The 288,358-nt window shown below is 42.1% G+C and overlaps 2 protein-coding genes across 7 annotated transcripts; both read right to left on the bottom strand.

The window, feature by feature from the left end:
* Positions 1 to 81,832: 81,832 nt before the first annotated feature.
* Positions 81,833 to 97,101, bottom strand: rsl24d1 (ribosomal L24 domain containing 1). The gene is made up of 6 exons (XM_043677509.2): positions 96,945 to 97,101; positions 88,292 to 88,405; positions 88,126 to 88,198; positions 85,690 to 85,753; positions 82,681 to 82,766; positions 81,833 to 82,511 (listed from the first exon to the last, which is right to left on the bottom strand). Exons 1-6 carry the CDS (start codon positions 97,023 to 97,025, stop codon positions 82,438 to 82,440), a joined length of 492 nt encoding a protein of 163 aa, XP_043533444.1. The 5' UTR covers positions 97,026 to 97,101; the 3' UTR covers positions 81,833 to 82,437.
* Positions 97,102 to 136,461: 39,360 nt separating this feature from the next.
* Positions 136,462 to 267,577, bottom strand: rab27a (RAB27A, member RAS oncogene family). Of its 6 annotated transcripts, XM_043677504.2 has the most exons (8): positions 267,427 to 267,569; positions 246,651 to 246,703; positions 209,948 to 210,145; positions 174,119 to 174,291; positions 153,435 to 153,520; positions 150,692 to 150,795; positions 148,074 to 148,197; positions 136,462 to 137,807 (listed from the first exon to the last, which is right to left on the bottom strand). In XM_043677504.2, exons 4-8 carry the CDS (start codon positions 174,269 to 174,271, stop codon positions 137,606 to 137,608), a joined length of 669 nt encoding a protein of 222 aa, XP_043533439.1. In that variant the 5' UTR covers positions 174,272 to 174,291; positions 209,948 to 210,145; positions 246,651 to 246,703; positions 267,427 to 267,569; the 3' UTR covers positions 136,462 to 137,605. The 6 variants fall into 6 exon arrangements, with proteins under 6 accessions (XP_043533439.1, XP_043533437.1, XP_043533438.1 ...); XM_043677502.2 differs by lacking the exon at positions 209,948 to 210,145; XM_043677503.2 differs by lacking the exon at positions 209,948 to 210,145 and having other exon boundaries at positions 267,424 to 267,526.
* Positions 267,578 to 288,358: the final 20,781 nt, after the last annotated feature.

Raw genomic sequence — 288,358 nt, 5'->3', positions numbered from 1 at the left:
GGCTGACAGAAATAAACAGGCCTGTCAGGGGTTCTACTCATTGTAGGAGCCGGCACTGAGCTAGCTGGGTCAATGTCATGTACCACACACATGTAAATGAAGGGTGACTTTGTGATGGGATACTGGCCCTTGGGGAATTATTTCAAAAGGTAGTTTGAAATTTGAGGAAGGAACAGTTGAACTGTAGCCTCAAACTTCTGGAATTGCACTAAACATGTTTAAAACTGCTGAAAAATAAGAAAAAAAATCCAATTTAAAATGGTGGAACAAACTGTTCGAAAGAGGATCTAAAACAATATTGGATATTATGAAGACAACTATTGTTTCAGACTAGGTTAGTTTAAATTCTCTGAGAACTCTAGCTATAGCCTTAATTAGATCAGCAGAGTTGTGACTAGATTTGCAAAGAGTTCTATTTACTTTAAAGGCTTCCTTTATTCATTGACTAGGTCGCGGTACTTGATAGAGCTATTAATTCAGCAAAACTCTGCCAGATGTTCAGTTCCACAAAATTTGCAGAGTTGATGATACAAGCAGGGACCTGAGCCACTCGGTGCTTGGTTAACACTAACTGCAAACTGGAGTCAGTAAGCTGTTTTAATTGCTAGGCTTGTCAGCCGCAGTAATTACTAACTATGGGCCCCACCATGCAGCATCCGTTGGTCTTCTTAGTCACTCTTTCAGTTGAAAGCTGCAGCAATATGCAGTTAATCAGGGGGAAGCCTCACCAGCCTCACTAGTGATTTCCTTCATGTAAAACTGTTCCATTCCTACATCTTCTATCCAATTTCAACAGAAGTAAATTTCAATGCCTTTCCTTTTGGGAAAAAAGTTTATTTCAAGCTCTTCAGGAGATGTCTTTTGTCAGGCGGTAAAACCTGAACAGGATTTGGATAGACATCTCCTCTGGGGCATAATGAGCTTGAACAGAAAAACAACATAAATAACCTGCACAATGGCTCTTTCACTATCCCAATGTTGTCTCATGAAGCTCAAGAGTGGTCCTGGCAAAGAGCAGATTTGCCTGCTTACATCCTATACTGCAGAAGTTATTCATTGAAACCGGAATCACTCACCTCCTGAATCCTCAAAGCCTGTTCACCATTGTGGGATATAGGTAAATTAATGTTATTTCTGCAATTATAATTTCTAATATGGAGTAAATGAACTCACATCAGTGTGTAATTGTTTCAGCCAAGAGCTGAGTCAACAAGAATGGAAACTATGTAGAGGAAATATATAATTGTTTTCGTATCAGTTAAAAATGGTATGTCAGCATGAAACGTGATTGCAAAACAATGGTAGATGTATGGGCAAATAGATAAGAAGTTGTAAGGGGATGACCTCGGCTTGTATAACAGTAGGTAAAAACATCTGTTTCCCACTTGTACGGAGACACAGGAACAAACCCTAATTAAAGAGGTCATAAGATCAGAGTGGCTTCGGGAGAGGCCCAGATGGAAAGAATAGATACTGATAAAGAAAGAATATGCCTAACGATGACCTGCAGTGGGATGACGTCAAACGACCTTATGAGGCCGGAGAAAAGCATTCTATCACGGACAAGACCGGATAAGCAGGAATGGTGGGATCAGTCTTAGGGAAGTGAATGATATAAGTGGGGGGGGGGGGGGGAAACAATGAAATAAGAAAAAATATGTAGGGACCCAAATTATATAAATTTCGAGAGTTTGTTGAATTTGGTGTGTATGTTCTCTGCCTTGCCCGGCACTAGACATTACACCCACTTGCAAGTGTAACAATAAAGGACACTACTGATTCAGATTTTTGTCTCGGACTTCAATTATTGAAGTGAGTGAGCTTTGTTTCTCACACCATCTACAAGACACAAGTCAGGACTATAATGCACTACTCCCCACTTGCCTGGATGGGTGCAGGTCAAACAACGCTCAAGATGTTTGACACCATCCAGAACAAAGCAACCCACTTGATTGGCAACACATCCACAAGCATCCATGACCTTCATCACTGGCGTAAGAGCAGTGTGGATTGTCTACAAGGTGCACTGCAGAAATTCACCAAAGATCCTCAGACAGCACATTCCAAACCCACATCTGGAAGGATAGGGGCAGCAGGTATATGGGAACACCACCACCACCTTCAAGTTCCCATCCAAGCCATTCACCAGCCTGACTTGGAAATATATCACCGTTCCTTCACTGCCACTGGGTCAAAATCCTGGAATTGTCTCCCAAAGGGTATTGTGGGTCCATCTACTGCACGTTGACTACAGCAGTTCAAGAAGGCAGTTCACCACCACGTTCTCAAGGGCACCTAGGGCTACGCAATATATTCTGGCTCAGCCAGCAATGCCCATGTCTCCACGAGTGAAGAAATAAATTATAGTGTCAATCAAGAGAGGGCCTGGCCTTTAGGGGACCCCAATCTCAGACAACATTGCTGCTATCTTTGACCAATCAGAGAAAGTACTCCTCCAATCCCAATCCACCTTTCTTGAGCTTACCCCATCACATGGCCAGTTCCTCACCTGCATTTGTTGCAAACAAGCTCACTAATGAACCTATCACCAGCAAACACAAAAGAGTACCTGTGATTGGAGGAGCATCGGGGAACACTAGTGGTTATGGGGAGTGAGTCACTGGGGTCACTGTTGACCACACCAAGGCCTCAGGAATTACCACTCAGAGCCAGGCCTGGGCCCTGGTAAATTCCACTGGGAGAGAGGTCTAGGCCTTGGGATATTCCACTGGGAGCCAGGACTAGGCCTTGGGAAATTCCACTGGGAGCCAGGCCTGGGCCCTGGGAAATTCCACTGGGAGACAGGCCTAGGCCTTGGGAAATTCCACTGGGAGAGAGGCATAGGCCTCAGGAAATTCTACTGGGAGCCAGGCGTAGGCCTGGGGAATTCCACTGGGAACCAGAACTAGTACTCGGGAAATTCCACTGGGAGTCATGGCTGGGCCCTGGGAACTTTCACTGGGAACCAGGCCTAGGCCTCAGGAACTTTGACTGGGAGCCAGGCCTAGGCCTCAGGAAATTCCACTGGGAGCCAGACCTGGGCCCTGGTAAATTCCACTGGGAGGCAGGTCTAGGACTCGGGAAATTCCACTGGGAGCCAGGCGTAGACCTCGGGAAATTCCACTGGGAGTTGGGTTTTGGAGTGTTGTAGGTTGGATCTGGGGGTAGGGGAGGGGGGAGATTGCTGGGCAGATCCTCGGGAGTTGCTAGATCTGGGCCTAATTAGCTGAACATATGTCAGAGAGTAGATTTTAGGTGCTATTATTAAAGATGCTCTCAGAAACGTTCAAGGTAATCAAACAGAATCCAAGTGGTTTTGGGAAAGAAAAATAATGTTGAAGCAATTTAATGGTATTCTTTGAGGAAGTAACATGTGCCGTGAATAACGGGAAAGTGGCTGATTAATTGTACTGAGATATCCAGAAGGCATTTGATAAGGTGACACATCAATGGTTATTGAAGAAAATAATAGCTCCAAGTGTGAACATATTCATGGATAGAAGATTGGCTCACTAACAGGAAACAGGCAGAAATGGTCACCATCAGGCTAATAAAATGTAATGAGTGGTGCACTACAGTAATCATTGCTGGGGTCTCGATGTTTTACAGTTTAAACAAAAAAATTGGATGATAGGTCTAAAGCAATGATTGTTACATTTGATAATAACGCAAAGAGGGATAGGAGGGTAAGTTTTGAAGAGGTTACACAGGTCTATGGATTGAATATGTGAAAGGTACAGTCGCAATAATCTGACCAGGCAATTCTTGTGCTCCTTCACCACAGAGAGATGAATGACGGTGGTTTAACCTAAGGGTCACTCAGGCAAATCTTCTATGGTAATCCTTCACCTACATATTCCTGGATTATTCCCATATTCTGGAATTGGAGCAATTGAAGCCATGTTGTTAGCATCACCCTGTATCACAAACCCGGCAGTCCAAAAAAAAGTCACCCATTTATGACAGAGTTAAGAATTTTTTTTTCTTCGTCTCACAGAGGATTGTGAGTGTTTGGAAGTCTCTTCCTCAAAAGGCATTGAAATCAGAGCTTTTGAATATTTTGAGGCAAAAGTGAACACATTCTTGATAAGGACGGGGCTCAAAGGCTATCAGGAGACAATGGCAATGAGGAATGATCAGAACAGCCATTAATTTATTGAATGGTGGAGGAGCTTCGAGGGACTGAGCGGCCTACCCGTTAATAATTCATGTATTTGTATGGGCTGGGAGCCACATCCAGGAGGTTGGGACTGGGAGGGTTAGCTGCGGTGGTGGAAGGAAGAAGGAGACTGCAAGGGTGAAACGTCAGGAGATGCTGGAAGGAAAAACGTTTACACAAAGTGTGGTTAGAATTTGGAATGCACTCCCCTCCTAATATTGTGATGGATACAGATTCAAATCAATTGTCGAAAGGAAATTGGATAGCAAAGGGTTGGTGGGAGTTGAGCCAGGACTGACTGGATTTATCTTCGAAAGAACTGGCACAGACTCAATTTGCTGAATGAACTGTGTCTGTGCTGCACTGATAGATGCAAAGATGTTTGACCAAAACTGTCAAGGGGTAAAAGGAGGAACACAATATGGACCATGAAACAAGGGAAGTACTAGGGACCACGATTTCTCTCCCTCATCTTGCGCTGTACGACTGTCTGTACTTCTCAAATATGTAAAAGAATCATGTTGAGAATGTGATTAATTATCTTAAATTGCTTGTTAGAGTAGCCATTAGCACACTCAGGCTTGTGCAGTAAGGGCTGCCTGAGTCACACAATTACTGCTAACGACAGACATTTTGTTTTGAATTTTCAAAGATTTGAGTGTGGTCTGTATTCTGATTATTACAATCGACCAAGGGAGCATGCTATTTCATTTGATCAGCCAATCGCTAGCACATAGAGCTACGTGCAACACAAAGCATGTCACCTTCTCCAGCAAGATTTAAGTTCTGCACCAGCGAGTGGCAGAATATGAGGATAATCCAGGAATATGTAGGTGGAAGATTAGCCACCTGAATGGTGAAGCAGGCTTGAAGGGCCAAATGGCCTATTCCTGCTCCTCATGCTCTTATATCTATCTAAATACACATGTAGAATGGAATTACACTGCTGTGATTAACCAGCTGAAACTTATGAAGCAGGCAGTGCCACAGACAGATAGATTGGAAAATCAAACTCTTTTGTCACTTGCATCTGTAAATCATAATCATCACAAGAAGTGTCAGGTAAAGTCATTTAAAAATCAGCTCAAGTGAGCTTACAAAGTACCCAACTATCATGCAAATACAAACTTGTCTGAGTGCACTTTGGAGCTCAGTCAGTCATCAGCTTCCAGTCCTGAGCCTACCGTGAAAGACTTTGCATCAAACCCTTCTCTAAAGGTCAACACGTAGCACTAACTGTTACATGGAGCTACTGAACAGTCTTAATATCAGAGTTAAGTCAGGGTGGACATTAATGAAGGGACACGGGCACTTCTCCCAAAAATTCAGAGTGAAGTGTATGCCCTTGGCATTGCCAGTCAGAGATTGCAATCACTCCCACGTGTGCTGGAGTAAATAATGAGCAAGAATCCAGCCACAGAAAGCAGAATGTGCAAATCATGCCAAAAACAGTATCCCAATCATTTAACTGTTTACTGTCATGCCCAGGGACTTGAACAGGGCTCCTAATATTATTTTTAATTAAATTCTCTCTTTGTCAAAACTGCCACTTGCAGGATTTAAGATTGCTGCTGCCAACAACAAGATACAGCTTCAGGATAGCGAGCTAATGGAAAGTCATACCTTTGCCTTGTGTCGACTGGCCTCAGATAAAAGAGACACAGGCAGTACATTTCCCCTATTGGATGGGCTTGGTTTGAAAGAAAATCATTGAAATGCATTATGCCTGAGATGGTGCTAACTATCCCCAGTTATCTCCTACAACACAGAATAGATGTTTGATGAGAGACATGGAAACCAGCTTGATAGCTGAGCTGAGTCAGACAGGAACCTTGGTCCCTGTGGCTGAAATGCCTGGTTTTTTTAGTAGAAGGCTCAGACATTTTTTTTAAGATTAGGTTACTTACAGTGTGGAAACAGGCCCTTCCGCCCAACAAGTCCACACCGATCCGCCGAAGCGCAACCCACCCATACCCCTTACCTAACTCTACAGGCAATTTAGCGTGGCCAATTCACCTGACCTGCACATCTTTGGACTGTGGGAGGAAACTGGAGCACCCAGAGGAAACCCACACAGACACGAGGAGAATGTGCAAACTCCACACAGTCAGTCGCCTGAGGCGGGAATTGAACCCGGGTCTCTGGTGCTGTGAGGCAGCAGTGCTAACCACTGTGCCACCGTGCCGCCCGCAATTTTATTTCAGCCTGCTTTTATCATCAAGACAGAAATGAATAAAGTGGCTCCGGGTTTAGCAGAAAGCCTGCATTAAGTCCTGACTTCTCTCAAAACCCGGTTTCCCGGGAAGAAAGATGTATATCACCTGAAAGCTGAACTAATTCCCCAGTCTACAAGAATTATACAGCTGCATTTTCAACTGTACCCACCTATATCTGAGCTCCTAAGGAAAGGAGGACTGCCAACAGCAAAATCTCACTAGACATTGACTTTCTGGATTCTAATTCATATGAATTCATATCAATATCTTTGATTTTTAAATAATTCATAATTGTAGCTCACTTCCTTGCCTTTATTATCTTTCTTCCTTTGTATGCTTGTGTGTGTATACGGGTCACAGTAACTATCCCCCAGTTTTGAATACATGAATAATCCCATCTTTGTTTTAAATCTAAAGAATTTTTAGTGGGTTGTTTGCATTTCATAAATAGGTAAAAGCATTGCCACCTATTTGAAAGATTGAAATAAAGGAAGAAATTAAAAACACTTCTGATCTGGATAGAAATGGGAAACTATAAAAATAATTCAATTCACCTCTCGTAGTCTGTGATACTAACAATGGTTATATTTATTGGTTAGAATGAAATTCATTCACACAATGAGGGTGTTGTTATCAGGGCCAGTACATACTGTCCATCCTCAACACACTTCAGCACTGGAACTACCTTCTTGAATACAATGGAGGGGGTCGTTTCAGACAGCAGTAAAGAGTCAGGCACATTTCTGTGGGTCTGGAGTCACATGTAGGCCAGACCACGTAAAGATGGGGAGATTTCCTTTCCTAAAGAGCATTAGTGAAGCACACCAACGTTTTCAACAATCTAGTCATTTCACAGCTGCTGTTCCTGGCATCATCTTTATTTTAGTTCCGGGTTTATTTAGATAAATGAGTTTAAGTTTCACAGATATCACAGCAGGAATTGAAATCATGTGCCCAAGTCATTAACCATCATAGAATCTCTCCAGTGTGGAAGCAGGCCATTCGGCCCATCAAGTCCATATCAACCCTCTGAAGAGCATCCCGTCCAGGCTCACATGCCCCCCACCCCCAACCCCCCTACACTATCCCGGTAACCCTGCATTTCCCATGGCTATTCCACTGAGCCTACACACCCCTGGACACTATGGGCAATTTAGCATGGTCAATTCACCTAACCTACACATCTTTGGACTGTGGGAGGAAACCCAGGCAGGCATGGGGAGAATGTGCAAACTCCGCACAGGCAGTCACCTGAGGAATCGTACTTGGTTTCCTGGTGCTGTAAGGCATCAGTGCTAACCACTGAGCCACTATGTCGCTCAAGGAGATTCAGTTCCAGTGCATTGATAATTCCATTGTGCTACCATACCGCACAAAGGGGCATTCCTGGGACAGATTAGTCACTAGTCCTATTTGCAGCGAGAATGGCAGCAATTCGGTGAATGGGATGTTGTGTGGCCCAGCAATGGCACTATACATTTGGCCCATCAGATCTATTCTATCACTCAGCTGATCTATAATTCAACTCCATTTACTGTCTTTGCTCCATAAATTACTTAGAAAAATCTATCAACTTTCGACATTTCAATAAACCCCCAACATCCACAGTGATTTGGTTAGACAGGGGCAAATGCAAAGGAAAGATTACAAAGTGGACTACAGCCAGTTGTAGAGTTCCCTGTTATAGTTGGTGAGCTGCTGCAGTGCACCTTGTGATGGTACACGCTGTAGTCAGTGTGCATCAGTGGTGAAGGGAGTCAATACTGAAGACAATGGGTGGGTGCAGGCTGCTTTATCCAGGATGCTGTTGACTTTCTTGAGAGGAGTTGGAGCTGAACTCATCCAGGCCAGTAGAGAGTATTAATCACACTCCTGACTTTCGAATAGGCTTTGTGGAACCCCAGGCCCTGGAGATTTGAGAGAAACACATCGCTTTGAAAGGTTCTCCTTCCAAACCTGCAAACTCCACTATTTAGAACAATCTGGGAGCAGATACAACGGAACACCACCACTGCCTCCCCTCCAAGCCACACACCATCCTGACTTCAGACTGTATCTGAAATGTTATGAAATGGTGGACTGAGAGTAGCATGGATCTTGCAGCTGTCTCTGAGGTTGTTTCTTCATAGTTTCGTAGTAATAGAACCAGGAGTCGGCCATTTGGCCTGTCAAGCCCACTCCACCATTCATTAAGATCGTGGCTGATCTATTCATCATCTCAGCTCCTCCTCCCTGCATTATCCCCATAACCCTTAATTCCCTGACCATGCAAAAACCTAAATTCACTTCTAGATTTCTGAAGAAATATTTGGAGGGATATGGGCCAAGCACTGGTAGGTGGGACTAGTTTAGTTTGGAATGATGGTCGGCATACACTGGTTGGACTGACAGGTCTGTTTCTGTGCTGTAGGACTCTCTATCACTACCCCTTCAATATCACTGGGGCAAAATTCTGGAACAGAACTGCTCTAACAGCACTTTAACTCTGGTTCTCTCTCCACAGCTGCTGCTAGACCTGCTGAGTTTCTCCAGTGTTTTCTGTTTGCAGGACTGTTTTTTTTTAACCCTCTGAATTGTGATTGTTCAAGTTGGACAAATATGATGTTACTGAGAAGCTGCTACATTCACTGGGTTGTTCCAGGTTCTGGCACCTAGGAGTGTTTATTCTAAGGATTTGACTTGGATCGTTTGTTGTTACATTAACCACCTTATTTAATTGGTAACTCCTAGCACAATCTAACCATGGGAAATGCCACTGACATCTTCACACACTGGTTGACATTGGTAAATGGCATTGTATGAGGAAGGAAGAGACAGAAACAGAGGGGTGTTGAACAAGTGACTTTATTTTTGCAGCCAAATTATACAGCTGATGTTGAATGCAAGGTGGAAATTTCAGAGGAAATGCAAATATCGTTGATTAAAGCTTTCTTTGTGCCTGGAGTTTATGGCCCCCTTGTGATGTTTGGCAAGGTTCATTGAACACTATCAGCCTTTCTTTTTAACTGTACTAAGTTTGGGGTCGGGGGGGGGGGGTGGGCGCGCGCAGGAGGTGGTTTGAGATATCAGTGTGAATAATTTATTAGAGTGAAACATTTGGTGCATGAGGTTTCTACATGAGGGGAATTTAATGTTGTGAAACCGCTATTTCATTTTAATCATCTCAGTCCCAGTCATATAGATTTTGCAAAATATATAAAGAATCCACCAAAATAAAACAAAATTACAAATAATGCTGATAACATTGTTGACAAAAAAAGTCCTCGCTTTTATTCCTGAATATATTCACCAGCACCGCACCCTTATTGTCTTAAATTACTTAAATGTCACCATCTTGTGGAAGATCTCAGTCATTACATCCATCTGCTTTCACTGGGGTGGAAGGTCTGAACTCGATGATGTCCAGCACACCGAAAGTTTGTGGCTTAATGATCACAGGGCCATAAATTTTACTTAAATAGGAGCCGCACCATTCCTCCTTTGCAAACATCCAGCATAGTGCGACAAAGATGCAGAAACTATGTTCCATTACTGAGAGAGATCTAAATGATTCATGGCACAGCAATGTGGTAAACACTACTTCCAGCTTTGACTGCACATAAAACAGCTGTAATGGCACACTTGAGCACTAACAGTGTTGGTCCCCATCTCTACTTTGCTAGTGAATTACAGCATCCCTCATACGTTCCCTATAACAATACATCCCACCCAACAGGAAAGCACATTTAGTCCCATGAGATTCCTCATTGTTGTACCAATACAACGGTGATAATAGCAGATGATAGCACAAAAATGCTACAACATCTTCTCAATGACTACAGGAGATCATGTTCATCCTGTAGTTGCAAAATGGATATAAAAATGAAACTCTTGTTTAATGCAAGATGTCGTACCTCGCTGCATCTTTCTCTTTTAACTTGTAGAACAGGGAGGAAGAAAAAGAATAATGTTTGTTTAGGAAACAGAGACTCAGTGGTACTAGCTCAGAAGTTGGCATTGGCTGTGATTGCTCCTATCGGACTTGGATTGTTAAGGAGCTTTAAGTATTTTCTCCCCACAAAGGCATAATCCATATTGTTCGGTTACATCGGAAAGAAATGTTAGAATACGCTTTAAAATTCTTAAGCAAAAAATAAAAAATGCACAACTTCTTCCAAGACATACAGCAAAAACAGCTTCTGAAAAGCTGGCAGATGATATCCTGCTGTGACAATATCCTGTGGAAAATCCATCCAATTCTTAGATTTGTTGAATACTGCACACAAGACAAATTCCCAGTCCTGGAAATTTGCAAAAACAAGTCCCACAATGAAAGGTGAGCAGTAATGAATTGTTTCCTTCAATCCTGCACTCTTATAAACTTGTCCTAGATTACACTATCTGAGCATCAAATTCAGAAATGCAGCCACGCACTGTTTAGAAAATTCACTTTCACAGTGGCAAATGCTTTGGCGAGAATCAAACTCTAATTCTGAGTGGAATCAGGTGAAGGTGAATGACACTTATTGATTGTGAATAGAGCAATTTGTGGCTCCTGCAGATTAAATCCTTTCAAACTTGGCATCAAAATGGAGTAGATAGCGACAAAGTCTGCTGCATAATAAAACATATTCATGAGCTCACTATTGTCTCGGCTTCCTATTTCTGTTACTTTACATTTTGTAGGCTAACTGTTAACTTGCCCTTGCAGAATTTATTGTTCAACATAAAATTAATCAGCTCCACTGCTTAAAGACATCATTGGCGGTTTGATACATTATTTATGCTGTTTGGACTTTAAAAAACTGGTCGCATTTGTATAAAGCTGATCGCATTTGTATAAAACTGGTCGCATTTGTATAAAACTGGTCGCATTTGTATAAAGCTACCGTTTGGACAGTGCATTTGGAATCCATCCTGCCATAAACATCAATAGTGTCTCATGAATATTAGCCGGTCTGGATCAGCTTGTGGTGTAATAACTTTTCCCATAACATTTAAATTCAGCACTTTAAGGGATAAAGCATAACTTTCCACTTTCCCAATAATTCCCACTTGACTCTATTTTGCTCTTATAACTGAGAATTCCTACAAAGACTAGACTAAATGTTTGGTCGGTGTCGCCCAATTAAACATGGCTGTGTGGTTATGGTCAGAGGAGTTTTGTTGCACTTTAGTGTCGCCTGGGTTAGTAAAGTTCCAGCACAGGCCAGTTTTTTTACAGAATGAGAATGAACCAGCCAAGTGGGCATGCTTAATCGGGTGGTCAGTTCACATTGTGCCAGGATACAAGCATGGCAGCACTGGTTTTAAATTCGAAAAGATCAAAACCACATTCCAACATTCTATTTTAATCTTTAGACAAGAGGTCACCAGGCTGATTTTATATCTTAGTTTGAAAGTTTGCCTCCAGGAGGAGATTTCCCATCTGAGACTTCAAGTCAAAAATTAACATTGATCCAGGCCTCAGTAGTTAATCTTCACAACAGGCACTTTGGAACAAGCCAAAATGAGCAACAGGACTGCACTCTCGGCAGCATCTGTGAGAAATAAAGAAATTCATGACCTGAGACCAGATCGTACAATTTAATCAGAGGGAGAGTTTTGCTCACCAACATTTTAATTTAATACTGCTCACATCTGAGTTGGAATCAATCCCAGAGCAAAGAGTTGAAAATCCCTTCTATCTCTCTGTCCCGCAATATTTCCTGTAAAGGAAATGTGAATGAAGATGAACAGCACTTACTGACTATGAACAGAGCATTCCCTGGCTCTTGTCATTTAAATTGCTTCAAACATTGAACAGGTTCAGCCCACTTACAGTTTGGCACCACCTGGCAGGGTGGGAATGTCAGTCTACAGATGATCAATCCAACACCTAGTGTGAAAGTAGACAGAAGAGGGTCGATATGGACTTGATAGGCCGAATTGTGTCCACTTTAGGAATTCTGTGTTCTTCTGTTAAAAGTTTTAGTTAACTTGAGGGAAGGGGATGACATGGTGGAGCTTTCAAAACAGGAACACTAAGAAAAGGAAACTCATTGCTGCAGAAAGTATTGGCTGGAATAACAGCAAGAATAAATGACTTTAGCTATCATAGAGGCATAGAGATATACAGCACAGAAACAAACCCTTCAGTCCAACTCGCTCATGTCGACCAGATATCGTATATAAATCTAGTCCCATTTGCCAGCACTTGGCCCACATACCCATCCAGATGCCTTTTAAATGCTGTAATTGTACCAGCCTCCACCACTTCCTCTGGCAGCTCTTTCCATACACGCACCACTCTCTGCATGAAAAGGTTACCCCTTAGGTCCCTTATAACTTTTTCTCCTCTCACCTTAAACCTATGCCCTCTAGTTTGGACTCTCCCATCCCAAGGAAAAGACCTTGGCTATTCACCATATCCATGCCCCTCATGATTTTATAAACCTCTATAAGGTCACCCCACAGCCTCTGATGTTCCAGGGAAAATAGCCCCAGCCTATTCAGCTTCTATCTATAGCCCAAACTCTCCAACCCTGACAACATCCTTGTAAGAATTTTCTGAACATTTTCAAGTTTCACAACATCCTTTCTATTGAAAGAGGGAGATCAGAATTGCACACAATATTCCAAAGGTGGCCTAATCAATGTCCTGTACGGTCATAACATGACCTCCCAACTCCCATACTCAATGCACTGACCAATAAAGGCAAACATATCAAACGCCTTCTTCACTATCCTATCCACCTGCAACTCCACTTTCAAGGAGCTATGAATCTGCACTCCATGGTCTCTTTGTTCAGCAACACTCCCCAGGACCTTACCATTAAGTGTGGAAGTCCTGCCCTGATTTGCCTTTCCAAAATGCTGCACCATACATTTATCTAAATTAAACTACATCTGCAATTGGCCCATCTGATCGAGATCCATATTGGAAATTAGAAAAAGTTGCTTTGTTCTCTCTCAACAGTCAAGATTAAGAGGAAATTTGATGTCGGTGTTCAAAACGATTTCAATGGAACACAAAAGAGATAGTGCCTCCAGGGTCAGTCATCAAAGGACTCAGTTTCAGGTGATGGGTAGAACCAGAGGCAACATGAGGAAGCAGTATCATGAGGGAATTGGAATGAACCAATCAAAAGGCCAGAAGAAACAGGAAGAAGTTGACATGGCTGTTGGGGCATTGATTAGATAGCTCGACCAAATTATTAGCACCAGTATGATGTAGAGAATGGTCTGCTTAATTCAGTGCTGCATCACTCATGATGCTGAAGTGCTCCATGACTCTTGGAATGAGGATACCAAAAGAGGGTCTCTGCTCTAAATAAAAGTCCGTTTGTTTATGTTTGGGGTTGAATGGACCACAAGACAAAAACCAAATGTTCAGTTCAGCACCAAACATATTTCAAGCCAATGTGTGGCTCATTCTGGATCTCACAAACCATGAAGCAGAAACTCAGCTCAGTGCCAACCCACCTTCCATACCCTGGCTTAGGTCAGTGCCAACCCACCTTCCATACCCTGGCTCAATCAGTGCCAATCCACCTTTCATATCCTGGCTCAGTCAATGCCAACTCACCTTCCCTATCCTGGCTCAGTCAGTGCCAACTCACCTTCCCTATCCTGGCTCAGTCAGTGCCAACTCACCTTCCCTATCTTGGCTCAGATCAGTGCCAACTCACCTTCCATACCTTGGCTCAGTCAGTGCCAACTCACCTTCCATACCTTGGCTCAGTCAGTGCCAACTCACCTTCCCTATTCTGGCTCAGTCAGTGCCAACTCACCTTCCATACCTTGGCTCAGTCAGTGCCAACTCACCTTCCATACCTTGGCTCAGTCAGTGCCAACTCACCTTCCATACCCTGGCTCAGTCAGTGCCAACTCACCTTCCATACCCTGGCTCAGTCAGTGCCAACTCACCTTCCATATCCTGGCTCAGTCCCAGCAGAAAGGAGCAATTCAGCCCAGCACTGACATTTCAAATATTTGCCCGCCAGACAACCTAAATCTCATATTTTGCCAATGCCAGCTGTCAGAATATCCACACAGGAATGGATGTGTTTCCAAGATAACAGAGCTGAGTGACTGAGCCATTGCAGCAGACCACAGGGAGAATGGAGATTATGGGGTATCCTGAACAGACTTAATGAGCTTTTCATGTTTCTTCCATCCTCCTCTTTTTATATTAGCCTGAATGAATGAAGAGGTAGCTTTATGTCTTACTTCCATCTGGACTGTGTGATGTCTATTTATATGTATTATTTCATTCTATCTGGATTACTTTTCAAACTTAAGTGTTTTATTCTTAAGCATCTATGCTAATGCACAAAATTGTCCCTCTATTATAAAGCTATGCATATTTTCCAGTTAAACAGAAAAAAAAGTTTCTTCTTTTAAAAGCAATTCGAGAACATTGGCAAAATAACTAGATGATAGATGCACATATCTCTGTCAGTGAGTGATGCCTGGTCTTCCTCAAGGTCCGAAATTCATGCTTCATCCTGAAAACTCTCCAGCATCATCATTCCCTGTTGCTTTCCATCCATAGGAGCAGGTAAGGGGAAGCAGGTCTATCTCAGATTAATTATACTTGTACTGCTGATGTTATTCAGAACCACCTCCATATCCGAAATATACTCAAATCTGCAACAAGTTATGAAAATAAGTTAAGTTATACAGACTCTGCAACAATCTAAGTAAAACTGCTTGAATATGAATTATACACTTATTGGCTTAACAATAGACAATAGGTGCAGGAGTAGGCCATTCTGCCCTTCGAGCCTGCACCACCATTCAATATGATCATGGCTGATCATCCTTAATCAGTATCCTGTTCCTGCTTTATTTCCATAACCCTTGATTCCACTATCCTTGAGAGCTCTATCCAACTCTTTCTTAAATGAATCCAGAGACTGGGCCTCCACTGCCCTCTGGGGCAGAGCATTCCACACAGACACCACTCTCTGGGTGAAGAAGTTTCTCCTCATCTCTGTCCTAAATGGTCTACCCCGTATTTTTAAGCTGTGTCCTCCCATCAGTGGAAACATGTTTCCTGCCTCCAGAGTGTCCAATCCTTTAATAATCTTATATGTCTCAATCATATCCCCTCTCAGTCTTCTAAACTCAAGGGTATACAAGCCCAGTCGCTCCAGTCTTTCAGTGTAAGGTAATCCCGCCATTCCAGGAATTGACCTCGTGAACCTACGCTGCACTCCCTCAATAGCCAGAATGTCTTTCCTCAAATTTGGAGACCAGAACTGCACACAGTACTCCAGGTGTGGTCTCACCAGGGCCCTGTACAGCTGCAGAAGAACCTCTTTGCTTCTATACTCAATCCCTCTTGTTACGAAGGCCAGCATGCTATTAGCCTTTTTCACTACCTGCTGTACCTGCATGCTTACCTTCATTGACTGGTGTACCAGAACACCCAGATCTCTCTGTACTGCCCCTTTACGTAAATTGATTCCATTTAGGTAGTAATCTGTCTTCCTGTTCTTGCCACCAAAGTGGATAACCATACATTTATCCACATTAAACTGCATCTGCCATGCATCTGACCACTCACCTAACTTGTCCAGGTCACCCTGTAATCTCCTAACATCCTCATCACATTTCACCCTGCTATCCAGCTTAGTATCATCAGCAAATTTGCTAATGTTATTACTAATACTATCTTCTATATCATTAACATATATTGTAAAAAGCTGCGGTCCCATCTTTCCACCACTGAGGTCAGACTAACTGGTCTATAATTTCCTGCTTTCTCTCTCCCACCTTTCTTAAAAAGTGGTATAACATTAGCCACCCTCCAATCTATCGAACTCTGGAAAATAATCACCAACGCATCCACGATTTCTCGAGCCACCTCTTTCAGTATCCTGGGATGTAGACCCTCAGGCCCCGGGGACTTATTAACCTTCAGACCTAACAGTCTCTCCAACACCAATTCTGGCAAATATAAATTCCCTTCAGTTCAGGTCCTTCAGCCACTGTTACCTCAGGGAGATTGCTTGTGTCTTCCCCAGTGAACACAGATCTGAAGTACCAATTCAATTCTTCTGCCATTTCTTTGTTCCCCGTAATATATTCCCCTGTTTCTGTCTTCAAGGGCCCAATTTTAGTCTTAACCATTTTTTTGCCTTTCACATACCTAAAAAAGCTTTTATTATCCTCCTTTATATTATTGGCCAGTTTACCTTCGTACCTCATTTTTCCTCTGTGTATTTCCTTCTTAGTAATCCTCTGTTGTTCTTTAAAAGCTTCCCAGCCCTCTGTTTTCCCATTTATCTTTGCTATGTTATACTTTTTCTCTTTTAACTTTATATGCTTCTTAACTTCCCTCGTCAGCCACGGCCATCCATGCCTCCTCCTAGGATCTTTCTTCCATTTAGGAATGAACTGATCCTGCAACTTCTGCATTATACACAGAAATATCCGCCATTGTTCCTCCACTGTCATCCTTGCTAAGGTATTGCACCATTGAACTTTGGCCAGCTCCTCCCTCATAGCTCCATAGTTCCCTTTATTCAACTGAAAAATTGTCACTTCCGATTGTACCCTCCCTCTCAAATTGCAGATTGAAGCTTATTGTATTATGTATTGTAACCTTCATTGGTAAGCTGTCTCAGTCTTCCCTTGTATTACAGGCTGTTACAAAACTCACAAAATTGTCAAATGTGTCTTCCAAGGCATGCCAATCTCTCTCCTTCCATCATCCAAGTTAACATTTCTGCTTTTTGGGTGTAATTGGAATTGAATGTGAATTGTCACTGATTTTCTTCTCTGTGTAATTAAAATCTTGGGCTAAATGTTGAGCTCCATGAAACTAGCTTTCCACATTCCACCTGCAATTGATCAGCACCATACACTGCTAACATCATCTGATTTTTCAAATCAGCTTAACTTTTGAATGTATTGCACTGGGCAAAAGCACTTTCCTAAATCAATAAGTAAAGGAGACACCCACTGTCTGATTCCGAGAGATGAGCAATGCAATCAATGATGCTCAGTCAAGAATATGATTTAGACTTTCTACATCTGATATGACTCTTCCTCACAGGAAGACCTAATGAATCTTTAGGTTAAATTTTACCAGAAATTGGCTGTGATGATAAAGGCAAGTTTGATAAAGGTTTCTCTCCAAACATCCCAGCAGAATTTCTAATGCTATCTTCACAAAGTCACCTCAGTTTTCATCCTGTGGTGCCCCCGCTTGTCATATTCTCCCACTGACCACAGATGAGGTGTGCCCACTGACAGGATCTGACAAGAGTTCCTGGCACCAGTGCCATCTTTAAAACTCAACCATGCACCCAGTCAATCACTGGCAGTCCATGGTAGCCCAGGATGGTTTCTGTCAATTGCACCAGACCTGGTGGGCAGAGGGAAATTGGCATCCCACTTTGCCAGTGGAGGTCCTGGTGGGCAGGCAGGTGGTGGGGGATGTATGCAGTCACTGCCCACAGAATGTACTTTGAGATTTCAGTGACTGTTGGGGGAGCCAGATGATCAAATGGTGAATTTCATGTCAGGAATTGTCACTGTCTAGTTTCCATCTAGCGAGTGGGGGGAATGGGAAACTGCGTATTAGTAAGGTGGGAATAGCATCATAATGAGTGTTAGTTTATGCTAATAAACACAACTAAATCTCGCTACTCCCTGGTGAGAATCTCATCTCACTTAGTTGGAAAATGGGATTTCTTGGTTTTGACATCAGGAAGCTCTTCAATGGTCACCTCTCACAATCCACCCTAACTGTCTCACGACAGACAACATCATTCAGGAGATGGGAGGCTTCCATCCCTAACTAAGGTTTCTGCCGATCGATATATTTCAAATCAGACTATGACAAAGCAGGACAATTAGCTCCACAACTGTTCCACATGAAATGAATTCTCTTATTAAAGAACAGCCTTGACACGAGTGCAACACTGTGCTACAAACTAATGAATCATAACATAATGTATGTGCATTTTTGAAATGGAAATCTGAACTTGTCGGAATTAGAGACCAAATTGTCTGTATAAAAAACAAATAAATCACATTTACAGTTAAGTCAAGCTGACAACGTGTAAACAGATAACCTCTGAGATATTAAACCAGTGGTTTTATCAATTGACCATATATAAAATATAGTAGGTAAAGAATATGGACTGAAGTGAGTCAAAGAGCCATAGAGTCATACAGCATAGAAACAGGCCCTTCAGACCACTATGTCTATACTGACCAACAAACACCAAACAACACTAATCCAATTTACCTGATCTTGGACCATAGTCCTCTATGCCCAAGAATTTTAAGGGCTCATCCAGATGCTTCTGAAGTGTTGTGAGAGTTGCTGCTTCCACCACCCTCTTGGGCAGCACCTTCCATATTTCTAACACTCTCTGGGTGAAAAAAAACTTTCCTCAGATCTCCTCTAAACCATTTATTCCACATCTCAAACTTACGTCCTCTGGTCTTAAACATGTCTGCCAAGGAGAAAAGATTCTCATGATCCACCCCATCCAGCCCTCTCATAATTCTATATACCTCAATCAGATCCCCTTCAGTTTCCCCTGCTCCAAGGAAAACAAACCCAGCTTACCCAGTCTCTCCTCATAACCAAGAATATCTTGGTGAATCTCTTCTTGCATCCTCTCTAGTGCAATCACACCCTTCCAATAATGTGGCGACCAGAACTGCACGCAGTATTCCAGTTGTGGCCTAACCAATGTTTTATAAAGTTGCAACAAATCTTCCTTGCTCCTGTATTCTATGACTCAGCTAATGACGACAAGTTTCCCAAATGCCTCCTTCATCACCCTATCTACCTGTGCTGCCACCTTCAGGGATCTGTGGGCTTGTACATCAAGGTCCCTTTGTTTCTCAGTATTCCCTAAGGGCCTATCATTCATTGTGTATATCATTCCCTTGTTAGACCTCTCTAAATCTTTCACTTACCAGGATTAAATTCTAACTGCATTGGTCTGTCCAATTTACCAGCTGATCAACATCAGATTGTCGCCTGAGACATCCTTCTCACTATCAACAACACGCCCAATGTTTGTATCATCTGCAGACTTACAAATTATACTTGCTACATTCACATCCAAGGTATTGATGTACATTACAAACAATTAGGTCCCAGCATCAATTCCTGTGGCACCTCACTAGTCACAGGCTTCCAATTACAACATCTCCCCACCATCATTCTTTTTCTCCTATTTGTAAGTCAAATTTGGATCTAGTTTACAAACTTGCCTTGGATCTCATTGGCTCTTACCTTTTGGACCAGCCTTCCACGTGAGGCCTTGTCAAAGGCCTTACTGAAGTCTATGTAAACCACAGCAACTGCTCACCATCATTAATATACTTCATCATTTTTTCAAAAAACAGAATTAAATGAGAAAATAACTGCCTTAAAACCCAAGATCACTGTAGTTCCAAAATCAAGTAAACCTAACACACATTGCAAGCATAGTTTATCCATCTGCATGCTCAAGCAATAATTCAAGCATCAATTGAAGATGGGCTCGAGTAGAGTGATTGTGTATAAGTAGAGCAGTAGCTGATTGGTCTATGGACTAGTAACCGGTTATTCATGGCAAATGCTCTTTGCCTAGAAACAAAATGTAATTGATCCACAGGTAGCTGAACAAGTACAGCAAAGCTTTCAGTTCTTCACTAGCTTAGGAAAGGCTCTCTATTCAGTGCAGTAAAGTTACTTTAAGTCTTTCCTTCAACAGTTGCTGTAAGCTGTGATTATTAAGTAATAGGTGAGGCCTTTTAAGTGTGTCTCTTGCAAACCAGTGAGAGTCTCCAGAGCAATAAGAAAGAGAAGCTATGTTCTTACTAGCACAAGAATCTTCACAGCAGGTTTTGTATACAGCTATCACTGAACTGCCTTCCCAGTCTTTCCTTCCATCTATAACGGCCATGGTTTTCTTTGGTCTGTGTCTATCTGTGTGTTTGTGTAGAAGGAGTGTTCATAAGCAGATTAGAGTTTTAATTTGTAGAGTATTATGCCAGTGTTCCATAATTGCTTACCTGCAGCTAGAATCTAATTACTTGTAATAAATATTTAGTTTTGTTAGGTGCAGCAACCTGGTCTATGCTTTCTGTCAACCTAAAAGACAGATAAATTGGGAAATTATGCATTTTTAAAAAATCATTAACTTTTGCAATGACTCCAGAACTAGTGGAGCTTAATTTCCATCACACGACTCAGTGAGGTGTAACAGACAAGAAAATTGCATGTCCAGATATTAAAATTGTACTTCCCTTTGTTAGAATTATAGGTATACACAGATGATTGTGCTCATCAAAAATTGATATGCCCTCTTAAGTATTTCTAAAACTCCTCTGGATTAAGTTTGAGAGGAGGTTCAAACTCAGAGCTCAGCTGCACCCTTTAATACAATAAAGTGGAATCTTAGTGAGCAGTGACCTCCCACTACCACAGCCTCACTTCCCCTTCCTCTTCGGACAATAAAGACTCGCAGAGTTCAGGTTGTGTGTTATTTGAAGACTGCAGCAATACATTATACAGTGTACTGGAGAACTAACCTGCACTACCCTCAGTGTGTTCAGATTATGGGGTTATCCTATCGTGCCAGTGCAGTCAAATAGTAAGCTGTGTCTGTGTCTCTGACATCCCTCGCTGAATTACGCGCTGCAGAGTACATTTGCCTGACTCAAAGTGCCAAGACTCATTTCAGTTGAAATCTCTGGTGTCAGAGATAACTTTCAATAACGAATCTGAGTGCTCGCTAAGCCAAGGTGCAGGGGAGACTATGTAAATTTGATGTTTGTATTCTGTGAGCTGCTCAGCACTATAGTAGTTTACTGAACATAAAGTGAAGTTAACTACTGTTCACTTTAAGTTCAAAGTGCACCTGGTTATATTGAGCAGGAATTACAGAACTGAATTTTCCATTATGGCCTACTATCTGAACAGAAGGAGGTTATTCACCCATTTCATCCTAGTCTGCCATTCAGCTGCATCATGGCTAATCTAGATTCAAATTTATTTCCCTGCTTTTGGCCCACATTCATTGTTGTCTTTCCCTATTTATTGACCTAAGCTGTGAAAGTAGGTGTTCCTCTTTCTTACTAAATAATGTCCTTTCCTCTAAGCCAGAAATCATAAGCTCAAGTCCCAAACCCAGAACTAATTGGCCACGGATGGAGTGTTCATGATCTGGATCAGCAGGCTTAAAATTAGCTTGTTAATCCTTCTAACTATAGCCCAAAGGGAGAAGTGTGTGAGAGTAGGAAACTAAACTCCTGATTTTTTTAGTCCTACAGCCTTTTGTGTTTTCCATGAGTGTTTCTGTAAGGAAGTGTTTTGTTTTTAGTTCACACTTGAATGGCCCTTTACTCCAGATTGGCACTGATCAAATGAAGCATTATGTCCTCCCTTTTTGCACTCCAGACTGTTGAAATAAACTCCTTAGACCTCGGCTGGACAATTGTGCATAGCAGTAGGTGTCACATAGAGTCATAGAAATGTACAGCACAGAAACAGACCCTTCAGTCCAACTCGTCCATGCCGACCAGATATCCCAACCCAATCTAGTTCCACCTGCCAGAACCCAGCCCATATCCCTCCAAACCCATCCTATTCATATACCCATCCAAATGCCTTTTAAATGTTGCAATTGTACCAGCCTCCTGGCAGTTTCTGGCAGCTCATTCCTTACACCTACCACCCTCTGTATGAAAATGTTGCCCCTTAGGTCTCTTTTATATCTTTCCCCTCTCACCCTAAACCTATGCCCTCTAGTTCTGGACTCCCCCACCCCAGGGAAAACATCTTGTCTATTTATCCTATCCATGCCCCTCATGGTTTTATAAACCTCTATAAGATCACCCCTCAGCCTCTGACGCTCCAGGGAAAAACAGCCCCAGCCTGTTCAGCCTCTCCCTATAGCTCAAATCCTCCAACCCTGGCAACATCCTTGCAAATCTTTTCTGAACCCTTTCAAGTTTCACAAAATCTTTCCGATAGGAAGGAGACCAGAATTGCATGCAATATTCCAACAGTGGCCTAATCAATATCCTGTACATGACCTCCCAACTCCTGTACTCAATAGAGAGAGGGCAGAAGCAACTTACTATAATGGTTCCAGCCATGAGGAACTTCAGTTATGATGATAGATTGAAGTGGTTGAGACTGTCTTTCACTTCAGGACCAGAGCTGAGCGGTAGTGAATGGACGGCAGCTTGGGAAGATAAGTGATTTTAAAACTTACCTCAAGGATTTGCGGCCTTCACTTCAGGACCAGAGCTGAGCGGTAGTGAATGGACGGCAGCTTGGGAAGATAAGTGATTTTAAAACTTACCTCAAGGATTTGCGGCCTTCACTTCAGGACCAGAGCTGAGCGGTAGTGAATGGACGGCAGCTTGGGAAGATAAGTGATTTTAAAACTTACCTCAAGGATTTGCGGCCTTCACTTCAGGACCAGAGCTGAGCGCCAGCAAGCGGAGAGCAGCTTGGGATGGTCAGAATTTGATTCTGAAAGGAAACCTGAAAAGTGATGTCACATCATTGCTGTGATTTGATTGGTTAATAAGAAATCTGCTAAATTTGAATCTGTATTAAATTGAATCTTATTAAACAATGGCTACAACTTGCATTCAGATTGAGAAAATACACAGAGACATAAAAACAGTTTAAAAATCTTTTAAAATTTCAAAACTAATTATATACAGTAAGGTGGAGGGTCAAGTGATGTGTTGTTTCTGTACGATGGTGGACCCCATTGTGGTCCCAGCAACCATGTCTATAATAAGTGTTGGTTGCTGGAAGAACTCCAGCTCAGATCCACCGACATCAAGCCGGTGTTCTTCTCTGACTACTGCCTCCTGCTGGCCGACTGTCACCTACAGGGGACAGGTAGAACCTCAGTACGTAGTGACACTTGGTGTTTGCGTACCGGGGATCCACGCACAGCTTGATGCAGCCACACACAAAGGTGGCCATCAGGATGAGGGTGGCATTGGGTGTATTTTTTCCCCCGTTGCCCAGATCTTTATACAGTGAGTCCCTTCGGACCCGGTCCATCTTTGACCTCCATATAAACTGGAAGATGGCCCGGGTGACTGCAGCGGCACAGGTTCTGGGAATAGGCCAGACCTGTGCCACATATAATAGCAATGACAGTGCCTCACACCTGATGACCAGGTTTTTTCCCGCGATGGAGAGCGACCGTAGCTTCCATCTGCCCAGTTTCTGCCTCACTTTGCTGATACGCTCCTCCCAAGACTTGGCGCACATCCCAGCCCCTCTGAACCAAATACCCAGCACCTTCAGGTGGTCGGTCCTGACGGTGAAGGGGATCGAGGATTGGTCGGTCCAGTTCCCGAAGAGCATGGCCTCGCTCTTGCCTCGGTTTACCTTGGCCCCCGAGAATTACTTAGACACTGTGACTCAGGAGATAGTCACAACCCTTAGACTAACTCACTCAAATTCAGCCTGTGGTCAGGGACAGGGGGTGTGGCTGTGAGTGAGACAGGTAGAGAGTTCCAGGAGGTAGAGATGCAGGAACCTCAGCCCTTATCCTTGTCCAATAGGTTCAAGAGTCTTGCTCCCTGTCTGGACTTGAATGGGGACTGCAGAGATGATGAGCTGAGTGACCACAGCACCATGATGCAGGGAGAGAAGAGAAATGTTGTAATTTGAGATAGCATAGTTAGGGGCATAGACTATTCTCTGTAACCAGGATCGAATGTCCTGAAGGTTGGGTTGCCTGCCTGGTGCTCGGGTTCGGAATATCTCATCTGGGGTTCAGAGGAACTTGGAGTGGGAGAGTAAATATCCGGTGGTCGTGGTCCACATCAGTATCAATGACATGATAAAACTAGGACAGATGTTCTGCTAAGAGAGTATGAACAGCTAGGAGCTAAATTAAAAAGTAGAACAAAAAAGGTAATAATCTCTGGATTACTGCCTGAGCCATGAGCTAATTGGCACAGGGTTAATAAGATTGAGCAGGTAAATGTGTGGCTGAAAGACTGGTATGGAAGAAATGGGCTTGAATTGGCACCAGTACTCGGGAAGAAGGGACCTGTTCTGATGAAACGGTCTACATCTGAACTATGCTGGGACCAGAGTCCTAGGGAATTGCATAACTAGGGCTGTAGACAGGGCTTTAAACTAAATTGGAGGGAGGTACAGTTCTGTTATAGGGGAAACCTAAATTAAAGGAGGAAAAAAGAGTGCAGATCTTGGGAGAGGTTATTAAAGTCTCCAGCGCAGACACAAATAGGACAAGTGTGTTTGGAGAGGGTTAGCAACCAAACTTCAAGCTCACTGGACAAACTAATGACAATGAGAAGAGGGACAGTTAATACAGGGCTGAAGGCACGCAGTATGAGGAATAAGGTAAATGAGCTTGTGGCACAGATTGAAATAGGCAGGTATGATGTGGTGGGCATCGCAGAGATGTGGCTGCAAGGGGATCAGGATTGGGAGCTGAATATTCAAGGATATACATTCTATTGAAAAGAAAGGCAGATGGGCAGTTGGTGTTGCCTTATTAGTAAGAAATGAAATTAAATCAATAGAAAGAAACAAAGTAGAGTCAGATGGTATAGAATCCATGTGGTTAGAATCGAGGAATCAAGACAGTTTTGGAGTTATGTATAGGCCTCCAAACAATAGTTTCGAGCTGGGGCGCAACACCAGGAGATAGAAAAGATGTGTAGGAAAGGCAAAGTTACGGAGTTCAATATGCCGGTGGACTGACAAAATCAGGTTGGTAGTGGTTCACAAGAAAAATAATTTGTGGAATGTCTACATGATGGCTTTTTGGAGCAGTTTGTGGTGGCATTAGGGAACAGGCAATATTGGATTTAGTGTTGTGCAATGAGGCAGATTTGATAAGGGAGCTAAAGGTGAAGGAATCCTTAGGAGGCAGTGACCATAATATGATTGAATTTACTCTGCACTTTGAGAGGGAGAAGATAGAATCAGAAGTAACAGTATTACAGCTGAATAAAGACAGCTACAGAGGCATGAGGGAGAAGCAGAGTAGAATTGACTGCGAGAGGAGCCTAGCAGGAAAGACAGTAGAACAGCAATGGCAGGAGTTTCTGAGAGTAATTCAGGAGACACAGGAGAAATTCATCCTGAGGAAAATGTAGCATGGTACAGGGAGGATGAGGCAACGATGGCTGACGAGGGAAGTCAGGGATACTATAAAAGCAAAAGAGAAAGCAAATAATGTGGTGAAGGACACTGGGAAACCAGAGGATTGGGAAGCTTACAAAGACCAACAGGGGGCAACAAAAAAAAAATAAGGAAGGAGAAGATTAAATATGAGGGCAAGCTAGCCAGTAATGTGAAGGAAGACTGCAAGAGTTTCTTTAGATATATAAAGGAAAAAAGAGAGGCAAAAGTGGACACTGAACCACTGGAAAATGACACTGGAAAGATAGAAGTGGGGAACAAGGAAAATGGCTGAGGAACTGAATAATTACTTTGCGTCAGTCTTCATGGTGGAAGACACGAGTAACGTCCCAAAAATTCAAAAGAGTGAGGGAGCAGAGTTGAGGAGAAGCTGCTAGAAAAACTGAATGGTGTGAAGGTGGATAAATTACCTGGACCAGATGGACAACACCCCAGAGTTCTAAAGGAATAGTTGAAGAGGTCATGGAGGCGTTAGTGCTGATCTTTCAGTAATCTCTAGAGTCAGGGAGGGTCCCAGAAGATAGGAAAATCGCTAACGTGACACCCTTGTTTTAAAAGGGAGCACAGCAAAGAAAGGAAAATTACAGACCGATTAGCCTAACCTTAGTCGTGGATAAGATTCTGGAATCCATTGTGAAAGATCAGATTTCTGAATAATTGCAAGTATATGGTAAAATAGGACAAAGTCGGCATGGTTTCATACCTGACAAATCTGTTAGAATTCTTTGAGGAACTAGCGAGCAGGTTAGATTAAGGAGAGCCAATGGACGTTACCTGCCTGGACTTCAAGAAGGCTTTTGACAAGGTATCACACAGGCGGCTACTAAGGAAGATAAGGGGCCATGTAGTCAGAGCAAGGTGCTAGCGTGAATAGAAGCCTGGCTGGCTGGCTGGCAGAAAGCAGAGAGTGGGGATAAAAAGGTCCTTCTCAGGATGGCAGCCAGTGACAAGTGGGGTTCTATAAGGTTCAGTATTGGGACCAGAACGTTTCAATTTATACATTAACAATCTAGATGAAGGAACTAGCTAGGTTTGCGCACAATGCAAATACAGGTAGAGGGACAGGTAGCATTGAGGAGGTGGGGAGGCTGCAGAAGGATTTGGACAAGTTAGGAGAGTGGGCAAAGAGGTGGCAGATGGAGTATAACGTGGGAAAGTGTGAGGTCATGCACTTTGGTAGGAAGAATAGAGGCATGGACTATTTTCTAAGTGGGGTGAAAATTCAAAAGTCTGAAGTGTAAAAAGAATTGGGAGTTCTAGTCCTGGATTCTCTCAAGGTAAACTCACAGGTTGAGTCAGTAGTTAGGAAGGCAAATGCAGTGATGGCATTTATTTTAAGAGGTCTTGAATATAAAAGTAGTGATGTACTTCTGAAGCTCTACCAGGTTCTGGTCAGACCACATTTGGAGTATTGTGCACAGTTTTGGGCCCCTTATCTCAGGAAGGATGTCCTGGTCCTGGAACATGTTCAGAGGAAGTTCACGAGAATGGTCCCAGGAAAGAAAATCTTAACATATGAGGAACGTTTGAGGACTCTGGATCTATACTTGATGGAGTTTAGAAGGATGAGGGGAAATCTAATTGAAACGTACAGAATACTGAATGGCCTGGACAGAGTGGATGTTCGGAAGATGTTTCCATTGTTCTAAGAGACTAGGACACGAGGGCACAGCCTTAGAGTAAAGGGAAGACCTTTTTAAAATGGAGATAAGGAGAGACTTCTTCAGCCAGAGAGTGGTGAATCTATGGAATTCATTGCCACAGAAGGCTGTGGAGGCCAGGTCATTGAGTATATTTAAAACTGAGTATCAAAGGGATCAAAGATTACAGGGAGAAAGCAGGAGAATGGGGTTAAGGAACGTATTAGCCATGATTGAATGGTAGAGCAGACTCAATGGGCTGAATGGCCTAATTTCTGCTCCTTTGTCTTAAGGTCTTATGGAGAGAAAAAAGCTAAGAGGAGATTGAGAGGGATTTACAAAATCCTGAGTGGGCTGGACAGAGTAGGTAGGAAGAGGCTTGTAAAAGAAAAAAGAATGTGAGGGCATAGATTTCAAGTGATGTGCAAGCAAAGCAAAGTGAAGAAGGTCCATAGAGGCCATTATCCTGTCACCAAGTCACCCTTTATTTACACATGGAGGGTCCTTGACACTGATCTAACTCCCTCAGAGCCAGCTTTCAGAGTGGACAGGATTCTGACCCTCCTGTTTATATCTGTCAGCCAGGGCTCCCTGATTGCACCAGATTAACAGCCCCAATCGGGGAACTCAGTGTCTTTGAGGTTACATTCACTACAATCCTCTCCCTCTGATTCCAAGGACATATGTTAGTTCCTTCTTTCTTTTCGCTCCTCTGGGTCATTGAAGCATTGGGTCAGGTTTTTCCAACCTTGCCTCTGATACGGGTGGCATGTAATGCACAGTAGCTCGCCTCTTGTGTTTGGACTGTATCGGAAGAAATTCATCCTCCTCTTCAGGCGGTTACATCCGCCATGTCCATCTCAGATTCCAATGTATCTTCAATGCTTGATGCAGAGGGAGAACTTCTCCAGGTTCCAGAACAGTCAGAAAGGTAGTCGAGGAGTTGGGCATGACTTGCTGTCGCACCGTTTGTGAGTTTGCAGCTTTCGGGGTCATGCTTGTTCAGGACCGTTACATCTACCCGAACTTCATACATCACTAAACCTGACCTTGTGTTGACCATGCCTCTTAGCCATGCAGGGCCATTCCCATGGTTCTCACTTTGTCCCCAGTAAACTGTCTGCCTCAGTTAGCAGAGGTTTGTGTCCAGCATTGGCATTCCTGATACCATTTCACACGCCACTCCCAGTTTCAGGAAGATCAGGTTTAACCTGGTGCGGAGTCTTCTTCCCATGAGCAACTCTGCTGGAGCTATCCTTGGAATTGCATGAGGGGTGGTCCTATAATCAAACAGGAACCGGGACAGTTTGGTATTGAATGAAGCTGTAGGCTGTTTCTTTAAGCCTGCCTTCAAAGTTTGGACTGCTCTTTCTGCCAGACCATTGGATGATGGATGATATGGAGCAGTCCTTATATGTCAAATACCATTTGACTTTAGGGAATACTCAAATTCCCTGCAGGTAAATGATAGTTCATATCTGTGACCAACACTTCTAAGAGCCTGTGTATTGTAAACGATGCGCGCAGTTTTTCTATCATTGTCCCCAAGTTTGACGAATGAACTCTATGCACATTCAGCCATCTGAGTGGGCATTCACAATGACTAATAACAGTGAGCCCATGAAAGGACCTGCATGGTTAACATGTAACCGAGTCCACGGTTTATCCGGCCATTCCCATGAATGGGGGGGGGGGGTGTTGCTGGCAGTAATGTTTATCCTTGTTGGCACTCTGGGCACTGCCCACCAACACAGCTACCTCTGCATCCAATCCTGGCCACCAGAGATAACGTCTTGCCAACGTCTTCATTTTGGAAACCCCTGGATGACTCTGATGGAGTTCAGCCACTATCTGGCGTTGACCTTTGCTCGGACAATCACTCTTGCTCCCTATACTGATATGCTGTGCTCCACTGGGGTCTGGTCTCTCTGGGTCCAAAAAAGTTTCAATTCTGGTTGATGATGGCCCTTTGCATTCCCCCATCATGACCAAATGTTTCAGCTTTGCAAGGACCACATATTTCTGATATTGTCAGTTGTGACTGGAAACATTTCTAGAAAACTTGAAGCCATTATGGATTCTTCCTGTGGCAGTACCACAAGTGGTGCATTGCCAATGGGAGATGGCCTAATACTTCTGCATTTGTTACTTGACCTCCTGGGCGGTGTACCAACTTGTAATTATACAGACTTAGTATTAGAGCCACCGCTGAATTTGGCCTGAAGCTATGAGCACCACTGCCTTGTCCTCTTCAAATAGATTTATCAGGGGTTTTGGGTCTGTTATTATTACAAACTTACATCTGTAAGGTATTGGTGGAACTTCCTGAGTCCAAATATGACATTCAGTCCTTCCTTCCCTGTCTGGGTGTATTTATGCTTTGCATTAGCCAAAGTCCTGGATACATACACTATTGGGTGTTCCTCTCCACTGGGCCACCAATGACCTAATACTACCCCGATGCCGTATGGGGAGGCATCACACGTCAATACCAGATCTCACCTGGAATCATAGTGTGCCAGCATCTTAGACAATCATAGCTGCTTCTTACCTACTCTGAAGGCTATATGGTTTGGCTAAACAACCATTTCCAAGGCTGACCCTTTTTTAAGAGTTGATGCAAAGGTGCCAGGATCGAGGTCACGGTATATATGAACTTTCCATATAGTTCACCAACCCAAGGAAAGACTTACACTCCGGTACTGATGTGGGAGCCAGGGCACCTTTCATTGCCCTCACTTTGGCTTTGCTTTGGGGTTTTCCTGCGGGCTTACCTAGAGTCTCTCTATTCAGGATATCCTTTCAGCTACTCCATAATTTTACTTTGTAACAGCCGTGGACAATGTTGGTGTTGTCAGAACCAGTGTTGGTCAAATTAGGATTTGTTTCCCACTTGGGATGAACCTACCTGCAATGATATCCTTGGAAATTGTTATGGAGTTTGCACAACCTAGCCCTGGGAAACCAAGGAAAGTCTTTTACAGATAGAAGTGACTGACTGAGGCTATGCTTTGGGGTTTTACTGTTGGCTGACTGAGAACCCCTCTATTCAGGACATATCCTGAGTCAGGCTATGCAATTGCCTTCCCTCAAGTAGGCTGGGGCTGTTTTCCCTGAAGCGTCAGAGGCTGAGGGGTGACCCTATAGAGGTTTATAAAACCATGAGGGGCATGGATAGGATAAATAGACAAGATGTTTTTCCTGGGGTGGGGGAGTCCCGAACTAGAGGGCTTAGGTTTAGGATGAGAGGGGATAGATATAAAAGAGACCTAAGGGGCAACATTTTCATACAGAGGGTGGTACATGCATGGAATGAGCTGCCAGAAGCTGCCAGGAGGCTGGTACAATTGCAACATTTAAAAGGCATTTGGATGGGTATATGAATAGGAAGGGTTTGGAGGGATATGGGCTGGGTGCTGGCAGGTGGAACTAGATTGGGTTGGGATATCTGGTCGGCATGGACAGGTTGGACCGAAGGGTCTGTTTCCATGCTGTACATCTCTATGACTCTATGATTCTAAGTAGTGTTCCCCAAGCTCAGTTGGACTGGCGAGGGTGTCCACTCCCATCAGAATACCCTGCATCTCATATGCTATACTGGCTGCATTTCCCAATGACAAAGCCAGTTGTAGTACCTGTTTGAAGTCCAGTTAGTCTTCAGCTTGTAGACTTTTGCATGGTTACCTCATTAATCCCACATACCAAACTGTCTCTCAGCAGCTCATTAAGGGTTAAACCAAAGTCACATGCCTTCTGCCAGTTGTCTTAACCCAGTCAAAAATCCTGATTCTTGAATTGCTGAGTAAAACCAGTAGTGTCTCAGAATGGAAAGAACTTGGGGTCATAATATTCCTTAATTAAATCTGTCAAGTCTTGAAAGGTTTGAGTATCTAGTGCCTCAGGGAAAGATAGGCTCCTAATAACCAAAAATCTACAAGTCCACAAGCTGTCAGGAGAATTACTCGTTGCTTTTCATCGATCCTAATGTCATTTGTCTGGGAAAAAATAACACGTTCTTTCCACATACAGGGCCCAGTCTTTGACAGTATAATCAAACAAGCCAAGCTTCCCAACTAACAGCATGATGCCAGAAATGATTAACCTAGCTCAGAGAGACTTGTGAGCAAATTTCTTCAGGAGCATTCTTTTCTCTCATTGCCATTGTGTAACTCCAGAGAATTTGGTATCCCATCACCAAATCACCCTTTATTCACACATGCACAGTACATCGCACTGGGCCGGCTCCCTCAACAGCCAGCTCTCAGAGTGAACAGAACCTCTGATACTCCACTTTATTTTTTTTCTCCTAGTTACATATTTTTTCTTTTTCTTTTTTTTTCCTTCTTTTTCTCCCTGACACTACCGCCTAACAGCAGTAGTGCTTATTTTTCCCTTGCACCCATGTCGTGCATGTTCAGGTGCAGGACACAGTGAAGAACAAGAGGTGTATAAATCTTTATTCATTTTCCACCACCAAGAAGAAAGAAAACACCCGAGTGGCCAGTGACAAGCAGTGCCCTGCTCATCAAAGGACAATGCTGCGTGATCAAAAAAAATGAAGGGGAGGGTAGAGATTAAATCAAAATAGAGTTGGAGGAGGAAATAATACACTCCACTCCCTGCGGTGCCCACCTCTCCCTGAACAACTCCAGGGTGTTGGTCGACACTGCGTGCTCCTTCTCCAGAGGCACCCGGGCTCTAATGTAACCGCGGAAGAGGGGCAGGCAGTCGGCCCTAATGACCCCCTCCACGGCCCACTGCCTGGAACTGTTTATGGCCAGTTTGGCCAGGCCCAGGAGCAGCCCCACGAGGAGGTCTTCAGACCTGCCCTCCCTCCTCCGTACCGGGTGCCCAAAGATCAAGAGCATGGGACTGAAGTGCAACCAGAAGCAGACGAGGAGGTTTTTCAGAAAATCAAAAAGGGAGTGTAAACGCCCACACCCAATATACACGTAGTCCACAGACTCCACAGCATCACAGAACAAGCAGTTGGGCTGGGAGTCCGTGAACCACCGCAATCTGCGGTTGCAGGGGACCGCTGCGTGCAGCACCCTCCACCCCAGATCCCCGAGAGAAAGGGGGAGGACTCCCGCGTAGAGAGCCCTCCACTGGGGATCCCCACCGCCCGGTGGCAAATGGGCACGCCAAGGCGTGTCCGGACGGTGGATGAGGGAGAAGAGGTGGATGGTGTACAGCAGCAGTCTATACAGGGCCCGCATTTTTACATCCTTAAAAAGGGACAAAATGAAAATTCCCAAGGCGGCTCAGGTTGTGGGGCACAGGCTCCTGCGGGAAGTACGGGACCTTGGGGCCAATGTGAAATTCCGTCCAGGCTGGGGTGAGTGCGGACGGGATCCCACCGCACACCTGAGCGTCCTCCAACTGGTGCACTACGTTGGGTCCGAGCACCGCCGTTTTAAGGCGGCGGATGGCGGTGACCACGTACCGGACGTCTACCGCTGCCCTGCTCGCTGTGTCCTGCGCAATTCGACCATGTTCCAGACAGTGATCAGGTCCTGGTAAAAGACAGGCAGCGTCTTGAGGGCGACCTCCAAACCGTCACGGTCGATGAACAGGAGCTGCGTGTCGTAGTTGAGGTTACGCACCTGGCAGGAAAAATACGTCGCCGGGGCGCACCACCTAGGAGGAGGCTCGATGTAAAGGTATTGCTGCAAGGACTGAAGGCGGAACGTCGCGACCTGGGTGCGGACGCACACCAGCGACTGACCGCCCTCCTCAATAGGGAGGCTCAGAACCTGCGCAGCGACTCAGTGCATCTTTTTGTCCCAGAAGAAGTCGACCAACGTTCTCTGGCTGTCAGCGACAAAGCCAGGAGGAGGGACCAAAGTGACCAGCCGGTACCACAGCATGGCGGCCACCAGCTGGTTTATGACCAGCACTCGACTCCTGTAAGATAGCACTCGGAGCAGTCCTGTCCAGCGGCCTAGGCGAGCCGAGACTTTGACCTCCAGCTCCTGCCAGTTGGCCGGCCAGGATTCCTCAGCCGGGCTGAGGTAGACCCCCAGGTAGAGGAGATGGGTGGTACTCCAGCTGAACCCCCGTAACTCCTCCGGCAGAGAGTCCACCCGCCACGGACCGACCAGTAGTCTGGAACATTTGGCCCAGTTGATCCTGGCGGAAGACGCTGCTGAGTATACGGCCTGGCACTCGCGCATCCTCCCCAGGTCAGCCGGGTCGGTGAAAGTGAGGAGCACGTCGTCGGCGTAGGCCGAGAGGACCACCCCCGTGCCCGCGCCGCAGAACAAGCAGTTGGGCTGGGAGTCCGTGAACCACCGCAATCTGCGGTTGCAGGGGACTGCTGCGTGCAGCACCCTCCACCCCAGATCCCCGAGAGAAAGGGGGAGGACTCCCGCGTAGAGAGACACTCTGTTTAAATCTGTCAGCCAGGGCTCCCTGATTGGACCAGCTTACCAGCCCCAGGCAATTCATATTCTATGAGGTTCACCTGTCTGACCTCATTACAATCACTAAACAAGGGTGATATGGGAAACAAAGTTTTCACCCCAGCAAGTAGATAGGGCATTTAAGGTTTTCGCAAAGATCTGTAGCTCGGGTTGTTAATGAGGTAGCTGGTTAGCTCACTGATCTGCTGTGTTATCATGCGAGAATGCTGGAAACAGGGTATGCAATGCATTGCCTGGAAATATTCAACTGAAACATTCAAGAGGACATTGAGTGATAATTTGGATCGGGGGAATGTGGGGTAAAGGCAGGAGATTGGCACTAATTATAGAATCAGTGTAGGCAAGATGGCTGAATGGCCCCCTTCTGTTCTGAAAGAATTCTGTGATTCTGTAAAATTGCGCCCAACTTTACATTTGCCTTATAGTGGGACAATAGGAGATGGTAATATTAGGTTATATGTAGTAATGAGAAGATATATGTAGTAATATTCAGTTAATATTAGATCAGTGGTGGTAACGTTAGATAAATCCATTTGCTGTGTGCAGAACCGAATGCTCTAGAACATGAGGTCAAACGGTCAATGAATCTTAAGATCGTGAAATGATGTTGCAGAGGAACAGTAACTTGGGTGCTATAAAAATGTGCTGCACACTTTGTATCATTGAATCATTCTCAGACTTGGGAGATTTGCCCCCTTGCAATATATGCTCAAATCTTTTCTTGTTTGAGTCCCACAGACAGAAGAGTGTTCTTTTTTCACAACAGCCTGCTTGCTTGCTAATGAAACAGAGACAGCAGCTAAAATACTAGCATCACAGAGAGAAATCCAAGCAACATAGGATTACTATGGGGACAGGATTCAGTGTAATTAGTGAACGTGCCCATTCCTGTACAATGGTAAGACCTAGATTTATTGATTTGACCTGTATACAAGAGGCAAATGCAGAACTGTTTTCTTGAGCATCTTCGTGTACACATGCTTAAAATATCATACTGACATATATCAAACACACTGCCTGAGATTCAAATGCATTGTCACTTCTAACTGTAACTTCCCTTGGTTTCCCAGGGCTACGTTGTGCAACTTGTATGACAATTTCCAAGGATATCACTGCAGTTAGGTGCACCCCAAGTGGGAAACGGGTCCTAATTTGACCAACATGGTTTCTGACAGCACCAACATTGTCCACTACTGTTAAAAAGTGAAGTTATAAAGTAACTGAAAGGATTCTGCAATCACATTGGTGAGCAAGAACCCTGGTTGTTATAAGTTATTAGATATTCCCCTAGCGAGTGGTTTGCTTCTGATAACCTCAGAGCAGCACAACACACAAACATAGTGCCCATCATTACACTGCCAGTTTCTTCAGTCTACAGATTATTGTCACACTGTTGGCATTAGAATTTTGGACACAGTGAATTTTTATTCCTAATCTGTTGCAAAGGTGAAATGGCTCTTTCACAAAATAATTCCTAGACACAGGTCACCAAGTGATTTCTGTTCTCAAAGTTATCCTCTGATAATGTGAGATGAAACTAAATTGGCGCTTTGAGTTTTAATTAGGAAAAGGGTCAGAACACTATATTGTACAATGTATTGGTTCACAGATAACGTCTAAATGTCATAAATCTGCACTATGTAAAACGTGCTGAATACAAATAGCTAAATTCAAAGGACAGACCTAGCTTGTGAAACTTGTGTTGTCAACAGAGAAGAAGTGTCAAGGACTGCTCAAAAATACCCATAATATAGTCATTAAAACAACGATAGATGAATTTCTGGAAATAATACTCGGTAGCCGTCTGTCTGGTGAGGATCAAACAGATTCCAAAAAGAATTCCTCTGAGGAAGGGTCACTCAACCTGAAACGTTAACTCTGATTTCTCTCCACAGATCCTGCCAGACCTGCTGAGCTCTTCCAGCAATTTCTGTCTTTGTTTTTGATTTACAGAATCTGCAGGGTTTTTTTTTAACTAAAAGAAAAGAACAGTAGAAAAGTTAGTTTGCAGATGCAGCAAGTAACCGGGAATGCAAATGGACGCTGTTATTTATTGCATAGGGAAGTAAACATCAAAGTTGGGAGGTTTAATCGTAACTACATGAGATCCATATCTTGTGTACTGTGTACAGTTTTGGCCTTCTCATTTCAAAATGGATATAAATGCAAGAGAAGCAATTTCAAGATGGTTCACTCAACTTATAATGAACCGGTTGAACTAAAACATTAAGTTTAGAAGAATGAGAAATGAACTCATTGAAATATTTAAGATCCTGAGAGACTTGACAGTATGGAAATCATGAAGAACTTTCCTTTTGCACAGAAGACTAGGGAACATGGTTTAAGAATAACAGGTTGCTGCATTAAGACAGAGATGAGGATACAGTTTTCTCAAAACATTGTTAATTATCTTCCCCAAATGCAACACAGCCTGAGTCAATTCAAGGCTGCATTTGATGGATTTTTGATAGAGTTCTGGGGTGCGGCCAGGAACGTGGAACAGACACCATCAGCAATGATCTGATTGAAAGGCAGAGCAGATTCGAATGGCTAAATGGCCTACTCCTGCTGATAAGTCTTATGTTGCTCTGTTATGTTTTAGTGGCCATTCAAAGGAGAGTCTGGTGCCTTTGCTTGTATTGCTTTCAATACTCTCCCTCCACTGATATGTTCCAAACTCTTTAGTGACTGGTTGAGTGGGAACCTCTGTGATGTTGTCAAGCGGCATTTGACAACGTTCCCCATGGGAGATTCCTGAGCAAGGTTAGATCCATGGAATACAGGGAGAACTCGCCATTTGAATACAGAACTGGCTCAAAGGTAGAAGACAGAAGTGGTGATGGACGGTTGTTTTTTAGACTGGAGGCCTGTGACCAGTGGGATTTTGATCACATGGGCCAATGGGCTGAGAAGTGGCAGATGGAGTTTAATCTAGATAAATGTGATGTGCTGCATTTGGGAAAGCAAATCTTAGTAGGACTTCTACACCTAATGGTAAGGTCCTAGGGAGTGTTGCTGAACAGAGACCTTGGAGTGCAAGTTCATAGCTCCTTGAAAGTGGAGTCGCAGGTAGATAGAATAGTGCAGAAGGCGTTTGGTATGCTTTCCTTTATTGGTCAGAGTATTGAGTACAGGGGTTGGGAGGTCATGTTGCAGTTGTCCAGTACATTGGCTAGGCCACTGTTGGAATATTGTGTGCAATTCTGGTCTCCTTCCTATTGGAAATTTGTTGTGAAATTTGAAAGGGTTCAGAAAAGATTTACAAGGATGTTGCCAGGGTTGGAGGATTTGAGCTAAAGGGAGAGGTTGAATAGATTGGGACTGTTTTCCCTGAAGTGTCGGAGGCTGAGGGGTGACCTTATAGAGGTTTATAAAATCATGAGGGGCATGGATAGGATAAATAGGCAAAATCTTTTCCCTGAGATCGGGGAGTCCAGAACTAGAGGGCATAGGTTTAGGATGAGAGGGGAAAGATATAAAGGAGACCTAAGAGGCAACTTTTTCACTCAGAGGGTGGTATGTATATGGAATGAGCTGCCAGAGGAAGTGGTGGAGGCTAGTTCAATTGCAACATTTAAAAGGCATTTGGATGGGTATATGAATAGGAAGGGTTTGGAGGGATATGGGCCGGGTGCTGGCAGGTGGGATTAGATTGGGTTGGGATATCTGGTCAGCATGGACGAGTTGGACCGAAGGGTCTGTTTCTGTGTTGAACATCTCTATGACTCTAAGATGCTCTTTCGTAGGCAGGCAGGAGCTCTAATCCCAGGACAGAGTCAATCACATTTCTGTCATAGTTCAACCAAAAGCCCTATGAAGATCTCAACAAACTGAAGCTGATGGAATCTAATGACAAACTATTCAGTGCTTTTATGTTTAATTTTTTAGCTGCAAGCCAAAATTAGGGGCTTCAAAACAACTATCTATGCCCTTGTGTGGAAAGAGGCCATTCAGCCTATTAAGTCTGTATCAACCCTCTGAAGAAGGTGTCAGATCCATGTCCCTACCCTACTTCTATAATTACCATAGCCAATCCATCTAATCTGCACACCTTTTGTGGGAGGAAACTGGAACACCCCAGTGGAAACCCACACAGATGCAGAGAAAACATGCAAACTCTACACAGAGCACCTCCCAAGGCTAGAATCAAACCCAGGTCCCTGCTGCTGTAAGGCATCAGCGCTAATCACTGAGCCACCATGCCACCCCAAGCCCTCTTGCTAATCTGGCTAATGAAGCTCCGGCAATTCAGTTCTACCTGGTTTTACTATTGTTTTACCCAGTTTGTTTACTGAAGGCTTGAATAGTATCTCCCCAGCTGAATAATCCAAACACAGAATCCCAAGCACATTGGCATTTACAACTTGAAATATTGGCAAATTAATGGTATGTTTATTTTATGCACTGCCTGAGGATCCATGACAGAATTCTAAGCAGCCATAATTATAAGAAAATATTTGTGTACAGTTAATATTCTTACACATAGGCATTTCCCCGTTGATATCTCATTGGTTCTTAGCATTTTTAATGATGCTGTATACAGTCAGTGGCTGCTTAAAATCATACTGATACATCCTGACAACATTGGGCTAGAGATCCTCAAAGTGCATGATCCTAACTCAACTATGAGTAACATGGCCTGATTTATCATATACACTATTCAAAATTCATTCATTTTAAAATATCTCCTGGGGGGGTTACACTTAAAGAGAGGAAACAGTAATCTCTGAAATAAACTGAGCCTTTTTTTGAGACTTGTAGATTACAAGAACATCTCAGAAAAGAGCTTGAGATACCTAGTTTACAGTAAAATAATGCGAGCTAATTATGATTTGTATGAAATATTATTTTATCATCTGTGAGACTAAATTCCACATATCATCATGTGCAATTTGGTAGCAAAAGCAATTTTTAAAAATGATATCAGCAGGTTTCCAAAATTGTTACCAACGCCAAATCAGATGGTAAAATATTAAAGTGACAGAAGAATTTACGCCCGTATTGGCTGCAATTATAAACTGCCCCTCAATCCCAACACAGGGGGCTGTTTGGCAGCAGGTAGGGGGATGCTGTGGAGCTAGTTTCAAATCAATGGTGTGGTGGCAGCCCAGTCTGGGGGTGGTATCGGGCAACCCATGAGCCCTCAGAGCTACTGTGTGCCAACAATTGGGATTTTACCAGCAACAGGAGGTGGCCAGGCCAAATGGCAAGAATGAAGAATTCTCACAAAGAAAAACAGAAATTGCTGCAAAAGCTCAGCATATCCAACAGAATCTGTAGAGAGAAATCAGAGTTAACATTTCAGGTCGAGTGACCCTTCCTCAGAACAGTCACTAAGCTCAAAATGTTAACTCTGCTTTCTGTCCACAGACGCTGCCAGACCTGTAGGGTTTCTCCAGCAATTCTGGGGTTTTTTTTTTGTTTCAGAGGGCAAAGCTGATATCATTCGATTTGCCCACGTCTTTCAGGGGTGGGACTTCCAAAGTCTCATCCTGAGCCAATTAGAGGGCCAACTGGTTTAAAATGGCTCTGGATGACCCAGTCAATTGGAGACAACTAACATTTCAGCCAAGGGAGTGAGGTGAGGTGAGGTGCGGTGAGGTGAATGAGGTGAGTGAGTTGAGGTGAGGTGAGTGAGGTGAATGAATTGAGGTGAGATGAGGTGAATGCAATGAGGTGAGTGAAGGGATGTGAGATGAGTGAGGTGAGGTGGAGTGAAGTGAATGAGGTGAGTTGAGGTGAGCGAAGTGAGGTGAGTGAAGTGAGTTGAGGTGAGGTGAGTGAGATGAGTGAAGTGTGTGAGGTGAGATGAGGTGAGTGAGGTTGAGTGAGGTGAGGTGAGATGAGGTGAGTGAAGGGACATGAGGTGAGTGAGGTGAGGTGAGATGAGGTGAATGAGGTGAGTGAGTTGAGGTGAGATGAGGTGAATGCAATGAGGTGAGTGAAGGGATGTGAGGTGAGTGAGGTGAGGTGGAGTGAAGTGAATAAGGTGAGTTGAGGTGAGCGAAGTGAGGTGAGTGAAGTGAGTTGAGGTGAGGTGAGTGAGATGAGTGAAGTGTGTGAGGTGAGATGAGGTGAGTGAGGTTGAGTGAGGTGAGGTGAGATGAGGTGAGTGAAGGGACATGAGGTGAGTGAGGTGAGGTGAGATGAGGTGAATGAGGTGAGGTGAGTTGAGGTGGGTGAGATGAGGTGAGTGAGGTGAGATGAGTGAGGTGAGGTGAGGTGAGATGAGGTGAGTGAAGGGACATGAGGTGAGTGAGGTGAGATGAGGTGAATGAGGTGAGGTGAGTTGAGGTGGGTGAGATGAGGTGAGTGAGGTGAGGTGAGTTGAGGTGAGATGAGCCTCCACATTAAATTCAGGTGAATATGCTACTATTCTGGTGGAACAATGTTTAAGACCCTGCCCTTCAGGAGCAATGAAGAGTAGCTGCTGTAAATCATCCACTCGAAGTTCATCACTGAAGAATGACCTCTTTGAGTGAAAGTTGTTCATATATGACCTGTTCAGGAGAAAGCAGTGGGAAATTATTGCCCAGGCTGTTCAGAAAGCATCTGTGGAGAGAGAAACTGAGTGACCAATACAGGTCAATGATCTTTCATCAGCAGTAATTAAACTCTGCTTCTCTCTCCACAGATGCTGCTTGAACTGCTGTGTATTTCCAGCAATTTAATTTTGACTTCCAATTTTCAGAATTTGTATTGTTTTGCTTTCATATTGAAATGATTGCCTTTATAATTTTTTTATGTTATTTCCAAAATATGACACTATATAGATTAGTTGCACTTTGCATTTTGGGAGAGAGATTTTACTGTTCCATGGGGTCTACTAAGATTTGCAAATCTTCTATATTTTCAGAGAAACCATTTAGAAGGATGTTTATAAGGTATCTCCCCAGAGATAGTGAATAGAGATTTCCTGAAAAATGCATTGTATTTTCTTTAGTCAGTGCAGATAGTTACACACTTTCTCCTTATGACAATTCATTAAATAAACAAGGCCAAAATATGAACTACCTTCAATGTTCATCTCCTTCGGTTATTGTGATAGTCTAAGAAATATAAATATTAAGAAAAGATAAGGGTAGTTTGCATCCTTTTCTTTTTAAGCACATTATTCTATTGCAGTAAATGTCGTCAAAAGTGATGATTAAATGATGCTTCACTTGTGTCATCTAAATCTAGACTGGCTCTCCAGTGAAGTATTGAGGGAATGCTGCACTGTCAGAGGTGTTGGTTTCTATATGAGTCATTAATTCTGGATCATGTCTGCTCTCTAAAATGAACATAAAGCGGAGAGGTAAGGAGCAGCACTCCCAAAATTCGAAATCATCCCACAACTGACCAGTCTGCTTATCATTCATACGGTGGATAGGGATTAAAGGCATAACAAACAATGACTGCTCCATTCAGCTGAGGATGAGGATGAGGCTTTCAAATCTCAAATGAGGGTCAGGCCTAGACTTCTGACAGATACAGGCCTCCAAATGACATTTTTGGAGTTATGTACAGAGAACATGGAGAGTTTACAGCTGCCTGGAAAAAGCCAGTGCTGTTTTCCTGAGCGATGAATCGTTGTATGGAGATTTGTTTGAAATGTTTAAAATCATAAAGGATCAAAGGCAGAGCAGATAGTTCCTATTGAGGGACGGATTGAAAACCAGGGAGATAAATCCATTGTGATTGCCAAAAGAACTGACTTGAAGGAAAACTTACCACCACAGCATCTGATTCAGATCTGGAGTGCACTGTCTGACAGGGTGGTGCAGGTAGATTGAACCATGACTTTCAAAGGAGAACTGGTTCAGACCATGGTGAGAAGTAAAATTGTACAGCTATAAGAAACGGGCAAAGGAGTGGCACAAGCAGAGTTGGTCCTGCAGAGAACTGGCATGGACATAATGACCTAATTGGACTCCATCTCTACTATAACAGTTTACGTTCTATGGTCCCCCAGGTACATTTTTTTTATTGTAATACAAATCCTGATCACTGTCATAAGTGCACAGTTTAATTGATGAACCAAAACTAGGATGAAAATACATTTTAATTTATTTTATGAATTGCCTTCTTTTTATTTGGTCACTTTTGCTCATCTTTAACCTTTACACCATTTCTTATGTTTCTGATTTTTGTTTGGAAGTTGATAAACCCACTTTTTCCACATTCAGTTGATACATTACCTATCCTATGGGATTGTCACTGTTCCCTAGTTGTTTCAATTTGTTCTTTTCAGCTTTAAGCTGATCAAGCAGCGTGATGTCATAGTGAGAAGCAAATATTGTGCCAGAAGAAATCAACAAATTGATTTTCAATGAAATAAATAATTAACACGAGGCATCATTATTGTTGCAATACTTCCAGAACTGATGTATGTTCCAATATTCAAGGAACCTATGTATGCGTTGCATACCACTCCAATACATTCCTTTCAAACTGTCCCAGAATCCTGTCGACACAGTGAATGTCAGGGATTGAAGGATTTGTGCAGTACCAAGTGAGGTCTATCAACAGGCAGACTGTTAGCCCTGAAAACAGGTGATCCCCAAGGTGTTTTATTTTAGCAAGAAATCAATGTTTTGCCAAACTCTTCAATTTAAAGTAATCTTGATGCTGAAATTCTTGTAGAGTAATGGCTGTGCATACAATGAGGGGATTCCAGGGGTTAAATCAGGAAGAGCGATGACCTTCACGAAGTTTTATCTCCTGGATTACAGGTGCATTGCGTCCAGGAGTTGGGAGGTCATGTTATGGCTGTACAGGACATTTGTTAGGCCACTTTTGGAATGTTGCATGCAATTCTGCTCTCCTTCCTATCAGAAGAATGTTGTGAAACTTGAAAGGGTTCAGAAAAATATTTACAAGGATGTTGCCAGGGTTGGAGGGTTTGAGCTATGGGGAGAGGCTGAATAAGCTGGGGTGTTTTCCCTGGAGTGTCGGAGGCTGAGGGATGACCTTATAGAGGTTATAAAATCATGAGGGGCAGGATATGACAAGGTCTTATCCCCGGGGTGAGGGAGTCCAAAACTAGAGGGCATAGGTTTAAGATGAGAGGGGAAAGATTTAAAAGGGGCCTAAGGGCTAGCGTTTTCACATAGAGAGTGGTCACATAGAGAGTGGAGTGTGTATAGAATGAGCTGCCAGAGGAAGTGGTGGAGACTGGTACAATTACAACATTTAAAAGGCATCTGGACGGGTAAATGATTAGGAAGGCTTTAAGGAATATGGGCCAAGTGCTGGCAAATGGGACTAGATTAGGTTAGGGTGTCTCATCAGCATGGACAAGTTGAACCAAAGGGTCTGATTCTGTGCTGTACGTCTTTATCATTGTATAACTCCATGATTCTCTGCATAGGGTGTGGAACACTGCACCAAAACAAAAGCAGCAGGCGCTGGCTCCATTCATAATGCTAAATCTGAGATCTATGCACTCTTGTTCAACAAAGATCTAAAAGATATAAGACCAAGACAGGAGGATGGAGCTGAAATGCAGAGCAGCCAACATCATCAACTGTCCCGAAATTCATGGATGATGTTGATACAGAGTCATGAGTTTCTGGCCTCGGTCTTCAAGTGACTGAACTGGCCAACTTTAAACCCACCAATGTTTGGCCACAAGGGGAAGGATATCCCACAAGGTCATGCAGAGCAATCAGGAGGATTTACTTCTTTTTCTTTCTCCATCTGCTGCCTTTCTGCCTCATTATTAAGGCATTTAAATTCAAAGCATGGTATCATTTGATGGACAAGTTGCCGCCATTTTGAACAATTGACAGCAAGCTCTTCCCAATCATTAATTGCTGCTCTGTTTCAAGGAAAGCTTCAGAATCTCTCAATGCATTTTCTTTGTCCACTCCAGGAATCCTGACCATTCGAGAGTTGAGGAGAAAGTGAGGTCTGCAGATGCTGGAGATCAGAGCTGAAAATGTGTTGCTGGAAAAGCGCAGCAGGTCAGGCAGCAGCCAGGGAACAGGAGAATCGTCGTTTCGGGCATAATGATTCTTGAAGAAGGGCTTATGCCCGAAACATCGATCCTGACCATTCGAGAGTTGGAAAAACAGGACCTGACAGCGAAGACACTTGCAGCTATCCAGACCACAATGCGCAGTCAAAGAGGCACAGAGTTACACAGCACAGATATAGACCCTTCGGCCCAACACAAACTTCTACACCTAATGAAGGGACCTGGGGAGTATTGCCAAACAAAGAGATCTAGGGGTGAGGTGTTTAGTTCCTTGAAAGTGGAGTCACAGATAGACAGGGTAGTGAAGAAGGCATTTGGTCAGTGGATTGGGTATCCAAGTTTGGAGATCATGTTGCAGCTGGACAGGACATTGGTCGGGCCACTTTTAGAATACTGCATTCATTCTGATCTCCCTGCTGTAGAAAAAATGCTGTTAAACTTGAAAAGGTTCAGAAAGATTTACAAGAATGGTGCCAGGGTTGGAGGACTTGAGCTACAGAGAGACGCTGAATAGGCTGGGGCAATTTTCCCTGGAGCATCGGAGGCTGAGGGATGATCTTATAGAGGTTTATAAAATCATGAAGGGTATGGATAGGATGAATAGCCAAGGTCTGCCTTGGGTAGAGGAGTCCAAAACTAAGGGGAGAGGGGAAAGATTAAAAGGGGCTGAAGGAGCAACCTTCTGATGCAGAGGGTAGTGTGTCTATGGAACAAGTTGCCAGAGGAAGTGGTGGAGGCTGGTACAATAACAGCATTTAAAAAGTATCTGGATGGGTCCATTAATAGGAAGGGTTTAGAGGGATAGGGACCAAATGCTGGCAAATGGAACTAGGTCAGTTTAGGATATCGAGTCGGCCTAATCAAACATTCAACCATGCTCAACAGGCCTCCTTGGTTTCCTCTACAGAATAAATCACATGAATGCAGCTCAGTATATTGTCAATATCACCAGAGATTTCAATACAGCAGAGGAGCCTCTCATGTGTACCTTGTCAATAGTTTGTTGGAAATTTAAGTAGGTAGTGACTTCAGGGCTTCCCTCATTCACCAACTTTGCAACTTTTTCACAAATTACAATTAAACCACAGTTTAATTGGGTAACTATAGCGCCTATAGTTACCCAGGACCATCTTGTCACCTTTTTAAAAGATGGAAATAATATTTGCTTCCTCTCAGCTGGTGAGAACTATCCCCAAGTACAGTGAGTTATTAAAAATATAAAGCTAGGAGTTCATGCAGTGTCCCATCTCCTGAGAACCTTTAAGTGTTTATCATCCAGCCCCAGCTGCACTATGTTGAAGTTCATAACTCTTTCTGAAACAATATTCTGATCCAATTCAGTAATAGTACTCGTTTTATTATGATGTAAGTTTAATAGTCAAGCATCATCTTCAAGATTGAAGACCAATGCAAAATTCTCAAATATTTCTGCAAGAACAAATGAGGCCATTGTAATTTGCCCTTGAATATCCTTTGATGGTCCAAATCAGTGTTTGATAGGTCTATACTTTATCTGACAGTTCTGTGTGAAACACTTTCGTGTGATTGAAATCCCTACTTCTTTATGATGCACTTGTCATTAGTACATGTTCTCACCATAGGTCAAGTCTTTTCATTCCACACAGAACATTAAAATGTAACGGGGTACCATTTAAAGAAGGTGTCGCTTGAAAAATTGGTCAACTTTCCACTGACACTTATAAGAAAAACATAAAGCGTTATCATTGTGTCACATTTACATTCTGAACCAGCAGAAATTGAAGTATTTTTTTAATTCCATTAGAGCATTTCAGAATTATTTAGCATGTAGTTTAAAAGCAAAGTGGCAAGCCATCCCAAAAATGTGGATCAGAGCCACAGAATCCCTACAGTGGGGAAGGAGACCATTCAGTCCCCACCAACCCTCGGAAGACTACCCCACCCTGACCCACCCTATCCCTGCATTTTCCATGGTTAATCCACCTAGCTTGCACATCTTGGACACTATGGACAATTTAGCATTGCCAATCCACCTGACCTGCACAACTTTGGACTGTGGGAAGGAAACCAGAGCACCCAGAGGAAACCCACGGAGACTTGGGAGAATGTGCAAACTCTGCACAGACAGTCGCCTGAGGGTGGAATTGAATCTGGGTCCCTGGTGCTATGAGGCAACAGTGCTAACCACTGAACCACCATGCTGCCAGAAACATGGCTAACTGATTTCATACACGTGCTGTTTCTTTTGTTTATTAACAATCAGACCATTAAATTGAATTTTCAATATTTGAAAATGTCATTAACCTTGTGCCAGAAAACACCACAAAACAACTCAAGTAACTGTAACTCAGTCATTCCAAGGTGTCTGCTCATGTTCAATGACCCAGTAACAAAGCTCCATAAGCTTTTATAGCTGAACCAATCTTGGTATGTTTCCAAAAATAGAAATGACAGCATCTGCACTGACCTTCTAGTGCAGTTTCATGTCTTGCACTTTGGACTTGCTTTTTATGCATTCTCTTGGGCCTACAGGAGACCAAATGCTGGCAAATGAGCAGGACCAACTATCTGTTATGGCAGGTTTGGCCTCTCTTGAACCATTGCAGTCCATGTGGAGAAGGGGAACCTCTGTTATTGTTAAGACAGGAGTTGTGGGAATTTAGCCCACAATAAAGGTCCAGTTCTGGGTATACCATGATTTGGTGAGCGATTGGACATGATGGCACTACCATGCACTTAGTTTGGATACACTATTGGAGAAACATTGGCATGTTACTGTCGTGCATCTATCTCACATTGCAGCCAATGATGGTGGATGCAGTCGGCATTTTAGCCAGAGAATGGATTGTTGTTTACAAAAGATGTAAACCAACATCCAAACATTTCAGCAATGCAACACCAACACCAATGCAACTTCTTGTTCTGCATACCTTATCTACTGGGAGAAAGTGAGGACTGCAGATGCTGGAGAGTCAGAATCAAAAAGTGTGGCACTGGAAAAGCACAGCAGGTCAGACAGCATCCATGGAACAGGAGGGCTTATGCCCAAAACATCGACTCTCCTGATCCTCGGATGCTGCCTGACTTGCTGTGCTTTTCCAGAGCCACATTTTTCGACTTTATGCCTTATCTATTACTGTAGCTTGATGACATCTTCAGTGAAACTGGTTATCAGTGCCTACAAATGACATTAAAGACAAATCCGGTCTTATTAGACAGCAACTCAGGTGGCCATGGGGCTACGATACTGTAGAGGTGGATTCTATATCGTAGACTTCACCCTGAGAGCCAAACCTTTACAAATTAGCCCCCAGTTCATTGGTAGCTTGGATACAGCAGAAAAAGAGAACTGTGAAAGATCAGACCACAAGAGACTACACTGCAAATCCCAGATGGCAAACACATAGTTGAACAAGAAAGCACTAAAATTATCAATATGCACATTAAGTGAAATACCACCAGGAACACAGTCAACAGGATGTCAAATCACTCCAAACCCAAGATCATCAAATAATAAATGTGAAGTTTCCATGTATCTAAGATTTCAGATATTGTTACCATAACTAGAGCCAAGATAAATAAAATATCTTGTGTCTTTTGGCTATTTTTTTCAAATTTCTTACCATATTCCTCTTAGCTTTAATTTTCTTCTGGGACGCTACATTACTTCATTTCATTTTGACACGAAAAGTCTATAAAACATAGGAGCAGTAGTGGGCCATTCAGCCCATCGGGTCTGCTCTGGCATTCAATGAGATCATGGCTGATTTGACAATACTCAACTACACCTTCCTGCCCCCCTGTCACTTCCCTTTACTCTGTTCTCCAGAAATATGTTTGCTCTGTGAAGTTTTATTTTAACTTCATTCACAGGATGGAGACAATGCTGGTTAGACCGGCATTTATATCCTGCCTCTAATGCCCTTGAGATAGTGGCGATCAGTTGCTTTCTTGAACTGCGACAGTCTGTGTAATGTAGGGATAGACTCGGTGCTGTTAGGGAGGGACTTCCAGGAATTTGACTCAACCACAGTGTCAGAACAAAACTATCTTTCCAAGTCAGGATGGTGTGATTTGGAGTGGAGTTTGTAGATGATGGTGTTCTTATGCATCTGCTGTCTCTGTCCTTCGAGTTGGTCATGTGTTTGGAAAGTGCTGTCTAAAGGAGACTTGATGAGTTGTTGCATTGCATCTTATAGATAGTACACACTGGTGCTCAGTGTTGGAGGAGTTAAACTTTGAAGGTCTTTCAAAGGCTGCTACCAAAGTCTTGAATGGTGTCAAGAGTCATTACTGTTGTTGGACCTATAATCATCCAGGGGAGTGGAGAGGATTCCATCACACTCTTAACCTGTACCTTATAGGTAGTGTCAAGTGTGTGGTGCTGGAAAAGCACAACAGGTCAGGCAGCAACCGAGGAGCAGGAGAGTCGATGTTTTGGACAAAAGCCATTCCTGATGAAGGGCTTTTGCCTGAAACTTCGAATCTCCTGCTCCTTGAATGCTGCCTGACCTGCTGTGCTTTTCCAGCACCACACTCTCTACTCTAATCTCCAGTATCTGCAGTGCTCACTTTCTCCTTTTAGATAGTGGACTGGTTTGGAGGAGTCAAGAGTGACTTACTCAATGTAGTATTCCTAGTCTCAGACCTGCTCCTGTAGCCACAACTTTCATATGGCTGAAATAGTTCAGTTTCTAATTAATGACAATCACAAGGATGTTGCAAGTGAGGGACTCAGCGATGATAATGCATTTGAATATCAAGGGAGATGGTTGGATCTCTCTCATTGGAGATGGTTGAAGTGAGATAATTAATTAAGATTGATATATAAATACATAGAATAGACAAATGAATATGAGCTATGAATATCTTTCCTAAGCTTGAAGAGAAACATAGCCAATACTGTATGCCTGATGAGCTATGTAGCAAATTTGAAGGGCTGAGAAGATAAGTTTGCAAAAGAAGGAAGCATATGTCAAGTATAGACATGATAGATTGAGTGACTCCTTAGAAGAGTATAAAGGCAGTAGGAATATGCTTAAGAATCAGGAGGGCAAAAAGGGGACATGAGATAGCTTTGGGAAATAGAATTAAGGAGAATCCAAAGGGTTTTTACAAATACATTAAGGACAAAAGGGTAACTAGGAAGAGAATAGGGCCCCTCAAAGATCAACTAGGAGAAAGTGAGGACTGCAGATGCTGGAGATCAGAGCTGAAAATGTGTTGCTGGAAAAGCGCAGCAGGTCAAGGAGCATCCTGCTCCTTGGATGCTGCCTGACCTGCTGTGCTTTTCCAGCAATACATTTTCACCCCTCAAAGATCAGCAAGGCAGCCTTTGTGTGGAGCTGCAGAAAATGGGGGAGATACTGGATGAGTATTTTGCAATAGTGTTTACTGTGGAAAAGGAAATGGAAGATATAGAATGTAGAGAAATAAATGGTGACATCTTGAAAAGTGTCCATATGACAGAGGAGGAAGAGCTGGATGTCTTGAAATGCATAAAAGTGGATAAATTCCCAGGACCTGATCAGGTGTACCCGAGAACTCTGTGGGAAGCGAGGGAAATGATTGCTAGGCCTCTTGCTGAGATATTTGTATCATCGATAGTTACAGGTGAGATGCCGGGAAGACTCGAGGTTGGCTAACGTGGTATCATTATTTAAGAAAGGTGGTAAGGACAAGCCAGGGAACTATAGACCAATGAGCCTGACGTCAGTGGTGGGCAAGTTGTTGGAGGGAATCCTGAGGGACAGGATGTACATGTATTTGGAAAGGCAAGGACTGATTAAGGATAGTCAACATGGCTTTGTTCATTGGAAATCATGTCTCACAAACTTGATTAAGTTTTTTGAAGAAGTAACAAAGAGGATTGATGAGGGCAGAGCAGTAGATGTGAACTGCATGGACTTCAGCAAGGCGTTCGACAAGGTTCCCCATGGGAAACTGGTGAGCAAGGTTACATCTCATGGAATACAGGGAGAACTAGCCATTTGGATACAGAACTGGCTCAAAGGTAGAAGATAGAGGATGGTGGTGGAGGGTTGTTTTACAGACTGGAGTCCCAGTGGGGTGCCACAAGGATCGGTGCTGGGTCCACTACTTTTTGTCATTTATATAAATGATTTAGATGTGAGTTTAATAGGTATAGTTAGTAAGTTTGCAGATGACACCAAAATTGGACATGTAGTGGACAGTGAAGAAGGTTATCCTAGGAACTTAATCAGATGGGCCAATGGGCTGAGAAGTAGCAGGTGTAGTTTAATTTAGATAAATGTGAGGTGCTGCATTTTGGGAAAGCAAATCTTAGCAGGACTTATACACTTAATGGTAAGGTCCTTGTGAGTGTTGCTGAACAAAGAGACCTGGAGTGCAGGTTCATAGCTAATTGAAAGTGGAGTCGCAGGTAGATAGGATAATGAAGAAGGCACTTGGTATGCTTTCCTTTATTGGTCAGAGTATCGAGTACAGGAGTTGGGAGATCATGTTGCGGCTATACAGGACATTTGTTAGGCCATCTTTGGAATTTTGCATGCAATTCTGATCTCCTTCCTATCAGAAGGATGTTGTGAAACTTGAAAGGGTTCAGAAAAGATTTACAAGGATGTTGCCAGCGTTAGAAGATTTGAGCTATAGGGAGAGGTTGAACAGGCTGGGGTTGTTTTCTCTGGAGCTTCAGAGGCTGAGTGGTGACCTTATAGAGGTTTACAAAGGTGGAGGACATCAGAACTAGAAGACATAGGTTTAGGGTGAGAGGGGTAAGATATAAAAGAGACCTAAGGTGCAATTCTTTCACGCAGAGGTTGGTACGTGTATGGAATGGGCTGTCAGAGGAAGTGCCGGAAGCTAGTACAATTGCAACATCTATAAAGGCACCTGGATGGGTATATGAATAGGAAGGGTTTGGAGGGATATAGGTCTGGTGCTGGCAGGTGGGACTAGATTGGGTTGGAATATCTGGTCAGCATGAACGAGTTGGACCGAAGGGTCTGTTTCTGTGCTGTATATCTCTGTGACTCTGTGACTATGACTTGAATCAACAGTGTTATGATAATAAGGAGATATATAGGAGACATTGTTAGGCTTGTTGTGATAATAAACATGCTAGAACTATTGAGAATATGAAAAAAGATACTCACTGAACATGAATAGTTTTGATGATCAATGGCGTTGTGATTTAAGTGCTAAGATACTGATTAGTGAACTGTAAAAACATTGCAGAGAGGTGTGAGAATTAAGACTATAAATTGGCATGTTGACTTTATATCTGGGAGATGCTATGATGGACTTCTAACAAGTACATCTCAAGCTTGTGACTGTGAAGTAATGTCTGTAAATTAGCTGGATCTAAGCCCTGAAGTGGCTGTTTTGAATGGTGCTCATTGCACAACATGGTCATTGTCTGGCACAGTTGTGGCACAAATGTTACTTGTCACTTATCAGTCCAAGTTTAAATGTTGCCCATGTGTTGCTTCATTTGGGCACAGACTGCTTCAGTATCAGAGGAGTCACAAATGTTACTGAACATTGTGTAAATCATCAGCAGACATTCTCACCTCTGACCTCAAAATGGCGTGAAGGTCATTGATGAAGCAACAAAAGATGATTGAGGCTAGGACACTCCCCTGATGAAGTCCTGCAGTGATTTCCTGTGGCTGACCTCAAACAACCACAACCAGAGGAGAGTTCCCCCTTAAACTCCCCCACCCCGACACCAACCACCTCCAATTCCCATTAGCTCAAGTTTTGCTAGGGTTCATTGATGCCACACACAACTAAATTCTGCCATGATGTCAAAGGCAGTCACTCTCACCTCACTTCTGGAAATCAGCTCTTCTGTGCATGTTTGGAGCAAGGCCTTAGTGAGGTCAGGAGCTGAGTGGCCTTGATGGAATTCAAATTAAACAACAGTGACCAGGGTTACTGTTGAGAATGTGCTGCTTGATAGCACTGTCGACAACTTCTTCTACTTCTTTGCTGATAAGTGTTGAGTGATAATTGATAGGATTGATAATTGATCAATGTAGATGGTAATTAATAGGATTGGATTTGTCCTGCTTTTTTGTGGACAGGCAGGTAGATGCTAATGTTACTGCTGGACTGAGACAACTTAGCAAGACATGCAGCATGTTCTAGAGCACAGTAGACCTTCAGTACTATTGCCAAGGATTCTTACTTTATTTTTATTTAACAATACTTTAAATGTTGCATTTGTACCAGCCTCCCCACTTCATCTGGCAGTCTATTCCATTCAAGCAGCATGTATGGAATGAGCTGCCAGAGCAGGTGGTGGAGGCTGGTACAACTACAACATTTAAAAGGCATCTGGATGGATATATGAATAGGAAAGGTTTAGAGGGATATTGGCCAAATTCTGGCAAACGGGACTAGATTAATGTAAAATATCTGGTTGGCACAGATGAGTTCGAACAAAGGGTTTGTTTCTGTGCTGTGCAACTCTAACACTCTTGGCTCGAATACTTTGTTTCCCAAAAAACACTTCCCATCTTTTATTTTAGTGTGTGCTATGTTACTATTGCAATGCTCAGTGTCTTCCACCATTTCTTGGTATCACATGAAGTGAATCAAATTGGCAGAATACTTTTATTTTGCCTTTGTCCAACGTAAATGATAAACTGTCATCACAAATCCAATTCTGGAATCCTGAATTCTTACACAACATTTAGACAAGCCTTGAAAGTATGAGCCATTGGCCACAGTTACACAAAATATAGCCTCGGGTTCATAACATTCAACAAACATTACTTAATTCATGTGGAACTGAATAAAGATTTTGCATCTATAACAACCCAGTCAAGGGACACTACATCAGGCTGTCTAATGGGAAAGAATTTCGCAATTCACATCTGCCATTAATATCAAAAGCATTTATACTCTACTGCATTCTGAAGGTCATGTATTTAAAAAGCAATGGACATTAACTCTACCCTGTCGCTTTAGGGTTTTTGCTGGTAAATTAATGGATCATTAGTCCCAACAATCCACTGCTTAATTCTAGTTAATAAACCCAGATGTTGCTATTCCTCAAACACAAGTAGAATGAAAGCAGTCATTCAAAGATATTTTATGGTCTTATCAATTTAGTTTTGTGTTTAGTGTTTTGTGACCTCGACACCCAAATTTCTCTGCTCTTCCACAACACCCACTTTTCTCTTGAAATATAGCTGGCTTTTTTTTTAAATCAATTCATACTTCCCTAAATTACTGACCTTGACTTCAATCAGCCAGATAGTTTTGCCATTCCATTCTATTCATCAACATCCCTTTTATGTCTCAGAGTGATCTGCGATGACTCCTATTTTAGTAACACCATCAAATGTGGATATCGCTCCCATGAGTCGTGTATTCAAATTGTTAGTGTATATAGCAGAAGTTGTCTAGAGCAATGCTCTGTGTGGCAATATTATCCTCTCCAATCACTCTGAGACTCTGCTCTTAACTCCTACTCTGCTCTCTTCCAATTAGCTTTTAATCCATTTACTAATCACTCTCCTTTTCCACATCATTACATCATCTTCAACACTCTCTCATATCACATTTTGTCAGAGGCTACCACAGCAGGTCAACTCACAGCAATTGAACTACAACAGGTCAAGAAGGTAGCTCACCACCACCTTCCCAAGAGCAACTACAGACAGGTAATAACTAGGCCAGCCAGCAACACCCACATCCCACAAATGAATATTTTTTTAAAAAAAATGTTTACCCCATATGTCTCAACACAATCAGATTTTTCCTTTTCACAATCTTTGCTGACTACAAATGGTTAATTACTTTCGTCGTGACTTCAATTCTTTTCTCCCAGTGCCGATATTAAATTACCCAGACTAGTTCAGTCGCCGTTTGTGAAAATGCACCTAATATTTGCCAGCTCTCTGGTACACAACTATCTTCAATATGGCACAAAAATATAATTTCTTGTATTTATTCTAACTGCAATTTCTCAGACTCCTTGGATATAGTGTTAATTGGAAACTTCATTAAGCAATAGAAAGACAAATATAACCTTTAACCCACAATATTTCACTTAACCCACAATGTTTCTAACCAGTTCTGGATTTTCCTCAAGCCCAATATCGCGATCTTTTGTAAAGATTTATTACATTTATTTAGTACCTTTGGTGTAATAAAACATACCTTGGCAAAAACAAAATCACACTGAAGCAAAATACTTGATAAGTATCCTTTTAAATTCCACATGTCATCGAACTCATTATACTTTCCTCTCAGGAGTTTCCTTTTATTGAACAATTTGCTTTCCGCTAACATATATAAAAAGAAGCTGTTCCTTCATTTTTAAAATTTTCTCTTCATACTCACTCCTTGGTTTCTTTACACTGCAGTATTCATTTACTGGACTCAAAATGTTAACTTTGTTTCTCTCTCCATAGATGCAGCCAGATTCACTTTTCTGTTTATTTACTCATAGGTCATGGGCATCACTGGCTGGGCCAGCATCTATTGTCTGTCACTTGTTGCCCTTGAGAAGGTAGTGATGAGTTGGCTTCTTGAGCTGCTGCAGTCCACAAAGCCCTGAGGGAGGGAATTCCAGGATTTTGACCCAGCAATACTGAGGGAAAGGAGATATATTTCCAAGTCAAGATGGTGAGTGGGGGGGATCCAAGATGGCGGCGACCCAGTAAGACTGAGTCTATAGTGCTCCTCCCAAGACTTGGGCACAGTGGGTCACCTACCCCCTACCAAGCTCACCAAATCATTTATAAATCATTTATAATAGTTTAGTAACTCAATTAGTTGTGTAATATTACATTTAAGCAACTTAATCCTAAGTTAAAATGACTAAAGGGAAGGGAGCCCGCAGCTCTCAGCAAGCAGGAACCCCTCCCCCACACTCTCCAGCTGCAGCAGAGGCGTCCACAGCCGCCCCGGGGGACTTACCTACAGTAGCAAGTCTTGCAGAAATGCTTTCCAAGCTTGACTCGAAGATCGATGCCTTTATCGTCGAATCCAGAAATCGTTGGGAGTCGCTCTCGGCCGCGCTGCAGAAGCACGACCGTGAGATTGAAGAAATTCAACGCCGAGTCGGAGGGGCGGAGCTAAAGGCCGCGACCTCGGAGACAACCGCTCAATCGGCCGTGGATCAGGTCCGGACTCTCGAGCAGCGAGTCCGGACCTTGGAAAATCATATTGACGACCTCGATAATCGAGGTCGTCGAAAAAATATTCGTTTGCTGGGCCTTCCCGAACAGGAAGAGGAAGGCCAGCTTACAGCATTCCTGGAGCAGTGGCTGCCACAACTTTTAAATCTGCAAGCTGGATCAGGCCAGGTAAGGGTGGAATGGGCCTACCGGGTAGCAATACGTGGGCCCGGCTCGAACCAGCACCCACGCCCGGTCCTGTTCCGGCTGCAGAGCTACAGGGAGAGGCAGATACTCCTAGAAGCCTCTAGAAATCTCGGAAAAGACCCCCAAGCTATGATCTACAAAGGATCCAAGATCATGCTATTTCAGGACTTTTCCCCGGCTCTGGTTCGAAAGAGGAAGGCATTCGACGAGGCGAAGAAGCGTTTATGGGACTTAAATGTTCAGTACTCCTTACGCTACCCAGCGATAGAACATAGAAGAACATAGAAGAATACAGCGCAGTACAGGCCCTTTGGCCCTCGATGTTGCGCCGATCCAAGCCCACCTAACCTATACTAACCCACTATCCTCCATATACCTATCCAATGCCCGCTTAAATGCCCATAAAGAGGGAGAGTCCACCACTGCTGCTGGCAGGGCATTCCATGAACTTACGACTCGCTGAGTGAAGAACCTACCCCTAACTTCAGTCCTATATCTACCCCCCCTTAATTTAAAGCTATGCCCCCTTGTAATACCCGACTCCATACGCGGGAAAAGGTTCACACTGTCAACCCTATCTAACCCCCTAATCATCTTGTACACCTCAATCAAGTCGCCCCTAAACCTTCTTTTCTCTAATGAAAACAGCCCCAAGTGTCTCAGTCTATCCTCATACGATCTTCCTTCCATACCAGGCAACATCCTGGTAAACCTCCTCTGCACCCGTTCCAGTGCCTCCACATCCTTCCTATAGTATGGCGACCAAAACTGCACACAATATTCCAGATGCGGCCGCACAAGAGTTTTATACAACTGCATCATGACCTCAGGACTCCGGAACTCAATTCCTCTACCAATAAAAGCCAGTACGCCATATGCCTTCCTCACCGCACTATTTACCTGGGTGGCAACTTTCAGAGATCTGTGTACATGGACACCAAGATCCCTCTGCTCATCCACACTACCAAGTATCCGACCATTAGCCCAGTACCCCATCTTTTTGTTATTCTTCCCAAAGTGAATCACCTCACATTTAGCTACGTTGAATTCCATTTGCCACCTTTCTGCCCAGCTCTGCAGCTTCTCTATATCCTGCTGTAACCTGCCACATCCTTCCTCACTGTCAACAACTCCTCCGACTTTCGTATCATCCGCAAACTTGCTCACCCAACCTTCTAACCCCTCTTCCAGGTCATTTATAAAAATGACAAACAGCAATGGTCCCAAAACAGATCCTTGCGGAACACCGCTAGTGACGGCACTCCATGAAGAAACTTTGCCATCAACTACTACCCTCTGTCTTCTTCCATCCAGCCAATTCCTAATCCAAACCTCCAACTCACCCTCAATGCCATATCTCCGTATTTTCTGCAGTAGCCTACCATGGGGAACCTTATCAAACGCCTTACTAAAATCCATATATACCACATCTACCGCTTTCCCCTCATCAACCTCCTTCGTCACCTTTTCAAAGAATTCAATAAGGTTTGTGAGGCACGACCTGCCCTTCACAAAACCATGCTGACTATCCTTGATCACATTATTCCTATCCAGATGTGCATAAATCCTATCCCTTACAATTCTCTCTAAGACTTTGCCCACAACAGAAGTGAGACTCACCGGCCTATAGTTACTAGGGTTATCCCTACTCCCCTTTTTGAACAAGGGAACCACATTTGCTATCCTCCAGTCTTCTGGCACTACTCCTGTAGACAAAGAGGACATAAAAATCAAGGCCAATGGCTCTGCAATCTCCTCCCTTGCTTCCCAGAGAATCCTAGGATAAATGCCATCAGGCCCAGGGGACTTATCTATTTTCACCTTTTCCAGGATTTCCAACACCTCTTCTCTACATACCTCAAAACCATCCATTCTACTTATTTGTGACTCAGTATTCACATCGACGACAATGCCCTGTTCCTGAGTAAATACTGAAGAAAAGTATTCATTCAGTGTCTCCCCAATCTCTTCCGCCTCCACACGCAACTTCCCACTACTATCCTTGACTGGACCTATTCCTACCCTAGTCATTCTTTTATTCCTAACATACCTATAGAAAGCCTTAGGGTTTTCCCTAATCCTACCGACTAAGGACCTTTCATGTCCCCTCCTTGCTGCTCTTAGCTCTCTCTTCAGGTCCTTCCTGGCTACCCTATAACTCTCAATCGCCCCAATTGAACCTTCACGTCTCATCTTGAGATAGGCCGCCCTCTTCCATTTAACAAGGGATTCCAATTCCTTATTAAACCACGGCTCCCTCGCACGACCCTTTCCTCCCTGCCTGACAGGTACATAATTATCAAGGACACTCAATAGTTGCTCCTTGAACAAGCTCCACATATCATTTACACTCTTGCCTTGGAGTCTACTTTTCCAAGCCACACATCCTAAGTCATGCCTCACCGCATCATAATTTCCCTGACCCCAGCTATAATTCTTGCCCTGTAGTACACACTTATCCCTCTCCATCACGAGAGTAAAAATCACCGAATTATGGTCACTATCCCCAAAGTGCTCACCTACCTCTAATTCTAACACCTGGCCTGGTTCGTTACCCAGAACCAAATCCAGTATGGCCTCACCTCTTGTTGGCCTGTCTACATATTGTGTCAGGAAACTCTCCTGCACACATTGAACAAACACTGACCCATCTAACGAACTTGAGCTATAGCTTTCCCAATCAATATCAGGAAAGTTAAAGTCCCCCATAACCACCACCCTATTACTGTCACTCATCTCCTGAATCACCTTCCCTATCCTTTCTTCTACGTTTCTAGGACTATTGGGAGGCCTGTAAAAGACTCCTAACAGGGTGACCTCACCTTTCCTATTCCGAACCTCAGCCCAAACTACCTCAGATGGCAAGTCCTCATCCATCGTCCTTTCCACCACTGTAATACTATCTTTGACAAGCAATGCCACACCTCCCCCTCTTTTACCCCCACCTCTGACCCTACTAAAACATTTAAATCCTGGAACCTGCAACAGCCAATCCTGTCCCTGTTCTAGCCATGTCTCCGTAATAGCCACAACATCGAAGTCCCAGGTACCAACCCACGCGATGTTACGCTTTAACCATGAAGGATCCGTATATAACTTTGGATCACCAGAAAAGGCTAAGGAATTCTTGGACTCTCTTAGATAAACTGTAGGACATAATGGATGTTGGTCTGCCTTTCCTCCCCCCCCCCCCGCTTTGGTTTATATCCCCTCCCTTTTTTTTTCTTACCTTACTGCTTAATATTATCATGGGGGGTGGGGAGAGGGATTTGATTTTCTCCCCCCCCTTGGAGTTGTTTTCTGTTATTATTTTATGTATATATGAGGGATGTATGTATATGTGTGTGTGTGTGTATGTATGTATATATATATATGTGTATGTGTATGTATATATATGTGTATATATATAAGCTGGGGGATTTGGTTAATGTTGGTGGGGGGAGGTGGTTACCTTATTCGATTTTACCTCTGTCTTTAGGAGCGGGGTTGTTTTTCCCTTCGTTATTTTGTATTATCATATTTAATTATTATTTGTTGAACTGGTAATTTTATAGTTATATGTTTATATATGGTATTACCAAATATACCCAGGTGTTGGTAGGGGTGGGGGTGGGGTGCTCACTGTTAACTCTAGCTTTGTATTATATTTGAATTTTCCTCATTTTATTGAGGAGTGCCTGGGTCAAGGGTGGGGCATTGGTTGGGAGAGGATATGAGGGATTTTTGGAGAGGAAGTGACGCCCCCTGGGAACAAGGGGGAAAGTCTCCACTTAGATACGTTTTATATTTTTTTTATTTAGAAATAGTTTTTTACTGTATTGTTGTGGGTGTATTAAAGAGGCTTTATTTTTGTAAATTTTACATGTTCCATGCTCGGGATGTTCTGGATAGGGTTCCCCCTCCCGAGGGGTCTCGGATTGGCCCAGAGGATTATGGTTGATCAGTCGGTTAAGTGGTGCACCTGGAATGTCAAGGGGAGTAATTCGCCACTTAAAAGAAAGAAAATATTATCAAATCTTAAGAAGGAAAGAGTTGATATAGCTCCCCTACAGGAGACACACCTGTCAGATAAAGAACACTTGAAATTACGACAGGGCGGATTTGATCAGACCTTTTTTTCTTCTTTTAGCTCAAAAAGCAGGGGAGTTGTTATTCTTGTTCGGAAGAATTTCCCTTTCAAAATCCTAAAGCAGATAAAAGACGAATCTGGACGATATATCTTGATTAAAGCCCTCATAAATGGAGAGGAATATGGGATTTTAAATTTGTACTGCCCCCCGGCACACCCCTTTAAATTTATAACGGAAGCCTTTTCAAAATTGATGGCTTTTGATGCCCGTCATATACTTATAGGGGGAGACTTTAATTGTATTATGGATCCGGAAATAGACAGGATTCCCAAGAGTACTGCAGGAGTATCTCCCAGATCTAGACAATTGATGGATCTGAACAAAGAATTAGGATTAGTAGATGTATGGAGATGTCTTCATCCACAGGGTAGAGATTTTTCTTTCTACTCTAATCCACATAAATGTCATACCAGAATTGATACGTTTTTTGCCCCCTCGATTTTTTTAAATTCCATATCATCCTGTAAAATAGGTAATATAGCAATTTCTGACCACGCTGCTGTATATATGGAAACTAAGGCGAGGAACAGTGGGACATCCCCTCGGCATTGGCGTATGGACCCCTTCTTAATGAAAGATAGTAAATTTGTAAAGTACTTCTCTCAAGAATTTAAAACTTTTTTAGAAATTAATTCAGGTACAGCTAGCAACCCGTCAATGATGTGGGAGACCATCAAAGCTTACACGCGAGGCTTGATCATCTCCTACTCAGCGACCCAGAAGAAATTAAAGGGAGAACAACAGCGTCTGCTTGAAGCCCGCTTAAAGACGGCTGAAACAGCATACACTGATAGACCTTCTATTATTAAATTGCAAAGGATTACAGCTCTTAGGACAGCTCTAAATACTACACTTACTCAAACGGCTAAGAGGGAAATATTATTTGCAAAGCAAAGATTATATGAATATGGCGACAAACCGGGTAGATACTTAGCATTTCTTGCAAAGAAAAAAAAGGCCCCTCAGACTATTATGTCTATCAAGGAAAGTACGGGTATTTTGACTCATGATCATAAAAAGATTAATGCGACTTTTAGAGAATTCTATTCTGAGTTATATAAATCACAGGATTGTGAAGATAGGACGAAGAGGATGCAGTTATTTTTTAAAAATTTGACTTTTCAAGACCTAACTCCGGAACAAGTATCGGTCCTAAATGCTCCTCTTACACCCCAAGAAATAGTTGATGCAATTAGGCACCTTCAAAATGGTAAGACGCCGGGCCCAGATGGCTTTCAAGCTGAATTCTATAAAGAATTTACAGAAATACTGGTTGGTCCACTTATGGACATGTATAACTATGCATATAGTCAGGGCTGTCTCCCGCCTTCGCTGAAAGAGGCAAATATCTCTCTTATCCTTAAAAAAGGAAAGGACCCAGAAGATTGTACATCATACAGACCAATATCCTTGCTAAATGTAGATTTTAAAATCCTCTCTAAAACGTTAGCACTGAGATTAGAAAGGATACTGCCACATATTATAAAGGAGGATCAGACGGGGTTTATTCAGGGCCGTAGATCATCCAATAATGTTAGAAGGGCGCTGAATATGATTCAAGCTTGTCATCAGGGAAAGATACCAGGAGTAGTGGTTTCATTAGACGCGGAAAAGGCATTTGATAGGGTTGAATGGTCATATTTGTTTTACACATTGGAGAGGTTTGGTGTTGGACAGGTGTTTACCAAATGGATCTCAACATTGTATAGTGATCCCAAAGCAGTTGTGGTTACCAATGGATTAGGCTCGGATAGCTTCAGTGTGGGTAGGGGCTGCCGTCAGGGATGTCCCCTCTCGCCATTGTTATTCACGCTAATAATTGAACCACTAGCAGAAGCTATACGAGCTGATCCTAATATAGTGGCCCCAAGGATTGGTACAGGTAAACATAAAATTACCCTTTATGCAGATGATGTTCTTCTATTCCTCAGTAACCCTTTGATGTCCATACCTCGCTTAATCCAAGTTATTAATACATTTAGTGCATTCTCAGGCTATAAAATTAATTTTTCAAAATCGGAGGCTATGCCAATGGGTGGCCTTGCTGTGATACCCCGCTTAGCGGACGGTTCCCTTTTTCCCTTTCGCTGGTCCCTGGAGGGTTTCTTATATTTAGGCATTTTTATTACTCCAGTATTTGGTCAGTTGTATAAGGCTAATTTTGTGTATTTATTGGAAAGGATAAGGCAGGACCTCCAGCGATGGGGAGACCTGCCAATTTCCTGGTTGGGTAGAATAGCATTAATCAAAATGAATATCCTGCCCCGTCTCCTATATCCTATGAGAATGCTTCCGGTGATGCTGCCGAGGATGGCTTTATGTAAATTATACGGCTGGCTGAGTTCCTTTATCTGGAATCATAGGCAGCCCCTCATTAAGCTGAAGAAGCTACAGCTTCCACAGGCAAGGGGTGGATTGGACTTCCCAGATTTTAGGAAATATCAATTAAGTTCCCTATTAAGTTACATAGCTGATTGGGTCTTGTCTGATCCACAATCAATCTGGTTGGACATCGAGGCTTCTCAAGTAAAATACCCACTTATTAACCTTTTATTCTCAGACAAGAGGAAAATCATTACAGATCACTGTAAAAACCCTATAATACTGAATACAATCAAGGCTTGGAATATAATGCGGCAAAATGAGGGTAATTCACATAAAACATCCCCCTATGCACCGATAGTGGGAGCATGGGGATTCCAACCGGGGTTAACAGATGCCACTTTTAAACTCTGGAGATCCAGGGGTATCTCATGTCTCGGGGATTTATTTAAAGATGGGGTCCTGATGTCTTTCGGACAGCTGCGTCAGAAATTCGGATTACCCAATGGAGACCTCTTTCGATACTTCCAAATTCGAGATTATATACAAAAGAAGACTACGTTATTAGATAGTCTTTATAAATCCGATAGAGAATGTAGTGTCCTACGACCAGTGGGGGTATCTTCCGTCAGTAATATTTATCATTTATTACATGATGAAGTATCGGGAGATATGGATAATCTGCTTAAAACATGGGATCAGGATCTGGGACTAGAAATCTCTACAGAAACGTGGAATGATATCTGGGAAAATGCTAGAAGAATTACTATTTGTAACAGAACCCAGGCTATCCAGCTGAAGATACTACATAGGGCCCATATAGCACCGGTTCGATTGGCAAAATTTAAGGCAGGAGCATCTCCAATGTGTCCTAAATGCAAAATAGAGGTGGGCACTCTTGTACATTGCTTATGGACCTGTCATAAGATCCGTAGATATTGGACTAAAGTAGCAAGTACCCTGACAGAAATTTTAGGAACGGAAATAAAAGTGGACCCCGTATCTCTCCTCTTGGGCTTTTTGAACTTTCCCTCCCTGGACACGTACGGGAAGAGACTATTTTCTATTCTTTCTTTCTGTGCAAGGAAAAATATTTTGATGAACTGGGTGGCGGAGGGCCCCCCTGGACTTTCAAATTGGCACAGACTAATTATGGAATGTATTCCCCTTGACTTCCTTACAAGTATGGTGCACCGAAAGACCGAATTATTTTATAAAATATGGCAGCCCTTTTTGAATTACATAAATACAGATATTTCGGCTATCCTAACAAGGGCTTTTATTTAATTGAGATTACAAACCTGGCTGGTCCGCGGCCCCTCGGGGGAGGAATCCCGCACGAATACGGGTTTTATCATATCTGATGCTAACACATCCCGAGCATGTAAGAGACTTAAATATACACCCTGGTTAGTTGTAGGTTAGATTAGTAGATAGTTGAGTTTTGTTTGTTTGTTTTTTTTCTTTTCGTTTTTTTTGTTGTTTTTTTTTTTGTCAAATTTTGGCTGTTGTATATTTGAGCTAATTGTATATCAATGTTTATATCTGAGAGTTTTGTTTATTTTTGTAAACTTGTAAAAATGTTAAATTTCTCATAAAAATATCTATATAAAAAAAAGATGGTGAGTGGTTTTAAGGCAAATTTGAAGGTGGCTGTGTTTCCATGTATTTGCCACACTTGTCCTTCTGGATGAAAGTAGTCATGGGTTTGGAAGGTGCAGCCTGAGGATCTTCGGGGAATTTCTGCACTGCGTCTTGTAAAAGTACACATTGCTGCTACTGAGTGTCGGTGATGGAGGAGGAAGAGGTGCTTGTAGATGTGGTGCCAATCAAGTGGGCTGCTTTGTCCTGAATGGTGTCAAGCTTCCTGAGTGTTGATGGAGCTGCACTAATCCAGGCAAGTGGGGAGTATTCCATCACACTCCTGACTTGGGCTTTGTAGATGCTGGACAGACTTCAGAGAGTCAGGAGATGACTTAGTTACCACAGCACTCCTAGCCTCTGGCTTGCACTTGTAGCCAAAGTGTTTATGTGGCGAGTCCAGTTGAATTTCTGGTCAATGGTAACCCCCAGGATGTTGATAATGTGATAATTCAGTGATAGTAACACTGTATGTCAAAGGCCAATGATTAGATTGTCACATATTAGACATGGTCATAACCTGGCATGTGTATGATGCGAATGTTGTTTGCCACTTGTTAGTCCAAGCCTGAATATTATTGCATTGGAACATGGGCTGCTTCAGTAATTCAGGGGTCACGAATGGCGCTGAACATTGTGCAATCATCAGCATTTCCCTCATGACCCCTTCCCCCACCAGCCCCAGCCTCTCACCAGGCAGCTGGCTGAGTCCCTGACACTGCATTGGGTGGGAAACCCAAATACAAAGTTCCAGTCAACTTCCTGACAATTGGTCTTTAACTATCTAGCAGCCACTGATGTGTGAGAATTGCATGCACCCCACACACATTAACCAGGGATGGGTGATCCTGGCCCAAAGTGCAAGATGGTGCACCAGCCCACCCCCACCTGCAGCTGCCTGTCAACGCAACAATTCAGCCTCGTATCATCTTCATCTGGATCCTAATTCAATTTCAGTGGACCTTTGTCATTCGGCCTGAAACTGTGGCCTCAATTCAACCTCAGGTGCCAGCTAGTTGTACAAAGGGTCATCCTCGATCTGAAATAGTAACCCAATCACTGTGGTGTGTTGTGAAGCTGAGTTCAATAAATCTGGCCATTCATGGCAGAAGAAGAACTGGCGTGAAAATTGCCAACCCAAATGTTTCACCACTGCCTTTCATTCAAAGGGATTCTTACCTGGGCCTGGCCTATGCATGACTCTGGTCACACATTAGATGTTAGCTCTTTGGCCTGAGTTTTTGCTCCTGGGCCAGGGTTGCAAAGTTTCCTGGCTTCACAAGCACAACCTGGGAGTAAATGGCTTGGATGTTGCCGTGTTGTGGGGGGGGGGGGTGTTGATTGTCTGAGAGTTGACTCAAGCAGCTGCAGACTGACTGATTGTGGTGGCAGCTTGTGGGGAGTATTAATAAAAAGTTAAACTCTCCAGCCCTCCTATCTCACACATCACCTCACTCTCCTCACACTCTCCTCCTGTGCCCCAAACAATCCCATCACAAGTCCCCATACCAGGTTCACATAGCCCCCATTACAGCTCACACCCTCCATGCTAACAGATGCCTCCCACACACACCAATTGCCTTTTCTATAGTATCTATGTCATCAAAACATTCCAACCCAAATCTCCAACCCATCACTCTTTGCCTCTACACTATCAATGCCAGTTCATCCAGTATTCACCATGGATAAACACGAGGACTCATGCTGAGAGCAAATAATATCAATTCTAAGTATCTAATTGCAGACTTTCCTTCTAAAATAACACATTAATGATAAAAATGTCACATTCAACTACATAATTCCTCATGACCACAAATATTTAATTCAAATAAATCATTCCTTATAAACATGCTAATAATTCCTCTTCAAAGAATCTTTAACCAGTTGGAGCTGTGAATCAAACTCTGAAATGGCAGGCACCTTATTGTGATAATGGAAGGTTGATAAAACAGTCATGCACTAATCGAATAGCCCTCAAACTTGTGTCAACAGACTTACTGAAGTAGACAGAGGTTATTTTTTAAACACTCCAGGCATTTGCCTCAAAGATTAAAAAAAGGTGTTCTAAATTCTTTGATGCTTTAGACAGTTCCTTTCTATGGGTCATTTTGACAAGTATTTTTGATAGTAGCTTTTGGCATTCCTTTTCGCACCTTTGTCGGTTGTTTATGGCAGGCTTGTTCATAGTTCCGATAAGTTTGATAGTTAATGAATTTATGCGCCATTTTTCACACATTCATGTCTGTTTTTAACATTTCTAGACCACACCTTACCTCTCTCAAAATATGTCTTAGCTATCTAACCAAATCCACCAACTTCAGCCCTGTTCTGACCAGGCATAATCTGGCTCACACTGTACTCTCTGTGCATCTCTGTCAACAAATCAGACATGACTGGAGACAGTGGCCAACTTATATGGGCAGCTAGCTCTGTGAATGTATATGCTCAAAACATAATCCACCCCCCAATCCCACTCTGCAATGATGATAGCTGTTTTTTTTAAGGCTGGGACTTCTAATTTTCAGCTTCCACTGCCATTCTCACAAAGACAGCGAGTCTTGTCATTGTTTCAAACAGTCCAGGCCTTAATGTCCATCAAAATGGCCTGGGAAATCACACAATTAGGATAAAGCTTTATGGTATAAACACTTTGCAACAAACTGTCTCTAATATCATAATTCTCTCATTCTCCATTGGGCATTTTTTTGTTCATTGAGATTTTGGAATTAAACCAAAACAAGTCACCACTTATCTATAATTCACAGCAGGAATAATATCAGGAGAAATCCTCATCATTTTAATTTCAAATTTCAGCTCAGAACATAGAAATGCTTCATATCACATTAGAAAAGATTTTCTTCATGTGTTATATGATTATTGATAGCAGTTCCACCTGTTTTGGTGCATTATGGTATTTCTTATTAATGTTGATGAGAACGCTGTAAAACAAGCCAGTTTATGAATCTCACAGTCAGATGCCTGCTCATTCCATAAATGGAACCAACAGTACTCCCAGGTTAGAAACACGATAATCAATACTTCCTTCAAATAGATGGAAAACTCAATAACCAGGAATTTATCTTGCCTGTGCAGTGATGACCTTAACGTGCTCTTGCTCAGAGCCAATAAGCGTGGATAAACAATCAAACACTGAAAAGCAAAAACTTTTAAGATTCCCATATTATTAACAAATTAAAAACATATCTGGAATCAAAGTTTATTCCATTGCAAGCTGCTGAATTCTTCCAATATTCCTCTTAATAAGAATAACATAGAAAATAAGGACCGAAGCAAGCCATTCAGCCCTTCAATCTAGTCCTGCCATCATTATCATTGCAGTTCAACATTCTGCTCATTCTACCCAGTTCCCATTTTCACCCCCTACCCTTTGATCTCTTTAGCCTGAAGAACTATATCCACCTTCTTCTTTAAAACATTTGATGTTTTGGCCTCAACCACATTCTGTGGCAGAGAATTCCATCAGCTCACCACTCCGAGTGAAGAAATTTCTCTTCATTCCATTCCTCAATGGCCTACCACATTTCCTAAGACTGTGCCCCCCCCCCCCCCCCCGTGACTCCTGGTCATCGGGAACATCTTTCCCGTGTTTAGCTTGTCCTGTTAGGATTTTATAGGTTTCTATAAGGTTACCTGTCATTCTCCTAAACTCCAGTGAATATAGTGCTAACTGATCTTATGTCCCTTCATATATTAATCCAGCCATTCCTGGATTGGAATGCATTTCATTCTTTCCATAGATAGAACATTCTTCCTCAGGTAAGGAGACCAAAACTGTACACAATACTCTAGGTGTGGTCTTATCACCTCCCTATATAATTGCAGCAAGACATCCCTGCTCTGGTACTCAAATCCTTTTAATATGAAAACCAACATACCATTGCCTTTTTCACTGCTTGTTGACATACTTATAGCCATACTAGAAATCAGCTTGCTTCAGAGGAAATTCACAATAAAGAACATACATTAATAAGTATGTGTCCAGTTCTGGTCACCACGCTATCAAAAGGATGCAGATGTTTTGGAGAGGGTACAGTAAAGGTTTACCAGGATGGTGCCTGGTGTGGGGGATTTTAGTGATGAAGGAAGGTTGGTTAGACTGGGTTTGTTTTCACTGAAACACAGGAGGTTGAGGGGCAACTTAATAGAAGTTTTAAGATTATGAATGGCATGGATAGAGTGGTAAGTATGAGGCTTTTTCCCAGGGTGGAGGGGTCAATTACTAGAGGACACAGGTTCAAGGTATGGGGAGAAGTTTATAAGAGATGTGCAAGGCAGGTTTTTCAATCAAAGAGTGGTGAGTGCCTGGATCACACTGCCAGAGGTGGTGGTGGAAGCAGACGCAATAGCTACATTCAAGGAGCACCTGGACGAATACATGAATAGGAAGAGAATGGAAAGATACGGACCCTGTAAGTGAAGGCAGTTTTATTATGGAAGGGCAAAATGTGGCAATGCAGGCTTGAAGGGCCAAAGGGCCTGTTCCTGTTCTGTATGGTTCTTTGTTCTTCTTCTTTGTTCTAAGTCCTCATTGTAGAACATCTCTCAGAAATAGACCATCACTGAAAGAGATTAATTCCTTAGACAACTAGATGCTATGATCGAAGGACAGTAGGGTTTTTCCAGATGTATTAACTAAGTCAATCTGAACAGCCTCTCTCATAGTTGGCCTTCAAGAATAAGATTATGCAGAAATATTACACAATTATTGGTTACATGTCCTGAAATGTAAAGATTAAGAGATGATGTGATCAATGTTTATAAGATATTAAGATAGAAGAGATAGAGAGAATCCATTTCCTTCTGTTGGGGAATCTAAGAGGAGGCATCATCTAAAAATGAGAACCAGAAGTGAAATTATTTGAAACTCTTTCACAAACAATTAGATTAGATTCGATTCACCTACAGTGTGGAAACAGGCCCTTCGGCCCAACAAGTCCACACCGACCCTCCGAAGAGTAACCCACCCAGACTCATTTCCCTCTGACTAATACACCTAACACTATGAGCAATTGAGCATGGCCAATTCACCTGATCTGTATATCTTTGGACTGTGGGAGGAAACCAGAGCACACCCATGCAGACACGGGGAGAATGTACAAATTCCACACATTCAGTCACCCAAGGCTAGAATCAAACCTGGGTCCCTGGAGCTGTGAGGCTAGTGCTAACCACTGAGCCACCATGCCATTTTAATGATGTTCAAACAATTTTAAATCTGAGATTGATCATTTTAACAAGAAGTAAGAATAGATAATGAGCAACGGTGAGTATATGAGTTAAGTTGCAGGTCAGTCACTATCTTACTGAGTAGCTGGGCCTGGGAAGGCTGGCTTGCTGTCAGTACAGTCCATAAGCGCAATCAGTGTATTTCTGAGCTCATTGAGGCACTTCTGGCTTCAACTAGTAACCTAGTAACTGAAGCATCCTACTCTCTTCCTGATTTTCCCACCTAACCCGCACAATGGGGCTAATCTTGCCAATTTCATTCCCATCTCACCAATTGGGTTCTCTCCTGAAAAGGCCATGATTAGTTACAAATGACAACTTAAACTGGCAATTGATGACAGCACCTTACTCCAACTCCTCTCTTCCATGATTCAGTCAGTTGGAACTAATTTGCCTCAGTCAGTTGGAACTAATTTGCCTGATTCAGTTGTTATCTAACTTGTCATAGCCTCAGAATCAGCTGCAATGGCTTCCGTTCTCACTCACACATTGTTAGCACTGGAGTCCTCCAAAGATTTTGCCTTGACTTCCTATTTCTTGTCTCTCATCGACATCATCCAAAAATATCATGTTTCATATGTACGCTGACAACACTGAGCTCTCTCTCTCACTGCCACACCTCTCAACCCCTCCAATGTTTCTGGTCTGTGTGACTGTACAGTCTGGGTGAAAAACATTGCCTCAAATAAACATTTGGAAGACCGAAGCCATCTCACAAAGCTGGATAATCTAGTTTATGTAAAATTGGACAAGGGTTGTAGGATTTCATATACTCACTCTACTGCACAAACCTACTGTATGTGTATACTGTCACAGGATGCTATATCTGTTTACACATACAAGTTAGAAGCTCTAAACATTTAGCTTTGATATAAAGTGCTGTGAAAATTTGAGACAACAGGAATTTAGACAGGAAGTGTGTGTATAAGCTGGATTTTAAAATATAATTAAATTTTAATGACGCTACACACAATGTCTGTAGCTGAAGCTGTGTCGAAGAGAATGGACAAGAATTAAGTAGCACTGATGTAATTCAGTTCCCATTCAACTCTTGTATTCTTTTTATATGCTTTGATTTAGTATTCTTATGAGTTGACTTGCATTAACTTACAATGAATTGGAAAGCAGATTAGTCTTGTAGGAGTACAAGTTAGGAAGTGGAAGATGGAAGTGTCAGAGTTAGTGCAGCATCAATTTCAAATGTGACTTGACACAGGCAGCATTACTTATAAGCTGTAACAAAAGGAATGTATCATACCAAAATACTATCAACTAACTGTAAGCCGTATCCCTGGAAAATACATTGGTAGAGTTGTTTAACTACTGGAGAAACAACATCCCAAAGAGAATCATTCCTCAGAGGCCTTTATCTCATCACCAAGTCTCCCTTTATGTACATGTGGATACTTGACACTAGTCCGGCTCCCTCAGAGTGAACAGAATTTCTGACACTCCTGTTTATTCTTTTCTTCGTTGTGCGTGTGCAGGTGTGAGACACAGTGAAAGACACACTCCCTTTTTATTGTTTTTACAGAGGCAGGTACCCCGTTACCAAGCCACCCTATATTAACACATGAAGAGTCCTTGACACTGATCCAGCTCCCTCAGAGTCAGCTCTCAGAGTGAGCAGAACCTCTGACACTCTTGTTTTTTTTTTGTCTCTCATCTTTCAGGATGCCTGACACTGTTGCTCTTTCTTTTCTGTTTTTTTTCCTTACTCCCACACTACGGCCTAACTGCGGTAGTGCTTATTTTTATTTCCCCAGCACCCATGTTGTGTGTGTGCAGGTGTGAGATACAGTGAAAGACATACACTCCTGTTTATTTTCTTTCTGATCCATCTCCCTCAGAGCCAGCTCTCAGATTGTGAAGATGTTCAACACTCCTGTTTTTTTTCTATTTTAAAACTTTTTTTTGTTTATTTTTTTCTTTTTTTAACCCCACACTACCACCTAACTGCGGTAGTGCTTATTTTTTTCCCCAGCAACCATGTTGTGTGTGTGCAGGTGTGAGACACAGTGAAAGACACACACTGCTGTTTTTTTTTTCTTTAGAGTGAGCAGAACCTCTGACACTACTGTTATTTTTTTTTCCTTTTTTTCATTTAACCCCCACACTACCACCTAACTGCGGTAGTGCTTATTTTATCCCCAGCACCTATGTTGTGTGTGTGCAGGTGTGAGACACAGTGAAAGACATGCACTCCCGTTTATTTTTATTTTTTTCTCCTGTTTATTTTCTTTTTACTTTTTTTTCCCCCTTTTTAACCCCCACACTACCGCCTAACTGCGGTAGTGCTTATTTTTTCCCCAGCACCTATGTTGTGTGTGTGCAGGTGTGAGATACAGTGAAAGATGCACACTCCTGTTTATATCTGTCAGCCAGGGCTCCCTGATTGAACCAGGCTCACACTCCCAATCAGGAACTCATATTCTATGAGGTCCACCTGGCTGACCTTGTTACATTGATTACAAACCTTGTCTTAAATAGCTGATTTTGCTTGATGTTGAGGGGAAACCAAAGATTTTAGTATTTATGTAAACATCTAGAACAGAGGCCAGCATAACTTTATCGCAACTCTCAACTGATAACGTGGTGACTTTCACCCATACATATCAGATGTTTTGGTTTTTGACTTAAAAACTTTATCAATCATTTAATATGTGTGTGGTTCCTATTTAATTTGGGGAATGTTATAAGAGATGTTTCTCTCAAAGTCAAATTAGCAGAAACTATCAATTTTGTTGATCTTATCTGCACTATACAAAAATATTCCTGATTCTATTAAAATTTTAAAATAAAATTAAGGAGCAAGAAGTCTTAATTGTGAAAAAGAAGTGAGTGAGATATTAATGATGGTAAAGGAGAGATGCATATTTCCCCTAACCATAATTAGCATTCCTTTTATCTTTTGCTCTGGGCACCTTTACAATCTGTGACACTCACCCTCACCACCTCCACCACCACTAACCCACCCCCCACCCCTCCCACCTCCAGGGCTGGCACTTACAGCACAAAACCACAACTTGTAGTTCTGAAGTTCTGTATCAGATTCGAAACTTTTGTTTCTCTCTTCACCGATGCTGCCGGACCTAGTGAGTTTCACCAGCACTTTATTTTTATTTCAGACTTCCAGTATCCACAGCATTTTCCTTTCAGACATTACAAACAAGTTGATTAGCCAGTTGAAGGTTCATAAAGCTTCATTTTATTTCAGTTTGCAGTCTTTGCCCCTATTAAGGGAAATCTCTGAATATTAAGATCTTGGTCATGCAAGAGAGCCTTGACATAGTGCATGCACATTTCAACCCAAGCAGAAAGAAACAATTCTACAAGAATAGAGTACTCAGCATTGAAGAGGGCTCACGTAATTCTTGGTCAAGAATTTTACAATCCACTTTGTTTATTCCCAAATGCTCTTTAATGGTCCACTGAAGTGTAATGCTTGATCTTATTCTAGAAGTACTGACAGAATAGTCACACCAAAATTAAAATGTTTTAAATCGCTGGCAATCTTCACCAGGTTTCCCTTGGGGGAAGAATACAGCTGTTGCCTTTTTGAAAATTTGTCTTTCAAATTATACATCTTGCTTGGAGTAAGGCTACAGTTAAGAGAAATAGACCTGAGGCAATACACAGGCTATTTTCTTTTCTATAGTAAATGCTGAACTTATAACCTGTATTAAACTATCAGAATATACTTGAATTGTCAATGCTCAGCTCTTACAGAAAAATAATCATAGAATCCTTGCAGAGTTGAAAGAGGTCATTTGGACCGTCAAAATCTGCACCAACTTTCCAAAGATTCAGACACAGCCATCCCACCAGCCAGAACTGTAACCCTGCATTTACCATACTTAATCCATCTAACCTGCTCATCCCTGGACAATACAGGGCAATTTAGCCCAGGCACTCCACTAAACCTGCACATCCTTAGATTGTAGGAGGAAACTGGAACACCCGGAGGAAACCCACACTGACACCGGGAGAACATGCAAACTCCACACAGTTACCCATGACTGGAATCAAACCTGGATCCCTGGTACTGTGAGGCAGCAGTACTAACCACTGAGCCACTACACTGCCCAAATAGAGTTGACTAAAATATAGGTTATTCTCAACTATTTGTAAAACATGCTCATTTTTATTAGTTGAATGAATGTTCAGAAAAAAGTTAATGTAAAAATACTCAATTCATTAGAAGTCAAACTAAAGGTTGTATCACTGATTGAGAAATGGGAACTGGAACAAAGTTGGCTGACAGCAAAGTGGAAAAGATTTTTGCATGTGAATAAACTAAAGGAAGTGATTCTGTATACAGGAATCTTCAGAGTTTGAGGGGTTCAATTAAAAATGGCAGATGAAATTCAATGTTGAGAAGTGCAAAGTTGATGACGCTAGATAAGAGAATAATTAGTAGAATTGTGTGTTAATCTACAGGAAATAGTAGGCAAAGAATTTAAGCATTTTGGTAAGATTCTGTTGAACAAACTACACAAAACGTGGCAGCAGTAAATTGGTATGTAGAAATTTGGCTTCTGTTGCTCAGGATCTAGAACACAAATCAAATACTTTGGAGTCTATACTGGGCATTGGTTTCTTCCATATGTGGTATCATCCAAAATAAAGCAGGAAGGGCATCACAGTCCTGCAAAAGACAAATGGCTGGCAACTGACAACTTGTGAAAACTGAGTTTGTTTATGATACAGAAGAATGAAAGTCCCTTACTGGAGTACTCAACCTACATAAGAAATGTGATAGGTTAAACCAAGAAACCATTTATTACAAATTCAGAATGAAAACAAAACCACATTAGAGGAAAGTTAAGGGATAAAAGGCAAGTGGATAGATTGGCTATAACTGCTTCAAAGACAGCAAATGTTCGCAATTGACACAAAAGGTACTTTGAGATTGATAAACTGACAGACAGTTACTGGAGGCCATTGTCGTTCTCTTTAGATCAATGCAGCTGGTCTATTTATTGACTCAAGTGCACATCCAGTTGCATTTTGAAATTGTCTCTGCTGCCATCCCTCTCACAGACAGAGTTCTAGGTCTTTACCACATTAACCAAAATAGTCCTTTCCAGTTTTGTACATTCTTGAAAAACACACAATGTGATTATCATGAACAATTGCAGAAAATATTTTAAAGGAACTGATCAAAACTTTTACAGAGAGCAGATGAAATCAATAGATTCCTCTCAAAGATGCCTTTGGGGAACGATATCTCCATCACACTTAGTTATTTAAACAGGAACTAGCTAAAGGAATGAACAAAATTATTTACTGAAGTAGCTCACCTAATGTGCATTAATAAGACTCCAAATTATCGATGTACAGTTGAAGTTGTGTCAAGATCACCTTGCCTTTGTGCTGATATCAATCTAATTGATGGAGATCAGTATTTACCATTTTCCTTTTCTAATTTCACTTTACCATTGTATCACAAAGCTCCTAATTCCAATGGAAGTACAGATGACTTAAGGTTATTACATGCTCCAAATCAGTTCTACTTCTCGAAAACTTTATATACCAGTTTTTCAAGGAACAGATACAATATTATTTAAATGGTGAAAAATTGCAGCATGCTGCTGTGCAGAGGGTCTTGTGCATGATTTACAAAAAGTTGGTTTGCAGGTGCAGCTGGTAATTAAGAGGGCAAATGGAATATTGCTCTTCATTGTGAGAGGAATGGAGTTTAAAAATAGCTGCAGCTGTATAGGGTGTTGGTGAGGCCACACCTTAAGTACTATGTACAGTTTTGGTCTCCTTACTTGAGAAAGGATGTACTGGCACTGGGTGGGGTGCAGAGAAGGTTCACTGGGTTGATTCTGGAGTGGAAAGGGTTGGTTTATGAGAGATTGAGTTGTCTGGGACTACACTTATTAGAATTTAGAAGATTGACAGGAGATCTTCCCTCTTATGGAGGGAATATGTAAAATGGAAGCAGGGAGGTTGCTTCCACTGGCAGGTGAAACCAAGACTAGGGGGCATAGGCTCAAAATAAGGGGGAGATTTTGGACTGAGTTGAAGAAGAACATATTCACTCAAAGAGTTGTGAGTCTGTGGTATTCCCTGCCCAGCGAAGCAGTTGAAGCTAATGCTTTGAATGTTTTTATGGCAAAGAAAAATTAATTTTCGAACAGTAAGGGAATTAAGGATTATAGTGAGTGGGTGGGTAAGTGGAGCTGAGTCAACAAAAAGATCAGCCATGATCATATTGAATGGCACAGCAGGCTCGAGGGGCCAGATGGCCTACTCCTGCTCCTAGTTCTTACGTTCTTACATAAATCATAAACAAAAACCAAAGTACTATGGATGCTGGAAATCTGGAACAAAAACACTAATAGCTAGAGTACTTCAGCAGGTCTGGCAGCATCTATGCAGAGAAAGCAGAGCAAATTAAGTCCAGTAACCCTCCTACAGAACTCTGTTCTCAACTCAAAACGTTGATACTGCTTTCTCTCCACAAATCTGCTGTGTTTCTGCAGCAATTTGTTTTTGTTTCAGGTACAAACCATAGTGCTTCCATTCAAAGTGTGTTGCAATATTTTCAATTTCAGCTAGCATGTCCTACCTTAAACCTCTGACAACATATTTGAGAAGATGCCAATACTCTTTCTCCCTCCTCATAGGAGCAACATAACTACATTAGGCGATAATGGAGCAGCTCTGTCGAACGTGAGCTGGAAGGCCTCCACTGTGCTATTTTTTTTATCTGAAACATCTCCAAAATTACAATACTGAAAAACAACATCAAAGAGAAATCTCTTTACTTGGTAACAAAAAATGAGAAACTATTCCCTTAAACATTGTTCCAGTCCATGAATATTCTGTAAATTTTTTATCTATTCATTGCCAGTTAATACAGGGACACATAACACACTCAGAATTCCAATGTAATTTTAGACATGCAAATAACAAAGCTGTAACAGTAATAGCAGGTGCACAGAAAGAACAATGGAAAGATTTAAAATAGCTCCACATTTAGCACATACATTGATTCAGATTTTAACAGTGGTTAATTTTCACATTTCAGATAAAAGGTGTCAACTTGTAGCCACGTTGAATGAAGGTCATCGCAGTCCCAAAAGACCATAGGCTGCTCCCTCATGATAGAGACAAAGATTGGTGAGTTAACCAAAGAGACACCATACCTCAGATGAAAGGCAAGGTCGAGAAAGCTGGTAAGAAAATTGCATCAGTATTGCTGCTGCACCACAAACCAATCGTCCAGAAACCTGAGCTAACCAACCCTTGGTCTTTGTAGGTACTAATAAATGCTACTTCCACACTCCAAATAGAACTTAAGTGGTTATTTAACTGGAAAGATTAGCACATCATGTGGATGTGTGAAAATCTAGAATCTTTATTACAGTGGATTAAACTAACCAGTGGGCATCTGTTAAATCCCTCAAGCATTTACACCTTGCATCCTTATGTGAAGACGATAGAATATCCTGAAATATTGACCTACAACACAGAAATTTAACCAATAGGTAAGTATAAATTATAGAGTCATAGAGATGTTTGGCATGGAAACAAACCCTTCAGTCCAACTCATTCAAGCCGACCAGCTACCCCAAACCGATCTAGTCCCATTCACCTGCATTTGGCCAATATTCATGCACCTATTCAGATGGCTTTTAAATGTTGTAATTGTACCAGCCTCCACCACTTCCTCTGGCAGCTCATTCCAAGCACAAACCACTCTCTGCATGAAAAAGTTGCCCCTTAGGCTTTTTAAAGTCTAACCCCTCTCACCTTAAAACCTATACCCTCTAATTTTGGACACCCCTCTCTGGGAAAAACACCTTGTCCATTTACCCTATCCATACCTGTTCTGGTTTTATAAACCTCCATAAGGTCACCTCTCAGTCTCCGAAGCTCCAGGGAAAATAGCACCAGCCTATTCAGCCTCTCCCTTTAGCTCAAAGCTATGTTAAAAATTACTTCAAACTTCTGTCAATTAGATTTCTTTCCTCCGAGATCCATTGTTGCTGAAAATTGTTTATAAAAGCTTGTTCAAAGGAAATTCAAATACTAGTCAGCTCAGAGATTTGAAAATGAAACATCAGTAAGTCACTTGGTTCTCTCTGCTTATTACAATCTGGCATTGTGATAAAACACTGATACAAAAACACGGATAGACACATGTCAAGAATCAATGCTAGGAAACGATAAACTGCTTACTTATGAACTGCATGAGACAACTTGAAAAAAGTAATAAGGTTTATCTCCATATCAACTGATTTCAGTCACTCATGTATGTCAATCAAAAATTCCAACATTAAAGAATAGCCAGGTGAATAACATTGTCTAAATTTTAAATTCCATATAGAAGTCAAATTTAAGATAATTTTTTTGAAGGTCAAAAGTCAATGAGTTGACTTTTACACAGATTAATGTTTTCAAGGAGTTGACATGAATAGTAAATCGAGGCCCCAGGAAAGGCTGTTGCAATGGAGTAAAACAAATGTCAACACTGAATAAATCACATTAATCATCATTCATAATCTAATCACTTTCTGATCACAATTTAAAGGAAAGCTTTTGTTCGTTTCATTAATATTTATACATCTACAATTAAACTGAATCGCTGACATCTCTAGGATTAGAGTCATAGAGATGTACAGCACAGAAACAGACACTTCGGTCCAACTCGTCCATGCCGACTAGATACCCTAAACTAACCTAGCCCCATTTGTTAACACTTGGCCCATATCCCTCTAAATCCTTCTTTTCATATACTCATCCAGATGCCTTTTATATGTCATAATTGTACCAGCCTCCAGCACTTCCTCTGGCAGCTCATTCCATGCACACACCATCCTCTGCATGAAGAAGTTGTCCTATAGGTCCCTTTTAAGTTTTTCCCCTCTTGCCCTAAACTTATGGCATCTAGTTCTACACTCCCCCAACCTAGGAAAAAGACCTTTTCTGTTTATCCTATCCATGCCCCTCATGATTTTATAAACCTCTATAAGGTCACCCCTCAGCCTCCGACGCTCCAGAGAAAAGAGCCCCAGCCTATTCAGCCTCTCCCTATCGCTCAAATCCTCCAACTCTTGCAACATCCTTTTCTGAACCCTTTCAAGCTTTATAACATCCTTCCAATAGGAGGGAGGCAAGAATTACACACAATATTTCAAAAGTGACCTAATGAGTGTCCTATACAACTGCAACATGACCTCCCAGATTCTATAATGAATGCTCTGACCAATGAAGGAAAGCATACCAAATGCCTTCTTCTCTATCCTATTTACCTGCGACTCCACTTTCAAGGAACTATTGAGTGCAGGTTCAAAGTCTCTTTGTTCAGCAACATTCCCCAGGGCCTTACCATTAAGCGTATAAGTCCTGCTCTGATTTGCTTTTCCAAAATGCACCACCTCATTTATCTAAATTAAATCTCATCTGCCACCCCTCAGTCCATTGGTCCATTGTTCAAGATCCCATTGTACTCTGAGGTAATCTTCTTCACTGTCCACAACTCCCATTTTGGTGACATTGGCAAACTTACTAACTGTACCTCCTATGATCACATCCGAATTATTTATATAAATAATGAAAAACAACGGACCCAGCACCGATCCTTGTGGCACTCCATTAGTCACAGGCCTCCAGTCTGAAAGGCAAGTCTCCACCACCATCCTCTATCTGCTACCTTCTGGCCAGTTCTGTATCCAAATGGCTAGTTCTCCTTATATTTCATGTGATCTAACCTTGCTAAGCAGTCAACCCAGAGGACCCTTGCCTTACCAAACTCCATATAAAACATATCCACCGCTCTGCCCTCAATCCTCATTATTTCTTCAAAAATCTCAGTTTTGAGAGACATGGTTGCCCATGCACAAAGTCATGTTGTCTATCCCTAATCAGTCCTTGCCTTTCCAAATACTTGTAAATCCTGTCCCTCAAGATTCCCTCCAATAACTTTCCCACCACCGATGGTAGGTTCTAGGGTCTATAGCTCTCTGGCTTTTCCTCATCACCTTTGTTAAATAATGACACCACGTTAGCCAACATTCCATCTGCCAGCACCTCACGTATGACTATCAATGGCATACACTGACCCAGCAATCACTTCCCTAGCTTCCCACAGAGTTCTAGGGTACACCTGATCAGGTCCTGGGGATTTATCCACTTTTAAGTGTTTTAAGACATCCAGCACTTTCTCCTCTGTAATATGGACATTTTTTCAAAATGTCACAATTTCCTCACATTCTATATCTTCCATGTCCTTCTCCACAGTAAACACTGATGCAAAATGCTTGTTTAGTATCTCCTGCTGCTCCACACATAGGCTGCCTTGCTGATCTTTGGGGAGCCCTATTATCTCCCTAGCTACCCTTTTGTCCTTAATGTATTTATAGAATCCCTTTAGATTCTCCTTAACCTTTTTCGCCAACACTATCTCATGTCCCCTTTTTGCCCTCCTGATTCCCCTCATGGTCACTTCTACTGCCTTTTACATTCTTCTAAGGATTCACTTGATCTCTGCTGTCTACATCTGACATATGCTTCTTTTTCTTCACCAAAACCTCAATTCCTCTAGTCATCTGGCATTCCCTACACCAACCAGCCTTGCCTTTCACCATAACTGGAATATAGTTTCTGGACTCGTTATCGCATTTTTGAAGGCTTCCCATATTCCAGCAGACCCTTTACCTGTGAACATCTGTGCCCAATCAGTTTTTGAAAGTTCTTGCCGACTACCGGCAAAATTGGACTTACTCCAAATTTAGAACTTCAACTTTTAGATCCGGTCTATTGTTTTCCATCACTATTTTAAAATTAATAGAACTATGGTTGCTGGGCCCAAAGTGCTCCCCCACTGACATCTCAGTCACCTAGCAAGCTCAGAGAAGATTTGTAGCTCAGGTTAAGGTTTGCTCGCTGAGCTGGAACGTTCACTTCCAGACGTTCATCACCCTACTAGGTAACATTTTTAGTGAGCCTCCAGATGAAGCCTGCTGGTGTTTCCTGCTTTCTATTTATATGTTTGGGTTTCCTTGGGTTGGTGATGTCATTTCCTGTTCTTTTTCTCAGGGGGTGGTAAATGGGATCCAAGTCAATGTGCTTGTTGACAGAGTTCCGGTTGGAATGCCATGCTTCTAGGAATTTTCGTGCATTTACATTGTCAATGTCATTTACAAAATACCACGCAAGAACTGTAACACTACACTGGACAAACAGGCAGAAGACTAGCCACAAGGATATATGAACATCAACTAGCCACAAAACGACATGACCCTCTCTCACTAGTATCCTTACATAAAGCTAAGGAAGGTCACCACTTTGACTGGGACAACACATTCATCCTGGGACAAGGCAAACAGAGACATGCATGAGAATTCCTAAAAGCATGGTATTCCAACCGGAACTATCAACAAACACATTGACTTAGATCCCATTTACCACCCCCCTGAGAAAAAGACAGGAAATGACATCACCACCAGAAATGACATCACCAACCCAAGGAAACCCAAATCTATAAATAGAAAGCAGAAAACACCAGCAGGCTTCATCCGGAGGCTCACTGAAGCTGTTACCTAATATGGTGATGAAACATCTGAAAACAAACCTTCCAGCTCAGCGAGCAAACCTACATCCAGAACCTCAGTCACCTGCCCTCCCTTATTTCCCAAGAGTAGGTCAAGTATTGTACCTTCTCTAACATGTACATCCACATACTGAGTCAGAAACATTTCTTGCACACACAAATTCCTCTCCATCTAATCCCTTACACTATGACAATTCCAATCAATGTTTGGAAAGTTAAAATCTCCTACCATATCCACCCTATTGTACTTACAGGTAACTGAGATCTTCTTACAAGTTTATCAATTTCCCACTGACTGCTGAGGGTTCTATAATACAATCCCATTAAGGTGATCACCCCTTTATTTCTCAGTTCCACCCAAATAACATCCAATTCAGGTGTAATCCATCCTTGTATAGATCACTCTGTCCCTGAAGAGACTCTAATGATCCAAAAATGTAAATCCAAATCCTTCTCCCCTGCACCAGCTCCTCAGCCAGACATTCATCTACTTTATCCTCCTACTCTACCATGTCTAGCTTGTAGCGCAAGTAGTTCAGATATTACTACCCTTGAGGACCTCCTTTTTAAATTCCAACGTAACTTTCTATATTCTCCCTTCAGAATCTCATCCTTTTTCCTTCCTCTGTCATTAGTTCCAATCTGTACAACAGCCTCCTGCTGGTCCCTCTTCCTTTTGAGGACATTCTGCACCCTCTCACAGATACCCTTGATCCTAGCACCAGGGAGGCAACACACCATTCTGATTTCTCACTGCCAGCCACAGACGCATCTGTGTGTTCCCGACGTACCCCTCACTACATTAGAGCCATTCTCAGTACCAGAAACTTGGCTGTTTGTGTTACATACCCCTGAGAGTCCATCACACCCTACATTTTCCAAAACAGCATACCTGTTTGAGATGGGGATAGTCACAGGAGACTCCTGCATTACCTGCCTCCCTTTCCTAGAGTTAACCTGACTTTATCTGCAGCTTTTCTCCCTTCCTATAACTGCCATCCATCACACTCCCTAGCTCGTGTAAATTCCTTATTGGTTCTGTCGCTCCAACCAATCCATGCGATCTGATCAGATTCGCAACAAAACACACTTCCTGCAGACAATCATCAGTAAATGGAAACTCTCTCTAAACACTCACAACCGACAGGGAGAACACATCACATTACTAAAGGCCATTTTTGCTCCTTCACAATCTACAGACCCAGAAAATGGCACCATCTTACTGCTCTAAAAAAACACTGCTCCAGGCTAACTTAATACTTATGGTTTATATTTTGAAAATTTAATCGAGAGAGATCTCAATATAACTTATAATCAAGAAAGAACTCGCTCTAATCACTATTGTAGACTTACAGCAACGTTATACTTAATACTATTCACTTATCTGTCCCTGTGCTGTGGGCTCTCCCACACAGATTCCTCCAAGATCAGCTACTAATTTAGTTATATGGTAATTTTTCCTGGACGCACTCCAATGTCCAAACTTACTGGAACTCAAACAGCAACGGGACTAACTGTGCAGATTCCTGCTGTATCAGACAGCAGTGCAGGCTTCTTCCTCTGACCATGTGGTCGCTACCTTTGTCTGCCTTCTCCTTTTTAAAGTGCCGTTGTTTTGATCTTTCATGACTTTGATCCTGAATTTTTTTCGGCTTTAAAGTTCGGTTCAACTTATGAAAAGCTACAGACTTTTAAGGCCAAACACAATGAGGAACATCAATGTAAGATGTAGGACAATCATTAATAAATGTAATTGGGAATTCAGTAGACCCTTCTTTACCATAAGAATGTGGAACTCCCCACCAGGTAGTTGAGACAGATGATTTAAGTGGAAGCTAAATAAGGACAAGTGAGAAAGGAAAGAAACATTTGAAAAAGAGGGGTGAGAAGATGCTCATGTGAAGCATAAGTACCAGCACAGACCAGATGGGATGAAACGTCTGTTTCTGAAGTGTAATTTATTTCTAGCTTAATCGTTCAAATAGAAAATTCTCCAATTCCCATACCCAATCAAAACAGGAATTTAATAACTGCACAAATATACACATCACAACTGCACAGATTATCATACCAACACATTTGATGAAAATAAGTTTATTGACTGGAATCATCCGTGTCAAGTTTAAAGCTGAGTACATTTCAAGAGGGCGGGTCAGTCAACATTACTTTGAAAATATATACTTCATACACCTGGGGGGGGGGGGAAACATTATCATCAGACCAGAACATTCATATCAAAACACACACAGTCCCAAATTGCTGGGTCTTTTGGATATTTTCTGCATTCCCACTTTCGTAAAATGGTATATTCTAGTTGATGGTTTGAGGATAATTCAATAATCCTGATTTAAAAAAATGCAGGTAAAGATTCATTAATAATATAACAAAGGTAGGTTACACCATCGGTATCCAAACTATTGTCTAAAGGCTCTCGCAATTTGATCCATGAGCCTAATCATCCTGTTGTGCAATATCCAGATAAGTGAATTTGTACCTCCACCTAACATTTCTTTCTTACAGATTGTCCTGTATAAAGTTTGGGGATCAAGTGGTTTATTAAGTGTTGGTGGATTACTGCTGGATAAATTCCACGAATAGTTAATGACCACAGCTTGCAAAACAGTTAAGTCATGAGATTTGATTCACGTTTCTTATTCACTCCATCTGGACAGCAAATAGCAAGTTAAGTTTCTTCTGCCATTTCCGAATCTTCTTGTAAAATATGTACCATCTTCTCTTCCAATTTCTTTGGTCTCTCTGTTGAAAGAAAATACAAGACTCTCAAATTATCAAAACAAATTAGACTCATTCCCAAATCACTTCTCAACCCCGAAGTTTTTAACTACAAGACAGCAAACATTTGATTTGTCAGATTTGTAGGTATTCTTTATATGCCATGAATATCTAAGCAGTCCCAGCCTATTACCTGCATGAGGAGCTTTGATGAGATGGATGTTTTGCTTGACCTCTTTGATGTCTGCTTTTGTCTCTAACTCCTTGCTTTTTTTCAACCTTGGACAGAAAGCAGAATATTCATTATATTAGCAGCAAAGCAGCATCTGTCTCCAGTGTATAAAAGGTGATCACAGGAGACTGCGCAAGCACAGCTGAGCCAACCCCAGATGCAGTTGGCCATGACAGGATCTGTACCACTGATATGAACACACAATAGCACGATGTGATGGGTACTGATGTCTGGACATGCGAATGTGCAGAACGGGAAATGTGCGTCCCCACTTGCGCTTGCATGTACACAGCAGCTAACAAAGAAGCGAAGAATGAGATGCGTTCTGAGCTGCGATCCAAGGCCAAGAATTGTAAGCTATCAGATGCATGTTGTGATCCTTCACCTCGATTATACTCAATGCCACTCTAACTTCCCTCCACCATTCTCCTGGGTAAAGAATTCCAAAGCCAAACAACTCTCCAAGAGTAAAGAGTTCTCCATCTTAAATAGAGACCCCTTAATTTTAAAATGTGCCCTTAGTTCTAGATTTGCTGACAAGGGGAAGGACAGTCCACCATTCACCCTGTCAGACCCCATCACAATCCTACATGCTTCAGTAAGATCACCTCTGGTTCTTTTATATTCCAATGAGTATATATTGATTTGTCCAACCAGTGACAACTGCTTCACCTCTGGAATCTGCCTGCTGAGCCTTTTCTAAACTGCTAAGAGAAAGTGAGGACAGCAGATGCTGGAGAGTCAGAGTCGAAAAGGGGGGCACTGGAAAAGCACAAGTCAAGCAGCATCCGAGGAGCAGGAGAGTCGATGTTTCGGGCATAAGCCCTTCATCAGGAATGTGGAAGGGGAAGGGGATGAGAGATAAAGATTAGATTAGATACCCTACATTGTGGAAACAGGCCCTTCGGCCCAACAAGTCCACACCGACCCTCCGAAGAGTAACCCACCCAGACCCATTGTCCTCTGATTAACTGACCTAACACTATGGGGCAATTTAGCATGGCTAATTCACCTGAACTGCACATCTTTGGACTGTGGGAGGAAACCGAAGCACCCAGAGGAAACCCACGCAGACAAGGGAGAATGTGCAAACTTCACACAGAGTCACCTGAGGCTGGAATCGAATCTGGTACCCTGGTGCTGTGAGGCAGCAGTGCTAACCACTGTGCCGCCCCAAAATGGAGGGTGGGGCTGGGGTTTGGGAAGGTAGGTGGGAAGGCAATAAGTGGAAGTAGTTGGGGGGGGGGGTAAAGTGTGATAGATTTTTTTTGGGGGGGGGGGGTGTAGAGTGGATGGATGGGATTGCCAATCCAAGTTTATGCCTACTTAAGTTAGAACAAAGCTAAACACAGTGCCTTGGTGCATTCTCTCATTCTGTGTACTGTTGTAGTAAGATAACCCCTATATTATCCTTCAAAATAAAAAACAACTTTCCATTTGCCTTTCCAATTATTTGTTGTACATCCATACTAACGTTTTTGTGATCAGGACACCACAATTTCCTCTCTATTACAAAATTGCCTAACATTAGATGTGATTCTGCAATTGGACAATATCTGTTGGATAATCCTGTATATACGAGGAATTACACTGACAACTAATTGTCAGTCAGGATCAGTGTGGTGCACTTGCATGGACTGAAAGCTACACAGGGCCCTGTTCTTTGCAGACAGAAAGAACATATCCACACACTGCACCTGTTTAACTGACAAAACAGGTGACTGTTGCAAGCTGGTTCAAATCTCAGGGCAATACCCTGACCAGAATAAAAGACACCAGCTTTAAAGGCTAACAAAGCCTGCCTGTTAACTGTCAATCAGCACAGATGGGTGCATTTGCTACCCATCAACAGTCCACTTGTTAATTAATCATCACTCTTGTACAGTATACATACATGTTGGTTTCCCCCTTGAATTTGTATTCTTGTGAAAGCCTTGATGACTGCAAAACCAAAAGCTGTGACCAAATGTGTCCTTTTTCTCAGCAATATTCTCTATATCCCTTAACTGACTGATAAATTTAGAAATCAGATTTTGGATCTTGCACTGAAATTGATCAAGAATACAAAAATATTCAACTCTGGCTTACTTACTCTAATTATACTGGCAGATATTTGCCATATTTTAGTTTATTTTGATTTAATCAAATGTTTGTAAATTCTCAATTTTGTCCCCATTTGATCAGGAAATCAGTTCCAAATGTTCCCATTTAGCTGAAGCCACACAACATCTCTAAGGTGTTGACACAGATTGTGCACAAGGCAATCTACTTTCAACTACCATAACTAGGTTCCATAATAGCACCTTCATCATAGTTATAGACTCAATCTCCACCTTGGCACATAATCTATCTGAGAACCTATGTAAATTTCTCAGGGATTACCATTTTCTGAATAAGGGGATAAATGGAGAATGCATTTATCAATTGTATGTAATAGATTTTATAGTATGACTGCGAGGACAAAGATCTCCGAAAGTCTTGGCCAACATTCATCCCTCAACTGACACCAAAGAGATTAACTAAAAGCAAAGAGAGCTGGAGAAAGTAAGCAGGTCTGAAAGCATCTCCAGAGAAACGAGGACTTACGTTTTGAGTCCAGTATGACTCTTCTCTGAAACCAGATTAGCTGGGCAGATTTTTCATTGCTGTTTGTGGAATTTTGCTGATTGCAAATTCAGTGCCACATTTGCCTAAATAATCTTGACTGTACTTTCAAAACAATGAACTGGCTATGGAAACCTTTGAAGTATGATCAATCATCAGCAGAGACACAAGGGCTTCCAAGGCCTCTTTCTTAGACGTATCATCCATCCATAAAATGTGAAACGAATGCAATTTCTTGCTTGGCAATCACCAGGAATATAATGGCACAGAAAACTGGTTACGGTCAGGAAATATTGACAAATTTGATTAAATTGTAAATAAACATGTTATTCTTTAAACATCTTTTTAAACTCTTAACACACTCACCTGTTCATAATAAATCTTGTTTGACGCTTCTGTTTGATTTCCTCAACTCTTTTCATCGCCACAACTGTTGAACATAATTTATCATTAACATAAAGCAAATAAACTGCTCCCAAGTGTCCCAATAGCAGCCCTTCAGTTAGGTCAGAAATGAAACAGAGAAATTTGCAAAAGAAATCAATTAAACCAGGCAGAAAGCATTTCCATGAACCCAATCAAAATGGTTATAAGAATCACAGAATCCCTAGTGCAGAGAGAGGCCATTCGGCCCATCGAGTCTGTACCAATCCTCAAAGAGTATCCCACCCAAACTCATTACCCACATTGACCGCAGCTAATCTGGGTTCAATTCCCACCTCAGGCAACTGACTGTGTGGAGTTTGCACGTTCTCCCTGTGTCTGCGTGGGTTTCCTCCGGGTGCTCCGGTTTCCTCCCACAGTCCAAAGATGTGCAGGTCAGGTGAATTGGCCATGTTAAATTGTCCATAGTGTTAGGTAAAAGGGGGTAAATGTAGGGGTATGGGTGGGTTGCGCTTCGGCGGGTCGGTGTGGACTTGTTGGGCCGAAGGGCCTGTTTCCACACTGTAATGTAATCTAAAAAATCTAATCTAATCCAACTAGCCTACTAAACCCTGCCAAACCACAACAACGCGACGGTCGGAGGAGGAGCGTCTTATCTTCTGACTGGGAACCCTCCAACCACAGGGGATGAACTTGGACTTCACCAGTTTCTTCATCCCCCCTCCCCCCACCTTGTCTCAGCCGAATCCCTCCAGCCCGGCACCGCCTTCCTGACCTGCAGTCTTCTTCTTGACCTCTCCGCCTCCATCCTACTCCGACCTATCACCCTCACCTTGACCTCTTTCCACCTATCACATTTCCAATGCACCTCCTCCAAGTCCCTCCTCCCTACCTTTTATCTTCTCCTGCTGAACACTCTCTGCTCATTCCTGAAGAAGGGCCTGTGCCCGAAACGTCGAATCTCCTGTTCCCTGGATGCTGCCTGACCTGCTGTGCTGTTCCAGCAATAAAGTTTCAACTTTGATCTCCAGCATCTGCAGACCTCACTTTCTCCTACTAAACCCTGGACACTAAATTGCCCCACAGTGTATCATTTAGCATTGCCAAACCACCTAATCTATACATCTTCAGACTGTGGGAGGAAACCGAAGCACGCAGCAGAAACCTTTGCTGATCTGAGGAGAATGTACAAATTCCACACTGATAGTCACCCAACGTTGGAATCAAACCCAGTTCCCCTGGCACTGTGAGACCGTACCGCTAATCACCAAATCACTGTGCCTCCCTAATATACGAAACCCAGCGATTTCCTCACACAATGCAAAGAGAATCTCCATTTTTCATATTTCAAATACAAATCTCTAACTCTGTTGATGATCTATTTTTGTTGTTTTAGCATTCTGTTCATTGCCACTACCAATATCACTTGCCTTTTTCAAGGGGGAATTACACAAACCAGCCACTTCCCATGGGTTTAATACATTTATTAATGAAAGCCTATTTCATGTAACAGTGGCTCATCAACATTGAATCATAGTTTTTAAAAAATGATATTTTAGTTAATAATGCACTGAATACAGCAAATCACAATGGGCTTCAGCAAAGTATCACAATTAAAAATTGCCTAAAAACGTCAATGCTTATTCTTTGCCACAAAGATAAAACCTTTTTAAAATTATGACTACTTGTGTAGTTAGTTTCTTTGCTTACACATGAAATACTAAGCTAACTGAAATTATGTAGGTCACACACCTACCTTTACACTACTGTACTTTAATCACCTCTGGATCGAGGAGAAAGTGAGGTCTGCAGATGCTGGAGATCAGAGCTGAAAATGTGTTGCTGGAAAAGCGCAGCAGGTCAGGCAGCATCCAGGGAACAGGAGAATCGACGTTTCGGGCATAAGCCCTTCCTCAGGAATCTTGTGAGGAAGGGCTTATGCTTGAAACGTCAATTCTCCTGTTCCTTGGATGCTGCCTGACCTGCTGCACTTTTCCAGCAACACATTTTCAGCTCACCTCTGGATCGATAATTTTTGTTAGATGTTGTCGCTGTGTGATTAACATCCTTAACACCGACCAGCACCCCCAGCCCTGCTCCTCACTTCATACATATGCAGAAACATTTTATAAACCACGAGAAGCACTAATCCTCTAGCTTAAGATTGTCACTGATGCAAAGATATGTGAAATGTCAGATAGCTCCACCGCTGCAATATTGATTTAATTAAAAGATTTGCTTCAGACTGCCCCAACACATACTGCATATCAGTTTGTTACTGCCCCTTATTCACAAAGATTACTCTAGTGTCAAAATGGAAACTCCATATTAAACAGGTTGAACAACTCATCAGATCCATCAAAATCATTGCTGTGACCCACAGATTCCCAATATATTCCAAACACAAGATCTACTTACCTGACTTAGACCACAATTCTCGCTGGTACTTGACTGGTACATTTCTACGTTTTTCAAATTCAAATGAGTTATCCTATAAAAAAAACATTAAATGTCAAGATCAACAAGTACAAAGGAACAGGAAGTAAAGGTAGATAGATTTTGAGAGAAACTGCTTCATACGCACCACAGTCAATTCTTTGCCAGCAGATTTCCGGAAGGCCTTTGTCCACCTGACCTTTCTTGGGTTACGCTTCTTCTTAAAATTCTTATGACACTTTGATCTGCAGAATCTGAAAATCTGCAAGAACAAGAAATTTTAACTCTTGACAAGTGCAATGTTGCCCACAGAAAGCCACGACAAAGTGAATTCCATTTGGAACATCAGTGATGCTATAGACTCAGGAACCCACAACCTGACACTTATTCAGTAGTCAAAGTGAGCAATGTAAGTGATGCAGTGTGACAAGTAACTATATAATGGAAACATCCCAGTGAGATATCACTAGCAGAATGGTGATGCAAAACAGAAATGCTCAATTCACATAGCAAATGTTGCTGATAAATGTATAATAATTGGGCAGTTACTTCACTTCTCCATCCTAAATCATAAAATGAGGGCAAGTGGAAAATCAAACCAGAAACAGCAATTAATCTCAAACTAGTAACAAGAACTCGAATGAAATAAAGAACTGGACAGACTAAGTAGAAAAACATCAAATCGAGCACCTACTTTAGCAGTTCGGCAAGCCAAGATCTCAACTGCCCTCAAGAGAAATACTTGGGATATGCCAAGTTGACAGCAACTAATTAATTAAACCATATTCATATTTCAAACAAAACAATGTTCACGTAATAATTGAATGACATGCTCCCTCGATTTATAATAATCCCAAAATGTCAAAACTGTACACGGTAGCAGAGGGCAGATTTCACACAACACCATCGAAAAGCAAAATACTGTGGATGCGGGAAATCTGAACCATGGGTTAAACAGAGTTAATGTTATGGGTTGGGCGATTTTTCAGTAAAGCTGTACTGTCAAATAAACTGAAAATTGAACAGCTTTCCTTCACAGGCCTCAGCTTTTCCAACATTTCACTCAAAACAACGTTGAATGAATAAAAGATTAATCCCTTCAACATTGCAATAATCTGTACATTTGAATTTTCAGAAGGCATCTTATAAGATGCCATACATTAGGCTGTTTAATAACAGTCCATGTTGTTGGAATAGTATATTAGTATAGATAGAGCATTTGCTAAGTAATAGAAAAGAATTGATATAAGGGGGATGTTTTCAGGATACCAACCTAGTGGAATAGCACAGGAATCAGTGCTACAGCCATGATTATTTATGACATATTTTAATTACGCGGACGGGGAGCGTGAATCAGCAATAGTCAAGTTTGAGGATGATACACAAATTGGTGGGAAGACAAGTGGTGAAGATGACACAAAGAGTCTGCAGAGGGATACAGACAGGTTAAACAAGGGCACACAAACATGGCCATCAGAATATAATGTGGGAAAATGGGAGTTTATGCACTACGGATGGAAGAATAAAAGAGTTGACTACGATTTAAATGGAGAAAGACTTCAGAAAGCTACAACAGAGTGATTTAGGAGTCCTCAACCAAGTATCAGAAAAAGTTAACATCCAGGCTAGTAGGGAATGTAACCGATACACTGGCCTTTATTTGAAAGAGAATGAAGTATAAAAGTAGGGAGGTTTTGCGAAAACAACACGGTGGCTCAGTGGTTAGCAGTGCTGTCTCACAGCGCCTGGGACCCAGGTGCAATTCCAGCCTCTCACCGTCTGTGTGGAGTTTGCACATTCTCCCCATGTCTTAGTGGGTTTCCTCCCACAGTCGAAAGATGTGCAGATTAGGTGGATTCGCCATGCTAAATTGCCCATTGTGTTCAGGGATGTGTAGGTTAGGAGCATTAGTCAGGGTAAATGTAGAGTAATAGGATCGGGGAATGGGTCTGGGTGGGTTATTTTTCAGAGAGTCAGTTTGGACTTGTTGAGCTGAAGGGGCTGTTTCCACAATGTAGGGATTCTATGAACACAAGACACTATTCGGCCCACAGACAGAACACTGTCAACAGTCTTATCTAAAGAAAGATATACTGGTATTGAAAGCATTCTAGAGAAGGTTCATAAGGCTGATATCAGGAATGAAATTACTGCCTTATGAGAAGAGGTTGAGTAGGTTAGCCCTATACTCATTGGAATTTAGAAGAATGACCATCAACATTACTGAAACTTTGAAAGATTCTCAGGAGACATTTAAGGAAGATGCAGGAAGGTTGCTCGTGGGAGTCGAGAACAAGAGGATAATCTTGGAATAAGGGGTCACACATTTGAGACAAAGATGAGGAGGAATTTATTCTCTCAGAGGGTACTGAACAATGGATGTCTTTACCTGAGACAGCTGTCAAGGCTGGATCATTAAGTATATTCAATCTCAGAGTCAGATGTGCAGCAGACCCTTCCGTCCAACACATCCATGCCAACCAGATATCCCAATCCAATCTAGTCCCATTTGCCAGCACTTGGCCCATATTCCTCTAGACCCTTTCTATTCATATACCCATCCAGATGCCTTTTAAATGTTGGAATTGTACCAGCCAGGGAATTATGGACCAGTGAGCCTGACGTCAGTGGTGAGGAAGTTATTGGATGGAATCCTGAGGGACAGGATGTTTATATATTTGTCAATGACTGATTAGCGATAGTCAACATAGCTTTGTGCATGGGAAATCATGTCTCACAAACTTGACTTGACTTTCTTTGAAGCAGCAGCAAAGAGGAATGATGAGGGCAGAGTGGTAGATGTGATCTATATGGACTTCAGTAAGGCGTTCAAAAAGTTTCCCATGGGAGACTGGTTAGCAAAGTGAGATCTCATGGAATACAGGGAGAACTAGCCATTTGGATACAGAACTAGCTCAAAGGCAGAAGACAGAGGGTGGTGGTGGAGGGTTGTTTTTCAGACTGGAGGCCTGTGACCAGTGGAGTGCCACAAGGATCGGTGCTGGGTCCACTACTTTTCATCATTTATATCAATGATTTGGATGTGAGCATAAGAGGTATAGTTAGTAAGGTTGCAGATGGCATCAAAATTGGAGGTGTAGTGGACAGTGAAGAAGGTTACCTCATGTTACAACGGGATCTTGATCACATGGGCCAATGGGCTGAGAAGTGGAAGATGGAGTTTAATTCAGATAAATGTGAGGTGCTGCATTTTGGGAAAGCAAATCATAAGAGGACTTGTACACTTAATGGTAAGGTCCTAGGGTGTGTTGCTGAACAAAGAGACCTTGGAGTGCAGGTTCATAGTTCCTTGAACGTAGAGTCGCAGGTAAATAGGATAGTGAAGAAGGCGTTTGGTATGCTTTTGTTTATCGGTCAGGGGATTGAGTACAGAGGTTAGGAGGTTATGTTGTGGCTATATAGGATATTGGTTAGGCCACTGGTGGAATATTGCGTGCAATTCTGGTATCCTTCCTATCGGAAAGATGTTGTGAAACTTGAAAGGGTTCAGAAAAGGAGGTTGCCTTTACAAGGATGTTGCCAGGGTTAGAGGATTTGAGATATAGGAGAGGTTGAATAGGCTGGGGCTGTTTTCCCTGGAGTGTCGGAGGCTGAGGGGTAACCTTACAGAGGTTTATAAAATCATGGGGGGCATGGATAGGGTAAATAGACAAAGTCTTTTCCCTGGGGTGATGGAGTCCAGAACTAGAGGGCATAAGTTTAGGGTGAGAGTGGAAAGATATAAAAGAGACTTAAGGGGCAAATGTTTCATGCAGAGGGTGATACGTCTATGGAATGAGCTGCCAGAGGAAGTGGTGGAGGCTAGTATAATTGCAACATGTAAAAGGCATCTGGATGGGTATATGAATAGGAAGGGTTTGGAGGGATATGGGCCAGGTGCTGGCAGGTGGGACTAGATTGGGTTGGGATATCTGGTCAGCTTGGACGAGCAGGACCAAAGGATCTGTTTCTGTGCTGTACATCTCTATGACTTCCTCTGGCAGCTCATTCCATACACACACCAGCCCCTGTATGAAAAAGTTGCCCCTTAGGTTTCTTTTACATCTTTCCCATCTCACCCTAAACCTATGCCCTCTAGTTCTGGACTCCTCCACCCAAGGGAAAAGACCTTGCCTATTTACCCTATCCATGCCCCTCATGATTTTATAAACCTACATAATGCCACCCTGCAGCCTCTGACGCTCCAGGGAAAACAGCCCCAGCCTAATCAGCCTCTCCCTATAGCTTAAACCCTGGCAACATCCTTGTAAATCTTCTTTATGAACCTTTTCAAATTTCATAACATCCTTCCTACAGGAGAGAAACCAGTATTGCACACAATATTCCAAAAGTGGCCTAACCAATGTCCTGAATAGCTGTAACATGACCTCCAACTCCTCTACTCAACACAATCTGAGACAGATTTTTAATCGACAAAGGAATCAAGCGTTATGGGGAAAATTGGCATGAGGATTACCAGCTCAGCCATGATCTCATTGAATGGTGAGTAGGCCCCTTGGGCTGAATAGTCTACTTCTGACCTTAATCTGAACACATTGTAGTGCTGTAGATTGCATCACACACAGAGCAAGGACCTAAATTACAACATGATATACATTCAGGTCAAAATTCAGGAATTCCCTCCCTATCAGCATTATGGGTCCAACTGCACGAAATGTACAGCAACAGATCAAGAAGGCAACTCACCACTATCTTCTCAAGGGCAAGTAAAAATTGACAATAAATGATGGCCCAGCCAGTGACGTGCATATCCTATGAGTACACAAAAACTGGTTCCATGACACACTGAACCAGTGCATTCCAGAACATAACCACACAAAATGTATTCATGCAAATACAATGAAATGCAAGTTAAAATTCTAACTGTACACCATCAAGTTACATTAAGTGTCAGCCAGAGTTCAGTTGGTAGCACTGTCATAGAACTGTACAGCACAGAAACAGATCCTTTCATCCAACTCATTCATGCTGACCAGATATGATGAACCAATCTAGTCCCATTTGCCAGTAGATGGCCCATGGCCCGTGTCCCCCTAAATCCTTCCTACTCTGCTTGGGAGGATTTAAACTAGTTGGGGGGGGGGGGGGGGGGGGGGGGTGCACACGGTGGTGAGAGAATTGGTGGGACCCAGAGAGATGGTGCAGAAAAAGATGCAATCTGAGACTAGTACAGTTGAGAACAAAGGCAAGTCACAACCAGGGCAGGCAGGGACAAAGCAGAGAACAAGGTCGGACTGATAAATTCAACTGCATTTATTTCAATGCAAGGGGCCTAACAGGGAAGGCAGATAAACTCAGGGCATGGTTAGGAACATGGGACTGGGATATCACAGCAATTACAGAAACATGGCTCAAGGATGGACAGGACTGGCAGTTTAAAATTCCAGGAAAGAAATGCTACAGGAAGGACAGAAAGGGAGGCAAGAGAGGAGGGCAGGGGGGTGGCATTTTTGATAAGGGATAGCCTTACAGCTGTGCTGAGGGAGGATATTCCCAGAAATACATCTAGGGAAGCTATTTGGGTGGAACTGAGAAATGAGAAAGGAATGATCACCTTATTGGGATTGTATTAGTCAGAGGGAAATTGAGAAACAGATTTGTAAGATCTCAGTTATCTATAAGAATAATAGGGTGGTTATGGCAGGGAATTTTAACTTTCCAAACATAGACTGGGACTGCCATAGTGTTAAGGGTTTAGATGGAGAGGTATTTGTTAATTGTGTACAAGAAAATTTTCTGATTCAGAATGTGGATGTACCTACGAGAGAAGGTGCAAAACTTGACCTACTCTTGGGAAATAAGGCAGGGCAGGGACTGAGGTGTCAGTGGGGGAGCACTTTGGGGTCAGCGATCATAATTCTATTAGATTTAAAACAGTGATGGAAAAGGATAGACCAGATCTAAAAGTTGAAGGTCTAAATTGGAGAAAGGCCAATTTTGACGGTATTAGGCAAGAACTTTCAAAAGCTGATTTGGGGCAGATGTTGACAGGTAAAGGGACGGCTGGAAAATGGGAAGCCTTCAGAAATGAGATAACGAGAATCCAGAGAAAGTATATTCCTGTCAGGGTTTGGTTAAGAAAAAGAAGAAAGCTCCTATCAGGTATAGACAAGATAGATTGGTTGAATCCTTAGAAGAGTATAAAGACAGTAGGAGTATACTTGAGAGAAATCAGGAGGGCAAAAAGGGGACATGAGATAGCTTTGGGAAATAGAGTTAAGGAGAATCCAAATGATTTTTACAAATACATTAAGGACAAAAAGGTAACTAGGGAGAGAATAGGGCACCTCAAAGATCAACAAGGTGGTCTATTTGTGGAGCAGCAGGAGATGGGGGAGATACTAAATAACTATTTTGCATTAGTATTTACTGTGGAAAAGGACACGGAAGATATAGAATTAGGGAAATTGATGGTGACATCTTGAAAAATGTCCAGATTACAAAGGAGGAAGTGCTGGATGTCTTGAAACGCATAAAAGTGGATAAATCCCCAGGACCTGATCAGGTGTACCCAAGAACTCTGTGGGAAGCTAGGGAAGTGATTGCTGGGTCTCTTGCTGAGATATTTGTACCATCGATAGTCACAGGTGAGGTGCCGGATAACTGGAGGTTGGAAAACGTGGTGCCACTGTTTAAGAAAGGTGGTAAGGACAAGCCAGGGAACTACAGACCAGCCTGATGTCAGTGATGGGCAAGTTGTTGAAGGAACTCCTGAGGGACAGGATGTACATGTATTTGGAAAGGCAGGGGCTGATTAGGGACAGTCAACATGGCTTTGTACATGGGAAATCATGTCTCACAAACTTGACTGAGTTTTTTGAAGAAGTAACAAAGAGGATTGATGAGGGCAGAGCGGTAGATGTGATCTATATGGACTTCAGTAAGACGGTCGAAAAGGTTCCCCATGGGAGACTGGTTAGCAAGGTTAGATCTCATGGAATACAGGGAGAACTAGCCATTTGGATACAGAACTGGCTCAAAGGTAGAAGACAGAGGCTGGTGTTGGAGGGTTGTTTTTCTGACTGGAGGCCTGTAACCAGTGGAGTGCCACAAGGATCAGTGCTGGGTCCACTTCTTTTCATCATTTATATAAATGACTGGGATGTGAGCAGAAGAGGTATAGTTAGTAAGTTTGCAGTTGACACCAAAATTGGAGGTGTAGTGGATAGCGAAGAAGGTTACCTCAGATTACAATGGGATCTTGATCAGATGGGCCAATGGGTTGAGAAGTGGCAGATGAAGTTTAATTTAGATAAATGTGAGGTGCTGCATTTTGGGAAAGCAAATCTTAGCAGGTCTTATACACTTAATGGCAAGGTTCGAGGGAGTGTTGCTGAACAAAGAGACTTTGGAGTGCAGGTTCATAGCTCCTTCAAAGTACAGTCGCAGGTAGATAGGATAGTGAAGGCGGTGTTTGGTATGCTTTCCTTTATTGGTCAGGGTATTGAGTACAGGAGTTGAGAGGTCATATTGCGGCTGTACAGGACATTAGTTAGGCCACCTTTGGAATATTGCATGCAATTCTGGTCTCCTTCTTATCGGAAGGACGTTGTGAAACTTGAAAGGGTTCAGAAAAGATTCACAAGGATGTTGCCAGGGTTGGAGGATTTAAGCTATAGGGAGAGATTGAATAGGCTAGGGCTGTTTTCCCTGGAGCGGCAGAGGCTGAGGAGTGACCTTATAGAGGTTTATAAAATCATAAGGAGCATGGATAGGATAAATAAACAAAGTCTTTTCCCTGCGGTGGGGGAGTGCAGAACTGGAGGGCATAGGCTTAAGGTAAGAGGGGAAAGATATAAAAGAGACCTGAGGGACAACTTTTTCATGCAGAGAGTAGTACATGTATGGAATTAGCTGCCAGAGGAAGTGGTGGAGGACCGAAGGGTCTGTTTCCATGCTGTACATCTTTATGACTCTACAACTCGTGCCCATACAGATGCCTTTTAAATTGTGCTAGCCTCCACCACTTCTTCTGGCAGCTCATTCCATACAAACACCACAACCTTTAAGTTTTTTTTTAAATCTATCCCCTCTCACCTTAAACCTTTGCCCTCTAGTTTTGGTCTCCTCTACCTAGGGAAAAACACCTTGTCTAGTAACTCTATATATGCTGAGTATATAGCCCTCCTGATTTTATAAACCCCTAAGGTCACCCCTCAGCCTCCAAAGCTCCAGGGAAAATAGCCCCAGCCGTATTCTGCCTGTCCCTGTAGCTTCTTGAAACCAACACCTCCTAGCTCACAAATCTGACTTTAAACACCTAAGCACAAAACTGCAGATTCAAACTTCAGTCTGAGTTGTAACTTTCAAATCTGACATTAAACTCGTCACCTCTTTCATGCGGACGAAAAAGATCCAACAATTCTGAAGGTGAGTAGTGGAATTATCTCTGGTATTACCCGAGTGACACAAGCAAATTAAATGGATCATTCTCAACTTTCTGCGTGGGGGCTCTTGTTGGTCTGACAGTGGCAATAACTACAACCTCAAACTGGTAGCTCACTGACTTGTGATTCCTTTCGATAGACCGTGTGAAAGGCGCTATATAAATGCAAGTGCGTGTTGCCCACAACATGTCGCCGAGCAAAGGCGCAGCGTGCCCCCGCCAAGTTCTGATCACTATACCGTCTTCTCCCGGATCTTTCCCCGGCAGGTCCCAGCCTCTCTTTGCCGATGATGATGCCGGGCTGTCCAGGCCGACAGCTACGGCGAGGCGCCCGAGGCCTGGGCCCGGGCTCTCCGACTGTCCCCACCCCAACACCCGCCCATCCCCGCCTCACCTTACAGTCATTGCGGACGAACATCATGCCGTGACCCGGATACACCGGCGCCGAGCAAAAGTAACACTTTTCGATGCGCATTTTCGCCCCGGCTTGTAGGTGACCGCGCGGTTCCCCGACACCGGCCTCCCGCTGCCCTCACTCGCAGCAAAATGGCCGAACAGTACCGGGAGGACCGCGGCACAGCGCCTCCTACAGTCCCGGAGGACAGCAGCACGGTGCCCCTGTGTCCGGGAGGACCGCGGCACAGCGCCCCCTACAGTCCCGGAGGACAGCAGCACGGTGCCCCCGTGTCCGGGAGGACCGCGGCACAGCGCCCCCTACAGTCCCGGAGGACAGCAGCACGGTGCCCCCGTGTCCGGGAGGACCGCGGCACAGCGCCCCCTACAGTCCCGGAGGACAGCAGCACGGTGCCCCCGTGTCCGGGAGGACCGCGGCACAGCGCCCCCTACAGTCCCGGAGGACAGCAGCATGGTGCCCCCGTGTCCGGGAGGACCGCGGCATAGCGCCTCTACAGTCCCGGAGGACAGCAGCACGGTGCCCCCGTGTCCGGGAGGACCGCGGCACAGCGCCCCCTACAGTCCCGGAGGACAGCAGCACGGTGCCCCTGTGTCCGGGAGGACCGTGGCACAGCGCCCCCTACAGTGCCGGAGGACAGCAGCACGGTGCCCCCGTGTCCGGGAGGACCGCGGCACAGCGCCCTCTACAGTCCCGGAGGACAGCAGCATGGTGCCCCCGTGTCCGGGAGGACCGCGACACAGCGCCCTCTACAGTCCCGGAGGACAGCAGCACGGTGCCCCCGTGTCCGGGAGGACCGCGGCACAGCGTCCTCTACAGTCCCGGAGGACAGCAGCACGGTGCCCCCGTGTCCGGGAGGACCGCGGCACAGCGCCCCCTACAGTGCCGGAGGACAGCAGCACGGTGCCCCTGTGTCCGGGAGGTCCGCGGCACAGCGCCCTCTACAGTCCCGGAGGACAGCAGCACATCGCCGGAGTGTCGGGAAAACCGCCGGACAGCACCCTCTACAGTCCCAGAGGATGGCAGCATAGCGTCTTTATGTTCAGGATTGATTGTATGCTTTTCAATGTATAATTTCAGTTACATCACACTGTAAATTTTTGCTATAAATTCTGTGTTAGGAATGAGCCCTCCACTATCAACTGATGACAGAGTGACACTCTGAAAGCTAGTATGCTTCCAATTAAACCTGTTGGACTATAACCTGGTGTGCGATTTTTAACTTTGTACACCCCAGTCCAACACCGGCATCTCCAAATTATGTTCGGGAGGACCACAGGACAGCACTCCCACCAGTTCCAGAGGACAGCAGCATAGCACCCCTGTGTCCAGGAGAACCGTGGGACAGTGCCCTCTACAGTCCTGGAGAACAGCAGCACAGCGCCCCCGTTGTCCAGGAGGACCGCAGGACAGCACCCATACAGTCCCGGAGAACAGCAGCACATCACCCCTGTGTCCAGGAGGACCATGGGACAGCATCCTCTATAGACCCGGAGGACAGCATCACAGCGCTCCAGTTGTCTGGGAGCACTGCAGTCCTGGAGCACCGCCGGCCAATGTCCCCTTCCGTCCCAGAGAACCTAGAGTCCTGGAGAAGCTTGGGACAGTGCCCCCTACAGTCCCAAAGGACCGCATCCCCTCACCCTTCTCTGCTGCGAGGAATGATGTGGAGGTGCTGGTGTTGGACTGGGGTGGACAAAGTTAAAAATCATACAACACCAGGTTATAATCCAACAAGTTTAATTGGAAACTCTAGCTTTCGGAGCACTGCTCCTTCATTGGCCTGCTGTGGAGCAGGATCATAAGACACAGAATCTATAGCAAAAGATTACAGTGTCATCCAACTGAAATGACATATTGAACAAATCCTTCTTTACAGTCAGTTTTGAAATGTTGAAATTCCTTATTACTATACTGTATTACTTTTTCCCATCTCTGAGTTTTGCTTATGTTGGCGAAGATTCTTGGGGACAGGATTTACTCACACCTGAAAAAATATGGAATTGGTAGCAATAGGCAGAATGGCTTTGTGCAGAGAAGGTCATGTCTCACAAACATGATTGAGTTCTTTGAGGAAATGACAAAGATAATTGAAGAGGGCAGGACTGTAGGTATTGTCTATATGGACTTTAGCAAGGGTAGATGTTGTCTATGTGGACTTCAGCAAGGCTTTTTATAAGGTCCCTCATGGCAGGTTGGTACAAAAGGTGAAGTCACATGGGATCCACAGTGAGCTGGTAAAACGAGTACAGAACTGGCTTAGTCATAGAAGACAGAGAGTTAAAGGATATTTTTCTGACTGGAGATCTGTGACTAATGGTGTTCTGCAGGTGTCAGAGCTGAGACACCTGTTGTTTGTGGTATAAATGATTTGGAGGAGAATATAAGTGGCCTGATTAGTAAGTTTGGGGATGACACAACCACTGGGGGAGCTGCAGATAGTGAGGGAAATTGCCAGAGGATACAGCCAGATATAGATTGGCTGTAGACTTGGGCATAGAAATGTTAGATGGATTTAATCCTGAGAAATGTGAGGTGATGCACTTTGGAAGATCTAATGCAGGAGGGAGGTATGCAGTAAATGACAGAACACTTAGTAGCATCAACATACAGAGAGATCTCGATATACAGCTTCACAGTTCCCTGAAAGCGGTAACACAGGTCAAGAAGGCATGTATTATGCTTACCTTCATTGGTCAGAGCATAGAGTGTAAAAATTGGCAATTCATGTTACAGCTGTACTTAGACAACACTAGAAATATTGTGTCCAGTTCTGATTACCACACTAAAGGAAAGATGTGCAGACTTTGGAGAGGATACAGAAACAGTTTACCAGAATTTTGCCTGGTTTTAAGAGTATTAGCTATGAGGAGAGATTGGACAAACTTGGTTTGTTTTCACTTGAACATTGAAGAATGAGGGGGCAACCTGATAAAAATTTACAAAATTATGAGAGGGCACAGATAGAATGGATAATTGGAGTCTTTTTCCCAGGGTAGAAACATCACTTATCAGGGGACATAGCTATAAAGTAAAAGAGGATAATTTAAAGAAGATGTGAGAGGCAAGTATTTTAGACAGAGGGTGGAATGTGCTCCCAGAGGAAGTGGTGAAAGCCAATGCAATAGTAACATTTAAGAAGCATCTTTATAGATATACGACTAGTCAGGGAATAGCGGGATATGGACCATGTAGAAGCAATAGGTTTTTAGAAAGGCATCATGTGTTAGCTCAGTCCTGGGGGCCAAAGGCCTCTTCCTGTCCTTTACTGTTCTATGTATCTTTATATATCTGTCTTCCTATCTATTCCTGTCTGGGTGGCAGTCTTTAGAACACCCCCAACAAAATGATTGCCTTTTTTGTTATTAAGTTCTACCCATATGACCTCAATTGAGGAAACTTCTAAGATACCATTCCTCCTCACTGCAGTAATTGGCTCCTTAATCAATATTGTGACACCACCTCCTCTTTTACAATCAGGCTGGAGGATCTCAGGACAGCACCTCCAACAGGTCTGGAGGACCAACACTCACAGCATGGTGCCCTTAATTAACTTGGAGGATCACAGCACAACCCTGCCAATGGCCTGCCCACTAAAAGCTCAGGAGGACTACAACATAGTGCACCCCACAGGCCTAGAGGACCACAACACAGTACTCCCATAGGGTTCTGAGGATGCAGCACAGAACCCCTGACAGGCTCAGATGTTGTTGTATCTCTGCCCTGTCTCCTGAACATCAATTGCAATTTGTCCACTTCTTCAGCAGTGAACTGAAAATTTCTTCCAGTGCAAACTAGACTTTAAAAATGTGTTTTCTAGATTCAAGCTTCTTATTCTATGTCCTGCATTTGTCAAAGTGTTCAATGGCTTTCTATTGCTACCAAGAGCAACAGGCAAGCAATGACCCCACCCTTTCTGATGACGTTGTGAAAAGTGGTGTCTCAGTCAACTCAGTAAACAATGAAGTCACTTCCAGTGCAGAGGCTGGCACAGACAACCACAAAAGCCAGATCAGGGTCTCATGTTGAGTTGAGACAACTGCAACAGTTATCCATGGCTTTGTAAGGTCAGACAGTCTCGACAGATTCATAACCAAAGGGCACTAACTACAGCCAGACAGTTGTCGTGCAAACAAGTGAAACATTAAACTCTTAAAAATGTACATAATGCTTCTTATCCTGAATTATAATTGCTGCCAAGATTACATTTGAATTTCCATTTCTTTCCCCACTGTACACTGACACTGGTCTAATGTTTAAAGGGGTGATGTCATTTGGACATTTGAATGAAACAGTCACTGATTCTAAATTAGGTTTGTGCTAATTGATTAAAATTGTGATGAATATTAAGCTTATTACAAAATATTAAAAGCAATTGTCAAAATAGATGCACCTGCTGCATTGGACCATGATGGCGACGGCATTTGCTGCTTCCTTGTTGCTAATATTTACCTAAAAGGAAGACATGAGTCTTATAAAAATGACAGAGATTGAATCCTGAATACTGCCCTTTCAATAAATTATTCCACTCCCTTAAGGTTCTCCAAACAGCCCTAGCAGTGAGTTTTTACTGCACTGTAATGTTCTATGTTCTATATATGTTCTATAAAGGAAATGACCATGCAGCTTAACAGTGGGTGTTTACATAATTTATAAAGTTTATGCAGTTAATTGTTTCTTAGAAAACACCTCATACCTAATTTACAATTCTCCACACAGCCTGAAGTAAGAGCTGCCCAGTAGGGGGCCTCACTGTTTCAGTTCTTTCCGTGCTCTCGAGCTTGTGAATGGAATTCAGGACAGAGCACTTATGAGGTTGGATGCAAGTCCCATTAATTGCTATCATAGAACTGATTTCATTTCACTGCATTTTTAGCTTTTCTTATTGGTGACTCAGTGATTAGCACTGCTGTCTCACAGCATCAGGGACCCAGGTTTGATTCCACCCTTGGGCAACTGTCTGTGTGGAGTTTGCACATTCTCCCTGGGTCTGCGTGGGTTTCCTCCAGGTGCCAAGGTTTCCTTCCACACTCCAAAGATGTGCAGATTAGGTAGATTGGCCGTGCTAAATTTCCCCATAGTATCCAAGCATGTGCAGACTAGGTAGGTTAGCCATGGGAAATGCGGGGTTACAGGGATACGATAGTGGGGTGGGGCTGGATGGGATGCTCTTTGGAAGGTTGTTATGGACTCAATGGGCTGAATGGCCTGCTTCTACACTGTAGGGATTCTATGATACGATTTCTAAGATTCATTTACTGAGTAATCCAATAACCACGAGTCATTGTTTATTATCAGTAGTAGACATGGCAACAGAAGGCGAATTGATGCTTTGTCTGTTATGACTCTGATACTGGCCAATGGAGTCAAACTGCTGCCACATGTGAGGTTGATCCCCATCAGTAAAACTCCTGATCAATGTACTCATGACTCTGCAGGAGCCACATTCATGGTTTCTTCAATCCAATTTGTGTAAGTTCAAGAAAGTAAGTGTCATGTGAAAAGGCTTGCTTCTGATTCGGAAAAGGATATTTCAAGACAAGCAGGTTTTAACAGTTGCAACTGTTAGCGCAGATGAAGTGATATCAGTCCGAGCCCAGAGTGCGGTTCAACAATCGGTAACGTTTATTGATACAGTAACACCGGTGGAGACCAACCGAGGTCCGAATCTCGGCTGTTCAGCTGTTCCCGCGCGCTGCTACAGATTATATACCTTTCTTTGTCAGGATGTGAGGATTTTGAGTATGAATGGGATGGAGTAGGTGCAAATGGTGGGTTTCCTGCCGTCCCAGGAGAGTTGCAGTGTACACACAATAGGGTGCTAATTGGATTATGTAAACGGGTCCGGGTACTATCTGCTTGTCTCTCTCTGTGAGGGCTGGGGGATAGCACCCCCCTTTGTTCCCTTGGGGTGCTGGTGTGTATTAGTCTGTTCGTTCCTGTCTGGTGGATGCCTGTCCTTTGTGTCAGGATGGTTCTGTATTGATGAATATGGGTGTGTTTCAGTCAGTCTCTTGATTTGATTAGGAGATGGGTTTCCATATTAATTAGCTCCGGAGTTTCGGTCTATGAGTCATGGTTAGTGTCTGGCCTAGTGTGGATTTGATCTGTCCTCTGGCTCCCATCTCCCGGTCACGTGGGCGGACCGGCAGCTGCTGAGACCTGTGGGTTTAAGCTGTGGCTGCCGTTTTTAAAACACAAAATGAATTCCTATAGTTTTATCAATGTAGGCATAGTCCCGTGGCAAATGCGGGGCAGGTCTGATGCCCGCTTGCACAACTTTATAGTTTTCAAATAGGGAAGCATCTTAAACCACGATTCTTAATGACTTTGATACACTGGATTGGTTGGAAACAGCCTTTATTTAGATTAGATTACCTACAGTATGGAAACAGACCATTTGGTCCAACAAGTCCAAAGAGTAACCCATCCAGAACAATTCCCCTACCCTATATTTATCCCTGACAAATGCACCTAATACTATGGGCAATTTAGCATGACTACTTCACCTGACCTGCACATCTTTCGGATTGTGGGAGGAAACCGGAGCACCCGGAGGAAACTCATGCAGACACAGGGAGAATGTGCAAACTCCACACAGGCAATCACCTGTGGTGAGAGTCGAACCTGGGTCCCTGGTGCTGTGGGGTAGCAGTGCTGACCACTGAGACACCATGCCCCCCTAAATTTATTGGTATAAACCATGTCCGGGAGACCACAGTCACTATTTCTTTAAATTCATTCACAGGATGAGGGCATCACTAGCCACTCCAATATTTATTGCCCACAGGACAGTTAAGAGACAACCACATTGTTGTGGGTCTGTTGTAGGCCAAATCAGATAAGGATGGCAGATTCCTTTCCGAAAGGACTTCAGTGAACCAGGTAAGATTTTTCTGACAATCAACAATTGTTTCATGATCATCATCCGCTTTTATTTCAGAATTTATTGAATTCAATTTCAACTCCATGGCAGGATTTGAAGTTAGGCCACCAGAACATTACCTGGGCCTCTGGATTAATAGTCTAATGATAATACCACTTTGCGATTGCTACTGGAATTAACCCTGTGCAACTTTCACTCAGATATCCTCAAGGTGACTCACCTTTCTTATTTTATCAATTGGAGACTGTGAAACTTCTTAAGCTTGCAACCTCCTCTGAAATATTCTAGAAGTGCTTTTCATCATTAATATAAATGGTTTGAATGTGAATATAGGAGGTGTGGTAAGTAAGTTTGTACAGGACACCAAAATTGGTGGTGTTATGGACAATAAAGTAGGTTGTGTAGAGTACAACAGGACCTTGACCAGATGTGGCAGATGGAATTAAATTTAGATAAATCTAAGGTATTGAATTTTGGAAAGGCAAATCAGGGCAGGACTTATACAGTTAATAGTAAGGTCCTCGGGAGTGTTGCCAAACAAAGAGATGTAGGGGTGCAGGTGCATAGTTCCTTGAAAGTGGAAGTTGCAGGTACACAGGTTGGTCAGGAAGGCAGTCTTGCTTTCATTGGTCAATGTACTGAGTATAGGAATATGGTGCTGGAAAAGCACAGCAGGTCAGGCAGCATCCAAAGAGCAGGAGAGTTGACGTTTCGAACATAAGCCCATCATCATTCCTTCATGAATGATGCTACCTGACCTGCTGTGTCACATTTTTCAACTCTAATACTCCAGCCTCTGCAGTCCTCACTTTCTCCTGAGTGTAGGAGTTGGGAGGTCATGTTGCATCTGGACAGGACATTGGTGAGGCTATTTTTAGAATACTATATTCAATTCTAGTCTCCCTGCTGTAGGAAAGATGTTGTGAAACTTAAAAGGGTTCAGAAAAGGTTTACAAGAATGTTGCCAGGATTGGAGGGTTTGAGCTGCAAGGAAAATCTGTAGCTTTCTTCCCTGGAGCATTGGATGCTGAGGGGTGACCTAATAGAGGTTTATAAAATCGTGAGGGGCATGGATAGGGTCAATAGCCAAGGTCTTTTGCCCAGGGCGGGGTAATCAAAGACTAAAGGAATAGGTTTAAGGTGAGAAGGGAAAGATTTAAAAGGGACATGAGAGGCAACTTTTTTACACAGAGGTTGGTGCTGTTATGGAACGAGCTGCCAGAAGCAGTGGTGGAGCCTGGTAGAGTTACAACATTTAAAAGGCACCTAGATGGGTACATGAGTAGAGAGATATGGGCCAAGTGCTGGCAAATGGGATTAAATCAGTTTAGGATATCTGGTCAGCATGGTTGAGTTGGACCTAAGGGTCTGGTCCCATGTTGTATGACTCTATGACTCAAGTAATAAAAAGACAGACCTGGATCACTTCAATACCTCTTATTTGACTCAGGATAAACTGAACCTGTTGCAGCTCTCTTTAGAAATGAGAAGGGTGCGAGGTGACTTGTTAGAGTTTTTCAAGATCACTATTCTCTCTCTCTCTCTCTCCCCTCCCTCCCCCCTCTCTCACTCACTATTTCTCTCTCCCCTCTCTTTCTCGCTCGCTCTTGCTCTCTCTCTGGCTCTCTCACTCTCCCAGTCTCCGCAGATGCTGCTTAACCTGCATTCCCAAGCATTTTCAGTTTTTATTGCAGGTTTCCAGTTACCTCAGTATGTTCCTTATCGACATAAATATTACAGTCACAATTAAAGCTGAAAAGGAATTCAAGAGAAACTTCCGCACCCAGAGCGTGTTAGAAGGTGGAACTTGCTACTATAAGGAGTAGTTAAATAAACAATGTAAAAGAATTCAAGGACGAGTTAGATAAGCAGACAGGAGAGAAAGGATTAGATGGTTAGAGAACATAGAACATTACAACACAGAACAGGCCCTTCGGCCCTCAATGTTGCCCCGACCTGTGTTATGTCAATGGGGTGAGATGAAAAAGTGCTTTATGTGGAAGATAAACATTAGAATGACCTGTACATGTGCTAAAAATGGATTTGGAAGGCTTTGCCATTTGAATTTCCAGCTTGCGGCGAGTTGGAGCTCCATCTCAAAACAAGAAAATACAAACATTATATTTGAAAGGCACTGGAACTGGAACACCTCTGCACCTTTTACCTTCACTGCATGCAGTTTTGGTCTCCCTCCCGAAGAAAGGAGGTACGTACTATAGACAGAGTGCAGAGTGGGTTCACCAGGCTTACTGTTGGAATGTCAGGACTGTCCTACAGGGAGATTAGATTAGATTACTTACAAGTGTGGAAACAGGCCCTTCGGTCCAACAAGTCCACACTGACCCTCCAAAGAGCAACCCACCCAGACCCATTCCCCTATGTTTACCCCTTCACCTAACACAATGGGCAATTTAGCATGGCCAGTTCATCTAACCTGCACATTTTTGGACTGTGGGAGGAAACTGGAGCAGCCGGAGGAAACCCACGCAGACACGGGGAAAATGTGCAAACTCCACACAGACAGTTGCCTGAGGTGGGAATTGAACCTGTCTCTGACGCTGTGAAACAGCAGTGCTAACCACTGTGCCACAGATATTGTAATCACTCAAGTTTAGAAGGATGAGAGTGAATCTGATTGAAATGCAGAAAGTTCTAACAGGACTAAAAAGAATAGATGCAGGGAAGAATACTTTCCCTGGTTGGAGAATCTAGATCCAGGGGACACACACTCAGGATATAGGGTAGACCATTTAGGACTGAGATGAGGAAATATTTCTTCATTCAAAGGGTAGTGAACCCGCAGAATTCTCTTCCATAGAAGGCTGTGGAAACCAAGTCACTGAATATATAAAAGAAAGAAATGGATACATATTTAGATTTTAAAACCAAAGAGTACAGGGAAAAAACAGGAAGATGACATTGGGATAAATGATCAGGCATGATCATTTTGAATTGTGCAACAGGTTGAAGGGCCAAATGACCTCTTCCTGTTCTTTGTTTCTAACTAAAGGAACCCTCTTTTGGCATAAAGTGAGTACAATAGAACAGAAGGCAGCCAAGGCCTAATGGGTCCAGAGTTGGAAAATATTCATCATGACATGTCTGAAATAACTCCACGGAGCCTGGTATCCCAGCACCAAGACACCTTTTTACATGCATGTGCACAGTGAATGCAACTCATCCAGCTAGCTCAGAGCCAGCTCTCAGAGTGACCTGGATGTTTGACACTCCTGTTTATATCTGTCAGCCAGGGCTCCCTGATTGGACCAGGTTAACAGCCCCAATCAGGGAACTCCTATTCTATGACGTCCACCTGGCTGACTTTAGTTCAATCACTACAACATCCATTATATTGTTTTGATGAAGAAATGTGAGGAGAAGACCCATCAATCACTTCCAGCCTACTCCAACATTCAATACAATTCCTGGCTGATCTTCCGCCTCAACTTCACCAACAATTCTGGGATCGAGATAACAATGCAGAAAGATGAAAAACAAAGGTAGGCACTGATATCTTTACTTGATAATAATGTTATAGTCATGTCTAATGATCAAGCACTGGAGGTTGAGTCCAAGTTTATGATTGTTTTTTTCAAATAACACAAGGAGATCATCACTCCAAGTTAAGCACTGGAGTAAGTCTCTGAAAAATACAGGAAAAAATGAGCACTTTTGTACCATGTTTGGTCACATAAGCATCTCATTATTTGAAAGCCAATCCTGTTTCATACAAACATAAGAAACAAATGTCCGGTCTAGGGGCATAGATTAATGTTGTTAACATCTCCTTCACCCAGTCAGGGTGCAATTAATCTTATCCTCGATGTCAATGTTTTTCCCCATCCCCTATCAGTGCCTGTTATCTCCCTGCCTGAGTGTCTCCTGACTCCAAGGCCTCTACAGAATGTTTTTGTTCACATTAACTTCTTTCTGTACAAAATGGCTTCCCGATTCATGCTGTCACTAATTTCTAGGATGCATAATGTTCATCTGGCACAAGGCTCATTAGGTGAAGACTGCTCTTTACTTTCACTATAAAAATCTCGATTTAACCCTGACAGTCTAATCCTGCTCCAACAATAGTTTATTCATTAACTATATGTTTGCCTCCTACTTACCAACCCCAGATCCATGCAGATTCCCTTTGTAGCTGAAAATGTGTTGCTGGAAAAGCGCAGCAGGTCAGGCAGCATCCAAGGAACAGGAGAATCGACGTTTCGGGCATAAGCCCTTCTTCAGGAATCAGGCTTATGCCTGAAACGTCGTTTCTCCTGTTCCTTGGATGCTGCCTGACCTGCTGCGCTTTTCCAGCAACACATTTTCAGCTCTGATCTCCAGCATCTGCAGTCCTCACTTTCTCCTCGAAGATTCCTTTTGTATTCTTCTGAGGACACATTAAATCAAATTAACTGATTGACTCAAAGAATTGGAGCTAAGAGGCTCATAGACATAGACATAGAGTCCTACAGCACAGAAACAGGGCTTTTGGCCCAAACTAGACCATGCCGACCAAAATGTTGGTCCACACTGACCCCACTTCCTTGCACTTGGCCCAGATCCTCCTAATCCTTCCCAATACGTGTATTTGTCCAAATGCCTTTCAAATGTTGATAATGTACCTGCCCCAACCACTTCTGCTGGCAGCTCATTCAATATGCGTACCACCCTCTGTGTAAAAAAGTTGCCCTTCAGGTTTCCTTTTATTCTTTCCCTGTAACAAAAATTAAATATAAAAGGAAACTTACCTATTTGAATTAAAATAACCATCACTGAGGCTGATGATACATAGATCATTCTGCTGTAACGTAACAGTTGTGATCCTCTGCAAACACTTGTTATGAAAATCACAGAATGGGAAACTGCTATAGAAAATCAGATTGTGCAAGATCACTATAGAAAATCGCTACACCCGTTCAATAGAAAATTTGTGTTATCCAAACAGTGTCCACAATTCATCAATCGCACTATGGCCAATTTCTTTTAATGAAACACATGTTATACCAGAACGACCTGAACTCCAGCCCTTGGTCACAGAAATCTCTATATGCTCCCTATTGAGGGTCACCACAGTCTCTTTTTATTAGTGCTCCAAGTATCTATTTAAATAATGCCCTTTGCTTGTGTACCTTAATGTAATTAACATGTCATTAACAAGCACTGTCCTGATTTCCCTTACAATGCAAAAATCTAACAATCTCCCATATTGAATGGATTCAGCAATTTTAGGTGGGCCAACTATTTTCAAATTTCAATCTGGCTATTGTTGGCTGCCTCTGTAATTAAATATTTTGTCTTTGTGCAGCAGAAGTAGAACGAAAAGGTATAGTATCATTTCAGTTGCAACTTCCCTGCTGTCTGCAGAAGATTTGATGCATAAAACTGGCATATTTACTATCTCTACTGTCAGATTCATCAGGATGAGATTTGTATGAAGAGGAGGTTGGGTGTACGGCTTTAATAATCTTTGAAGGAATACATTCATGGAGTATCTCTCATTATTGTCTTTTTGCATGGGTGTGATTGACAGTTCTGTATTGACAAGCAAATGATGCTACCAGCTAGTTGATGCATCTTCAATTGTGACCAAGGCAGGTTCAATGTTATAGGAAAAGCAAGAACAACAGTTGCAAACACACACAAACAGATCAGAAAATTTTGCAAATGATTGTAATTTGAAAAAAAAACACCCAGTAGGCTAAATAAATACTTGGAAACGTTCGAGCATTCATCTAAATTTGTCCTTTTATAGGATTATTTGTCTTACCAGTTTCTTTCTGTTTTGATTTACTTCTGTCTAATCCCAGTTCATACAAATAAATTTAATTTCCAGTCTGAACCTAAACTAGGAAACAGATTGGAGCAAAGTCTGGCGCCAAGATTTTGTTAATCAAACTACGCGCTGTCAGCCACAACCTGATGGTAATGCTTGCTTCTGAGACAGATATTTTGTAGGTTCAAGACTATCTTTAGAGAGCTTGGCACAGAATTCTAGATGGCACACGGCGCTGAGGGAGGGCTGCACTGGAGTACACTGGAAATAAAAGATGGGAGGGGATTCAATTTCAGTCCCCTGCCAGTGGTTTTGTATTTGTTGGGGGCGGGGCAGCTATAACTCTTCCTGGATGGCTTTTCCATTGTCCCTCACCCGACACCCAAAATATCTGCAATTTGACAGGAGATGGTTGAGGCAGCCTTTCTCCAATTGATTTATACAGATAGGTGCTTACATCTTCAAATGTATTCCAGATTAACCTGGAGTCCTCCAGGTCTCACCTCCCTCCCTCACTCTGAACCCTCCTCCCTCCCCCAACCTTAGATTTACCTGGTTTCAGACACCACAATGTGAGGTCTGCATGTAGTCCCAGTCCTGGCCACTGCTGCTGATGGCACTATAGAGCTGAGTGAGTGAGCAGCCGAGCTATCCAAGATGTCCGAGCAACTCTTCATCCCTTGACCACCATCAAAAATGTACATGGATCTGGTCATTATCACAGCGCTATTTATTGGAGCTTCAGAAGGACTGTACTGGCATTCTGGGACATCTGTGAAGAGAACAGGAAATATACAAATGTGCATTTTTCATCTTATTCATTTCCATTGATGTTTTGACCATGATCAGGCTGGTTATTGTCATTTCCTTACTGCCCATTTTCCACACCCACTGAAGATCTGCTCATCTGTGATTTCAGGAAATGCAAGTCCACTTGTGACAATTGCACTCCAAAGAAAATGACCCCTTTCAAGGCCAGCTAAAGTTGATACCCTTCAGTCAATTAACCCATTTCATTTCCCAGTTGACGATTAGAGATGGAAGCAAGATGGTGGAGATGGCAGATTAGGCAGTGTTCAAGCTCTTGGCCCATCCACTCCCTTTTGGCTGACCAGACGCAAGCTTTTTTAAAGTTATTTCTTATTATTCTCTTTTAATTTCACTTTTCTATCAAATTCATCTTTTCTTCTTTCTGAGGCTAAGGTGCAGCAATTTCATTTGGACAGCCCTGGGTCCTCAGCAGTTTCGATAGGCCACAATCCTAGGTGGCTTCAGCCGGGCCTTGGTCCACTGGAGTTTCATCAGAAGCTCGGCAGTTTTGTCAAGCCTCTGGTCCTCTGTGGTTTCAGCAGGGCCTGGTCCTCAGTTGTTTGGCAGAACCCCGATTCTGATGATTTCAACAGGCTCCTGGTCCTTAGAATTTGGAGAAGGCCTCAGGCCTCAGGTGTTGGGCAGGCCCAGGTCCTCAGCAGTGGCCAGCTTGTGAAACCAAGGGACCAGGGAATTAACAGAAAAATGATACTTGTTCTTAATTTGGTCACATTTATTTTTTTTTTATAGATATTTTTATTAGAAATTTAACATTTTTACAAGTTTACAAAAATAAACAAAACTCTCAGATATAAACATTGATATACAATTAGCTCAAATATACAATAGCCAAAATTTGACAAAAAAAAAAACAAAAAAAACGAAAAGAAAAAAAAAACAAACAAACAAAACTCAACTATCTACTAATCTAACCTACAACTAACCAGGGTGTATATTTAAGTCTCTTACATGCTCGGGATGTGTTAGCATCAGATATGATAAAACCCGTATTCGTGCGGGATTCCTCCCCCGAGGGGCCGCGGACCAGCCAGGTTTGTAATCTCAATTAAATAAAAGCCCTTGTTAGGATAGCCCGAAATATCTGTATTTATGTAATTCAAAAAGGGCTGCCATATTTTATAAAATAATTCGGTCTTTCGGTGCACCATATTTGTAAGGAAGTCAAGGGGAATACATTCCATAATTAGTCTGTGCCAATTTGAAAGTCCAGGGGGGCCCTCCGCCACCCAGTTCATCAAAATATTTTTCCTTGCACAGAAAGAAAGAATAGAAAATAGTCTCTTCCCGTACGTGTCCAGGGAGGGAAAGTTCGAAAAGCCCAAGAGGAGAGATACGGGGTCCACTTTTATTTCCGTTCCTAAAATTTCTGTCAGGGTACTTGCTACTTTAGTCCAATATCTACGGATCTTATGACAGGTCCATATATGGGCCCTATGTAGTATCTTCAGCTGGATAGCCTGGGTTCTGTTACAAATAGTAATTCTTCTAGCATTTTCCCAGATATCATTCCACGTTTCTGTGGAGATTTCTAATCCCAGATCCTGATCCCATGTTTTAAGCAGATTATCCATATCTCCCGATACTTCATCATGTAGCAAATGATAAATATTACTGACGGAAGATACCCCCACTGGTCGTAGGACACTACATTCTCTATCGGATTTATAAAGACTATCTAATAATGTAGTCTTCTTCTGTATAAAATCTCGAATTTGGAAGTATCGAAAGAGATCTCCATTGGGTAATCCGAATTTCTGACGCAGCTGTCCGAAAGACATCAGGACCCCATCTTTAAATAAATCCCCGAGACATGAGATATCCCTGGATCTCCAGAGTTTAAAAGTGGCATCTGTTAACCCCGGTTGGAATCCCCATGCTCCCACTATCGGTGCATAGGGGGATGTTTTATGTGAATTACCCTCATTTTGCCGCATTATATTCCAAGCCTTGATTGTATTCAGTATTATTGGGTTTTTACAGTGATCTGTAATGATTTTCCTCTTGTCTGAGAATAAAAGGTTAATAAGTGGGTATTTTACTTGAGAAGCCTCGATGTCCAACCAGATTGATTGTGGATCAGACAAGACCCAATCAGCTATGTAACTTAATAGGGAACTTAATTGATATTTCCTAAAATCTGGGAAGTCCAATCCACCCCTTGCCTGTGGAAGCTGTAGCTTCTTCAGCTTAATGAGGGGCCGCCTATGATTCCAGATAAAGGAACTCAGCCAGCCGTATAATTTACATAAAGCCGTCCTCGGCAGCATCACCGGAAGCATTCTCATAGGATATAGGAGACGGGGCAGGATATTCATTTTGATTAATGCTATTCTACCCAACCAGGAAATTGGCAGGTCTCCCCATCGCTGGAGGTCCTGCCTTATCCTTTCCAATAAATACACAAAATTAGCCTTATACAACTGACCAAATACTGGAGTAATAAAAATGCCTAAATATAAGAAACCCTCCAGGGACCAGCGAAAGGGAAAAAGGGAACCGTCCGCTAAGCGGGGTATCACAGCAAGGCCACCCATTGGCATAGCCTCCGATTTTGAAAAATTAATTTTATAGCCTGAGAATGCACTAAATGTATTAATAACTTGGATTAAGCGAGGTATGGACATCAAAGGGTTACTGAGGAATAGAAGAACATCATCTGCATAAAGGGTAATTTTATGTTTACCTGTACCAATCCTTGGGGCCACTATATTAGGATCAGCTCGTATAGCTTCTGCTAGTGGTTCAATTATTAGCGTGAATAACAATGGCGAGAGGGGACATCCCTGATGGCAGCCCCTACCCACACTGAAGCTATCCGAGCCTAATCCATTGGTAACCACAACTGCTTTGGGATCACTATACAATGTTGAGATCCATTTGGTAAACACCTGTCCAACACCAAACCTCTCCAATGTGTAAAACAAATATGACCATTCAACCCTATCAAATGCCTTTTCCGCGTCTAATGAAACCACTACTCCTGGTATCTTTCCCTGATGACAGGCTTGAATCATATTCAGAGCCCTTCTAACATTATTGGATGATCTACGGCCCTTAATAAACCCCGTCTGATCCTCCTTTATAATATGTGGCAGTATCCTTTCTAATCTCAGTGCTAACGTTTTAGAGAGGATTTTAAAATCTACATTTAGCAAGGATATTGGTCTGTATGATGTACAATCTTCTGGGTCCTTTCCTTTTTTAAGGATAAGAGAGATATTTGCCTCTTTCAGCGAAGGCGGGAGACAGCCCTGACTATATGCATAGTTATACATGTCCATAAGTGGACCAACCAGTATTTCTGTAAATTCTTTATAGAATTCAGCTTGAAAGCCATCTGGGCCCGGCGCCTTACCATTTTGAAGGTGCCTAATTGCATCAACTATTTCTTGGGGTGTAAGAGGAGCATTTAGGACCGATACTTGTTCCGGAGTTAGGTCTGGAAAAGTCAAATTTTTAAAAAATGACTGCATCCTCTTCGTCCTATCTTCACAATCCTGTGATTTATATAACTCAGAATAGAATTCTCTAAAGGTCGCATTAATCTTTTTATGATCATGAGTCAAAATACCCGTACTTTCCTTGATAGACATAATAGTCTGAGGGGCCTTTTTTTTCTTTGCAAGAAATGCTGAGTATCTACCCGGTTTGTCGCCATGTTCATATAACCTTTGCTTTGCAAATAATATTTCCCTCTTAGCCGTTTGAGTAAGTGTAGTATTTAGAGCTGTCCTAAGAGCTGTAATCCTTTGCAATTTAATAATAGAAGGTCTATCAGTGTATGCTGTTTCAGCCGTCTTTAAGCGGGCTTCAAGCAGACGCTGTTGTTCTCCCTTTAATTTCTTCTGGGTCGCTGAGTAGGAGATGATCAAGCCTCGCGTGTAAGCTTTGATGGTCTCCCACATCATTGACGGGTTGCTAGCTGTACCTGAATTAATTTCTAAAAAAGTTTTAAATTCTTGAGAGAAGTACTTTACAAATTTACTATCTTTCATGAAGAAGGGGTCCATACGCCAATGCCGAGGGGATGTCCCACTGTTCCTCGCCTTAGTTTCCATATATACAGCAGCGTGGTCAGAAATTGCTATATTACCTATTTTACAGGATGATATGGAATTTAAAAAAATCGAGGGGGCAAAAAAACATATCAATTCTGGTATGACATTTATGTGGATTAGAGTAGAAAGAAAAATCTCTACCCTGTGGATGAAGACATCTCCATACATCTACTAATCCTAATTCTTTGTTCAGATCCATCAATTGTCTAGATCTGGGAGATACTCCTGCAGTACTCTTGGGAATCCTGTCTATTTCCGGATCCATAATACAATTAAAGTCTCCCCCTATAATTATATGACGGGCATCAAAAGCCATCAATTTTGAAAAGGCTTCCGTTATAAATTTAAAGGGGTGTGCCGGGGGGCAGTACAAATTTAAAATCCCATATTCCTCTCCATTTATGAGGGTTTTAATCAAGATATATCGTCCAGATTCGTCTTTTATCTGCTTTAGGATTTTGAAAGGGAAATTCTTCTGAACAAGAATAACAACTCCCCTGCTTTTTGAGCTAAAAGAAGAAAAAAAGGCCTGATCAAATCCGCCCTGTCGTAATTTCAAGTGTTCTTTATCTGACAGGTGTGTCTCCTGTAGGAGAGCTATATCAACTCTTTCCTTCTTAAGATTTGATAATATTTTCTTCCTTTTAAGTGGCGAATTACTCCCCTTGACATTCCAGGTGCACCACTTAACCGACTGATCAACCATAATCCTCTGGGCCAATCCGAGACCCCTCGGGAGGGGGAACCCTATCCAGAACATCCCGAGCATGGAACATGTAAAATTTACAAAAATAAAGCCTCTTTAATACACCCACAACAATACAGTAAAAAACTATTTCTAAATAAAAAAAATATAAAACGTATCTAAGTGGAGACTTTCCCCCTTGTTCCCAGGGGGCGTCACTTCCTCTCCAAAAATCCCTCATATCCTCTCCCAACCAATGCCCCACCCTTGACCCAGGCACTCCTCAATAAAATGAGGAAAATTCAAATATAATACAAAGCTAGAGTTAACAGTGAGCACCCCACCCCCACCCCTACCAACACCTGGGTATATTTGGTAATGTTAATACCATATATAAACATATAACTATAAAATTACCAGTTCAACAAATAATAATTAAATATGATAATACAAAATAACGAAGGGAAAAACAACCCCGCTCCTAAAGACAGAGGTAAAATCGAATAAGGTAACCACCTCCCCCCACCAACATTAACCAAATCCCCCAGCTTATATATATATACATATATATACATACACATACACACACATATATATATATATATATATATATATATACATACATACACACACACATATACATACATCCCTCATATATACATAAAATAATAACAGAAAACAACTCCAAAGGGGGGGGGGAGAAAATCAAATCCCTCTCCCCACCCCCCATGATAATATTAAGCAGTAAGGTAAGAAAAAAAAAGGGAGGGGATATAAACCAAAGCAGGGGGGGGGGGGGAAGGCAGACCAACATCCATTATGTCCTACAGTTTATCTAAGAGAGTCCAAGAATTCCTTAGACATTTATTTTTAACGTATAATTTATGTTATTTAATGGTGCAATTTTCATGGTGACTTATACACATTTTAATGTATTTTCACAAACATAAGTAACAATACATTTCCATCTCTCTATCTATTGTTCTATATGAGTGAGGAGCAGGTGGAGACCATTCAACCCATCGAGCCTGTTCTGCCATTCAATATTTCCATGATTCATCCAGTCGTGCCTTCAGTTTCATTCCCCTGCCTGTCTCGATAATCTTTGACTTCTGTGTCAGTCAAGATCCTATTGAAGTCAATCTTAAAAATATTCAATGATCCAAACTCATCCAGATGAAGAATTCCATAGGCACACCATCCTCTGAAAAAAAATCACTGATTTTCTAAATTTGCAAATGGGATTACAATTATTATTTTCCCTAATAATTAAATATTTTACTATACTTGCTGATCTAACCAGTTTCCTGTGGCATTACTTACAGTTTACCTGAAGCACACTTATTATGTTATTAAATTGCTATTGTGTTTAACGTGATGTTCCCTGAAGATCACTGTTTAACAACTGCCTGTGGGACAATGATCAAACTGGAATGCACTAAAGCCAATTAGAGGTTAATTGCTTTTCACGCAGAAGAGCTTGCACTTTCTAACCAAGCCTCATATTCCTCAAAAAGTTATTAACTTGAGAAGAAAAACAATGGTAAAATAATTTTCCTAAAGTCACAATGGCTTTGAATTGTTTGGGTGACACATATTTTGCAAATTAGATGCACAACTTTAGCCACTGTATATTAGATTACAAATTATCCCTCCCATCCCAGAAGAAAAAATCTATTTGAAAAGGTAATAGTGTCATAGAGTCATACAGCACAGAAACAGACCCCTCGGTCCAACCCGTCCATGCTGACCAGATATCCTTAATTAATCTAGTCCCGTTTGCCAGCATTTGGCCCTTATCCCTCTACACCCTTCCTACTCATGTACCCATCCAGATGCCTTTTAAATGCTGTAACTGTACCCAGCTCCATGACGTCTTCTGGTAGTTCACTTGGAAATGCACATACTAATTGTACTGGAGCCGGTGTGTCAGGCACACAAAACAAGTCCAATAAGAATGTGTCATTCACAAGTTTGACAGGTTTGTCCTTCTGGGATTTAAGCCATTCATTTGTAGTATGACTCCCAGGTGAGACACCAATTGCTGCCAGGCTGATTCTAAATGGTTTCAACCAGTTTGTGGTCTTACAGCACAGCTTTGAAATCCACGGGTTGTGTTGTCACCAGTGACTCCTATGGGGTGCGATAAGGTAGCTCAGAGGGTGGTGAAGCACAGGAAGCAAAGCCTAGTGTCAGATGGGGCTCTGTGGGTAGCACCCTTGCTTCTTGAATGAACAAATTACAGGTTCGGATTCCTATGCTAGGAGCTTGGCCACAAAACCTTCGCTGTAGGAGAGTCCACATTTCGAATAAAGATGCTCTTGCCTGCCTGCCTTTTCAGGTGGGAGGAAAATATCCCAGCACTGTCTCATAGAAGAGCAGGGTCTGGTGTCCATATTGTCCTGGCCAACATTTATCCCTCAAACAATGTCACAAAAAAATGGATTAGTTCCTATCTGTGGGTGGTTGCTGTGTGCAAGTTGACTGTGTTCCATAATGATTGAATGTATAAATCACTACAGTAATATCCTATTGTCATAAAAAGCATTATGAAGAATCATCTAAACACAATACTTTAGCTTGCTGCCTCCCCATGGATGATGCCTTACTCACTATGTTCTCCAGCATTTTTTTTGTTTTCAGCTATTTAAATGCAAGTTTTTATTTCCTTTTCAGAACAATTAACCCCTCAAGCTTGTTCAGTAAAGTTATTGCTGAAATGTACCTCAGCAGCGTTGTCCCATCTATTCATATCGTTCATTAGAAAGTGGGAACCATGTACCAAGTTGGAAGATTAGCCATGATCTTACTGAATGGTGGAGCAGGCTCAAATGGCTGACAGGCCTATTCCTGCTCCTATTACCCTCACCCATCAATCTCCATTTTGTAATTCTAGATTGGTGGCAGCAATCTAGATGTACAAGCAGAAACATTTGACCTAGATGATTTGAAGTGAAGGATAAACAGACAGTGCTGAAGACCTCTGGCGTAAATAGAGAGGTGGGACATGCTGCCAGCACTTCACCAGAGCCTCTCATTGATGATGTTTCCTAATATGGTGACGAAATGTCTGAAAACGAACCTTCAAGCTCAGCGAGCTAACTTACAGACTTATCATCAACCTGAGCTACAAATCTTCTTAAAAATTGCTAATGCATAAAATTCTTACAGGGCTGGACAGACTGGATACAGGGAGGATGTTTCCCGTGGCCAGAGGGTCCAAAGGAAGGGGTCATGTTCACAGGATACATGGCAATTCATTTCAGGCTGACAGGAGATAAAATGTCTTCATTCAGAGGATGGTGAACTTATGGAATTCTTTACCACAGAAGGCTATGGAGGCACTGAAAATATTTCAGAAAGATTTCTAGAAGCTAAAGGTATCAGAGAGTGTTGTCTAGTTCCTCCTTAAAACAAGTTAAACAACTCCAACCAGACCGTTATGAATCAGTTTGTCCACGTGTACCACAATACTGAAGCAGTCAAATCATTTCAAATACAATGCAAAACAGTCCCAACTTTATTAGGAAAGAAGTTACAATAACCTTTAATACTAAACAGACTCCCTCTAATCCTATTTCACCACTTAAGCTTACAATACTTCCTAAGGGTCTTGTAGATTGACACTGTCACTCTCTCTCTCTCTCTGGTTCTGTCTCTGAGTCTGGAAAGCTGCTTTCTGATGTGGATGTGCTGGTGTGGGACTGGGGTGGACAAGGTCAGAAATCACACGACACCAAGTTATAGTTCAACTGGTTTATTTGAAATCACAAGCTTTTGGAGCGTATTCCCTTTGTCAGGTGAAGTCCTGATAACCTGGTGTCATGTGACATCTGACTTTCTTTCTTCCTCTCTCTCTCTGGATGGTCAGCTGGTCTCTGCTGCTTGCTGTGCTGCTCTTCTTGGAAGGCCTCCAGGTGGTTCAAGAGAGCAGTCTGCAGGTAATCCCAGTTTTTATACCTTTTCAGATGGTTTTCTGGAACTTTCTATAGTCTGGCCAATCAGGGAAACTCTCACTTAATAGTTTGAAAGAGTGTCAATCATTTGGATGGATGGCTACTGTTAGTTTCTTTGTGTAGCAGGAAGTAGTGCCTGTCTGTCTGGACCCTCTTTTGTTTGGTAGTTAGGTTGTTGGGGTATGTCTGACCAGGGTAACTGTTGCCTTTTACATTATGCTAATATCATCAGCATCTGACTTCTATGTTTGCACTGTGTCTGGTGTGCGGGTTTTGTAACTTCAGAGTTATATTCGCCCAGAGGGCAGCATGGTGGCTCAGTGGTTAGCACTAATGCCTCACAGTGCCAGGGACCTGGGTTCGATTCCCACCTTGGGCGACTGTCTGTGTGGAGTTTGTACATTCTCCCTGTGCCTGTGTTGGTTTCCTCTGCACAATCCAAAGATGTGCAGGTTAGGTTAATTGGCCATGTCAAATTACCCATAGTGTTAGGTACATTAGTCAGGAGTAAATGTAGGGGAATGGGTCTGGGTGGGTTACTCTTTGGAAGGTCAGTGTGGACTTTTGGGATGAAGGGCCTGTTTTCATACTGTAGTGAATCTAATCAATATACCCAGCATCCCTTGCTGTTTGGCCAAGTTAGCAATCTGCGTTTTAGCTGCCAGGAGCCTGTGACGGGGTATTAGGAGAGAATAGGAGTATGGCGTTGAGGTAGAGTCTAGGCCCTGGTAGATAGTATGGCAGATTCTTTCTCCTATTTTCTGAAGGCCATATTCACAGCTGGATATTCATCAGAAAGCTCTGTCCCTGCATCACCACTGTCTCAGCAGTGGATTTGGCTCTATGAGTGATTAAAGTTACAGGAAGCAGCCTTTTCTAAGCCCAATAGAAAAAGTGAATTCTACTTATTGCTATTCTGCTTATATTTTTATTGCTGTCAAACAGGAGCCAAACTACCAAATTACTCAGCAACTTCCTCCTGTTTGTAATGATAAATTGAAGCATTTGTCAAAGTGTCTCTCATAGGATTAGCAATTTGATCAAATTTATTGGCAGAGAGGTACAGTTCTTGACACAGGGTCTAGACCAGTAAAGTGGACTGATTTACAATGTATTTTATCCAGGCTAGATTGGATTAGAGATACCTCCCTCAGGAGCCACACTTCAATAGACCTGCATGAGCTGCATCCATTCCGAATGTAGGGCATAACCAATCAGAGTTAAATAGACAATGCATTATTTCAATGCTCAGGACAATGCAGTACAAGGTAATAAGACGTGTGATACAAATTCACAATCTTTCAACTATTGAGTAGCACAGTTAGACCACTCAGGAAAAGTACCAAGAACCTCTCCCTAAAGAGAAAGCTAGATCAATTATGTGCGATACCCATTGTGAAAGTCTCCAGAAATGTGCGCTGCAGGATAAGATGCTCACAGATCTTAAAGTGCAGAAAGTAGTGAAAGTGGTCAATAGCTGATTGCCAATATGAGTCCTTTTCCAGCTTTAGGAATGGCAATAGTACTTGGCACACATCACACCTTCAGGAGAAAATTTAAGCAGTTGGTTCTTGTATAACTGAATTGAGCATCAGACATTCCAGTGCAATCTTGTCATAGCCCCTTGCTTAGGTGCTTTTCAGGCCCAATTTTGCTTTCTTCAGTACTATCATGGTGGCTCAGTGGTTAGCATTGCTGCCTCACAAAAGTGCCAGGGACCCAGGTTCGATTCCATCTACCTGTGGGAAGTTTGCAAATGGTCCTCGTATCTGGAAGGAGAACATTGACCTACTAGGTGAAGCTGAACAAATTGGTTCTATACTCTCTGGAATTTTGCAAAACTAGGGGCAGTAAGGTGGCTTGATTCTAGACTTCCTCCTTGTGGATGTGTGGGTTTCCTTCCACAGTCCAAAGATGAGCAGGTTAGGTGGATTGGTCATGGTAAATTGCCCATATTATCCAGGGATGTACAGGTTAGGTGGATTAGCCATGGGAAATGCAGGGTTACAGCCATAGGGTAGTTGGTGGAGGTGGTACTGGGTGGGATGGAGTATGGAGGGTCAGTGTGGATTTGATGGGCTGAATGCTCCCCCACTTTCAGGATTCTATAATGATCTTGAAGGGTTGTTGCTGGCATTGGTTATTTTTGGGACCATTCTAGTTCATGTGTTTAATTTTATTTTCTATTCAGAGTACTGGACCTGCCTGATGAATCAGCCAGGGGTAGTATTTATTTGGCCAGAGAAAACAGAAGACACATTTTCTGAAGGAACACCAGACACCGTGGGGCAACACGATGGCTCAGTGGTTAGCACTGCTGTCTCACAGCGCCATGACTCAGCCTTGATTCTGCACATTCTCCCCATGTCTGTGTGGGTTTCCTCTGGGTGCCCCAGTTTCCTCCCGCAATCCAAAGATGTGCAGGTCAGGTGAATTGGCCATGCTAAATTGCCTATAGTGTTAGGTGCATTAGTCAGGGGTAAATATAGGGTAGGGTAATGGGTCTGGATGGGTTACTCTTCGGCGGGTCAGCGTGGACTTGTTGAGCCAAAGGGCCTGTTTCCATACTGTAGGGAATCTAATCTAGATCATCGCTGATGGTTCCTATATAAAGCAGTTTGGATGATTTGGAGTTAGGGCCTATTTAGTATGAGCAGAAACCAATAACTGGGAGCTGGGTGCCTAGGGATCTAGCTCTGCTTGGGTCAGGGATGAGGAGAGTGCCCAGACCAGGTATACCACTGGGGCCCATGTTTTTTGTCCCTGGCTATCAGGATCAAGAGCAGGATTCCTGGGCCCAAAACAAAAGACAGCTAGACACTAACCTAATGCCCTAATTTCTTTGCACAATTTTAGCTGCCTGGCATCAGTGGTTCACAGCGTGAAAACAAGAGCCAGGTCAGAAACTGCCTCCAAGGTAGGGGTTAGATATTTGCATGGGTGGAGTTTAGAAGGATGACTGGGGCATTTGATTGAAACTTAGAGAATACTGAGAGGCCTAGACAGAGGGGATGTGCAGACGATGTTTCCACTAGTGGGAAAAACTAGGATCTGAGGGCATAGCCTCGGTGTGAAGGGACCACATTTTAGAACTGAGATGAAGAGGAATTTCTTCAGCTAGAGGGTGATGGATTTCTGGAACTCATTGCTGCAGATGGCTGTTGAGGCCAAGTCATTAAGTGTCTTTAAGACAGAGATAAACAGGTTCTTGATTAGTAAGGGGTTATGGGATAAAAGGCAGAAGGATGGGGTTGAGAAATGTGTCAGCAATGATCGAATGGCTGAGCAATCTCAAATGGTCTAATTCTGCTCCTATATCTAATGGAACAGTAAGCCTTTATTTGGCATGGAGGTCCAGTACAGTCCGATCATGGGCTGAGGGCAAATGCTGGAGGATCAATCAGAAGCTTTCAGCTTCACAGAAATGTTGCACAATGAGGATGCCTCTCTGTTATTATTAAAGCAAAAACTTGAATTTACAAACAGAAAAGGAAAGAGGGTCATGCTGTCAAAGGTTGGAGGATGTAGGAAATCCATTCACAGGGTGGTCTTTGGCTGTACCCCCCACCTCGGCAGGTATAGACAGGAATTTCAATTGTTCACAAGATTCATGCCTCATGCAACCCCCTTGGTTTAAGAAAGATATCTGGGAGGAGGGATAAATGGAACCAGTTAATGAAAACCAAATAATTCAAAAACAAAAACAGATCACAAAGAATAGCCAACCTCAAGTAACAAGATGAATCACAAATTAGACCTTTTTTCTGTGTACTGTGATCTTCCAGATTCTTAGGAGAGTCTTAGGTTTGGCAGGAAAATGAGTAATTTATTTTCCATCTAATAAAACACAACAAAACCTCATTCATGATAAAAATAACAGAATTACTTATTGATGGATTAAGTTTCAAAAGGGACCTGATAGTAGGGAGCACCCTTATCACATCGCTCCAAGAATTGAGTTCATCTTATAACAAGAGTGTTTTTTGTATTTCAAAACAGTCATTGAATATTTAAGAATCTTCCATACAATTCAGCAAAGTCCCCATGTCAAAGCAATTAATGGCAAAATTAGCATTGCTATTTTGGAGCTGTGTTGGATTAGATCTATCAGACATTGTATTGACTGTTGGTAGATGCTGCACCAAAAGGAATATTTTTGAAAAAAGATCACATTTTTAACTGCATGTCACAACCCAATCACAAGACGTAACATTCCTATTCCCAACTTGTAAGGTGCCCATTTCCACATTTGCAAATAAAACTGCCATAGCTCTCCAAGCATAATTCGGCAACTGAAAAATTGTCATATCACCCAGGCATGTGACAGCTAGCACAAATGAAAAAAAAACTTTTCAAAGAAAGCAAACTGGTACACAGAACAAACAAACTACTGTCTTCAAATATAAAGAATAGCAATGCTGTTTCTCACTGAAGACAACAATCTGGTACAAATCGAATCTTTGCATTTCATTTTTACCATTTACAGCACAGCACCTGACAGTTATACATGTGTTTGCTTAATTGTTAATGGGAAGATAGGAATTATTTTCCCATTGCCCTCCAGATACTGTAGTTAGTCATAAAGTCACACAGTATGGAAACAGACCCTTTGGTCCAATTCCCCTATGTCAACCAAGTTTCCCAAACTAAACCTGCATTTGGAAAGGTGTTGTGAAACTTGAAAGGGTTCAGAAAAGATTTACAAGGACATTGCCAGGGTTGGAGGGTTTGAGCTTTAAGGAGAGGCTGAGTAGGCTGAGGCTATTTTCCCTGGACTGTCAGAGATTGAGGAGTTAGCTTATAGAGGTTTATAAAATCATGAGGGGCATGGATAGGGTAAAAGAAAAGATCTTTTCCCTGAGGTGGAGGAGTCCAGAACTAGAGGGTATAGGTTTAAGATCAGAGGGGCAAGATTTAAAAGGGACCTAAGGGTGGTGCATGTGTGGAATGAGCTGCCAGAGGAAGTGGTGGAGATGGTACAATTACAACATTTAAAAGGCATCTGGATTGGTACATGAATAGGAAAGGTTTAGGGGGATATGGGCTGAATGCTGACAAATCAGATTAGATTTATTTAGGATATCTGGTCAGCAAGAACGAATTGGACGGAAGGGTCTGTTTCTGTCCTACACAACCTATGACTCTTATAAACTAGTCCCTTTTGCCTGCATTTGGCCTATATCCCTCTAACTGTTCCTATTCATGTACCTGTCCAAAAGTCTTTCAAATATTGTAACTGGACCTGCACCTACCACTTTCTCTGGCATTTCATTCTACATACAAACTACCCTATATGAGAAAGTTGTCCCTCAGACCCCTTTTAAATCTTTCTCTTCTCACCTAAAAATTATGCCCTCCACTTTTAAACTCCCCTACCCTGGGGAAAAGACCTTTGCAATCCAATGTATCTATGCTCCTCATGATTTTTAAAACTTCTATAAGGTCACCCTGAACCTCCCACACTCCAGGGAAAAAAAGTCCCACAAATTGCCAAAGCTGTGATCTTAGTGAAATCTACCAGTCCTTCTAATTTAGATCAATGTGGGATGCAACTTCTAATCAGTTTGTATACTGACCTAAAAGAAAAACAACAGGACAAGCTAATCAGCCAACAAACAGGAAAGGCATCATAGGATTATGCCAAGACTTCTAAATGTGAAGGCTATTATGTTGTATCCCTTATAATGGACTCCAGTGGTAATGGGCCGAATCTGCCTGTTTAATACATATGGCAACCAATGTGAAGTGTGGATGGGACTGTGGATGGTAAATATTTGGCTATAAAACAAACTCTTACTAAGAACAATGTGATCATAACCAGGTCATGTTTGTGTGTGAGAGATCTTGATTGAGGAATAACTAATGGTCAGGACACCAGATACAGCACTCCATCATTTCTTTAAACCAACCTATTTGGGAAGTTGTACAGATACCTAAAAAAAACATTTGAAGGGTGGTGCCTCTGACAATACAGCATTCTTTCTGTACATCACGGAATTATCAGATTCATTTTTCCCAGTCTAGATTACAGTGGTGCTGGAAAAGCACAGCAGGTCAGGCAGCATCCGAGGAGCAAGAAAATCGACATTTCGGGCTTCCCAGTGATGGAATTTTGCTGTTACCATAATTTCCAACAAGGATTTAAACGCAGTTGTAAAAGTTTAAACTAAATACATGACTTGGCCAATTATTTATTACAAATTAACTAATTCTCACTTTCTACTTAAGTATTCCTGATGTGTCAATTTATCAGTCAATTTTCATATCACCTAATGTTTCATTTAATGTATTATTAATTTTGTACATACTTGACATGACTGATGATGCACAGTCAAATGCACTATAAATCAACCATCAGGGAGAAATCTAAATGGAATTTAGGTTTAAGATAAATAGTCGAAGAACTACCCAATAGTAACACCTGTGTTGCAGGTAAAGGATTCTTTCACTGAAACCAGCTACCCAACAGCCACCATCATTAGGAACAAAGCAAAAAGATGACAACTAAACTGCAAAGCCAAGATTTCTGAAATTAACTTCAACAGTCAATATTTCACTGTATAATTTTCACAGACAACCAATAGCAACTAATCCATATTAGTGTGTGTTTAGGTTATAGAATCATAGAGTCATACAGCACGAAATAGACTCCTTGGTCCAACCAGTCCATGCTGAATATAATCCCAAATTAAACTAGTCCCATCTGCCTGCTCCTGGCCCATATCCCTCCAAATGTTTCCTATTCTGACACTTACCCAAGTGTCTTTTAAACATTGTAACTGTGTCACCATCCACCACTGCCTCTGGAGATTCATTCCACAAAAAGGTACCAGCTTGTCCAGCCTTTCTTTATAACTCAAACGCTCCATTCCCAGCAACATCCTAGTAAATTTCTGCCAAACCGTCTCAAGCTTAATGATATCTGACTAAAACTGGACACAGTACTCCAGAAAAGGTCTCACCAACGTCCTGCACAACATCAACATATGTCCCAACTCTTGTATTCAAGACTCTGAGCAATGAAGTAAGGGTGCCAAATGCCTTCTTAATCATCCAGTCTACACGTGACACAAACTTCAAAGAATTATATACCTGAAACCCTAGGTCTCTCTGTTCTACAGCACTACCCAAGGTACTACTTTTATTTGTATAAGTTGTGTTTTTATTTCTTCTCGTGTTTAGTAACTAAAACTCTCACTTCTTTAAAAACAAAATCTCCTTTGGTCTGGCAGAAAGGTATCTGCACGGGTAAGGATTATTTATAAATGAGTGCCTTTGTGACTCCTGAAAGGGGTGGGTGAATAAAGAAGGGAAGCCAGTTTTTCCTGACTTCACAAAAAGCTTGACAAGTTGGAGGTATCCATCTGGAATCGTAATTACCGAGGGAACTTTCCATGGGGTCTGGTGGGAACACTGCTAATGTATGGACTCTCAAAGTTGCAGTCCATTTCAGCAGACTAACAGCAAAATGCCGACAGTGTCACTGTTATTACCACCACAAAGCTTGGACCAAATTCGGAATCCTGAGTATCAGGCTAATGACAAATTGCCTTTGACAGGCAACTAAAAGGAAGGGAAGTCAGAAAGGAACAAATTAGCCAAGGTTGAATTTCTGCTTATCAGCCAGCAAGTACACTCTGTTGCAATTAGTGATACAGAGCAGTTAGGAGGTCACTACATTTTGTGAATGTTAGATTACACCACTTTGTTCAAGGACTTAGGGGACCACATTAATCCACAGTAAATCAACAAAAAGTATTGTTTGCAAGCAATGTTACCAAAAGCACAATATTACAAAGAGATATTAATAGATTAAATGAATGGGTACAATGAATACCACTTCTGTGCAGGAAAACATGATCTACTTCACAGTCAGCATAGAAAGGAGAAAGAGCATCTTAAATGGCAAAAAGCCAGAATCAGTGAAGCTCTGAAGAGGCTCAGGGATCTAGCAGATTGATCATGACATTTTAATGATTCAAGTAAAGAAAGTAATCTGTAATCAAAAACGTTAATGCTGACATTTATATTGAGAGAACAAGATCACACAAACTAAAGTTATACTTTCTGTAATTTACATCATAGGGAGATATTAAGGGAGCAGAGAGAGTACATGACTATTTCCATTGTTTGAGGAGTCTAGGACTATTGTACACAGTCTAATAATTAAAAACTCGGCCTTTCGGGAATTAAATTAGTCTATTCATGTCCACAGATGACAGTTGATGCCACATTAATTGTTAAATTTAAAACTGAGATTGATGAAGTATCATCTTTATCACACAAACTCACAATGGCACAACAGGCTAGAGGAGCTAAACGACTTAATTCTGTCGGTATGCCTGCAGCTAATGGACCTCATTGTGTTCATAACACACAACTCTCTTATGTATCCTTCAATGTGGTGTCACATCATTGGTGGACCAAGCTTTAATTTAGCCCACTGCTGCGCGCTCTGTAATTGTTTTATCATATGAAGCTGCCTTTGTACTAGTTGTCATTCTCCTTCAGTGCGGTTACAGAATACTAACAAATAATTTGCAATTTGTAACATAGTGCTGTGACATTATTTCAAATGAATTTTTAAAGTACTCAAAAAATGTGTAAATCGCAATTGGGATTCACATAATCTTCAATGTAGTAAAAACTGCCATGTTTCTTTTTTGGAACCTTGTTGGACAACATTTGACAAGTATTATACAGGGCAGGTGATTAAAACCTTCATCAAAATGGCAGGCTTCAACAAGTATAAAAAATGGAGCAATAGTGTGTTAGCAAAGTTTAACAGTGACTTCCAGAGTTTAGGGCCTAGACAACCAAAGGCATGGCCATCAATGAAGGAGAAAGAGTACTGAGTACAGATCAGAATTTGGTAGAAGTGGAGTTTGTAAAGATTTGGACAAGGCTATACTGAGGGTCAGAGAGATTTGAACATAGAGACGTTAAAACTGGCGCAATAAAATTTATGGTCTGCCTATACTCAAAGAATGAGTGGAAAAAACTTTAAGAGACTTCTACAAATGTTGGTAAGAAAGTGCAACACATTACAACATCTGCCATGTGGAAAACTAATAACGTTATTCAAAACCTGCTGGCCAGAAATGGACCATCAGAGCCAGGCTCATGTTATCTTTTGAGGGGTTTATTGCCAGTGTAGATCAGTTGAAGGAAGGCTTCTTCCTGCATCACATTTTCCAGAATTACAATAGTGAGAAATGTAAGACAAACTCATGGCTATAGTAACAACCTACAAAGAAACACAGCACTGTAAGTAGAGATTTCATCATTGCGTCATGGGATGGCAGTGATATTTGGAGATTGAGGAGAACTGAAACTAAAGGTTCATGTACATTAATTAAAGAATCCTCTGGAAATGGCACTGCAGAAACGTAGGAGAAAGGGTTAGCCTCTGCCTCACAGTGCCAGGGACCCAGATTCGATTCCATCCTCAGGTGATTGCCTGTGTGGAGTTTGCACACTGTCCCAGTGTCTGCGTGGATTTCTTCCCACAATCCAAAGATTTTCAAGAATGTGTAGATTAAATCTATTAGCCATGGCATAGAATAGGAGGTGGGTCTGGGCGGGATGCTCTTCAGAGAGTCAGCATGAACTTGATGGGTCTATGGCCTGTTTCCATACAGTAGGGATTCCACAATTCAGTCCTCTATCTCTCTCCTTCCCACGGGCAGCACAGCTCTCTTGTTCTGTTAGTGGTACTGGAGCATTCATCAGCTGGATTCCCAAACCCTGCTCTCTTCCACACCAAACATCTCCCCTGTGGGTAGCATACTACATTCAATCAAGTTCAATGCTGGAGTGGGAAGATGAAATTGTAAGCTAAGTATGGAGAGCAGACCTCCCACTCGATTCATTCTTTTGGATGATGTAGCAAGGTTTAATCAAGGCCATAGTCTCCACTTTGAGCAAAGCTTGTATTCCTGACTCAGCAATGGAAAGTGAAGATGTCATTTTGCTTGAGTTTGATTGAACCCTTCACCTAATTTATTTAGATATGGCAGTAAAAGATTAAAATGCAAACATGAATAAATATTAACATTAATAATAATTAAAGGAAAAGCATCACTTTCCCAACCTTGACGTCTTTGGATGTAGTGAAGAGCATTGGAAAGGATTACAAAAAGAATGCAGTAAACCAGTCACGTCCAAACTAATGTAAGTGCATCAAAGATTACCCTGTTTTGGTGCTGTCCCCATCCCCAATATCTTGATTACTGTCGAAATGCTTACATTTGCATTAAACCTGCTTTGTTTGAGCAAATTTAGTATTCAGATCACAATCGTAGTATGATGGCTGGGGCTGAATGCAATATCGGCATTTTCAAACATCTTCCTGTTACAATTTCTATATACATACTCAGCAGGCAGCACTATTTTTTAAGGATCGACATCAAAGCAGGAATTTTAATGGTTTTAAATCAGCAAACTCAATCCATCTGCTAATTTTAAACTAGATATTAATTTGAATGGGTAAGTGGAACTATAGTAGTTGTTCAATTGTTTTACCTTTGGAAACTTAGTGGGACAGGTGAGAGAAGTCACAGGTGAAGTTTCCTCCACTGTCTTTTGTTGCAGTTTGTGGCTGGATCATGCAAGTACTGTACTGAAACAGCAGAAAAAATTCCTACCAATATCTAATGAAAGACCACCTTCAAAAGTTGATCAGGACAATCACCTTTATTTGCTGAAAAGTGGAGTATATTAATAGGCAATTTATAAAGTGTTAGACTTCACCTTGTTGACATATTTGGATAATTACACCTAAGGTTATCAAATTGTACTGAACATAAGCTTAACAATAAAAAGTATTCATTTGTATTGGAATGATTTATGGATTTTGGGACAAGCTGTTAGAGAATTGGAGTGCGTCTGGGAAAATGAGCAAACAGTGAAATTCACAACTGATCTTGGAGGAACTGTTTGGACGAAGTTCACAGCACAGAAGCAGATAAGTGTACTTTTTTAAAGTGTGACCTACAGAAAGTCTGCAGTAGTGAATAGAGTGGGTTCTTTCTTGATTATATGTTTTATGAGGTATGTCTCTTGATTAAACTTAAAATATAAGCCATAACTATTAATTTAACCTGGGGCAGGATTTTGTGGAGGAATAAGACAATGTTATTTTCTGGGTCTGTAGATTGTGAAGGAGCAAAAATAGCCTTTAGTAGAGTGATATGCACTTCTTTTCAGATGCGGGAGTTGGAAGAGAGTTTAAGTGTTACTGCAGATTATATATGCAATAAATGCTGTTGGTTGTGAATCTTATCAGATCGAATGGATCGGTTGGAGAGACAGAAGCAATGAGGAATTTGCAACAGCAATCGTATGTGACAGATGGCAGTTATAGGAAGGGGAGAAAGTCTCAGATACAGTCACATAGATGGGTTAACTCCAGGAAGGGTAAGAGAAGTAGGCAGCTAGTGCAGGAGCCTTCTGTGGCTATACCCATTTCAAACAAGTATGCTGTTTTGGAAAATGTAGGGGGTGATGGATTCTCAGGGGAACATAGCACAAACAGCCGAGTTTCTGTATTGAGACTGGCTCTAATGCAATGAAGGGTATGTCAGGTTCCAAGAGATCAATCGTGGCCAGCAGCGAAAAATCAGAATGGTGTGTTGCATCCCTGGTGCCAGGATCAAGGATGTCTCAGAGAGGGTGCAGAATGTTCTCAAGGGGGAGAGCGGCCAGCAAGAGGTCATTGTCCACATTGGAACCAACGACATAGGAAGGGGAAAGATTGAGATTCTGAGGGGTATTACAGAGAGTTAGGCAGAAATTTAAAAAGGAGGTCCTCGAGAGTGGTAATATCTGGATTACTCCCGGTGCTACAAGCTAGTGAGGGCAGGAATAGGAGGATAGAGCAGATGGAGTATGGCTGAGGAGCTGGTGTATGGGAGAAGGATTCACATTTTTGGATCATTGGAATCTCTTTTGGGGTAGAAGTGACCTGTACAAGAAGACGGTTTGCACCTAAATTGGAAGGGGACTAATATACTGGCAGGGAAATTTGCTAGAGCTGCTCGGGAGGATTTAAACTAGTAAGATGGAGGCGGGGGAGGGTGGGACACAGGGAGATAGTGAGGAAAGAGATCAATCTGAGACTGGTACAGTTGAGAACAAAAGTGAATCAAACAGTCAGGGCAGGCAGGGACAAGGTTGGACTAATATATTAGACTGCATTTATTTCAATGCAAGGGACCTAACGGAAGGCAGATGAATTCATGGCATGGTTAGGAATATGGGACTGGGATATCATAGCAATTACAGAAACATGGCTCAGGGATGGGCAGGACTGGCAGCTTTTAATGTTCCAGGATACAAATGCTACAGGAATGAGAGAAAGGGAGGCAAGAGAGGAGGGGGAGTGGCGTTTTCAATAAGGGATGGCATTACAGCTGTGCTGAGGGAGGATATTCCAGGAAATACATCCAGGGAAGTTATTTGGATGGAACTCAGAAATAAGAAAGGGATGATCACCTTATTGGGATTGTATTATAGACCCTCCTAATAGTCAGAGGGAAATTGAGAAACAAACTTGTAAGGAGAGCAAAAAGGGGACATGAAATACCTTTGGCAAATAAAATTAAGAAGAATCCAAATGGTTTTTACAAATACATTAAGGACAAAAAGATAACTAGGGAGAGAATAGGGCCCCTCAAAATAAAGTTTCAACCCCTCAAAGATCAACAAGGCGGCCTTTGTGTGGAGCCGCAGGAGATGGGACAGACACTAAATGAGTATTTTGCATCAATATTTATTGTGAAAAAGGATTTGGAAGATATAGACCATAGGGAAATAGATGATGACACCTTTCAAAATATCCATATTACAGAGGAGGAAGTGCTGGACGTTTTGAAACGCATAAAGGTAGATAAATCCCCAGGACCTGATCAGGTGTACCCTAGAACTCTGTGGGAAGCTAGGGAAGTGATTGCTGGGCCTCTTGCTGAGATATTTGTATCATCGATAGTCACAGGTGAGGAAGACTGGAGGTTGGCTAAGGTGGTGCCACTGTTTAAGAAGGGAGTAAGGACAAGCCAGGTAACTATAGACCAGTGAGCCTGACGTCAGTTGTTGGAGAGAAACTGAGGGACAGGATGTACGTGTATTTGGAAAGGCAAGGGCTGATTAGGGATAGTCAACATGACTTTGTGCTTGGAAAATCATATCTCATAAACTTGACTGAGTTTTTTGAAGAAATAACAAAGAGGATTGACGAGGGCAGAGCAGTAGATGTGGTCTATATGGACTTCAGTAAGGCATTCGATAAGGTTCCCCATGGGAGACTGGTTAGCAAGATTAGATCTCATTGAATAAAGTGAGAACTAGCCATTTGGATACAGAACTGTCTCAAAGGTAGAAGACAGAGGGTGTTGGTAGAGGGTTTTTTCAGACTGGAGGCCTGTGACCAGTGGAGTACAACAAGGATCGATGCTGTGACCTCTACTTTTTGTCATTTACATAAATGATTTGGATGTAAGTATAAGAGGTACAGTTAGTAAGTTTGCAGAAGACACAAAATTGGAGGTATAGTGGACAGCGAAGAAGATTACCTCAGATTATAACAGGATCTTGATCAGATGGGCCAATGGGCCGAGAAGTGGCAGATGGAGTTTAATTCAGATAAATGCGAGGTGCTGCATTTTAAGAAAGCAAACCTTAGCAGGACTTATACACTTAATGGTAAGGTCCTAGGGAGTGTTGCTGAACAAAGAGACCTTGGAGTGCAGGTTCATAGCGCCTTGAAAGTGGAGTCGCACGTAGATAGGATAGTGAAGAAGGTGTTTGGTATGCTTTCTTTTATTGGTCAGAGTATTGAGTACAGGAGTTGAGAGGTCATGTTGCAGCTGTGCAGGACATTGGTTAGGCCACTTTTGGAATATTGTGTGCAATTCTGGTCTCCTTCCTATCGGAAAGATGTTGTGAAACTTGAAAGGGTTCAGAAAAGATTTACAAGCATGTTGCCAGGGTTGGAGGATTTGAGCTATGAGGAGAGGCTGAACAGGCTGGGGCTGTTTTCCCTGGAGCATTGGAGGCTGAGGGGTGACCTTATAGAAGTTTATAAAATCATGAGGGGCATGGATAGGGTAAATAGACAAGGTCTTTTCCCTGGGGTGGGGGAATCCAGAACTAGAGGGCATCAGTTTAGGGTGAGAGGGGAAAGATATAAAATGGACCTACGAGGCAACTTTTTCATGCAGAGGGTGGTGCGTATATAGAATAAGCTGCCAGAAGAAGTGGTGGAGGCTGGTACAATTGCAATATTTAAAAGGCATTTTGATGGCTATATGAATAGAAAGGTTTTGGAGGGATATGGGCCGGGTGCTGGCAGGTGGGACTAGATTAGATTAGGATATCTGGTCGGCATGGATGGGTTGGACCAAAGGGTCTGTTTTCATGCCGTACATCTGTATGACTCTATGCCAACTTCAAATGTTCCTTCAGTGCCAAGCACTGCTATAGCATTATGAGCACCTAGAGTGAACTTGAGAGATAACTTGGATGTGTTTACACATTTAGGCTCTAATAAATCTAACAACAGTAAATTAAGGCTAAATACACAATGTCAATTGTTCACAAAGCAGCCAGAGGAGATATCCCACGGTCTCTTGTCAAATATACAAGTCACATTTAGCATTTAGGAGTGAAACTGAAGCTACAAAACTGATTGGCTGGAAGAATAGTGTAGGGCTTAATATTTCAAGGACTTCCTGTTAGAGATACTAAATTAGGGTTAAATTGAAGAGGGGAAGCGAGGGGCACTTTTCCTCAAGAGTTGCAAATGTTGGGTTAGAGATCATTAGTTGCGTTGATTTTGGAACCTATAATTGAGCTAATTATTACAGAGCTACTTGATAAAGTCACCATACATGACAATAAAAATCTAAAATCTAAATCTAAAATGGAGACAAAAAAGGGTACGTCACTGAGCTTTTTGCACTTACCCGAGATTTCGTATTCTTCACAGAACACACACTGTGGGACATGTGTCTGGACAGAATTAAGAGTATAACACTTGTCAGCAGTGCACTTACCAGGAGTAAGGCACTTGCTCAGTTGCATTTGCATAGAAGATTACCAGTCAACAGGTGTTTGTGATGGATTGAGGGGTTGCCATAAGACAGTGTTACTTTAGTCACTAAGCTTGTCACCAGGCTGAGAAGTGACAAAAGAATCCAGCATTAGAGATCAGTGAATCCAGTGGGGTGGCTTGGTGGCTCAGTGGTTAGCACTGCTGCCTCAGTGCCAGGGACCCAGATTTGATTCCTGCCTTGGGTGACTGTCTGTGTGGAGCTTGCACATACACCCTGTGTCTGTGTGGGTTTCCTTTGGGTGCTCTAGTTTCTTCCTGCAATCCAAAGATGTGCAGGTTAGGTGAATTGGCCATGCTAAATTGCCCATAGTGTTAGGTGCATTAGTCAGGGGTAAATAGAGGCTAGGGGAATGGGTCTGGGTAGGTTACTCTTCGGAGGGTCAGTGTGGACTTGTTGGGTCGAAGGGCCTGTTTCCATACTGTAGGGAATCTAATTTAATCAGTGTAGAAAACTTTGCCTTGAGACAGGAGGCCAAGAAGAACATCTAGTTGGCAGCTGTGTCGTGTGTTACTTCAGGAGTCGAAGGTAGACTGGAAAGTTGTGGGTTGGAAAAGAATTCACTAGAGTTGAAATATTAAAGCTGCAAAGAAATTTGTACACGTTAAAGTTAAGTTGGTCAAATGCCACCGTGAAGGGTATCATGAGCCAAGAAACCAAATTCAATCAGCTAAGAGAACAGCCCACGAGACCCTGGATCCACGAGATAAACGAATCAGCACATTGAATTTGTGTATTGTGCCTTTCCTCAACTATGGAAACGTTAAATGTCAATTTCTAATACCCAGTAAACCTTGTTAGCTATCATACTAAATTGATTATCTTTTTTGCTATTCTTGCTCTGGTGTCTAGAATAGAATCCAAATTCCTACCACCAGACAAATTACAACATAATTTGTCAATTACACTGATGAGCTACAATGAATCATTTTTTACCTAATCCTTTAAGTTAACCAACAGAACAAAAAGGAAGTGTGATAAAATATAGTGCTACTGGTTGTTTCAGAACAAAGTGTTAGTTATTTTTCAACAGTTTCCAAAATAACTGGTCAACTGAAACATTTCATAATTAGCATTTTCAGGAATTTAATAGAATATAAATGTTTTCTTTTTATTCACGCATGAGGTGTGGGCACTACTGGCTGGGCCATAATTTATTGCCTATCCATAATTGTCCCGGAAAAGATGGTGGTGAGCTGCTTTCTTGAACCACTGCAGTCCACTTGCTGTGGGCTGACCCACAATGCTGTTAGGGAGGGAATTCCAGGATTTTGATCCAGTGACAGTGAAGACAATATACTTCCAAGGCAAGAGTGGCCTGGAGAGAAATTTCAGATGATGGTGTTCCAATGTATCTGTTGCTGTCCGTCTGGATCATAGTAAAGGGGTTGGAAGGTGCTGTCTCAGGAGCTTTAGCAAGTTTCTGAAGCGCAGCTTGAAGGCAGTAAACACTGCTGGTACTGACCATTAGTGCTGGGGTGACTAAATGTATGGCTTGCTTTGGTGTCAAGCTTCTTGAACATTGTTGGAGGTACATTCATCCATGGAAGGTCACTGAGGAAGCAACTGAACATGGTTGGGCTTAGGACCAAGCCGAATTGCTGTTTTGCTTTTCTTCCCCAACAATAAAATTTAAAGCAATTTAACCTCGGTTTTCTTGCCCTTTACTGTTCTGATTATCTGGTCAAACACTGTTCTCTATGTGGTGCATTTGGGAATATAGTCATTAGGGGATCAAATATTCAAATGATTGTCAATGAGTTGCTGCTTCAGCAGATCAGTTAATACATCATGTACAAGATCCAGGGGAGGTGGTAGAAGCAGATACAATCACAATGTTTAAGAGGCACTTAGACAGATAAATGAGCAGGCAGGGAATGGAAGGATATGGACCATGTGCAGGCAGATAGGATCAGTTGAGAATAGCATTGTGGTTGGCACAGACATGGTGGGCAAAAGGAGCTGTCCCTGTGCCGTACTGTTCTGTGTCCTTTATTTGAGTAAGGGCAATAAATGACAAGAGGAGAAACATGGTTACATTTGTGAATGTTATAGTTCACTCACAACGAGGGAACATTGCAATATACCGATGGTGCAGAGTACAGGAGAGCAAGAGGAATCATTCTCATTCCTCTCCATTAAATTCCATTACATTCAACTTCATTATGCAAACACTATCATTTCAAGCACATACAAACCAAAATACAGAACCACGAGGGGATTTTATTTTATTAGAAAGGATATTCTGACAGTATTTTCAGAACAAGACGTTTCTTTAAAATGGCATTGTAAACAGATACATCGAGAAAAATACAATAATTTGTATCAAATCTAATTACATCTACATTCCAGAATCTTTTAATGCAATGGAAACAATTTAGTATTTCTGAAATTCTGAACTGCAGTACACATTGATTTGTCACACTGAATCAGACCCCTGTTCCTCATTTACTAAAGTGCTTGCTAACCTTTATTTCAGTAACCCAACATGTACCAAATCAACTCAAATACCTCAGCAAATAAAAAGTCTACTCTTTTTCCTTAAAAAAAAAGGTAAATATGTTTTCATTAAATAGGAGAAGTTTATTAAATAAACTCCATCTGGAATCTAATCTTTCAATCAAGTGTTTGGCAGATTTTAAACAATTTGGCATCACTCCAGTGTAAAAATTTGACAATGCACCAGTAGTAGTTTAGGCACATACCTGTAATGAAGTTAAACAATCCTTCAGGGGAGAAAAAAAAAGCCTAATACACAATTTGTCTGTCTACATATGGTTTAATGGAATCATAAGAACCAGAAATTAGCACTGAAACCATAAATAATAAATCCCGCACCAAGTGAGAAGGTTGTATTTTCAGAAGAAGCCCCAACATTTTAAACAAAAGGGAGGAAAAAGAAGAGAGATTACAAATATATGATGTACCCCGAAGACCCATTTAAAACGTGAGCTGTATGGGGGAGGGGGAATAAAATTCAGCATTGGGTGTTTGATTAGTTTTTGGCTGCTGATTTTTGCCACTACTTGACCCATGTGGTACTCACTAATTGCAATGGTTTAGCTGTCAATCATAATTGCGAGATCTTGCACCAGCCCAGAATAAAATTACTGCTGGTACTCAGTCTGCCCTGACTTCCTGTTGAAACAGAACAGTACACTAATTCACACAAGGCATCAGAAAAACCTCTTGTATTTTTCTTTTAGACAGTCCACAAATAAGTAATTTGCTCATTTATTCTCATTATACCAAAATATTAGCTTTGGGAAGGGATGGCATGCATTGGGTTTTAAGAAAAAAAAGTGTTTAGCTTAATTATTAATAAAAGGTTTCCACCACAGGTCAATCTAGCAAGCACATTTGCTTTTGTCTGGGTCTGCTGCATTTAGGTGCTCAGTGGAGCTATGGCCATTGGACCTTACAACCCCTTCAGGTATCCAAGATTTGTCCACACACCGTTCCATGCGCTTCATGATGAGCTCCAGCAGAGTTTCCACTGCTTTATTCACATTGGATGCTGTTGCTGCACTTGTCTCAAAGTAGGGTAGTCTGTGAAGAAAGTAGGTTGTCAGCAATATATAAATGAAAAGACAGAAACTGCGCATAATGAGTGTAAGCCAGCAAATATTGTAATACTAAAGCCTTTAGACATATTAATAAAACCAACATCATCAATTTATTAGCGTTACTATCAGACAAAATCCTTTTTGGGTTTAATGTTGCTGAACTGCATCAGAGCATGTGTTTCTTCATGAGCTACCACTATCTCAAATGACATTAAACTCACTAACAGTTCAAGATAGTCAAAGGCCAACCAAAAAATAACGTCATGAATGATGAATAGAAGCAGGAATTAAGAGGGATCTTGTGGCAAGCACCTATATCTGTGCCAGAAGGCCTGGGTTCAAATCCCACCTTCTACAGAGGTGTATTATATCATTTCTGAACTGGTTCATATAAAAATATCTAGGACCAAGAACCATTTCCAAACAGTCTAGAGATTTCTAATTTTTCAACAGGTTCCTTCTTTTAATACCTGTACACAATTCACACTGTTACACAATGAGTCTATCCCTTGATGAGGTGGAATTTAGAATCGGAATTAGCTTTATTGTCACGTACTCAAAGGAGTGCAGTGAAAAATGTACAAGTTGCCACCTACAGCACCACCATAGGTAGAAAGGTCCCTAGGTACAACAACTTGTTATAGTTCTTCAGAAAATAGAGAAGTAAAAAGTCCAGCATTGCAGATTTTAGGAATAAATTAGAAAATGGAGTGAAAAATGTTCAGAACAATGGTCTCCCAACCCAGTCCATGCTGGCACCTAATACAAAACTGTCAATGAGGAAATATAGACATTCATCTAATCCTGTCAGGACTCTGCAGTTTATCTCTCATCTTTTAAGTGTGTGATGCCTCCATTGCCTAACATGGTGTAAAATTCATTGGATTATCAAGCTGTGCCTCAAAGGAAACAACAGCCCCACAACGGAGTGTAGCCCTGGAGTACAACATACCCTACAACAATGATTATTCTACAAAGAATAGAGTCATGGATTCAATAATCACCCAAGTTTCAACTAAAAGTTTATCTGACTTTAGGTACTATGCAAGTGAAGCAATGACGTGGTTACACATTGGCTGGATTCCTATGTCACTGCTAACGTTACAGGCTCTTGTTTGTAAAATAAATCTTCATTTTAGTCTGAGAATATGGTTCAGAATAAACTCTGCCTTTCAATGAGCACATCAAGTTAAGGTGGACACACAATATGCATTATATCACACAGCAGGCCAAGTGTTCTGGGAGACTTGGGTGCACTTCTGCAAGAAGCAAAGTTGACAACAAGTTACAACAAACAATTAGAAAGACAAATGGTGTGTTGCAAGGGGACTGGTGTACAAAAGTAAGGAAATCCCGCTATAGTTGAATTGGGCTTTGTTGAGGTCACACACTTAGAGTCAAAAAGTGTGGTGCTAGAAAAGCACAGCTGGTAAGGCAGCATCCAAGCAGAAGGAGAGTCGACATTTCGATCATAAGCCCTTCATAAGAGTTTAAAGCTCAAAACATTGACTCTCCTGTTCCTCAGATGCTGCCTGACCAGCTGTGCTTTTCCAGCACCACACTTTTTGACTCTGATCTCCAGCATCTGAAGTCCTCATTTTCTCCTCCTTGAGATCACATCCTGTGTGCTTTCCATATCTCGTGAAGGATAGATTGGTTCCTGGAAGGAGAATATTGTCTTGCAGGATGAAGCTGAATAAGTTGGTTCTATACTCGCCGGAGTTCTTTTGAAAATCAAGAGATGATCTAGGGGTTCGATTCCAGACTGTATGGAGGTTGGCCATTATCTGCACTGGCTTCCTACGGGGGCTCCAGTTTTCTCCCACAGTTCAAAAATATGCAGGTTAGGTGGAATGGCCATGCTAAATTGCCCATAGAGTCCAGGGATATGCAGGTTAGGTGGATGAACCATGGGAAATGCAGTTTTACAGGGATAGAGCAGGGTGATTCTGAGGTAGGATGCTCTTTGGAAGAACGATGTGGACGCGATGGGCCAAATGGCCTGCTTCCACACTGTAAGGATTCTATGATCTGCTCAAAACATTAAAGATTGTGAGAGGATAGACAGAGGTTAATTTCCTCTGCCTGGGAGCTCTAGAATACAGGGGCACAGACTCAGAATAAGGTGTCGATCAATTCAGATGGAGGTGAAGAGCGATTTCTTCACTCTTTGAGGGTATAAAAAAGGTGCACCGCATGCAACTGAAGCAACTGTTGGAATTAAAATTGGAACTGGATTAACTTTCACTCAGAATCTTTACAATCTGTTGGCCTAAGAGGGTTGGACATGCTCCATTGTGGAAATTTTTTCCCAAGGTTGGGAGAGAGATGTTTGTGAATAAGGGGATGTGGGGAGCAAGTGGAAAGTGCAGATGATCAGCCAGCATCATCCTGAATAGCAACACAGACTCATGGAGCACTTGAACTATTCCTGCTCTTAGGAAGGGTGATTCGCAGCTGGAAGGGATTTCATTCACAGCGTGCAATAAAAGGTGCAAACCTCAGTTTAGAAAGACTTCATCTGCTTGTGGAATTGACCCTTTGTTTCTGCATTACACAATACCTCAGTTGAACTATTTTAATAATTACGGTGACAATTGACTGAATTTTCCAGAGCCTGAGTGATTCTAAATCTACCGGCAGCACGGTGGCACAGTGGTTAGCACTGCTGCCTCACAGCGCCAGAGACCTGGGTTCAATTCCCGCCTCAGGCGACTCTCTGTGTGGAGTTTGCACATTTTCCCTATGACAGTGTGGGCTTCCTCCGGGTGCTCCGGTTTCCTCCCACAATCCAAAAATGTGCAGGTTAGGTGGATTGGCCATGCTAAATTGCCCATAATGTTAGGTGAAGGGGTAAATGTAGGGGAATGGGTCTGGGTGGGTTGCGCTTCGGCGGGTCGGTATGGACTTGTTGGGCCGAAGGGCCTATTTCCACACTGTAAGTAAGTAATCAAATCTAAGTAAAGTAATCTAATCTACTCCAAATTGTACACTTTCTTGGATTGATCAGAGGCTTCTTGCCATAGTTAGTCCGGTAATGCTCAGTATTGAGCTATACAGCCTTCTCAGCAAGCAAACACTCACACATTCATGCTTATATTTGATTAATACACTATATTGATGGATAAAGTATAATCTCAAACTAGCAATAAAAAGACAATGAACCTTAAAAACAAATGGCAACATTCAACTACAGAGTTACGTGTGACATTCAATTAGGGATGATAAAATATTGCACAATATCATCCTGTAGTCTCATTTAAAGGAAATTCACATTTCACTGCAGCAGCTTTTCAAACAGGTCAGAACTCTTGAACTGATTCAGTGACAAATCTGATTTATTCCCCAGAATTGCAGCAGCTTTAAGTGCCCCATTCCTTAACCTCGAGGCAATAACCAAATATTTAATGTTCCTTTTTTAATAAAAAGGGCAATGCAAAAGTAAAGGCTCCTTTGAGAACTGGAATTTCAGAAACAAGAGTTGTACAAGATCACACCTCATTATAGATACTGCAGCTCTGGCAATATAGTTTTAGACAAACCATACATAATACGCCTGAATAGTATGGCGCATTTCAATTCAGTCCTTGCTTATTTCTCCTGAGAGCTATGCCAGCTGCTGTAATTGCTGGAATTGAACAGAATTTCTCTCTCCTGAACAAGTAACATCATTTAGATGAGTGTGATGTACTTTAATCCAGATCTTCCATGATGGTTCAATTCATTCCCATCCCCTTTCCATTTCCTCTTCCAATTCTTGATTCATATCATCCTCAGCTCCTGGACAGTGATTCAGCGCAATTCATTAAATTCTGCGGATGCTCCTTTCGCCTCGGCAATTATTGGAAGCAAAGACACATTGAAGTATTCCGCACATACCCCATTCATGGGAAGTTGAGGCTTCAAACTCTGTGGTTGTTCTTCCTTCCACTTTTCCGATAGTAACAACATTTGTTTGTCGGTCAGTTGCTCACTCCCATTAAAAATCAGCAACCAGTTTTGCACTGGGGTTTCGTCTTTGCAATTGCCATTTCATTATGGGCAACATGGCAAAGCCAGTTAAAAAGCAAACGAGACAGAATTCCATACCCCAAACCAGAGTGGGAAGTCAAAGGATACCTTGCTCATTTGAAGAAATGCTCTAGTCAGGGCATTAATCATTTCTGTCAGACCAGAGCTGGACAACGAAAGAGGATGGAATCTTGGAGCCAGTCCAGAGAACAGCCACTGGATTAATTGCTCATGTGCTGTCTTTCTGTTTGAGACAAATGGAATCCTCCATCAAGTTTCCATTGTGGAATGGAAGTGTCAAATAGATTTAGCTAAAGCTTGCAGCACTGTAATTGCTGCTCAATACTCAGGTGATAAATAGTTGAAATAAAGTACAGGATAGCAGAGATAAAGTATATAAAATATTTAAAATGCAGTTTGATGCTATGGAATGGGAGTTAGTGGATTTGAGGAAAACGTTTGATGGGCTAAACGTACAAATCTCATCTCTGATACATTTATCTTCTTCAGCAAAGGGATTTTCAAATCCTCTGCAGTCACTGGTCAGAATTTATTTAGAAAGAAATCTCTCATTGACTCCATATCATCAACTGGTGTAGCAACATGACATTATCAACAGAACCTCACTGCCTTTCAGTTACCCTTAATCATAGAAAACCAATTAAAAGCCCAGAACAAAGCTCCCCTTCCAATTAGAGGACGGGTGGGATGAGGTAGCCACTTGGACTGAGGAAGGACTCCTTTTCAAAGTTACCAGTTTACATACACACACAGAGACACATAATTCATACATACATATATTTTTGTGTCTACGCACACACATCTAATGATGACAAGCTGCAGCACCTTGCTCTGCACAGAACAAGTTTATAAAATTGGTTCTCTGCATGCAGTTGAAGCAACTATTGAAGTTAAAAATGTAATTGGATTAATCAAAACATTATTGTTGATCATAGCTAGCTTGAAACCTGGGCCTCTTATTTTACATCCTGAATGATTACATACTTTATCTGTACTAGAATCTTTGCACTTACAAACTGCCCAGAACATTAACATGTCTTCCAGTTTCTCCACATTGATGGCATGCCTGGTCAACTCTCACAATCAAATGTGGGGATGAGCAGTAACTGAAATTCAATGAAGGAAAATATTTCAATATTTGGCTAGAAGACCTGTCCACCTGCTAGACAGGAAGTTCTGAGGCCAACATAATCGGAGAATGGCTTCCACAGCAAAACGTGTTGTTCTCCTTTCTCTAGATAATTGTAGTCATTTGCCATGAACCTTTAAGAGGCTGGTACAAAAATCATGAAAGTGGTCTCATTTGTAACTGGTTTGCCTTTTACAAACTTGCCCAGATTCTATACAATAGGGAATGCAAAAAGAAAAAAAGAATTTATTCTCCACTTCCTCATAACTATTGGTAACCTTTCTTCATCAGAACATATAGAAATGTTGGGAATACAATAGGACAGGCAAAACATTTAGTCAGCAGTCATATTCAAGGCATGCCAATTCTGATCTGGTGTTCTTTTTTTGTAAAACACTAATCCAATCATGTCTAATCCATTTAGAGGAGGCACCAATTTTTGCAATTGCAAACAGTTTAATCATAATACAGTAAATTCACTTTGCAGTAAATTGTCATGTTTAATCACTTCAAATCTCCAAAAAAAAAATTATTTAACAGTTACAGTTTCACTATCAATTCTCTTTCAGCTTCCTCAGTCGTGGGCCTTTATGTCAATCCAATAAAATGGAAGTGTCATGAAAATGAAATACAGGTTTTTCTTTCAAGTTTACAAAGTTCTTCTACAAATTTAAACTTTAATAATTTGCTTGTACACATGAAACAAGCAAAATGTAAATTACAGATTAATTTTTTTTTAAAAGGTATTAATGAATTATCTTCTTGTTAACACTGTACACGTTCAGGAAAATCCCCTCAGGAGCTGAAGAACATATCCCCAACCCCAAGTTGGGGATAAATTGGATTCAATAAAATCATAAAATCATAAAAACATCTTTTTTTAAAATTCACTCATGGGACATAGGCATTGCTGGCTGGCCCAGCATTTATTGCCCATCCATAGTTGCCCTCAGGAAGCTAGTGGAGAGCTGTCTTCCTGAACCGCTGCAGGGCACATGTTATGGATAGACCCACAATGCTGTTAGGGAAGGAATTCCAGGATTTTGACCCAATGACACTGAAGGAGCAGCAATCTATTTCCAAGTCAGGATGGTGAGTGGCTTGTTGGGGTGGGAAAGTGGGGGAAGTTAGCAGATGGTAGTTTTCCCATGTATCTACTGCCCTTGACTTCCCAGATGGTGGTGGTTGTGGGTTTGGACGGTGCTGTCAAAGGAGACTAGCAGATATGCACACATATTAAAGCCTTAGAAATGCGAACAGCATTGTGCTAATATTTTATGAATTATGCTTTCCTATGCCATTTACAGTTTTTTTAATGTACACAACCAAAGCTATTAAAAGTTCAAAGCTGAACAAGGACTTTACAAATATTCTATAATTACTCCTCAATAAAGAAGACATGAGACTCTTTGCCCTCAGCTATTCTCCTTTTGTTATCAGTTCAGGTTTGTAGCAAAGTGTTGCACATGGACTTTATAAATCAAAGTCTCAGTTCAGACAGAGAACAGCAAATTATTAATTCCAATTAAGTGAGTTTTAAGCATTGTAAGTCTGTATTCACAATTCTAATCATCAAGCATTTATCAATATATTCTTTCCTTTTCTTTCCAGCAACTATTAATTCTGTTGAGGTTTAAAGTGCTCCCAAATGTATATTGTTCATATTTTCAAATTTGGGGTGCAAATTGAAATAAAGTAAATTTCATAACATCAAATATTACTGAAATGCGTCTCATTAGTAAAAGTTCTCAAACCTTGTCCTGTGTTCAACATCCTGTTGAATCCGCCAGAGCGAAATGACTCTAGGTTTCATTATCATTTTGGTCCAATCATGGAGAAAAGAGTTGAATTTGAGAGAAAAACTGATCGGGACTGCCCTTGACATCAGCATGTGGCACCAAGAAGCAAAATTGAAGTCAATATTAACCATAGGGGAAAAGGAAATTACACTGGTTAGGATCATATCTAGTACAAAGGGAGATGACTGTGGCTGTTGGAGGCCAATTTTCTTAGCTGCAGGACATCACTGCAAGAGTTCTGCAGAGTTGTGCCCTTTGCCAATCAAATTGAGCTGCTTCAATGACCTTCCCTCCATCATAGGTGAAAAGATATTCACTGATGATCACACTATGTTCAGCATCATTTGCAACTCCTCAGGTACTGAAGCAGTGTACACTGCCATCAGTAAGACCTGGATGACATTCAAATTTAGGCTGATAAGTGGCAAGGAATGTGAAACCATTTTTACAATAGTTCGGATTTCCACTATTAGTGAGCATGGATTTCTTTAAAAACACCAAATACCAAGGGAACTTTTACAGTGCACCGTTGGTGGAATTTTCAAACAGAGATTGATGACAAGAATTTCAAAATCATGTCCAAATTGGAATCAACCAATGAGACTCACTCCTGTCAACTAACCAACATTTACATCACCGGTCCTTCATCCAGGCATTGTTCAGAAATACAACATTGTACAGTCCTCAGGTTTTTCCATTAAAAATCCACATTAGAATGGGCAGTTACATAATGTTCGAGTCCTGACAAGAGGGATGCTCTATTCCCCACCCTCTCCAGTGAGAGATCTTAAATCTCCACCCCACATCCAATAACAATTGCTGATAGACCAAAGTGAACTTTAAGCAACTTTGGACTCCTGGTTGCAAGAAAGTACTGGGTCTCTTCACAATATCTCCCAAGTCTGGACTGGTGTAAGTCCACCTCTCAAACCTACTGCACAACAGCATACTATCCCAATGACTCAAAACACCCAAACCCCACACTCACCATTTCCCATGCTGCCCGTATTCCTTTCACAAATTGTATTATTTATTGGAGAATTGATAAAAGAGAGAACCAACATGATATCCTTCAGTCAATACAATCATTCCTCTCCCCCATGTCAGTGTCGGGCCAATTTAGAAATAGGAACAGAGAAAACAGAACACAGTACGTGCACATGAAAACATTCCTACTTTACATCATAGTGATCATAGATTTTACTGAGCACAGAGCATTGTTGTAGAATTATAGAAGAAAGTGAGGACTGCAGTTGCTGGAGTCGAGAGTGTGGTGCTGGAAAAGCACAGCAGGTCAGGCAGCATCTGACGAGCAGGAGAATCGACGTTTTAGGCATAAGCCCTTCATCAGGAATCCTGACCTGCTGTGCGTTTCCAGCACCATACTCTCGACTCTTGTAGGATTATAGTAATGACTGAAAACCTCCAACAAATTGTGGAATAAACAGCAATTCCACCCAATGTTGAGAAAGAGATATTAATACCAAATGTAAAAGGCATTCAATTCTACTCTACCATTCCCAAAAGGCCAGTAAAAAGCCATTTCCTCAGTGAGAGCAGGATTGCAAAGACTAGTTTGCCAAAGTCAAATACTACAATATTCGCACCGCAGTAACATTTCAGGTATTCTGTTTAAAAAATCATTCATTCAATACAAGCTCAGCACGTAGATCACCTTCCTTTCAAATACAAATTACACTATGCTTTACTTCCAGCCCACACAGGCAAGAAACACTGAATAAATCTCAACAGAAAAGCTTGAGGAGCAGGCACTGATTAGTCAGCAGCACAGGTTATCTGTTCTTTCACTATAAAACTAGCAAGCCATGTATTATTCATAAAATGTACAATACATTCTATTCCACGTTTACATTCCACTCCAATAACAAACTTAAAAAATGATACATCTGATCAATATCCTTATCTATTCGATAGGAATTGGAGCACTGGAAAAATATCCGATAGCTGACTTTATCACCAAAAAGGTCACAGCTCAGGTTGTTGAGGTATAACATGAGTGAATGGTTAGCACCCTGCTTTTCAATGATAATGAATCACTCAGCAGTAGCAACAGTGTTATGAACAATAAGGAAAGCGGAAAATCAGCTCTCCTCTATTAACACTCTCCTAATCAATCAGTTACTCCAATTTATTTTATTTCTTTTCAGCACACAGCTATCATACTTCAATTAAAACACAGTGAACCAGACCAAAATGAAAGAGCCAATTGCTAAAAAAAATTTACTACCTCCTAATAAAACAGAAAGAATTAGAAGAAACTTCTTGATGCTGACATAATTTGTTTCAATGCCTTTGAAAAGGTAATCTCAGTGCAGACAAGTTTTATATATCTTTCACTGGTTTCACAAAGCTTGCCTCCATCTGTGGTCACATAATCATGGAGCCATTTTAGGTTGATACCTTTCCTTTTTAAAAATCACTTTTTTCCTGTCTCGAAAGGACTTTAGTATTGAATGATGCAAGTTGAATACCAACCACTTAACATCATTACAAGCTGCAACACTTCAAATGGGCAGTGTTTGTAACAAGGTCAGCTAGGTAGACCTCATAGAATATGAGTTCCCTGATTGGAGCTGTTAACCTGGTCCAATCAAGGAACGACGGCTGACAGATTATAAACGGGAGTGTCAGAGGTTATTTCACAGAGAGCTGGCTCTGAGGGAGCTGGGTCAGTGTCAAGGATCCTCCATGTGTAAATAAAGAGTGACTTGGTGACAGGTTATTAGCCTCTGTGAAATTATTTCAATATGTGCTCTTAAATAAAATTGGTTTGAGTAATGGTTGCTCCAACTTCAATGGACTTGTGGACAGAAACATAAACCAACTTGTGCGATCAAGAACTGAGAAAAACCCAGGGTGAGTTCCAGAACAGCCAGCCTCGCAATATAATTTGACCTGTACATTTCTGAACCACCCAAAAAACTCACCATTTTGCAACAAATTCTCCTCTTCCACTTTTAAAAATAATTTCTTCAAAGCAATTAACAAGAAAGTGGACAATCCTTTCAGACATTTAAATGTGACTGGCTGGCACAATCAGGAAAAAAAATGTTTATGTAACTGCCATACCTATGACATGTATGACATTGCTGTGCTTGGCTATTTGACTTGCAAATATGACCACAGTGGCCTTTCAGAACACACTGTTCGAGATAATCCTATGGGATATTTGCAGCCACATTTGACTCAATAAAATTTACTCATGAACATAACATCTTTCCATTAGATAAATGTCAAACATTTTACTGCTTGGGAGGAGAACACTTACCCATATTTCTCTGCCAACGCCTTGGCTGCTTCTTCCTTTACAGCTCTCTGATCCTCTAAATCACATTTATTGCCGCATAATACAATGTCTGGATTTTCACAGTACGCATGCATCTGGAGTTGGCCTGGAGTGAAACATTTATCAAAAGAGAGAAAGACACACACAACTATTTTTTATGAAAAGATAACACTGTTAAAATATGAAACATCACAATCCCTCAAGAATAGCTATTGCAAGTGAGGCATTGACCAGAACAAGGAACACGAGATTGGAGATAATACCAGCAGCAAATCTCCTCTAATGACCCAGAAACGCCCAGGAGAGGATTATGCTGAGATAAGGTACTACAATGCTGAAAGTTGATTTCATTTCTAAAAAAAATACACCTGAACCAGAGATCAATTTTACTTTTAAAAAAACAAGCCACACAACAGTTTACTCCTGACTTTCACTAAATCTTCAAATGTTAGATTGTAAAACTTGTGAAGATTGTGAAATCTCAGTAGGTTCCAGATCACTGAAGGAGAAGAGCTGAGGCTGAGCCCTGAGGCTTCTGGGATTCTGTAGCTTGTCGTCAAGATGCCCTTCTCATTAAAAGACTGTTCACCAGTCAGAAACAAAAGGCTAAATCATTAACACATAGCAACAGGAGCAGCCATTCAGTCCATAGAGCCTGCCCCACCACTCAGTACAATCATGGCTGATCGAACACTTCAATGCCTTTTACTCAACTCATCCCCATAACCCTGTATACACTATTGGTAATTAGTCTCTACCTTAAAAATGCTCAAAGACTGAGCCTCCACAGTCCTCTCTGGTAGAGAATTCCATAGGTTCAAAATTCTGAGGAAAACAAATTCACCTCATCTTGGATCCAAGTGGCATCCCTCTTATTTTAAAATTATGTGTCCTTGTTCCAAACTCAACCTGGTGTGGCATGGTGGCTCAATTGTCAGAACTGCTGCCTCAGAGCACCAGAGACCTGGGTTCAATTCCAGTCCTGGGTGACTGTTTGTGTGCAGTTTGTACGTTCTCCCTGTGTCTGTGTGGGTTTCATCCCACAGTCTATAGATGTGCAGGTTAGGTGAATTGGCCATGGGGGAAATGCAAGGATGGAGGGGTGTGTCTGGGTAGGATGATCTTCAGAGGGTTGGTATGGAGATGATGGGCTGAATGGCCTGTTTCCACACTGAATTCTATTATATTATTTGCCTGCTCTCGCTGCATAGGACAGTTCCTCCTCTCAAAAATAGCTGAAGCTGAGGCAATATATAAAATATGCCGACGGACTGATAAACTGATCAGGGTTTCTGTTATAAATAAAGTTCACCAAGTCCTGAAACGTTGATTCATAGAATCATAGAGTCAACAAGCATAGAAATAGACCCTTCAGTACAACGAATCCATGTTGAACATAATCCCAAACTAAACTAGTGCCATCTTCCTGGCCCAGCCCATATTTGTCCAAACCTTTCCTATTCATGTACTTATTTAAATGTCTTTTAAACATTGTAACTGTACCCACATCCACCACTTCCTCTGGCCATTTATCCCTTACGCTAACCACTCTCTGTGTAAAAAAAATGCTTCTCATGTCTTTTTTTAAAGTCTCTCTCTTCTCACCTTAAAAATGTGTGATTCTTTGCTGAAAATATAACAGCTGATTGAGTCACAGAGCCAGCGTCATACAGAATGGAGACAGACCCTTCAGTCTAAATCATCTGCACTGATCAGACATCCCAATCTGAGCTAGTCCCATTTGCCAGCACTTGACATATATCCCTCGAAACCCTTCCTATTCATATACCCATCCAGTTGCCTTTTAAATGTTCTAATTGTACCAGCCTTCACCACTTCCTCGTTCCATCCAAGCAAAACCCTCTGCGTCAAAACAAAAAGCCCCTCAGGTCCTTTTTAAATCTGACCCCTCTCACTTTAAACCTATGCCCTCTACATCTGGACTCCCCCACCTTGGGAAAAAGACCTTGACTATTGACCCTATACATGCCAATCTTGGAAAATACAAATGAAACCGGAGATCTCTGTAAGAATGCAGGAGATTCCTCTCTTCCCTCCCATCTACTTAAGAACATGGCAGTATCTCAATTTGAAGTCCGCATTCTCTTACAGTTAGCAGGAGGAGTGGTCTTGATCATGCCATTGTTAATCTAGCTGATCTCATGCAAGTAGGAGTCATATAATCCCTTCTGTGTAGAAGCAGGTCATTTAGCCCATTGAGTTCACACTGACTCTCCAAACAACATCCCACCCAGTCCCCATAACCCTGCATTTTCCTTGGCCAATCCACTAACCTCCACACCTTTGGACTGTAGGAGGAAATTGGAGTCCCCGAAGGAAATCCACGCATAAACGGGAAGAATGTGCAAACTCCACACAGACAGTCACCCAAGTGTGGAATTGAACCCAGGTCCCTGGCGCTGTGAGGCAGTAGTGCTAACCACTGAGCCACCAAGGTCAAGCTCTCCCAGCTGGATCATCAGCTCTGCATCAGTGCGCAGTCACATTCTGAGATTCAATCAGCCATGTCAAAACAAAGAAGATAAAATAATATTTGAGCTGAAGCAGCAGAAATAGTTGACACTTGCAGCTGAACTTACTTATCCAGTTTCTGACATTGAGGAAGCTTTGCTCATTTGTCAAGTCAAATATCAAAAGAAAGCCCATTGCATCTCTAAAGAAGGCAGTTGTTAAGCTGCGGAACCTGAAATATGAAGGGGATAAAAAAGAAAATCGATTATAATTCAACCTCACTGGACCTCAAAATAGAAAAAAAAACTTTTATATAACCAACTATTGTTGATAAATGAGAAAAAGCTTTGTTTGTACTTGTCAAAATTTTATTTTTCACAACAGGAAAAGTAAAAGCACTTGAGAGGAACTTCCATCATACAGTCATAGAGATGTGCAGCACGGAAATAGACCCTTCAGTCCAACTCATCCATGCTGACCAGTATCCCAAACCAATCTTGTCCCACTTGCCAGTTACCTGGCCCATATCCCTCTAAACCCTTCCTATTCATATACCCATCCAGATGCCTTTTAAATGTTGTAATTGTACCTGTCTCCACCACTTCCTCTGGCAGATTGTTCCATACACATGCCACCCTCTGGTGAAAATGTTGCCCCTTAGGTCTCTTTCATATCTTTCCCTCTCACCCTAAATCCCTCAAGTCAATAAAGTTAGAGATTTCTTTAGTGATAACTGTGTTCTGGAAATCTCTCGCTGGTTTCCAGCATTTTATTCACAAACTATTCCTTTTAAAATCTATTCCCTTTCAAAATCGATTCCCTTTTCAGTAAAGAACAACCTTTTATTCACCTTCCCTATTAACCTTTGAAGTTGGATGCGAGCTTTTTGTGATGCATGTGCGAGGCCTCCCAAATCCTTCTGTTCTGCCATTTCTCAACGTCTTTCTCCATGTAAATTACATTCATCTCCTCTATTCTTCTTACCAAAGTGTAAAACCTCTTACTTATCCCCTTTTCCCCATGATATTCCATCTGCAAGGACTTTGCCCACTCACTATACCTTGCTACATCCTTCTGAGGACTCCTTGGGACATCCTCATCACTTCCCTTCCCATATTATTTTTGTGTCAGCTGCAATCTTGGCGATAGTACATTCATTTTCCTCTTCCAAGTCACATGTGTATTCTAAATAATGGTGGTCCCAGCACTGATCCTCTAGTTACAGGTTGCCATCTTGAAAGTGCCCATTACCCCAACTCTCTGTCATGTATTAATTAACCAATCATCTATCCATGCTAATGAGTACTTCCAACATTTAGTAAGTAGCCGAATATGTGGTATCTTATCAAGTGCCTTCTGAAAATCCAAAAATATTTCATCCACTGCTTCACCTTTATCTATCCTGCTTGCTACCTCCTTAAATAATTCTAGCAAATTTGTGAGACATGATTTTCCCTTCATGAAGCCATACTGACTCTGTTTGATCATATGATGTATTGTTATGTACTGTTTCCAGTCACTCAATTTTCTATCCACGCTGGAACTGCTCCTTTTATTCCAAGACCTATTCTTTTCTCTTATATCTATAAGTTGGCTCTCTATCAAATACACTTGATACATGCATACACTTCAACAGCATTACCCTCATCGAGCCATTTTGTTGCTCCTTATAAATTTTCCAACATGTTGGTTAAACATAAAAAAAACTCTCCTTTGAAATTCTTTTGGTTCTTTCTAAACACACCATCTTTTTCCATCAAACTACTGATTCTTTCCAAATAATTGTTTCTCGAGCCGTCTTCATCGCTGATGGGTTTGTAATTGCTGGGTATATCCTTCCAACCTTTTTGAACAAGTATATGATGTTTGCAATTGTGACAAGTTGTGACTTTAAGAAAAGTTTGTTCTGCCCTGGTTCCCTTGGGAAGAGATGAAGAGATGTTGTAAACCTGGTGCCGAGGTATCTGCTCCATGGAAAACAGAGGAAGTAGCTTGGGTTTTTAAAAAAATTAGACAAAAAAAAAATAGGTGGGTGGAGTCAGGTTAACACAGACCCGGGTTTTAGCTTTTGCTGTCAGTTGTTAAAATTGGGGTTTGAAGCAGCTAGATACTGCTCTCTCTCTGCTGCTGCAAAATGGTTGAGTTCGCTCTGAGCTGCTAGATTCATTCTTTCAATGTTTCCTTTCTCCTGGACTGGGTATAACCGTGATCAAATCTGTTTTACTGAATTTGCCTTTGCCAAGGTTGTGTTTATGAGATGCTGCTACATTGGAACCACTGATTACATTCCCTACATTGTGAAAACAGGCCCTTCGGCCCAACAAGTCCACATCGACCCTCTGAAGTGTAACCCACCCAGACTCATTTCCCTGCCACAGAAAGCAGCTGAGATCAAAACATAATGTTTTCCAAGGAGGAGTTAGATATAGTTCTTAGGGCTAAAGGGATCAAAGTGTATGGAGAGAAAGTGGGAACAGGGGACTCAGTTGGGTGATCAGCCAGGACCAGGTTGCTGGACAGCGTGAATGGTCTACCCAAGCTCCTATGTTCTAGGTGGGGTGGCACAGTGGTTCAGTGTTTTGCACTGCTGAATTCAAAGTGTCAGGGACCCAGGATCGATTCCAGCCTCAGGTGACTGTGTGGAGTTGGCACATTCTTCCCATGTCTGTGTGCCTTTCTCCTGGGTGCTCCAGTTTCCTCCCACAGTACAAAAATGTGCAGGTTAGGTGGGTTAGACATGGTAAATGCAGGGTTACCGGGATAGGGTAGGGGGATGGAGATGGGAGTGGGTGGGAATGTCGGTGTGGACTCAATGGATCAAATTGCCTGCTTCCGTACTGAAGGAATTCTATGGAAGTGAAAAGCACCCACCTCTCTTGACCAGCTGTGTCCCAAAGCTGAAGGTGTATCCTCTGTCCCCTTCCTGTGTTACCATCTGGGCCAGTGGGTTTGTAAACCTATTAAAAAAAATTAAAATTCCCTTAAAAACAAACTTAGGTTACAACAGCGAAGCAGTAAGCACATTAACTAGCTTGTAATGAGGTCAGAGGTTAAACATAGCCAATCTTTGTCCAAATGTCAGCTCATTTAAGTTGACTTTTTTGTCTTCAGAATAAAAGGGTGTTCACAACATTACATTACTTTTGCAAAACAAAAAGTTTCAAGGTCAATATTTGTTTATGTGGGGCACCGATAGGTGTGAAGTATGCATGTGGGCTATATTTGATAATGTACAGTGGTGAATTGGTGGGATTCTTTCCAACATTCTTATAAAGCAAAGGTGTTCTACAAAACATACAAATTCATTCGAATATATTTTGCTGCATCTGGTCTGGTCTAAAGTGAGAGAGGCCCTATCGCTGAGCAGGATATTCCCCATCTTTATCGTCAGTCACAACTTCAAAATCACAACCAACCACACAACCAGGATGGATAAACGTAACTTCAGACTTTCCTCATTTAAGATGCAATACTGCAGATGCTGGCAACCTGAAATAAAAGCAGAAAGTGCTGGAGAAACTCAGCAGGTTGGGAGGTATCTGTGAAAAAAGAAGCTCTGTTAATGTTTCGCATCTCTTCTTTGGAATTGAAAAGGAGCTGGAAAATGGTGGGGGCTTTATTCATTCATGGGAGGAGTGCATCGCTGGCTAGGCCAGTATGTATTGACCAATCCTAATTACCCAGAGAGCAGTTAAGAGTCAACCACATTGCTGTGGGTCTGGAGTCATAGTTAGATCAAAACAAGTAAGGATGGCAGTTTCCTTCCCTAAAGAATATTAGTGAACCAGACGGTTTTTCCAACAATTAATGGTCATTATTAGATTCTTAATTCCAGACTTTGTTTTTAAAAATTGAATTCCACCATCTGCCATGGCAGGATTCGAACCCAGGTCCCCAGAACATTACCTGGGTCTCTGGATTAACAGTCCAATGATAATACCACTGTTCCAGGTTTGAAAAAAGTACTGACTGTGAGAATAAGTGGCTACAATAAAAAGTCAGAGATAATGGAAATAATGCAGTAACAAGAAAGAATTAAGCAGTTACAAGTCAGCAAAAACAGCTCTCAGTGTAATCAGACAATAATTCGCTGTGTGAAATCAAGACAGACAACTATTAAACCACAAAGAAAGTCAATTTCTTTAATGATAGCACTTCAAACTGCAGAGCAGAAAATACTAGAGACAGCACTGCAGCCATTAGCTGAATCACATGCTATTGCCCACACAAATCAAAACAGTCCCATTCTATTTGGTTTGGACTGGTTGGATTGAAGGGTCAGTTTCCATGCTGTATGACCCTATGACTTATTGCAGACTCTGGGCATTTAGGAATGGGCAATAATTGCTGGACTAACAAGACCTTGGTCCATGCACCTAAAACTACAGTATTCATTCTCCTTTTATAAATGAATAGGGGTGTTAGTCTCCATATCTCTCTTTCCCCACAGCCCATTAAGCCATCAAAAGGACAGTCTGAAATCTCTTTAGATTGGATACACAGGAGCCCAGTTACTAGAATGAAGTGTTGAAGTTTCACTTACTTTTGAGTTTTTATTTCAGACTGGATGTGTAATGTGTAAAAAGTAATGCGTGATGTAATGCTGAACAAAAAAAAAGCTCAGCATCTATGTTGCATTATGATTTCGTTGGTACTTCAAAAGATGTGATTCATCTGAAGGGAAGGAACAGCCAAGGCTGACTCAGTTTTCGCCCACGCCCTTATTTCAGATTCAGGCAATTCCTGCAGGGTCACTGGACAGGTGACAACTGAGAGACTCCTGGTTCATTTGCCTCTCCCCTAGATTTGGGGCTGCTTGTACATGCCCACAGTGGAAGTGCCTCTGAGCCAGTCCAGCTTACTTTAGAGTTGGGACATAACACATCTGAACAGATTAAGTAAAAAATAAAATAAAATCCACCTGCCTCCTCGTGAATGGCACAGATCAACTAAGGCATAGCCTCCCTCAGCTGTTCAGGCACATCATGTGCTTAATAAGGAAATCAGACATGGGTATATCCCATCTACTCTTTCCCCAACAATGGACTCTGCTTATGAGTATGATGGGTTCTGAATGGTTATATCAGACTCAAAACCTGAACTGTTTCTCTCTCCAAGATGCTTCCAGACCTGTTGAGTTTCTCCAGCACCTTCTGTTTTCATTTAAAGTCTGATAGCAGACTGCGAATGTAACTGGTGGGCGCTCACTCCATCACCTCTCTTCAAATACGTCCACAAGACCATTAGTTTCTAATAAAAGGACTTGTGCTAAGGGTTGTTAGCCACTTCCACTTGGGCCCAGCATTTCTGGCAAGGTAACGAGTGCTCCACTTTCATTGTAGCACCAATAACCCTCAATTGAGGAGGAGTAGAATTGGCAGCAGTACTTTCTGTTTAGAATATAAAATAACAGAAATATAAGCAGATGGCAAAGTAGTCCTGCAAACCTGCTCCACCATTTTAAATGATTATGTTGTAAAAAGAGCAGCTAACAGAGAGAGCAAGTAACAGAAGGGGCCAATAGACAAAGTTGGACAGACATAGACATGCCTTGCAGATAAATGCACAAGAGAATGTGTACAATAATCTCAAAGACACAAATAAGATCAAGCAATCTAAAAACACCATGAAGTGATGGCCCCTTTAAAGACGTTTCTAGGGAAAACCCTGAATGGATTATTCACCCACATAATCTTCCAGTTCCAAATGCTACAAATAATTTCCTTTACACAGGATGGACAGACCAGTATTTGTTGTCCATGACCCAAGTGCCTGGAATGGAGTAGCTAGACTGGTCAGAGGGTAGTTAAGAGTCAACCTCATTGTTTACAAGTCTGGAGTCTCGCATAGGTCTAACCAGGCAAAGACGGCAGATTTCCTAATCAGTGAGCCAGACTTGTACAATTGTAAACATTTTCAGTCAGCTTTCGTAGTTCTCCACTGTGGTCAGCCAGTCTGATGGCTGCAATCATCCCATCACTCAAGACAAAGATTTTAAAACAGAAAAGAAGGCAGATACATTTTTTTGGCATCACTATTAAAGGTTTTCTTTAAATACTTGTAGGGTGGGCGACACTGTCAAGAAGGTTATGTCTGTGATCAATGGTGATGATAAGATGAGAACATTTAACTGAGAGAAACTAATGAGCCAGCAAACATGAGGAAACTATATTAACATCTGTAGATGGACTTTGTTAACCATGAGCTGATCAGAGACTTAATTTTGATGGTATTAACTAATTTATCCCCAACGTGCTGGCAATACATTAAAATGAGTCTGAGGTAATCAACACTCAATTTAAACCAAAAGCCATCCAATAGGCAACCACGTGGAAAATAATGTCAAACATGAGACCAATTATTGTACATCGTTTAGCATATAAGGTTGCCACTTAAAAAGTGCGAATAAATCTGAAGTAGCCTGCTCAGGTTTGAGGAAGGTACAATGGTTTTGTGACCAAGTAAAATTCAGGGCACTAATTCGGACACAGCAATAAAAGGACATTAGTTCCATTTTGAACAGTTTCCACCAGAGAGAGCTGGGCAGAAGGAAAACAGCAGGACTTGACAGTGATGTCTGACAATAGTTTTAACTGGAACAAAACACCACAGTCTGGGTTCTCACACAATGTTTAAACTACCCCTCAGTACTTCCCAAATTTTTGCCAGTGTTGACCCCATTTTAAATGACCCAAATTGAATTGTTTTTAAGGGAGCTGTGGTTCAGGAGGTACTGATTTTTTACAATTTTAAACAAATTTTATACAATTGGAACAAACTCATCAGACCTCAGCAAATTTCCATCCAACAACATTTTTTCAGGCATCCAGCCTACACTATTTTCCGCCCCTCTTGCAGCTCACTCAAACCTAGAGAACTCATTATGTCAAAGGAAGCCAGACTCCACACTGGCCGAAATAACAAGAGAATCACACACTTCAGCTCTTGGTTCACACTTCAATGCACTTCAAATGCTCATCCAATTAGATGTTTCTTTTAAATTTAAGCGTTTCTGCCTCTCTCACCTCTTCAGAATATAAGTACCAGAACATCACCACCCTCAAATGTGAAAACGATTCTCAATTAGCTTCTAATACTTCTGCAAATTACTTCAAATTTATGCCCCTTGGTTACTTTTCATATTAAAAGGAAATACATTATTCTGGGACCTACACTTATCCACGCTGTCCAGGCACCATCTTCTTTTACACCCCAACTAAATCTCCCATTAGCCTATGTTTCAAAGTAACAATCCAGGCTATCTAATCTTTCCTTATTGTTACAATTTTCCATTCAAGGCAACTTCCTCACCATTTCACTCTCACATGTGATATTTTTATTCCGTAATGCTTCAAACAGAATTGTACATGGAACCAATCAACTAGAAAATCAGAGCACATCAAATTTAAAGCAATGTTTCTGGGCCAAAGAATTGTGGGAAAAGTGATACACTAACAAAACAGGCCAATACATCCTGATTCAACAGAACTTGTTCTCAGGTAGCTCATGAACTACAGCAAATGCCTTTCGAGTGAGCTTTTGACTTATTAGGGATTGCATCTTTTTGACAGCAGATTTCACAGTGCTACAAGACTGCAGCTGTCAAGGCAATGACATGATCTTAATTGAGGTATTCATCAAAATGTACACTGCATGATTACAAGTTTCAAAGACGAAAACCTCTTATAATTAGGCCATCTGGAAAACCAGTTCGCGCATAGATCACATTACAGCTAATGGAGACAAAACTTCACTCCTAATGGATTGGGAGCAGCACTGCGAGCCACACATGGAGATGGATCAGCAGGGTCCAATAGCCATTGGCAAAGCTATTGTTAATGGTTTCAAAAAAAAATGGATGGAACCATGAAGAGAGATGCCAACCCACCAGGTAAAACAACAGAACATCACTGAACTGCAAATGGAAACTTATTTATTCAGCAACCAAACCCGAAGCCTTTAGTTCAGAGAATATCATTTGTAGAACATGTCCAAATTCCTGAACCCCATTAAGAAAACATTAATTTGATTTGGGTGAAGGTATTAGAAGTTCAACTCAGACTATGTTATCAGGCATCTGAATTAGCAAAATAGGCTACATTGGGGTGGGGAGGGCAGTATCTTGTACTTTAACATTTGTATTCACAAATCCAAATCTGGAGAGAAACCTCAAAAGGTGTCGCAATAGTTCAGTATTTCTCAACAGGAAGCACTGAAGCAAAGCCCTTGACTTCCCTGCGCTAATGACATGAGAATATAACATCCACTGGACCTGCGGTTCCTTTGACAAAGGCCAGCACATTTGCAGATCATCCAGATTTCATTGGGGGAAATCAACTTCAGTTCTCAGCCACTTCTGCAATCTACCACAATTTTAAAAAAAGTTAAACCTTCTCCTTAAAACTGAGCAGAGGATATTCAGCATTCGCTGTGGTGAAGGTCATTTGACTTTACTCAATTGTCAGCTTGGACAGTTTGCTTTGGCTGTCATTTGGCCCCAGTGCACAGGCAGGAGCTGCTCTGTTTAATTGGTAGAAAGGGCTAATTATAGAAAGCATTCTTCTGTACCAATGTACCAAAACGGAGCAGTCATTACATAAACATAAATGTATTATTCAACATAACAAACTAGACTAATATCCGGAAACGAATGTAGCACAAATCTACGAGTTGCCCTAACTCCTGCACCACTAGTCAGATCCCAATGGGAACACATTCTGTAGACTTCATCCAGCTTCAAGATGATGTACAGTCATTTTAGGGTTATTTTCTCCATCTTGGATTTGCAATGTGAATGCTTAATTACCTGGAATATCTTTCATCTACCACCAACTCACACAAAAATACTCTAACCAATTAATGACAAAGGGCTGCTTTGGTGCAGTGGCCGTGTCCCTACCTCTGGACCAGGGGGATCCAACTTCAAGTCCCATCTGCTCCAGAGGTGCATAGGATCATCTCTGAATATGTTGATCAGGAAAATGATGCAGATTTCGTATAACAAACTAAGAAAAGGTTTGTCTTTATCAGTTTTAGAGAGAAAAATAATTTTCCTGAAGTTGTGATGTGGTAGGTGCAGGAGAAGCTCCCACAGGACAAATATCTCTTGTCCAGCTCCCAAATCATGGTCACATAATGGAGTAGCGTTAGTCACTGGAACAGGGAAAGCAGAAGGGAGGTTGGGGTGATGGAAGATTTTCAAACAACTGCAGGATAGCTGCTGTCATGTAGTACTAACAGAGCTCTCTGCATGGAGCAGACTCACATCATCTCATTGACATGACTCAGGACCAGACAAAATGATAGCAAACAGGTAAGGCTTTGTCATATTTTCCACAATCATTTGTGGTTGAGAGTCATTTTGGATTTCTAAAGAATTTGCCTTTACACAATTGTACTCAAACTTCAAAACCAAGACATGTCACTATCTAAAAACCTTAAAGATCCACAATGCCTCAGAGAATAATATTATTTTGACAGCATCTCAACTATTCTATTCCTCAAATCACTAACTTGTGAAATATGAAATCATCACATCCACAGAACAGAAGAAAACACATGAATTTTAAACTGGGAATAAGCAAGGTTGCAAATCACAATGATTCCAACAGATGGAGCTGTACACCAGCATTCACTAAATAGGCTGGAGCAAAAAATCACCGTGTGTCGGTTACTGTAGGTACCAAGCCAGAGGAAAACTAATCCCCATTCCATCCATCATTAACTAAGCAACAATGGTGAACATCTTTTTTATTCCTTTCAGTTGTTTCGTAGCATTAACAAGGTAAGTCTTCCCCAAGACAGGTCAGTGGAGCTTTATCCAACAAAACTTGCTGCTGGGGCACAACATGTGACATTAGAACTAGTTACCAAAAGCTAATTCAGAGTGGCAGTCTTAAGGCACACCTTAAAGGAAAGTATGAAGTCATGGGTCACTTCAGAGGTCTAAGATCTAAACTGCTGTGGAGACGTCTCAAATGATGAAGTGATGAAAATCTGGGATGCAGAAGATGTCAGAATTGAAGGAACAAAGAGATTGTAGAAGGTTACTGAGGCTGGAGAGAGTTAGAGACAGTGAACTGTCCAAACATAGGGAGATTTGAAAATTTTAGAAATTGAAGCATTGGTGGACTGATCAGGAGGCAAGGAAGGTCAACAAATCCAGGGATGATGGGGGAAGGAGGATTTAAGGAGAGTTTGGACATGGACAGAGTTTTGGATGATTCCAGCCTGGATAAATAATGCACAGCAACGCAGAGTATAGAAAGGGAAGCATAATGTTGTTGTTGTACAAAACTACAGAAAGTAAGAGGAGGCAATGGCCCAGCGGTATTATCACTGGACAGTTAATGTCCTGGGGACTTGGGTTTGAATCACACCATGGCAGATGGTGGAATTTGAATTCAATAAAAATGTGCAATTAAGTGTCTAATGATGACCTCTAATCCAATCTTGATTGTTGGAAAAGCCCATTTGGTTCACTAATGCCCTTTAGGGAAGGAAACTGCCATCCTTACCTGGTCTGGCCTACATGTGACTCCAGGCCGACAGCAATGTGGTTGACTTTTAACTGCCCTCTGTGATGGGCAATAAATGCTGGCCTAGTCAGTGATGCCCTCATCCCGTGAATGAATTTTGAACAACTTTCAGCCTCTATCCTGGGGTATAGATCTCAATTTTTCTAAAGTTAGACTTTTATTAAAGTAGGAACTTTTTTTTAATGAAGTTAAATTAATTTTCAAAGCAATTCACATTTCTAATTTTCCATACATGGTGGCATTGGATTTGAGTTATCACTGTACAGTCCTTTTGAAAAAAAAGTCCCACCTTCACATTGAGAATACGCATCATTGTGTTGTGCGGCACCGCCCTTATGCTAAATGGGACTGACTTCAAACAGATCTAGTAACTCATCCATGAGGTGCTGTGGGCCATCAACAGCAGCAGAATTGTCTCCAGTATAATATATAAACTCATAGCCTGACATATCCCCCACTGAACCATTACCATCAAGCCAGGGGACCAACCCTGGCTCAATGCAGAGTGCAGGTATATATCAGGCATACCTAAAAATAAGGTGTCGACTTGGTGAAGCTACAAAATAGGACTACTTACATGTCAAATAATAAAAGCCGCAAGTGTTGGAGCTAAGCAATCCCACAACCAGAGGGTCAGATCTAAGCTCTGCAGTCCTGCCACATCATTCATGAATGGTGGTGGACAATTAAACCACTCACTGGAGGAGGACGTGGCACAAATACCCCCACCCACAAAGTACAAAAGAAGTGCTGAGTGGATGATCCATCTTGGCCTCCTCCAGTGGTCCCTAGCATTACAGATTCTATCTTCAGCTAATTTGATTTGCTCCACATGAAGCAGTTGAAAGCAATGGATGTTGCAAAGGCTTCAGGTCCCAACAACATTCCAACATTGAAGACTTGTGCTTTGGAACTTGCTACAACCCTAGACAACTCATCCAGAACAGCTCCAACACTGGCATGTGCCAAACAATCTGGAAAATTGCCCAGGTATTATCTATATGCAAAAAACAGGACAAATTCACCTCAGTCAATTCATGTCCCATCAGTTTATTCTTAATTATCTGTGAAGTAATGAAAGGGGTCATCACCTCTACAATAAAGTGATACATGCTTAGCAATAACCTGATCATTGACATTCAGTTTGGGTTCTGCCAGGGACACTCTACTCCTGACCATTGTATAGCCTTGGTTCAAACATCGACAAAAAGAGCTGAACTTCAGTGACTTTTCATCAAGGTTGTACTTGACAGAGTGTTTCATTGACTGGAGTCAATGGAATTCAGGAAGAAGACTCTCCGCTGGTTCAGGTCTGATCCAGTACAGAGGAAGACGGGCAGTCATCTCAGCTACAGGGCACCTCTGCAGGAGTTCCTCAGGGTAGTGTTCTAGGCCCAATCATCTCCAGCTGCTTCACCAATGACCTTCCCTTCATCATGAAGTCAGAAGTGGAGATGCTCGCTAATGATTACACAAAGTTCAACACCATTCACGATCCTCAGACGCTGAAGCAATCCACTCCAAAATACAACACGATCCAGGCTTGGACTGACAAGTAGCCAGTAACATTAACACCACAAGTGCCAGGCAATGACAATTTTCAACAAGAGAGAATTTAACAATCATCCTTCAACATTCAATAGCACTTCCATTGCTGAATTTCTTGCCACACCATTATCCTGGGAGTTACCATGGACCAGAAAGGATTGGACTAGCTACATAGAATACTGTGACTACAACAGCAGGCCACAGGCTAGAAACCCTGAGGAATGAGGCTTATGCCTGAAACATTGGTTCTCCTGCTCCTCAGATGCTGCCTGACCAGTTGAACTTTTCCAGCACCACACTCTCGACTCTAATTAGATCACATATGTTAATACAGTTTAATAAGGCAACAGAGAGGGTTGATGAGGGCAGTGCAATAAATGATGTGTACGCGGACTTATTAAAGGTGCCTGATAAAGAGCTCAATATAAGCTTGCCAACAAAGTTGAAACCTCTGGAATAAAAGTGACAGTGACACTTTTACCAAATTATCTGAGTAGTTGCGAACATGCAGAAAACAGATGCACATAAGCAATAGGCCCTCAAGCTGTTCTGGTCTTGCCCTGAATTCACTTTCCTATCTTTTGTCCTTAATTCTCAATTCCCATTTAGTTTAAGAATCTGTCTATTCCACGACCCAGCTTGTACTGCTCAGAAATGCAGGCCTTCACAAGATTCACAAGCTTTGGAAGAAAGTCCTCATTTCCACCTTTAATGGAAACCCTGAATTTTGAAATCATGTCCCAGCAGTTCTAGATTTCCCCAGTAAGGGGCAATATCCTGTCAGCATCTTCTTGGTCAAGCTTCTTTAGAATTGTAAATGTCTCAATACAGGTAGCTCAACCTCAATACAGGCTCAGTCTGCTCACCTTTGAAGATGGTCCCTTCAGCCCAGGAATCAATCGAGTGAACAGTCCCTGAACGTCCGCCAATGCAAGTATCTCCTTATGCAAGGAGAACCAGAACTGTACTCAGCATCGAAGGTGGGTTGCACTGATGCCCTGGAGAGCTGTAGAAAGACTTTCCTAAGTTTATACTCCATCCTCCTCATAATCAGTAACAACATGTCATGTGCCTTCTTGGTCACTTACTCTATCAGAGGAACCTTTTGGTCTTCATGTGGGAAGATACCCAGAGCCATCTGCACTGAAACATTCTGTAAATTGTATCACTTTAAGCACTATCTTGCTTTACTGTTCTCCTTGCCCAAGTACATAACCTCACATTTTCCCAAGTTCCTTTTCTCTGTCCACTCACAAACTATCGATATCCCTTTGCACCTTCTATATGACTTGCTTTCCTGCCCACTTTGAAACAGGTTGGCTCAAAACACAGTCAGACCTCTCCTCCGAATCACTAACATAGATCATAAATGGTTGAGGCTTCCACATTGATCCCTGTAGCACTTTAGTTAGTTTGCCAAATGCCCATTTACCCAAGTCATTTTTAAAAGAAATTAATAAATAAGGTATCCAAGCCTCTAACCATGTTAATAAATTACTTTTAACAGCATGAGTTCTCATCTTGTACAGTTAACAATATAAGGCACTTTATTGATCACTGTTTGAAATCCAAATGCAGTCGATCTACAGGTTCCCCTTTGTTTATCTTGTTAGTTACATCATGAATTAACTGTAATAGTGGTAGATATAAAAACGAAGAGATACTATAAAATAAAGCATTAATTTCAAAAAGAGGAACAGGAGCAGAGAGGACGGGGTATATCTGCACAAGTTGCTCAAAGATGGACAATCAGTTTCAGAAAGTTCTTTTCAACTTTCCCTTACTGTACTTGTTGACTATCTGTCTCGTGCCAGTAGTTAGCCGTAGATGGAGTTTACCAGTGGCTTTGGGCTGCATTCACAAGCAACCTGACTCCAAGAAGACACAGTCCCGAAGAGCCGAGTGCCACCACCGGCCTCACACCATCCCCGGGCTCAGTTTCAGAAAATCTTTAAAAAGGCACATGCAGTCCCAAGCTTCGACAATTAAGGCGTGGAAGATAACAAAAAAAAACTTTATAACTGGTTTGGTCGCAAAGGCAAATTAATTTAGGTACACAGTGTGAGGAGATACCATGATCAGAAAGAGGTACTCAACAAGAGCAGACTTTTTGAATTTCTAGGACAAATTGCTCTTCAGCAAGTTGCCCTCTGCATCTAAACAAGTTATCCCTTGACTGGGACAGTGTCCAATTCATTACTGTACTTCAGGAAAGGTGGCAAGGCTTTGTGGAAGGTGCAGCAAAGTAGAGGAATAGGAACAAGGGAACACAGGGAACTTGGGATGCTTGTCCACAGATCACTGAAAGCAGCAACAAATGTTAATAGTGTGGCCAAAGCAGCATATGGGGACCCTTGCCTTTATCAGTTCTAGATTATAAGAGCAGGGAGGTCATGTTGAAGCTGGATAGAACTTTGCTTGGGCCACAGCTGGAGCACTGTATGCAGCTCTAGTCACCATTCGATAGAAGGATCTGATTGCACTGGGGCAGGGGGCAGCAGGGTGCAGAGGAGATACACCAACATGTTGCCTAGGGTGGAACGGTTTATCTGGGAAGAGAATCTGGTTAGGGCTCAGGCTGGTTTATTCAGACCAGAGGATGCTGAAAGGAGACCTGACTGAAGTGTTCAGATTGAAGGGCATGGACAGGGTGGGTAGGAAGCCGTTGCTCCTCTTAGTTAAAAACCCAATAACAGTGGGGCATCATCTTAACGGTGAAGGGCAGAAAGTTTAGAGGAGATTTGAGGGAACATTTGTTTTACCTAGAGGATGGTGGGGGCCTGGAATCACTGCCTGGGAGGGCAGTTCAAGTGGAAAACCTCACAATCTTTAAAAAGTACTGCGATGAGCACTTGAAATGTAATAACATTGGAGGCTATGCTGGAACTTGGGACAAATTTAGATTTAAGAGTAACTTTTTTTGTCAGTGCAAACGTGATTGGCTAAAGGGCCTGTTGTGTACTGAAGGATTCTGTGAATACGACATTCAGTTCAGTGCACAGATTGGAATAAATGAGGCTGCTTTCCTTTGATAAGTTTGAGAGGCATTTTGGTGGAAGTGCTCAAAATCAGGAGTTGTCTGGACAAAGGAGATAGTGAGAAACTGTTCCCACTAACAGAGAGCTGAGAACACAGAGGTAAGGAGATTGGTAAAAGAACTGTCGGCAACAACTAGGGTAACTCTCTACACGTGTGGTTAAAAACTGTTATGCACTGCCTAAAGGGTGTGGAGGCAGATTCAAAGGGAACTGGATAAGCATCTATTAATGAACGCTGAACCTTTACAAGAGAATAGTTTGTTGAAATGCACCTTTATCTCAAACTAAAGCAGAGAAGTCAGTTAAACACTTTAGCTTGGAGACATGCCCATGCGAGCTGGTTGCTACGGGGGAGTGAAATTCATACAGAAACACTTGAAGTGACAGGTATCAGTTTCACCATCATTTCACAGCATCTCAGAAAAAATAAGGACAGCTTCTTTTTGAGACAGAAATGCTAGAGCTTCTGCTGTGGAAAACGAGGAGGAACTGTCTCTGTGTTAACAAGCAAGCAAGGTGCTTGGTGAGATTTCGCTTTCCCCTCAGACAGGAACATAGCAGACAGGACTACAGGTGGTTTAAGAAACAAGGAATCACCTAGATGTAGTCTTGCCAACAGTATTCATATTTAGCAAAGCTCAGACAGAGTGGAGTAAATGTTGAGGGACACAAGAAGTTTCGACCTGACGTAGCCGGGAGAAACGTATGCCTGCTGAGGCACTGAGACTAACTGGGGGAATGTCCCTGTAAATCCCATACAGCTGCTGCAAATACAGCACTCAGTAAAAAGGGTTTGTAAGACAACATAGGTTTGTTAATATAAAACTTACATTTCACACTAGTTTAAAGCATTAGTTGCCTGTTAATTACTATTTAATTTGTGTTGATTTTCATTTGTTACAGTAAAAGTCTTGAAACATGAAATCGTTGTTGGTCGGTGGGAAACTGATCTCTTCAGAATTTGTTGGTCTACCCGGGATCATGACACGTTGGAAAGAAAAAGAATTGCAGAATTACAGGGCAAGGGTGAAGGAGTAGGAGGAGCTAAATGCACTTGCAGAGAATCAGTACAGGTTCAATGGGCTGAATGGCCACTTTCTGTGCTGTAACCGTTCAGCATTCCACTAAATTGCACTTATGTTTCTCTTCTCTACTGTAGGTCCTGGAGGCTCATTATATGGCAGGAAATTTACAACACACCAACTTCAATGCTTGATCCATAAGAACTGAAGGTCCCCTCCCTCCTCCATTGCCGGGAACCAGCTCAGACATGTAAAACTGCTGAGGGTTCATTTGATTCTGTGATAGCACACTGAAAGTGGGTTCAAATCCCATGCCAGAACTTTATCACATAATCCAAGCTAGCATTTCAGTGCAGCACACAGCGAGTGCTGTATTGTTAGAAATGGCATCTTTCAAATGAAATTAGAAACACCACAACACTATTCAAAGAGAAGGGAGCCCTCCCTGATGTTTTGGACAACAGTTAACCCTGAAACCGACACAAGAGCAAACAAATATGTCACTAATTGCTTTGCTGTTGATTGGGGTTGTCTAATATAAATTGACTCATGTGATCAATGATAATTTGTCTAAAAAATAGATAATCTGGTCAAAAGTTCTTTGTGACATCTTTGGGCATATTAAAGACTGGTCTTTGAGCTGAGGAAAAATGGCTTCTTCTACATTTTGTTTTTGGCATCTCACATCTTACAAAGCTTACATCTCTTCCTGCGTTCAAACCAAAATTTTCAATTTGTGCTTTTTATCATTTCAAGTTTACAAACAAGTGCTCAACCCATTCAATTTGACCTGATTTATTGTAGTCACATGTACCTAAGTACAGTGAAAAGTTTTGTTTTGCGAGCCATACAGCCAGATCACAGCAAACAAGAACATACAGATCATAGGATGTGGAGACAGAGCGAGGCATACAGTGTTACACTGCACAGGAGGGGCGCAAAGCAAGATCAACGTTATTTGAAGTTAGAGAGGTCCATTCAGCGGTTGAATAACAGCAGGGAAGAAGCTGTTCTTGAACCTGTTGGCACATGCATTCCAGCTTCGTATCTTCTGACTGACGGAAGAGATTTGAAGAGAGTATTACCGGGGTGGGAGGGATCTTTGATAATGCTGGCAGCCTTTAAGCAACAACAAGAAATGTAAATGGAGTCCATGGGTGGGAGGTTGGCCTCTGTGATATTCTGGGTCATGCGCACACCTTCTGTGGTTTCTTACGGTCCTGGGCAGAGCACTTGCCATATGCACACAGATAGAATGCTTCAAGTAAGCAATTAAATCAAGCAATGCTAGATGTTAACTGGCTGGAAAAATGAATCAAATCTACATCTCGAAGGAGAGGATAGCAAATATTTGGGAACATACTGTGGGTCAAACTATAGCACATGGACTGCAGTAGTTCAAGGAGGTCGATCACCACCATCTGCTCAAGGAAACTAGGGATGGGCAATAAATGCTGGCCCAGTCAGCGATGCCCATGGCCCGTGAGCAAATCAGAAATAAGGACATTCAACAATGACCAGGAAAAGCGAAGTACAACTTAAGGGCAAACTAACATAATTTATTACAGGATATATTCACCTTCATGCCTCCATTAGATTTGAAGCAAATTTTACCTGGGCCAGCATGACATGGTTTTATGGGATTACAAAGTGGTGATCAGTAAGGTACAGTTAAACATATGTGGAAGGCAATGTGTTTGGTACGTGCAGTCTCCTTCTGTTTTGCTGCAAGACACGCTGAACCAGGTCTTAAAACAATAAGTAGAGAGTACATGGATGCATTGAGCAAATTCAGTGCCAGCAACACTTTCACAGAGCAACGGCATTGGCCTGAGCTTCTTAAACACTACCTCTACCCAGAGAGCCACATCCTGAACAATGAATTTATACAAGTTAAAAAGACACTGAATTAAAACTTTTAATCTTTGCACTCACCAGGATAGTCACAAAAGGTTCAAACTTCAAAGGTAATCTAATCTAAGCTAAAGTAACAACAATTTAGACATGAATGAGAACAAGGGTACTGATGCAACATAAATTGTTCTTCTCTTGGATATTTAATACTCCTGCATTTATCTTGATGAGTACAAGGTTAAAAGCTATGATATCCTCTTTTCTTTTTCCCTAGCAATACTCAAGTTCTAGGTTACCAAGTTGACACCACAGTGATTTGACACCTGTCTGATCTGACCTCTCACCTAGTTAGGTATGAGGTAAAATGGTAGTCTTTTGCTTAGAAGCATACCCATGACTCATAAGACCGCATGCATCAAAGATTTTGAAGCAGTTACTGCATTGGAATATGCAATGATTCTAACAAGGTGAGCCAGGTGGACCTCATAGAATAGGAATTCCCTGACTGGATTAGATTAACATCCCCAATGAGGGAGCCCAGGCTGACAGGTAAGAACAAGAGTGGCAGGAAGTGCCAGCAACACTTTCACAGAGCAACGGCATTGGCCTGAGCTGAGAACTGGGTCTTAGGGATCAGTTTCAAGGATTCTGCACGTGTAAATAGAGGATGACTTGGTGATGGGATACCAACCACTGTGGAATTATTTCAGTGGCAACGAGAGCAAAGCACATTCCTGAAGAAATTCGCTTGCAGCAGTCATCTTTGAGTTGAGGGTAACCATTTCTGGCATCATGCTGTTATTTGGGAAGCTTGAATAATTTGATCCTGTTGAAGACTGGGCCCAGAATGTGAAAGGAATTAGTTATTTTTTTCCAGGCAAATGACATTGGGGCAGATGAAAAGAAATGAGCAAATCTCCCGACAGCTTGTGGACCAGCAGCCTTTTTGTTCTTGGGAGCTTGACCTTCCCTGAGGCATCATATACAAAAACATTTCAAAAGTTGATGGATTTAGTTAAGGAATATTACAACCCCAAGGCTCCTCTAATTCTGAGTTGCTATTGGTTTTACACTCAATTTGAGAATCAGACAAATCCTTATCGGGATTTTTGACTATGTTAAGACAACTGGCAGAGGCATATGTCTTTGGTTAAATCTTTGACGAGATGCCGAGAGACCGTTTGGTATGTGGGATTAATGATGTAACCATGCAAAAGCGCTACTAGCTGAAACCCAACTGGACTTCAAACAGGTACTAAACTGGCTTTATCATTGGAAAATGGAGAACATAAGTTGCAGGGTATTTTGATGGAAATAGACACTCTTGCCAGTCTGACTGAGTTTGGGGAACACCACTTGAGTGAAGGCAATTGCATAGCCTCACTCAGGACACACCCTGAACAGAGGGACTCTTGGTCAGTCCACAGCAAAACCCCAAAACAAAGCTGAGCCTTAGCCAAATGGTAAAATTTTTGTCTGGATCCGGCCAGCAAGACACTAGTTGCTACCGATATGTGGATTCGAGACAGAAAAGGAATCCCATCGGACCTTAATTGAGTAAGAGAACTCAGAGGCCAGTATCCAGGAGAGTACACACGTTGAAAACGCCACCTCCCTCTGGTTTGGAACAGTTAAATTGCTTGGATCATTCAACCAATCAAAATAAACTCTGGCGAAATGATCACCCAGTTCTAATGGAATTCGATACCAGTGCAGCCTTTTCAGTGATTACAGAACCAACCTTTAACAAAATTCACTCTGGACTCCAACACTGAAGTTCCACCAATATCTTACAGCTGAAAGATTGTAATAATAACAGGCCCCAAAACCCCTGATAAATCTATTAAAAGAGGACAAGTCTGTGGCACCCATAGCTTCAGGCTGAATTTAGCAGTGGACTCTCATACTAAATCTGTATAATTACAAGTTGGAACACTGTCCGGAAGGTCAAGTAGCAAATGTGAATGCCTTGAGCAACCTTCCACTGGCATATGCACCAAAAATGGTACCACCACAGGAAGAGTTGGTAATGGCTGCAAATTTTCTGGCTATGCTTCCAGCCACAGCTGACAATATCAGAGTTTGGGTGCAGAAAACTCCAGTCCAGGCAAAATTGAACCAGCTGGTGGTGATGGGGGAAACCAAAGGGCCATCACTACCAGAACTGAAACCTTGTTGGACCCAGACAGACCAGATCCTAGGGGAGCACAGCATATCATTATAGGGAGCAAGAGTGATTGTCCCGAGCAAAGGTCACCTCCAGATCCTGGCTGATCTCCAACAGGGTCATCCAGAGGTTTCCAAAATGAAGATGTTGGCAAGAAGTTATCTCTGGTGACCAGGATTGGATGTAGAGATAGCTGTGTTAGTGGGCAGTGCCCAGAATGCCAACAAGGTCAAAAATTACTGCCTGCAGCACCCACCTCCCCGTTCATAGGAATGTCCAGATAAACCCTGGACTCAGTTACATGTTGACAATGTAGGTCCTTTCATGGTCTCGGTGCTCTTAGTCATTGTGGGCACCGCTGAAAATGGTTGGACATGCAGGGAGTCATTCATTCATCAAACACAGGATCAACAATAGAAAAACTGCACCATCTTTTGCAGTACACGGACTCTCAGAAGTGTTCTTCACAAATAACAGGCCATCGTTTACCAGCAGGGAATCTGAATATTTCCTAAAATCAAATGGCATTCAACAATAAAGGACAGCTCCATACCATCCATTATCTAATAGTCTGGCAAACAGAGCAGTCTAAATTTTGAAGGCAGGCTTAAAGAAACAGCCTGCAGCTTCACTAGACTGTCCTGGTTCCTATTTGATTATAGGACCACCCTTCATGCAACTATAGGGATAGCTCCAACAGAGTTGCTAATGGGGAGAAGCTTCTGCACCAGGTTAAATCTGATCTTCTTGGACCTGGGGTTGGCAGGGGCGGTGAAATAGCATCACGAGCACCAATGCCAGACACAGGATTCTGCTAAGTGAAAGACAGTTTACTTCAGGGATGAGGTTTGGTGTAGGAATCAAACATTGCTGGAAAAGGCAGTATTTATTGTCCTGGAGATAGAATACCCTCTACCAACTCAGCAATAAGAGATAGCCACTTGACAGTCCACCATAGCAGGTAAACTGATGAATTTCTATGTGAATCACATCCTAGCCACAGCTAGCTAAACAGCAGCTGCGTCGACTAATCATTTATTGTCGAGGTTCAGGCTTCAATTGAGGAAGAATGAAACTTGCATTTATGTAGCACCCATTGTGATCAGGGCTTTTGACCAGATATTCAAAGCCTCGTCAATCAGAGAACCCACACCCAGCTCTACCTTCCCTTCCTGACAGGCTTCCAGAAGATGTCACTTGACAATGGAGATCAGGAATTTTGTTCAACATTTCCTAGCTTATGTTGGTGATCATTGAAGCAAAATATCATATTAACCTGTCTACTGGCTAGCTAAAGTTAAAAATGTGCTAAAATTAAACAATGTCCCATTCATTAGAAATTTGATATTTGAAGCCTCATTTTGAACAACTGTACAAATGAGTCACATAAAACTGTCCGGAGGGAGGGGAAAAAATCTACTCTAGGGCACTGTGGAGCTTCTAGAATACTTGCAGAGAAATTCATTCCTGGCTATACATCTTTTACAAACTCAATATGCAGCTCAGGAAAGCTGCAATGAATTTGTAACCTCACCCATCCATAACTGTCTTTTGTGGCTCTTCCCCTCCTATTGACAATCTAGGAGGAATCAAATCAATTTGATAAATGACTTTCTAAAGGGTTGTGGTCTTGGTATTCAATCATAATAAGGGAGGCAGAGATTAACAGGAACTTAATATTCAACAGCAGCAATCAATGGAAAGTCCAATTCTTGTCCATCAATTGAAACTTGCCACCTCGTTCAAACCAGTAGCAAGTCAACTCAGTTTTTCATAAGTTTTAGCGACTTGTAGTATTTCTTTTCGAATCAGTGCCTAACGGAGATTTGCATTATCGGCCCAATGGGTGGGGCAGAAGTCATGTGTAATAGTAAATAGTAAATAGTAAATAGTAAATACTTTTATCAACAAGATGATTGTTTCCAGGAAGGCAATACTGTGTGATCAAAAGGTCTCATATCTATGTACATTGCAGTGATGGATAATACAAGTGCTATGCGGGGTAGCGTGCACCAAACAGAATTCAATGGGGGCAGTGTACTTCCTGCACTGTACCAATGTATCTCCTCCAAAACTATGATCTGTCAAATCCCATTGACACGTATCTCAAAGTCCCACCAGCCTCCCCTCTGCCACTGTCACCAGTCCTTCTGTCTCCACTGGCTCTCAATCTTCACAAAACTTCACAGCTTGTGTTTCTTTCAGTGTATTCCCTCACGTCTGTCTTACCCCCTCCAACATGAAGTACTGAAACATCAGAACCCTGATGCTCAAGTTTCCTGCCTTTGGATAATGGCAAGATGAAAACCAGCTGATCAGCGGGAAAAAATGGGCATCTTCAAAAACAAAATGAGACGAGTGGGTTCAGAACCAAGTTCTCCAGGAGAGTGAATGAGCCACATAAACCACTCCGAGTTTACAAATCTCCATCAGAGTGCTCGGAACATGGCTCAACTGGCCACTTGGAGAACTCGAGCCACTCAGCAGCTTTGTTTGCCTGGTCAACAAGGAAGCATTCTACCTTACCTTGCTAACAATTGCTTCTCAGGGTTGGAGCTGATTGATGAGAAATATCAATCTATTCCTCGGCCTCAGATATCACAGAGCTGGCGGCACTCGGTCTTTGGTTGCAGAAATTGCGGTGCAGAGAACGTATACCCAAGTAAAGCCTGGAATTAGTTTTGGGTCAGCGAAGTAATAGATGGACTGGGTGGGTCGCCTTGGGAGGAAGAACTGGACAGGCGGGTTCGCTGGGGTTGAGAAGAGTAAAAGAAAACTTGATTGAAATGTATATGATCCTGAGGGGTCTTGACAAGATTGCCGTGGAAAGGGTGTTCCCTCACTACGTTGAGCCTGAAACCTAGGTTGTCTGGTTAAAAACAAAGGTTCGTCTGTTTAAACAGAGGTGAGACAAAATCATTTTGGACAAAGTGGCACAAGTCTTTTGAACGTTCTTCCTGAAAAGGCGGTAGAGGCAGAGTCTTTGTTCTTAAGGCAGAGGTAGACAAATTCCTGGTAAAGAAGGGTGATCGTTTCTCGGGGTAGCTCGAATGAGGATTTCAGGCTGCAGTTAGATCAGCTGGGATCTTATTAAATGGTAGGTCAAGCTGGAGGAGCTATTCCTGCTTCTCTGCCTTACACTCTTACAGGGTAGTGCTTAAAATCTAGCTTACAGCTAGAAGAAATTTATAATCATGTACTGAACAGGAACATAAAACACAAGTTACAGTGTACAAGCACAAAACCTAACACAAAAAGTTTGCTTTCAAAACATCAAAGCTCACAAAAGGCTTTGTATCCCCAGAAGGCACTAAAATGCTCATTTATTACGGTTGTTGCAAAGACAGTGGTACGGGAACCATCAGTCTCCAGCTTCAAATTTACTCACCACCCTCTTTTCTCTGAAGTCAATGCCAACTGTGGTGATGAACTTGGAGTTGAATTTGGCATCAGTGTATTGATAGAGGAAGCTGGTTTTCCCGACTCCTGAATCTCCCAGGGCTAGGAATTTGATGAGGTAATCGTAGTCTCCATCAGACATAGTGAAAACTTAACGCTGACCTGCAATGAAGAAAAGGATGGTTGGACAGAGACATTGACTCAAACAAAAAAGGTGACCAGGCTTTCTTCCTACCTGCCCATACCAACCACCTCTTCAAAATACAGAGCAACATCGATTATCAAGGTGGATGGGGAGTAATTTGCTCAGAAAGAAGCCATACTGAACATGATCATGTAAAAAAGCATGTTTACAGAGTTTTTATTTCATTCAATTGATAAAATGTGTACGAACACTGAATATCGCTTAAAAATTCATTCAATTTTACAAATAAAATCACTTCTTGGCTAAATTTTGTCTGAATTCTGAAATTTTTGCTGACATTTTTCTTGGTTTTGTCCCAGTCCTCGCCGACAGCCGCGATCTTTCTGCTCGGTGTTGTCCTGCCGTCTGGACTAACCAAGTGTTGTCCCTCCCTCCTCAGTGACCGCCGAGTCCTTAGAGAGAGAGAGGCGCAAAGTACAGGGGGGACACGACAGAAAGGGAAGATGTTTTCACTGACTTCAGTTTCCATCCTCTCATCAATTTTTTTAAGAGGGTAATGTTTTCCTCATGTTTCCCCCTGCCGTCTTTTCACCATCCCTCCAGACCTACCCCTCTCTGAGGATGAAATATCAGTCCTCAGCAGAGGCCTCACCTTCATTCCCCTACGCTCTCGGATTAACGAGTTCAACATGCGGCGAGACATCGAACAATTCTTCCGCCGCCTTCGCCTCCACGCCTACTTCTTCAACCAAGATTCTTGCCCACCCTCTGACGACCCCTTCTCCCGCCCCTCCAACACACCCCATCCACCTGGTCACCCCGTGCTGGCCTCTTACCCGCCCTCGATCTCTTCATAGCCAACTGCCGCCACGACATTAACCGCCTCAACTTCTCCACCCCTCTCACCCACTCCAACCTCTCACCCTCGGAACATGCAGCCCTCCACTCCCTCTGTTCCAACCCCAACCTCACTATCAAACCAGCAGACAAGGGGGGCGCGGTAGTAGTTTGGCGCACCGATCTTTACACCGCTGAGGCTAAACGCCAGTTCACGGACACCTCCTCCTACTGCCCCCTTGACCATGACCCCACCTCCCACTACCAAACCATCATCTCCCAGACCATCCAGAACCTCATCACCTCAGGGGATCTCCCATCCACCGCCTCCAACCTCATAGTCCCACAACCCCGCACCGCCCGTTTCTACCTCCTGCCCAAACTCCACAAACCTGACTGCCCCGGTCGACCCATTGTCTCAGCCTGCTCCTGCCCCATCGAACTCATCTCTGCATACCTCGACACGGTCCTGTCCCCTTTAGTCCAAGAACTCCCCACCTACGTTCGGGACACTACCCACGCCCTCCACCTCCTCCATGATTTTCACTTCCCCGGTCCCCAACGCCTTATCTTCACCATGGACATCCAGTCCCTGTACACCTCCATCCCCCATCACGAAGGACTTAAAGCCCTCCGCTTCTTTCTTTCCCGCCGTACCGACCAGTACCCTTCCACTGACACCCTCCTTCGACTGACTGAACTGCTCCTCACCCTGAACAACTTCTCTTTCCAAACCTCCCACTTCCTCCAAACCAAAGGAGTAGCCATGGGCACCCGCATGGGCCCCAGCTATGCCTGCCTCTTCGTAGGATATGTGGAACAGTCCATCTTCCGCAGCTACACTGGCACCACCCCCCACCTTTTCTTCCGCTACATCGATGACTGTATCGGCACTGCCTCGTGCTCCCACGAGGAGGTTGAACAGTTCATCCACTTCACCAACACCTTCCACCCCGACCTCAAATTCACCTGAACCGTCTCAGACTCCTCCCTCCCCTTCCTAGACCTTTCCATTTCTATCTCGGGTGACCGAATCAACACGGACATTTACTATAAACTGACAACTCCCACAGCTACCTAGACTACCTGCCCCCTGTAAAAACGCCATCCCATATTCCCAATTCCTTCGTCTCCGCCGCATCTGCTCCCAGGAGGACCAGTTCCAAAACTGTAAAACCCAGATGGCCTCCTTCTTCAAGGACCGCAATTTCCCGTGAGACAAAAAACGACGATGCCCTCCACCGCATCTCTTCCACTTCCTGCTCCACCGCCCTTGAGCCCCGCCCCTACAACCGCCACCAGGACAGAACCCCACTGGTCCTCACCTACCACCCCACCAACCTCCGTGTACAACATATCATCCACCGTCATTTCCGCCACTTCCAAACGGACCCCACCACCAGGGATATATTTCCCTCCCCTCCCCTATCAGCGTTCCAAAAAGACCACTCCCTCCGTGACACCCTCGTAAGGTCCACACTCCCCACCAACCCAACCTCCACTCCTGGCACCTTCCCCTGCAACCGCAAGAAATGCAAAACTTGCGCCCACACCACCCCCCTTACTTCCCTCCAAGGCCCCAAGGGATACTTCCATATCCGCCACAAATTCCCCTGCACCTCCACACACATCATCTATTGCATCCGCTGCACCCGATGTGGCCTCCTCTATATTGGGGAGACAGGCCGCCTACTTGCGGAACGTTTCAGAGAACACCTCTGGGACACCCGGACCAACCAACCCAACCACCCCATAGCCCAACACTTTAACTCCCCCTCCCACTCCACCAAGGACATGCAGGTCCTTGGACTCCTTCATCGCCAGACCATGGCAACATGACGGTTGGAGGAAGAGCGCCTCATCTTCTGCCTGGGAACCCTCCAACCACAAGGGATGAACTCAGATTTCTCCAGTTTCCTCATTTCCCCTCCCCCCACCTTTTCTCAGTCAAATCCCTCGAACTCAGCACTGCCTTCCTAACCTGCAATCTTCTTCCTGACCTCTCCGCCTCCACCCCCACTCCGGCCTATCACCCTCACCTTGACCTCCCTCCACCTATCGCATTTCCAACGCCCCTTCCCCAAGTCCCTCCTCCCTACCTTTTATCTTAGCCTGCTGGACACACTTTCCTCATTCCTGAAGAAGGGCTTATGCCCGAAATGTCGATTCTCCTGTTCCTTGGATGCTGCCTGACCTGCTGCGCTTTTCCAGCAACACATTTTCAGCTCATGTTTCCCCTCGTCAAGTTTTCCTCCTGTTTATTTTCATGTGTGCTAACTCACTACGATTTGCTCTCCCTCATCAAAAAAAAAAGTTACACTAAATTTTGTCAGATACTGAACTACTTTTCGTTTGGAAAAATAAGTCCCGTCACGGGATAACGGAAACGAAAAGTGAGAATTCATTTTTTGACATAACTCTGGGGAATGAGCTGAGGAGAAAAAGTGTTGGGTTTGCAAATCGGAGCGAGTCAATGTTGAGAGGGAATTTTGCTGTTAGAGCGCACAGCTCAGGCTTGCACATATGTTGTTCTTGTGTGTTCACAGTCACAAATCTTTGTCCTCAGGGAGAATAAGTAACAGAGAGCCTTTTTATAAAAAGTGTAAGACTTAACTCTAATGTCACGTCTCAAATATATATTTGAAATTATTTATTGATTTAAGCATATTTGCATCTATATTCCTGTCCAGATTTACAGAATAATGCATTAAATGGATGAGGAATAGAATTTTGCTACTTCAGTTGAAATGCATGTACAGGGACCTTGAGATCTTGTTTGGATAATCCGAAATTCAGATAATTGATGTTCGATAACCGAGATTGTTCTGTACATAGCAACTGGTTTTCCCATTGATACTCACACAGTGATATCTCCAGTAGCCAAACAGATGACCAAAGATGGAGATCAGGAATTGGTAAATAAGGCACATTTCCCAAGGATGGAGTTGAGTACAATTTAAGTGCATTCACAAGTATTAATTCTGAATAAACACTGATTGATAGCAAAGAGAGATGGTCATCAGCAATCCAGTTATCTAGAGAAAGAGAAAAAATGCCTGCCAGCAACCTAGCTTCAAAAATGCAAGAACTCTCCAGCGGTCTCCTCTCCACTGCTACCTCACAGCACCAGGGACCCAGGTTTGATTCCACTCTCTGGGGTCTGTCTGTGTGGAGTTTGCACAGTCTCCCCGTGGCTGCATAGGTTTCCTCCCACAGTCCAAAGATCCGATAGGAAGGAGACCAGAATTGCATGCAATATTCCAACAGTGGCCTAACCAATGTCCTGTACAGCCGCAACATGACCTCCCAACTCCTGTACTCAATACTCTGACCAATAAAGGAAAGCATATCAAACGCCTTCTTCACTATCCTATCTACCTGCGACTCCACTTTCAAGGAGCTGTGAACCTGCACTCCAAGGTCTCTTTGTTCAGCAACACTCCCTAGGACCTTACCATTAAGTGTATAAGTCCTGCTAAGATTTGCTTTCCCAAAATGCAGCACCTCGCATTTATCTGAATTAAACTCCAACGGGCCACTTCTCAGCCCATTGGCCCATCTGGTCCAGATCTTTTGAAAGTGGAGTTGCAGGTAGATAGGATAGTGAAGAAGGTATTTGGTATGCTTTCCTTTATTGGTCAGAGTATTGAGTACAGGAGTTGTGAGGTCATGTTGCGGCTGTACAGGACATTGGTTAGGCCACTGTTGGAATATTGCGTGCAATTCTGGTCTCCTTCCTATCGGAAAGATGTTGTGAAACTTGAAAGGGTTCAGAAAAGATTTACAAGGATGTTGCCAGGGTTAGAGGATTTGAGCTATAGGGAGAGGCTGAACAGGCTGGGGCTGTTTTCCCCGGACCGTCGGAGGCTGAGGGGTGACCTTATAGAGGTTTACAAAATTATGAGGGCATGGATACAATAAATAGACAAAGTCTTTTCCCTGGGGTCGGGGAATCCAGAACTAGAGGGCACAGGTTTAGGGTGAGAGGAGAAAGATATAAAAGAGACGTAAGGGGCAACCTTTTCATGCAGAGGGTGGTACGTGTATGGAATGAGCTGCCAGAGGAAGTGGTGCAGGCTGGTACAATTGCAACATTTAAGAGGCAATTGGATGGGTATATGAATAGGAAGGGTTTGGAGGGATATGGGCCGGGTGCTGGCAGGTGGGACTAGATTGGGTTGGGATATCTGGTTGGCATGGACAGGTTGGACCTCTATGACTCTATGTGCAGGTTGGGTGCTAAATTGCCTACGGTGTTCGGGAATGCTAGGCTGGGTGTATTAGCCATGGGAAATGCAGGTTATGGGGATATGGTGGGAATTTGGGTCTGGGTGGGATACTCTTTGGAGACTTGATGTACTGAATGGCCTCTTTCTGCTCTGTAGGGATTTTAGGATTCTATGATTCCATCTGTTCTATGCCAAGAGAACCAAACTCACCTAAAGAGACAACCCGCTATCAACGAAAGGAATCAGAAAATTCTGGAAAAACACAGTAGCTACAAAAAAGAAAGTGCATGAAGATCCCAGTTTTTGAGATATAATTGAAGACAGAGACCCCTGTGGATGCCAGGCGAACCAACTGCAGAACATCTCTTGTACCTGCCCCACACAAAACTTTGTAGGCAAATTGTAATATTCTTTCAGAGCAATTAGTTGTCACAAATATATGTAACGCAACAGATGAAAGTTATTTATCAGCCAAGAAATCTGCTGAGCAAAAGCAATTACGGGCCAAAAGTAAAAAAGGTGAGAGATTGAACATTTCGTCCTTAAACTGAAAGATTATTTCGATTGCGCGGAAGAATCAGGTACTTATCTGAGGGAGGCTGGACTGGACATTGGGGTGATGGACAGATAGAGAAAAATAACCACTGAGAAAGGGACAAAGTGACTTGTTCTTCCAAAAAGCAGTCTTAACGTAACACCCAGTGACTACACTTCTGTACACCAGTCACAAACATCCAGCAGTTGCAAAAATCGCCAGACAAATGCAAGCCTTTTTCTTTTTTACAATAAAGGCAAAAGGACAACACTGAAGGCAAACTTTCATTAGCAGGTCACAAATCCAGTTCTACAAACTGTACACAAAATCTGTCTCCTTTTCAGTGAAAAACAATGTAAAAATATTACACCCATCACTACATCTATTGGCCACAAAGCCCCACCAGTCTGTGTCATTGTTTACCCTTCACGTGACTAAATAGTTCCAATTATACTCCCCCATCCCATTCCCTTTAACCTTTTCTTCATCCACCCTGCTAATCTAATCTCGAACTTTGGCTTAGTTTCTACCTCACAATTGAGGAGGTTACTCCTGTCACTTGTGAATCCATACATTTAATTTCTTGTCTCTGGATTCCAGCCATCAAGATTAAACGTAAAATCTGACTGTATGAGTTTATCAACTTTATAAACCCTTGGTACTATCCCCCTGCAAAGTTCCTCTGTTAAAACATTGTACGGAGTCCCATTCCATTTAAAGTTTAACGAATGCTGTCACCTTTTCACAATATGAATTGTCTCATACTTATTGACAAGTGAATTCATTTTGCCACTTGTTAGCCCATTCAGATATCTGATTAATATCTCATTGCAGTTTCGCCTGTCCTTCCAAAGGATCAGAATAGATTCCATTTAAGTTTGTCTTGAAGGTGTGCCTCACTTACTCTAGGTTCATATCCAAATCATTCATCATAAACAAATCTACACAACTGAATCCTGCTGGACCCTGTTATCGCGTTCCAACCAGTCCTTAAAACAAAGCATACTCTATAATTTTAATTAACTATGCAGATTAAATAATTTTTCTAGCCGTTATGCCAATATGGTATAGAATGTGAATATCTGTACAAATAAAGTTGAAATCTCTCTGCATCAAAATCCCATTGGATCAATTATATTCAATGTCACACTCACGTTGATATAAATTATACATAATGATTTGCCAATCTCAACCCATGAGACATTTTCTCCTGAAAATGGTGACTCTTCAGGAGTTGATGTCAAACAGAAGTCAGCACCTTCCCTTCTCCGCCAGCTCCACATGCAAATCCAAGCTGGTGATTGTCAGACGGTTGTTAGACATTGCAGCCAAGTTTGTTCACAGCCTCACCAAATTCTGCACAAGATCACATTCCCAAATTCCTGGTATCTCCCCATTTCCCTGCAGCTCATGTCCATATTAAACTCTGACCCCTTTCACCATGGCTATCGATGCTCACTCTTTAGGTTTCCTGATGGCCTTCCTTCTATCAAACACAGCCTAATGGAAATCATCTCATGTTGAGCACTGTGTTTCTTTGGCTTTTTAAGCATTACCAATTTCTCCAATGAGAACTGAGTGCTGGGATGCAAAAGGGACTTGCTTTTCCTTTATCTAGGGCAAAAGGCTTTCTCTCCAATGTTAACTCATCATTTCAGATTCATATAATCACAGTAAAAATGAACCAGCAATATTCAACTCCAATCATCTAACTATCATACCAGAGTACTGCAAGAACTAAAAATGGTTTAATAATGGGCAAATACTATTTTCGGTTTAATTAGTTCATAGAATGTGACATTATTGGCTCGGCCAATATTTATTGCCTATCCAGAATTGCTCAGAAGGCAGATAAGAGGCAATCAGGTGGGTCAGGAGTCACATGTAGGCCACACAGGTAAGGATGGCAGATTTCCTTCTCAAGAAGAACTGTAATGAACCAACTGGGTTTTTACAATAATTGAAACTTATAATAATTACATTGAATTCAATAAAAAGTTGATCTAAACTTCATTTGCCGTGATGAATTTGAACCCATGTCCCCAGAACATCAGCCTGGGGATTGGAGTTACTGATCCAATGCTGTTACTGCTACACCATCACTCCCCCCTGCTGTGATCATCTACCCAAGTGGAGCCAAGCTCCTGAGGCCATCAGTTAGTAAAGATCAGTCTGAGCCAGGATTAACATAATTATAAAATCCACTGAATCTCACATGTGCAGCTCCCCATTGACTCGCACCTTTCCAGAAGTCACATGTTAGGATGTAAGTCATAGAGTCATAGAGGTGTACAGCATGGAAACAGACCCTTTAGTCCAACCTGTCCACACTGACCAGATATCTCTACCCAATCTAGTCCCATCTGCCAGAACCCAACCCATATCCCTCCAAACCCTTCCTATTCATATACCCATTCAAATGCCTCTTTTTTGCTGCAATTGTACCAGCCTCCACCACTTCCTCTGGCAAATCATTCCATACACGTACCACACTCTGTGTGAAAAAGTTGCCCCTTAGGTCTCTTTTATATCTTTTCCCTCTCACCCTAAACCTATGCCCTCTAGTTCTGGACTCCCCCACACCAGGGAAAAGACTTTGTCTATTTATCCTATCCATGCCCCTCATAATTTTGTAAACCTCTATAAGGTCACCCCTCAGCCTCCAATGCTCCAGGGAAAACAGCCCCAGCCTGTTCAGCCTCTCCCTATAGCTCAAATCCTCTAACCCTGGCAGCATCCTTGTAAATCTTTTCTGAACCCTTTCAAGTTTCACAACATCTTTCCGATAGGAAGGAGACCAGAATTGCACGCAATATTCCAACAGTGGCCTAACCAATGTCCTGTACAGCCGCAACATGACCTCCCAACTCCTGTACTCAATACTCTGACCAATAAAGGAAAGCATACCAAATACGTTCTTCACTATCCTATCTACTTGTGACTCCACTTTCAAGGAGCTATGACACTGCACTTGTTCAGCAACACTCCCAAGGACCTTACCATTAAGTGTATAAGTCCTGCTAAGATTTGCTTTCCTAAAATGCAGTACCCTGCATTTATCAAATTTAAACTCCATCTGCCACTTCTCAGCCCATTGGCCCATCTGGTCCAGATCCTGTTGTAATCTGAGGTAACCATCTTCGCTGTCCACTGCACCTCCAATTTTGGTGTCATCTGCAAACTTACTAACTGTACCTCTTCTGCTCACATACAAATCATTTATATATATATGACAAAAAGTAGAGGACCCAGCACCGATCCTTGTCATTTGCTTGAAAGACAGACAATGGAATTAGGTTCTGGTCACAAACTGAACTGTATTTCAACACCTGCTTTAGAGCAGCAGAACTGAGAATCACCAAAATAAAAGTGGATTTGTGAGCACGAGGAGGAAGCTACTCTTACTGAACTTCAAAGAGAATGCTTGGTGAAATAGAAACTTGGGAAAAGCACAATCATTCACCAGAACTCAAGGGCACCTCGAACTTTGGCACTGCTGAAAATCAACAGCTAATCAGTCAGAAGTTAGATCATTAACTCAAGAACTCTTACCTGCAATTTTCTATCTTGCTGTCTACACTGACAATCCCCCCCCCATCCCCCTCCCCCCCACCTCCCCTTTCTACAAGCTTATCATTCATGTTTGGAGACCTGATGTTAGATTGCTGGCTGGTAACAAGACTCAAAGGTCAAGTTTCCAGACCCCTGCAGAAGGTAGTGATCTTTCAGTCAGTAAGACATTGTGTTACCGTTTGAGCAGGCTCCACACTTTATAGGCTGATGCTGCCTTGAAATTATTCAAAGCCAGGCAGAGTATTCCAAGGCACTGACAAAGATGTCGGATTTGAAACTGGGGTCCTTCTGGCAGGATTAGGCCAGTATTTGAGAAGCAATGACTATCAGTCGATGAAAGGGGACAAATAATGCCAACAACTGGGAGGATTATGGAGGGTCCAAAAAGGATCAGGGTCCCACCAAAATCAGTCTTTTGAAATAGGGACAAATCTTATACTGGTTTGCTGAACCAGAGAGAACATACTTGGAGGTAGAGAGGAAACGTAAACTGGAGTTAGAGGAGGCCATGAGAGAGATGGTGTCCCAATTGCCCCCTCAGAGGCTGTCTGGGGACACAGGTTCAAATCCAACCACGTCAACTGAGGAGGTTTAAATGCAATTTAAAGGTCTGGAACTGAAAGCTCGCCTCGATAATTGTGATCACGTGACTATTAAACATTATAAAAAACCATTTATTTCACTAAGGCCCTTGTAGAAGGAAATGGTAATTCTGACTGACATATGACCTCAGTGCCAGAGCAACATAGCTAGCTCTTAAATACTCTCTGAATTGGCCAAACAAACCACGCAGGTGAAAGGCAATTAGGGATGAACAATAAACCATTGGCTCAACAGCCAGATCTCACGAAATAATTTTTTTCAAAAAAGTGGTTACAGCAGGAGGATGAGCACACAGTACCAGAGAAAATGGGAGCAGAGATTATGATCAGGCTTCAGTTATTGCTCCGTTGGAAGTGGCCTGTTTCTGAGGCAGAAGACTATGGGTTCATGCGAATACCCCAGTACAATACTGATGGAGCACTGCACTGTACAGCTGGCATCTTTCTGATGAGATGTCAAAGAGAACAGAGAAAAAAAAACATACACCTGGCACCAAGAGCAGAGGAAATTATTTCTGGTGTCCTGAGTAATATTTACCCCTCAAAAGAGACACAAGAACAGATTCTCCAGTTGCTTTTTCATGTTGTTGTTTATGGAAGTTTGCTGTGCACAAATTGCGTGCAGCATTTACATCGGGGACTACAGTTCAAAAACAAAAGGTACGAGACTACTTTTAAAGCACTTTGGGACATTCTGTCATCTTGAAAGGCTATGTATTGGCATGGCTCTCCTTTGATCTAAAGGTGTGGCTTCAACATTGAAAACCAAAGGCTGCAGAATGCCTGACATCTCCTCCAGACACATTTTTTCCAGTCCATTACCACCCCTTTGTGTTTTGCATCATCCCATTTGCCATTAAATAGCTCCTGAGGGCTCTTGTGCCTAGTGGTAGCATCACCATTCTAGAGATTGGTGGCCTGGGTTGTCCTGCTCCAGAGGGGAGAAGTAACATTCCTGAAAAGGTTATTTAGAAAATGGCTCCTGAGTGCAACCTATCCCAGACTGTTACCTCAGCTCTTTACTCGCTCAGTTCCTCGGCTCTCTATTTGATCAAACACTGTTACATCTTTTGTTTTCTCCCAGTCTGGCTAGCTTGTCTGAAAGAAAAAATCCTCTTTCTAGAGATGCTGCCTGACTGACTGAAGTCTTCCAGCTTTTTCTATTTCAATTTCAGATTTCCAGTGTCTGCAGTCTTTTCTCCTTTCTCCCCAGGAAGAGTTGTCATAACACTAATCCCTGTTAAAGTCGCACAATCTAACTGACTCAGTCTAAATATTCAGGAAGAAAATGATGCAACTCCTTCGATTTTGAAAATCATGGTTATCACGCACGGATCTCTCCTCCCTGCTTAAATATTTATTGGACGCTTCACCACACGAGTGAGTCACTGAGTGGGATTCAGAGCCAACACCTTCGAATTAGTGTGGTTTTATATTCCAGGAGGGTGGAGTGGTGACTCCACCTCAGTTCCAAGTTAAACAGGCCTCCATAACTTGCAAGCACTTTACTCTCAAAGTGAGACAATGTCCAAGTGCTCATTTATCCCTGGGTAGACAGCAATTTTGCAGAGAAATGGAGCCAAGGTTTCAGCTCAGTGACCCTTCTAAAGGATCACCAACCTGTAACCCATCTGCTGAGTATTTCCAACTTTCAGTTTTTCTTTCAGACTTCCAGGCTTTTTGCTTAATTTCCTTTGGTCAGGTTTACACAGGGAGACAAGACTTTATCTGTTTTCCTTTGGGGGCAAACAGCAGCATTCATGAAAGAGTATTTTGAGATGTAACTCCACAAATAGCACCCAATCATGAACATCAACCTCTTGAATGGACTCAAAAAGCCAAATAGCTTCCAATGTTCAGCAAAAGGAACAAATATGATACGAGAAACAACTTCTTCCAGGCAGTGAGATGTTAGTGAATGTGAGGTGCATGCCAGGCTTCAGAGTGATCAAGGCAAGCCGGGTGAGTGGGCAAATACATGAGCGATGCTGTCTAACCTAGGCACATGTGAAGTTATACAATTGTGAAAACCAGAAATACAGTATTATTTCAATTGGGAATTGGGGATGTACAAAGGGATCTGGATGCCCTTATACATCAGTTAATGAAAATAACCAGACAAGTGCAGCAAATGGCATATTGGCCTTCATTGCAAAACCATTTGAGTTCTGAAGTAGGGATATCTTCCTGCAGTTATATCATGCTAGAAAAGCACAGCAGGTCAGGCAGCATCTGAGGAGCAGGAGAATCGATGTTTCAGGCACAAGCCCTTATGTTCGAAACGTCGATTCTCTTGATCCTCAGAAGCTGCCTGACCTGTTGTCTTTTCCAACATCACACTCTCTTCTCTGATCTCCAGCATCTGCAGTCCTCACTTTCTGCAGTTATACCATGCCTTAGTAAGACTGCACCTAGAACTTTGTTCTCCCTTCCTAAGAGAGAGTGTAGAGGGAATGTAGAGGGAGCACAGCACAGATTCGCAACACTGATACCAGAGATGGCAGCACCATCACAGGGAGAGAGTGGTTCGCCTGGGTCTGTTCTCATTAGAGTTTGGAAGAACGAAAGGGTACCTGATTGCAAAGTACAAAGTTCCAACAGGGATACAAAGTTAAAAATCACACAACAACAGGTTATAGTTCAACAGGCTTAGTTGGAAGTACACTAGCTTTCGGAGCGTCGCTCCTTCATCAGGTGGTTGACAACCATATGATGAAGGAGCGTCGCTCCGAAAACTAGTGTACTTCCAATTAAACCTGTTGGACTATAACCTGGTGTTGTGTGATTATTAACTTTGTCCACCCCAGTCCAACACCAGCATCTCCAAATCAGGCCAACAGGGATAGACAGAATTGATGCAGGTGGTTATAGTCCCTGGTTGGGGAATCTAAAACCAGGAGTCTCAGGATACAGACTGGGATTAGGAAATAATTCTTCACTTAGAGGGTGATCAAATGTGGAATTCACTACTGCAAAAGGCAGTGGAGGCCAGGTCATTGAATATACTGATAAATATTGAGACATTAAAGGCATGAAGAGTTATGGAGAGAAGTTTGGAATAGCGGACTGAGATGGATCAGCCGTGATCATATTGAATGGTGGAGCAGGCTCAAAGGGCCATTTGGCCTATCCCCTCCACCAGTTTCTCTGTTTCTATGGAAAACACTGCCTAGAACTGAAGCATTCTCGAGGGGTATTGGATTATTATTTGGACTGAAATAATGCTCAAGGAAAAACAGAAAATTGTCAATAAGAAATGGTGCTCACTTGAAGATCTAGTACAGAAATAATGGGCCAAATGGCCTCTTGCTGCATGAGAGTATGTCTGTGATTCCTGTGCACTGGTAAGACTGTATGGCTAACCACTTACTGGCTGGGACATCTGGGAAGAAGAGGAGTAGAGATGAGGAAGTATTGTGTAGGTTTAGCAATCCTTTTATGCGTTACGATTTCACCAGAATGTTTTTTGAGGAGGTGAGATTCATTTAGCGTCTATTAGAGGAACCTTAACTTTGACAGCCAATTTCTTCAACGCTTGGTGGAGACCTTGAATCATTCGGTTTGGAAACCACCGAGACAATGCTTCTTTTTGCTGCTCGCACGGCTTCTCCGTTCCTGGTTGCTACAATAACTAACGGATGCCTTCTCCAAATCCACTGCCTTCACGGTTTCAAAATTGGTCTCACTTACCAGGTCAATTCTTTTTTTGTCAATTTCTTCAGTCAGTGTCAGAGTCCCATGCCCACATTGTTTTCTAATGCTGTTGGGCCAAATCTCAACTTGATCGACAAGCTGATGGAAACTTGACAAGTAATTCAGAGGAGAGAGAAGCTGAGATAGAATTAGAGTGTAAACCTCAAGCGGGCGAGTCTGAAAGGCAGAGGCAACAAAGGCTGGGTAAGGAAGAAGTGAAGGTAGCAAGGCTAAATGGAACATATTTTAATGCAAGGAAACTGAGGGATAAGACAGAGGAGTCAAGGTCAGTGGGAGTGTGATATTGTTGCTACGGCCTAGACTTGGACAGGATTTGCAGCTCAACATTCCTGGTTATGGGATGTTCAGGTGAGTTGGAAATGGGGATAGAAGGGGAGATGGGTTTGTAATATTAATCAAATGCAGCAGTGCGAAGATGTCTTGGAAAGCTCATCTACTGAGGCAATAATGGGTGGAAGTAAAACAGATCATAAAGAAAGAGGTAACCGTGCTGTCGGGTGTCTACTACAGGCTCCCAAATAGTCAGGGAGAGATGGGGGGGGGGGGTGAAATATGTAATCACTTTGCAGAGAAGTATGGCATTAATCAGTAATAGTAGGGTGGTTAATGACTCAAATATTAGATTAGATTACTTACAATGTGGAAACAGGCCCTTCGGCCCAACGAGTCCACACCGACCCGCCGAAGCGCAACCCACCCATTCCCCTACATTTACCCCTTTACGTAAAACTACGGGCAATTTAGCATGGCCAATTCACCTGACCTGCACATTTTTGGACTGTGGGAGGAAACCGGAGCACCCGGAGGAAACCCACGCAGACACGGGGAGAACGTGCAAACTCCACACAGTCAGTCGCCTGAGTCAGGAATTGAACCCGGGTCTCTGGCGCTGTGAGGCAGCAGTGCTAACCACTGTGCCACCGTGCCGCCCACGGTGCCCATGATAGTCTCAGAGTGCAGGTAGAGATATAGTACAATAATAATTAAATTGCATTCAAGAAAACTTATTTAGCCTGTACATGGAAAGACCAGCAAGAGAGGATGACATTCTGGAACTAATTTTTGGAAATCAGCCCAGGCAGGTGGAAGGTGTATTATTAGGAGGCATTTGGGGCTGAGTGTGCACAATTCAGATTTAGGACCAATCTGGAAAAGGATAAGGAAAGGCTGGGATTTAAATTTCCAATATGGGAGAAGGCTAATTTTACTAAGACACAATTTGGCCACATGGACGGGCGCAGCTGCTTGCAGTGCACTGTACCAGAGCCGAGGGAGTGGGGAATTCAGGGAGGGAATAGCAATGGTACAGAGCCAGCATATTCCCATAAAGACAATGGTTGGGCCAAGATTGGAGAGCCCTGGACATCTAGGTACATAACAGTTAGGATTAAGACACAAAAAATTTATGTCAGATGCTGAGGAATTTATACAGCAGTGTATCCAGGGAGGTAGGAGGGGAATTTAAAAGGAATTCGGTAAAACACAGAGTGCATGAGAAAGCTGGTAGAATAAAAGGAACCCCAGAGGGGTTTTCTAAATATCTAAAAAGTAAGAGAATAATGAGGAAAAAAAAAGTGGTGCCCATTAAGGACCACAGAGGTAACATACGTGGGCACAATACTCAATAATTTGCATCAGTCTTCACAATAGAAAAGCAGGACATAGATAGTCATCAGGGTTGAGGACTGTGAAGTATGAGAATCAAATTTAACAGCGAAAGGAGGGATTGTCAGCTTTAAAAGTGGTTAAAAACACAGGCTTCGATAAGGCATATTGTTGAGGAAGGCAAGAGAAGTGACCTAAGAGGCCCTGGCAGCAGGAGTTAAATCCTCCCTAACCACAGTGAGATCCCAGATGAATGTGGGGTGACTAACAGTGACCCATTATTAGAAGAGGGAGGATGGGACAGACCAGAAAATGACAAACCAGTCAATCTAAGCAAGGGCAACTTATTAGAAAGAATTATGAGGGACAGAATATATTTGCACTTGGACAGGAATTGATCAGGGCTAGTCAGCACAGATTTGTTAAGGGAAGGATGTGTTTGACCAATGTGAGTTTTTTTAAGGTGGTAACCAGGAGTGTTAATTAAGTTAACACACTGGATGTTGTCAACACAGACATTAGCAGGTTTTTTGATAAAGTTCCTCATAGCAGACTTGTCAAGAAAGTAAGAGTCCAGTGGATCCATGATAAAGTGGCACATTCGATCCACTTGCTGCTGGCTTTGTCCAGCCTTTCCAATCTCTTTGGGCTGTCCTTTTCCACTGAAGGGGTCCATTTTGTTGCCAACCAAATCATTCCACATACAAAGTTATCACTGGCATTGGCAAGCCTGGGACTTATTGCACTGTAACCAGACCAGAATCAAACTCACTGTTCACACGAAAGTTACCCAGTGGCACCTTAATCCACATTTTTAGGAGCTCCTATAACAGCACATTGGAAATTGTCAAGAGGACACATTCAAACCCTGTAGTACTACGAACATTTTTAAACTTGCAATTACAAAACGTGCCTTTCTTTAAAAAAAAGAGAGGACAAGTACAGAGGGAGTAACAAGAGATTGCAGATGTAAATTCAGTAACATCTGGCAAGGTTTAGTGTGGGACCCTGCTGTGTCAGGAAATCCTCAAAGAGGTAGATGTAACAGGAAGAAGAGGGGTCTGACTATCCTCCCCTTCTCAGTAGAAAGCCACCTCCTGTTGACATATTTATGGAATTCCAGGAATATACGAAAATAGTTTAAAAATCAACGGTAACCTTGACCGGAGCCTGCCAATGAAAGAAGGTGCCCTCGTGAACCAGGGCACCCATGTCTACTACCCTGGGTCTAAGAATGCTATAAAAGTCTCAGTCAATGAACCACTAGCTAGTCACCCCTGCATTGCAGGTAAAAGGAGCCTGATATTGCATGTTAGAAGACAGATCACTAAAAAGCTAGTCAAAATGAAACAGGGCTCTCTTGCTCTGAATGCCACCAGCCAACCACTGTCAAAAGCAAACAGAACAAAAGGATTTCAACTGAGCTGCAAAAGCCAGGAATCCTAAAAATCAACTGTTTAACATTCCAATGTCTTCACCTCACAAATGATCCAAGAGACTGATCGTATATCTTTTGACTTACATTTTTCTTTAGACTCAAAATCGTACTCCCAGTTGGTGCGTATTACATTACAGGTTCTTTCTAGTAACTAATGAGCTTATTAACTAATAAACAACATCTTTTATTAACTCAAGAGAGCCTGGTTAAATTGCCTCCATTTAAAACAAATTCATTCAGCCTGCAAGGAAGACATGCATAAAGCAGGACTCCTTTTTAAATGAACCTTGTTGAGAGCCCGAAACATTAACTCTGATTTATCTTCACAGACACTGCCAGACTTGCTGAGCTTTTCCAGCAACTTTTGCTTTTGTTTCTGATTTTACAGTATCGACAGGTTTTTTTTTCAGTTTTTAACAATGTAAGCAGTACTTGCAACAAGTGCTGATAGCTTACTTTTAAGAGTTTTTTTTAAATTTTATTTAACTCATTTTTCAAATCATCTGTTCAGAAATGTTATTACACACCTCTGGAGTAGGAGGGACTTGAACCTGGGCCTCCTAGTCTGGGTTAGGGATACTACCACTGCACCACAAGAGGGCCCCTATTATGCAGTAGTCCCTTTCAGAATCTGTGGATTTTAAAAGCAATCCTTTTCCCATTTCAGTCCACAATGAACAATACAGTGCAAGATGATAAAAGGATGCAGTCTTTACTCTGGTCAGGCCGATCTTTAAAAGGTACAGAACTTGTGCCTGTACATCTCTGGAAATAACTTGCTCTCTCTTAAAACATCCCTCTTTTGCTGCCTCACATTCTGTGACGCTCTCCTCAGGTAGGAGGTAATGAACCGTAAGAGCATTCCTTGTCACCTGCTTTACAATAACACTGTCCACCGGTAACTTTAGCTTCCATGTGAATCCTTCAAAAAAGGTAAAGAAGGCATCCACCTCCTCCTCAAAGCTGATGATTAAAAGGTTCAAACTTATTTCATCAGCCCTCAAATCAAAGTGACATGTGATTCCCTTACTAGAGCTACCTTTGTTCTCCCTTCTCAGCTGGAGCTGGTTCAGCTTAAGTTCCCTTTATCTTTCCTGGAACTCTCTTTCCACAGTCGAGAGTGTGGTGCAGGAAAAGCACAGCAGGTCAAGCAGCATCCGAGGAGCAGGAGAATTGACGTTTCGGGCATAAGTCCTTCATCAGGAATGAGGCTTGTGGGCCGGGGGGGCTGAGAGATAAATGGAAGGGGGGTGGGGTTGGAGGAAGGTAGCTGGGAAAGTGATAGGTGGATGAAGATGAGGGAGAAGGGGGATTTGAAGTGTTCAGCCACGGGGCGGTGGGGTTGGTGGGTGCAGGTGTCCCAGAGATGTAGAGGAGACCATACCGGGAGCACCAAATGCAGTAAATGTACCGGTACACTTCAACTCCCCATCCCACTCCGTCAAGGACATGCAGGTCCTGGGCCTCCTCCACCGCCAAACCGTTACCATCCGATGCTTGAAAGAGGAATGCCTCATATTCTGTTTTGGAATCCTGCAACCACACAGGATCAATGTGGATTTCAACAGCTTCCTCATTTCCCCTGCCCCCACATTATCCCAGTCCCAAGCCTCCAACTCGGCACCGCCCTCCGGACCCGTCCATCACTGCCTCCTCTGACCGATCACCTTCTCCCTCATCTTCATCCACCTATCACTTTCCCAGCTACCTCCCCCCAACCCTACCCCACTCCCATTTATCTCTCAGCAACCCAGGCCCACAAGCCTCATTCCTAATGAAGGGCTTATGCCCGAAACATCAATTCTCCTGCTCCTTGGATGCTGCCTGACCTGCTGTGCCTTTCCAGCAACACACTCTTGACAGTCTAGTGGAATTCCAATTCTAATCTCTGCCGCTCTAATTTAATTTATCTGTTTCACTATCCTTGAGTTACATTGTTAGATACCCATGTGTCTCATTTCGCAATAATCCATATTTACTACTGCTGCCACAGCATCGCTTCAACAAGTGTCATGTTGGAGCAATCAGATTTGTTTCAGCCACTGCTATGCTGTTGAAGTGAGAAATCACACACCAGGTGTCAGACTACATTGAACAGCAGCAAGGAAAAGACAAATGATCCAATACCCTCTTGTTGATAGGCCAAAACTAGTAGGGGAATATAAAATCAAGTTTACTCCCAAAGTAAACCATCTAATCTAATTTCAGTGTTTGAGGACAGGGAGATGTCACATCCACTGAGTGAGATCAGCAGGTACATCCATCACATCATCATAAAAGTCTCACTAGTCAAAGCTGCAGATGATTAAAAATACAGCAAGTGATCCATGAGTTTTAGATTGATTTTTAGAACAATAGTGTTTATTTCATTTCTTGAATAATACCACTACCTGATGGGTAAATACCCCTTTTGGTTCATTGTTGATTTGTTTCTCAATATGGACCAGGAGTAATTCTTTTATTTGGAGAATGCAGTTCATATGATCAGGGTATGGACATCCTGCACACCCTTTGTACAGAAAACAAGGGCATATTCAAATGATAAATAATAATGGCGTTGGACTCTACATGTCGAATGTTAACTGTCATTGTTAGAAAGCCAGTGGATACAATTGGAAAACCATTCACAAGCTCCTAACATTTAGCAATATTTGGGATTTGGAATGGGTTCGCAAAAGACTCAAAAATGCCAGAAGTGAAATATTTCAAATTCACTCTTTGAAGACTTGGGAACAATTCCCAATGACAACAAAAATCAGCCTGACAAAACAGCCAAGAATTAAATCAATTGTTCAACACAATATTGCCCAGACTAAATCTCAGGTACCACTAATTCATGGTGCGTGCATGCTGACCTGGCCAGTTACAGTGAAACACAACAAGGAATTCAAAAGGTGGAGTTGTTGCAAATATTCAGATTCTCCAACTCGAACGGGGTCTAGGGAAAGTCAACATGGATAAGAGCTGAAGGGGACAGAAATGATTTGATTTGATTTAGTATTGTCTCATGTACCTAGCACAGTGAAAAGTTTTAATGTGCCTGCAGTATATACCATACAGAGTGTATTAGGGCAAGAGAGCGAAGAATACAACGTTTTGGCTGCAGAGCAGATGCACAAAGAGCGAGGTCAACATTCAAATTTGAAATTTGAGAGAACCATTCAGAAGTCTAATAACAGCAAGAAAGAAGATGTTCCTGCATCTGTTAGTATGTGTGTTTAAGCTTTTGTATCTTCTGCCTGACAGAAGAGGTTAGAAGAGATTATAATCAGGCTGAGAGGGGACGGTTATTCTTTTGGCTGCCTCCACGCGGCAGTGAGAAGTATAGATGGAGTTGATGGATGGAAGGTTGACTTGTATGATGGACTGGGATGTGTTCACAACTCTCTGTAGTTTCTCATAGTCGTGGACAGAGCAGTTGCTGTACCAAGCACTGATGCATCCGGATAGAATGCTTGCTATGGTGCACCTATAAAAATTGGTCAGAGTCTTTATGGATATAACGAATTTCCTTAGCCTCCTGAGAAAGTAGAAATGTTGTTGTGTGTTCTTGTCTATCACATCAACATGGGTGGACCAGGACAGATTGTTAGTGATTATCACTGCGAGGAATTTGATGCTGTCGACCACCTCCACCTCAGCATCGGGACTGTAGACAGGGGCCTGCCCTCCATCTTGCTTCCTGAAGTCAATGACCAGCTCATTCATGTGGCTGATATGCTGCTCAGACAATGTACAGAAATTGCAGAGTGACTACTGGAAGATCCCAGACCTTTGGACAGGATGTTGTCAAATTAAATCAAACAAAACCTCCCTATATTTGAGACAACTTCATTCTGTGGATTTTAGAGAACAGAAAGAAGTCATTTGGTCTAGGTTCCTGAAGATCCTTCTCACATCTCCATTGGAAAACCCTTTTATTTCTTTCTTCATTTGTCCATTTAACGTCTTCTAAAACGCATCTTGAAAAATCTCACCTCAAGTGCTCCTGTTGTTGTATCCGAGCCCAAAAAGCACTCGGTACATGAGCAATTCTCCATTTGGATTCAGAGGATGGACATCCTGGGCTGGCCATTGCAGGGTACCAAGAGGCGTAGAGAAGTATTTTACCATTTGGTCTCCATCCTCTTTATAAAATAGTGACTACAGTCTAAGGAGGGATCATGAGTTTTAGATCCCCATCCTCCACCCTCACCATCCCATTTACGCAGCAAAACAAGGGGCACTAGCAAAAACCAAAAGGGAATTATCCAGTTCCCATGCTCACCTTCAACTGTCAGAATGTCAGGTCATTTTTGTGAGAATCCAAAGATAGTAATAGCCAGAACACACAGTCATAATGTATACAACACAGTCTCATCCCCACAAAAAGAGATCAATCCAATCTGACCCACTATCACCCCATCAGCCAGCACACAATCAGTAACAGTAAAAGCAAAATACTGCGATACTGAAAATTGGAAGCATACTGAGAGAATGCTGGAAAAACTCAGGTCAGGCAGTATCTGGGGTTAGAGTTATGGTTCTGCTACAATTCTTCTTCAGAACATGGTGGTGAGTTTCCAACAAGTGTTACCAAACAACAATTATTTATTAATAATCTGTTCACTGATACTTAATTTGGGTTTCACCAGAAATCTCTTGTCTCCTGGCCTCAGTACAACCTTGATCGATACTTGGACAAAACAAAAGCTGCATTCCAAAGGGTGGAGGAGATAGCGAGTGCTCTTGATGCCACAGAAAGTTCTGCTTTGATGTCAAGTGCTATTAATGAGATTGCAGTCAATGGGAACTGGGGGAAATATTCCACTGTGTGAGGCAGGACTCAAACCAAATGGGAGATGAAAGCCAATTGAAAGCCAATTGTCCTAGCCAGGGCAATGCAGTGGGAGTTTCTCGGATAGACTATTAGTCCGAACTCATCTCCAGCATCATGTCAATGGCCCTCCCACACTATCCCAATATACGGCTGGGGGTGGGGAGGGTTGGTGCTCGCTTATTATTGCACGGCGTCTAATCCCAGCTGCAACTCCTCAGATATTGAAGCTGTCAATAGCTCCATGCTATTAGACCAGAATAACATTCAGACCTTGATTGATAAGTGTCAAGTGCCAGTTAGAGAGAGAGAGAAAAAAAAGCAAGAGAGAGAATAACAGAAGAACGCGAGAGAGGGAAAAAGAGGAAGCAGCAAGAAAGAGCGAGCATAAAAGAGAGAGAGCCCGAGAGAGGGAGAGAAAAAGAGAAAGCAAGAGAAAACAAAAGAGAAAGAGGGGGAGAAAGAGAGACACAGAGCGCATGAGAAAGAGAAAGAAAGAGAAAAAGAGAAAAAGAAAAAGAGAGCGGGATGGAGGAAGAGAAAGAGAGCCCCTAACTGCCTTGCAGTGACACTAAATGGCATTACCATCAATTAATCCACCACTGTCAATATCTGGGAGTTGCCATTGACTAGGAACTGAACAGGACCCTAGCCAATATAAACACTGTGGTTACAAGAGCAGGTCGGAGGCAGTGCACACTACAGGATGTATCCTCATTGTATCCAACTCATACATATCTCACAAAGTTAAAAATCACACAACACCGGGTTATAGTCCAACAGGTTTAATTGGAAGCACACTAGCTTCCGGAGCTATCGACACCACTCACTGCCGGCTTAAAGTGGAGAGGATCTCCAAGAAGATTGTATACATCGACACAGGAAGGACCAGCGCTCCGAAAGCTAGTGCTTCCAATTAAACCTGTTGGACGATAACTTGGTGTTGTGTGATTTTTAACTTTGTACATCCCAGTCCAAATCATATCTCACAAAGTAACAATCAAAAATGTGATTGGAGTAATCTGAGCTTCTCTAGATCAATGTAGCACCAACAAAACATCAAGCTCAACATAATGAAGCAGTTCTCTTCAGTGACACTCTCTTCAGCAGCAGTGCACCGTGACGATAATGTGTACCATTTATAATTCATCAGCGATGAAACCCATGACTTCTTTCAAGGCAGGAGCAGAAAGTGTATGCAAATGCTAGTGCTTGACCTGGAACTATATTTCTTCACAGTCACGGTGTCAAAATCCTGAAAGGAGTTCTGTAACAGTTTTGTGGTTTAGCTTCAGCACATGCACTGCAGCAGTTCAAGGCTGCAGCGGACTATCACCTTCCTGAGGGCAGTGAAAGCTGCTTTATGAAATGGGCCCTCATGCCTGTAGAATCGAGTTCAGTGTAGAGGTCATGAGGTAGAGAATTTAGAAACAAACAGGCTACGAGCAACCCTGCCTTCGACCAAGTTCAAACAAATTGAACTGAAAGTTCCAGTCTGGAGAACTAACTTAGAGTGTCATATTGAACATCTCTGCAAAAACCGACATTTATATTGTTTCACTTCTGAACATTCCAGCTTTTAAAACAAATGGTGCCATACTTATCAGCATAGCCAAAACATTGACCCAAAAGCAACTGCTCTGTGAAGGCCAATGGCCTGTTCTCCTTTCCAAGATCACTGGGACTATAAATAGTTTCAAATTAGGACCCTATCAACATTATTTAAAATGCTGTTTTGTGCAGGCGAGTACTCCACAGCAATCTGCCAGGGAGCAGGAGACTGGGCTTAAACCAGAAAAATGAACAGAAAGACTGGGTGTCACAGTCCAACAATGTGAACACATCGTACATAACACCATTAAACACAGACAGCTTAATGACATTCCTCAGTAAAAAGCTTCAAATGCTACTGGCACTCCAGGAGTTAACCTCAAAAACTCCCAAATATTTGTGAGGGGGAAATAAAAAAGCATGCGGAGGTGACAGCAACACTTCAAATCCTTTCAGCATTGAAAAGCAAAAGCACAGTGGAGTCATTAACTGCAGCAAGGGAGGGGACAGGCAGAGAGAGAGGGAACCCAGGGTTTGGGAACACTGAAATCATAAGCAGTCAGCAACCTTTCTTCCACCAGTGAAAGCCACACTCTTACCTGCCGTGGTTCAAGAGATGAAGATTTGGTTCGGGTTAAATGTAATTTGATGCAGCTCGTGGCAGCACTTTACCAGCTCCACCTGCAAAGCATACAGCATTTTTCGCTTACGTGTCAGTGTTTGCATTTGCTCAGGAACTTCCTGAAGTCAAGGTGTGGCAGCTGCAGGTGGAGTGATGGAGAGTTGAAGCTGAGTGTCAGGTTTGCTGTTGTTTCAACATCTAAATACCAGTAAACACTCTGAAGCATTTATAAAACAAAAGTGGAACCTTGTACCTGGATTCATTAAAAAATGAAAGAAATTCTTTGAATATAAAAAAAACCTAGAGTGCTTGTTTTCATTTAATTAAAGAAACCTCAAGATTCCATCCAATATTTTGTTTCAGGTTTGCAAAAGAGTATCATTTACGAGAAGGGTGCGAGAATGGAAACTCTGTCAAAATATGCCCTGAATCCTGGCAAAAAATAGACCATTATTCCAAATGCAATGCCCAGATGCCCAACGCAATGTTGTGGGAGCTGAAATGCTAAATTCCCTCAGGCACCAGCCTCTCATTTCCTGGTCACAAAAACCTTAAACAACTCCGCCTGCACTCAGTCATGGGGGTGCCCCGGAAATTATGCCCAAGCTGGTACCATCTCCTTAAGTGGTGATTTGCTGGCTTTCCAGTAATACACCAGAAGGATCCATGAAATACTCTAATTGTAAACACCCAGTTTGAGCTGATGTCTCACTAAGGGAATAAGGAGTGAGATACATTTCTAATGAAAAAGTTTATATGGGACAATCCTTCATTTTGGGGCCAAATCTTCTCAGGAATGAGTGGCTGCTGGGATGAGCCTTGCTGGTGAAATAGGCCAATCAAGGACACGGAGATTGACTCTGGTGTGGCAGTGAGAAGTTAACATGCAAGAAGCTAGGATTAATTCGGTTTTTAATGTTGTGTTGCAAAACATCCGCAGCATGCAGGATATTAATTAAAACGCCTCATCTTGTTTTTCTCCTTCATGTAAAAAGGACAATTTCCTGTGTGTCAGGAAACACACAGACGTTTGTGACCATTGATGGACTCATCCTCAAATTGAGGGACATCTGATTAACATTCTTGCCCCTGAGTTAGAAGGTCACGACTCACTCCAGAGAAGAGCACAACCATCCAGTGCAATACTGTTGGATTTCTGAACCTAGTGTCAAGAGAGCGGTGCTGGAAAAGCACAGCGGGTCAGGCAGCATCTGAGGAGCAGGAGAATCGACGTTTCGGGCATAAGCCCTCCATCCCCGACCCACAAGCCTCATTCCAGATGAAGGGCTCATGCCCAAAAGGTCAATTCTCCTGCTCCTTGGATGCTGCCTGATCTGCTGTGCTTTTCTAGCACCACACTCTCGACTCTGATTTCTAGCAGCTGCATCCCTCACTTTCTCCTCGGACTTCTGAACCCAGCCTAATTATTTGAAATTTTATAAATTCAATTATGGGATATGGCCACCGCATGCGAGACAAGCATTTATTGCCCATTCCTAATTGCCCTCGAGGGAGTTAAGATGCGATCATGTTGCTGCAGGTCTGGAGTCACACATAGGCCAGACCAGGTGAGGATTGTAGTTTCCTTCCCTAAAAAGGACCTTAGTGAATCAGACAAGTTTTTTCTGACAAGCAACAATGGTTTCCTAGTTGTCATTAGACTGTTAATTCTAGCTTTTTTTTATTGAATTCAAATTCCACCATCTGGCATGGCAGATTTCTAACCAGAGTCTCCAGAACATTATCTAGTTCTATGGATTCTGAACAGTGCAGCAATAATACCATTAGGTCATCACCTCCCCCATAGATCACAGGCCTCATATCTTCAGGGTTTTGTTTTGAGGGTGAGAGGGTCATACAGATAATGAGCTGGAGGGGATGACAGTCAATTCAGGAGAATAAAGACACTGCAGAAACAGGGAGATGGGGAGCACCTTGGATCATGGCTGATCTGCACCTCAACTCCATTTCCCGGTTACATCAAATATTTCTTCCTTTCTTTTGTATTTACTCGTGGGAGGAGGGCATTTATTGTCTGTCTCCTAGTTGCCCTTGAGAGGGTCGTAGTGAGCTGCCTCTTTGGACCACTGCAGTCCATACCCTGTAGGAGGACCCACAATGCCCTGGAAGGGTTGGATGGGAGAGCATTCCAAAATTATCACTCCGTGACAACGAAGGAACAGCAATATCATTTCCAAGTCAGGGTGGTGAGTGACATGGCAGGGATCTTGAAGGTGATGGCATTCCCAAGTATCTGCCGCCCTTGTCCTTCTAGATGCAAGTAGTCATGGATTTGCAAGGTACTGTCTGAGGCTCTTTTGTGAATTTCTGCAGTCCATCTTGTTGATAGTACACACTGCTGCAATTGAGCATTGGTGGTGGAGAAGTCAATGTTTGTGGATGTGGCATCAATCAAGCAGGATGCTTTGTCCTGGCCATTGTCAAGCTTCTTGAGTGTTATTGAAGCTGCACTCATCCAGGCAAGTGGGGATTATTCTATCACATCCCTGACTTGTGCCTTGTAGCCAGTGGTCAGGCTCTGGGGAGTCAGGAGGTGAGTTATTTGCTGCAGCATTCCTTGCCTCTGACCTGCTCTTGTAGTCACTGTGTTTATGTGGTGAGTCCAGTTAAGGTTCTAGTCAACCTATCGGAAAGATGTTATGAAACTTGAAAGTTTTCAGAAAAGATTTACAAGGATGTTGCCAGGGTTGGAGGATTTGAGCTATAGGAAGAGGTTGAACAGGCTGGGGCTGTTTTCCCTGGAGCGTCAGAGGCTGAGGGGTGACCTTATAGAGGTTTATAAAATCATGAGGGGCATAGATAGGGTAAATAGACAAAGTCTTTTCCCTGGGGTGGGGGAGTCGAGAACTAGAGGGCATAGGTTTAGGGTGAGAGGGGAAAGATATAAAAGAGACCTAAGGGGCAACTTTTTCACGCAGAGGGTGGTACGTGTATGAAATACACTGCCAGAGGAAGTGGTGGAGGCTAGTACAATTGCAACATTTAAAAGGCATCTGGATGGGTATATGAATAGGAAGGGTTTGGAGGGATATGGGCCAGGTGCTGGCAGGTGGGACTAGATTGGGTTGGGGTATCTGGTTGGCATGGACAGGTTGGACCGAAGGGTCTGTTTCCGTGCTGTACATCTCTAAGTTGCTATGACTCTAATGGTAACACCCAGAATGTTGATAGTGGAGAATTCAGTGATGGTAACACCATTGAACGGCAAGGGGTGGTGGTTAGACTGTCTCTTATTGGTGATGGTCATGGCTTGGTATTTGTGTGGCATGAATGAATGTCACTTGCCACTGGCCAGCCCAAACCTGGAAATGAGCCAGATCTTGTTGCATTTGGACATGGACTGCTTCAGTACCTGAGGAGTCACGAATGATGCTGAACATTAAGCAATCATTGGCGAACACGCCAGTGACCTTATGATGGAGGGATGGTCATTGATGAAGCAGCTGAAGATGGTTGGGCCTAGGACACTACCTCGAGGAACTTCTGCAGAGATGCCCTGGACCTGAGCTGACTGACCTTGAAAAACCACAACCATCCTCCTATGTGCCAGGTATAACTCCAATCAACAAAGTGTTTGCCCCGATTCTCACTGATTCCAGTTTTGCGAGGGCTCCTTGATGCCACTTTCAGTCAAATGCAGCCTTGATGTCAAGGGCTGTTACTCTCACCCCTCCTCTGGAATTTAACTTTTTAGTCGATGTTTGAATTAAGACTGTAATGAGGTCAGGAGCTGATTGGCCCTGGCAGAGCCCAAACTGGGCATCACTGAGCAGGTTTTTGCTGAGCAGGTCCTGCTTGATAGCACCTTCCATCACTTTACTGATGATCAAGAGTATGCTGATGGGGCAGTAATTGGGCAGGTTGGATTTATCCTGTGTACATGATATACCTCGGCAAATTCCCACATTAATCGGGTAGATGCCAGTATTATAATTGTACTGGAAGAGCTTGGCTAGGGGAACAAGTTCTGGAGCACACGTCTTCAGTATTATTGTCAGAATGTTGTCAGGGCGCATAGCCTTTGCAGAACCAAGTGCCTTTAACTGTTTCTTGATATTATGTGGAGCGAATCGAATTGGCTGAAGATCTTTGATGCTGGGGACCACTGGAGGAGGCTGAGATGGATCATCCACTCGGTACTTCTGGCTGAAAATCGTTGTGAATGCACCAGCCTTATTTTTTGCTGGGCTCTTCCATCATTCAGGATGGGGATATTTATGGAGCCGCCTCCTCCAGTGAGTTGTTTAATTGCCCACCACCATTCACATCTGCAGAGCCTAGTTCAGATCCATTGGTTGTGGGATCGCTTAGCTCTGTCTATCACTTGCTGCCTATGCTATTGACATGCAATGAATCCTGTTTGGTGGCTTCACCAGGTTGACACCTCATTTCCAGGTCTGCCTGATGCTGCTCCTGGCATGCCCTCCTGCATTCTCCCATTGAACCAGGGTTGATCCCCTGCTTGATAGTAATGGTTGAGTGGGGGATATGCCAGGCCATGAAGTTACAAATTATGCTGGAGTACAATTCTGCTGCTGTTAATGGCCCATAGCGCCTCATGGATGCCCAGACTTGGGTTGTTAGATCTATTCCAGGTCTGTCCCATTTAGCACTTTGATAGTGCCATGCAATATGATGGAGGATATTCTCAATGTTAAGGCGGGACTTTGTCTCCACAAGGACAGTGCAGTGGTCACTTTTAGCGATACTGTCATTGAAAGATGCATCTGCAGCCGACATATTAGTAAGGATGAGGCCAAGTATGTTTTTCCCTCTTGTTAGTTCCCTCAACCCCTGCTGCAGACCCAGTCTAGCAGCTATGTCCTTTAGGACCCGACCAGCTCAATCAGCAGTGCTGCTACTGAGCCACTCTAGGTGGTGGACATTGAAATCCCCCACCCAGAATACACTTCGCACCCTTGCTATCCTCGGTGTTTCTTCTGAGTATTGTTCAACATGGAGGAGTACTGATTCATCAGCCAAGAGAGGTCAGTACATGGTAATGAATGGGAGGTTTCCTTGTCCCACGTTTAACCTGAACCATGAGACTTCATGGAGACAGAGAGAGAGAGAGAGAGACACAGAGAGAGAGAGAGAGAGAGAGAGAGAGAGAGGTGGGAAATAGGAAGGGGATGGGGATGCGAAGAGGAGATGAGGACAGGGAGGTGTTGTGGTGCTGGGGGCCAAAGGTCCCAAGGCCTGGAGCATGCTAGAAAAAGAACTGACCTCTAGTGGCGGAACAAGATATTGTGGGAAAATAAACTAGTCCAGAAGCAGAGGGACCAGGGACTCATGGCAACAGTAAATGGATGAGGCAAGGCCATGGAGAAACAAGGAGCCAGTGAGCTCAGGCTGTGAGATGAAGGTCCATGGAGAGGCAGTTAGAAAGGAGAACCCTCACAGACAAGCAGACAGACCAGTGATAGACCTGAGTGGGAATCGAGACATAAACAAGAATAAGGATAAACTATAAACATCTTTCATTTGAATTAAGGTAAGATATACACAAGATGTATATAATAAGGTAAGCGTGGGCAATTCAAGCCTTGTTTGTACAACCTGCAGTACATGGGAAATTCTAGATACTCCTCACAGTATGGATGACCATTGATGCAGGAGATGCTTCCTGCTGGAGCAACTCAAGTTCTGGGTTTTGAAGCATGAGTAGCAGCTGTGGGCATTATTGTGCATTCACAAGAGACTGAGAAGTTTGTGAATAGCATAGATTCAGGATGTGGTCACTCTGTAGCTTGAGGAAGTGCAAGTGAAGAGGGAAAAATGAGGAATCCCCCGAGTGCCCCTCAATTGCTCACTTTTGCCTGGCCTTGGGAGGCAGAGAGCGTAACAGTTCCTCCACAGGGGTGGGCAGAGTCAAGGCCAGGATGGGAGGAAGAAAAAGAAAGTGTGGAGGGGATTGTTAATAAAGGAAATGGATAGGCACTTCTTCGAATGTACTTGTCAGGATTCCATTCCTTGGCCGATCCAAGATGGCTGCCAGGTCAAGGATGCCACAATTTGGCTGCACAGCATTGCAAAGTGGGGAGGGGTGCAATGAACAGCCAGAGGTAATGGTCCATGGTCGGATCCAATGACATGGGGAGATAAGAAATGAGGTCCTGCAAGCAGGCTTTAGAGATTAGGTCAGATATTGAAAAGCAGCACTTCCAAAGACAGTAATCCCTGGATTACCCTTGGTGCCACGTGTATAGGAATAGAAGAGTCAAGCAGATGAATGCATGGCTGTAGAGATGATGCAGGAGGGAGGGATTCCTGAGGCATTAGGACCATTTCTGGGGAGGCCGGAACTGTACAAGTTGGACAGCTACAGCTAAAAAGGAACGGGACCAACATCCTCGCAATGAGATTTGGTGTTGATTTAAACTACATCGGCCAGGGAATGGGATCCTGACAAGTACTTCAAAGGAGAAAGAATCTGAGATGCAATTCGAATTTAAAGTGAGTCTGGAAGGTGGAGGAACCTTGGGTAGATAAGAAAGAAGGGAGGTTAGCAAGGCTAAATGGAATATATTGTAGAGCCTGAGGAATAAAATAGAGGGTAAAAATAGACATGATATCACAGCTATGACCAAGTCTTGGCTGAAAGATGAACAGGATTGGCAGTTCACAATGCTGTTTTATAAAGTATTCAGACAGGATTGGTGGGGGTGATGGTGGTGGGAAAAGTTGTAAAGTTGATCAAGGAGTCAATTACAGCAGTCAGGTGTGGTGATACCTTGGAAAGCTCATCAAATGAGCTCATATGGATAAAGTTTTAAAATACACACAGAAGGGTCAAGTATGCTGTCGGGTGTGAACTATAGCCCTTGAAATAGAGACAGTGGCAGTCAGGGAGTAATATAGGATCAAAATCAGTTATCAAATTTCAGAAATGTGTAAAAATAGCAAGGCAATAATTGTAGATTTTTAGTTACCCAAATCTTTACTGAAATAGTTTTGGCATACAAAATAGGGAGGGAACAGAATTTTTTAATTGCATTCGAGAAAACCTTTTTAGTCAGTGTAGAAAGCCTAACAAGGGATTAGGATTAGTTCTGGAGCCAATATTCGGAAAGAGCAAGAAGAGATGGAATGTATATATTTGGGAATCACTTGGGAGATAGTAATCATTGTTCCATTAGATTTTGGATGGTTATGGAGAAGGATAAGGACAGGCTGGGATTAATGGCTCTCAATTTGGAAAAGATTAATTTTACTAAGATAATTTCCAATTTGGCCCAAGTGAACTGGTAGCAGCGAGTTACAGATAAAATTGTCCGAACAGTGGCAGGTATTCAATGAGGAACTGGCAACAAGCACAGGATAGGCATGTTTCCATAAAGACAAGGTGTGAGATTCAAAGTTTGTGCGAAGATTTGTAGCTCGGGTGCTCGTTGCTGTGGTTCTGTTCGCCGAGCTGGAAATTTTTGTTCAAACGTTTCGTCCCCTGTCAAGGTGACATCCTCAGTGCTTGGGAGCCTCCTGTGAAGCGCTTCTGTGGTGTTTCCTCCGGCATTTATAGTGGCCTGTCCCTGCCGCTTCCGGTTGTCAGTTTCAGCTGTCCGCTGTAGTGGCCGGTATATTGGGTCCAGGTCTATGTGTTTGTTGATGGAGTTTGTGGATGAGTGCCATGCTTCTAGGAATTCCGTGGCTGTTCTTTGTTTCGCTTGCCCTATAATGGTAGTGTTGTCCCAGTAAAATTCATGTTGCTTGTCGTCTGCGTGTTATTAGGGAAAGATTAGGGCTCATTATGGACCAGAGAGTTAATCTGTTTGTAGACCTCAGAAGACATGGGCACAGAGTCTTCAATGAACGTTTCGTTAGGATCTTCACAATCAAAAACGATGCCACAGGTAAAGACATCAGAGAGGGGGATGTGAAATTAGATTAGATTAGATTAGATTATTTACAGTGTGGAAACAGGCCCTTTGACCCAACAAGTCCACACCGACCCGCCGAAGCGCACCCACCCAGACCCATTCCCCTACATTTACCCCAGCACCTAACACTACGGACAATTTAGCGTGGCCAATTCACCTAACCTGCACATTTTTGGACTGTGGGAGGAAACCGGAGCATATGGAGGAAACCCAGGCAGACACGGGGAGAATGTGCAAACTCCACACAGTCAGTCGCCTGAGTCGGGAATTGAAACCAGGTCTCTGGGGCTGTGAGGCAGCAGTGCTAACCACTGTGCCACCGTGCCACCCAAATATTAGAAAACATTAAGAGAGAGAGAAGGTACTGGTGATTTTAGAAGCAGACTTAAAAAGGGTTAGATCTGCAAGCCCAGATGAGATATATCTCAGGTTGTTGAGGGAGGCAGAAGTGGAGACATAAGGGGCCCTGGCAATAATATTGAAACGTTCTCTGTGAACAGGTGAAGTGCTGGAGGAATGGAATAGAGGACTTCCAACGTTGACCCATTATTAAAAAAGAAAGGAGTGCAGAAACCATGAAATTACAGGCCAATCAGTCTAACCTCAGTGATGGGTAGGCCATTAGAAAGAATATTGAGGGATGGTATATATTTGCATTTCGAGAGACAGAGATATATCAGGAATAGTCAGCACAGACTTGTCAAAGGAAGGTGGTGTTTGACAAATTTGACAGATTTTTTTTGAGGAGGTAACCTGGAGCATTGATGGGGGGTAAGGCATTTGATGTGATCAACATGGAATTTAGCACGACTTTTGATAAGATCCTTTATCAGACTGATCAAGAAGCCCATGGGATTCAAGGCAAAGTGAAACATTGAATCCAAAACTGATCCAAAGAGGCAAAAAGCAGAGAGTGATTGAAGAGGGATATTTTTGTAACTGGATGTCTGCTTCCAGCAGGTTTCCACAGGACTCTGTACAGGGGTCCTTGCTGTTTGTGGCGTACATCAATGATTTGGAATTAAATGTAAGGGTACAACCAAAAGGCTTGCAGATGATTTGAAAATGCGTAGGGTGGTAGAGTCATAGTGATCGGCCAGGGAATGAGACCCTTCAGTCCAACTTGGCCATGCCACCCATAGTAATAAACAGTGAGGAGGATATCCACAAACTGTAGGAGGATGTTAATGGACTGATCAGCTGGACAGAGTAATGGCAAATGGAATTCAACCTGGAAAGGTGTGAGCTAATGCATTGGGGTGGGCTAAGAAGACAAGAGACTACACTATAAATAGAAGGGCAAGGGAAAGTACTAAAGACCTCGATGTGCAAATCCACAGATCCCTGAAGGTAGCAGGGCAGGTAGAAAAGTAGTTGGGAAGGCATATGGGATACCTGCAGAGTCATAGAATACAAGAACAAGGTGGATATGCTGGGACTGTATAAGACATTGTTTGGGCTACAACTGGGGTACTGCATGCAGTTCTGGTCACCGCATTATAGGTAGGATATGATTGCACGGAGGAGATTTTCCCGAATGCTGCCTTGATGGTGCCTCTTAGTTATGAGGAAAGATTGAAAAATCAGGGGCTGCTTTCCTTGCAGCGGGTGGGGGGGGGGTCCTGTTAGAGGTGTATAAGGTTATGAGGGGCATAGTTTGAGTGGATAAGAAGGCACTTTCTTCCAAAATTGGAAGAGTCATTAATCAATGAGCATAGGTTTAAAATGAGAGATAGAAGATTGTGAGGTAGAAGATTGAGAGGGGAGTCAATGAGAATCTTTTTCATCCAGAGGGTGACAGGAATCAGAAACTCTTAGAACCTGTGTGTGGCGACATTATACACTTTTCAATGTATTTCTGTATTTGAACACACGTGACATTAAAGTCTAAATCTAAAACTAAAAACTAGTTAAGCCATATCTAGATAGTCATCTGTCTACAGCAATCCTCACTTGGCAACAAATGAATTCTATTTACTTGCACAGAAAGCGACTGTCAGTGATCCAGACATATTAGGAACGGAAGGAGATAGGGCTCCACATTATGCAATTCAGATACAGGATCAGTCATCCAATTTTACCCCAGAAGAAAAAATCTGCTGAGGTTACAGTGAGGGGAATCAGAAAGTCCACACAGCTGAGCAGCTAATTTTCAAATCCTTACTTTAGGAAACATGCTGGCACCATTCTGTTACAAGAGACTACAGTGTAATGGGAAAGAACATTGTTCTTTGCCCTTCAGTTGGGGCAATCGAGTCAGGTGATTTGGCTGTAACTACTCTCCAATTAAGACTAAAAGACTCCACGTGGACACATGCAGCCGTTTGAGTACAGCATTTCCCAATCCTGTTGAATTGCAGAACACCGGTTCACGGAAGCATCTACATATAGAGACATTCTAATAACATAATCGAGATTCCTGTATTTCCAACAGAAGCAATATGGAAATAAGAGAACCTGCATTGTTGCTCCACAGCCTTCAGCTTTGTACATTCCCTGGACAGTAGTCCCTCGCAGGACTGTTACAAGACAGGACAATGCGAGAGGGGTGTTCGGAGTGCTTCAATAGTGCACTAATGAGGGGTCCATATGACGCTGCAGTCATTGGCAAACAGGCAAACACTTAGTGTGGTGCAAGCTGTTAAAATTATACAGGCAAGTATTTTGTTCAAGAATGCTCCAAAAGGAAGCCAATACGGTCACGAGAAAAGCAAATGGATTCTTCTGGGAAGCAGACTGCTTTTGCTTGAGGCCAATATTAGGCTTTTTGAAGCTTTGGTACAGACTTGATGTCAGTTCCCAAAGCAATACAGATTCCATAAGAGCTGCTGCAAAGGTTCCTGATCAGAGTTCCCCCTGTAACCCGAGACCACTCCTCAAAAGTCTGTACCACATGGGTCTGGAATTTTTAGCAGACTTTTTCTTCGCTCCTTCAATGAGTTTTTATGAGTTTTCAAAAAGATATCATAAAAAAAACATGTTATTTGAAAAAAACACTTTGCTCTGTCAATATATTCCATGGCACTTAGAACATAGTTGCTACATAATGTTCGGATGTTAACCCTATTGATGGATGCCATTGAATTTTTACACACACAAAACCACATGGATACACTCTCCCAGCCATCAGTCTAGCTGTTTGCCTTCATGGCCTAGTTAGTTACACTGACTTCAGTAACATTCACCAACTTCAAAAGGGGTTCTTACTGCATCAATTGTCTCTTTAGCTTCAGTTGCATTTTGTATAACGAACTGGATGATGTGGCATAATCGCTCAAACCATCCTTTTGTACTGCTGGAAATCAGCAGTGGATTCTATCACTGGCAGGGAAGGGGCCAAAGCAAACCATCATTAAAGCTCTATGGTAGGTCACACTTTCTAGATTAATTTGTCGCGAGCTAGTCAGCTGAAGAGAAAACATTCAAGTCAAAAAAATTCCTAACGCATGAATGTTAAGAATCTTATCAAGATGCAATCACAACTTTCAAAAAGAAAATGAACTATTCAGAAAAAAAATGTTTATATAGCTGTTTTGAAAAAAAAATGTGGAGGTGGTGTGGATCTGATCTATTCTGAGCACTGACGCAACTGTCAATATGTCTGAGTCAGAATCAAGCATGAAGGGTGTAAATTAATTCACCCTTGGGAGAAAAACAGGTCACAGGGACTTGCTTCCTCCATCAAATGACCAGGGTTGACAGGCAGGCAGTTAAAGAGGGGCAGATTGTAGGAGAGTAAGGAAGAAGGATGAGTAGGCTTTCACCACTATACCACTGTAATATTAGGCTTTAAATATACAACAGCTTTATCAAATAACTGGGACTAGATCCTACAAAATTAATTTTAAATCAGCTCTGTCACAGAAAAATTCTTAAGTGGCACAACACATCAGAACGCTAGCATTATACAGTATGAAGGAATTCATTTGGTTCAGAAAAAAAAGTTAGAGAAATAGTCTTTTTTCAGGATACATATTATTCTGAATTCAGATGATTTCATTCATACTTGAATGATCGCACTTGAATTCAGTGAACCAGCTCCTTATTCACTTACCACTGCACACTACAAATGACTTTATAAAACAATCTTTTTGATAAAAATCCATGGCACTTAATTAAATCAGAACCAGTGTACCCGAAATTGACTCAACGATTCTAAAAATCAGTGGATCAAAATTGCTGAAGTTTTCATGTCCACAAGATACAAAATAAAACCAATTGAAACATTGATCTCCTGTTAAAACTGCCCATACCTCAGCACAGAGCAGAAAGGGAAATAGATTCAATCAAATGTCCAAATTTTCCGTATCCAATTTCTCTAGGAGACAAACAGCCTGGCCACAGAACGTCTTCCAGGGTGCAGGATAAAAATGGATATAGTGTCTCGTGAAAAATCAGAATGCACCAGCCATCTAACCTGGGCCTTCACCACTGCACAAAACCTACCGAATCTATAAACAGAAAGAGGAGAGAGAAAGAGACATAAACTTACACAGCAAATCCAATTGACACAAGAAGCTGTAAGCAACTACAAAGACTGCAGCCTCTCCTAATCGGCATCAGCTGCTTATCATGTGTTCCTGAAGACTGACCAGGGCCTTTTTCTTCTGCAAAAAATATCCAATTAAACTCTGAAACCACGTCTCCGCATATTAACCAAATCATTGAACGTTGTGGAATGTGGATCTCAGTGAACAACGACGTAGACACCCCTGGTGTTTGTGGAGCAAGGTCTTAATTTGGCCAAACCAAAAGTATGGAACAAGAGAGTGAGAGAAAGCAGGAGAAAGAAAGAGAAAGACAGAGAGAAAGAGAGAGAAAAGACAGAAAAAAGAGGGAAAGAAAGAAAATGGGGAAAATGTGTTATTATCGGAGTACAAAATACTGTAAATGATGGAAATCTGACAAGACAGAAAGTGCTGGAAATATTCAGTGCATCAGGCAACATCCATGAAGAGAGAAACAGTTAACCCCTCAGGTCATAAGGTCATCCTGTTCTCATGAAGTGTTTCATGTGAGTTATATGTTTCAGTTGCCTTTGACACCTCCCTCAAACACCATTTTTGGAATCCTGAGTCCTGAATTTACAAGAACCTCAGGGTGAAAGTCCTCAACAAACTAGCTGACTACAAATCTCAGAACGTAGCCCTTTCCTTAAAATCTATAAATTATAATCCTTAAAAAGTCTTAGGAGTATGGAGAGAAAACCAGTTAGATTGATCATTGCTTCAAATGGACACAGGAAATCACAAAGACCATTTTCAAAGTGCATTTGAAAACAGCTGGAGCATGAGAAGTAGTAGGCCTTTTGGCTTCCCCATTCAATAAGAACAGACTGCGCTGAGTTGATTGCCTTCTTAAACACATTTTGCTGCCAGCTCCCAATGATAGGAAACATTTGCAAACACAAAACAAAACTTTTAAGTATGCAGGGAACAAAACACTGCAGCAAGGGGTTATCATATCAGTGGTACAAACACACAATGTTAAAGAATCACTTAAGCTCAATATTGTCACAAGACAGGAAGTTGAGTGTTCAGGTCTGACTTCAGTACATGCAGGAACCAAGGGGTCTGACTTGCAGAGGAGTGGTACGTAGCAGCTGAAGTGTTTAAGCCCAACACTGTTGCTGCAGGTCAAGCAGATGTGAAGCATGCCATGATATTTTTAAAGAGCAGATATTTACCATTCAGCTCTCCTCTAAACCACACATCCACCACTCAATATATCACTTACTTCATACTTGTGGGAGAGTTATGGTGCACAAATTGGGGGCACTTTCAAAGTAATTTGTGAAACACTCATTTGTCCCCAGGGGACCACTTGCATTCTTTGAACTGGACAGTTCCTTATTTCCAGGTAATAAACAATCTTCCATCTGGTCCTACAGATTGAGAGAGTAATAATCATTCACCTCATGAAAGTTCATATGGGCAAATCGATAACTGCACTCCTGCTTTACACAGCTGCTAACAAGAGGTAAACTAACCCCTAATCAACCTGAAATTCTGAACAACACAATATCATTCACAGTGTAATCAGGGAATCGCAGTGTTGAGACAAATAACACATCTACACACAAGAGATTGTTATGAACAGAACAAAAGAGATTGTCACAATTAAAATTCACAAAAGTAGTGTTCAAAATATCCTTAAATAACAGTGACCAGTTCAGAGTGAATATAAATGACTTTTCAACAAATAACGTTCAGAGAAAATCCACCAAGTGTATAATGAAAAAAAATTCCTGCTAGAAACTGAAATGCACAGAATATATAATATCCAAAATAATTAAGTGCAAAGCAAAATTACAGGAACTGAAATGGTGGCAGAAAGCTGTTGACACAATTTGAAGAGCCGAACAGACAGAGAGTTAAATTCATGCAGTCTGCAGGAAGCAAAAGGCACAGGTCACAGTACATCAATCCCTTTAGTCATTGAGGTAATCAGAATAAAACTGACAATGACACACACTGGCAGCTATTCTGAGGAATGAATGAATAGTTTGGGCCTATAATCACTTGAAGGTGTGGAACCTTTAGGGGAAAACTGAAGGGAGTTGATGCCAGTAGAATGTCCTTAATCTTCAAAGAGTGTAGAGCAAGGAACACAATCAAGACAGAACGTTCCCTAAGCCCCATTTTCCTCTAACACGATGCAATTGTCAAGTTGTTCCATCATTTCCAGGAGTAAAACACACTCCCTGTCAGATTTCAGTGCATTTTGCCACTTGACAACAAATGTGATACCAATTTTAACATGAAAGACAAAAGAAAACCATTATCAAAAGGGCAAAAAGACGGTGCTATTTTCTGGATCTGTAGGAGCAAAGATGGTCTTTAGTATAGTGATATGCTCTTCCTTAGAGATGTGGGAGTTTACGAGAGTTTCCATGTTACTGACGGTTATGTCTGCAAGAAGTCAGTTGCGAATCCCATCAGATCACACGGATTGGTTGGAGCAACAGTTAGGGGCAATAAGGAATTTACACGAGCTAGGGGGTGTGAGTGATGGCAGTTATAGGAAGGGAGAAAAGACGCAGGTACAGTCAATTTAACTCCAGGAAAGGTAGAAGGGGTAGACAGGTAGTGCAGGAGTCTCCTGTGGCTATCAGAGTCAGGGAGTGTGGTGCTGAGGGTGCACAGCTGATCGGGCAGCGACCGAGGAGCATTACGGTCGAAGTTTGGAGCATCGGCTCTTCAGCAGAGTTTGTGCTGCAGGCGTGGACTCTCCTGCTCTTCAGGTACTGCCTGACTGGCTGTGCTTTTCCAGCGCCATATTTTTTGACTCTGATCTTATTCCTTATCTGCAGTTCTCACTTTCTCCTCTTCTGTGGCTATCCCCGTCTCAAACAAGTATGCTGTTTTGGAAAATGTTGGAGATGTTGGACACTGAGGGGAATGTAGCACGAACAGCCAAGTTTCTGGTGTAGAGACTGGTTCTAATGAATAGAGGGGTACGTCGGGTTCTAAGCAATAGATTGTGTTAGGGGACTCTGTAGTCAGAGGCACTGACAGATGTTTCTGCAGTCAGCAGAGAAAACTCAGAATGATGCGTTGCCTCCCTGGTGCCAGGATCAAGGATATCTCAAGGAGGGTGCAGAATGTTCTCAAAGAGAAGAAGGACCGCAGGAGGTCATTGTACACATTGGAACTAATGATAGAGGAAAGGAAAAAGATGAGATTCTGAAGGGACGATGCAGAAAATTAGGCCGGAATTTAAAAAGGAGGTCCGCAATGGTAGTAATATCTGGATTACTCCCAATGCTACGAGTCGGTAAGGGTAGCAATAGGAGGATAGAGCAGATGCATGTGTGGCTGAGGAGCTGGTGTATGGGAGAAGGATTCACATTTTTGGATCATTGGAATCTCTTGTGGGGTAGATGTGACCTGTGCAAGAAGGACAGATTGCACCTGAATTGGAAAGGGACTAATATACTGGCAGGGAGATTTGCTAGAGCTGCTCAGAAGGATTTAAACTAGTAAGGTGGAGGACTCAGGGAAATAGTGAGGAAAGAGATCAATCTGAGACTAGTACAGTTGGAAAAAGAAATGAGTCAAACAGTCAGGGCAGGCAGGAACAAAGCAGAGAACAAGATAGGACTGATAAATTAAACTGCATTTACTTCAATGCAAGAGGCCTAACAGGGAAGGCAGATGAACTCAGGGCCTGGTTAGGAACATGGGACTGGGATATCATAGCAATTACAGAAACATGGCTCAGGGATGGGCAGGACTGACAGCTTAATGTTCCAGGATACAAATGCTACAGGAAGGATAGAAAGGGAGGCAAGAGAGGAGGGGGAGTGGCATTTTTGATAAGGGATAGCTGTGCTGAGGGAGGATATTCCTGGGAATACATACAAGGAAGTTATTTGGGTGGAACTCAGAAATAAGAAAGGGACGATCATCTTAGTGGGATTGTATTGTAGACACCCTAACAGTGGTGCGGGAAATTGAAAAACAAATTTGTAAGGAGATTTCAGTTATCTGTAAGAATAATAGGATGGTTACGGTAGGGGATTTTAACTTTCCAACATAGACTGGGACTGCCATAGTGTTAAGTGCTCAGATGGAGAGGGATTTAAATCTGTACAAGAAAATTTTCCAATTCATTATGTGGATGTTCCTACTAAAGAAGGTGCTAACCTTGACCTACTCTTTGGAAATAAGGCAGGGCAGGGACTGAGGTGTCAGTGGGGAGCACTTTGGGACCAGTGACCATAATTCAATTAGTTTTAAAATAGTGATGGATAAGGATAGACCAGATCTAAAAGTTGAAGTTCTAAATTGGAGGAAGGCCAATTTTGACTGTATTAGGCAAGAACTTTCAGAAGCTGATTGGGGGGAAATGTTCGCAGGTGAAGGGACAGCTGGAAAATGACAAGCCTTCAGAAATGAAATAACAAGAGTCCAGAGACAGTATATTCCTGTTAAAGTTAAAGACTGGGAGGATGTAGGGAAAAAGGAAGCATATGTCAGGTATTGACAGGATAGATCGAGTGAATCCTTAGAAGAATATACAGGCAGTAGGAGTGTATTTAAGAGGGAAATCAGGAGGGCAAAAAGGGGACATGAGATAGCTTTGGCAAATAGAGTTAAGGAGAAACCAAAGGGATTTTACAAATATGTTAAGGACAAAAGGGTAACTGGGGAGAGAATAGGATACCTCAAAGATCAGCAAGGCAGCCTATGCGTGGAGCTGCAGGAAATGGGAGAGATACTAAACAAGTATTTTGCATCAGAGTTTACAGTGGACACAGAAGATATAGAATGTTGGGAAATAGATGGTGACATCTTTAAAAATGTCCATATTACAGATGAAGAGGTGTTGTATGTCTTGAAATGCATAAAAGTGGATAAAACCCCAGGACATGATCAGATGTACCCTCGAACTCTGTGGGAAGCTAGGGAAATGATTGCTGGACATCTTGCTGAGATATTTGTATCATCGATAGTCACAGATGTAGTGCCGGAAGACTAGAGGTTGGCTAACTTGGTGCCGCTATTTCAGAAAGGTGGTAAGGAAAAGCTAGGGAAGTATAGACCGGTAAGCCTGACATCGGTAGTGGGCAAGTTGTTGGAGGGAATCCTGAGGGAAAGTATTTACATACATTTGGAAAGGCAAGGATTGATTAGGTATAGCCAACATGGCTTTGTGCGTGGGAAATCATGCTTCACTAACTTGATTGAGTTTTTTGAAGAAGTAACAAAGAGGATTGATGAGGACAGATCGTTAGATGTAATTTATGTGGATTTCAGTGAGACATTCGCCAAGGTTCCTCAAGGGAGACTGATTAGCAAGAATACAGGGAGAACTAGCCATTTGGTTGTGGAACTGGCTCGAAGGTCGAAGACAGAGGTTGAGGTGGAGGGTTGCTTTTCAGACTGGAGGCCTGTGACCAGTGGAGTGCCACAAGGATTGCTTTTTCACCATTTATATCAATGATTTGCATGTGAGCATAAGAGGTACAGTTAGTAAGTTCGCAGATGACTCCAAAATTGGAGGTGTAGTGGACAGCAAAGAAGGTTACCTCAGTACAATGGGATGTTGATCAGATGGGCCAATGGGCTGAGGAGTGGCAGATGGGGTTTAATTTAGATAACTGCGAGGTGCTGCATTTTGGAAAAGCAGATCAGAGCAGGACTTACACACTTAATGGTAAGGTCCTAGGGAGTGTTGCGGAACAAAGAGATCTTGGCGTGGAGGTTCATAGCTCCTTGAAAGTGGAGTCGCAGGTAGATAGGATAGTGAAGAAGGCATTTGGTATGCTTTCCTTTATTGGTAAGAGCAATGAGTACAGGAGTCAGGAGGTCATGTTGCGGCTGTACGGGACATTAGGCCACTGTTGGAATATTGCATGCAATTCTGGTCTCCTTCCTATCGGAAGAATGTTGTGAAACTTGAAAGGATTTAGAAAAGATTTACAAGGATGTTGCCAGGGTTGGAGGATTTGAGCTATAGGGAGAGGTTGAATCAGCTAGGGCTGTTTTCCCTGGAGCGTCGGCAGCTGAGGGGTGACCTTATAGAGGTTTATAAAATCATGAGGGGCATGGATAGGGTGAATAGACAAGGTCTTTTCCCTGGGGTGAGGGATTCCAGAACTAGAGAGCATAGGATTAAGGTGAGAAGGGAAAGATATAAAAGGGACCTAAGGGGCAACTTTTTCACACAGAGTGTGGTACGTGTATGGAATAAGCTGCCAGAGGAGGCTGGCACAATTGCAACATTTAAAAGGCATTTGGATGGGTATATAAGTAGGAAGGGTTTAGAGGGATATGGGCCAGGTGCTGGCAGGTGGGACTAGATTAAGTCAGGATATCTGGTCGGCATGGACAAGTTGGACCAAAGGATCTGTTTCTGTGTTGTACATCTCTATGACTCTGTGACTGTATGGTCCCTTTACAAATTGCTGTTTGTGGATCTCATTGTGTAAAAATTGGTTGCCACACGCCCAATAGCAACATTTCTCGAAGTACTTCACCTACTCTTCAGAAGTTAAAGTTAAAATGGAAAGCTTTTCTTTCCTAACTCCCCACTTGACTGCTTGACACTCCAACAGACACCTTTAAGGCCCCTAGGAGAAAGTTAGGACCGAAGATGCTGGAGAGTCAGAGTCGAAGAGTGTAGTGTTGGAAAGTCACAGCTGGTCAGGCAGCATCCGAGGAGCGGGAGAGTCGATGTTTCTTTATCTGCCTGGTGCAGAGCTCTTGCTCAAAACATTGACTCTCCTGCTCCTCAGATGCTGCCTGACCGGCTGTGCCTTTCCAGCACCACACTCTTCGACTCCTTTCAGCGTCCTACCAACATCCTGAACTCTCTGTGTCTTGATAAGAAAAATGTAGGTATAAAGATGTTCCTGTTCCTGTTTGTTACACTGCCTTAAAGTTGGCAACATGGCCAATGAGTTTTGGCTGTGATGTACTGCAATTTTAATTTTACATTTTAAATATACTTCACTGTAATGAGGACGAATTGAAGAGTAAATAAGACCTACTTAAATTGTAACAATAACTGGCTAAGTCAGCAACATTTTTCAATGTTTCGAACTACTTAATCAGCAGCAGTTACTACTGTCATTTATGTCTGAAATATTAATGGATACCCAGTGGAAAGAATAAAACCTGAGAGTCGTATTGGATATTTCCTGGTGAGAAGGCAATCTGCTTCTAATAAAGACAGGAAAGATTCCTGATCTGGTAGATGGCATTACTGCATCTGTGAACTAAACACCTTTGATGCACAGTTATGTGCAAGTGAAAGGCATTAATTGGGGGTTCATTATGCAGACAGAAGGCAGTAGAGCTTGGAAATGTATCTTTGCAATACTTCATTCTGTAGTTACACTTTATTTCGTGTAAACCTGTCATTGATTGACTTTCTAGAAATCGAACAGCTTCTGGCATAGCACATAGCAATGTTTAACCAGCTGATTGGTGTACATGAGGGAGAACTGGCGCAATTTCATTCACAATTTCAAATTGAAACAAACAGCCATTAGCCATAAAATTGCATTTCAACTGAAAAAGAAGTGGATGTGTACTTGAAAAGATAAACACAGCTGATGATGCTGGTTACACTAGTTTGATCTTGAATACTTAAACCATGGTGGAGTGTGGAATAGAACACATTTCCTGATGAGCAGGCAGGCTTGATGGAACCAGCAGTTCAAAATTTCAGTTCATTCTTTATTGATGAGGACCTCAGTGAAAACACTGGGCCCCACAGTTCTCAGTTGAGCCCAAAATGAAAAAATAACTCAGGTCACTATACATGACGGACAATTATCACGTATAACACCGGAAAACAGAATAGGCCATATCTTCATGGGAGTTGACAAAAGAAGCCAAGGTATCTTTCTAGTTCTGGTGTGGCAGTAAATTATACTCCTTTTCTGACAAGGATTGCACCAACACCTCTGCTTTTCCCATCCAATGCACATCCATTTAACATCACTTCAAAGAACTGCAATGGAAAAAGGTCCATATCATAGAATACTCCCTGAACATCTAGCATCATACAGAGGGTAGTAACGTAAAATGCACACTCCTGAGATGAACAGTGACAAGTTTTATTGAACATAAACAATAGACAGAGGATGATTTGGAAGGACATCTTATTTGGAGTCCTACAGACCCAGACTCCAGTTCCATATTACTATGACATAACTGCTTCTGCACATGCTTTATAGCTTCGCTTGGAGTAAAGGTAGAATTTCCATTACTGTACAGCAGGATTATCATTCAAAAGGATGGAACTTCAGTCACTGTGGGCCCCTCGGTATTAAATGGCGAATATTAACTATTGCAGTGTAGCACTTAATCAGGAAAAGATGGCATTTGTAAATCTTATTGTGAAGCACCAATTCACAAACCCACTGACTTGGAGATGCCAGGTGACCCAGGACTTTTGATCTATAACAGTTAGTATCCAAGCCAGAGAGACAACAATCCAACAGTAAAGTCAAACACCGGGCTCACGGCTTGTGAGCACCTTCAAATGAATACACGTACAAACAGATTCAAGAACAGCTTCTTCCCTGTTGTTATCAGACTTTAGAACAGATCTCTCAAATGTTAATTCTGATCTCTCTCTTTGCACCTTCTCTGTGACTGCATCACTGTGCTCTGCACTCTGTTCTGCGACCATGATGTACTTGTATAGCACACAAAACACTTTTCACTATTCCTCAGTACATGTGACAACAATCAATCAATCAATCAATTGGGATTTTGTTTCTGATTAGATGTGCCAGTTCAGGATAAGTGAAAATATCACGTCCAGTTCAGAGATAAATACACAGGAGTTCACATTGATCATAGAATACTTGCAGGGTAAATATTGTATAAATGTGACATTTGCATAAAACTCAATGCTTTATCTGGAACTTGCATAAAAACTACAGGACACCCCAAAACATTTTACAAACAATTAAATACTTTGAAGTGCCGTCATTGCTACAATGTAGGGAAACACTGCAGCCAACTTGCACACAGCAAGGTGTGATCGCCAAGGAGATGATCATTGATAAAGGGATGTTGTTTTATACTCATAGAAGTCCAAAGCACAGAAAACAGCCATTCAGCCCATCGGGTCTGCACCTAGTTATTCTAATCCATTTTCCAGCTTTCGATCCATGGCATTGCAAGTGCATATCGAAATTCTTCTACGTTATGAGGGTTTCTGCCTCTCCCGCCCTTATGGGTAGTGAGTTTCAGATTCCTACCATCCTGTGGATGAAAAAGCTTTTCCTCCAATCCCCTCTAAACTTCCTGCCCTTTATCATGAATCCATGCCCCATTTGTCATTGATCGCTCCACTAACGGGCTCCTTCTTGTCTATCTGATCTATATGCCTCATTATTTTATACATCTCAATCATGTCACCCCTCAGTCTCCTCTGCTCCAAGGACAACAACCCGAGTCTGTCCAATCTCTCTTCATAATTAAAACTCTCCAGCACAGGCAACATCCTGGTAAATCTCCTTTGTACCCTCACCCCCCCCCCCCCCCCCCACCCCACGCCCCCCCACCTCTCCAGTGCTGTCACATCCCTCCTTAATTTGAGTTCCAGAACTGCACACAATACTCTAGCTGTGACCTCACCAATGTTTTATATAGCTCCAGTAAAATTTCTCTGCTCTGAAGTTCTTATGTCTCAGCTAATAAAGGAGAGTATCCCATATGCCTTCTTAATCACTTTACCTATCTCCCTTCTTACTTCTAGGGATCAGTGGACATGCTGACCAAGCATCCTTTGATCATCACTGCTTCCTAGAGTTTATCATGTAATCCCATGCCTTATTTGTCCTACACAAGTATATCACTCTTATCTGAATTGAATTACATGTGCCCATCTGACCAGCCGTCTGTATCATCCTGTAATTCAAAGCTATCCTTCTCAATACTTAGCGCCCCAACTAATTTTCAGATTGTCCACAAACTTACTCATCAACCCTCACACTTTCAAGTCTAGTTCATTTATATATAACACAATCAGCTAGGGCCACAACACTGATCCCTGCAGAACCCCACTGGACAGGCCCCCAGCCACAAAAATACCCTTTGACCATCACCCACTGCTTCCCCCACCTGGGTCAATTACTAAGGTTCCTTGGATCCCACAGGCTCTTACCCTCACTGTCAGTCTTCCATGCAGGAATGTATCGAAATAGACTACACCAAATCTATTGCTTCATCTATACATCAAGTCATCTCTTCAAAACATTCAATCAGGTTGGTCAGACATGACCTCCCTTTAACAAATTATGCTGACTGTATTTTTTATTAATCCCTGTCTCTCCAAATGCAGATTAATTCTGTCCTTCAGAATTGCTTCCAATAGATTTGCCCACTATTGAGGCTAAACTAACTGGCCTGTAGTTTCCTGATTCATCCTGTGCTCTCTCTTGAATAACAGTACCACATTGACTGTCCACCAGCTTTCTGGCAACTCACCTACAGCCAAAGAGGAATTGAAAATTATTGTCAGCACCTCTGATAAATAGGGATAAATGTTGGCGATAGCACATGGAGAATTCCATAATACTTCACAGAATTGCACTCGATAATGTATCATTATGCTGTTGCAATTTGATATGCTGCAAACCCAAACTAAGATTTTAAATATTATTTTAATCTAACCAATTTTATACGAAATCAGTTTTATGATTTGCGATCCTATTTCATTATATCAGAATCGCATAAATTTGCAGCGTTCCTACATTCAAATTCAACTTGTTCTGCTCTCAAACAAAAGGTCTCTAACTTTTGTAGTGAGCTGGATAATGAGCTAAAAAAATGTTAACTGCCTCCTACCAGACTATCTTAATCCTGTAGTGTTTTTCTCTCATCTGAAATGTCATGTCCATTTGTGTACTCATTAAGACCAATGAGAATTAAAAACAAACAAGAGAGGAGGAAAAGCCATTTATTTCATCCCAACTCAGGGGGAATTGCTGTCTTTGTTTCTGACTAGGTATCCTGCCCCTTGTTATTCTGTGCTCAAAACGCTCCTTTTTACAATAATCATCAACAAGCAAACGTTGAAATGAAGAAACTGGTGAAAAAACAGAAAAAAAACCTAATTCTAGTCATTTCAGAATAGAAGTAAATCTATTAAACCTATTCAGTTCTGAAGAAGAGTTACTGGAGCACTCCTGGATAATGACTGAAGTGGTTTTTATTCCATTCTGTTCCATTGTGGATGGAACAAGCTGCCAGAGGAAGCGGTGGAAGCAGAGACATTACAAAGACATCTGGATAGGTATATGAATAGGAAGGGTTTAGAGGGATATGGGCCAAATGCTAGAAAATGGGAAATCTGGTCAGTGCGGACGAGTGGAATCGAAGGGTCTGTCTCCATGCTGTACGCCTCAATGACTCAAAACGTTAACTCTGCTTTCTCTCCACAGGTGCTGCCAGACTTGCTGAGTTTTCCCAGCAATTTATGTTTTTGTTTCTGGTTTCCAGCACCAACAGTTCTTTGCTTTTTAAAAAAAGTATATATTAAATAATGTGCATGGGTGTGCCATAATACTGCTGCAAGTAAGAACAGCACAACAGCAAACTATAAAAGCACTTGTCAACGTCTTCAATTTTCAAATTACTCAAAGGCTTTTTGAAATAAACATCAAACTTTATCTTCCTTACCCAACTAACACTAAGTTTTTGTCAATTTATTTTAAAGTCCACACATCCCACAGCAGCTGAGAGTGACACATCTCAGCCAAGATACTTTATCCCATGCTGTTCGTATTTTTCCCTCAATGATAATTTATCATTGTCTTCCACTCTCAGGGGCAGGTCCAAGTCTACCTCAGCTGGAATGGGAATTGAACTTATACTGTTAGTGCTTTTTGAACCATAAGCTAATCACCCAGCCAACTGAGCTAACCAGCTCCCAGGTTATACTACATAATAACTATTTGTTTAAAGATAAAATTGAACCATTGAGTTTTTTTTATCATTTGAGTGTTTAAGTTTGGACTGTCGGTTCATTAAGATATTGGGCTGACACTTATGTACTGATTGCAAAATTTGTTGAAATTCTTTGTTAAGTCGATCACTTGTGTTTTTCTCCTATTCACTCACAGGACATGGGCATCGCTGGCTGGGCCAGTATTTCATGTCCGTCCCCAGTTGCCCTTGAGAAGTTGGTGGTGAGCTGCCTTCGTAAACCACTGCAATCCGCGTGCTGTAGGTTTACCCACAATGCCCTTAGGGAGGGAATTTCATGATTTTGATCCAGCAACAATGAAGGAACAGCAACATAGTTCCAAATCAGGATGGTGAGTGGCTTGGAGGGGAACTTGGTGTTCCCATGCATCTGCTGCCCTCATCCGTCTAGAGTATGAGTATGAAAGGTGCTGTCTATGGATCTTTGATAAATTCCTGCAGTGCATCTTGTGAGTAGTACACACTGCTACTGCTGAGTGTGGGTGATGTGTGTTAGGATCTCTCAGAGACAGGTACAGAATATAAATGCAACTATCCAGCAATAGATCACAAACTTGATGCCAGTATTTTCACACAGAGGACACATCACAAGGTTGGGCCAGTGAGAGTATGAGTCAGTAACTACTGTCAAATGTCAGTTCACAGTTTTCACCTGGACGTATTAAAAACTTTACCCAAGGAGGGGAACCTGTAGGTGGTGTTACTCCCCTGAATCTGCTGCCCTTGTCCTTCTAGAGGTCAGAGATTTGGAAGATGTGGCTGAAGGAACTTATGGCTTAGTGAGTTGCTATAGCGCATTTTAAAGCTGAAGGGCATTTAAACAAAATGTTGGAATGAAACATCTTTGAGACAATGAGAAAAGAGTGAGGGTAACTTAAACAACTGTCAAGCACCTGGGTGTTACATTTCAAACGGACATGGTGTTAAATGGCAGCATTAGCTGATTTGGTTCAAACAGAGAAGATAGCAACAGCAGCTTGCAAAAATATACCTTTAAGTTTCATTGAAATAGGCTTGATTTGGAGAAGCCGGTGTTGGACTGGGGTGTACAAAGTTAAAAATCATACAACACCAGGTTATAGTCCAACAGGTTTAATTGGAAGCACTAGCTTTCAGAGCACTGCTCCTTCATCAGGTGGTTGTGTGATTTTTAACTTTAAAATCGGATCAAAGTGATCTGAGAAGTCACAAATCACTTGGACTGTGATACCACACAAGATATATGGAGCAGTGCCCTCTCCTTGTAATGGGCTATCAATGAAACTCCAGTTATCCTGCATTGATTAGGGGGCTGTCATACAACAGAAAAATAAAGGCTAAATGCTGTAGATGCTGGAAGTCTGAAATAAACAGAGAGAACACTGGAGAAACTCAGCAGGTCTGGCTGCAGCTGGGGACAAAGGAAAATAGAGTTAGTATTTAGAGTTCAGCACTCAGTGTGATACTGGACGCACAACATTAATTCGATATCTCTCCCTCTTGGTGCTACCAGACCTGTTGAGTTTCTCCAGCATTAGCTGTGTTTGATAAAACCAAAGAAGCCAGCTTTCCACTGTTGGCTACTCATACACATTCACCCATCTTCCAGACAATACAGCATTCGAGAGTCTATAGCATAGAAAGTGGTGCTTTGGCCCAGTGTCTGTATATTTCAGAATTACAATAACCCAACACAGATACTTTCTGACAAATTAAGTCTAGCTCTACACTCAGCTGGGAGGAATTAAGGACTGCAGATGCTGAAGATCAGAATCGATGAATGTGGTGCTGGACAACCACAGCAGGCAGTCTCATTCCTGATGAAGGGCTTTTGCTCAAAACGTCAACTCTCCTGCTCCCCAGATGCTGCCTGACCTGCTGTGCTTTTCCAGCACCACACTCTTCGACTCTACATTCAGCTGACCAAGTATTGAAGCTTTCCTGTGAACCATACAACAGAGATCTTACATCATTTCTCTGCACATTGTTTGGTGTTCAGTTTAGCATAAGTCAGCGAAAACCACATTTTTGTACCTGTTCCTTCCATTAAAAAAAACAGGAAAATCTGTGGACAGACAAATGCATTAATTTTAACTTGGAAACAGATAAAAACATTTATTCCAGATCAGCAATATTAAAGAACATCTTAGCCCAGTAATCCTTTGATGGAGTGCTCACTCAAATTCATTTCCATCTTGGGACCTGACTGATAATTGGCTGCATCGAGAAACTAAGTTCTGGAATCCTGCAGATTCACCGAGTGGTTTTTAAACAGGCAGTCAGTTAAAATAATTTCAATTGCCCATCTTCATGGAGGCATCCCCCACAAAAACAGTTTCTTTTGATCTGGAAGTCAGGACATGGATCTAGTTGGAGTGACAGCAGCTATGGGAGACTGCAACAGAATCCTAAATCCAAATGGATGCCTATACATAAACACTCATGAAACAGAAATCAGGATTAGGAAATCTGGGCAAACATTCCCCCCTTCTTGGGCTAGAGCGCAGGCCAATTGCAGCAACACTAACAGTCCCTGGTTACAATCAGTTAATGCCAGACACTCAAATGGTGATTCTTTGGCATCTTTGTATAATTCCAAGCAAAGGCCCAAAGGTGGCGGGCTAGTCCAGCCAAAAGATGGTAGAGGTTCAGAACTCTTCTCACAAATAGCTGCTGATGCTAGATCAGTTGTCTATTTTAAATCTGCGATAGATAATACGTTTGGCTTAACAAAAATGTAAAGTATTTGGGCCAAAGGCAGGTGTATGGAGTTCAGCCACAGTAAGCCATGATCTCATTTAATGACAGAACAGGGTCAAGGGGCTTATGCCCAAAAGGTCGATCCTCCTGCTCATCAGATGCTGCCTGACCTGCTGTGCTTTTCCAGCATCACACCCTCGACTCTGATCTCCAGCATCTGCAGTCCTCACTTTCTCCGCAAGGGGCTGAATGGCTTAATGCTGTTCCTATGTTCCTAAATATTATCTGCAAGTATCCATCCTGTATTCTCAGTGTATGCTGTATTCTCTTCAGGTACAGATGGGTGTAACGTGCCTCTTTTTCTCATATTAAAGGGGGGTGTGAGGGCATGACATAACAAATGGAATATATTCACAAGGAGGCTACAGAATCATACAGTCAAACAGCTCGGAAACAAACCCTTTGGTCCAACAAGTCCATATCAACCATGTTCCCAAACTAAACTAGTCCCACTTGCCTGCATTTGGCCCATATCCCGCTAAACCTTTCTTATTCATGGACTTATCCAAATGTCTTTTAAAAGTTGTAACTGTATCTACATCCACCACTTTCTCTGGCAGTTCATTCCAAACACAAACCACACTGTGTAAATGAAGTTGTCCCTCATGTCCTTTTTAAAGGGCTCTATTATAACAAGGTACTAATCTGCTGGGAAACGAGTCAACGTCTAGCATAATGTAATCAGGTATATAAAGCAAATCGTCCAAAATGGAGTAAGGAAGTGGGGAAACAGAGAGCACTGGTCTCCACCCCTTGGACAGCGGCTCAACTCTAACAGCATCAGATCTGGGACTGCCAATGAGCTGCCAAGTATGAATTAACACTCTACTCCAGAATCAGCCAACTAAAACATTTCAGAACTGCCAAGATATAAAAAGGATTTCCTTGAAGGTTCCTAGTATCATTGGACAAATTTATCCTTTAGATATAAATACAGTCACTATTGTCCGATCTCATAAGAGATGACTGATGGTGGTTTAAAATGAGGGTCACCACATCTCAGGCAAGGGGTTGAGAATGAGAGTTTTTCTGGTAACTTCAGTCAGTGCAGGAATCATGTGGCGCCCCTGTGCAACCTAGCCAACTGAGCTAACCAACCCCCTGCTCTGTCATCAAATCCCCATTATCCTGAAGAGTAACACCCAAAAGGTCAGGTCAGTGTTAGGTGGGAAGATTCTAAACTAACATGGGAAAGCAGCAAGTGTCCGATAGCTGAAAGTGGCTAAGAGGAATCATAGTGCAGCACCACCATTAGTGGGAAATAGCAATCAGACGTAAAAATTAAACAAAGGATTTATTCTACAAAACCACAGCAGAGAGAGAGAGAGAGAGTGTATGGCCAATATAACCCACATCAGAATGCCTTGACTTCAGAAAAGAATCAGAGTAATTCCAAAGCTGCATGGATTAATCTCCACCTGAGCACTGCATCAGACATCTTCTAGAGTCACACTTCCTGCATTGAGAACACTGCCTTAAGTTCAGTTTCCTTTCCACTCCAAATGCAGCTCCCGTCTTTCTGCTCCACCCAGGAAGGCTCCAAGAGGTTACAGCAGCAGGAAGCAACCCTCTCAGCTCCAGCCTGAACCCCACTGCTCCTCACCTTACTGCTCTTCATTTTTAGCCTTCTTTGCCCTTGATGACATGAGTTTGAGGTTTTGCAAGCATTCACATTTTAAAGTTTAGATCAGAGAGGTGCTGGAAAAGCACAGCAGGTCAGGCAGCATCCGAGGAGCAGGAAAATCAACGTTTCGGGCAAAAGCCCTTCATCAGGAATGGAGACAGGAAGGCTCCAGGGTGGAGAGATAAATGGGGGGGGGGAGGGGGGGGCTGGGGAGAAGGTAGCAAAGAGTACAATAGGTGAATGGGGGTCGGGATGGAGGTGCTAGGTCAGGGGGAGGGTGGAGTGGATAGGCGGGAAGGGAGATTGGCAGGTAGGACAGGTCATGGGGATGGTGCTGAGCTAGAAGGTTGGAACTGGGGTAAGTGGGGGGAGGCGGTGGGGGGAGGATGGGAAATGAGAAAACCAGTGAAGTCCACATTGATGTCCTGGGGTTGAAGTGTTCCGAGGCGGAAGATGAGGCGTTCACTTCAACCCCAGGGCATCAATGTGGACTTCACCAGTTTCCTCATTTCCTCTCCCCCGCCTTACCCCAGTTCCAACCTTCCAGCTCAGCACCATCCCCATGACCTGTCCTACCTGCCAATCTCCCATCCCATCTATCCACTCCACCCTCCCCCTAACCTATCACCTCCATTCCCACCCCCATTCACCTATTGTAGTCTTTGCTTCCTTCTCTCCAGCCCCACACACCAAACCCGCCTCCCCCCCCACCCCTTCCCCTCCCCCCCCATTTATCTCTTCACCCTGGAGGCTTCCTGCCTCTATTCCTGATGAAGGGCTTTTGCCCGAAACATCGTTTTCCTGCTCCTCGGATGCTGCCTGACCTGCTGTGCTTTTCTAGCACCACTCTGATCTAAACTCTGATTTCCAGTATCTGCAGTCCTCACTTTTGCATATTCACATTTTAAAGTCAGGATTGAGATCAACATTACTCCCATTAATATTTAACAGTGAAAACTGCCTGTATGAATTATTACCCCACTTAATGTAGTTACAGTCTGCCTGACACTAGAAGACCTTGTACTGATAGATTTTGCACCCACAGAAACAGGCTATATGGTCCCCATCCAAATTTAAAACTTCAGGAAGTTGTCACTTTATCCAAGTTATAGTCTACAAGAGATCATATTCTAATTCCACCTACCAAAAAATTAAACATCACACAACACCAGGTTATAGTCCAACAGGTTTATTTGGAACACTAGTTGATGAAGGAACTGCACTTGGAAAGCGAGTCCTTTCAAATAAACCTGTTGGACTATAACCTGGTGTTGGAAATGTGTTGCTGGAAAAGCGCAGCAGGTCAGGCAGCATCCAGGGAACAGGAGAATCGACGTTTCGGGCATAAGCCCTTCTTCAGGAATGAGGAAAGTTTGTCCAGCAGGCTAAGATAAAAGGTAGGGAGGAGGGACTTGGGGGAGGGGTGTCGGAAATGTGATACGTGGAAAGAGGTCAAGGTGAGGGTGATAGGTCAGACTGGGGTGGGGGCGGAGAGGTCGGGAAGAAGATCTCAGGTTAGGAAGGCGGTGCTGAATTTGATGGATTTGACTGAGACAGGGTGGGGGGAGGGGAAATGAGGAAACTGGTGAAATCCGAGTTCATCCCTTGTGGTTGGAGGGTTCCTAGCCGGAAGATGAGGCGTTCTTCCTCCAACTGTCGTTTTGTTGTGGTCTGACGATGGAGGAGTCCAAAGACCTGCATATCCTTGGTGGAGTGGGAGGGGGAATTGAAATGTTGAGCTACCCTCTAGCTTCAACATTTCAAATGAAACACAAAGTGAACAGAATACAGAAAAACTTAACCTATTCCAAAACCCAACAGATTATCCCAACTTAATGATGCTGTTTCAACTACTTACAACAATCCACATATACAACCCCTTGGCAAAAAGAGGAAAACCCACACGGGTCGTACAGGAGAGATGTCAGAGGGATTCAGCATGGAACACCTTCTTCCCTATGGCTGTTTCTTTGACCAGCAGCCTCAAAAATGACTGACTGCTTTCTCGTAACAGCCAAACCACAAGACCAAAACAAAGTAAACCAGAGTAACGTTGAGCTGGAAGAACTGGCCACTCCCCTGTCATTGTACAAGTGTTTTTTTATAAACTTAAAGGCTTCCCCAAGTATATCACCCCAGACATTTTAGAGCCTGTGTCTTTAGGACCTCCTGAAAAAAAAAACAAGGACAACATAACCTTGTTAAAGGAGCAACATCATCACATACATCCCTACAAATGACTCCCAAATCCAAAACAAAATGTCCAACACCAATCTCCGTGTAATACCACTTCCCATCAGGCTGAGAAATTACCTTTTATCCCCACTCCTGATTTCTGTTTTGTTTTCCATCATCTACTTGTCCCTTGACCCCACACACCCAGACTTTAGACCAGGGGTCTATTGTGCAGTACCGTATCGGAGACCTGAATAAATTCCAGGACCTTGATCATTTATAGTCACAGGACCAAACCAAATGCCAGGTTTGCAAAAATGTGCATAAAAAGATCAGCCTTAGAGTCTAAGGATGTAGCGACAAATTTAAATGAACCTGCCCCTGGCCCTACATAATGTCAACTAAGACAACAGCTTTCATTTGATGTACACAAACATCTCCATTTTTGTTACTTTACTTCACACAGCAACCCTAACGCCAAGCCCCCAATAGATATCGACTGAACAGTCAGTGACACAAATAGTCAATTAACCAAAACACTGCTAAGGATTGTGGGAATTGGTTCAATATTGTGACTATGAGATAGTTAAATTCATACATCTGTAACGAGAAAAGCAAATAGAAAAAAAAAGAGAAAAACCCTCATCTCAGCTTCATTCCAGATGGGCACAATTCAATGGATTTAGAATCAATATTAAACCCAGTAAAGCCAGCTAAAATTCAATTTCAATAAATAATAAAAACACAATAAGTATGTTCCAGTTTGCAAAATGGGATTTTTTTTGGATTTACATTTAAAAACAGACTAAATGTCTGTGAAATCCAGCATTTGTATGTTTAATAAATGTTCCACAATATATTCAGTTAATAAATATTAAACATAAAACTTACACTAGACACATAAACTGCAAATAACTTTAAAATCCCTGTAAATTTTGTTGATCTTATGGTATATTTATTAACTCTATTAGTTTCTTTAAAAAAATGTTAACAACAGATCTCTGCAGCTGGCTATTAAACTTCACCTTCTGTCTCCTCCTCCTGCTGCTGTTGGCTACTACCTGGGTGCTGATTCCAGTTCTTTCTGCGAGAAAGTTTCTCACCTCCATTATAATAAACTAACCTCAGTGTTGGCAGAGTGTGAGAAATCATCACAGCAGGCCAATTATTCTGGGTAGCTTAGCATAGTTAGGATTTCCGACAGAGTTTTAAAAGCCAATCATTTAGCCAAAAGCAAAAAACGTATCACTTGAAAACGTATATGGGCCGGGTGCTGGCAGGTGGGACAAGATTGGGTTGGGATATCTGGTCAGCATGGACGGGTTGGACCGAAGGGTCTGTTTCCATGCTGTACATCTCTATGACTCTATGACAATGCCGCAGAATTTACATGGAATATAATGCTAGAGTTTAATGCATACATTGTTAATGTTTAAACAATTCAGCAACAGGAAGAGATATCCTGTGGGTCATGAAATGTCACAAGTGGAAATAGTTACATGGAAGGATGCACGTTAAATTAGGAGCCAGGGTTTGGTTTTAGGATGCGTAATTTTACAATATATATTAATAATCTATATCTTGGTGTGCAGGGGTTAATTTCCAAGTTTTCATATGATACAAAATTTGGATGCATTGGAAACGGAGGAGCACAGCTTACAACTTGACAGGCATGACGACTAGTTAGGGGGTGGGCAGTTGGGTGGCAGATGCAGTTCAGTGTAGAGATATATAAGGTGATACATTTCAGTAGAAAGAACACAGAGATACGGTATGAAATAACGACTGCAAAGAGGCCTGGATATACACGTGCATAGGTCACTAAAAGGTGGCAAAACAGGTAAAGTAAGCAATGAATAAACCATGTGGTATCCAAGGTTTAAGAGCAGAGACCTAGAGTATTAGACTGAGGAGGTTATGCTGAATTTGTATTGAACACTGGTTAAACCTCAGTTGGAGTACTTAGCATAGTTCTGGGGGTTAGATTTTAGGAAGCAGGTGAATGCTTTGGACAGAGTGCAGAAGAGATTTATAGGAGTGGTCTCAGGGATAAGCAACTTCATTTAGAGAGACAGATGGGAGAGGTTTGCCTTGGAAAAAGTGGCAAGAGGAGATTTGATTATTCTTTTCAAAATCACGGAGGGGTCTGCTCGCAGGAGAAAGGAAAAAGAAAAAGTGTCCTCCAATAAATATGATTGACAACTCGTGTAAAATGGTAATTTGCAAAAGGAAAAAAAAGGGAGGTAAGAAAACTCTTTATCACCCAGCAAGTAACTAGGGTCTAGAATCAATTATCGAAAAATGTGGCAGAGACAGGTTCAACTGGACATTCAATAGAGCACTGGACTATTATTTAAATGGAAAGAAAATTCTGAGGCAGGAGAAAGGCATTGTCATAACGCTCAGTTAGTCAGCCAAAGCAGACCCCCATTATGGGCTGAATGGCATCTTTCTACACTGTGACAATTCTGAGACTCTGTGCAATTGATGGATGATGTGTGTCATTATTAGATTAGATTCCCTACAGTGTGGAAACAGGGCCTTCAGCCCAACAAGTCCACACCGACCCTCTGAAGAGCAACCCATCCAGACCCATTCCCCTACATTTACCCCTGACTAATCCACCTAACTCTATGGGCAATTTAGCATGGCCAATTCACCTGCAAACCTTTGGACTATGGGAGGAAACCGAAGCACCCGGAGGAAACCCACGCAGTCACGGGGAGAACATGCAAACTCCACATAGAGAGTTGTCCAAGGCTGGAATCGAACCTGGGATCCTGGTGCTGTGAGGCAGCAGTGCTAACCACTGACCCACTGTAATGAAACAGCTCACTGTGAATCTCTACTTGTTCAGAAAAGAGAAAAACAGAGTCCCATTTCAGCAGACTGCTCATCACTGAAATAAAAACAAACTTTAGCTGAAATTGCTGGAGAAACTTACTAGGTCTGGTGGCAGTATCTATGGAGAGCATTAATGTTTCAAGCCTCATATGACAGCTTTGGAACTATTAATCACATCCAGCAACTTAAAACATTTTCTTTGCCTTCTCATCTTCTCACAGTTTAATAATTCTTCTTCTTTCCATTTCTCATCCTCAACCACATTACCCATGCACCCAATTTTCCCGAAACCTTTCTCAGCCTTCACAATTAAAAAAATCAATTATTGGTCTAGTCAGTCACAAAACCCAAATGCCCCATTCAGCCATTGCTTCACAAAACTTATTAAAACTGAAGGGGATAAAATAATTCCAATGTGCTGGCCCCAAAATGACCTGTTCTGGAAACTATTTCATGTTTGAAAGTGGCAGAGGCTGTATAAATACATATCAGAAATATAACAATCATTGTGGAAGTGATGTCTTAGTGCATGCCACATTTTAAAGAAAACAGTTCAGTTTAAAACTAGCTATCCCATTAGTCCTGGAAACAGAGATAAAAACCTGACTTCTTGTCAGCTGTGTGACCAATTGTTGCAACCATACCACAATTTCCTGCGATACAAAATAGCAGCTTATTGTTAACAACTAACAACCGAACCGTTAATGCAGGCTTATGTCCATATTTACAAATGCCGTGTTTCTATGCTCCTCCCCTGTTACACATATATATATTTTTAGGAAAGGTTGTGGCTGATTTCAACAGGCCAAGACAAGGAGGAAGCATCCTACCCAGAGTTCCATTGAACAGCCTACCAGTAAACTCAACTAAACCTCCAATGTATCTTTCTCACTTCTTCAATACAACATCAAAAAAGTCAACACTTAGAAAAGCATTCATTCTCAAGTCAGAGACAGAGTCTTGGAGACAGGACTGAGCCCAGGGCAGCGCCAGGCACAGTACTCCTGGGGGCAGCCACTGCCTGCAAGGAGAATGCTATATTGGAGAGACAAGTTGGAAAAATTAGCTTGCTAAGTTGAACAAGAACGCAAATGAAGTGAGGTAACATTGCACACTCACTGTATATAGCTCTGCCAATAACAGTTGCACGGTCAGTTTAATCAAACCGTCAAATCTGTAATCATTCAATGAGGAAAAAGTATCTTAACATTAACATTTAATATCAATTTCAGCACGGTCCATTTTTAAAAGAAATTGGAAGGAACATGTAGGAGAGGCCCAGGGAGGGCCAGTAGGCTCAATTGGTTCAGTGACTAAAATATGTTGTGTGAGACCTTGCCTCCAACAGGGTATTGTACCCGAAGAATGTAATTTTCCATCACGTAAAAAACTGGATATCGTGGGTGTTGTTTAGATTAGATTCCCTACAGTGGAGAAACAGGCCATTTGGCCCAACAAGTTCACAGCAATCCTCCGAAGAGTAACCCACCCAGACCCATTTCCCTCTGACCAATGCACCTAACACTATGGGCAATTTAGCATGGCCAGTTTTCCTGACCTGCACATCTTTGGACGATTGAAGAATCCAACAGATATCTGTTGCAACTAACTATTATATACAAACATGACCTTCCTCAGAAAGCAGTCTCTAGGCTCTGGAGTCAAGGGACAAGTAGATGATGGAAAGTGAGGACTGCAGATGCCAGAGAGTCAGAGTCGGTAAGTGTGTCGCTGGAAAAGCACAGCAGGTCAGGCAGCATCCGAGGAGCGGGAGTGTCGATTTCGGGCATAACCCCTTCATCAGGAATTTCTGAAACGTCGACTCTCCTGCTCCTCAGATGCTGCCTGACCTGCTGTACTTTTCCAGCGACACACTTACTGACTCATATTAAGATATTGGCTTATAACAGAGTGAAGTATCATGCTTCAAATGATCCAATTGAAGGTGGACTATGAGATCTTTATATTCTTCAGTTATGTGTTATGATACAGTGAAGATATTATGAGCAGGATTCTCAGAGGCATACCAACATACTCACTGTAAGAGTATATAGTACAAGTTAATGACAGCAGCACAGGTTTAATCCGTACACCAGATCCTTGAACCTGGAACCTTGGTGTTTCCTAGAGGCATAAAAATCTACAACGTTGGCATCAACTTTAGGAATTTTTATTTCCATTTCTTCCCATAACAGAGAAAGATCAACTTGCAAATGTACTACAGCGAATGAACCCTTATATGTTTAATATCACGTATGGAATAACAATATCCATGTATTCCAGCAATGTAGAATTGATGAATGGTGTGTGTCTATTTGAGAGGATAAAACATGGCACCATGAGGGGTCCCATTTTCCCAAGCTGGTAAATCTCAAACTAAAGGCAAGAACTACAGAAAGATACCTTTGCGTAGTTCCATTATTACTGCAATGGCAGTTTTCAAATCATTACATGTAACTGGTGCCTGTATTCAGTTTTCTTCCCTGATGCTGGTGTCTTATTCACTGGCTAGAAGCTGTGAACATGATCATCAGCCCCTCCTGAATGCTGACAGAAGGCTCACTAATTAAATCATTTCAGGAGCTGCCACACGGGCATTGATTCCTCTATGAGGCAGGCTCACTGTAAACAAAACACATCTGTATCACCAAATTAAAACAGGCAGACAAAAACACTACTGTTCACTTCTTATTGGTAATGTTGGGATTTTAAAAAAATTATCTAAAAACTGTGAACAGCTATCATATAAATGCTCGAATAATGATGTTTGATGTGGAATTCTTTTAACACCAAATTGAGGTTCTATGTGAATGCAGTCCAGAGGTGGAATTCCGGCTCACCCTAAAGCCATACTGAAGGGGAGCAGGATTCCCCAGAGAAACCTGTACCACTGGGAACTGACATCATGCCTCATTGAATTTACAGTCTGCACATTTAGCAAATCAAAACAAAAAAACCCCACACAATTTCATATTGAATGGCAAACTGGCAAAGAGGCATGTAATAGTGATTGGAGGAACAGGGAGCAGCGCAACACAAATAATTTCACTTGGCCCTAAGCAGCAATGTCAAGCCCTTAGAATAGCGCTGGGCATCTTTTAGGGAGAGTGAGTTGGGGGAAAAGGGAATGATAGTCAGGCTGATGATGACTGCATGAAGAACTAACAGAATACTTAACAAGTAAGAATTTAGGATTGAGCTGGACAGATCTACCCTTCCCCCCTTCATCCTACACACAAACATAGCCTAACTTCATCCACAAAGGCAACTGAGACGTGGAGGAGGGAAACAGGGGCTGAAAGGCAATTCACTTCCAAACCCCACTTCTGTCTGAGGTCAGCTCAGAATGTTTCCCATCAGAGGCCAACCAAGGTCAGTCTTAGTTAAACCCAGTTTCTTAGCTCAGCTCCAGTCCCAACACCTTTCCAGTTGATGAGGGCTTGGGTCCAACTCATTTTCACTCACTAGCTCGGCTTCTTAACCAAAAGACAAAAATAATAAGAAGAAAATTACTGCAGACGCTGGCATCTGTACTGAAAACAAAAAAAATGCTGGAAATCACAATGGATCAAACAGGTTCCAATGGCGAGAGAACAAGCAACTCTGTTGAAGAGTCAGCTGGACTCAAAATGTTAGCTTGCTCTCTCTCCATGGATGCCACCCAACCCGACAAAATTAAAAGGGTTTATTAGCTCTGCCACTTGGGAATCATTAATGGCCATCTTTATTAATGAGTCAATTCAAATTATCAATTGATTGCTTTGGAATTTTTTTCTGAAATTCACGTTTACTTTTGTGGCTGACTTGAAACAAGGCCAGAAAATTCGCCTAGCTTGTCTCAAGTGAGAATTGTCAGGAAACTCTCTTGCCATGAGAGATAGTTCTAGGATTGAAAGTTACCAGGCTGAGAAAGGAATAAAACAGAAATAAACTGTCAAAAGTGAAACTCACTTTGTCTGGGTCTGGAGAAGTTGAATGGCTACTAGCGAGACACCAAAGTAGATTCGTTGTGTTAGAAAAAGGACAAGTCCTATCCTGCAATTTAAAGTTCAAGTGGACTACAACAATTTGTTTAATCTATTGTGCTTTTCGTCTGTTCATGTTCAAGGGGCAGAGAGAGAACAAAAACAGGTTCTGATTTTGAGAAAGTTAATCTTTTACTAAGTAGTTTTGACAGTAATGACAGCTCCAGATATCAGAGGGATATTACGCTGAAGAATATCAATAGATTGACCAAGCAATACAAATGAAGAGATGTCAGCCAAAATGAATGTCATTTGTTTCTCCAGGTGTTGAGTAATTCATTGCATTTCCAGTGTCTTAATGGATTTGATTTTGACTCATTAATATAGAGATTTCTTAATTACATTTCTCAGTTCAAGTTTTAGCATAAAGCATGTTCAGCTGAAAATATTCACATTTTAGTTGTAAAAAGCATTCATATTTTGCCACCACTAAAATATGGTGTTGTTTCTCCAGGTGTTGAGTAATTCTTTGCATATTTCACATCTGCAGGACACCCAACAAATTCTTTAAGAGGATTGCACAGCAAAATATAAATGGAGAAAACACAGCAATCAATTTGCACACAGAATTCTCCATAAACCGGAAAAATGATGATCACCATATCATCTGTTTTTTGGGGTTAGCATTTCCAATATCTTAAGAGAGGACTTAGAAAGTGAAGCTGCAGAGAAAGCTTTTCTTCACTGTTGATGACCTTACATAGCATAGATTGCTGCACTCACTGTCCGAGTGACGGTTAGTGATGCAACACCATTTTCCTTCCCCTTGGAAATGGAATTTTTTTTCAAAAAACAATAGAAAGAAACAACAAGACTTGAAACTGCAAAATATCAGTGGAAGCATTCTCTCCTCCCCCAGATATCATGCCATGAAGCACTGGATTTAGTTAATTGTAGAAATTCATCGAGCGTTGTTCAATAATTGAAAAGGTTATGCTGACAAATAGTTGATAGATGTGCAATTTAAACCAAGATTTATACTAGTGATGCACGTTTGATTAAGATCCTTATTCATAACAGTCTTTCCACTGATTCAGTACTTGCATTCTACAAACCATTTTGTTTTTGGCACAATGCATAGATAAACAAAAGCAGTTTATCTTCATTTCATACTTCCAGTATTGTATTGCAAAGAGAGCGCACCAAGTTATCGGTAGGCAATAAAGTGATTTGCATCCGGAAGCAGGTGGTGGAAGTTTTTGTGCAATCATTTTGCAAGATAGCAGAATCTACAAAAAGACACCTCACACAGAATATTTCCAACCACAAAAACAAGGATCGAACACGGATGACAAATTAGAAAAAGGAATAGTTTCATTACAAAGAGGAAAATTATCAGAATTCGAGTGGCTTCCAATGTATTCAAACTAACTAGAGCAGATGCTCATTTCAAATCTGCAATGGATAAACTTCTGTCAAGCAAAGGTATTAGAGATATGGATCAAAAGCAGGAATTTGGAGTTAGATCACTTTCAGACAAGATCTCACTGGACGGTGGGACAGGGTTCAGGGGCTGAATGGCCTACTCCTGCATATGTTTGGTTTCAACATGAACAAGTGTGGTTTAAATTGTTGCAGTCAGTTGCATAATGCGTACATTTCTCCTCACTGATACATTACCTGAATCTATTTAGTCCTCGCTGAAGTACATTTCAAGGAGACTGTAGTCTTCTATCATTGGAACAAATGAGGAGGAGCTTTGGTGATTGCCCAACTTTGAAGCATTCAGTCTTGCTGTGGCATCCCCTGAATGGCATTTTTCATAGGTGCCAGTGGGCAGGACATCAGCAGCAGACACACTGGCCAACTTTAATCTCGGATCAACTAAACCAACAGCATAAAGAATGGCACTATATTGAAGCTGGGACTATCCCAACAGGCAAGGTTTAGATACACTGGATAACCTATCAGCGACATCAGTGTTGACAAGATCAAACTTAAAATTAGCACTGCTGATAAAATCGAGGGAGGTAGCGCAGAGTAAGAGGATGCAGCACTTTGACTCACTCCCTTAACAGATAAGGGAGATTCAGAAAATGTGGCAATATTATTACTTTAAATAAACCCCACAATGTTGCAGAACAGTCGGGGGCGAGACTGATCTGCAATAGATGTAGAATCGTCATTTGACAGAACTTAACAAAGTCGCCATGATCCTCTTCCAGACCACATCATTTCAAATTCTGGATTCTTTTGAAATATTCCCTCAATCATTTTCACTCAGAGTTTGCTTCAATGTTGGTGGTTTAATAGCAAGCGGTGGAACTACCTCGAAACATACACTTTTAACTGTAATGTCTGTGTTCTGGTTAGGCTGATACAAAATCTACTGGAGATGAGATAAATAAAGCAAAAAACTGCTTCATTTTATTCAAAGCAGATCAGGAGCAGCACCATGCATACCTAATATTAAAGTCCCAACCCAGTGACAGTACAGCAGGGGCCCAAGCACAAATTAAACAGCAGAAGCAGGCTGTAATAGACAGAACAAAGTGATCCAACAGCAATAGTTCAAAATTCTACAGTCCTGCCACATCTAGCCAAGAATATTTCTGAGGAGTAGGCCAACTGAGAGAGAGCAGGCAGCTCCAAAAACAGAGTCATAGAGTTTTTACAGTTCAATAGAAAGCCCTTCAGCCCACTGTGTCATGTTAGTCACCAAGCATCCAAGTATTCTAATCCCATTTTCTGCACTTTGCCTGTTGCCTTGTTTGCGATGGTATTTCCAGTGCACATCTATATTTTCTTAAATATCCTGTGGTTCCCACCACCACCACTCAATAAGTTCCAGATACTCACCACTGTTTGGGTAAAACATTTTTCGTCAAATCCTCTCCATACCCTGTACTCCCCATCCACCCTGTCAATGCCCCTCAATTTTGTTTGGCTCAATTAGGTACGCCTCTCAACACTTCTCTGCATGAAGGTGCACAACCCCAGGCTATCTAGTCCTCATTTCTGAATTTCTCCAGCCAATGGAACATTCTGGTGAATTTCCACTGCATCCTCAGATCACATCCTTCCTATAGTGTGGCAAGATTTATTGCAGGGCACCTTAACTGTCCTTCATCATGGTGGGGGTTTATCTAAAGTAATAATGTTGCCACATTTTCAGAATCGTCTTTAGCTGTTAAAGGAGGGTTCAAAGTGCACCCATCTTTATTTGGATGGAAATGTAGTGTTATGACACGGTAGTGAACCCTTCTATTAATTAAACTAAACATCCAGAAGTGCTCACCTCACCTCATAATCTGTTCAAATATGAGTGACAGAGAACTCCCAAATTCCACTATTAAAAGAAAATAATATCAATTTATTATTTAAGTCTCAAAGTGAACATTTTACAACAAGTATTCACAACTCTAAGTCCCCCTTTCGCTTAACTGCTTATTACCTGCCTCCAACTCTATAACAATATACTGTTCCAATAAAACACTTATTAAAATTTAGTTTCAAAACCATACAGCAGCTGTCGTCTTCAGTGTCTTTCTTTTTCTGGCTGAAGATCTCCCTGGGTCATCTTCTTTCTTTTACTGTGAAGAGGTTTCATATGAAATGGTACCCTAAACAGAGAGTGTTTCAATATCCTGGGATTCTCTCTCTCTCTCAATGGCAGTTTCTCTGTCTTTTTTATATGCCCAACATAAGTTCATCTCATTGGTTCGATGTTGGCAAAATGATAAATTCAAACTCGAATGGGTTTTAGTATCCTGGGGCATAAATTAAACCGATTGGTTAAATTCAAACTGTTGCCAAAACAGCAACCAACACAGGTATCTATTTCACAGCCAAATGTTACATATTTTCAATTTTTCAGTATTCTCTGAGATTACTCTTGTAAGCTCTCAGTGCAGAACATCATTCACTCTCTCTTAAAGGTACAGTACGTACTGTCAACTTCATAACAATAGTGTAGAAAGGTTTGGAGAGAAAGCAGGAGATTGGCAATAGGTAATGCTGTTTGTTTGAAGAGGTAGTGCAGGCACAATGGGCTGTAAGGATGTCTTCTGCATTATAACAATTCTGTAATTCTGTGATTGAACTGCACAGTGCTCTAACAGTGACCTGATTAACACTGTATACAGCTCCACCATAATGTCCTGGGTTTTGTGTTCAGTGGCATGACTTATAAAAGACAAGCATCCCATATGGTTTCTCAATCCCCTTATCGCCCAAGTCTTGCTTTCTTCAAGGATCTAAGGACATGTGTGCAGCAAGGTCCCTCTGATCCAGTAGATTTCCAAGGGTGCGAGGATGTGTACCCAATGCGCCAGCATTGCTCATAGATCAGGAACTAATAGAAAGTAGCAAACAAAACGCTGTCTTCAATCTGATTTTTTCTGCACATAATAATATTAAAAACTAGTCAAACTATGTCAGCTCCGTACAAACTTAGATGCAATTTTGTCTGTCGTTATTCACTGAAAGAGGAATCGCAGCCTGTTATTGTTTCTCCGCTCAAGGACGTTCATGTCCTCTCTCAAATGGGCAATAAGCCACAGGCTTGAACTCTGACCCTCCCAGTTCCTCATCTGTTAAACCGAACAATCAAGCTCCCAAAAGTTTCAACTCAAGGCTATCATATCAACACCTGAATCAGAAGTTGTGATCTACGGCTTCAGGAAATATGTGCAGTAAATGCCAAGGCCAAGAGACCAAGATATAAAATACAATGCTTCTCAATAGATCAACATCATCTACTGCTTCCCCTTGAATTCAACTGGGCTCTTAATCTTCCCCATTAACTTCTTACATTAAATCAGGCATGCAAAGAAAGTACAAGTTTCTGCGAAATGTTCTTTGTGGGGCTTGCAAAGTTTTGGCATATTCATGCTTTCACTGCAAGTTCTCAATTGCTGTCCTTGTAATGCAACAAAAAGGTAAAAGACAGAACACTCATTTGAAAAGACCTCTGCAGTTTAAACTCATGGCGCAGCTTTAAAAATTAAATAGTTTCAACATTAGCTTTCAGGTCAAGGTGGCAATTTCGTGGAACATCTGTTCCAGCTCGCTGCAGAATCAGTACCAATACTGCAAAGAACGATGAGGGGTTTTAATTTCGGTATTTTAATGAATAGTATAAACACAGCAACTTTAAACCTACAGAGAGTATCCCAGTAATACGCTCAGAGCTTCAATCACTGGCACGCTGTGAGACACGCCTCAGCTGCTCCAGTTTTACAGAAGGTCAGGGGAAAAAAAAGTCACAGGTTTATAAGGCAACTTCCAGTTGTGAATTCTGCAAGTTACTGAGGGCCAGGTTCAGACCCACACAACGACTATCTTCCAAAGACTGTAGCATTTCATCACATATTGTTCTTTTGTCCAAGAAACAGTGAAAAACAAAATTTCACTCGCATGTTAGTGCAGATCACCAACATCAGTCTTGAACATTTTACACCAACACAAAACAGGAAATCCCAAAATGTTCATGCCAAGCTAAGCTAGTGAAGTAAGGAACATTTACAGATAAAAGCCACAGTGTTTGCCCAGACTGGAAACATCTGTTTACTTAAAAAAAGAATACAAAAAGAATCTTTATGAAAAATTGCAGCTTTAATTTAACAATAATTAATTGTTGATAATTAATGCAGCTTTAATTTAACAATTACTGCCTCCATAAGGAAGCACATTCACTTTAAATATTTCCATGTGAAAGTCTGACAGACAGGATTTCATTCCAAGGCAATGGTTCCATCTAAAAATGGTCAAATACTGGAGAGGCATGAACTCTTTATACAAGTCACATAGATTATCACTTATACACTCCAAAGTTTTTAAGTACTGCTCCATTTCAGCAACTTCCCCTTGTTTATTTTTTCATCTAGAAATAAGTTTAACCTGGTAGTTTTAGCCTGCACTCATTGCTCTGACATTTTTCCCTTTCAAGGATGGCAGAATAATGCAAGTCATCATTGGTCAATGGTTCGCGACATGTTTTTAAAATACATTAGCACGGCAGCACTTCTTTTTTCATTATGGTGCCAGTTTCAATTGATAAAAGTACTGCTTATTCAAACCACTACTTGCAAAAATATAAGCACTGGGGAAAATCCAAACTCCAACAGGCATGAAATCTCTCCTATATCATGACATCATGAGAGAGCAGGCTGCAGGACACACACTGGATATAACTCAATGGTATTGACAAAGGTTGTGACATCAAGTAGGGCTGATGGTAGAACCTGGAGACAATGCAGTTGGGTTGGTCAGAAATAATTTGAAAACTGTGCCAGACATTGTTTCTAAAATGGGTGGGACATTAAGGTTATTTAATGGAAAGCTGTCATTTTCTAAATGGCTTAATTATTGAGGGAATTGCTGAGTGTGAAACTGAACCAAAGAACACAAAGATCTAAAAGGTCTTATGCAGAGCTAACTCCTCCCAGCTGGGCAGGAGGATGAGAATGAGAAGATTCACAAATGAACACTACCCCTCATTGATAGTGACCCCAACTAATAAAGCAGAGAACAAAAGAGTAAGAGTTAAGTACTATGGATTTTGGAGATTGGAAACAAAAACAGGAAAACTGTTGGAGAAACTCAGAAGGCTTGACAGCATTTGTGGACAGAGAAACAAACAGAGTTAATGACTTGAGTCCAAGAATCTTTTTTGGAATTCATAAGGACAGAAGAACTTTGCTTCTGAAGAGCAGTCATGTTGGACTCTTAATATTTAACTCAGTTCCTTCTTCGGATTTCTCCTCGTTTTCTGATGTTGCCATTTTCTCTAGAACAAAAGAAACTGCTCTACAAGTTCCAAGAGATAAGGAAACACTGAGAAGGCTCAGCAGGTCAGGCAGCACCTGGTGGGAGAGAGGAAGTGCTAGCTTCAGGCCAACGACCCAATTGTTCCTGCAATGCTTCAGGTGCTCTAACTAGGGCTGAGATTACAAGATGCTGATTAGGAAATTTACATTCCTTCAGTCAAAAGAAATGTACCAGTTATTGCACGGATTTTGAATGGGGCTTCTGCCACTATATTGACCACTGCACATCATGACAAAGAGATGTCAGTATATTGTATACAGACTGTTGGTCAGTGCTCCAGACTGAGATGAGGAAAGTGGGTCAAAGTGTATGTAAATACAAATCAGGTGCAATGAATGTTATTTTCTGTATTGCCAATTTAAACCACTAAAGACAGCTTCCTGTACTACATTAAAGAAAAACAAGATCAATATAAGCATTGGGACGCTCACACTTATACTGCAAACAGTTCACTGGAAAACAGACATTCACACTTACAAATAACATGTGAACAACTTGCGCTTTCAGCGTCAGCAGTGTCCTCAGTAAGGGGCATATATCACAGAAACATAACAAGGCCAGTTCCCCTGGCTGAACAGTAATAGCTTTTTGAATTGCAACATTATAACAGAAGTCAAAATGAAGGGTTTTTCCTTTTACAAAACCAAGATTATTAATAAAACTGCAGCTGTTGGAAATCTGAAATAAAAACAAAGAGACAATTCCAAGGCATTCTCAAATTTAAAACTCCAAGCTGGACTAGATTCAATGAGAGCTGATATGACCACAACTGGAAAACCAATCTAATTCTGGATCTTATAAGAACAAGTAATTTTATAACTGGAAGACAACCAATGAAAAAACAAGTAAATGTTTCAACTTTGATTCAGAAATTTTATTCTAGCAAACAGACAAAGTCGATTGCAACAAGAAACAAAACTGAAAGGATACCTTAGCAACATATATTCATACAAGGGCATCTTATCAATTACTGAATCCCTATTTCCTTTCTCACTGCCCCTGCTGTATACAGTTTCCTGAACCTGACCCTCCCCAAATTGGCATCAGAAAGAAAGTGAAGGTGGTACCCAAGAAAAAGGAATTGGATGACTCTCCTATCTGATCAAGTATGCTTTCCACTGTACGTTAAAATAAAACCCTCAAGAAGTGCAACAGATGAAACAGGTTCTGGGAATAGGTTCTGACTAAGCAGGAAGAATAACATCCAACTAACACAATGAAGTTATCAAACTACAGTGCTGTTCTGTTAGCAGAGTACAGATGGTTAATTGAGCCCTATGGATCGTGCACATTTTAAACTGGCCTCTACTTTCTTTGGTAGATGATAAAATCAAAATCCATTTACCAATGTTACCCAGCGACCTCTTCCTCCATCTCCATATTAGACATCACCATTAAAAGAGGAAACCTGAAAGGGTTCAGAAAAGATTTACAAGGATGTTGCCAGGGTTGGAGGATTTGAGCTATAGGGAGAGGCTGAATCCGCTGGGGCTGTTTTCCCTGGAGCATCGGAGGCTGAGGGGTGACCTTACAGAGGTCTATAAAATTCTGAGGGGCATGGATAGAGTAAATATTCAGGGTCTTTTCCCTGGGGTGGGGGAGTCCAGAATGAGACGGCATAGGTTTAGGGTGAGAGAAGAAAAACTTAAAAGGGACTTAAGGGGAAACGTTTTCACGCAGAGGGTGGTGTGTGTATGGAATAAGCTGCCAGAAGAAGTAGTGGAGGCTGGTACAATTACAGCATTTAAAAGGCATCTGGATGGGTAGATGAAAAGGAAGGGTTTAGAGGGATATGGGCCAAGTGCTGGGATTCGATTCGGTTAGGATATCTGGTTGGCATGGATGAGTTGGACTGAAGGGTCTGTTTCCAGGTTGTACATCTCTATGACTCTATGAATGAGCCTCAGTGGTCAAAGGACAGTGCAGCTGGTCAATAGATAAGGCAATGCTGTCCCACATGTCAGGACAGCAGCTCCACATCATTTCCCCACTGCCAGCTTATTTTCAAACCCTGTGGGTTCGCTATCCGGTACCCAGTGAAAGTTTTTTGGAAGGCTTAAGCACCAGCTTAAGTGCATCGTCCACTGCATATTAAACTGCAAAATCCCTCAAGGGATGCAAGAGTTGGAATATTTCATTTTAGGAATGGCTCCAGGTTAGTCAGCTGCACCAATATCCAATTAATACAATGTGATGATCAAAATACAGCAAATGCCAAGCAAAATTCACAACTTGGTGCCAAATGAACTGAACTAGCAACCTGAACTAGGAACCTCAGAATAAACCACAGAAGCTTCTTCAGATGTCAGAATAACCCAGTTTGCAGAAACAAGTCCAAAACAGCACATTTCCCTGTGGCCAGATGATGTCAAACCTTTTTATCTAATGAAAAAAAACCTAAGGGGTGTTATATTTTAACATTTTTTAGAAAAATACCCAATGGGAATCTTTTTACTGCCTTGAGCCTCTTCATAGAATCCCTACAGTGTGGGAGCAGACCAGATCATTCAGCCCCATCAAGTCCATACCACCTCTCCAAAGAGCATCCCACCCAGACTCACCCCCATACCCCTGCATTTCCTTTGGCCAATCCACCTAATCTGCACATCTTTAGACTGTCGAAGGAAACCAAAACACCTGGAGGAAACACCCCACAGACACAGGCAGAATGTGCAAATTGCACACAGACGGTTGCCGGAGGCTGGGATTGAACTTGCGTCCCTGACACTGTGAGGTAGCAGTGCTGACCACTGAGCCACCATGCCTCTTGTAACACCCACTCAATTAAATGCAGGATTTGCAGGACTGAATTAATTCTGAAAAAAAACTCCTGATACCCAGCTATTAATTGCTGCATATTTTCAATAGAGTGACTATGACCTTGTGGGCAGATAAATTAAAAGATCATAACCAAAAAGTAAATAATTGCGATGCTCTCACAGTGTTATTGGTAGTGCCCACACACTAGAAATCTTCCAAAAGGATCAACCCCCTGTTCAAGGCTCAGCTAATTGAGCAGGTTATAAATATCTGAACAAGTTTTATCACTTTGCAATTAATAGACTGGTAAATCAAGTGATTTGGCTCAGATCTTGGAATTCACTCCAGGCTGAATTACATTGTAGGGTAAATACAAGTGCAACTCATATCTGCTGTCTAATTGCATTATCTTAAACAGGTTTTGATAAATACCATTGATGCATGCCATAAAGCAGCAAGTGCTTTGTTTAAGGAGTGCCATTAGCTTTGGAATATTTTCAATTACCAGCAATCCAAAAATCAAATTAACGAGAAATGACAGAAATGGCAAGTCTAAATCCTAGAAGACTCAATGGTTGGAGCAAACATATCCATCAACCCTGCTACACCAAGGATTGGATGAAGGACCAAGGAAGTCTTTAAATGATGAGCACCCATTGTAAATGTCACAGGGTTCCAGTTTAAATCTCATGCCAGCATCATTTTGATGTAGCTCCACCGCCCTAGTTTACCTTCTTTGGATTTTTATATTTTTGGTTATAGTGGGCAGTGTTTATGGCTTATTATTTGTAAATTGGTGACTAGATTTTAAACAAAAATTTTAAATATCCCACTCTATAATAAAAATCAAGGTTAACATTCAAAGTCCAGCACTTCCTCAGTACTGTACTATCAGAAGCACTATCTTCTAAAGGTGATGTCAAATTAAGGCCCCATCTGCCTGCTCCAGTGGATGTAATGGATCCCATTTACACTAATTAAATAAATAAAAAGACAGGAACATTAGCCCTGCTGTCCTGTATAATACTATTCCTTCAAACAACCCACAAAAAAAAACAGATTCATTGATCTTACCAGAGGATGAGCAATAACTGCTGGTCAACCCAGCCACACTCATCTCACAAATGATTGGGGGAAAATAAACTTGTATATTGTCTGTGGGAGTGGCTGAGTGCAAAATGACCTGCCCCATTTCCTGCATTACAACACTGACTGCACTTCAAAAAGGTATTTCACAAGCTCCATATAATTTTAAAATAGCCTGATGATTATAAAAAGTGCTATGTAAATTCAAGTCTTACTTTGTGAAAATTAGTCAAGACATATTAGTCAACCTTAGCAGTTACGGTCATTTGGAATTGTAGTCATTACACCAAACAAAGCAGATGTCTCAGGAAATTCCTTCCAGTGACCTTTGCTTTCAACATACAGCAAAACATCTCATGCATTTAATGAAAGTCATTCCACTCATTGGCCAACATGGACCGTTGCCAAAGCAACCAAAAACCACTGAATCAATTCACAGATACGAGAAGGAAAAATGATGGAGGAATTGAATTACCTGATCAGTATTGGAAGACTTTCCGGTAAGGACTGGACCTTGAGATAGAAGGCCTGGAAAAAAAAACAACCAGTAGGACAGTGAAGTTAATGTCCCCTTTTCATCCTTCCCTTCTCCCCATTATTTGCTACAAATCTGGAATTAAAGCAAATCCCGCCAAATATCTGGGAGCCATGTTGCCCAGGATGCAAACCCAAAACAGAAAGGAAGCCAGGAATCACTTCTGATTGAGATATCAAGCTACCAATTGCTACTGGAGCCCTTTATCATGTGCATGCAGTCATTCTGCAAAAGCAAAAAGATAATGGGGAGCTTTTTTTTTTTAAAAAAGCATTGCTCATTCTAGCTCACAGTATTATCCAAGGTTCTACACTGTTTGCCATAGCAGCATTACCACCAAATCAATTTACAGAATTACGGAGTTGAGATGAGAGATAAAGGGCTGTATTCAGTCCAGACTTGCTTCTGAAGAAAGAAAACATTCTAACAGGATATGGCATGACTCATTTTGTGGAGCTGGAAACGTTAAACTGAAGGATAGAGTAAACAGCTGATAATACTGCAGTCTTCAGACATGACAAATACATAGGCCAAGGTCTCCATGTAAGTCACTGACATTTAATTTTTTAAAAATTCTAATTTTTTTAAAAAACTGATAAATAAAACAAGAGACAGAGCAAAAAGAGATTAGCCCCTTTCCTGGATTCAAACCTATTTATTTATTTATGACTCAAGTAAAAACAATGGTACCCAGACCACAGAAGGGGCCTCAGCTAGTTTGTAAGGATCCTAAAGCTGGTTAGAAAACATCTTCAAATTATGCTTCAAAGCACAAACGTGGTTGAACATGGCTAGACTGGTTTGCATGCACAAACAAATAAAAGGTGACGTTGCCAAAGACCATTGGGCTGCTCCTTGATTGGAGAGGGACAGAGATGTGATGATGGTTTAACCTGAGGGTCACCATGCCTCAGGTGAAGGAAAGGGTTAAGAGGAGGCTCCCTACATGGTAACCTCAGCTGGTGCAGGGTTGAGAGGGGGAGCCCTACATGATAACCTCAGCTGGTGCAGGAATTGAACCCACACTCTTGGTATCACTCTGCATCACAAGCCAGCCATCCACCTGAATCAGCTAATGACCTCCTATAAATACATACATTCCAGTTTATAGGGTGCATTTTATTATACAGCATAAATGCAAGTTGCTGTTGTGTTGATGTATTTTTTTTCTCTCTCAGGATCTTCCTCGCAGTGGATCAGAATAAAGATGGAAGAAAGTGAGTGGCATCAGCAGCGGTGAGTTTACAGAAAATAACTGCCAAACACTTGAAGCAGATATTGTTGATAACCATTTCTGCTCCTTTCTGAAATGGCCATCGTTGAAGAACCAATCACCGTTTACTTCAGGTTGTGGTGCTTTAACTACAATAGCTGCTGCAGAGCACATTGAGACTGGAGAGCTAGTTTATACAATTTGTAAACTACACAGAAAGCCTGTGAGGTGCCTCTCTGAATGAAAGCATTAGCCCATCTATTTACTACCTTAAAGTGTCTTATAAGCCCAGAAAATACTTGTTGCATACTATGTCACACAAAGTGACAGTAAAGAGCTTGAGTGTTACTGCAGAGTTCCTCGGTGATGCAGATCAAGAGGGAGATTAGGTACTTGGTCAAATTACACTCCAGCACCAGCAGCGAGGCTGGCAAATGCACAGCACCAAGAAATGCTGCACTGTCAGAGGTGTCGTCTTATGGACAAGATGTTAAATATTACCTTCCAGGCAAACATAGAATTTCCTTGGCACTGTTTCAAAGACAACCAAGAGTGTTTCTCCTGGTGCACGTCCATATTTATCCCTCGATTAGCATCAATAGGTTAGGTGCTGTTTGTGGGAGTTTGCAAAGTGGTGATCACATTTCCTAAATTCTAGCTGGAATTTCAAAAAAAATGAAGGTAAGTCAACAGTTACTTTACCTGCAGCGTTGCTTAGGTTAGCCCTCTTAACACAAGAAACTGTGTTTGTTATAATGGTGTTGGACTTTTATTACGACCAATATAATCAAACATTAGTTTACAACAGAAAGCACTGAGAGCAGCAAACTTCCAATAAAGTGTCATGCTTCAACTGACCCCTGGGTAAGATGGAATGTGAGACCTTTGTAGCCTCAGGTCACAAACTGTCATAAAGTGATGGTATCATGATATCTTTTAAAAGGTTTAGTGATCCATGTGATGTAACACAAATAGGCGGGGGGAGTTCAAGACTAGGGGGTATAATTTTAAGGTGATTTTAAAAAGACATAAGAGACAAAGTTTTTACGCAGAGGGTGGTGTGTGTGGAATAAACTTGCTGAGGAAGTGGTGGATGTGGGTACAATTCCAATTTTTAAAAGACGTTTGGATAAGTGCATGAATAGGAAACATTTGGAGAGACATAGGCCAGGAGCAGGCAAGTGGGACTAGTTTAGCTTGGAATTATGTTCGGCATGGTCCTATTGAACCGAAGGGTTTGTTTCCGTGCTGTATGACTCTATGACTCTATAATGCTTGGAGCATCTCAAAGTTATGAAGGATGCAACATAAGTTCAAAGATGAATTTGGTTTGATGCCAACAAATGTTTGGCACAAATCTCTAACTGGCCTCATCAGTCACATACATCTAAAGCTCACATTCTTGCTCATAAGGAAAACGCAGAAGTCTCCAAAGAGTCAGACAGTAATCAAAACAAACAACAAAGAAGATAATATACACAATGTTCATTGAGCCAGTTTGGAAAATGCAGCTCAGGAAGTTATGCTTTGAGTCATTATTAAAGTTTTAATATCAAGAAGCAATCATTGGAAGGAACTAGGAAAAACTAATCACCAAGTTGTCCCCACCAACTCTGTGTGGCAAGGATGGTACGGGAATGATTAGGATCAATTAAGACAGGAAGTTATTCAACAGTGTACGGGGGCAAGTCAGGAAGTTAAAAGAGATTTGAAGACATGGCTCATATTTTAGGGCTGGGTTTGTAAGTTAAAGACTATTTTAAAAACCAGGGGACAGAGTCTTAAACTGCTTACCCTTTACTCCGAAACTGAGATAAGGAAGAATCTCTTCAGAGAGTAGTGAACCTTTGGAATTCTTTACCCAGAGAGCTGTGAAAGCTCAATCACTGAGCACAGTCACAGCAGAAATTGCTATATTAATTATATGGCAAATGGTGAATGCATGGGAAAGTAGCATTATGACAGATGAGCCATGATCTAATTGCATGATGGAATAAGTTCAATGGGCTAAATGGCCTATTCCTGTTCCTTAATTAGAACTCCACGTGTCAATGTCCCAACCCAGTTCAATTCCATTTGAAGTATCAACCAGGGAAAGTAAAATGGCCAACTGGCACTCAAAGATATTGGAGCAGAGATCTAAGTTATACAATAATACTATTGTATAATGTCAGCTAGTGTTCTATTGAATTCTTTTAATTTCAATCCAGGAGTTGGCTTATAACATTTATTCAGAAAATTCATTCTGAATTTCATTCAAAGCTTCTTTAAATGTTAGCATTAAGAATAAATTTCAGTGGCTTTCTCTAAAATATTAGACTTTTTAAAAAAAGACTTGCATTTATAAAGTGCCTTTGATCAGAACTTGCAAAGTGCTTAACAACTAATGCAGTACTTTTTGCTGTACAGTCATTGTTATAGTGCAGGAGACACAGTAGTCAACAAACTGTCATGACCAGCAAGATGATATTGACGGGTAAATCTGTTAATAGATGTTGATTAAGGAATAAATGTTGGCCTTGATAATGTGGTTAATTCCTCTCAGGACTGCATTGGAGTATCGCCATGGATTTTTGAATGGTGCTTGAGTCTGCCAATTATAACTCAGAGGCAAAAGTGAGAACTGCAGATGCTGGAAATCAGAGTCTAGATTAGAGTGGTGCTGGAAAAGCACAGCCAGTCAAGCAGCATCCGAGGAGGAGGAAAATCAATGCTTCAGACAAAAGCCCTTCATAAGGTTCGGATGAAGGGCTTTTGCCCGAAACATCGATTTTCCTGCTCCTCGGATGCTGCCTGACCGGCTATGCTTTTCCAGCACCACTCTAATCTAGACAATTATTACTCAGAGGTAAGGATGCTAACAACCAAATCAAGGTGGAAATTTGGAAAGATTATTTGCGTTCAAATCCAAGGAGTATTATTGTGAACCAATAAGTTTAGGAAGAAAATAAAAGAATTTTATAGAAATGCTTCATTTCAGAGAAGCTTCACTTGACCATTTGCAGGGATCAAGGGGTTACTGTGAGGGTAGGTTAAGCCTGTACCGAAAGGAATTTAGAAAATAAAACAGGTGTAGTGTTATTGAAACACAAAAGATCCTGATATGATCTTATTCAAAGGTGCAGCAGGCTCGAGGTGGTGAATTGCTGACTCGTGTTCCTAGTTTTTATGGGACCATCATTTTATTATTATTTTAACCCAGAACCAGAAAACATGTTGCTGTATATGACCCAACAAATGTGAGAAATTAATTATCACCATCTCCATGTATTGAATCCAATCATTAAGCAATTATATAAGACAAAAACAACTGATGACTATGTTGAGAGTTGGCTAATCAAGGGCAGAATGGAACATGGTCCATATACAGTCACAGACACATAAGAAGTCAGAGCAGATGTAAGCCACATGGACCTATGGTCTGCTCTGCCATTCTGTAAGATCAAGGTTGATGAGTTTCTTTCTCAAATTCCACATTTCCTGAGAACCCTAGATTCCCAGCTTAACAAGAAACTACCTCTACCTTAAAAATATTCAATAACACCACCTCTGCTACCTTCTGAGGCAGAGGATCCCAACGTTACAAAAATGTCTGAAACATAAATTCCTTATGTTAAAACAGTGTCTGCTAATTCTGAACTCAGTAACAAAAGGAAATATCCTTTCCACGTCTGCCTCACTAAGATCATTCAGTATACGTACACACATCAATCAGGTCACCCCTCACTCTTCAAAACTCCAGTAGAAACAAGCCCAGCCTTTTCAACATATCCTCATCAAACAACCTGCTCATTTCAGGAGGTTGGAAAACCACTTTCAAACTATCTCCACTACATCTGTGTCCTTCCATAAATGAGTAAGCGACAAATGCACACAATATTTGAGATGTGGTCTCACCAATGTCCTCTACAACGGAGATAAAACACTCTTACCTTTATCACAGAATCTCAAAACTGTTAGTGCAAAGAAGGTTATTTTTGCATCAGGTCTATACCCAGTCTCTGAGAAGTATATCTTATTGTCAATCTTCTGCCTTTTCTCCCCACAACCCTGCATGTTGTTTTTATTTAACTAATTATCCGGTGAGCTCTTGAATGTCTCATTTGAATCTCCACCACTCAATTCTAGAACCCCACTGCATGAATAAATGTATCCTCTTGCAACTGCTTCTTTCACAAAATAGTTTAAAAACCCGTGCCTTCTCATTCTCATTCATTTTCAAGCTGGAAGTCTTTACACTGTACAGATCTCCCTCAATTTTGAAAACTTCTAACAAATCTCTGCTGATCTTTCACGTCTCCAAGATAAATAATCGCAACATCTCCAATCTATCTTCATAATAAAAAAAAGTTTCTCATCCCTGGAGCCATTCTCCAATGCAGTCACATCTTCCCATCGTGTGGTGCCTAGCATTGAACACAATATACCGGCTGAGTTCTTATAAAAGTTCATCATAGCTTCTCTGCTCTTGTTTGCTATGGTCCTCTCAATGAAGTCCAGATTACTGAATGCTTTATTAACAGTTCTCTCTACTTGTCCTACCATGATTAATTACATACCAGTATGGACTCAGATCTCTACTCCTGTACATCTTCTATTTCACACAGCCTCTATGTTCTTTGTACCAAAGCATAACACCTTGCACTTTTTCATATAGAATTTTAAATACAACCTATCCACTTACTGCACCAGATTGTCAGTATCCTTTTGAAGTTCTACACTGCTATCCTCATGGCTCAGAATTCTCCCATGTTTTTGTCATCTGGATCAGGAAGAGAAGAATCCCAATACTAACCACTGAGGAAAGCCACAACAAAATTTCATCCAGTTCAAAAGTAATCCATTATCCATTATCATTTGTGTGCTATCTCTCAGCCAGTTTTGTATTCATATTATCACTGTCACTTCGTTCCATGACCTATAAAATATTCCTCACAAGTCAGTCATGTGGCACTGTATCATTCATCTTTTAAAGTCCATGAACAGCCTTCCCCTCATTACCCCTCTTTATTACATCTTCAAAACACTCCTAGTTAGCTAGACACAGTTTTCTCCTTAACAAACCCTATGCTGAATCTTCCAAAACTAACAAATGTGACTTTTCATGCTATCCTGATGAATTGTTTCTAGAAGTTGCCCAATCACCAAAGTTAAACTGACTGGCCTGTAATTACTGGGAAATGTTTACAATCTTTTTTTGAACAAATACATACTGTTTGCAATTCTTCAATTCTCAGGAATCAGACCCAATCCAAGGAAAATTTCAAGATTATTGTTAGTATCTCTGCAATTTCCACTGTCATTTCCACAATATCTCTAGATGCAGCTCAACCAGATAAAGGTGGCTTATCAACTTTAACTACCAACAACTTACCTAATATCTCCACGTTATCAATTTTAAGCCTTTCTAGTGACTGAGTTTCCCCTGCTGGAACATTGGCCTAGGTAAATAATGACTCATGCGAAGTGTGCATTCAACACATCAGCCACATTCTGAAGTGTAAATCCCCTTTTTAGTCCCAAATCAATCCTACTCCTCCTTCTGCCACCTTTTTACTATTGATGTGCTTATGGAAGACTTTGGATTTTCTTTTTCATGATCTCTCTTTGCTTCCTCAGCTCCCTGAAGAACCTTCTGTATTCAGCTTGGTTCTCAGCTGAATTTTCTGTGTGACACCGACCAAAAGCACACATAACTTCACTTCTAACCAAATACCTCTGGATTTCAGACGTACCTTTCCCCTTTGAAGGAACATACCTTGAGTGAGCCCAAGTACTGTTCTTTGAGGGCAGTCCATTGTTAACCTTACTTACTTCCCACCAACCTTTCACTCCAGTCTAATCAATTCAGTTCTGTTCTTGCTGGAGTGAAGTTGGGTCACCACCAAACTCTCAACCCATTCTCACCAGGGGTTGATTAAGTCATTTTTCACCATCATCCTAAACCCTATGATAGAATGGTTGCTGTCTCCTAAATGCTCCCTGCTGTCACTTGAACTATTTGATTCACCTCAATCCCAAGAGCCAGGTCTAGCAGTGTCTCCTTTCACATTGAAAAGGATACACAGCTGTATAAAATTTACCAAAACACTGTCCTTCACAATCCTTTACGTTACCAGTATCCCAGTTTATATCCATGGCTTTAAAGTTTTCCCTATTCTATGACCTTTACACTTCTCGAAATTTCCTTACAAATTTGTTCCTCTATAAACTTGCTACTAGTTGGTCGTCGGTGATCACGCTCTAATTGCATGCTTATTTATTAACTCTAGCCAAATCAATTGTATCATTTAACTGTCCGAAATATCCTCTGTCTCCGGTATTGCAAAGCTCACCTCAAGCAAAAGGTGAGCCACACCCCTCCTCTTATTTTCCTTTCAATCTTTGGTGATACCTCATAGCCAGGAATATTTCACACCCAGATCTGCCCTTATGCTATGTCTTCATTATTGTTGCACCACAATCCCAAAAGGCAGTCTGTGTCTGTAAACTGAAGAAGGGCTTATGCCCGAAACGTCGATTCTCCTGTTCCCTGGATGCTGCCTGACCTGCTGCGCTTTTCCAGCAACACATTTTCAGCTCTGTGTCTGTAAACTCCCCAGTTTTATTAACTATATTACCTGCACTCACACACATGCAGCATAACCCTGAAGTAGACTTCATTGCTCTCTCCTTTATTCTGACTTCACCTTAAAATTTACTAATTGTTATTATAATGCTATCTATCTGACTCTCCCAGCATTCCATGCAGCCTAATACTAATATTCACTTCTAGCTCCCATTGATGTTCAAGTCATCTCATAATAAAGGCTAGCATCCCATTAGACTTCTTAATTACATGCTGTACTCTCACACTAACATTTTGTGACTCGTGTTAGAACATTCTCTGCACCTCCAATTTCTGGAATCATTCTCTTGTCAGAATGAAATGCTTCACATTTTTCCAAATGATACTCCATCTGTCCACTCATTTAACAATCTATGGCTATCTACAAACACCTTTTCACAGCATATTTTCCTATTTATTATCTGCAAATTTAACCATCGTGCTTTCAGTACCGTCGTCTAAATCATTGACATAAATTGTAAAAAGCTGACACCCCACGACAGACCACAGTAGGACTTCATTCATCACATCCTGCCAACAAGGAAAAGAGCCATTCATACACACTCCATTTTCTGCCATCCAGCTGATCTCCTATCTGAGCTAATCACTTACTCGCTACACTGTGAGTTCTTACCTTACAGCAATACATTATATGTGGCCCATCATTCAACAATAGATAACCCACAGCTTCCTGATTTTCTTAATATTATTTAGCCAAGAGAACTATTTGCCAGGATGTATAAAGAAACTGCACAAGGCATGATAAGGTTCAAGACCATGACCTTATTGTTTCAAAGGGAATAAAATTCTTCTGCCAGCTTCATCCGATAACCTGTGGCCCCTTTATACAGTGGCAATAACAATGACGTTGTGAAGTGAATGAATTATGCCTCCAACATAACACAACCCAGTTGTTTGGTCTAAGCCATAATTATACAGCAGGCAGTGTCCAATGCTCAACCCCCGATCAGGGTATGGAGTACAGGTTGCCCAATCTCTGACTCATCCAAGCCTTCACTTGGGGCTCTGGGCTCAGTTGCCTGAGAATTTGTCAAAAGAAAGTGCAAAGTGAGTACTAGGAGACGGAGCTTTCTACCCAGAGTCAGAACTCCACCAATAGGCAGTAAGCTCTCACTGCTGACCAGAGTCCACCCAGCTATCAGGAGACTCGCCAGCACTGAAGGAGTTCCAGCCTGCATTTCAGATACTGGAGAAACCCAGATAAAAATGAGCAGGAGTAGGCCATTTTGGCCCCGAAAGCCTGCCTGGCCATTGAATATGATATGACTGATTGTCCGACTCAGTGCCCTGTTCCAGCTTTCTCCTCCATACCCTTTGATCCCTTTAGCCATAGGAACCAAATCTAACTCCTTTTTGAAAGCATTCAATGCTTTGGGTTCAGCAGCTTTCCACTGAACAGAATTCCACATCTTCTCTCCACAGAGAAATAGTGTCTCCATCTTGAGGTATCATCTCAGAGCTTTTTTCACTGAAGTGAGCAAAGAGATGATCGCAGTTGCTTGTCCTCCATTGCTCCAGGAGGAATCTCAGCACAAAAGGAGCTTCGGTCACAACTGTAGCCGAGCAGCTACAGTGACGATTTTGTTTGGTGGTGGTTGGGGGAGGGGGGGGTGAAAGAAGTTAAAAGTCTGTCATTCACAAGCCCCAGCCAGGAAGTAGCCTTGAGCTTTGTAGCCCAACTGAAATATCCAGCTCACCAGCCTCTGATTAATCACATTAATTGAGCATTTGAATTGAGCTAACAAGTTTGTGAGCAGGTTACCGGCCATTTCTCTCCCAATCCTGGCCTCTTGGGAATTCTGCGCCCACCCAGCTTCACTGTCCACCAACCCCGGCCTCAGCTGTCTGATTTTCCCATCAGCCTTTGTGAGAAATGGCTTCCCCCCAAGCGCCCAATCACAGAGCTTGCTCCCAGTTCCAGCACATTAGCCTGTTAAAGTGAACTCCACATCTGAGAATTTCACACAAAGCAAATCTCAATATTTTTAACAATGGAAATTCTACTTTCCTAAAGAATTCCCAGAGAAACAAGAATGACCCATTTCAGTCACCTAGCATCTCAGGATATTTCCACCAGATGCCATATTACCCAATGCAGAGAAAGCCTCCGTGTTCTCAGCACCAACCACAGGCTCAAGGGATCCTCATTGGCTTCTCCCACACCTCACTGACTTTCTCAGCCCTCTGGAGCATCTAGTTTTCATTAAATGCTTCCTTTAAAGCTGAACAATCACTCATACACAACCTACAACTTATCTCCTCTGTCTGCCTCGTCGTGGGAATATAAAGTGATATCTCCACAGTGTGAGTGACCTCAAACTATATCCACTAGAGCAATAGTAAAGCTGTAACGTCCTACTAGAACTTGTACTTTTAATGGAACTTCTTAATCATAACTCAACCATTTTCCATATCTGTCATGGGAAGCAGTGGATAACTGGCACAAACATCTGGGGATTATGGAGTAGGAGAGGTGCAGGAGGGATATGGTCCCACTCATTCAGATACTTAGGCAACCTGTCATAGTCAACGTGGGACCACTAGCATCACTCCCTGATAAAATAAGTGATAATTGGTTACGTAGCTTGAGAGGAACCACTACACATCAAGCATAAGGTGAGCACATTAGTTCCCAAAATCTACACCAACTGGAATGGGAATTAAACCACATCCTAGTCATCTGGTCAACTAAGCTAACCAGCTCTATCCTTTTCCTATTCATTTACTCCTTTATAACACTAAATAATGTGCAAACTGAATAAAGGGCACGATGGCTCAGTGGTTAGCACTGTTACCTCACAGCGCCAGGGACTGGCATTCGATTCCATCCTCAAGCAACTGTCTGTGTGGAGTTTGCACATTCTCCCTGTGTCTGCATGGGTTTCCTCCGGGTACTCCGGTTTCCTCCCAAAAATGTGCAGGTTAGATGAATTGGCCATGCTAAATTGCTCACAGTGCTCAGGGATGTGTAGGTTGGGTGCATTAACCAGGGGAAATGTAATGTAATAGGGTAGGGGAATGGGTCTGGGTGGGATAGTCTTCGGAGGGTCGGTGTGGACCTGTTGGACCAAATGGCCTGTTTCCACGCTGTAGAGATTCTGTGATTCTAATTCATGTCTGCCTCACAATTTAAAGTTGGCACCATGTGCAAGATGGTATGGCAACGAGATGTCCTTTCAAAACCCACTGATCACTCTGCTGGACTGGGAGGAAGGATCACAAGATATCTGGTTGGTGACAGTGCTGGACTTCAAACTGACTCCAGCTGCAGGAAACAGCAAAGCCTGCAATAGGGCAGTGGAGGGGTCACTCAGACAATCCTCCCTGTTCAACAATGGGCAGGTTGATCTATTAAATTCAGGGCTCATCCACCTGGGTCTATGAACTACCAGCATTTTGGCATCTCTAAATTCTGCAGGGGATGGGGAAGCAGCCACCCAGCCCAGTGAAAATACTCCAAAACAATCAGCAGCAAAAACAGTAAAGGTAGTTAACTAAGAAGATTTCCTCGTTAGCCACACACTTATGGATCATATATCAGATTTAAGTTTAACAGTACCAAATAAATAGAGTTTGTAACCAGTTTAAAATGTATACTATTTATATGTGAAAGAGGTGGTTTAAATAAACCTGCATTTACATTCTTTCATATATGGTCAGCTCCAGGTTGCCTAGAAACGATGCACCAAAATCTGAACTAACAAATGATGACGTTCCTTCTCTGGCAGTCAGTAGCCAAAGCACACAGGCACAATGGGACAGTGCACAATTCAGGGTTTGAGAAACATAAGGCCACAAGAAAAAAAAACTGTTGTCCAATTAACAGAAATGTGTGAGAGCCAGCTTCAGATGGAAACAAAGCCTTCAACACAGTGTCTTTGGGAGATTGGAGTGAAGGATATTGTGGCCACTGTGTACTGTTGGCATGGACAAATAACCCCAGGACAGCAGGGTAGAAATTGTACCTTGTGAAATCCATCTTACAAACTGAGCACAGCCCAATTGCAGGGACTAACATCTTGCACTCCAAGGACATGGAGAAATGTACAGTCTGATCCAAAACAGAGTCAAGTCATTTCACAGGCACCCCAGTTCCCATCTGGGTCAAATGCAAAGCTTTAAGGTTTAGGGATCCTGACAGAAATTGGTCATAATCAAACCTAACTACACTGATTTCACATGGCCCACAGCCTTGAATGCTGTGACATTTCAAATGTTCATTCAAGTATTTTTAAAGGTTGTGAAGTTTTCCACTTCTACACTCCTTCCAGGCTGTGCATTTCAGGCGCCCACCAAAAAACTGTTCTCAAATCTCCTCTAAACCTCCTTAAAAATTGCACCTCCTCATTACTGACCCTTTAACAAAGCGGATCAACTATTTCCTATCCATCCTGCCCATGCCTCTCAATTAAGGCCCCTTCTCAGCTTTCTATTAAAAAACCCTGAGCCTATTGAGCCACTGTTCATTGTTAAAATGCTCCAATCCAGGCTACATCCTGGTGAATCTCTTCTGCATCCCCTTCAATGCAGTCACATCCCTCCTATGGTGTGGTGACCAGAACTGTACACAGTACTCCAGCTGTGGACTAACCAGAGTTTTGTACAGCTCCAACATGACCTCCCTGTTCTTATAACCATGACATGACTGATAAAGGCAAGTCTCTAGTATGACTTCCTAAACACCCTATTAACCTATCTTACAGCCTTTAGGGATCTGTGGATAAGCAGCCCATGATCCCTTTGTTCCTGAAATTCCAAATGTACTGCCACACATCGAATACTTCCTTCTCTTGTCACTTCTTCCAAAGTGCATCACCTCATACCTTCAGGGTTATATTCCATCTTCCACTGATCTGCCTATCTGACCAATCACTCTTTACCCTAAGACCATCCTCCTCACTATTAATCACCCACCAATCTTTACGTCATCTGCAAACTTACTTCCCATCTCCCCTCACCCCACAACATTTTCAACAATATTATTTATATACATTATAAGCAATAAGAACCCAGCACCAGTTCTGGAGTACACCACTGGATACTGGCCTCCAGTCACACAACCTTATATTACTACATTCTGTTGCCTGCTATTATTGAGCCCATCTTATGAAATTAACCTTGATCCATGTGTTTTTAACCTTCTTTGTCAGTCTCCCATTTGGGACATTGTCAAAACTTTTGCCGAGATCCACATAAACTACAAACTTGGTCACCTGCTTGGAATCTTTAATCAAATTTATTAGGCATGATCTGCTCTGACAAAGCCATGTTGACTATCTCTGATTAAACCTTGCCTGTCCAAGTGGAGATTCGTTCTCTCCTTCAGAATTTTCAGCAATCATTCCCTGAGCGCTGATGCGAGACTCACTGGCCTGTAATTCCCTGATTTATCTCGACTACCCTTCTTGAAAAGTGAAACTATGTTAGCTATGAAGCAGTCCTCTGGCTCCTCTCCTATGTTCATAAAGGAACTAGAAATATGGGTCAGAGCCCCGGTATTGCCTCCCTCAGCTTCAACAGCAACCTAGGATACAACTCATGCAGACCTGGGGATTTGTCCACTGGTAAACCCATCAAAACCTCCATGAACAACTTATCAATATCCTCTGGCTCCACCCACAGATTCCTCACTTCATCCCTAATGCACCCTACTCTCTTCCGGGTTATCCTCTTCCCTTCGATGCACATAGTCATAGATGTACAGCAAGGAAACAGATCCCTCAGTCCAACTCATCCATGCCAACCAGATATGCCATCCCAATCTAGTCCCACCTGCCAGCACCTGGCCCATATCCCTCCAAACTCTTCCTATTCATATACCCATCCAGTTGCCTTTTAAATGTTGTAATTGTACCAGCCTCCACCACTTCCTCTGGCAGCTCATTCCACACGTGCACCACCCTCTGTATGAAAAAGTTGCCCGTTGAGTCTCTTTTATATCTTTCCCCTCTCACCCTAAACATATGCCCTCTAGTTCTGGAATCCCCCACGTCAGGGAAAAGATCTTGTCTATTTACCCTATCTATGCCCCCCATGATTTTATAAACCTCTATAATGTCACCCCCTCAGCCTCCGACACTCCAGGGAAAACAGCCCTAGCCTATTCAACCTCTCCCTATAGCTCAAATCCTCCAACCCTGGCAACATCTTTGTGAATCTTTTCTGAACCCTTTCAAGTTTCACAACATCCTCCAATAGGAAGGAGACTAGAATTGCATGATATATTTCAAAAGTGGCCTAACCAATGTCCTGCACAGCTGCAACATCACCTCCCAACTCCTGTACTCAATACTCTGACCAATGAAGGAAAGCATACCAAACGCCTTCTTCACTATCCTACCTACCTGCGACTCCACTTCCAAGGAGCTATGAACCTGCACTACAAGGTCTTTGTATAAGTCCTGCTAAGATTTGTTTTCCCAAAATGCAGCACCTCACATTTATCTGAATTAAACTCCATCTGTAACTCCTCAGCCCATTGGCCCATCTGATCAAGATCCCGTTGTACTCCTGAGGTAACCTTCTTCACTGTCCACTACACCTCCAATTTTGGTGTCATCTGCAAACTTACTAACCACACCTCTTATGCTCACATCCAAAACATTTATATAAATGATGAAAAGTAGTGGACCCAGCACCGATCCTTGTGGCACTCCATTGGTCACAGGCCTCCAGTCTGAAAAACAACCCTCCACCACTACCCTCCGTCTTCCACCATGGAGCCAGTTCTGTATCCAAATGGCTAGTTGTCCCTGTATTCTGTGAGATCTAGCCTTGCTCACCAGTCTCCCATGTTGATAGCTTTACCGAAGTCCATATAGATTACTTCAACTTCCCTGCCCTCATCAATCCTCTTTGTTACTTCTTCAAAAGACTCAATCAAGTTTATCTGACATGATTTCCCACTCACAAAGCCATGCTGACTATCCCTAATCAGTCTTTGCCTTTCCAAATACATGTACATCCTGTCCCTCAGGATTCCCTCCAACAACTTGCGCACCACCGACGTCAGGCTCATGGGTCTACAGTTCCCTGGCTTGTCCTTACCGCCTTTCTTAAACAGTGGCACCATGTTAGTCAACCTCAGTCTCACCTGTGACTATCAATGATATGAATATCTCAGCAAAGGGCCCAACAATCACTTCCCTAGCTTCTAGGGTACACCTGATCAGATCCTGGGGATTTATCCACTTTTATGCATTTTAAGACATCCATCACTTCCTCCTCTGTCATATGTACATTTTTCAAGATGTCACCATCTATTTCCATATACTCTATATCTTCCATGTCCTTTTCCACAGTAAACGCTGATGCAAAATATTCGTTTAGTATCTCTCCCATCTTCTGCGGCTCCACACAAGCGTCTCCTTGCTGATCTTTGAGGGGCCCTGTTCTCTCCCCAGTTACCTTTTGTCCTTAATGTATTTGTAAAAACCCTTTGGATTCTCCTTAACTCTGTCTGCCAAAGCTATCTCATGTCCCCTTTTTGCCCTCCTAATTTCGCTCTTAAGTATACTCCTACTGCCTTTATATTCTTCTAAGGATTCACTCGATCTCTCCTGTCTATACCTTACATATGCTTCCTTCTTTTTCTTAAGCAAAACCTCAATTTCTCTTGTCATCTAGCATTGCCCAAAACTACAAGCCTTTCCTTTCACCCTAACAGGAATATACTGTGTCTGGACTCTCATTATCTCATTTCTGAAGGCTTCCCATTTTCCATCCGTACCTCTATCTGCAAACATCTGCCTCAATCAGCTTTTGAAAGTTCTTGCCTAATACAGTCAAAATTGGCCTTTCGCCAATTTAGAACTTCAACTTTTAGATCTGGTCTATCCTTTTCCATCACTATTTTAAAATGAATAGAATTATGATCGCTGACCCCAAAGTGCTCCCCCACTGACACCTCAGTCCCTGCCCTGCCTTATTTCCCAAGAGTAGGTCAAGTTTTGCACCTTCTCTAATTGAATCAGAAAATTTTCTGGTACATGCTTAACAAATTCCTCTCCATCTAAACCCTTAACACTATGGCAGTCCCAGTCAATGTTTGTAAAGTTAAAATCCCCTAACATAACCATCCTATTATTCTTACAGATAACTGAGATCTCCTTTCTCAATTTCCCTCTCACTATTAGCGGGTGTATAATACAATCCCAATAAGGTGATCATCTCTTTCTTATTTGTCAGTTCCACCCAAATAACTTCCCTGGATGTAGGTCCGGGAATATCCTCCCTCAGCACAGCTGTAATGCTATCCCCTATAAAAATGCCACTCCCCCGCCCCTCTTGCCTCCCTTTCTATCCTTCCTGTAGCATTTGTATCCTGGAACATTAAGCTGCCAGTCCTGTCCATCTCTGAGCCATGCTTCTATAATTGCTACGCAATCCCAGTCCCATGTTTCTAACCATGTCCTGAGTTCATCTGCCTTCCCTGTTAGGCCCCTTGCATTGAAATAAATGCATTTTAATTTATCAGTCCTACCTTCTTCTCTGCTTTGTCCCTGTCTGCCCTGACCATTTGATTCACTTCTTTTCTCAACTGTACCAGTCTTAGATTGATATTTTCCTCACTCTCACCCTGCATTCCACCACACATTTCCCTCCAATCTTACTAGTTTAAATCCTCCTGAGCAGCTCTAGCAAATCTCCCTGCCAGTATATTAGTCCCTTTCCAATTCAGGTGCAATCTGTCCTTCTTGTACAGGTCACTTTTACCCAACAAGAAAATCCAATGATCCAAAAATGTGAATCCTTCTCCCATACATCAGCTCCTCAGCCCATGCATTCATCTGCTCTATCCTCCTATTCCTACCCTCACCAACTCATAGTACTGGGAGTAATCCAGATTTTATTACCATTGAGGACCTCCTTTCTAAATTCCTGCTGAACTCCCTTCATTCGCCCTTCAGAATCTCATCCTTTTCCCTTCTGGGATATTCTGGGATTCTCCCTAATTTTACCCACCAGTGTTTTCTCATGCGCCCTCTTTGCTCTCTTAATTGCTTTATTAAGTTCATCCCTGCACTTTCTAGACACGACTAGGACCTCCATTGATTTATTCCCTTTGTATCTGCTTGAGCCTCTTTTCTTTTTGCTAGTCAGTGCCAGGCTTTCACATTCAAGATTCTTTTGTGGTAGCTGAAGCTAATGAAATAGAAATTTTTATTAAAATAACATTTGAAAATCATCCAGTAGACAAAGAGAACATTAACATTAACATAATACAAGAAAGAGATAGAGTGCTTGTGGCATAATGTAAAGATAACAATCTTTCTCTCAACATCACCGTGGCTCAGTGGTCAGCACTGCAGCTTCACAGCACCAGGGTCCCAGGTTCGATTCCACCCTCTGGTGACTGTCTGTTGGAGTTTGCACATTCTCTCCGTGCCTGCATGGGTTTCCTCCGGGTGCTCCAGTTTCCTCCCACAGTCCAAAGATGTGCAGGTCCAAAGATGTCCATTGTGTTAGGTGCATTAGTCAGAGGGAAATGGGTCTGGGTGGGTTACTCTTCGGAGGGTCGGTGTGGACTTGTTGGGCCATAGGGCCTGTTTCCACACTGTAGGGGAATCTAACCTAATCTAACCTAATCAGCAAAATGAAACAGCTGGTCATTGAATTCAGGAAGCAAGGTGGAGTGCAGGCCCCTTGTCTACATCATGGAGCTGAGTTGTAGATGGTCGAGAGCATCAAGTTCCTCGGAGCGATGATCACCAACGATCTGTCCTGGCCCATCCACATTGATGTCAAGAAAGCACAAGGCTTCTACTTCTTCAGGAGGCTAAGGAAATTTAGCATGTCCATAAAGACTCTGACCAATGTTTATAGATGCATCATAGAAAGCGTTCTATCTGGATGCATCACGGCTTGGTATGACAACTGCTCCGCCCAGGACCATAAGAAACTACAGAGAGTTGTGAACACAGCCCAGTCCATCATGCAAGTCAACCTTCCATCCCTTGACACCATCTATACTTCTCTCTGCCTCAAGAAGGCAACCAATAGAATCAAAGACCCCTCCCATCCTGCTTATAACCTCATCCAACCTTTTCCATTGGGCAGAAGATACAAAACCTTAAACAAGTGTGCCGACAGATTCAAGAACAGCTTATTCCCCGCTTTATGAGACTTCTGAATGGACCTCGCAAATTTCAAATTTAATGTTGATTTCACTCTTTGTGCAGCCAAAACATTGTATTCCTCACTCTGTCCTATTACCCTAAAGCACTTTGTACGATATGATCTGCCAGTACTGCACACAAAATGAAACTTTTCACTGTACCTAGGTGCATGTGACAATAATAAATCAAATCCAATAACTGAATAACTATGACTATCGCTCACAGGATAGTCAGTCTTCCCAGGACTTATCTTTGGGATTCTGGTGATAAGAAAGGAGCTCTGCTTTAGTCACTATCAACACTCAAACTGCCTGTGGAGGGTTGACAGGGACTAGCAAAAAGCTTGTCAATGAAACTTCACATTAAAAGGGCTCCAAACGTACAATGGATTCCAACAATATTCTAAAAGTCAATTCAATCAATTATTTATTTCATGGTTTTATTTGCAGGCTGACACCAGGAAGCCAAAAATAATTTTAAATCCATACGGGAATGAAGGGTCAGACGGAAAAGGCTGGCATTTGAAGTTGAGCATTATCAGCCACGATCCTATGGGTGATGCCGGGGACTGTTTGAGCTGAATGGCCTATGGCTGTTCCCTACACCACTTTATGGACAAAGAAAGTTGACAGATTGCCAGAGAATTTTTTTTTTAAAAGACAAGGGAGAACAGTCTGGTCAACATGTTCCACACACAGACATTAGTGCTTCAAAGTGCAGGTATAGCCCACAATGTCTCTCAGTTTTTAAAATGAAAACTATCAGCATTCCAAGGCAGCAGCAGCAGTTCCTTAGTGCAACAATCAATGCTCATGACCCGACAACCTTTTCAAAACCTATCCTCCACTAATTTGTTGGACTCATCATCTTTATGCCAGTGTTAACTCTCTCAAGCAACTTCCCTGATCTTTAGTAGAAAAATAAAACAGTAGCCATGGATTTTAATCCAGAATTAATTAGAATGTGTACTGCAGCTTCCCCAAGGAGCAGCACAGGGTTGGGCTGGTTACAGTCAGTGTGGGAGGGCAATTATAATAAAACATTTAAACACATCATGTGGAGCGATGCGAGGCAAGCGAGCTGTTAATGAGTAATAATAGCTAGTTTATCTGTTGCAACAGGGTCGCTGTTGTTAAAAAAAATCAAGGACAGAATCATTCCCGTTCACCTGCTGTTAAAAAAAATCTAAAGGCAATTCAATTTAAAAAACACGAATAAAAGCATTTCCAGGATGCCTTTTTTATATATAAAAGACAACCGAGGAGGGGGACATACTGGAACAAAAAGTTGGTTAGTGTTGAAGTTACACACACGTTTTGAATGAAGAAAAGGAGGAAGTTGTTCCAATCTTGCCGAATGTGGAAGTCCTGCTGCTGCTAATACATATATATCCATGGGGGCTTACTACAACTCATCCTACACACCCACACGTGCTCTACAGCTTTATAAACACAAGTGATTCCAGATCCAACAAAGCTGCAATATTGAAGCTCATTACTGCAGATGCCGGGATCCGGACTGAAAACAAACTAAATGCTGATGAAGAGTCACCCTGACTGGAAATGTTAGCTTTTCTCTCGCCACAGATGCTGCCTGACCCACCAGCAACTTTTTTTGTTTCCATTCAAAGCGGTAACGTGGATAAGTTGAGGTGGTCGGTTAAAAAATAAGCTGGTCAGGGAACTGGAGCATCATGGTGAGATGTGACCGGTGACAACTCCCCAGACCCGCTCAGCAGTTCTGTGTAATCGGCTTGCAACACGAGGGATAGTGGGGCACGCTGGTAGTATCCCTGCCTCTGAGCCAAGAGGCGTGAATCAAGTCCCGGCTGCTGCAGAGGAGAATGTAACCTCTCTGAACAGGGCGATTAGAAAATGTCATGACTGCAGCACGTCAGGCCCATGACATGAATGGAGAGAGGTTTTCACCAGGTCACAATTCCAAACCCCCACAGAAAGGCACAAAACACAGAGTTATTGCAGAGAGACTGCAGATTGGGAAAATGCAAACGATCACTTTTATAGGTTCCTCTATAAACACAACACAGTACTGCAGACATGTCAAGTCCTGTACTTTATCTTGGAAAGGTGCAGTTTTGGTTTCCTTGCAATCTCCAGCTCCCTGACACTTGCCTTCCATCGCCTCCTCTCCCCACGCTGTCGGAATGTGCGACAGGAGACCCATGGAGAAACAACAAAATAAAAATCCCAACGTCTGGAGACAGATTCTACAAGAACCGTGGGTTGGAGTCACCAAGACTAATCCTCCCTGGTTAGGAAGATGCGATACGGCCCGTGATATTAATACCAAACTACAGCCACGTCGGTTGTCTCGCTCAAATCGTGTGGAGCAAATGGCTATGAACTTTTTTTTATTAATTAAGCAGCAACAAAATGTGCCACTAATCTCCAGAGTTTGGAAAGAACAAGGAGGTGGATGAGAAAGTGCAGCCGAGGGGGAAAGAAACCCCAAGTCCGGTTGCAATAGGTTCCTGGCACACCCCACGTCATTCTACACAGGCACAAACCTGTTTATTTCAGTAGGTACCGAGTTAAAAGCCAAACAAAAACTTGTCTATTTCAGGTCATTTCCTTTGTCTGAAACAGATCAGACCAGAGATTCCTTAAAGAACAGGATCACAAACAGATTTCAATATTTGCAGCAACCTAAAACAAAACTTCATTAAACTAGATTAAAACATTTGACAGGCACTAAACATTCCACAATTTGGGTTCAGTTCACAATTGTACAAACTACCTTCCAGTCAGCTATTCCCTCTCACTGGTGACTCGCTGCTACAGCTCAGCCAGTTTCACCTCACTCACTGGTTACACGCGGAAACAGCTCCAGCTCAGACTTCTTGCATTTAAATGCATTTCGATTCATCTCACATCCTTCCTCTTTTGGGGGCAAAGTGGTTTTCTCCGTCAGTATAACATCACTTCCCGTAACAGGGCTCCACCTCTCTGCCGCAGGAGCAGCCGTCCCTTAGCAACCAGCTGAAATGTGACTGGTGGTGAGTCAGTATCTCCGGCTGACACAGCTCCTGCTGTCCCTCTCCTTCTAGTCGGCTATGATCAAATTGTGTTTTTTTTCTCTGAAGCCCCTTACTATAAAAACTATTTCTAATCAACTTTTCTACCGGGTTAAAAGCAAAGTTGCCATAGTCTTACTAGACCATCTGCCTGCTCTCTCATTCCAGGTGGTGGTTTAACCTGAGGGTCACCATGCCTCAGGTGAGGAGTGAGGGGAGAAGGTGAGGAGAGTTCTTCATAGTAATCTCAGCCAGTGTAGGAATTGAACCCACACTGTTTAACACCACTCGCCAGCCATAAAACCAACTGAGCCAACCAATCCCCTCCCTGTATGTGAGATCTGAACTCCTAACCTCAGAAGATAAAAGTGAGGACTGCAGATGCTGGAGATCAGAGTCTAGTTTGGAGTGGTGTTGAAAAAGCACAGGTCAGACAGCATTTGAGGAACAGGAAAATCGACATTTCAAGCAAAAGGACTTTTGCCTGAAACGTTGATTTACCTGCTCCATGGATGCTGCCTGACCTGCTGTGCTTTTCCAGCACTACTCTAATCTGGACTCCTAACCTCAGAAGTAGAGCATCTGGGGCAGGTTAGACTTGGACCTGGGTCTTCTGTTCCTGACGCAGGGATGGTGTCGCTGTCCCACAGGAACCGAGTACCGTCTTATCAAAGTGAAGTTCGATAATAAAAGATTTGGATGGAGGTTTTCAGAATCCTGAGCAGGCTGGATCGGGATGACAGGGAGAAGCTGTTCCCCTTCATAAAAGGAACACGAACAAGAGGGGCTTAGATTTAATGTGACATGCCAAAGAAGCAAGGATGATGGGAGAAAAGTCACAGAGGGTAGTTAGGGTATGGAATGCACTGCCTGGAAATGTCATAGAGTCATAGAGATGTACAGCACGGAAACAGACCCTTCAGGCCAACTCATCTATGCTGACTAGACATCCTAACCCAATCCAATCCCATTTGCCAGCACTTGGAAGAAGGTCCCTCTAAATCCTTCCTATTCATACACCCATCCAGATGCCTTTTAAATGTTGTAATTGTACCAACCTCCACTACTTCCTCTGGCAGCTCACGGACTACCCTATGCATTAAAAAGTTGTCTCTTAGGTCCCTCTTAAACTTTTACCCTCTCACTCTAAACCTATGCCCTCTAGTTCTGGACGCCCCACCTCAGGGAAAAGACATTGTCTCATTACCCTATCCATGCACCTCATGATTTTATAAACCTCTATAAGGTCACCCCTCAGCCTCCGATGCTCCAGGGAAAACAGCTCCTGCCTATTCAACCTCTCCCTGTAGCTCAAATCCTCCAACCCTAGCAACTTCCTTGTAAATCTTTTCTGAGCCCTTTCAAGTTTCACAACATTCTTCTGACAGAAGGGAGATCAGAATATTCCAAAAGTGGCCGAACCAATGTCCTGTATGTAATGGAAGAAGGTTCAGTTGAGGCATTCAAGAAGACATTGGATGATTATTTGGATAGAAATAGTGTGCAAGGGTCCAGGGGAAAGGCAGGAGGTTTGCACTATGTCGTGATGATCATTTGAGTGCTGGCACGATGGGCCAATTGACAACGTAATGATTGTGTGATCCTATGATTGTGTTTCCCATGCTAAAATGTATAAAAGGACGTGGCAAAGGTTTAACCTCAGAGGGCCTGGCCACAGAGAGATTTGTACTGAGATGGTCTGTTCCTGCATGTCTGTTTCCCTTTCCTGAACAATGGGCTAAGCATATAGGTGAAAAGAACACCTATTCATCGAAAGGTCCCAATTGAAAGAAAGACTTTCATTTGTACAGTGCTTTTCACAGCCACCAGGCATCGCAAAGTACTTTACAGCCAATGGAGCACTTTTGTATTTAGTCACAATCAGAAAGTAAGAAACACAGGAGCCAACATGTGCACAGCAAGATTCCAGAGATAGCAATGTATTAATGGCCAGACGATTTTTGTTTCATAATGTTGATTGAGCAATCAATGTCAGTCAGAACATCAGGGACAACTCTCCTTCCTTCTTTGGAAACCATGCTAAGAGGATTTTCTATATCCACCCTGGCAGACAGGACCTCAGTTTGACATCTCACCTGGGAAACTGAAACCTGAAACAGTGTGGCTATCTCTTGGTACTGCACTGGAATGTCAGCCCTGGAGTGGAGATTGAACACAGACCTTGGGACTTAGAGCTGCTGCCAATGGCTACAAAGGGGAAGCTTCACTCAATAATTAGATCATTGGGTTAGATTCTTGACAAGCAAGGAGGTGAAAGTTGGTAATAAGTGAAAATGTGGGGTGATGAAAGCAGCCACGATTTTATTGAATGGCAGAGCTGGCCTGAAGAGGCCAAATGGCCTACTCTTGCTCCTAGCCCACATGTCTATACAAGCGGCTGCAGTAGCTGCTAAAATGATACAATTGTTTGGGAAGATGGTCAGCAGGAACAAAAGGATCTGTGGCCCTGCTGGTTTTCAATGTCACAAAGTCCCATTTACACATTCCCCTTCAGGGCTAGAGCTCCCATGATCGTCCCCTGACCCATGTCGCAATAAAGAGAAACAATTTCAGGGAGAAAACAAGAGTTAACTTCACATTAACTCAAGTGTGAGGAATCGATGGTTCAGTGGGTACATTTCTGTAGCAAATTCACTTTCATGTGGATCGGGATTAAGCAAATGCCAATGAGGAAAAGGCTAGTACATCCCATCAAGAACATCAAGATGACCAGGGTGCTGTCAATTCCTTCCATTACACAACATGCCACTGATAAAGAAACTCAAAGGAATGAAAAAATATGGCCTGAAATGTAGATATAGGAGATAAGGACATGCTCTTATATAGGGAATGTAGAGATGACCCTCATTTGGGTTATCCGCAGGTAAGCAGTTCATACTGAATTCCTCACCACCATGCTCTGGTGAAGAGGATAGTGATAGTTTACTCCCCTGGTATATAGTCACCATTGTTTCCATATTACTTAGGAATGTCCTGCCTAGTGACAGTTATCTTTTGTGGAGGACAGCACCTGGTGACCTTACTGTTTTGTATTCATTAAATCTTCATGGGGATCTCTAAGTAGGCCAGCATTTATTGCCCAACAATATTGGACCTTGAGGAGGTGCTGTTGAGCTGCTGTGCTGTTAGACAAGAGGTTCCAAGATTTTGACCCAGCGACAATGAAGAAGGAAATCTTTTTAGGTTTAAAGTTGTGACACAATGATAATTGTTTGGAACAGAATCAATTCTGGATAATCTAATACTTAAGGTGAGCAGCTATACAATATTCCAATTGTGTTGCTGGATTTTGAGGGCAGACTCCCCCTGGAGGTGGACTTCCTACTGCTCAATTCCAGATAACCTTGCAAGTCAGTGCACTGATGGATAGGGACTTCAGACAAATAGTGAAGTTTCCCAGTGTTCATTGTATTTTAACTTCTTAATACATGCACTGTTGTATTTCCACATTGTATCTCATTGCCAATACATTTGTGTGTGTCAATTTTTAAAAAATGTATTCATAGAATATGGATATGGCTGGCTGGGCCAGCATTTCTAGCTCATCCCTAGTTGCCCTTGAGAAGGTGGTGTCTTCTTGAACCTCTGCAGTCCATTTTGTGTAAGTAGCCCCAAAATGCCTTTGGTGGGGGGGGGAGGGGGGGGGGAGGGGCGGGGGTTGAGTTCCAGAATTTTGACCCAGTGACAGTAAAGGAATGGCAATATATTTCCAAGTCAGGATGGTGAGTGGCTTGGAGGCGAAATTGCAGGTAGTGGTGTTTCCCTATATCTGCTGCCCTTGTCCTTCTTCATGGTAATAGTTCTGGTTTTGGAAGATGCTGTTGAAGGAGCCTTAGTGATTTTCTGCACTGCATCTAATAGACAGTATATTGTTGCTACTGAGTGGAGTGGGTGGAGGCAGTGGATGCTTGTGGTTGTTGTTAAAAATCTAAACTACTCAGTAAGTAAGGATAAAGTCATAGTTAATGCTAAAGAACATGATGTTGTGAATAATGTGTGAGCATCCCTCCTCTTTAACCATACTGTTTGCAGCCTCACTGCATACAGCCCGTAATCTCTCTCTAGTTTATTGACCATCAGGACTGAAATCTCCATCCCCGGAGATCCCCAAACTCAGGATCAGTTGTGGCACCCACACACTGAAAGCATGATCCAACTGACCACATAAAGAGGAATAACACAGTCACTGATCGATGCCTAGCTGGAGATCTTGGTGGTGGTGGGTTGGGGGTGCAAAATTCAATTACATTTTTTTTTATTTCTCCAACACCCTTTGTTTAGTGGAATGTTCCCCTCTTCCTCATGTCTGAACATGGTCTTGACAAAGAAACCTCTTCGTCCTCTTACAGCAATGACTTCCCTCATCCCTATTCCATTCCCCTCTGTTTAACAGAGTTTCTCTCCCTGTTCTTTCCCTCTCTGCAATGTAAGTGAGTGATAATACTGATATTTACGCTCACAGTTTTAACAAAGAGAAGGTTCATGATGGCAGCATCACTCTGACATGGATATTGGTCAGACTAGAAGCCAGATCATTCAGAGGCTGGATGTTCGACTCTGACAGCACCTTCAGGGGCATGTTTCTTAGAGTGGATTCAGAATTTCACTGAATTCAAGTCTGTAGTCATCTCATAGATTGGCTGATCCACAGCATCAGGTTTGTAAAGGCAGTGCTACAGTCACATGTAAGATGTCAGCTTCTTCAACTGACTAACTGTGTTGGCCGTGAAGGGTGGGGGAGGGAAACAATTAAATTGTTATGGTCAACAGGGTCCTCTCTCAAATCCAAAACAAGGTGTCTCTCTGTTCACATGTACATGTTGGGTAGTCCTGTCACAAGGTTTCTCTTCTGTTATTTCCTTAAGCTATAGGGAGAGGCTGAATAGGCTGGAGTTATTTTCTCAGGAGCACTTGAGGTGAAGGGGTGACCTTACGGAGGTTTCTAAAATTGTGAGGGGCATGGATAGGGTGAATAGCCAAGGTCTTTTGCCCAGTGTAGGGGAGTCCAAAATTAGAGGGCATATGTTTAAGATGAGAGGGGAAAGGTATAAAAGGAATCAGAGAGATAACATTTTCATGCAGAGCGTGGATGGAATGAGCTGCCAGAGGATATGGAGGAGGTGGGAACAATTATAACATTTAAAAGTCAGAAGTCACATGACACCAGGTCATAGTCCAACAGGTTTACCTGTATTTGAAATCACAAGCTTTCAAGCTGATGAAGGAGCAGCACTCAGAGTTCAACTGTTGGACTCTAATCTAGTGTCATGTGACTTTTGACTTTGTCCACAAAGGCATCTGGAAGGGTAGATGAATAGGAAGGGTTCACAGGGACATGGACCAAATGCTGGCAAATAGGACTAAATTAATTTAGAATATCTGCTCAGCATGGATGAGTTGGACCAAAGGATCTGTTTGGCATGCTGTGATTATATGATTATATTACTCTATTACAGGCACACTGAGCCAGAAAGCCTGTCAACCATTATTATTCCCTGGTGTCACCCTGGCTTAGTGATAGGACCTTCACTTCTTAAGGAGCTAGTTGCTTCTTAGCCCAGTTTGTGCACATAATCACTGTCAGAGATGCTGCCTTTCAATGGAGATGTTAACCTGGATCCCTGTTCACATGTTCAGGTGGAGTGTAAAAGATCTGCTAGCAATTGGACATGGGAACGTGGTGACTGTTTAACTCACTGCCAAATGTCGATTAACCTTGATCTTGTAGATGTTTTGGAGGAACTTCCAACAAAACATCAATCATTTAAAAGTTAAAACAAATTCATTTCCTATGGAGGTACTATGCAACATCCCCTGTTGTTAAAAAAGTCACTGTTTAAATGCAATTTCATTTTCATTGACGTGTGAATCATTATGTCTTTACTCATTCGGTAACATTCTCGCCTTTGAATCAGAAACCGTGGGTTTGAAGCTCAGGGCTGGAACAGGGCACATCATTCAGGCTGACAAGTCAGTGTGGCACTGACAGAGTGTTGCACTGCCTTTGGATGTGATATTATATCTGTAAGTGAGCCATCTGGCTGGTTTAATGATACATTCCAATACAACTCAAGAGTTCTTGTGATATCCTGGCTAATACTCTTCCTTCAATGAGGCAGCACGGTGACTCAGTGGTTAGCATTGCTGCCTCACCACGCTAGGGATCGACGTTTGATTCTACCTTCAGGTGACTGTCTGTGTGGGTTTCCTCCAGGTGCTTCAGTTTCTTTCCACAGTCCAAAGACGTGCAAGTTAGGTGGATTGGCCGTGGTATCCAGGGGTATGTAGGCTAGGTAGGTTGGCCATGAGAAATGCAGGGTTACAGGTTTAAGCTAACCGGGGAGGGGGGAAAGAGGTGGTCTGTGTGAGCTTTTTTTCGGATGGTCAGTATGGGCTTGATGGGCCAAATGGCCTACTACCATGCTGCAGGGATTCTATGATTCAACCAGCCGACCCAAAAACATATTGAAGGATCATTGCTATTTGTGGGTTCTTCCTCTGCACAAACAAAAGCAATGCTGCATTTGGGTTTGGAACCAATATATGTCTCTTTCTCAACATCTTGGATATGATGTGCCTCATGACTTCTCTGAGTGATGCAACAACATGCCACATAAATCAATGGGATTCATTTGATACAATATCTTTCCATTGAGAAGATACATTGGGTGCCACTGCAGACTGAATAATATTGAGTGATAATTTGTTGATGACAATATGGTTATATCTAGCAATAACCACTCAATTCAATCTGTTTGAGGTTCGGCATTCTGAACATTAATTTTAAAATAGTAGTAATTAGCAAATTCAGTTACTGCACAGAGAAATTAATTACTTCATGACTGGAACTATTGATTTACACTAATCGAAGAGACACATTTCATTGATTCTATTCATATTAACAGTGGAAATTTAAACTGGTACTTCTATAACAAGCAGCCAGAAATAATAACACACATACAAGAGTGATAGACAAAGTTAAGTTTGGATATTGGAAATTTTACTGTTAATTTGATCTCTTCTAACTCTGCTTATTGACAATCCTTTTAATCAAATTATGTTTGCATTTTACTCAATAGTTTACATATTCCTTGTGATTGCATTGTTTGCCCATTATTTATTAACATAATAAGTGGAAAGGGGATTTTTTTTTCAATTTATGCCTCTTCTCAAAAATATACTTTATTCATAACTCTTTTTGGCTATGAAGATTAGATTACACGACTGTTCAAAGTTGACATTATATCAGGTGCAAATCAAACCAGTTTCTTCCAATTCTGCATGTTACCCAGTCCATTTACAATTGCTGCTAATGTGTTCCATACTTGGATAATATCAAGTTTATAGTCCAAGGGGTTTTGCAGCCTTGAAGGTAATTAGACAGTGGCTTTTCCCATTGTTGCCCCAGTATTTAATGCATCCTGGTAGAATTTTTTTTGTCCCAACAATGAATTCTTTTTGGAAACTTTGTAAAAGTACATTCCAGTTCAAAATGAATTCAGGGAATGTAATTGAATTCAATTGTTTCTCCATACAGTGTGTGCCACTTTTGAATGCCTCAAAACAATTGCAATACTCTTGATACTTACAACATAGACACTATGTCAGGCCTCTAGTCCAGTTCATGCTCTAACTACAATTGTGTTGAAACTTATTTGAAAATAATTTTCTTTTCCAATCCATAAGAAATGCACTGAGACTCTGTGTGCCCCCTCTTTAGTGATTTGAATGTCATTGCCTATAAGCGTCCCGAGTTGCCAGAAGGCAATAAGGAGAGGTTAACAGTAACCAATGACAGATCCAATTTTACAGTTTCACATTGTTCCTACAGAATAGTCACAGTGGGCAAAGCCACCAAGCTGTAGTTACCATGGAAACAATCATATGGTTGCCAAGGATCAATGAGTAAATTACCACATAATCAATGCACCCATTTCTCTGGCCTGCTTTTATCAGCATTGGTCTGTCAGACAGACCATTCAGCTTAGTAGTTACTAAACACTTGCTTAAAAAACTAACAATAGAACGGTCAATTATTGACTATTGATCAAGATTGGTCCATTGCTTTGTATGTAAAATTTATTGTAATCAATGAATGCCTAAATTGCAAAATGTTTCAGATGTGGCCTATTGACCAGTCTCTGTGGCAGCCATGACATGTTGTAAAGTCATTGACAGATTGGTTTCATTTCCTTTTCAAGACTGTTACTCACATGAAGTCAGCAAGCTAGCCAAACGGTTGGTTATACTAAGAGTTGAATAACATTACCACACTACAGTATTCTCCCTGCTGTGGGCAGCTTGTAATCACGTAACAAAATATGTGTCCTCTCCGGTCTGCTTTGACACTGTCTAAAATAAAGTGGAAAAACATTGAAGCCTATATATAATTTCCATCATTTAAGTTTCTAACCAGGGAAATTGCTGGTTCAACGTCTTATTCAGACAGCTAAGCTAGGAATCCAGTAAATAAAACTGGTCTGGCAAAACTGAATTTTAAAACTGGCGACCTTAGAGCAGTGGCCATTTGACCTAAACCTATCTGTGCTACATCTGGACATGTTGTCACTGTGATAGATTCCACAATTCAGGCTGAATTGGACTTATAAAGTATGGTGTTCAGATTCCCATTTTCACATCTATAGTTGATTTGTTTTGCAAACTGGAGGGTACACTTATTGGTTAGCTACCCTCCTCAGGTCAAAAGTAGACAGAAATATGACCTGCAGACAATCCATTTATAGATGTTTAAGAAATTTGAAATGGATTGGTCCAAAGGTGAAGTCTCTTCCCCTTCTATAAAATCTACTTAACAGAAGGAAATGGGGGATAAAATATTCCATATGCTGAAAGTATCCAGTGATTTATTTAATTTTCCAAATTACTATTATATTATTAATAACATTTTTATCCTATTTTCTAACTTCATGGAACGTAAATGCCACTAGCCCTGGAATCTCAGATAATCCATTTTAACAACTGCTTGCAAACTTCTAACTTAAAATGGAGACAAAGCAGCACTGACTCATGGTACCAAGAACTAGCAACACTAATTAGAAAAGCCAGGAAATGGACTTGTGGTATCGATGGCGAACAGGAGGCAGACGCCTGGGGACTGGCAACAGGGATTTAGATACAGCTGAGGAGGGTGTTGTCTCTACTCGTTGGCTATTTTCCCTCTTCCAAGCTTTTCTCTGAAAAAGTTGGCAAGTATCTAATGTAATGACAAAAAAAATGCCCTGCAGTTGGCATTGTTCATTGGTTTCCGAATGAGCAGAAAGCAATAAAATATTACTTTTGACAAATGACAAAGCAATACAACATGAGTTTTCAAGAGTAGAGCTGGTTAACCACAGCAGAATTTCAGTTACAAAAAATATCAAGTGAAATATTGTTTTGCTGAGTTAGTCGAATGCATTAACAATAACATGCACATGACAGCAATTCCTGTTAAATTCCATGTGTACAGGGTCAGCTCATACCAGCCAAAGCAGTGGTTAAACATGTTACAATTAGCACTGAGCTCTCAGGTGAAAAATTCAAGACACTGTACCAGTTTCCAACTACTATTTCAGAGTTTGAGGTTGTGAAAATTACTCAGAAATGCAAGCTCTTCTTTATGAAAACAATTCTGATACTGTCTGCAGTTGAATAGCTTGCTGACATTCACCATCCAACTTAAATCAATGTCACCAGGATGTGGTAATGGAGAATAACTAACAATTATGGAGCTGTGTTCACCAAGAAGCCATTGGGACCTGTAACAAGTACACAGAGGGCATTGGAAACCAATTAAGATCATTTCATTTTTTAACACAAAAAGTCAGCCTGACTGAGATCAGTTAGCTAAGCACAGATAACATGCACATGATCAATGCCTGATATCTCTGGTCCATACAACAAATACTTAAGACATAAAAGAGATACCTGAAAGGTTTGTACTTATATGACACTTAACCTGATCACTAGACATCACAAAGTGTTTTACAACCAAATATTGCAAATTTCATATGTAATCACTGTTGTAGGAAAGACAGCAACCAATTTACACAGTGCAAGGTCCCTCAAACAACTAAAAAGAACCAAAGATCTGCAGATGCTGGAAATAAGAAACAAAATCAGAAATTGCTGAAGAAATTCAGCAGGTTAGGCAGCATTTGTGGAGAAAGAAACAGAGTTTCAGGTCCAGTGACCCTTCTTTAGAACTTCAAACGGACATTGACAGTTTGGTGGAGTGGGCAGATGAAGTTCTGAAGAAGGGTCACTGGACCCGAAATGTTACCTCTGCTTTCTCTCCACAGATGCTGCCAGACCTGCCAAGCTTTTCCAGTAATTTCTGTTTTAGCCCCTCAAATAGCTGTCTGATAATGACTAGATAAAGTGTTTTTGTGATGCTGATGGAGGAATAAGTATTGGTCAGGACACCCTGCTCTTTAAAATTGTCTTTTGAGGCATTTTGCATGCACCAGTTTAGACTCATCCAAAAGACAGCACCTCTGACAGTGTAGTGTTCCCTCAGTACTGCACTGGAGTATGAGCCTTGATTTTGGCCCTCAGGCCTTGAGAAAGAGTTGAACCCAGAGCCTCGTGACAATAAAACAGACAACTATTACTTGGACTCATTTTCAATAATAAGTATGTTGAAAGGGTAACAATTATGTGTGTCAGGAGCCTAATGTCAAAACAGGAATTTTTACCGGGGATAAAAATGGCAAAAAAAGACAATTTCACATAGAGGCATTACTGTGAAGCAGGAAAATCAACTTTTTAATTTGTGGCCAATGACACTGTACAGAAAATAAAATGGACGTTACACCTCAAAAGGACATTGAGAACTTTAAAAGGTGGAGTAGGCAAATAGGTAGGAGATAAAGTTCAATGGATAAGTGTAACTTTGGTATAAAGAATCTGGGGAGAAGGTGTATTATTCTAAAAGGTGTGATAGAGCACAGAGACCTTATATATACATAAGTGATTAAAGGTAGCAGGACAGTTAGAGCTGTGATTCAAGCATGCTATATATTTTTTTATATGGAATACAAGTGCACGGAAGATATGATGAAATTACAGAAAATGCTGGCTGGATCTCAGCTGGAGTATTGTCCACAGTTCAGGACTCACACTGTAGAGAGAATGTGAATGTATTGGAGAGAATGCAGGTTTATGAAAATGGTTCCAGAGATGAAGCACTTCAGTTATGAAGATCAATTAGAGAAATTAGAATTGTTTTCCTTGGACAGGAGAAGGCTAATAGCAGATTTGACAGAAGTTTTCAAAATCCTGAGGGGTCTGTACAGTGTAGATAAGGAAAAACTGATCCCACTCAAAGTTAAAAATCACACAACACCTAGTTATAGTCCAACAGGTTTAATTGGAAGCACTAGCTTTTGGAGTGCTGCTTCTTCATCAGGTAGTTGTGGAGTATATCCAACCACCTGATGAAGGAGCAGCTAGTGCTTCCAAATAAGCCTGTTGGACTATAACCTGGTGTTGTGTGACTTTTAACTTTGTACACTCCAGTCCAACACTGGCATCTCCATATTGTGCCCACCCAGAAATAGATTGAGAATGAGAGGGAACAATTTTAAAGTGTTTTTCAAAAGAAGCAAATGTGGAATAATAGAAAGCTTTTCCTCACAGCGAGTATTTAGGGTCTGGAATGCACTGTCTGCCTGTGTGATGGAGGCCAGTTTAATTGAGACATTCAAGAGGACATTGGAAGACTGTTTAAATACAAACAATGTACAGAAAAGATGGATAATTAGCACTAAGTTAAAATACTGAAAGGTGACGCAGACACAATTGACTAAATGGCCTGTTTCTGCACTGTATCACTTCTGCAACACTGAGCTAAGTGTGGAGGTGTTAGAGTTATGGTGCTAAAACAACATTACTCAAACCAGAACATAACAAAAGAGCTTAATGTCAAAAAAACTGCCAGCTGGATTTCCCCTCCTTTAACAATACATTTGGGAATTATATAACTTGGCATTCTGTGGCCTCTTTATTTTCACTCCAAGACTTGTTGGCTATTGGTATCAGTGCTTATCCCCAGCCTGGAGTAATGGATGAAGGGGGAGAGTTGACATCAGGAAGGACATTCAGTTGTGAATGAAAAGCAGTTGCCAAATTCCCCTCACCAAAAATGACGACTGGTATGAATAGAGATGGTGATGGGTGATCAGCCAGCATTCTGGTGACCCCATGTATCATGGGAAAAGCCGAAAGAGTGAAAGAGAATATGGGCAAAAATGGAAAACAAAGGTTATTTGGTTGTCACTATCTGGAAGAAGTTGACTTCCTAGATCGAGAAAGACAGAGACTTGAAAGGAAACTTATAGATGGAGTCGCTGTTGAACACTTTCTCATTGCCAATTCAAGAGTCAACTATAATCAACAGTCTGAAAATAATTTACTTGCCTAGATTTGTGGTTCAATATTATTGTGGATTTAGGCTGAAAGCCACTGAACTGACTTCTAAGGTGTGGTCAAGCTCTCCCAGGGAAAGTACCAAAACTTCTGTGGCTGTCTGGTCAGTTCTGTGTTTCCTTTATTTTGTCATAATGCCACATATTAGTTTTTCCCTTCTGCTTTTTAAACTTTTACAATAAAAACAGCAATGACAGTAATGCTCGATTTCTCCACAGAGTGGTACTAATCCTCCTTTCCACATCAATACTGTACATGTTATTTGACTACAGTGCATATGTTTATGCAGTGCAAGAGCAGGATGTGAAGTCGGTTCTGCAATGCATCACCAGGGGGCAGGAGTTATCTCCTGAATTACAACCATTGCAGTCAGAGCGTTCAGGGCACCACACTGTGGCAACAATAGATAATACAGGTACAGCATTCAGGAGGCCCAGGTTCAAGACCCACCTGTTCCAGAGATGTCTCATAACATCATTGAGTAGGTAGATTAGAAAATATCACAGCAAACTATTTGGTCAGACTTAACGCACATGACTATGTATGAAAAACAAAACTGTGAAGAGGAGAAATCTAACATAAACCAAAAAACACTGAAATTTCTCATAACGTTTTTCTATAATTAAATATCTCAAAACAAATAGGATAACCCGTTTTTTTTTAAACAGCAGATGTAGGAGCCAAGACATGATCATGCCGTTATGGCAATGCCTTCAATGCAAATCTGTTACTGTTACTCCTGCTGGATTCTATGGTTTACTTTTACAAATTACAGAGCCACTGTCCAAAGGCAAGAAACCAAACATTCTTATAATAGGTACGTACATTTGCTCCTTACACTCCTCCCGGATGGGATTTTCAGCTATGTGGCAGCACTCCCATCTGAGTCATTCAGATTAATGTTTTGAGTCATTCTCCAGATTAAGGAAATAATTTAGCCCAATGTTAGTTTGGCACAAAAGCAGCAGTGTCAGATGATATGTTACAATATTTTCAGAGATGGAGGAGTTCTTTATACTAAAATGGATGAAATGGAAGCCACACTGCCTGTTCAAATTGACTTAAAAGATTTTGTGGGGCATTTTTGTGGGGCTTATTTACTAATCAATAAACACAATCAGAACAGATTATCTGGTCATTTATTTAATTTACTCCTTTATGGGTTATTGATGTGCACAAATGGACTGTGATAGGCCATTTTCACATTTCTAACAGTGACTACACTTAATATGTAATTAATTAAGTGAAGAATTTATATATGCTCAGGATGTTGAAGATAATCTATGTTTTTTTGTCTGTAGCTGATTTAATTTGGTCACTATAAATTCAAATTATCTTTCCGAAAGTAAGGCAAAAAGGTGGATAATCCTTAGCCTTGGCAAAGTTGCATCAGTCATTAAATCTCTACCATCGTATGATGGGGAGAATGGGAAATAGGAAATCTCTGGCATTTCATTTTTATGGCGTATTAAGAAACTGGATGCAGGTTTGCTCACTGAGCTGGAAGGATCATTTTCAGACATTTCGTCACCATACTAGGTAACATCTTCAGTGACCCTCTGGATGAAGCACTGGTGGCATGGCCTGCTTTCTATTTATGTGTTTAGGTTTCCTTGCGTTGGTGATGTCAATTCTGTGGTGATGTCATTTCTGGTTCTTTTTCTCAGGGGGTGGTAAATGGGATCCAGGTCAATGTGTTTGTTGATAGAGTTCCAGTTGGAATGCCACGCTTCTAGGAATTCTTGTGTATCTCGGTTTGGCTTGTCCTAAGATGGATGTGTTGTCTCAGTTGAAGTGGTGTCCTTCCTCATCTGTATGTAAGGATACTAGTAGTGACAGTGGATCTTGTCTTTTTGTGGCTAGTTGATGTTCATGTATCCTGGTGGCTGGTTTTCTCCTTGTTTGTCCAATATAATGTTTGTTACAGTTCTTGCGAGGTATTTTGTAAATGATATTAGTTTTGTTTGTTGTCTGTTAGCTGCTGTCTTAGTGTGTTGGTGAGCTATCACGATGCCAAGAGATCTGAGTAGTCTGGCAGTCATTTCTGAGGTGTCTTTGATGTAGGGGAAAGTGGGTAGGGTTTCTGGATGTGTTTTGTCTGCTTGTTTGGGTTTGTTGCTGCGAAATCGGCAGACTGTGTTCATTGGGTACCCGTTCTTTTTGAATACACTGTCTAGGTGATTTTCCTCTGCATCGTGTAGTCCCTCTGTGCTGCAGTGTGTGTGGTGGCTTGTTGAAATTATGTTTTAATGCAGCTTCAATTGTGGGTGTTGGGATGATTACTTCTGTAGTTCAGTATTTGGTCATTATGTGTTGTTTTCCTGTAGTTATTAAGGAACTGTGGGCGACATTTACAACAACCTGGTCTACAGTATAAAAAAAATTAAAACTGGTCAGGAAAAGCAGTTTGTTTCTAGGCATTTTGGTAAGCTTTGCTTATGGCAGGAATATTGTAAACACATATTGCATCATTCAAAAAAAGAAATCCAATTGTTGCAATGCTGGAAAGCCTGATTGGAATGCTTGAAAGTCGTGCATGGAAAATGTAATTAATGTAACCCATGATCAAAATGTTAAGATTCTTCAAAACAATCGCTACTATGTATGCTTAAAAGTTATATAGCAACAGAACCTCTGAGTTAGCACTTCTGAAATTGATCTGATACAATTTCAGACTATCACATGGTACAAGTTATAAAAACCCAAAGAACTACAGATGCTGGACATCAGAAACACGAACAGAAATTGCTAGAAAAACTCAGCAGATCTGGCAGCATATGGAGAGAAAGCAGAGTTAATGTTTCAGGCCCAGTGATCCTTCTTCAGACTGAAACAGCTCATCAACGGACGAACCCACACCAGCCACTCTGGTCAGGAATTCTTTAACAACCTCAGAAACATAAAAGTCGACGATGAAATCATGGTATCCTTTGACATTACAGCACTGTTTACTTCCATTGATATACCACAAGCAAAAGAAACACTAGCAACACTACTGGAAGAACCAGAAATGCTAACCCCTAACAACACCATCAGCAAGGACAATATGCTCAAACTACTAGACTTCTGCCTCATCACTCACTTCATCTTCAACAGCAAGTAGATCAACAATCAATGGCACACTGATGGGATCACCCATCTCAGGAGTCATAGCAGAAACAGTCATTCAAAAGACTGGAATGCACAGCCCTCCCCCGATCCAACCAATGCTGTGGATCAGATACGTGGCCATTTGTTATCATCAAATGGAGTAAGGTATAGGAAACACATGATCTCATCAACAACATATTCACTAGTATCGAACTCACCGGAGAGGAGGAAAACAACAACCAATTCCCACTCCTAAACGTCATGGTAAAACAAATTACTAATCAAATTATATAGGAAGACAACCCACATGAACCATATCCTTAACTACACTAGCAATCATCTGAATATCCACAAATAGAATGGTGTCAGGACACTATTTAAATGAACTATAACATACTGCAACACACTAGAACTACGCAAAGAGGAGGAAGAACAGCTAGACAAGGTCTTTAGAAACAACAGATACCCCAACAACTTTCTCCACCGATGCCTATCTGACAGACAACGCCAAAAGGACACCGTATGCCCTAATACACTGGTCACCTTATTCTATATCCACAATGTATCAGAAATGACAACCCAACTCCAACGACCACTGGGAATCATGGGAGCACACCAACCCACAGCCAAACTATGCCAACTACTACTTACAAGGACAAGACTCCATACCCACAACATTCAGGACCAGTGTAATACACAAAATCCTGTGTAACAACTGCCATAAACACTATATCGGACAGACCGGCAGAAAACTAGTAATCTGGATACATGAACATCAACCAGCAGCAAAACGGCACGACCAACTCTCCCTCACCTCAGTACATGCAGATGAGGAGGCCACCGATTTGGCTGGGGCAGCATGACCATCCCAGGACAAGCTAACCCAGAGATACACACAGGAATTTCTAGAGGCCTGGTTTTCAACCCAACATGTCATCAACCAGCATGTAGAAATAGAGCCCATATACAAACCATTGCAAAGAAAGACCAGAAATGACAACACCCACCTTAACAGACAAGATCCTATAAATATCAAGCGGAGTTGAACGACAATGCTTCATGGAGTCACACTGATGATGTTACCTAGCACGGTGACAAAATGTCTACATGATAACCCATCAGCTCAGATTACAGGGTTTGATTGAGGCAAACCTTCCTTCCAAAGCTATCACAGCACTTAGAGTCATAGAGATGTACAAAATGGAAACAGACCCTTTGGTCCAACCTGTCCATGTCAACTAGATATCCCAACCTAATCTAGTCCCACCTGCCAGCACCCAGCCCATGTCCCTCCAAACCCTTCCTATTCATATACCCATCCAAATGCCACTTAGCTGTGGTCTGACAAATAATCACCAAATGTGAGCAAACTGGTCCTGTATTCCCCATGTTTTGAAGAATGTAAGGTGATCGCATTGAAAAGTACAAAATACTGAAAAACAGGCAGATAAAATGCTTCCACTGGCTGGAGAGTCTAGAAACAAGGGACAGAATTTAAAAATAAAGGTGGATGCCATTTAGGAACAAGGTGACACCAAGCTTTGGAGTTCTCCACCACAGATACCTGTAGAAATTCATTCTTTGTGTATCTTTAAAATAATAACGGATATAATGTGGGTAAAAGGCATTAAAGTGTTTGATCAGTCATGATCATACTAGTTGGCAGCACAGACATGATGGGTTGAATGGCCTAGTCCAGTTCAGATATTCTTATAAGATCTACCTTTAGGCAAGTAATTCAACAAGACCTAAAGTAGACAAGAAAACGAAGAACACTAATAATCATCCCCACTCGATATAGCTTATGTTATACATCATTGCTTGTGACTTATTGCACTGAAAATGGCACTCAATACAGATGCTATGCTGTAGAAAATAATCTCTGGCATTTGTAATATTAGTTTATTCATTCATAGGACAAAATCTGGAATGTATTATTCACCCATTCCTAATTGCGCTTCAGAGGATGACTTTGTAACACCTTGCTAGGCCATTTCAGAGAACAGTTAACCACTTTGCTATGATTTGGAGTCACACAAAGGCCACACTGGGTCAGGGCAGAATATTGCCTTCCCTAAAGGAGATTATTGGATCATTTTTTTTTTTACAGAATACAGTGAATGGCTTGGAGACCTCACATGTTCCTATGGATCTGCTGACCTTGACCTTCTAGATGGTAACGATCATGGGTTTACAAGGTGCTAAGGAATACTGGTGAATTTCTGCTGTGCAGTTTTTATATCATACCATTGCTGATATCGTGTGTTAGTGATGGGGAGGGTGAACATTGAAGATGGTAGATGGGATGCCAATAACCTAGACTGCTGGATGTTGTCTGAAGTGTTGTTGAAGCTGCAATGATCCAGGCAAGTGCAGAGGATTCCGACACACTCCTGACTTGTACCTTGTAGATGCTAAACATAATTAATGGATTCAGGTGGTAAGCTACTCACTACAGGAATTCCAGCCTCTGACCTGCTGATGTAGCCACTATATTTATATGGCAAGTCAATAGACAATAGGTGCAGGAGTAGGCCATTCAGCCCTTCGAGCTTGCACTGCCATTCAATATAATCATGGCTGATCATTCCTAATCAGTATCCTGTTCCTGCCTTATCTTCATAACCCTTGATTCCACTATCTTTGAGACCTCTATCCAACTCCTTCTTAAATGAATCCAAGAAGTTTCTCCTGAGCTCTGTCCTAAATGGTCTACCCCGTATTTTTAAGCTGTGTCCTCTGGTTCGGCACTCACCCATCAGTGGAAATATGTTTCCTCCTGCCAGAGTATCCAATCCTTTCATAATCTTATACATCTCAATCAGATCCCCTCTCAATCTTCGAAACTCAAGGGTACACAAGCCCAGTCGCTTCAGTCTTTCAGATTAGATTAGATTAGATTACTTACAGTGTGGAAACAGGCCCTTCGGCCCAACAAGTCCACACCAACCCGCCGAAGCGAAACCCACCCATACCCCTACATTTACCCCTTACCTAACACTACGGGCAATTTAGTATAGCCAATTCACCTGGCCTGCACATCTTTGGACTGTGGGAGGAAACCGGAGCACCCGGAGGAAACCCACGCAGATACGGGGAGAACGTGCAAACTCCACACAGTTAGTCGCCTGAGGCGGGAATCGAACCCGGGTCTCTGGCGCTGTGAGGCAGCAGTGCTAACCACTGTGCCACCGTGCCGCCCATAAATGATTTCAGTGTAAGGTAATCCTGCCATTCCAGGTCTCATGTTTCATATAATTGTAATATAAGTTACATTAAGCCATTACAAATTGAGAATTGTTTTACACTACTCAAAGGTCAACAGATAACATTACTGCAATATCAAATTACTCAAAATTAGTAGCAATATTTTACTTTCTCTGAATGTGTCAGAAAAAGCAATTGATTCTTAACTACCTTCCAACATGGTTCAGTAAGCCACTCACTTATCATTAAGGTGGCTCACCAGGACCTTTTCAGGGGAAATTTGGAAAAGATACTAAATGCTGGCCTCACTAGCAATTCCCATATCTCATGAATGAATAATTTAAAAACACGACGACACATTCAATTATTTTCCCATAAATTCTTATGTATATCTGCAATTCACTGAAAGCATATATATCCAGTGCCAATTAATCATTTAGCTGAAAACTGGATGAAAAGCTAATTAGGAATGAAATACATTCCAGATTGTAATTGCATACATTGTTGTCACTTATATCAAAGGGTCATTAGATGTGTCCCAAAGCTGATATTTCCACTTACCTAGCAGAAGGTCACTCCAAACGTCTCACCTGATAAGACTTCGATTTGAAGAGAAACTCATTCATCCAACATAAAATGTTCTAACTTCATCCACTCAAATACACCCCACAATGATTTGGCAATGTTTAGGTAAGTGGGGAAAGTTGTAATATTGAACAAGGTTAAGTTGAGAAAACAAGAACAATTAAAAATCTGACACCTCTTATTGGAATATTTTGTTATTTGTTCTCATGGCATGGGTGATACTGACATTTAGTGTCCATCTCTGACTATTACAGTGATGGCTGGGTCATTGAACCATTGCATTTCTTGTGTCCAGATGATTCCTGCAACATGGACCTGGGGCTGTAATACTTTCTCAACATTTCACATTTTCTTCAGCTCCTGTTGGAATACATGCAATTAGACTGCCTCATGAATTGATTAATCTGGGGAGCTTGATAGTTTTAGAGAATAAAATATGGGCAACCCGTAAATCTTAATTTATACCCTCTGCTACTACAATCCCCAAGTGGAAACAGTCTCTCCGAATCTATACTGTCCAGCTCCCTAAGAATCCTGTATATTTCAATATGGTCACCCCTCATTCTTCTGAATTCCAATTCATAGTCTCTCAGAATTCACATCTCAAACATGTTTGCACCCATAAATGTTTTAATTAAAATGGTATGGGTCTGTAAATCAGTCTCTTAGTAACCGAACAGTGGATGTATATAAATTATCTTGCATGCTGCACTCCAAAGACAGTTTAATATCCTTGATCATTACTTTAACTATTTAAATGGTTGAAAGTTAGAGGTGCAAAATCAGCACTCAAGCAGACAATTTCTAAATATTCAGATTCCTTCACACAGACTAGAAAAATACCTGTTGGATAAAAGCTCACCCAGCAAACCTACTGTAGTTATCAAGCAAATAAAAAAGAAAATTGAACATACTGTTTTCCAAAGGCAGGAAATATTTTTCTAATCGATTGTTGATTGAATCTCCTGACCATAGAAACAGAAGTACTCCCTTGAGCCTGTTCATGACTGATTTCTAACATAACCCCAGCCACTTATATCCTTGACCTAAAAACTATTAATCTCAGATTTAAAATTATGATCTCTAGTATTCTTACTTTAATGAGTATCAATCAATCCAGTGTAATTTTATTTTTGAAAGCACTATGTATTGTACAAATACATTGTTCATCTTAATTAGATAGTAGGTGGAAAATTGACAGGGGATATGTAATTGCAGGACCATCAAAGATCTAAAACTGTGAAAAACTGGCATCCAAGACTAGGTTTTATTGAGACCCTGTAAGGATTTTATATTTTAAGTCTACCAGTCCAAAACAGAAGT

Source organism: Chiloscyllium plagiosum, unplaced genomic scaffold, assembly GCF_037043375.1.
Source record: "Chiloscyllium plagiosum isolate Xiang-an unplaced genomic scaffold, Cpla_swu_hap1 HiC_scaffold_39, whole genome shotgun sequence".
Lineage (NCBI taxonomy): Eukaryota > Metazoa > Chordata > Chondrichthyes > Orectolobiformes > Hemiscylliidae > Chiloscyllium > Chiloscyllium plagiosum.
The sequence above is the reverse complement of the archived record's forward strand: the minus strand, read 5'-3'. Positions and strand labels throughout refer to the sequence as shown.

Coding starts and splice junctions, on each gene's coding strand:
- rsl24d1 (XM_043677509.2), bottom strand. CDS start 97,025: ATGCGCATCGAAAAGTGTTACTTTTGCTCGGCGCCGGTGTATCCGGGT. Junction 85,754..88,125: donor AGAATTGTGGTCTAAGTCAG/GTAAGTAGATCT, acceptor TATGTTCAACAG/TTGTGGCGATGAAAAGAGTT. Junction 82,512..82,680: donor CATCAAAGCTCCTCATGCAG/GTAATAGGCTGG, acceptor TTCTTTCAACAG/AGAGACCAAAGAAATTGGAA.
- rab27a (XM_043677506.2), bottom strand. CDS start 174,271: ATGTCTGATGGAGACTACGATTACCTCATCAAATTCCTAGCCCTGGGA. Junction 153,521..174,118: donor ACTTCAGAGAAAAGAGGGTG/GTGAGTAAATTT, acceptor TTTTTTTAATAG/GTTTACAAACCCACTGGCCC. Junction 150,796..153,434: donor GACACAGCTGGTCAAGAGAG/GTGGGTGCTTTT, acceptor TTCATATTTCAG/GTTCCGCAGCTTAACAACTG.